Source organism: Lepisosteus oculatus, chromosome 12, assembly GCF_040954835.1.
Source record: "Lepisosteus oculatus isolate fLepOcu1 chromosome 12, fLepOcu1.hap2, whole genome shotgun sequence".
NCBI classification, from domain to species: Eukaryota; Metazoa; Chordata; class Actinopteri; order Semionotiformes; family Lepisosteidae; genus Lepisosteus; species Lepisosteus oculatus.
The window spans coordinates 31,455,901-31,699,693 of NC_090707.1; the positions used below are offsets into that span (position 1 = coordinate 31,455,901).

A 243,793-nucleotide genomic window follows, 5' to 3' on the forward strand; every position below is an offset into this window, starting at 1 on the left:
ATTAAAAAAACAACACATTCTTAAATAAATTTATAAAGAACCTCATTGTTTAATTGCTGATCTCAATCCAGGAATTGTACGGTTACATAAAAAATGTTAAACAGAAATGAATGAAGATAGAAATGTAAGGTAATCCTCATTAAATTGTAATGTTATACCACAGAATGTTCACCATTGGAAACCTAAATGCCTTTTTAATATCTTTTTAAATTGCACAGATTTAGCCAGAAACGGGAGATCCTGGGCAACCCAACAAAACAGTTGTATTGAATTTGAGAAGCATGATCACTACTTCATTATAGTCCACTAAACCCCATCAATACTTCCCTTTCATTGTATTCTCCATCTTTTAGTTAAATTAAAAAGAGCTAGATAAATCTGTTGAAAAGTAAAATTGAAACCATCATTTCAGCAATCAAGTTAAATTAATCAACATAGATTTATAGGACAGCAATAATTCAATAACAATAGAATAAAAAGCTATTAGATCATTACAAATTAAATGTATTAACACTACAGTATATAACCTATTGTACAAATCCATTGTTACAGTAAAGATTTAGTTTTTTCTCCTTTTTGCATGCAAGTTTCTATTCCTGAAATGCTAACAAGGTAACAGGAGTATGGGATCACAGGGCTGAAAGTTTTTTAATTTTTTCAGATCAAACTGTTTTTGCATCAAAACATGAAGGAGCATTTAATACAAGGCTGAGAGTGGTAAATAATTCAAAAACATTTTTACGCAAAGTTGTAGTCTTAATATTGATCAAAATAACTTTTTTTTCTGTTTAATTTAAGTACTGGAAAAGGACCATAACCACTAATAATACTATATATAAGTATTAATTTACTTAATTTTCAGTAATTGCATATGACTTTGCAAAATAATGTTTGTTAATGTGTTAACTCTCAAACGGATAAGGAAAATGTCTCCAGTCTTTTGTTGCTTTGTCTAAAGAATTTCTGACACTTTTACAGTGTCAATATCTGCTTGGCCCTGTTGATAAAAACATCTTCTTGTTTGATCATAAGCTTTGCTGGTCTGTAGAGGGATTTAACCCCTTTCTTGACTACAGAATTCTGTGACAATTTACAACATTGTTCTTAAAGAAATGACTGGTTTGTATACTAACAAAAGTGGATGTTCTTATGACTGAATCATAATGTTTTGTATATGACACCTCAACTTTGTAGATACTGGGAGGTTGATTTAGAGTAGATTTAGATACCCCAGCGAGTAGAGGATTACAGTAGTCAATTCAAAAGAACACAGATGTGTTGACCAGCTTTTCAGCCACAGTTAGTGATAGCATAGGGTGGAGTCTAGCAATATTTCTGAGGTGAAAAAAAATATGTTTTGACAGTATGCTGCACATGTGGGTCGAATGTTAAGCCAGAGTGGAATATGACCCCAAGGTTTTTCAATTTAGATTGAAGCTCATTAATAACTTGCAAAGACTTTTGAAGTGCTATGAACATTTTGAACATTTGGATATTTATGAGCATTTAAACTTCCATCAAAATTGAATCATTTATAAAAATGTCACAATTATTAAAATCTGTTTTATATTGTTTCCAGTAGCTGTCTATAATGCTCTTCACTGAAAGTTCTGAAGTTGCACAGTTTAGCTGAAATTAAAACATCTGTGGTTTTCAGACTGTAGAGTTTTGCTTTAATTTAAGTGATAAGTAATACTGCATTCATATTCAGGGATTTAAAAAAAGAACTTAATAAATGATTGAATTAATTTAGAATTTAGGCATTGATAACTTAACACTAGTTGCCAGAGTATTATACTGTCCAATCAATCATTCTTATTGCTTCAATTTACAATGTTTGGCATTTGATTTGGAAAACTACCAAAATCTGAAAATATGAATATACTTTATAGTGTTCTCAGAATGTGTTATGTATAAAGAAATTCAGGTTGCCCAAGTTCCAGCAATTTTATTTCACATTGTCATACCCATAGAAATGCAGGCTTCCACAACAAAATCACCACAGCAACTGGCTGAATCTCCACTCTGTCTGCCAATTTGCCAGTAGCTGTGTCAACAACATCAGGATCATTATCAATACCACTGGTGTGTGACTAAGACAGTAGTTACCTTTTTCCTGCATCTATGTAAGTCCAGCATCCCTGCATAGTCATCAGGTTTGTTCTTGGGTCTTGGCGTTCACTGCTTAGAGCTCTCTCATTGAATTCCCTTATCTCTGAATTTCTTTTGTTTTGACTCAACTGAAAGATGTTGATTTGAACTGACCTCTATGCTTAGAGGAACTTTGCCATTTTTCAGCTCTCCTGTGGATTCCCCTGCTATGTCGGCACACATCGTCTGTTTGTGTTTACAACGCAGTTTCGCTTATGTTTTGGGGTAACTGCGTTTCGGCACCCATGTGCCTTGGTGGGTTTTTGTTCTAAGACATGCACAATAAAGAGCAGATACATTAGTTTCATTTTCTCCTCCATGTTTCCCATGAAATTTGGATTCCGTCTCTTGTCTCCTGCCTGCTGTGTCCGCGACACAATCACGAAAATAATAATAGTTGCTTACACTTATATAGCGCTTTTCTGGACACTCCACTCAAAGCGCTTTACGGGTAATGGGGACTCCCCTCCACTGCCACCAATGTGCAGCATCCACCTGAATGATGTGACAGCAGCCATAGTGCGCCAGATTGCTCACCAAACATCAGCTATTAGTGGGGAGGAGAGCAGAGTAATGAAGCCAATTCATAGATGGGGATTATTAGGAGGCCATCATTGGTAAGGGCCAATGGGAAATTTGGCCAGGAGAGCGGGGTTACACCGCTACTCTTTTCAAGAAAGAGAATTTTTAATGACCACAGAGCATCAGGACCTTGGTTTTATGTCTCATCCTAAGGACGGTGCCTGTTTGCAGTATAGTGTCCCCGTCACTATACTGGGGCATAAGGACCCACATGGACCACAGGGTGAGCACCCCCTGCTGGCCCCACTAACACCTCTTCCAGCAGCAGCCTTAGTTTTTCCCAGGAGGTCTCACATCCAGGTACTGACCAGGCTCATACCTGCTTAGCTTTAATGGGTTGCCAATGAGTTGCAGGGTGGTATGGCTACTAAACTGGTTCTATTCTTCACCCCTCTGCTTTACCTAGTACCACCATCCACTGTCTCCTCTGTGTATTGTAATTGTGTTTTATCTTGTGTATTCTTTTTACTTACTGTTGTCATTCTGTAAAGCGCTTTGAGAAGCTACCTATATAAAATACCTATATAAAATAATAATATAAAATATTATTTTTCTGGTTTTACATTTCTAACCCCTGGATATTTTAAAAGCTGATAGAACATTTGAAAAGTCATTAATAACCTATATGGGAAGTGTAATGCTTACATCTATGTATCAAGAACGCAAACTTTGTATGCCTCAGAATACCTTAGTGGTCCAAGAAATTTCCCTGACATTCACTAGCATTTATCTAGCATTTATCTCAAAATGCTAGACCTACTGTATAGGAACTGGAAGAAGGAAGTTGTCCATTATCAATGTGTCCATTATTACAGAAGGCTGGTGAATCAAATGTTAAGAAATGAAATTCAAATTTGATTAGTTAATTCATCACATTTTCAAAAGATCTATTCCACATTAAAGCTGATACATATTCTCTGAAAGGAACTGAGGTTACCATCTGTCCAGAGCAATTTACATGTATTTCTACGGTATGTGCTATATTTCAATTGTCCATCACAATATCATTTTAAGCCATCAAACTAATACTTAGAGAAGTGTGGGTTCCTCTGAAGATGAAATGGCAGCTGCATTAATGTTTATAGTTGCTATATAAGATGCAGCTTACAATATTACTGTAAATATAACAAGCTCTTGACTTTCAGTTTAACAAAAGAAGGCAATAAACTGTGTTATTAATAGAAGACTTTTTAAAGTAGTACAGCAAATTAAATCTTTAAAGACATGTCTAAGACCTGTTAATTAAGGCTGCTTGGTTCAATCACTCATAAATTGATGTTTGCTTTGAATTTCATTGATTGGATGCTAATAGCTGGATTTATTAGATATCTTGACATTTCTAAAACATTCTATTAGTATTCTAAGGTTGCATTTATGCTTGAGTGAGACTGTATCCAACGTGTAAATCTAGGTTGTTTTTCAATAATACCATATGTTATGGAATAAAAGAACTCCTTTCAGACTGTCTGAGGTAGATATCCGTCAACATACAATGTAATGTAGGGGTAATTTCACAGTATGCAATTATGTGTGATGCTTATTTTCAGAAATAATGGCGTATATATTTTATAAAATTAAGACGTTATGTACAGTATATTGTTATGTATTATGGGATTGAAGATTAAAAGAGATTGTAAATATGAAGACTGGAAATGAAACAGGACTTTTTTCTATAGTTCTTTTTCAATAAAATATTGAATTTTTCAATAATTATTTACTAAATAACACCAAATTGACTTAATACTACCCACCCAATTTGCAGTAACCCCTTGTGTCTTTGTCTCAGTTCAGGGCAACAACCAGTGATCCCACACAGGAAAAAGAGAAATGCAAGTGGGTGCCTCTAACCTGCCCACTATCAAGCCATTCACCTTCTGACACCTCTCAAATGCAAAAAATAAAAGGACATCCGGCACAGATTGCAACAGTGGTACATCCCTTGGTATTGACACTGTAAGCCAGCAGGCTTTGCTGTTTCACTAGCTGCCACAAGAACAAATTAAAATTGACAAATTAGTCCCAAACCTACACTTGATTGTGCTAAGACTGATCTGCATCGTCACTATGATCTAAACCTGAATTTGTAATATCTAGAGCACAACCTTTGGTGGGAGAAAGCACAAGGACCTTTACTGGTTATGTCATTTAGAACCTAGCATTTCTAAATATTTTTACACTGAGCTTCAGAGAGTCTAAAAGATGGGTGTGGTAACTTCCAATAAGCATGCTTTGATGAACTTCAACACTCTTTACCGTAATTCGAAGAACAGTTAGGAGCAACTTCTCAAATGGCAGTGCAGTCTACTTGCTTACACTCACTTCTCTAACAAGACACCCAACAGATCCGGTTCCGAGGTCAAACAAACTGTGACCTTTAGGTTATGATAACCTACAGCAACTATAACAGTGGGGAAGAGAGAAACTGAGATGAAAGTAATATTTACTTTATTCGGAGGGGGAAAGCCTTGAGCCTCCTAAAGATACATTCACAAGCAAAGCTGGTGCTGCAAATGGGTAACAGTAGTCTTACAAAGAGAATACTTACTACAGTGCCTTGAGTCAAATTCCCACCTGGGCTCTCTCAAGGGCATTCTGATCCGACACCAAAGTACTTTAATATCTAATGCATATCAAAGATGAAATGCTGCTCCAGTAAGAGTGGTACCATTGTATCTCCCAGGCTCATGCAGTGATTACTGTTAATAATGTAGCCATCTATCATGTCCTAAAGTGGGAAAGATTGTGAAGGATGAGGAAAGAAAAAAAAACTTGGCCTACTCAATCAAATCCTCCACTGCCAAGTGAGGGGATTGAGGACTAAAAGCTTGATTTCAAAACGCAATACTAATAAATTGCTTGTGCCATTAATTTGCACTACGCCTGTTGATATTTACATTTTCCTTAGGGGGATAGGAAGAAAATTTCAAAGGTTTTGAATTAAATGTTAAGAACACCAAACAAAAATGTTGGAAGCAGAGACAAAAGTCTATAATTTTCTATTAGGCCCCAATGTTGTGAATTAAATTACAGATGGCCTTTTAAATACGACATCTCTTTTAACTATAGTGTTAGAAGAATTGCCTTGAGGATAATGACGTTTTCTGTTAATAGATTAATTTATTTTTGAATTTCAGAATAGGTCATTTAAAGACAATAGAACCTCAATATTCTATCAGAAACTACCAGGAAGACTTTCATACTCTTTTTCTCAAGAGAAGAATTTGTCCCCTTTTAGCTGGAAATATTACTACAGTATAATATAGCCTCAAGATGTTTGTCTCAAGAGAGGAGATCCAAGGGGATTAGTTTAGTTCCACCTAGACACAAGCTGAAGATGTATAAAGGTGAAAGATCTGAAACACCTGATGAATCCAGGAAAATTACTGGTGATGTGTCTAGGAGCAACAGTAGATGTATTAATTCAGTATATACCAATTTCTAATCAAATTATTGTGACAGTAGTTAGAAAGCACACTGAGTCACAACAATCAGAAAAGAAATTGGTATACATATAATTTATAGGAGTAGACAATTTATAAAACTATAGAAATAATTATAGTATAGTACAGAGCTACTACTCAATACCACATGGTTATAAAATACCTACAGTACTCTACATTCATCACCATAGCTTGGAAAATGTAACATGTTTTGTATGGTAACAACCATGTATAACTGTTATACATTATGCCATGACACTACAAGGTACCAAAACTTTAGCATGTACCACAGTATTACAATGTTATATTAAGATTTACTATAGTATGCAATACAATATAACATGATACTTTTTCATATGGAAATTAAGGTACAGACAAGATAGATTTAGTAAACAAAAATCAGTTAAATAGCAGAACAAAATGTTGATTCATTTGGCCAATCAACTGGGCAAAGTACATAAAATTCAAAGTTACCAATATACTTGTATTGCAATAAAATACAGTAGCTTTGCTCAATGAAAACAAATGTCAAAATATGATGTACAGCAAAGGTCAATATATTTTGCCATAACAGTGTAAATAATGCAGAAGATGAAGATTGTAGATAATGCTTAACATTTAGTCATAACATTACAAGTGTATTTCTAAAACATTATTATTTATCATCACTATGACTAATCACTATTCTGATTAGCTTATGACATGCAAATAAATTATTGTTAGCACTCCTGAACAGAGCTTTAACTCCATTATAAAAAGAAAAGTATTTATAATTGTAATTGCAGAAGCTGACGAAGAAGCAACCATCTTATCCGATACTTTATGGATATTTAATTTAAATATAATGTGCACGTATACAACCGGAAAGCACAAAAGGAAGCAATAGTCAAGTTTTTATTTAACAGCATTGTGACTATTTCTTCTGATAGAGAAATAAAAAAAATTCCTTTTGATCATGTACCAGGATTTGTACGTATAACCATCTTCTTATCTTCAGAGGTAAATAACTGACAACAAAATAGGGCTTACTTAATTTCTCATTAGCTATTTCATTTATGATTTTTTTTCCTCTTTTAATGTCTAGCAAATGTCTATTTTTTTTATTTCAAATGACTTCAATGAATAAGTTATAGAGCGGACAAAAGCCTCTGTGAGGCTCAGGCTCTAGCTTCCTGATAAATAAGAGAGATGATTATGCTGACAGAAATCCTGTGTAAGCATTTGCATATTCAGTGAAGAGAGGCAATAAAGAGGAGTTGGAGCTTTCCACATTCATTTGCAATTTGGCTCTAAGTACAGTTTTGCACAATGCTTGTTCAGTTCTCAAAATTAATAGCAATCCCACTTGACATCTAATTTTCAAATGCTCCTTAATTTACAAAGCTTTTTTTTTCCATTTAGGGATTGGCTCTTGTTATTCAGCTTGGTTCACCTCTCCTACCTTGTAATAGCGCATGAGAAACAAAGACAGTATACATGCACCTTTTGAAATGGACACTCTCAGGGCATCGATTCCTCTTCATATTACTAGTCCACATTAAAAAATATTAATTACAAATACAGTGGGGGTGGGAAGTAAAACCTGGTTCATTGATAGTATTGCTAGTGTTTCCTAGCCAGAGTTGTTGCTCAACTGTAAAAATGGAAACCTCTACCAGCCTTGAAATCCATCCATCCCTGCAGAGCCCAGGGTGTTTTCACTTTATGCTTATGGTTACAGCTGGGTAATGACAGCCCAGATGTAAAACAGTTCCCCTGGGCTACTGGGTTCAAGAGGAGAATAATATAATAGAAAATATTAAATTCTAAAAATGTTATGCTGTATTATGCACAGAGCAAATTCATATTTGTCACAATTGATTTCCAGAAAACAGAAGTATTTATTAGCACCCATGCAGTTTGTATTTTGTAAAACCTCCTCTGGCATGCATTACACTAACAAGACAAGTGACACATACTGTATACATATATAGAGACCAACCACTAACATGTTTCTTTTTCTCTACAAAAGAATGAACAACCTATCAGTATGTGTATCTTTTTATTTTAAAGTGGCTGTTAAATTAAGTTTATAAAATACTTTACATTTAAGAATGAGAAAACAAATCCTAATTCTTAGGAGAGGACTTGATGTGATAACCAATAAATGTGTGTTGACAGTTTTCTGATATCTTTAAAAGGCCTACTGTTGACTTAAATAGCAGGAGAAAGTAGAATTCCAATTACTGATGTGATAGCAGTTACAGTACTTATCTTTTTTAATTATGCAGTACTGGTTCAAAGATTTTATTATCTTGTCAAATTTCAACACAGAGGGTAGAGAAGTAATACCTCATTGAAATGGACCGTGAGAATTGCCTACCTGGCAAACTGACTGTTCTAATAAATTGGCTAATAAAACACAAAGAAATGTATAGCAAATTCATCTTGGACTCCTGTGTTGAAGATTCACGATTGTGGCCATCCACCACAGTCATTGCTCCATTTAGCGGAAGGCTCGGGCATATTCCCTCTGCAGCCGTTTAGAAAAAGTAATTTTGTTTTACTGCCTGGTACTCCCATTGGCAATAGTTTCAGATTACATTTGCCATTTGGTAGTATCCTTTGTATTTTAGAATACCTACAGAGTTTATTTGGAATGTTTTGTAGAGGCTGAGAGTATAGAACTTCATTTGCTGAAAAACACAAGACAAGGAGAATTATGTTCTTTGTTTTTATAAACGGAAAATAGAACAAATGACACAAATCTCTTTAACACGCCAAGTGCTATGCAAACTAATTGCATTTTATATCCTCCCGTTTTTATCCATATGTAGTCCTTAAAATTAGCCTAGTGATCCCTTTAAAAATAAAATAAATATTAGAAATGATTAGCAATTTGTTAATTCCTTTCCCTCAACACCTTCATTTTCTTCCATTTTCACTTATCTTAGCCCTGTCTACCTGTTAGTCGTTCAGTGGTACAGTGTATAACTATTTTAAAAACCATTTGGTTCAGTGTTCAGGGCTGACCATCAAAATGGGAAGTGTCTGGGATTGCCCTAAAATAGTAATCCTCACTTCACAAACATGCACAAAATGAATTACACTGTCTGACGATTGAAAATGTCCATTGATTACCAATGTCTTTATGAATGTAATCCCTACTTTGAGGCCAGTAGTCACTAACCTCCTTTCCTCATTGATCCCTCCTAGTTCAGAAAGGTGATTCCACCATGTATTGATACTGTGATTGCTTCTGCTTGTTGATATCTGCTAAATTAGTTTTTTTGCTTTGGCCACTATCCTCTTTTAAACACTATACCAGAGTTTGTAGGCTGCAAATGTGAAGAACGAAACTATATAGATGCACAATGAAAACACAACAGTCTATGATCTAGATAAATACCTCATTGTTGAAATTTTGAGCAGATTGGCTTGTTCCAGTCCAACAGCAGCATTGCTGGCTTGTTACCCAATTTGGCGCTGGTGGACAGGTAGGCAGAACTCTTCCTTCTGGACCAGAATTCTGAACCACTATGGTGATCACACTGTGCCATCTTTTAGATAAGACAATAAACTGAAGTTCTGACTACTTTGTCATTAAAGATGCCATGGCAGAGTGGGTATTTTAACTCTAAAGTGTCTTGGCTACATTTTACTCATTTCACTCTTCTCCTGATCTGCTGTGTAGTCTGGATGCCAGCACATAAAGTCAGCTAAACATCAGCCAGGTGGGGGCTACCCTTCAGTGGTGGGTCATCCCTAAGAATGAAAACCTCTAATGGATTTCTTTATTTTCTCCAGGAATAACTAAACACTAAGTTCAAGTTATGTGCTGTCATATTATTATTATTATTATTATTATTATTATTATTATTATTATTATTATTATTATTATTATTATTATTGTTATTATTATTATAAATGCACCGTGCAGCATAATCCATAAAGATCAAACAACAAATGAAAATACTTCACATGAAGATAAAATCAATTGAAACATTCAAATTAAGATTAATATCACATCTCAACAAATTTTGAAAGACACCATCATTTAGGGGCAAAATATGCAAGTACACACTGCAAATCTTCAAATCCATGTTTTATTAATATTAACCTACAGTATTAGATTAAATATCTCACCAAATAAAAATAAATTAGTGAATTTCTTTCTGATTACAAGCTGGTGATCATTATTGGTGATGTGAACATCTAGTAATACATACTAGACTAATACAGTACATCTAGTGTTTCCATTGATATCTTACAGGAATGAGATTTGATAAAGAATTTGGCATTGGACATTGTGACTTTTTGCATTTATTTTAAGGGAATTTGCTCGGTGGAATCTTGACCCTTAGCATGCAAATAAAGGGTTAATGAGAAATTACACATTTCAGTTGGAAACAAGTTAAATTTTATCAAATTCTTTTTGGAAGATTTGTTTTGGATGTTTAATGTCTTTTTTGTTAGAGAATTTAATGTATTGTTATCTTTTGTAACTATTGTATTTTTACATCCCTTTGCCCATTTTTCCCAAAATATATCACACATCTGTTTTACATTATCATCTGACTTTATGAATTCCTCTAATCTTTTAAAGTTGGGTGAAAGGTAAATTTCATTTCACAGAAGGTTTATGAAAACCTGGTGCATTTAATATATTGTTTCTATTATTTTCTTTGTTATAAAGCAAAGTAACACTGTGCCAGGTTTCAAAACATTATGTCTAAAGAGGATATACTGTACTGTACATGTCTGTCTTCAATTTAGACTAAAGGTAATTGTTGGTAAGCTACAACTGATATACTGGTAAAAAGAATCTACTGATGCATCAGTATTTTATGGAAGCACATTGTTGCCATCAAGGAAAACAATATTTTGAGAAATATTACAAGAGAATACATTATCCTGTACTTTATGTGACAATTGAACGAAAGCACAATAGCTATTTTATCATTATCATGCATGGTACACTCTTTCTTGTATAAGTACACATGTGAGTGTCCTCAAGATTATAATTGTGTTCACATTAGGTACAAACTTTTACATTTCATTAAGAATTATCTCAAGTAGAATGTAAATACTGTATGTGCGTATTCTGCAGAATTAGACATCATCACAAATACTAAACACAAAGTTCCATCTGAGCTAATGCTATTGCTAGTATCAGTACTAAATGCTAATGCTAAAGTTCCAATGGTAGCTACTAAGTGCTGTCATTCAACGATGTAATAAGTTGTTCACGCTCTCATACTGTATGATCATAGTACTGTATCACATAATTACAAGATAATTTAGTATCTAGTCATTATGAGATACCACTTTTGTTTTTCCCTTGATGGCAACAATGCCCCTCAATACTAATCCCATGCCAAATCAAATGAAAAATAGCATTAATCTATTTTTGCTAATTTGTAATGTGGGACAATATAAATGGGCTACTTACTGTATTATTGTAAATTCAAATTTTACCATTAGGTTATTTGGTGCCATTTTTAAACCCATAGCAGTGACCTAAATTTGAAAAACACTGTTTTTATTTCAACAAAAAATATATGTTCAAGAACTACAGTTGCTACTTTTCCCAAGAGAAAGTTAGAAGTATTCCCACAACTCATGTTCTGAGTAGCTAAAAAATGACTCACTGGTAATTAGCATAAATCATGTGGAATATTTATATACAAACTAGATATATCCATTGTAAATTACACATTTATTCTAGCAATTTCCAAACCTTTCATGCTATGCAGAAAAAAGAGCTGTAATCTGTAATGTACAGATTTTTGCACGTTTAATAAAATCAACAAATGTTTCAGTGACTTATTGCCTATTACAGTATGTCAAATTTGTATTTTTACATATTTTCAGATAGTTTAGGTAATTTTGCAAACACCTTTAAACAATTATTTTACCTACCCCCAAAACCCGAACTCTTGTACCCAAATTTAGGTGTAAAATCAGGTTATAGTTGTGAATAAGATGACGGGTAACCTATTTGTTTCAAAATCTCACAGCTATAATATACAGCAGGGGCTGGCAACCTTTCAGAACAGGTGCACCAGGAGTAAGCTCATGCACTTGTCTTAAAGGATTTGCATGCTATTTATACTTTTGTAATGTCAATAATAGCCCTACTATCATTTTTAATAAAAAATCATTTTACCATGTAGTTTGATTCTTGCCCTTGCTTTTCTTGTTCAGTTCTCCAATCTCAGGATTGTAACATGATGCTTTAAGTAGCAGCAAAGCCTCTGCGACTTCAGTTGTTAACCATCAATGGCAGAGATGAAGAAGTAACTACGTGTGTGAAATTACCACAGAGGTATATTAATCTAAATACTGAAAGCAGTAAATGTTTCTTCAAACAGTCCAATTTTGCTGGTAGCAACTTCGAACAGGTCATGATGAAGATGCTGTGATCACTTTCAGTAGCCTCAAGTGTGTGCTGATCCTGTACTTTGATCTTCACAGGTCTGAGCACTGTAACTCAATTAGCTGCAGTTCCTAATCCTCAACACCCATCCACCGAAATACTTCATATTGCAAATTCATATTGCTGGTATCTAAACCTTTAGGTTTAAGCAGAAAGGAAAACATAGGGCCAAAATGTTGGAAATACTGAAATATGATAGAAAATTCTGGCGCCCTTACTCACATGTATCTTCCAAACTCATTAACATGGATTGTGCAATGTTTTTTAAGTTCTTTCAGATGTTGAAAAGAGCAGAAAGTTGAAATGTCAATATTCCAAAAACATGTCTTCCACATTTTGAAAAGACATAACAGTTTGATCTGCATACTCAGAGGTTGAGTTCGTTTATACAGTATGTAAGGCTTTGTCAGTTAGAAACATTAGTTTTGCAACCTAGTTTGCATTGCACACCTTTTTCTGACAAAAATCTTGATTGCATTAGACAGTCCACAAATGCCACAACATTTCCATGGCTTAGCCATTGAACATTGCTTTGAAGCATAATGTCCTTGTATGATCTGTCCATCTCCTGAAGCAGTCTGTTCATGCATCAAGAAATTTCACCATTTTTGCCACTGTAGCCAACACATCATTAAGCTCCTAATTTGAAATTTTGTCTCAAACATTTTCCTGATGAATAATACAATGAAAATGTATTGTGGCGTGGCCAATGTGATACGCAATGATCCCTTCAGTTTTTCTTCCATAGTAGGGGAACCATCAGTTATCACAGAAAATATTTTCTTGATGTCAATTCCTCTTTCCTCAGAATGATTAATACATGCCTTAGCTATATCTCACAAGAATTGTTAATCATGGTAAGTCGTTTACATCCAGACACCCATCAAGCGCATCACTAAATACTTTTACATATTTTAATGCCAACCTGTGTTGTTTGTTAACATTTTCGGTCATTTCACTTGTGCATCTCTCTAGTGATCTAGCAGACATGGGTAAGTCCTTAATTCTACTGATGACTGTCTTTGTCGGGCAACCCATTAAACAAAACATCCAAACAACTAACAAATTACTCTTTTACGTATTCCCCATCTGTAAATAGTTTCCTATGTTTCACAGCGTAGTGTGTGATTTTGTAATTTGCTTCTGTGACTTCATTTTAGCTTGCACAAAAATTATGATGCTGCTTTGTTTTCCATACTTTACTTGATAGACTCACAGCCTTATCCACCTCATTGTTGCATGACAGTATGGGGGTGAACTCGGTTATTTCCAAATCTGGCTGTTCACAATAGTTCACTGCACCAAACCCTAACAAGTGTCCAGAACCTTCGTTAATTTGTAATTGTTCCTATACACTCAAATAAGAATTGATTTCAGGATGAGAAGACAGCTGGAAATAAGTTTTCTATTTTACCAAATGTCAAGCAGCATCTACTAACCAACACTTGGTGGCATAAAGTTCATACTATTTTAAAAATATTTTCTTAATTTCAAGTTAAATATGTATCAGATTTCAGTGTAAAAATTATATAAATTAAACAAAAAGTCTTCTCTAGTAGGGAAGGGATCAGTTGTTTCAAACCTTTTCTTAATACAATCTTTTGATCATACTAAATATTTAAAATGGAAACATTAACCACAAGTGTTGAGCCCTCTTTTGCTGTTGCCTTTTTCCTTTTTGATCTTCTTGTCTGTTTTTTTTCCCAAGCTGTACCATATGCAATCTTGTCACAGGGAATGGATTACTTTTTCCTTGTTCTAAACCATCACCAGAATATCTGTCCCAGACCTGCTTGTAATAGAATTACTACTCTGAGTTACTATTGCTGAAACAAATTAATTAAGGATTTGTGTGAACATCTATTCAAAAAGATGTTATTTTAACTAAAACAAGAACCACATGAAAAAGAATTTGACAGAATCTGGACTGGATTACTCTATCCTTTTGATTTATGGGACCTTTAGTTTTCCTCAGTTTCAATGAATGACTGATCCTGTATTAAACCAAAGGCATGGGGAACAAAACAAGCTAACAGCTCAGAACTCAATGTGAGATTTGCTGATAACATTGCATAGACATCTGGTGTACAGACTGATTCCTTTATAAAAACATCCAAGCTCTTAGTCGTTTTTCTTTCTTCCCATAAAATCCTCTTTACCGCTGGCATTCCGCAATCATCCTATTTAATTTGGAGCTCTGGATTTAGTTACGTTTCCCGTAGAGTTCATTCAGTGATTCCAACAGGTTGCTTAAAAAGCCATGTGTGCATTCTGTGGGGAAAAAAAAGGCCTGCACAAAATAAGCATCTGACATGTTGAACAAACAAAATATTTTGGAACAAGAATAAAAGGGAATTCTTCCATTGCTGATATTCTTAATCCTCATATTATATTATTTAATGGCTAGTTTTGCATTATTAGCTGAGAACATAACTAGAATCTATTACAGGTTGAACACAGTGACAATTTTCAACAGTTCAGGTGACTTCTAGGAAACAAAAGCAAACAAATAAACAGCTGCATTGCATTATCATTAGGTCACTGGAGTCCAGACTAAAGGGCTCTGGGTTCAAATCCTGCGTGGAGACTGCTGTTGAACATTGCTCTATAAAATGCCCTCCTATAGAAATTGGTTTCAAGTAACATTGATGTAAATTATTTAATATAAACGTACGTTCAATTCACTTACTTGGTAAACTAAAAAATAAACATTGGGTCTCAGCTGACACTCTGCATCTATTTGTATGTCAACCAAGTGTACACAAGAATTGTATTCCCCATGGGGTTTACCTGAGGCATCATTCATCTTCTCCCTTTTACACTTCTTCTATGAGCAGCTTTATCACCTTGCTGTTATTGATAGCTGTTAACCGGCAAACTGTTAATAATATCCAGAATTCAAACCCGGGTGCAAGTGGAGATAAATTAGGAGCAAAGTGACAGTTTGGTCATTGCAGCAGCAGCTCCTTACATTGCTGGTCCTATCTCTAACTTCAAAAGGAATAATAATTTCTTTCATTTGTATGAAGCTTTTCATTTTAAGAGAATCCGCAAAAGATTTAGTTTATTTCATATAGAAATCAGTTCAAAAGCGTCTGACAGGCAGGAGCCATTGTGCACCAGCAGCCTCACTATACAAAAGCAGATGATGTTGTGTTAATATGGATGGTTCACCTTAGTCCCACAGTAAAACTTGTGTTGACATTTGAGCTATATTCTTTAAACAGCCTTCACATAAAAAAAAGAAAACCTCATCAGTTATTATTGGCAAAAGGATATGTCTAAGAATGGTCTGACATGGGCAATAATTTCTTATTCTTCGGTCCTAAATTAATTCCCTAATGGCAACACTGTGACAGTGTTGTTTCACTGCTGAGTGTAAAACATTCCCCTAGGCTGACCCTTACTATACCCCTTAAGATTTTAGATAGCTGGATGAAATATACTCTAAATGTCTTTTGTTCTAGATCTGAAGAGAATTTATTCTCTTAACCAGTCATATCTGGCAATCTCTGAGACTAAAAATAATTTTTGTTGCTGTTCTGTCACTTCTTTCAAAGAATGTATTATTTTCTTGTGTTTGTAGTATAGTAATACAATATTCTAAACAATGTCTAAGTAGCGTATTGTAAACTCCTTTACAATACAAACTCCTGGTGTTGTAGATTTCCTAGATAAATGGTAAAGCACTGCTGATGTGTTGGGCAGTTTTGACCACCAGCTGCAGTGCCTTACTGTCGGATGCAGTGCAGTTGCATTACCAGACTGTGATGCAGCTGGGGTGAGTTTCCCGAAAGCATCGTAGCGCTAAGAACATCGTAAACTTGATCTTAAGATCTATCGTTAATTTACGAGTGTTTCCCAAAACCCATCGTAACTAAAGTAGCACGTTAAATCCTTCGTAATCTACATGCTTCCCGACCCACTCATTAATCACTAAGTGCTTCTTAAACTGGCTACCTCTTGCGCCAACCTTAGTGACAGAGATCACCAGACAGAGCACATTCAATTCACATCATGGAAATTCTCTGGAAATATAGAATACTAAGATTTTATATTAAGGATTTTGATATTTTGTTGTACTATGTAAGAGGAAATTTGAAAAAAGAACATTTATTTATACAGTAATGAATTTATTAGTAATCTTGGGTAAATTTCATATTCGTAAGTCAAATGTTTTAATAATACCTCACCCTTTTAGTGCTTTTGAGGTGGGGTTTAAATTGTATTTAAATTCCATAAAGAACGTGAAAAATGCCAAAGCAAGGAAAACATTTGATATATGTAAAAATATAACTTGGTTACATAAATATTTACCTCATTACCACTGGCAGTTAATTGTTTTTTGTTCTTTTTATGTCCCCAGCACCTGGGGACTACTAGACTGTATATAGTGGGACGGAGGCTGAGATATATGTTATATATATACATATATATATGTGTATGTTAGTGTAGGTGCAGTGCTGTATTGTATGTATTATTTCAATCGACTTGTAATGCTTTTTGCTAAGCGACTTCAGGGGAGGGGTTAACAAAGAAGTACTTTATACTCGCTCGTTAAATGACCGATTAAGAGGGGTTTTGGGAAACGCACGAAAAAGTAGCACGTACCTTATGTATGTACATCGTAAAGTTGGTCGTTAGTCTCTAAAATTAATTGTTTTCGGGAAACTCCCCCCTGGTCAGTATGCTCTCCACCATACATCTGTAGAAGTTGCTGTGGATCTGTGGATTCAGGCATATTTTCAGCCTTCTCAGGAAGTACAGCCGCTGTTGTGCCTTCTTGATGAGACTGGAGGTATTGAGTGCCCATGTGAGGTCCTTAGAGATGTAGTCTTGGCATCCTTATTGTTTTCGGCATCCTTAATATTTTCAGTATCACCTGGCTTTTGAATCTCCAATGTGTTTTGACTATCATTTATTCCCCTGTATTTCATGTAATCTCTCTAATCTGGTGACTTCTGATACACAGTAGGTCGTATTTTCCTAAACTTGTCTTAGGGAATTTGTTTTAAGCCTTTAACATTATATTTTTGAAGCATAACAATTCTGCTGTTATTGAGTCTGTATCCACTTCAGAATTATAAAACCTAATTTTCTAATGACATTTCAGAGATTTAAAGTATTCAAAATATGACAATTTGATAAGATTTTCTCAGTTGTCATCACACATCCACAGTAGTTGATTCTATCTTGGTTGTGGGCAGGATTGTGGAACAGTAGCGAGCATTTTTGCCATGCAGCACTGGGGCCCTGCGTTAAATTCTTGTGGTGCTAGCTGCATGGAGTTTTTATGTTCTCCACATGTTTGAATGGGTTTTCTCCAGGTGGTCTGGTTTCCTACCACAGTACTAGCAGGTTAAATTCAAAAACATTCTTGTAGGTTAGTTGGCTTCTGGGAAGATTGAAACTGGTGTGATTGTGTGCATGTATGTTGTCTGTTTATACCCAGTGATGGACAGGCATCCTATCCAGGGTGTATCCTGCAGTCTTTGCTTGATAGGATAGGCTTCGGCTCCCCTGTGGCACAGTATTAGATGAAGATGGATGAGTATACTAGGCTATATATGGGTTGTTTAAAAGGACTAGATCAATGAAAGGATCTTTCCAGTTGGTGTTCAAAAACCATAGTTAAACACTTCAACAATATCAATTTCAGCTTGTACCGTATGTACCATAATACCACCACTTTATGTGTGGAAAGTTGAACTCTCCTCACAATATGACATCTCTTTTGCTACATGTCTTTCTTATCTCTTTAAAAGTAAGATATTTGCATTCATGTTTGTGTTATGCAAACACCTAATGGTAAGTCTTTAGAATGTGTATTTTCTGATTTATCCCTTGTTACAGATCAGGAGGTATCTAGAGAACCAATAAGGTTTAATAGTTATTTTAAAGAGACTGGGACAAACTTGTGCATACAGGTTAAGTGCACACATATGTACATGGAGCAGCACAGTGCATTTGCATGTGGGAGTAAAACAAAAGCCTGCTGCAGCTGTCACTCATTAGTGGTCTCTTTGAGACAGAGACCAAGACCATACACCATACCAAGAACACACATGAAGAGAACACCCACAAATAACATCTGTAGTGCGACCGTTTTAACATCAGTAGAGATTCCAGTAGAAGGTAAACAGCTGCTTGTTGTTTATGGACGGTTAGATGGGTTAAGGTTGAAATAGCACCCAGAGAGCATTTGTCACAGAGGGGAAAGAATGGGTGATGGGCACCTGGTCTCACGCACTGTATGGATATTGATTGCAGTGATGCACCAGTGACACCTTGGTGTTGATTCAGTTTTTTGCCGTATTCTTTGAATTTCTGCTCTGATAAAAGCCCCTCTCAACACAGATGCTGGAAAATTACCACACCATTCAGCTGGTAATGTATGGGGTTGCCAAATGGATTTGAGTGGGCCTGTAATCAGGAGGTAGGCCTGAGAACAGGATGAGATAGAACAGTGGTTCTCAAACTTTTTGGACCACCTGATCAAGCCAAAGCATCCAAGTACCACCTACAAGTAATCTTTTCATAGGACCCCAGAAATTCTCAATGACCAACATGAGCGCGGGTGCGAGCACACACTCACATACACATACAATAAATATTATAATAATAAACTTTATTTGATATAGCACCTTAAAATGTGGCTTCTCAAAGCACTTTACAGAATAAAAACAGGAACAACAACAATTAAAAATAAACAAAATAAACCACCATTTCAGCGAGAGGGGTAAGCCTGTTTAGTCGAGCAAAGCAGATGTGAATTCATTTTTCGAGCCTTGATACAATTCACAACAGAGTCTAACAGATTTTAAATCGTCAGGCATTTTCTTGACGGCAAAGGTCTTGCAAATGTTGCAATGCGTCCATTCATTTTTGGAGCGACCTCTCTAATCCGTGCAACTACACCGCTGTGTCGGCTTGTCATTGCTCTAGCACCGTCTGTACAATCTCTGACACATTTTATCCAGTCGATGCCATTCTCTTCAATAAATTCATTCAGAAGCTGAAATATGTGCTCTCTTGTAGTTCCTGTTGGTAGCGGCTTACAGAACAGAAAGTCCTCATGGGACGTACCCTCTAACTCGTATCTAACGGAAACGAGCAAATTGGCCAAATCGAATACAGACTCATCTAATTGCAGCGAAAAACATCTGCTCATCTTAACGCGCTCTATCAGTGTTCTTTTGATATAATTCTTCATTTCAATAATTCTATGAATGACTGTGTCTTTCAGGGGGAGGGGGGCAGCAGGTTGAGCTGTTTAGCAGCTTTTTCTCTACACATAATACGTGTCAGCTCTTTTGCCAACGGTAAATAAGGTTCTTCAAAAATAGTGTAGCTTACCTGCTTTAGCAATCCACAAGCTTGCATTTTTCCCTGTTTCCGTTTCAGGAATCTGTCTCGGAAGTTAAAAGAAGTTATTTCATGCGCATGGGAGCAAAACACAGAGACGCTCTGTGTATTTTTCGCAAATTAACCTAAAACAGTTCTTAAATATTTTTCCATTATCTATCACGCTTTCTTGTGTTCACAAGATTACCAGCGTTCTTAGCATGCATTTCTATGCATTCCTGTGTTTACAACATTGGCATTGTTCCAAAATCACGCACATTCTCCTACCTCCCTATTTGCTGGAGATAAGTTTTTTTTAAATACAAATGGTCACTTACATTCGTAGCATGCATTCCTATACTATGGTATAGAATTACATAGTAGCTCTTGTGTCCACTCAAGTATTAGCGCGTGCTGTATCGCAGTACGTAGGCTGCGTATTTGACACGTATTAAAATAGAAAATACGAAAACCCGTCCCGATTTTTCAGTACACACAACAAAGATCCAGGGTCATATGGTTTATCACCTGGCGGTGCTCCACATACCATGAATGGTACGCGTACCATAGTTTGAGAACCACTGAGATAGATCAATGCATTAGCACACTTGGCTATGTTTGAACAGCCACTTCCCGAAAAAGCACTAAAAGCACTAAAAGGGGGGAAAGAGTCAAGAGCCTTTTGTCAAGAAGGTATAAAAAGCCCCATTCAGGACAGAACCTTAGGTAAACTGAGGTTTTGTGGGACAGATCATGGCAATCAGTCCCAGGAAAGGACGCTGACACCAGGGACTCTGCAGGGATCAACTGAGGGAGTCTCTGGCTGTATCCTCATTCCCTTTGACATTGGACTCAGAGAAATCAAGGTGGGGGGGGGAGCATGTGAATGATACACTGTAATAAATGGGATATTACAACTGATAATTGTCTTGTCTGGTCTATGAATGCACTGGTGTTTCTGGAAGATCAAAATAACATGCAGCAAGGTAGTAAGGGGCCAGCACCCTTTTTAATTGCTTGCAGTCATACATGAGACAGGAAAACTTATTTTTTTCTGAGGGGTCATCCCTATCTTAGTCACAATATTTGATTAGCAGGTGTGCTCCTGTATGTAAAGGGAAGACCAGGAGTGGAGGAGTACAGGTTAGCTCTTCCCATTAGGTTTGTTCCAAGCAAAGCTTAGATAGGTCAGCTCCAAATAATGGTTAGTAAGAATTTGTAGTTATGGTTAGTAAGGAATAATAACTATTAGGCGGATGCTGTGCCAGCTGCCACTTGGTTGAGTGGAAAGGTTTTCTGTTAGTCACTGAGAGGACTAAGGTAGAGTTTGGGTTAGTGCTCCTGGCCAAACACATTCAGTTGAGTAGGTTTCTACTACTCAGTAACTGAGTCAGTAACTGAGAAGCAAATGTGGTTGTAGTTAAGGTTAAAATTAAATTGATTATTGTTATTCTTAGGTTACAGGTTGGGTTAAACTGGGGAAAAGAGAAAAGGTTAATTATATTTACCCTAAAGGGGTAAGCTTAAAATGTTATCAGATTGCAGATTCCAGAGTAGATTTGTGTGGTTGGGATCTTTTGACCCCATTGTGATCATGGAAGATATGATCCATGCTTGGTTCAGACAAGATAGCAACCTTGTCTAGATAACATTCTGCAGGAAGCCAAGGGGAATGGCTTGCTCGGTATACTCTCTGAAGGACAGAAGGAAGATCTTCTGCCAACAGAAGAAAGGAAGAGGGAGACTGAGGAAGAAAGGAACGTGATTTTTTTAGATTTTTTTTTTCTCGGGGAAATTTCAGGCAGAGACTGTTTCGAAAAACTGGTAAACAGCTTAGATAATAATGTTGCTTTATTAGCCCTATACAATTTCTTGCATTAGGAATTCATTTTTTCACATACCCCAGCTTGCTCTCCATGTGATACAGACACACAGACAGGGAGAGAAGCTTGGGGTTAGAGCACAGGGTCAGCCATTGTACAGTGCCCTTGGAGCAGTCGAGGTTAAGGGCCTTGCTCAGGGGCCCAACAGAGTAGGATTCCTCTGCCAGCTGTGGGATTTGAGCTGGCAACCTTCCAGGTCACAGGCACAGATCCTTAGCCACAGAGCCAGGAAGTCCAGACAAAGGATAGAAAAAATGCCACAATTTAAATTTATGTAACTGGAAAACTGACAGTCATGGGCTGTGAGTGGGCAGTGTAAAGGTTATCATGTTGTTCACTCCAGTGATGAGTGGGGATGTGGCTACACCCATTGAACTGCCTGTTCCCTCTGGCTATAGTTCTCTAGCTCGGAAGTTAATATTTATTTATTGTCCCATACTACCACCCCTTCTATCCTGCCTTTCTTGACAAAAATGTGTACAAATTCATTTTAGACCTGTCCCTGTTAATCCTCCCCTAACCATAGTTAATTTATTCCTAGGTATCTTTCTGAGGTTAATGCAGTTGGCCTTTCTTGCTTTCTCACTTTTTTGATGAAATAATAATGTCACATTTTGTTGAATTACAAATGTCTTACAAATGATTCAATGTTATATACATTTTTAATGTTTGTAACTTGGTGTACCTCAAATTACTTGGGAATAGTTGATGGACAGAATTGTTAAGGTTTTGCCAGAAATTCTCCACAGGCTTGAAGTCAGGACATTGCCTGGGCCACTCAAGGACGTTCCTTTTCTTATTCTTAAGGCACTCCAGTGCAGCTTTTGGCCTGTACTGTGGATCATTATCTTACTGAAAACTGAATTCCCATCTCAGTTTTACGTCTTCGGTAGACTGAAGCTGGTTTTCAAAACTTTTGTCCTCTAAATTTCCCCTCAATCATACATTTTTCAGTCCATGCTGACGAGAAGCTGCATCATAACATACTGTTGTTACCACTGTACTTGACAGAATGGGTGGTATTGAAGAGTGAAGCTTTGCTTTGCACTTTGAATTTAGACAATGTTCCAGTGTTGTCTTTCATGACCTTTAAACCATTTACCACATGTTTAGAACATCACTTACAAATGCATTACTGCAAAATTCATACTGGATCTGAGATGGATTTTCCCCCTCTTCCATACAGGCCAATGTTGTGGAGTAATCAGGATGTTGGTGACTCAATAATATTTTCTCCCATCTAAGCTCTGGAACTCTTTCAAAGTTGCTGGTTTATACCTTTTCTAAAACTTTCTCTGTGATATTTTTTGGTGTTCATGGCAATCATTTTGCAATTCTCTGCCTCACTGATGGAAACATAGAGAGAAGGATACATTTATTCCACAATCACTATTACTGCACAATGAAATGTAGCTAATTGTGTAACTTTAAATGTTGTACAGTACTTTGGTGAGTAATGTTGTGCACATATTGCATCAAAATGTTCCAGTTTTTGCTGGCATTTACTTTCTTTCTCCCATAAAAGCATTTTCAACATTCAAGTTTTTAAATTGAAGTTTTAAATCTGAAATTGTTTAAATCTGTCCACAAAATATAATGTCACTGTAAGTGGTTGCAGGATTTAAGAATGAGTATGTTGTCTTTTCTCATTCTTATCTTTGTTTTGTCCAGGGCTTTTCTAATAAAACCAAAATTGAACTGTGGTGAGTTCCCTGTTGAAATACACTTTAGCCCTACACATCTTTCCCCTGTGCATAGATACCCATCTGATTTTAGAGTGTCTTATTGAGTACATAAATAATTTAGAAGTCAGAATAAACTATGGTTTATTTACATTTTATGGTTATTATAATATTTTATACTGTAAAATGTACTGGTGCAGTAGACATGCAGTTTTCTTATTTTTGTAGTCACTATGCAAATCAAATTGCAGTAGTACTGAAATGAGTGCTTCAGATATTTTTGTATTTATTTGTTATTTATTTTTTTAGAGACAAATGTACTTACAGTACAAGCAAACAGACTGAATGTATGTGATAAATTTGGGTGTTTGTGTGAGAGAATTTGTGAATAAAATAAAGATTTGAGAGTGAAAGAAGGAGAGGAAGAAAAGAAAGAAAAAGAGTTATTGTACATTTGGTTAATTCTGCTTAAATTCAAAATCTGTTCTTTATCTGTCTGCTTTTTCCTTAGCGAGTTCTGATAATTCACCCATTCCAGGAAAGAGTATAGTGCTCTCGGGTTCACGTGGGTATGCGCTCTCGCTACTGCCGCCTTAGGTCAGCCCCCCCACCGATGGGGACTCAAACCTGGGCCTCCAGTGTAACTCAACAGGGACCCAGCCAGTTGAGCTGAAGAGAAATCTCCCGTCAGCCCGGCGACTGCTGTCCCTGCTATTCACAGGGAAGGGCGGTGAGGTCACCACATTGGTAAGCCGGCTCGAACAACCTGCAATGTCCGCTGTATGCTTTACAATATGTTGGCTGTATTTGGAGTCTGTTTGGATACATATAAATTTCTATAGAAAATGCAGAGTCAATATTATTTGTACCAAGCATAAGTGCTTGAAATAGACAAGCGGCTGTTGTTGATGAAGCATCCCTCAGGGTCAGCAATTGATGGTTTATGAATCAGAGGTACATTTTTGCTAATTAAAATGGAAATTTCTTGCTTAATTGAGTTATTGAGTTATATTCATTAAACTGATGTAACCAGTCTTTGAGGGTAATATGTTGCATGGTATAGGGAGCAGGTGTGAGCCTGGTCAGTACCTGGATGGGAGACCTGGGAAAAACTAAGGTTGCTGCTGGAAGAGGTGTTAGTGGGGCCAACAGAGGGCACTCACCCTGCAGTCTATGTGGGTCCTAATGCCCCAGTATAGCGACGGGGACACTATACTGTAAACAGGCACTGTCCTTCAGATGAGACGTAAAAACCGAGGTCCTGACTCCCTGTAGTCATTAAAAATCCCAGGGCGTTTCTCGAAAAGAGTAGGGGTGTAACCCCGGCGTCCTGGCCAAATTTTCCATTGGCCCTTACCAATCATGGCCTCCTAATAATCCCCTTCTATGAATTGGCTTCATTACTCTGCTCTCCTCCCCACTGATAGCTGATGTGTGGTGAGAGTTCTGGCGCACTATGGCTGCCTTCCCATCATCCAGGTGGATGCTGAACATTGGTGGTGGTGGAGGGGAGTCCCCATTACCTGTAAAGCGCTTTGAGTGGAGTGTCCAAAAAAGCACTATATAAGTGTAAGTAATTATTACATCTGCATTGAGAAAATCTACATTTTGTCTTAATGCAAATTTCAGCAACAAGTAATTAGGAAACAATTCAACTGTAAATTTTGATGATAAAAATACATTTCACTCATTGTACTGTAGTTGCTTTAAATCCTTACAGTATCATATTGTATATATGGTATATATACATGGTATGTGATCTCACTGCATGTCCATTAACATGTACGCTACTGTTTTCATATACAGTATCTGTGGATCTGACTTCATGGGATTTGTGTGTGGAACATCAGGAGACCAGACCTAGCGGGTGTTTTGTTTTTATTATACTATGAAATAGTCCCTGAGGCATATCGTCCAAGGTTTCGAAATCATAAAAAAATTAAGCCTTTGTTGAGTTAGCATGAGACAAAGGAGTACCTTTTGAGAAATTCTATACTGCTTGCAACGTAGCTGATTTGAACAAACCTAAAAAGCTAATTTTGCTCGTAGAATTTAAAATCCTTCTGCCTCTGTATTGTAACTGATTTCATTGAGCAGAAAGTTACCTTGACCTTACAAGCGGTTGTGTTAGCAGATGAGTTTCTATTAACACAAGAATGCATTTACTACTTCTGTTCAACCTTCTTGTCAAGAAGTTTATAAAAATTCAACAGTTCCAACACCTATTGTGATATCCAATCTAAACTTAAACATTCATTCTGCATTACGAATGTTTTTGACCCTTATTAAACTCCAAGACCCTGACTGATTTGTCTTTCTATTTGGCTCGCTTAGCTGAAACAGAAAAAGAAAACGTTCTGTACTTAATTTTTTTGGAATTAAATTTATTATAAAACCATTAATATCAACACAGGAGCTACTGCAGTTAATTCCCACTCATTAATTTATAAATGCACTGAACTCTGCAACACTGTACCCTTTTGATTGAATTTGTATGACCTTTATCAGTCTAGGGGGTGGGAGCTAAAGTTATTGCCTTCCTTACTCAATTTAGCATGTGATATGTCCCCAATACCTCCATGAGGTCATTAATGTAAAGTGAATATTTCAATAGTGTGATATCTAAAACTAATAGAATTATTTTATTTATGATTTTAATTGGAGAAATACATTACACATAGTGACTTTAAAGTTTTTTAGCTAAAACTGCAGTGACTATATAGTTGACTGCAGCCCGTGCAGTACAGTGTAAAATATTTTTTTTTATAATAAAAATCCAAGTTAAATTGTTTCTTGCTTACTCGTTGCTGAAATTTGCATTAAGAGAAAATATTGATTAATTCAATGCGGATGGAAACCTAAAAGAAGCATATCTCATTCAAAAGAATCTAGAGTTTAATAATAAACTATTATTATATATCCAACTGAGTAATTTTGTTTTTGTAAAATAGCCCATTTTAAAGTAATTTAAGATACTGTAATACACAGTTTAAAATTAATAAATGTCTAAACAGTATGCAACTTAAATTCTATAATTGAGAATAGATTGTCTCAAAGGGCTCAGAACTGACTGAGATTCGAAACCAGGGCATTTTCTGGAGTCTCAAATGCTTCTACATACCACTGCTCCACCTGGCGGTTTTATAAAGTAATGTAGTCCCACAACAGAATATTCTTTTAAAAGTCCAGCATGCTGCAGTGTCTTGAGGTGTGTGCGGCACAATGTGCTGAATTAGACAGCGCAGTATTATGTCATTAGAAAATAGTGTACAGCCTTTTGCTCAACAAAAAATATTGACCTAAAATGCAGAATTCATTCTTCAGATGTCTTTGCTTTAACTGGGGTAGATTTGCTTTCTAAAACATGACTGGAAGGATAAAAATGTGTATGCTTTGTGTATTTAAATAGTACACGAGTGATTTAGGCCAAGGGTGTGTTATTTCCTATGAACTTGCTAGTGCAAGCTATAAATCTAGTAAATTTTAATAAATATCAAACTAGTGCACACTTGCAAGATACGTTTTCTAAGCAACAGAATGCTACTTTGTCCTTTGATCATAGGCCATTGGCCCCTGCTTTGTGTTTTTGATCTCTGAACAGTCTTTTCTTCAAACTTGTTACAACACCTATCAAGCTACTGCTGTGCAATTAGTCACCATTATGACTGTAATGTTTGAAAAATAGTTTTAGCAAGAAAATCTTTGTAACATTTGAACTCCTTAAACTACACATTTTTCTTTTAACCCTTTTCAGATTTTACATTTAAAGGCACTCCAAACGATTTGTAGAATTGTCTACAAATAGTTTGTCATTAACCTTTCCTAATCTTTGATCTTTTACTGCAGGATGACTATCTGAAATAAAAGGTGCATATCAGCACTCTGTTTATAGTCCTTGAAAGACTACTGTTCTTGTTTTACTGTCCTCTCTCTTGTGCTGTAAATCACGACTTTGGGAGACATCAATCATTTTTCTCAAAATATTTTTTAGCACTGGAATTTTAGAAGAATTGTTTACATTGCTGTTGCTTGTCTGAGCAGTTAAGATTAGGCAAAATAAGAAATCAGTTTATTTTTAGTAGCTTTCTATATGAGGAACCATGACAGGTCTATCAAATACATTATCCTCTTTCTGAAAATGTAATTCTTGGAAAGAATGTTTGCGTGCCACTGTGCAGTCACCCCCACTCATTCCTACCTCCTCCTGCCCCACTGATGACTTACAGCTAAAACAAATTTTAACTTCCCAGCTTTAGTAAATAAAAAACATTGTCTCATTTTTTTTGGTGTATTTGCCATGTATTATTGTCTGTTCTGTTTTTTTAATTGAGAGGTATTTTTAATTCCTTAATTTATATTCCCTGAAATAAAACCAGCTTTGATGAAGGGTTGGCTTGTCTACTCTCAATGTTTTGTAATTCCCTTCTTTCTGTGGTTAAATGTTAAGTCCAGCAAATCATGGGCATACAAATCTAGCACATTAGAATGCCATCCAATCAGTTTTATGACATAGTCAATTACAGAAGCTCTCACTGCAGAGGTGACTATGAAGGAATGCCTGGAGAGTCTTGTGCTATGGACACTGCTCTGCATTTCAATGAGTTCAAAGCCTGCTGTTCTGACTGGCTGAAGAAAAGAGAGATATCCAAATGAAAATCCTTGTTATCGTTTGTGTATCCAAAATATTTCAATGTAAAAATATGCACAAATATTCCAGTGTGGAAAAAAAACATTTTTTAACTCAACCCTGTAACTGGATGTTTACGTTTGTTTCTGGTATTTTAAAAGTACTTGCTGAGAATAACATACAATGCATTCTCATAGAATTGCATTCAGTATAAGGGTCTCATAGATTCTGAGCTGAAAAAATAAAAAGCTATTCATCTTCCTGATTAAAAAGACATAAAATTGTCTTTAACTTCCATATGTGATATTTTCTATATCAAGCTCAACTGCTACTGTTTTTCTTTTCATTGACAGATGAATCTTGATAACAGTTCATTTACTTTGTTTTTTATTCAACTGTAATTGCACTTGTACAGTAATTGCATCGGTGCTTCAAATATCACAGCAAAGTCCTTATTCCCCTTTTATTCAGCATATGCAGATGCAGAAAGCTTTGAGAGCACACGAGAATAACTGAGCTCTGGAAAGGAATTGTGATGGCGTTTAAAGATTTTTAAACCCTTTCCTAGGTGTGAGCAATGTAAAGAAAAAATACAGATGCATTACTTTAACAAGCAGAATAAGACAATGTGATGTTCAGTTATTTTTTCTCTACCCTGATACTAGTTCTTTGAAGTTAAATCAAGTGAAAGCAGAAAGTAGTTGTGGCGAGAAAGATTTTTCTCAAATTTCTTAGGACTAACTGGGTTTAAGGTTTTACCAAAACAGGAACACAATCAAATTAGATTATGAGGCCCTTTGCGAATGTAAGTGTGCTTGTGTTCTTATTTCATCTGTGCTCACTTTTCAAAAAGGAATCGTGAACTACACTAAACTTCCACACAACTTGCAAACAGTGCTTCTCTAACTTGGTTAATTGATTAGTTTGCAGCAACACAGAGAAATGGAAGTCCTTGTACATTAAATCTCCCTTTACAGTACCAATTATCAATTAGTTATTCAGATTTTTTACATTTGCATTTTGTATTTTACAATTTTTACAACTGAAAATAAAAAAGAATATATAAAGAGCTGAAGTGGAATTTTTGTAATTTGCTGTCTGTGCACTATGCACTGTTTTATTAACTGTTTCTTTTTATTAAGAATTTAAACAGTTATTGATGGTTTCTGCTAAAAAAGCTTTAAAACATACATGTATATTATACTGTATTTAGTTTGCATGTACTCACATGTACTTGCATAAGTAGTTTATTGAATTGTGTTCAAATATTAAATGATCTAAGTAGTAAAAGGTATTTTATTGATTAATTGGTTTAAAATTGAACTGCATGAGAACTCAAAAACACTTTTAGCTTTTATGTTTTCATTTATTTCAATATAAAGACCTAACAATCGTTAAAGCATTCTAATGTTCTCCTGTATATGCTTAGGCTGCACACCTGCTTTCCCTCTTGATGGTTCATTAGTCTATTACAGGGCCAGGAAAAAAAGCTGTACTATGAGATAGACAATCAAACCTTGTCTGCATGTTTCTGAGAGGTGGAGCACATGTCGATAAGTCAATGCAAACAAAAGAACACGCATCACAGAGAGGAGCCCAAGGCCAGGATTAAACTCGTGTGTATACACAATCTAAAAATATGGGACAGCCCATTCTGCCCATCTTGTTTAAATAGGCAGAGGAATTCTGACTTACCATTTCAGTTTCTTGTGCGTTTAATCATGCATTTTTGCATGTCTCTTTAAGTTCCTTGTGTTTTATTTTTGCAGCTAATTTGCTTTCATTTTCATCAGTATTCCCTAAAGACAAAGGCCCTCCCAAAAACAGTTGTTTCTTATTGATGAGTTTTGGGTTTCTTATTTCTGCATTTTTTTTTGCCGCAGTGAACCAGAAATGGAAAAGCAGCTTAAGGAAGACAATCAGTTTGGTGGTGTCTCCATGTTCATTGTAATAATAATAATAATTGCTTACACTTATATAGCGTTTTTACAAAGCTGGACACTCCACTCAAAGCGCTTTACAGGTAATGGGGACTCCCCTCCACCACCACCAATGTGCAGCCCCCACCTGGATGATGCGATGGCAGCCATAGTGCGCCAGAATGCTCACCACACATCAGCGATCAGTTGGGAGGAGAGCAGAGTAATGAAGCCAATTCACAGAGGGGGATTGTTAGGAGGCCATGATTGATAAAGGCAGATGGGAAATTTGGCCAGGACACCGGGGTTACACTCCTACTCTTTTCGAGAAACGCCCTGGGATTTTTAATGACCACAGAGAGTCAGGACCTCGGTTTTACGTCTCATCTGAAGGACGGCACCTTTTTACAGTATAGTGTCCCCATCATTAGGACCCACATGAGCCACAGGGTGAGCGCCCCCTGCTGGCCCCACTAACACCTCTTCCAGCAGCTACCTTAGCTTTTCCCAGGAGGTCTCCCATCCAGGTACTGACCAGGCTCACACCTGCTTAGCTTCACTGGGTTGCCAGTTGTGAGTTGCAGGGTGATATGGCTGCTAATGACAAAATTAAAACTGAGCCCCTTGCTTAGAAATTTAAAATTCACATAGATTCACAGCTATACATAAATAAATTTAATGGGCATATTGCTTTATCTCTTTTATTTGATAAAATGTATTATGAATCGGGTAATAGTAAATACCCTTCATATACAGTTCTGTTTGGTACATGGCAGTTATTTTCATGCATTGGAGTCAAGCAAAATCTAGGATAAATGGAGCTTAGGGAGGGTAACGTCAATGCTCAGATTACTGTTATTTCTCTTTTTCTTATGGTTTCTGAATTTGATGAATTACGACATAAAATCCATTTCTGTCTCGAAATGTATCCTCAGCTCATAAATTCAAGCTATCAGCAAGATCTTCAAAGTCGAGTGCTCTCTGAAAAGCATTTTGCTTTAAATCCATCAACCTTGGTGTTTGGGGGCTTTTCATCTACAAGGCATACATTTCTTTTAAAAAAAGTGCCTTAATTAAGAACCTAAACATTTCACAAGTCAAATACAGATACTTTTTACAAATAGCAAACTCTAGTAATACAATGTCAACTTAAGTTTAACATTTTGAATGGTGAACACTTTTTAAATATATACTGTATACTGACTAAAGGTATTATTCAGGACAGTAACATCGTATGGTGATTTTAGAAAATCTATTAAACTTAATTTGCCTTTAGGAAAAAAGCAATTTTGAGTTGAAATCCCAAACAAAACATGAATAAATCAGATCCTGATGCTCTTTCCCATATTATAGCTCTCTTATAAAAGTGTCTTTAGTGTGTATAAAAGGTCATTACGACTCTGCTACAGTAAAAAAGGCATTGCAGCAGGATTTGATCTGTAGCTTGTGGGATTCTCAAATCTTAGATAGACAGATGGTAATGTGTTAAGTAGTAATGTACTTAGCCTCATATTTAAAGTGTTACATCCCTGTCTGTGAGAAACAAATGTAAAAATTACAATAACTGGTTAAAGAATGCATGGAAATGTATGTTGCATAATGCATGGACCTGCCATTTGACAGATATTTTGACTTACAGAAATTGGAACACAAGCCCGGCACAATCTATAAAAAGTAATACTGTGTGATACTGCTTATCTTTAATTCTGTTTTTTGTCACTATAGCACATTTGTATTACTGACTTAGGAGGAAGATGAAATGCTGCAAGAAAAAGTGATCCTAAGGGCTTCACTGGAAGACTGTCTTTCTGTAAATTCAATCTCCTGTAAACTTAGTCACTGAATCAGTCACTGCTTAATTATAGGGTGCTTTTTATGATGTACATGTACTTGTCATCTATATTGTGAAAGGCACCTAATGGCAGATCTAGGGAAGTCATATTTAAACTAATGGTAACTGGTAATCAAAGGCTTACACATCAGCCAGGAATTTTGCCTCCCAAATATCATTGTGCTGCTGTCAGAAATAGCTAAAAACAAACTGCAAATGTGTGCAGCCAACATCTACTTGTTTTGTGTATTGTGTATTGCTGATCCAAATAATACTTGTTCTAAAGGAAGCTCCTGAAATTAAATATTAATTCTATATACTTGGAATTGCCAAATTTGCCCCATAAAATACAACTTCCTTTACAAACTCACATAGCAGTTTCAGTCTAGCTTTTCTTCCACTCACATCCTTACTGACTTAAGTGGCCTAATTTGATTAACCCAAATCAAACACCTTTTCAATAATATAATTTAAAATGCATCTCTCAAGACAGCTACACCAAGTACTGTTAGCGTTGATTTTAATCTATTTGGTTTCTACTAGACAAAGGAAAAGGCCATGTCTAGCAGCCCTGGTTCCAACTCATACAGCTGGAGCAACTAAGATGAAATACCTTGGTCAAGTCAGTGTCTGTAGTGCAGACTTGAACCCATAACCTGTCAGTTACAAGCCCAAGGCTTAAAGATTACTCTATATTATCCCCTTTTACCTACTCAAAGTAGGTACTGTACCAAAGATTTCTTTCTAGTGGTCGTATCCCTGTCTGAATTGTAAATCCATACTGTATATAGAGACCACATGATGTTAAGATTTTAAGTTTTGGTGATAATTTGATTTTATAATCCGCCCAAAACAGAATGTTTTCTGTAGCATACTTGATACTGTTATTAGTTAGGTACTATTTATAATTAAACATTTCTGTTTCCTGTGTATTTTATATTTATTTCATTTAATAATAATAATAATGTTATTTCATTTTGAGCTCTCCTTGTTCTCTGTGTTGTCCCTGGTCTTTTTGATTGGTATTTTAAATTTGCACAGTCTTTGGTCTTTGTATTTTCATTTTTCACAGCTTCACAATTATATGGCTCAGTGTGTTAATCTTCTTTCTGCACTCCCTTCCCCCCACTTTTTAAATGGTCTGATTCACTGCATCTCGGAAGCACTGACTCTAACATCTTAGCCTATCCCCATGCCTTCTGGAATTAAGTCTACTGGTATACAGCTGTGCCTGGAGTTAGTCAAGTAGAGCATCTGGAGAACTTTGACTGGAAATGATCAAAGCTCTGTTTGGCTTGCAAAAGGGGTGATGGATACAGTAGGGAGACTTTGTGGGCTTAGGGAATGTTTAAGTATACGGACAGGCAGTCAGTATGTTAAATGAAACCTCCCATGTGTGTGGGAGAATGCAGCTGGAATTGACTTGATTTCTTTTTTCATAGACTGGAACCTGTTTTAGCAAACAAACTCTCAGCTTTAAATTGCTGGGTAGACTGGATGTTAAATAATCTGGTGGGAAGGTTGTTTACATTTATATTGCAAGTTTGTAAATGACTTAAAAGTCTTAAAACAAACTGCTAAAAGAGTTAGTGTCCCTTCCTACACTTTCTGTTTTAAACATGTACAGTTCTCAATTCAAAGAAAGTGCACAGCCATCCCTTTTTAATGCAATCTTTTAAGGTCAGCATACTGAGTTATTGAAATTGCCCAAGGCATAAATTTAAATTATAAATATGTATTCGTGAAGAATAAAAAAATAAAGCCAGGCTTCCTGTAGTCTACACTGTAAATGTGAGGCATCAGATAATAAGCTCTGCTACTTGTGAAAACAATGACAGGGTGATGATAGAAAAATTGCTAATCAGAATTATGAAAAATACATGTTCAAATTTATTTTTTCAGGTTTCATTTTCAGATTGTGTTCACAATAAAATAATGTTAACCTAAAAAAAAAAACTTGAAAAGTTTAATTAAACCATCAGTAAACACATCCAATTTCCTGGAGTTTACAGCAGTTTTCCTCAGTATGTTTCTGATATGTTTCACATGTGGCAGTAAACCCAGGCTGAATCATCACATCAAGCATGTGCTCCTACAATATAGGAAGATCGTTTGATACATTTTCTGATATCCACAGAGTAATGTCTTGAAAGTGGAATGCAATAGCCCTTCTCATCTTTCAGACTGAAACTTACATAGAAATATTTTAACATTTCTCACATCTGGCACTTTGACTCCACTGTTGAATATTCCCTTCAACATTGGATCATAACTGTTCTACTGTACATGAAGAGAGCTCTTAATACTTTGGTCACTGTGCAAATTCCTGAATGCAAATGCTCAGGGGAATGTTTTTTTACTTTTAAACTCACAATTTTCTTCACAGGTTAAAAAAGCAATTTAGACTGCATATGTTCTCCTAAAGAACAGAACGGTGGTTAGCATTGATGCTTCGCATTACTTAGAGCACTGGTTTGAATTACGTGTGTTTGAATTACTATCTACTGTACATGGGTTTCTTCTGGGAGCTCTGGTTTCCTACCATAGTCCAGAGATACAGTATGCTGATTGGCTATGGCCCTGGAGTAAGCGTGTGTGTTTGTGTGTGTGTGTATCCTGCGATGCGTTAGTGTCCCATTCCAGGATGTATCCTGCCTTGCACCCAGTGCTTGCTGGGATAGGCTCCAGGCTACCGTGACCCTGAAATGGTTAAGTTGTTATTGAAAGTGATGTGATGATGATCAACTGGAATGGCAACAGAAATAACTGTTCTTTTGTCCTTTAACACTTGATAAATGTGGAGTCAGCTCCACAAAAAAAACAACTGGAATTCCTCACGCCGCTAAGTAATTAGTCTAATTCCCAGCCACTTCTTCTCACCATCTCCTAGTTGCTAGGGATCTTTGTTCCCTGTGGGGAAAAAAGTAACTGGAGCAGAAAATGTAATAGAGCAAAATTCAGGTCTTGCATAAATTGAACCTACATTGGTAGAAGGACATTGATAAAATGCTCAGGGTTTGTGTTGATGTTATTGTTTTTTTGTTACAATATTGGCCACCCTTTATAATGATCAAAAACAAGCTACTGTATGTTTTTTTATACGGTTACAAAAATGATAATAAAAATAGGTCTGTGATTTTGCTTCTGCGTGGTTTTGTTTTGTAGACATTATACCCAATGTGCACAGAATTGTGACGCAGAAGCTGTAAATGTAAAACAAAAATCTTACACTCCAGCAGCACTTCTGGTTTTTGTATATCAAAAGTAAGCTCCCACATCTGGGATTAGAATGATTGAATCCTCAGGGCAGCTCTGTTCTTGCTTTATTTAACAAGCTTATACACACTGGCTCCTGCTAACTTTTCTTTCCTGACCTAGATTTCATATCCAAAAAAGCTGTGGATGTGCTTTTTTTGCCATACACATCGGGGTCATTTTCTTCACAGTTTCCATTTATGTCATATAAGGGGTTGCCTACCTTTACTCTGTGTGAAAAGTCTCCTTTTCATGTCATGTTCATCTTGAACAGCTCACATCACCCTACTGCAAGGAAAGACAGCAGAAAAGCAAATAATATCCTTAAAGCATTCAGCCAAAGAAAACAAACAATACATGTGGTGTTTGCTCCACAAACCTAAATACGAATTATTTACTGTGAGGACTAGTTAGAATAATTGGTGTAAATGACTTTGTACAATTGGTTTTAGTCTTTCAAACAGCACATAATTGTAGGGATGGGCTTGTATCTAGAATAAATATTTATAGGGTTTTAAAAGACTGTTTAAAAAATATTATTTTATTATGCATTCACTGAGATAAAATAGCAGAAATCATGAAACCATAGAGCACTGGAAATCGAAGCAATATTAAAAACATGACAGTAACCAAATAAAAGCAATTAATTTATGTACATTGTAGTATTCTAACAGCACATGTATACAGTATTTCAGATATTATTTAAGTGTCTTGACTCTTAATAGGATAAACACTCAGAAATTGGATGGATACCGTACATGGTTGGTTGATATTAAAATAGTAAAATTAGTAAAATGGCTTCATTCTTGCACAAAACAAGGTTACTGGCACTCTTTCATGCCAATAACATTTATTAACATTTTGGTATACAAAAGCCTGATCAGGACATTTGTATGCTGAAACTTTGGGAGCATTGAATAAAAAAACATTAGTAGAGAAAATGTGTGTATAGCTCATCTCATCGTTCATATTGATTTTTGCAGTACAACAACTTCTTTCTTTTTTGGGGGGGGGGGTAACTGAATTTAAAATAATATTGTTAATCATTCAAGATCTGAAGTATTATTCAGATAACTAAAAAAGTAAACTTGTTTGTTAACTTTTTACATGATAAAAATAATTCCAGTAATTGGGTTAAAAATGCTACAGATTTTGACCTCTGTCATCACAGGTTGACTATTTTATCCATTATAAGAGAATTCCATTATGCCTACAAATGATGAGGAAAAGTAAAGTATCAGACAATAAGAAGAACCTGTATTAAACAGTACTTTTCTTGCTGCCATTTTGTATGTAGATTATATAAATCACCTTTGGCAATACAAGGTGGTCACAAGGATTGTGACATCATAATGAGTCTTGTCATAGAATGAGTTGCTCTGGATAGCTGATTGAAATTATCATCACTGCATTTCAATGACCAATCATATATTTAAAAAGACCAGTACAGATCCATGATGAATGGCAAGGAAAAGAAAGAGCTAAGTTTTATTTAATGTTTTGTAATGTCTTGAAACACACCAGTATTTTGGATTCTCCCAAAAAGCAGGTCCTAGCATTTGGGTTATGTTGTAAGTATGAGATGGTCATACAAGTTCCTTTGAATGAAAACATGCAGGAGCAATCCACAGATGCTTCAGGAAATGTGGAAAACCAGTCAGTGGGGTCTCGGAGAACTTATTCTTCCCACCTGTTCCTGACCTCGATGAAAGGAATCATACATCAAAACACCCTTACCCTCATCTTTTTCTACTGCTGGAACTCGCTGAGAACTTGGATATTGTTTCCTGTGTTATCTGTATGGGGAGCTCTATTGGACTGTGCAGCCACAGTAATTACAACCCAAGGTGCTTTTGTCACTGAAGCTGCACATCTGTTGAAAAGTCTTTACAGTGAATGCTCTGTTTTTTTGGTTAGAAAATATTTCCACCCTGATCTTATTACAGCCTTCTCAGCTCTACCTTCAATCGTCTCCACTGCCTGGACCTATGGAATCATTAAAATAAAAAATCTCATGATGCATTGTGTGATCAGTCTCAGTTGTGTCCCGAAAAAGGTGAGTATGCTCCTGGTGACCACATTTATCCAGCTGATCATTGAGATTACCAGCGTAGTCCCAGAGAAGAATGGAGAACAGGTGGAGCGGCTCTTCCAGAGAGCAGTGTCCTTGAGTCTGGAATCTTATATCAGGAGAATGCTGAGAAGCTTCTTCATGACGGTTTCTGATCTGCTCCAGACTCTCCCCCGTCTCTGTCTCCACCAGTAAGTGTTTTCCATTGTATTTGTTTTAATTTTATTTTACAAACAGCTCCATGAGTCACATTATTACAAGTCCTTGGAAGCAAATTTCCTACACTATCTTTTAAAGTCATCTCAAACCTGAAAAAAAAGAAATTTGCCTAGTTAAAACACAGATTTTGTAATGTCGTCATCAATATTTTATGCTTTGCCCCTCAGGAGCCTGACCTCAAGGTACTCAACATACTGATGTTTTTACTAGGTACTGTATAGTTAAGTGACCATGTCAATGCTTTAAGCCTCAATAAATGAGAGTGCTAGTTCTAGCATGCCTCATCTTACTTTATCATGCATCCCCAGACATGTCTAATGCTGTAGTAGGTCATATTATGACCATGCAGTCAAAGCATATTTTGTTCTATAACAGTGACATTCCCCTGATCACACATTTTACCTTCAAGGCTGTGGAAAATCCACAAAGGAATGAAGAGGAGCTTCTGCCAGATTGTATTAGCCCAGTCAAGACCAGGATCCAAACAAGATCCAGGCCATTCTTCTGTGCTGCTTGAGTTTCTCTCTGGCCTACAACCATCAGGTCTGTGGGCTTCCTTAGACATTTGCATTCCTCAGGAGTGCCCTTTCTGGAAACCTTTACAACCCACGGAAGATATTCTTTTTGAGGAAGAAGCAGAGGAGGGAGTTGGGAGCCACCAGATATGGCTCACACTCGGCTCTACAGGTGTTCCCCTGCACAAACGCTTTAAACAGCACCACATCTCCAGAGATGTCCAGTGCTGGCAGGAGAATGGCCAGAGACAGGAGGTTAGTGTATGGGTGCTGATTGTTAGAGCCATGTGCTTGACTTTCATCATCATGTACCTCTCCGGACTTCTCTTTGTTGCATTCTTCATGATGTGAACAGTGCAGTGGATCAGACTGGAGACCATTCTTTACACCATTGTGGATTTTCCAGGATGAACAGGCTAAATATTATCCTGCAAGCCACACAAACTAACAATACACATTGAATCTTTCTCAATTTTATAACGGAAAATGCTGGTAAGAATGTCAGTAAGCACAATAAAATAAACATTAAAGTTTTGTCTTTTTGTATTAAATTAGTTAATTATTAAATGGGTTAATTACATCGTTTCAGTCATTTAGAAATTATTAATGGCGTAGAACATCTTCCTGAGATATCTCACCCATGTGCTGTGTGATTTTAATCAATCACTGGCAAATTCTAATTATAGATATTGTTGCAAAAATACAACGTGGGAAATAACCAAGTGCTATTTTGCTCATTACTTCTGATGAGGGAATAATAGTCAGGCCCAAACTTAAGAACTTATTTATTATACTAAAAATATATACTAAAAATAACTACAGTGTATACAATCAACTCAGCAGAAAGATATGTACTGTATAATCAGTGATTTTCAGCGTCCTACTTATTTCAGAAAAATCTAAGAATTCTCTCCCTATAATCCGAAGACACAACAAAACAAAACCTAGGTCCTGCCTTCCAAAAAATAAAACAAAGCATAAAAAATCCCTTATGATTACTATTGCATTGACTACTGGCAGTGCTAGAGGCAATTAACTGTGTTAAGGCTGTAAAAAAGTGTGTTTTGACACTTTTTGCACACCTCTTGTGTGTACTTATTGCAGAACTGACAGGCCAAAGAAAGGAAACCTGATTCTAATAAAAATGGATCCTACCCAGGCCCAAATCTCCCTCTCTTGAGGAAATTGAACATGGAAACTAATTTCCATATTTTATCGTGTCATCTGTCACTAAAACAGGTATTTAGCCTGAGAATTCCACAACATAGGAAATTAGAATCTGAAAGTAAATAAGACAGCAAGCTCCTTTATGATAATGCTCAAAGCCAGGTACTCTCTACTGTGTGCAAATTATCTGAACATAACCTATTACTATGTCTGGATGGAAAATTAAGTTCTCAAAGAGTTTAGTTTTCTGTTCTCTTCACATATTCTCAATAGGGTTCAAGTCACTACTTAGGCTGGACCACTTAAGATCACCTATTCTTACTCCAGTATAGCTTTGGCTTTGGGCCTTATGTCATTGCCTTTCTGAAAGAGGAATTTGTGTTGCAGTTTCAGATCTGAAGCAGGTTTATCAATAGAATTTCCCAGTACTGTTCTCTATCTCTGTCCCCATCAGTCTTGCATGCTTCTCAGTCCCTGCTGATGAGAAACACAACTAGTGTAACTACTGTAACATTATGCTGTCAAAATCACCTTGACAGCAGGGATGGTGTTGATTGTGTTATGTACAGTACTACTGTATGTTGGATTTGAGTCCAATGTAACTCTTTTCATTAAGATCAGCAAGCTTCAACTTTGCCTTGTCTTGTCTGAACACAAACCTTTTGTCATATGTTTGTAGTATTACTTAAATACTTTGTTGCAAACTCCATACAGGATAGGTGGTGAGTTTTCATACAGAATATCTTTGTGGAAAGACTGGGATATTGTTTACTAAGGCACAATTTCTCTCATCTCAACCATTGAACTTCTTTCAAAGTCACTGTTACCCTCTCAGATGTATTCCCTAAATAGAAATGTAGGATTTAAAAAAATGGAAATTCTGAACTGTAAAAAAATGGTCTGTAGCTGAACAAAATAAAGGTAAGAGTGCAAAATTACAAGTAACAGAACACATACGATATACACTACATACTAATTTTAAACTATACATTATGTGCTTTCTCAATTGTGCTTTCAGAGTGAGTACTTCCTAACAAAAAAATATTGTGCTTTTGGTTTTGGAAGATTTCTACTGCTGATCAAAAGCTGCAGTATAGAAAAGCTTAGTAGAATTTATATCAAATTTGAAGTCCATGTCTTCTGTTTAACCATAGTGAGAGAGGTTTTAAATGGATGCCCCCTGCCATCTTTTCAAGGAATGAGAGACATCTTCAAAGAATGAGAGACATCACTGAGCTTTTCAATCCAGAAATGAACTAAAAAATCTGAGGTGATTCTTAAGTATGATTAATTTGAAATTTACTTTTCAATTTGAACAATGAAGATGTTTTTCTCTTTTTGAGTTAAACACTATCGACAGGCTAGCAGAGGACTAAATTATATATGACGTTAAGAATTTACCTTTAAATCGTATTTTAAAAAGTAGTAGGGGTCAAATCACACAAAAAATGATGACAAAAACCGAACAAGATTGTAAGGAATAGGCTTGCTGGAGATAAATATTCTAGTATTAAATGATAAAAGGTAGATATTGGTTTCACTATTCACAAGAGCAAGAAGAACGATATGCTAAAATGTACTTTAGATAGACAGCAAATCTTGGAATCGAAGTTCTAAATCACAGATCAACCAACTATGTTATAGAAGCAAGCAATTTTCTGACAAAGATGTTAGAAGGCCTAAAAACATTAATGAAGTTCAAATAGGTAGCTGCATTGGCATGTGTAGGCCACAAAGGAACGGATAAAGGATTATTCCATGTTGAAATGAAAAGAAAAGAGACAGTTTTGCCTATGGAGCCTTTTTCAGGTGTCAAGAAGGCTCCACAGCCCACAGGCACAAACCATACCTGTGCTCATGGAATTTCAGCATGGAATAAACCGTCACTCGTTTCTTTATATATATATAAGTTAAAGTAGAGTCTGGCTCAAAATGGGAATCACTGTGTAAAAAAAACCATCACGGGAGACATCAATGTCAGAATTGGAGCACATCAAGGCAGTGGAAATCAAAATATGAGAACTGACCAAGAAGGTGGCCTCATGGAAGATCTTTTTCTAAAAATCTTTTTGGGAGAAAGAAAACAATCTCAAATTAAACTTAAAAAGGAGCCATTAAATTTTGCCATGGACTGACAAAGGTAGCTGCCGATGATGTTTCTACTGATGATGATTAACAAGAGACCTGGTTTGAAGGGCTTCTAAGAGAAATTGCAATAGTGAAGGAAAAACAATATTCAGTTTTGGGAGTGCTTTAGTCAACTCAGGATATTTTAAATGAGGGAAACAGATATTGGTTTCTATTTCTTTCTTTCCATTATTATTTAAAAAAATAAAGAGCAGAGGGCTTCAGACTCTAGACATGATTCATGAAAGCATGATGTAATATGAATATAAGGGCTTTGTGGGAAAAGGACCAAGATCTATTTGCAGCCTAATTATGAAATATGTTTAAATCACTACATGGCCTTTAGCATTTAGTATTTACATATTTACTTTTGGTCACCATTTGAAGATAAAGTCAGATACTACAGCTGCGGTTTCTGCACATTATAAGTCTCTGTCTGATAGTGAAATCTGGAAACTTTCTTTACTTAATCTAAAGTAAGACAAGAGTGAGATTGTGCTCTAAGGCTTCCAAGGTCAGATTAACAATGTTGATGACTTCAGTTCTAAAATCAAAAGTTTGATGAAAGCTGGAAATCTTAGCGTTTCTTCTGACTCTTTGTGTTGAATGGAAATATATGTTAGGAATGTCACAAAGGATCTTTTATTCACCTGCATAACATTGCTTGGAAGAGACCAGAGTAATATTTCAGCTTGTGTGAAGCTGAAATATTCATACATACAGTGCCTTGCGAAAGTATTCGGCCCCCTTGAACTTTTCAACCTTTTGCCACATTTCAGGCTTCAAACATAAAGATATAAATTTTTTATTTTATGTGAAGAATCACCAACAAGCGGGACACAATTGTGAAGTGGAACGAAATCTATTGGATTTTTGAAACTTTTTTAACTAATAAAAAAATGAAAAGTGGGGCGTGCAAAATTATTCGGCCCCCTTGCGTTAATACTTTGTAGAGCCACCTTTTGCGGCGATTACAGCTGCAAGTCGCTTGGGGTATGTCTCTATCAGTTTTGCACATCGAGAGACTGAAATTCTTGCCCATTCTTCCTTGCAAAACAGCTCGAGCTCAGTGAGGTTGGATGGAGAGCGTTTGTGAACAGCAGTTTTCAGCTCTTTCCACAGATTCTCGATTGGATTCAGGTCTGGACTTTGACTTGGCCATTCAAACACCTGGATACGTTTATTTGTGAACCATTCCTTTGTAGATTTTGCTGTATGTTTGGGATCATTGTCTTGTTGGAAGATAAATCTCCGTCCCAGTTTCAGGTCTTTTGCAGACTCCAACAGGTTTTCATCCAGAATGGTCCTGTATTTGGCTGCATCCATCTTCCCCTCAATTTTAACCACCTTCCCTGTCCCTGCTGAAGAAAAGCAGGCCCAAACCATGATGCTGCCACCACCATGTTTGACAGTGGGGATGGTGTGTTGAGGGAGATGAGCTGTGTTGCTTTTACGCCAAACATATCGTTTTGCATTGTGGCCAAAAAGTTCGATTTTGGTTTCATCTGACCAGAGCACCTTCTTCCACATGTTTGGGGTGTCTCCCAGGTGGCTTGTGGCAAACTTTAGACGAGACTTTTTATGGATATCTTTGAGAAATGGCTTTCTTCTTGCCACTCTTCCATAAAGGCCAGATTTGTGCAGTGTAAGACTGATTGTTGTCCTATGGACAGACTCTCCCACCTCAGCTGTAGTTCTCTGCAGTTCATCCAAAGTGATCATGGGCCTCTTGGCTGCATCTCTGATCAGTCTTCTCCTTGTCTGAGCTGAAAGTTTAGAGGGACGGCCAGGTCTTGGTAGATTTGCAGTGGTCTGATACTCCTTCCATTTCAAGATGATCGCTTGCACAGTGCTCCTTGGGATGTTTGAAGCTTGGGAAATCTTTTTGTATCCAAATCCGGCTTTAAACTTCTCCACAACAGTATTACGGACCTGCCTGGTGTGTTCCTTGGTCTTCATGATGCTCTCTGCGCTTTCAACAGAACCTTGAGACTATCACAGAGCAGGTGCATTTATACAGAGACTTGATTACACACAGGTGGATTCTATTTATCACCATCAGTCATTTAGGACAACATTGGATCATTCAGAGATCCTCGCTGAACTTCTGGAGTGAGTTTGCTGCACTGAAAGTAAAGGGGCCGAATAATTTTGCACGCCCCACTTTTCATTTTTTTATTAGTTAAAAAAGTTTCAAAAATCCAATAGATTTCGTTCCACTTCACAATTGTGTCCCACTTGTTGGTGATTCTTCACATAAAATAAAAAATTTATATCTTTATGTTTGAAGCCTGAAATGTGGCAAAAGGTTGAAAAGTTCAAGGGGGCCGAATACTTTCGCAAGGCACTGTATATTTAATTTACTGTATACTGGATTGCTTAAACCCTTACATACAGAATTAAGATACTGAATAGGTTTGTTTAATCTATTCAGAATTTGAAGTCTCATGTGATGACTGTACTCTGCATCAGCAAATACTATAGCTCCAGTCTTCAGTAAATTTAATCGGATCCCACTGAAATTTAAAGTGGATTTTAAAATTCTCCTGGTAACATATAGAGTAATGTACAGTTCAAATCCAGATTATCCTGAGGATTTATTAATCTTAGGTCTGCTAATTTGGACCTCCATCCTAGACCAGAATCCACACAATGAGCAATTGAGACTTCCTTGGTGTAGCACTATGTCAGTTAAATTCATTTCCCAACATGTCAAAATCCATTAGATACTCTGTGACTGATGACATTTTCAAAACTCACTTAAAGACCTTTTCACTGAAACTTTTAATGCATAATTTAGTTTTACTCTTGGGTTCAGAAAGTCAGTGCGCTGTGTTTTTCCCACCACTTTCTTTTGCTTTTTTTGTGTATCATGTATGCAGCCAGAATTATGTGTGTAGTGCTTTGAGTTTGTTTAGTATCAGTTTCAAATGCATTAACATTATTTTAATAAATTGAATGTTTCACATATATCCTCCAGAAATGTTTGCCATCTACCACAACCTTTTATTTGCAGTAGAGCCAAAAGTAAAATATTATTAAAGAGAGTTTGTTCTCTAGTTTATTTTCTTTCTTGGTAACAGTTTTTCTCTGACAGATGGAAAACATACAAGTTAAATAATAAGTACTGCAGATGTGATGTGTTTCTCTGTCACTTGTTTTTTTCCCCAGATGATCAATAAGTTTGTCATTTCCAACTGGTTCCATCTAAGAAAATCAGTAGAATTTTTTACTATGACATTTTGAAAACAGGGATCTGTAGCTGCCATTTTTCTCCTTTATTTTTGCAGCTTAGAAAGTAGGAAAAGTTTCCTTTTCTCTCTCACCTAAGGCGTCTACACTTACTGTACCTGTGTACTGTATGTGTGCTGTTGGTTTATGCATTCTGCTGAAATGCCACATGATTGCTTCCAATACCAGCAGACTATCATCACATGGAATCCTGGGATCTGTAGTTTTCTGCATGTTCAACCATTTTCTCCCAAGGTGGTAAGAAATGTAGGGTGCAGGGGGAGAAATACTGACCTTCCATGACTTCTTCTCAGACTAACAGTACATAATCAGACCTCAGGGAATGATATGCAGCAGAGAACTTTAAAATTGGGGAGAAGATCAACCAGGTACTGTACCTAAACACCCTAAAATGCTAATGGAAAATGCTAATGGAACATTTACCAAGGCAGTGTTGAACATGTTAAATTTGGGAATCTTATTACAGTCCCATCCTGGTTCAACCTGGAAACAGAATGGCTGTAAACTTAGAAATTATGTCACTTTAACAATTTTATCATTTATTATGCACTATATCCAATTAAAAGTAGCATGGTGTGTAACTAGTGTGAAAGTGCTACTGTACCTACTGTAGAATGTAGAATTTAAAGAGTGCTAATGCCTACTTAATGGCTAATCACTGCATTTCAGACTGCTTTTTAAAAGGTTCACATGGTGCACTTGTTCAAATTAGCATCTACCAGGCTTCTGAAGTTTGTAATTGACAGATCCCTCAATATGCTCATTAGGGTCTCTTTATGTGGCTAAAAATTTCTTGTCACCATAAGTACTAATTCAAAACCCAGTTTTCAATCTGAAATTGACTGAGCTCTGTACTGCAATAATACATTTGAGCTTTCTTTTTCTATTTGCCCCTTATGCTCTTTCATAATAGCATAATCTTTTGCATTTTGTTTTTCGTTCCCTCAAAATGTTTAATCAGTTTGATGTGGCATAGATTGATTTTCCTATATTTCCCCTGCTATATCCAATAGCCCATGTGGATGCTTTTTTTTTACCAGAGTGCTCTACCAACATGCTAGTCTGAGGGTGGTACTCTGAGGTTCATAGGTGCCATATCCATAGGAGCTGTCATAAAGACTTAATTATTTATGCATGATACGTCTCATTCTTGGAAGGATTACTTGATTGAATACATAGATGCAATGGATTCTGCTAGATCCAGCTACTTCTCCCATATTTTTGGTGAATATCCACAACAATCCTAGACACAGTACCTGTTCTCCACCCTCAATTGATTACTAAAGCCTAACAGCCCCGGTACATTACCTGCCTCATCTAAACATCCAATTCAGTTCAGTTTATTTTTATATTAAGCCTTTCACAACAAGGTTGCCCCAAGGCGCTTAACAATGCAATTGACGATACATTTTGTCAATACAGAACAGAAGACCAGAAGACAACGGAGAAGAGGAACCAAAAACTCCTTAGTAAGGAGAATAAAAACCTCTATTAGTCCAAGGTCAACGGTCAAATGCTAACATTATATAATTAAAAAAAAGTAAATATATGAATGAGGGTATTAATCCATCCATCCATCATGTCTTCTATGTGTTAGTACTCCATGCAAATTTCTGTAGACCAGTAAATTCCTCCTAAACAATAGCTATATCCACGATGTCACTCTTGGATCTGTGGCAGTGATGCAGCATCCAACTCAGACGGTGCCCAGCCCGGGCGCCATCTGGACTTGGGAAGGAGAATAGTATAGTTTGGTCAGAACAGATGTATCTACCTGGTGGGCCAACATAGAGACACACAATGGCATGTACAGCAGCACCAGCAGCCATGGTTGCAGCAGGCTATAATGTAAGGTGTGAGTAGGCTAGGCTGAAGTAATACTGTAGGTCTTCAGTCTGGATTTGAATCCTGAGACTGACTCGGCATCCCAAATATGGTGTTGGGAGACTGTTCCATAAGCTTGGGGCGCTGTAACTAAAGGCTTTACCTTCAACTGTTATTTTATTAATGCGTGGAATGCTGCATGAAGAAGACCTGCATTCTGTGATCTAAGCAGGCAACTTGGATCGTAAACATTAATAAGTACCATTAGATAGACAGGTGCTCTGAGACCTCTGAGAGCTGTGTAAGTAAGTAGAAGCATGGCATGGCAACAGTTTTTGTCACAATCGTCATACCTCCAAAGGGGGCTCCAACCTTTTCGTATTTTAGCTTATTATGTGCACCTGCCCCCTGTTTTGCCTGTTATTATTTAAGCCAAGCGCTCCCGCTATTCCTGGCTCACTCAGCATTGGAAGATGGACGTCACAAGGTTTGCCTATTCCCCGGGCTCGCGGTTAGCCTAAGGACTGGTCTCGTACCCTGGCGTCCTGACCGTCTGAGTCCGGGGCTTGGAACATCTGGCTTCGTTATCCTGTTTTTAACTCCCTGTTCTGGATCCAGTTCCGGATTTTGACCTTGTCTGTCTTGTATGGTTCTCCTGCCACCTGGACCCTGGACTGTGCCCCGGTTTCCCTTTTTGGACTGTTTGTACTTGTTCGCCTGCGTCACCCCCACTGTCTGTCATCCTGTCCTGATCCTCATCGTGTTTTCCGAGTTGTCCTTTTCCAGTTCCTTCTCCATAGGGTTCTAAATTATACACTTCACGGGAGCCTGAACCGGCACCTGCGACAGTTTTTTACAACCTGGCATAGCATTCTTGCTTGCTCATCACTACTACACCTTCCTGGATGCCTGTTATTCCTGATTCTTCACTTTCTTGTTTCTCTCAATTTGACAGTGAACGTCATGGTAAATTGGTATTGTGTATGAAACCCACTCTTCTCTACTAGATGCTATTCCTTCTGTTCTTGCCAGCAGCCATATCACCCTGCAACTCACTAATGGCAGCCACCTGAAGCTAAGCAGGTGTGAGCCTGGTGAATACATGGATGAGAGACCTCCTGGAAAAAAATTAAGTTGCTGCTGGAAGAAGTGGGGCCAGTAGTGAGCACTCACCCAGCAGTCTGTGTGGGTCCTAATGCCCCAATATAGTGATGGGGACACAATGCCATAAAAAAGGTGCCATCCTTCAGATGAGATGTAAAATCGAGGTCCTAACTCTCTGTGGTCATTAAAAATCCCAGGGCATTTCTCAAAAAGAGTAGAGGTGTTACTTCAGTTTTCTTTCCAAATTTCCCATTGGCCCTTACCACTCATGGCCTCCTAATAATTTCCATCTATGAATTGGCTTCATCACTTTGTTCTCCTCCCCACTGATGGCTGGTGTGTGGGGAGCATACTGGCGCACTGCGGATGCCGTTGCATCACCGAGGTGGGGCTGCACATTGATGGTGGTGGAGGGGATTCCCCATTGCCTGTAAAGCGTGTTCACAAAAGCGCTATATAAGTGTAAGAAATCATTATTTCATTTCAATCCAATTTTCCATCATTCTGCCCTGCCATCCTCAACATAATGAATGAGTCCATGAGAACTGGAGTGGTACCACTGGCACCAACCACCTTTACATGGCTTCAGTTACACCTGTGCCTAAAAAACTGAACTTGGCTCTGGATAACCTATAAACTTTTATTCCTTTAACTTGCTTTTTTTGTGTGAAGATTTTGGAACATGCTGTTACAACACAATTCAACAATCAACTCATTGCAAATAACCTCTTTGATGCCCTACAATCTGGTTTCAGACAATTATACAACACAGAAACTGCCCTTGTAAAAACATTTTCTCATGGTAGCTGATTCCATATCAGGTAATTCTCCTAGACTTAAGTGTTACTTTTGACACTGTTAATCATAACAGAAGTCTGGGTTTAAGTCTGGTGTTCCCCAAGGCTCAGTACTGGATCCCCTGTTATTCAGCATTTACATGTTCAGATATTAAAATCACATGGTCTGATTTATCATCTCTCTGCTGATAACACTCAAATCTGTCCATACTAAACAAGACAGTGAAGTAGCTATTTCTGCACTCTTTAATTACATTTCTGATTTAAAAACCTGGATGACTCAAAACTTCATTCATATAAATTGCGACAAGATTGAGGTCATGCTACTCGGCACCTCCCATCACCTATAAAATGCCAATGCAGTAACCCTATCTGTGGATGGCACTTTGCTTGAATTTCAATCAAAAATTAAAGAAGTTAGGGGTGACATTTGACCCTCTCATTAACACCTTACCAATTTGATCTCAATACATTACTGTGAACAAGCTCAATACAAACTATTGCAATCTGCAGTATTTAATACAGTTATTTATATTTGAACTAATTTTATTTTGCATGTGAGGTAGGGTAATTTGTGTATACAATTTCTATAAGCCAACAATAATCATAATTATTTGAAATAGTTCATTTGTGGTGGTAAATCATAGATTTTCTAATATAATTTGTGTAAAATATACAATGTTGGTGTTTCTGCATTTTGTAAATAATAATGCATTGATAATGAACATTACTATTTTGTGTTGTGTGGCATTCCAATCAACTAAATAAACATTTATAATATTTAATATAATATAAAAACTTACCACTTTGATTAAAAATGTACAAAACATTACCCTCCAGTCTGGACCCATTGCTAAGTTAGTAGGTAAGTCTTGGGGAGCTTTCTAGAGCCTTTGAAATATTAAAACCTAAGGGTTATGTATCAAATGGTTCAGAGATTATACTAACTGACAGGCTGCTAATGTTTTAAATAAATATGACCATTATAATACCCTGACCTGAAATATTTTCTTGGGAGCCTCTTTTCAAAGTTTCAGAGCTTTCAAGTGAAAAAAAAAACTTTGGAGACTTCGAGCATTAGAAACAGAGCAAAAAAGATATCTGAATTCATAATATAATATTGTACCAAAAATATATTTATTGGTATTGTACATTTCATTTCAACCTACTCTAAAACCAATTTTTCTGTTCTATGAGTTATTAAAGCAATTTAAAAATAATAAGCAAATATTTTCAGCTTCACTTCAGCCTTACAGTGCTTTTCAAATGTAATAGCTAATCGAATGAAGTGTCAGTGTGGAGAACTAAAAGTAAACTGCAGTAATATTTTTCATGGCTAAGAAATCCTGTTCCTGTTTGTTAATCATTAGTTACCATGAGAGCTTTTTCCTATTTTTCATATTTTTATGACACATAGTAAGAAACGTTGCTTGTGTATTACAGGGGAGCTAGTGAGAAATCAAGAAGCAATTCAGCACATCCAGGAGGTTTGTTTAAGCCTTCCACTAAGCTTAAGAATGTCATACTTGAGGGCCTCCACAGAGACATGCTGACTGGGACCTACTTATTCTTCGTTGCTTGTTCTTGCACAATTTCTAAAGAGCTCTGTCAGACAGAGAATAAAGTCTGTGTGCTACGAAAATTCTTTTGATCATTTCAGGTTGCTAGTCAGAGCACCAGTAGGGAATTGCCATTTTTGGGCTTGTGAGAAAAAGAAAACCAAAGAGGGAGATGTCTGAGTCCTTAGCAGTTTCAGAAAGCCTTCCTTAATCCTCTTTTTTTTAATTACAGACTTTGTTGTGCTAGCCTTTCAATTTTTTCTTAATTCCCAAATTCAGCCATTGACTGGCTTGAAATATGCTCCCCATTGTACAGTAGGAGTTCTTTTTTATAAAATGCTTTTAATAAAGACTCTGTCATCAGCATACCTCCACTATTTTTCAGTTCTTCTTTCTGTATGTTGTTTCTGTTTACAGAAATACTATCCCCTTCAGCTCCATGTGTCTTCTTTAATATTTTAAGAATTTCGGTATGGTGAAAAGTTGCACTTTGAGGATATTGGAGTATTGCTAGAATAAGAGTTGTCTACATTCATATCTCTTTCAAGTAAATCTGTGCAAAGGATGATTTCTACTGTATATGATTTAGGCCATAAATGCAGTTATTATGCTGCACATAGACATATACTGTATTGTGCAGCATCACCGCTATCTGTTTCTGGCAACATTTAAAACAGGAGTGTCAATCATATACTGGAGCATGTAGGCTGAATAACTTTGGCCCATGTTGCAGCTGTGGTCACAGCCATAAATTGAAATTTAATTTGTGCCTTTGTTTGAATCTGAATACTCCACTCATGAAGCAGACACCTATGGTGATATTACTGTATCAGTCTCAAGTGCACAGCACTCCCTAACACTATCTTACCTTTCCTTACTTTTAAAATAGGGAGAAGGTCACAAAAAATGTTGAATCCTCTGAATATCCCTGTCAGCATAGTCTAAGAATTATCAAGAAATGAAAGGTACATCATACTACCAAGACACTGCGTTGATCAGGTCAACCTTCAAAGGTAAGCAGCAGGGCAAGAAGGAAACTGCTAAATCATTTCACATGTGAACAAAGACAACTTTGAAAGAGCTACAGAGCTAGAGACTTCAGTAATTGTAAAGTGTTACATCTCAGGCAAAATCAACAAAGAGCATTGCCCAAACTACACCATACCAACAGTCAAGCATGGTGGTGGCAGCATCATACAATGAGAATGCTTCTCCTAAGCAGAGACTGGAAAGCTTCTTTGGAGTGAAGGTTATGTGGACATACTGTATACAGGTAGTACAGGAAAATTTGTTTCAGCATGCAAAGGTCATGCTCCCATCAACTATAAAATGCCAATGCAGTAACCCTATCTGTGGATGGCACTTTGCTTGAATTTCAATAAACAATTAAAGAAGTTAGGGGTGACATTTGATCCCCTCATTAACACCTTATCAATTTGATCTCAATACATTACTGTGAACAAGCTCAAATACAGTTACTGATTTAAATTCAGAACACTAGATGTACAATTTGTCTCAATACAAACTATTGCAATCTGTAGTATTTACAGTAAAACAGTAATTTATATTTAAACTAATTTTATTTTGCATCTGAGGTAGGGTAATTTGTGTATAAAATTTCTATAAACCAACAATAATCAAAATTATTGGAAGTAGTTTATTTGTGGTGGAAAATCATAGATTTTCTAATATAATTTGTGTAAAACATACAATGTTGGTCTTTCTGCATTTTGTAAATAATAATGCATTGATAATGAACATTACTATTTTGTGTTGTGTGGCATTCCACACAACTATGAATTGGCTTCATTACGCTGCTTTCCTCCCCACTGATAGCTGATGTGTGGTGAGCGTTCTGGCGGACTATGGCTGCCATCGCATCATCCAGGTGGATGCTGCACATTGGTGGTGGTGGAGGGGAGTCCCCATTACCTGTAAAGCACTTTGAGTGGAGTGTCCAGAAAAGCGCTATATAAGTATAAGCAATTATTATAATGATTATTCCAATAAACTAAATAAACATTTATAATATGACTCCATAAACGTACCACTTTGTCGTATAATATGGGTGGAAATTTACTTTTTGGAGTGTCTGAAGACTAAGAAAGTGGATGGCATTGAGTAGCTCATTCTTTAATCCTATTGTTAAGTTGTGACAAGACTTGGAAACTGCTATACATTAGCAAGCAATGTGAGAGAGCTTGAGCAAATCTGTCATGAAGAATGGGCTAAAATCGCACCTAGTCAGTATGCAAGTTGGTAAAGACTTATAATAATAATCTTTATTTTAAATGGTGTCTTTAAAGGCGGCTTCTCAAAGCACTTTACAAAATGGCAGCAAAAAAAGGGAAAAAATACACAGTATATACATAATGAAAATACACGATGACAGGACATACCAGATAAGGATATTGAATACGGTAGAAGCAAAGGGATATATACTGTAACAGCACCAGTTAAGTAAAAGCCCTTCTAAAAAAGAGGGTTAAGAGTCTAGATTTGAAAGAGCTTAGGGAAGGTGACTCTGATATCCCAAGTGAGAGAGTTCCAGAGCTTTGGGGCATAAGTGGAAAAGGTCTTGTCACCCATAGAGTGTAGACGGACTTGAGGGACAGTGGGGAGACCAGAATTAGGAGAGCGAAGTTTGCAAGGTGGGAAGTAGGATGATAATAGCTCAGATAGGTACTTAGCAGAGCCTTATAGGTGAGCATGAGGATTTTGAAGTCAACACAAAACCTGACAATGACTTTTACCGTAATGTATCTTAGAAATCTTCAGTTTTAGTATTAATCTTTTGAGTAAAATATTAAGTTTAAAAATGTGTAGGAACATTTTGTAATTTCACAAAATGTGACACCATAGGAAGGGTCTGAATTCTTGGGAAGATATTGTATATCAAAATCTAAAAGAAATGGAGCAGTGGTCTTAATACATATCCCTGTGCTATACCACTAATCGCCTAACTCTAATTTGAACACTCATCTTTTACCTGTACTCATTATCTTTGAGAATTAACATTGTATGGAGAACACTATTTACCCACATGTGAAACATATTGTCAAAACATCAATTTTTCACCTCAGAAATAACCTTAGACTACACCATATGTTATCACTAACTGTGGCTGAAAAGCTGATCAACACATTTGTGTTCTCCCAAATTGACTACTGTAATGCCTGAAGAAGGCTCCACCTGAAGAAGGCTCCACAGCTGAAACGTTTACTAGTTCCCTTACTGTAATGCCCTACTCGCTGGGGTATCTAAATCTACATTGAACAAACTGCAGCATGTTGAAAATTTAGCAGCCAGAATCCTGACCAGGTCTAGTGCAGGTGATCACATTACTCCCATCCTGGAGTCCTTGCACTGCCTTCCTGTCACATTCCGTGTGGACTTTAAAATCCTTATGCTCACCTATAAGGCTCTGCATGGCTTGGCACCTCAGTACCTGTTTAAACTATTGTCCTACTCCCCACCTCGCAACCTTCACTTTTCTATTTCTGGTCTCCTAACTGTCCCCCAAGACCATCTACACTCTATGGGGGACAGGGCCTTTTCCTGTTATGCCCCTGTAATGTTGCCATAGCCAAAATGTAAATGTAGTGGCTCTCTGAAGGCACCAGTTCTGTAGGGTTTGGGCATTTACTGGGACAATTATTAATTGTAACAGTAAATCGCAAAATTGATTCTTTTGATGGCTTTAGAATCCAACCATGCGACATAACTCAAACAACGCACACACACAGGTACTAATACACGAGGATACATTTATTAATACATAAAATATGCATATAAACCTAACAGATCTTATCGAGAGGGTTATCAGAATACAAAAGATATATATACAATCAGTTACAAAGTGTTACACATATCAAGAGGACATACGTTCAGTATATCATTCATTAAGACCGTTTCATAAATGAACTTGGTTATAACTTCAACATTAGATACTCGAAACAAGTACATAACTCTTAGGAATTAAATTGATATCAACTGGTTGGGATAACAATTGAATTCTCGAGCTGTAATGCATTGAAGTTGAATACTCATCCAATCTCTTTGGATTCAGATCTCCTGCGGACTCAAAGAAACAGTTGCAGGCTGTTGCTGTCCAATCCGCGCTCTCTGGCTGTGTGCCAGGCTGTGCTTTGCGGCTTGCGACGGTGCCCTGCTGATGTTCACTGACCGGCTAGTTAGTGTTGGCTTTAACTAGCACAGTTTGTGCACAGGAGAAAAGATGACTGTGGGTCCCAGCAAGTCAGGAAGAGGACCGGTTCGTTCCTGATGAAGAGCTAGTTCTGAATAGTGATTCAGCTGTCCACAGTTCTGACCTGTTCACGAGGCCTGCTGCTGGTGCTCACCTCGGGTGGATCCTCTGGTTACTCTCTGGCAACCTCCACTCTAGACTCTTAGAACAAAGGAAAGTTCTGGCACTCAGACACACTGGCCGTTCCGTGGTTGTCCGGGCTGAGTCTCAGGATGGTCAGGAGGCGTGCTGCGAGAATGTCCTGCCCTTGGGAGCCTTCTGCTCCTCGGCCGCCCTACCCTGGAATTCTCCTTTGAATTCCCTTTAGAAAAGTCCACAGAATTCTCCTGAATCTTACTGAATCTCCCAGGCTCTCTGTGTTGCCTGTTTTTACCTGGAGGAACTTCAGCTCGTTGATTGGCTGAAAGTTCCATGGGCATCAGATACATCCTCTGTGTATTGTAATTGTGTTTTATCTTGTGTATTCTTTTTATTTGTTGTTGTTGTAATTCTGTAAAGCGCCTTAAGAAGCCACCTTTAAATAAAATATATTGTATGGTTATTATACTGAAAACCGAATACACCATATAGTCTGTTCTGTATACTGTACAATATGTCCAATACTGCTGTTGACTGTTCAGAGATCTGCTAGTTAGGTATGCAACACTTACCTTTTATAAATTCATTTTGACTATCCCCGAGAATCTTTTACCGTACAGATGATCCTCCAGTTCACTTCTAATTACTTCTATAATTTTACATTTGAAAAAAATAAGTCTAAAACTATTTGGATCTGTGTTATCATCCATTTTGTGGATGGACATGAGTGACTTTTGAAAGAGGTTTGTTAACACTCTGTGAATACTTTAATTGTAATCTCTTGATTCCTAAAGTAAATTTCTTAGTAATTATGTGAATTGTTATCACAGTGGCATTATTGTATCTGGTCAGTCAGTCTCCCTGAAGCTAGAATTGTGCTGGTGCTGCTGTATTGGGAGCTTCCACATTCTCTTCACTGGAGTCCTTGGACTTTGTTCAATATTATTTATACTTACACAGTGCTTGTGTTGTAGGTGTCTGCCCTCATCTTGTGAAACTCAGAGCTGAGGGGATTTTGGAGCATGGGAGTAAAATTATTTTGTTTTTGTATTTTTGCGTGTGTAAAAAATACAGACAACAGTTTTCAAAAATTGAGGTCCTGTTTTGTTTTGTTTCAAAAGTTCCATCCATCCATCCATTTTCTAACTGCTTTATCCAATAGAGGGCTGTGGGGGAGCCAGAGCCTACCCTGGTAGGCAGCTGGCAGTAAACGGGATTCACACTGGTTCGGATGCCAGTCCATTGCAGGGCACACATGGAAACAGATATGCACAGACTCACACCAGGACCAATTTTCCCAGAAGCCAATTAACTTACCAGTACTGCACGTCTTTGAGCTGTGGATTAAAGCAGGAGTACTTGGAGAAAACCCACACAAACATGGGGAAAACATACAAACTCCATGCAGACAGCACCCCAGAAATTAAGCCCAGAGTACAAGCGGTGTGAGGCAACAATGCTTACCACTGTGCTGCCAATCCTATAACCTTTCTTTTTCATTAGAATTACCAGTTGCTAATTAGCTCAATTTACTTCTACAAATTTCATACTACCAGGGGAGTGCTTGAGATAAGAAACATTACCAAGCCATCAGCATCTTCTACTTCAGTCCCATGCAGTACAAAGCAGAACTGAAGTGTCAGATGAAGAACTTGATGTGGCTCTCATTGACAATACTTCAAGATCTCAGATGGTCTGTCAATCACAGGGGTTGTTGTAGCATAGTGAGCAGAGAAGGTCCTTTGAGACTTTGGACCCATTTAATGCTGACAACATATGGCCTGTTGTATGCAGTCCCATGGGCACCACTGCTCTTAATCATGTAATGATGGACCCCAAATTTAAACCGACCGATCTCTAGACTGTAAGTGCAAAAGCCACTATTGTAGAAATGAAGCTTCATAGTAGTTTGTTCTAGATATTTCTTTGGTTTTAGTCTTCCACTTTCCCAGGCCAAGCAGGCAATATTAAGAAAACCCAATGATAAAAATTGATCCCCCAGTATTTCAGTATTGTGATGGAAGCTGGAATGTGACACGATTTTGCCTTCTTAGTGTATCTTGACACACAATAGCCAGTTTAGCACATAAGGAGCACTTCACAAATAGTGAGCTTTGTTAATCTGTGTATAGACATTTTAAAAATAAAAAAGTATATACTTGTGGCATTGCTCTCTAATTATCCATATAAGGAGATGTAATTAGTGTTTGATGGCTTAGCTGTTTTGGTGCTTATGATGAGGCAGCTGTTTCACCCTGTAATTCCTTTATAATGGGACAGACCTAAGAAAGAAATAATACATTATTCTAACAGAAGTGGCTGCCCCTCATCCCTACTCAGCAAAGCTGCTTCCAAGTGTCGTCAGAAAGTTATTTTGTGTGTGTTAGTCTGGTGAGGAAATGTGTAAGCTTCAAAAGAGGACCAAAAAGGAAATAATCCAGTTTCATACCTATCGACATACAGTAGGTAGACCCAAAGTAACTCACTAATAAGCCAACTTATCCCACAAGAAATATAGAAACAGTCTTAGATTTATATTTTATTTTTACCCCAAGAGAAAGAGAATGCCCACACGCAGGGTATAACTTCAAATAAATTACTCACAATATTACTTTTCTTTTGAAAACTGATTTTATTTGGGTTCTACGTCCCAATCTATGTCACTCAAAGTCCGGGACACGCTCTCCAGCAAAGTAAGGTAGGCACTGCCTACATTTTGAAACTCCAGCAAAACTATAATTATTACATTTTGTATGATTGAACATTTACCTTTTTTGTTGCATTACATTTTCTGTAAATGTTTTTCTGGTAATATTAAAAAATAAAACATTAAGATATTATTAAAAAATGCAGAGAAGAGCATCATAATTGGACTGTATTCTTTTCTGAAAACAAATCTGAAGAAAATGTAGAGCAAAATTAATTTTACTATGCAGTGGATAAAAAATGTTTATCATGGTATTCTAGCCAGTCTAAACCACAAACATGCAGAATTATGTGTGACAGCAATTAGGTATTTTCCTTCCATTTCCTGTCCTCTTTATTCAATACTCACAGGGTCATGGGAGAGCCGGAGTCTATCCCAGCAAGCAACGGGTCCAAGGTAGGATATACAAATGGGATACCAGTGATGGGATGCAAACACTTTTTTTGTGGGAGGAAATACACATAAACACAGGGAGAAAATGCAAACTCCATGCAGATAGCAGTAAATCTTTTTTAAACACACAGAACCTATCATTTATTTCATTTTTCTGAAAAACAAAATTGGAACAATGTTCTTCAGGGTGTGTATTGCACAGAATAAATTCTAGGATGTTGGATACATTCACCTCATGGCTTTGTGCCCAACCACCCTAGGCGTGACGCTGTCCCAAACAGCACATGCCCTGTCTTGTATTATTCCTTTTATAATACAGTGGAGATTTATCCTGTTAAAGTACTTTGGGATTTTGGGATCATTTTTAGTTACTTTTCCTTGTTCATGGCATGATCAGGTACTGGTGTGAGGTGCTGTATTTTTAGTCGCACCATACGCAAAACACAAATCATTAGCCTTTTATACTTTTTGTACCTTTTGAATGTTGACATGTACGATAGGTGATACTTTTCTCTCTAAAGCCGGCTTCACGATTTCACACTAGGAATTGCAGGGGGTGACTAATTACACAAATTCCCTCATGACTTTTCATCACGGTTCCAAATCTCATATTGCACCGCGATAGCACCAAACCTTGCCTCATTTTGGCAGCCAATCAACATGAAGCACACCGGAACAAGAAGAGGAGCACCACACAACAATAAACATACTACATGAAGAACAAGCATGTAAACATCTTGAAAAATGTAACACAGACATTGTTTTCCACAAATAAACATCTTCAAAAATATAATTCATTTTTATAAATATAAAACAAATTTTACAAAAATAAAACACAGTTAAAAATATAAAACACCTTTAAAACACATATCGTAAACAAATTAGTATTGTGCTATAACTTGTAATATCATGGGTAATTTTATCTCACAAGTACACATCTGGCTCCCTGCTCACCCCTCCACCTTGCAACTCCAGTTTGATTTTCTTGTAGCGAGTCGCAGAGAGTCGTAGGGGCTGTTAAGAGCCGTGTAGTTCGGAAGTCGTGCAGCGTGATGCCAGCATAAACAAGAAATCCAGAATGGGTTAGGAGGGTAAAATGTACTGGACCTGAGGAAATTCTGTTTGAAAAGTAGATTTTGATCAGCCTTTCTCATGATCTAGCTGTCATATACTGTAGCATTCCAGCAGAAGATAAAAATTGCATATATTTTAGTGTATTCCTGGTACACTAAGTACAATTGTAATAGCAGTTGGTGTATCCACATATGCAAATAAAAAGCTATCCTTATCAAACTGGTGTACAGTGTAGATTATGTCTGCAACCAATATACTCTGAGGTATGTACAGTATAGCAGTTTTGTAATTTGAGATATGTAATAATTATAAGTGTTTAGTTAAGTTAATATTTTAGTTTATACAGTATGTAATTGCTGAGCTGTTCAATCCATCATAGTCACCATTGTACATATACAGTTGATGCAGATTCAAACAGATCAAGGCAACTACAGCTTTGAATTCAAGAAGCACAGCGGCAAGGTTAGAATTAAACATCTGTTTATGCATTTGACCACCATGTGATAAAAATAAACTCTGATTAATATTTCTTGAGGCTGTTTTTGTTCTAAAGTTGGGAATAATAATTGAAAATAACTGATAGTGGAGCACACCTGCTGTCTTTCCTGTCAGGATCACTTATCAAATTGGTCTCACTGTAATTATCCTTTCAGCCATAAATCTGCTTTGTAGCCTTTGGCTATTGAGTTCTTTTTTTGCCCCACTCTCCTCTTTGCCCCCACTCCTTCACCACCACCCCCATTTCTGTTAAGGAATACATGTGAATCACAAGGGCCAAATTAAAAAAATGTCAATGAGGTACCGGTAATTATAGTATACAATCTAAAATTGTATCTGATCTTTTAAACTACATTGCATCACTCAGTATCATCTGCCAAATCATTGCAGGGATCCTGGAAGAAGTTTGTATAAACTGTATGAGGCATTTTGACAATATACTGTTAATAATTGTAAAGCAAATCTTTAAAATACAAAATCCTTTTTGTGTTGTTAACCTTCTAAACCCATTTAATGCTCAGAGCAGAAGTGTCAAGACAGTAGCTGTGGTTGTTTGTTTGATTGCATACAATATATAGTTCATTTTTATCACACCGTTCATTTTGGAAGAAGACTGTTTTTAGCATGCAGTTTTCTGTATTATGTTGACTCCTGCTTATTGTAGTAATTGTTATTAGTTTTAGAGGCTATTCAGGCACCACTGACTTTCTGATCGAATTGCACTCAATCTAGAATGCATTCTAGAAAGATATTGATATATCATTCATTAGTTCATTGTTATTTCTGTCATAACTTACACATCGACATAGTCTGGGCTGGTTCTGAAATATTTCTCCCAGATTACCATGACAAGAGAGCTTAACTAACATCTGTCTTTATCACCATTGTGATAGTGTGTTTAGAATTGCTGTGAGACATGTTGTGTGTACAGTACATCACATAATCAGATTTGGCACAATGCCTTTGTGAAAACTGCAAAACACAATGTGCAAAATAATAGCTTACAAAGCCAAATCGAGATTTGGTTCACTCAACAAGAGGTTGCCGTGATAACCCAGAATGTTGTTTAACATTGCCTGCTCTGTTCAGCTTTTTGGGAATTTACTTTGTCAGAAGACATTAGTAAATAAATGTGGTGTATGAAGCAAGCCCTGGAGGTAATGTAAGTTAAAAGAATCAGCCTGATGGATGTTCCCTGGTAATTGAATGTTGAATCATTTTAAAATGTGATAACCACAGGTTCCACAGAAATATGAAGGATTTTATCCTCTTTAGTCAAGTGTGAAACTATTCTTTACCTGTAATCAATCTGGTAAATATATTTTTTTTAACCTGATGTTTGCAGTGATGTTACAAGCAGATGTGTAATATATCGAAAGCAGTTCACAGTAAAGCTATCCATTTAGAGAGCAAAATCACAACTTAATACATTAGGAAACAACTATATCCCTGGTCTCTGCTTCACACTATTTACTGTACATTTAAATTATACTGTGGCTGAAAAGGATAATTATATATTGTGACCTACTGTATATGCTGTAGATGCCAAATTCAAGAGTCCAATGAGGATCCTTTTAGTCATGATAGATATCAACAATCAACTGATAATGGGAGAAATGAATATTAATTAGCTCTGATCTCATAAAGAAAGCAGAACCATTAAAATTTTGATTACGGTATATATACTGTCTATACTGAAAATGTTTTCATAAAACAAGAAAAAGACAAAAGGTTTTTATAGACATTAAAGAATAAAAAACTGGAAAAGAGATTCCTCTTTTTTTGTTTAATTTACAAATAATTTAGATTCTTTAAAAAACAAAACAAAGCTAATTAATTCATTGAATTAATCTAATAAATGTGCTATGTGCAGAAAGCATTGATTAATTAAACGTGTTTAATCCTGAAGATATTTTAGAAAATAAGACTACATACAGATTTGTCTGCATTAATTTGACTTTACAGCACTGAATTTAGTTTTAGATTAAGTTTTAGTAAATTAGATTCCTACCTAAATGAATACTGTGGGTTTAGTTTATATGTTTCTTTCCTAAGAAAGAAAGAAACATAATTAAAATGTATTTTACTTTGAGTTTTATTTCCATCATCTGTGAAGCCAGAAAATCTTTTAGAAACCTACGGTTTCCAGTCCAAGGAAGCAGATTCTGTCTGTTTTCCACAGAGATATGAAATCCTAAGATATTAAAGGTCCCTTGATATCTTTTATAAAGACAAATTTACGTAGGTAGGTAGTCAAATCTCCTCTTCCGATGTCCATTTCAGACATTGAGCATCAGGCTTCAAAATATGAACAGATTCATATAGAACTAGAATTCGAAAACAGCTCCTAGTTCCTACTCCTTGTTTTACCATTTCTAAATGACACTGGTCCTTCTCAAATAATTTTTGTAACAATCAATTACAGTGTGCCAATGTGCCACTTGTCCCATGTGTGTCTCCATTTTAAACCTGTTGGCAGTTTAACCACCCATGAAAGATGGGCCCCTAGTAAAACAAATATGTAAAAAAGTAGACTTTTCAGACTTCTTTTTCAGAGAATAGTTCGTCTTCTTTACCACTATTATGAACTTTCACTATAAATTAGGCAATTTATAAGTCTTTTTGTACATGAGTTGTCAATTACAATCATTTGTATTTATTTTTTAATTTACACAAATTAAATATTTGTCTTAAATATTCATGCATAAAATGGCACAAATGTGTCCAGAGTACAATGTTACTTTTTAGCACGAAAGTGTCTGGATTAGGATCCTGTTTTCTTTATCTCAAATGCATACTGTACTTGAGGTACATCAATAAGTTCAATTTCACAAAAAATTCCTTGAAGACGAAACTTTAAGTCTCAAAAAGTGACAATGCAGTAAAAAAAGTTACAGTTCATGATATACTGAATACCTTTAAATAGCTTGAATGAGGGTGATGTACAGTAGCCATTAGTGGTTTGTGTATCTCAGTGCCATATGGAGTCAGTCTTGTAATGTGAAGACTGTCAGTGGCTGACCTAATTTATTATCCCTTCCTTCAGTCATTCACTTAGAAACCTTGCTTTGAACTCTTTTGAAGGAAGTGATTAAAACATTTTAGTTCCACTTACATAACCTGTCATGGATTATCAAATCCCTGTTAGGTAAATCTAAATTCTTGTCTTAGATAACTGTATTACACTTACAAAATGCAAAGGGTATATATGTCCTGATCAGAAATTGTTGATTTGGGACAGGGACAGCACAAACCTTTTGCTTAGCCCAATATTTTAGAGCTTATGAGCTGACTACATTGTTTGTGAGTTCATTCTTGTGTTCAGACAAAGTATATCACATGGATCTAGTTGTGTTCTCGTAATGGATATTTGTAATGGGAACATCTGATGTTTCTCTTTAAAACTTTTTTTTCAATCTAATGATTTTAATCTTACTAATGAAACATTAACTAATGATTTACTCATTTACTTACAGATTTACTAATGAAACTCCTGACAACAGATTTTCCAAAAAGTCTTGTCTTTTACTAAAAAAAAGGGGCATACAAACTATATGAAAATCTTTTAAATATAACTATGGCAAACCTTTAATCTTATTCTTACCATGCTCAACCAATGTCATCATTTAACCCGAAAACCCTATAGTAGGAACCAGAACTCTAAAACTTCTCTCTGGATTTTTTTTTTGCAGACACAGAACTGTGAAGATAGCTTGCCATTTGCAAACTACTTCTATTGCTATTCCATCTATTCAAGAAACATTTTATATAAATCTCAGTTCTGTCTTTTATCTTGTCAGTCAGAATGTACTCATCTCCCTCCCCACCCCCCCTCCGATGGCAGGCGGATCGACGCGCCGGTTGGAGTATTCTCGGTCGCATTTAATGGCAACGTGAGCTCAAAGATTTGATTCAAACCACCAAATGGAGACGGGCGTGCCAACAAGCGGACCCTGCTGATGCGGGATTAACGCTAGGATGAGAGAGTCAGAATGTATTTATCTAATTTAAATGAGTGTCCAGAATTGACACACAAAATCTTTTTCAACAGCAACAGATGTTGTGCCTGTTAAATTGTGCCTATATATTTACTTGCTGAAATGCTGATCAGGATCTTTCACAGCTCCTTTGGGACGTTTGTAATCAACCCCTTTTTTACATCCAATATAGAGTTCATAAGTATAAGATGGACCAGTTTATTTGTCTTCTCTAGTCCTCATGAATAGAAGAATGAACATAAGTTCTTCCAAGGTCACTGTGTGAATTAATAGATTTTTAGTAGATTTTTCTTGTTGGTACTGTATATTCACATTATATTCACATGTTAATGAAGGACTATTCCATTAGTACAGTAGAAAGTCTTTTGATAACTATGTCATCCACTCCCACAAGAATGAATGAACACTGCACTTGTTTTTTTAAATAGAGCTGTATTCCTTTGAGAACCACCAGACAGCCTGTTATTTCAATCATGAATTGATTTTTTTTTGATAATTCTGAATTTGCATTTTCTTATTGTGTACTTAATGTTTCCATTAGGGCTATATCCATTCTGGCTAATAAAGAAAAAAATGTAGAATCATCTGCAGACTCCCTTATTAAAAAAAATAACTTATAGATGATCTACAAAGGAACAAGTAATAGGTTTTTTCCATGCTGAAAAGAGAAGAGAGAAAACACAACTCATTTGGGCTGTGAAGCCTTCTTCATGTGTGAGAAAGACAGGGCAGACAGCAAAGATTAAATAACACAGAAGAACAAAAACTGGGAGAGGGGAGGAGGCAGGAGGGGCAGAGAGGCAGGGAGACCATTAAGGAAATGCGAAGAGTAGAAATGCGAAGAGTAGAAGGGTGAAGAGAGGTGTGAAGTCAAAACCTGCATGAGAATAGAGAAGATTACATGAAAAGCCTGTCATAGAGAGAAGGGGGATGTTGTGAACCTAGTTTCAGAAACAGTTTAGTTTCGGTTATTATTCTGCTATGGGAGTTGAGAAACCCTTCTTTGAGAACAGAGACAGAGAGATCAATGTGACCATGGCCATCTGAGGTGAAATCTTTAATCTTCACAGCCTTAACATGTTCTCTGAAGTGGTCTCCTAGTCTCCCCCCGGTTTCCCCAACATAGATAGCAGGGCATTTTTTGCAGGAGATACAGTAAATGAGGTTCCTGGAGGTACAGGATGTCGTCTGGGAGATCTGGAATTGATCTGAGGGGCCCTGAATGAGCGTGTTGTTAGATATGTATTTGCACGTGATGCGGCGAGTTCTGTTGCAGGGGAAAGTGCCTGGTTGAGATGATTGCCAAGTTCGGTCAACAGAGCTGTGAACCAGAAGTTTACTTAGATTGGGTTGGTCGGCGGTAAGAGATGATTGGGCGGCCAGAAAAAAGGGTACCGATGGAGGGATCGCTCTGTAAAATGGAGTAGTTGTTAATAATGTTCCTGGGAATATAGAATGGTAGGGAAGCACCAAAGGAATGCAGTTGTGAGACCAGGAGTTCCTGGTCGAGTTGATGATCCGAGGGCTGTTTTTGGCCCAGGTGAGGGCCCTATTGATATCCTCTTTTTGGGGTATACATTTTGAGTGCTTGGTTTTGGAAATCCACATTGTCACTGTACAGTCAACGTAGCCTGAGGAACTGTGAGAAGGCGAAAGAGTTTTTGGTGTGAGTAGGATAAAAAGAGCTGTTCAGGAGATAGTTGTGCGAATCTGTGGGTTTGTAATAGACCAAGGATGAGAGTCGTGGATGGTTAACAGATAATTTTTTGTCTAGAAACGGAAGAGTGGTGGAAGATATGTTAACTGCATATTTGAGGGATGGGTGAGAGTTAGTAAATTGATGCACCCTCACCTGAACTAAAGATGATCTATACATTTCCATGAAAATGTCCCTATTTTCTATAAAAACCAAGCTCTTGAAATGTTAAGTGCCTGTGAGTTATTTATGACAATTTATGACAATAGTACATCTTACAGACCCATTTAAAAATTTTGACATCTTGAGCAATTTACTGTGAGATGGCAGTCACAATGGGATATTGCTTTATAAAAATGGTTATTTTACTTTTTTTGCAGATAATAAAAATATACACAATACAAACAAGTCCAACATAGTGCTCAGTGAAAAAAAAAAACTAAAAATGGAGAAGCAAAATCCTATTGAACACACTCAGAAATATTTAATGTTTACCCTTCAATAAATGGGTGTAATTTGTGTAAACACCTCACGTCTTCAAAACCAGCTTTTTTATTAGATGTGCCATATAATTTGACCACAGCTTCATAGTCCATTCAGCCAATAACTTCTGCTGTGATTTAAGAAATCATTACTTTTAATTTTGAGAGATGACAAACAATATTTTCTAAAGTTATTCCCCAGCAGTTCAGCTGTAACACTTTGAAAAGTCTTTACATTGATCCTTAGAGTCATAGAAAAAGGTTTATGAATTCTCAAGTTTCTTACTTACACATTATAAGTAATATCTTAATTTCAAAAGCTCAACACAGAAGAAGATGAATAGTGTACCTACAGAATTATGCCACATTGAAATAAGCAATTCCAAACCAAGATAAATTGTCAGATCTGCCTGCAACATATCCTTGCTACAAATACCAGCCTCATACATGGGTGTGTTAATTAACACAAAGCTATTAGATATTAGATACTTAATATGACACTTAATATGGCTGTGATCTCTTGTGCCACATTCTACACAGCACTACTGTATTTTAGTAGAATCATTCAGGAAGCAATGCCCCTAGATTTGTTGTTTGTTTTATATCCTGATTAATATAAGATGAGGATGCCCGATCTTTGCCTTAAAATATCTACTTAGAAGTTATTAATGCTAGCAAAAAGTAGATTTCTATTATGGTTATCATTCTCCCAACAGAATTGTGCAGTACGTACAGCACATTGCATTAGTGGAACTGAAATCATTTCCTGAGGCCCTCTGAGATTGTAATGCGCTCTACAGGGGTGCTAAGTGTGTAGCTCCATGCAGTCATCAATAAATATGAATTTTCTAAGAGAGTCGCATGCACAAAAGATACAGCCCTCTGACACACACTGACACACAGCAGTTATGCACACATACTGAAGTGCTTTATCTTTTGACCTTGTTGCAGTAAGTCACAATGAGTTTCATGGTGGGAAGAAAGGGAAATATTTTTTTGTTGTTGAAATTCAGCTCCACAGTCACCAGAAAAAGCTGGGTAAAGTCTTTTAAGCACTCTCTGCTGATTTAAAGCATACCCAATATAAAAGCTAAAGTTATTGGCATAAGAGAACTGTATTTCTAGACTGTGCAATTTAAATAAGATCTGTAATCTCCAAACATCGTTTGCATAACTGTCAAGAATATGCACAGTATGTCCAGACACAAGCCCAGTATGTTGGCAGTAGTGTGGAGGACTGATAAGGTTCTGGACTCAGTACTCAGTAAGATGCTGCTGTAGTACTCTTAAGCAAGGTATGTCACTCCTTTTGCTCCAGTAAAATGTTCAGCTAAAAAAAATGTTCACTTCAGATAAAACCATCAGTCAAATGAATTAATAAAAAAAATAATAGTGCTTAGCTAATAAAAGAAAATTGAGGAGGTACTTCAAAATAAAAAAACGGTATAATCAAGTACATATATTTCTGAAAAACTCACTTTAAGAGTTAGTATTGCTTTGTCAATGTACTATAAGTCACAAGAATTCCTTAATTTTAGCAAATAATTCTCTTTCAACAAATATATGTATTATTTTTAGTAGTATTATTTAACTAATAGTGCACTGTTTAATTGTGGCATTTTTGGGGGCAACAATATGGTGCATGGTTTTTTTACCTGAAAAAAATCCTAAATTGGTCTCCTCGTTGTTTTATGCACATTCTAACAGATGTTGATGTACAGCACAGTCCAGTTAATTATCTCTGCAGGAAGTAATAACCTGAAGGTGCCCTTCATTTTAGTTGTGGTTGATGTCATCAATCCACAATCATTACTTTGAACCTCCAAGTAATAGTTACACAATACCCCACCAGTTACCTATCCTAATGAGTTGCATGAAATGGAGTGTAATTTAGACTGTGATATATTGGTGAGAGCAGAATAGTTTCCTATCATAACTCTCCAATCTGAGCAGCATACTTTAGCATTGCTGCCTCACAGCTCGTGGATCCTGGGTTCAGTTCTTCTCACGTTTGCTTGTTTTTTCTCCTGGTGTTCTAGTTTGTTCCATCTCCCCATAGACATGGCTAGGTGTCACCGGCCGAGTGACCAGGTTTAGCTCAAAAGAAAAGAAACTGCCCCACAGCAGTCTTCAATTGCAAACAAAACTGGATTTATTGCCATCAAAATAGGGATAACAAAAAAAACCCCCCACTCACAGGAGTACTCTCCACACCTTTCCTCCAAGGCATCCTCCCTATACTGAGCTCTCCCAGTCCCTTTTATAGCCCCTCCTCTTCTAAGGACCATCCTCTTAAAGGGACTCGCTCACATTTTCTTAACAGAGATGGGCAGTTTGATCAAAATAAAGTATTTAACCATCCAAAAAAAAAAACTAATACATTTTAACAGAGTCATGCAACCATGATATATTCACTTAAACAAAACAACTAACCTTACATCGGTTATTTATAGATGGCTCACCAGTAACCTTTCCCTTTAAGATCATTTGTGTGATACTACAAACAGGAAAGGTGACTGGTGGCCATCTTGATCAACACAATACAATACTCCAACGGGGAAAATACTGCAGTGATTTTAGGGAAAAAACAAAAAGGTAAGTATCATTCACACTTCATTCGTATCACATACACACTCTTAAACATACCAGAAGGGTAGAGGGAAATATTGGAGTATTTCACATTCAGTAAAAGAAAGAAAAAATAACAATCACTCTGTCACACTAGGATAACCTGCAACTCTAAATTGTCCCCACCTGTGTGTGCGAGTGCCGTATAATGGACTGTGATCTTGCCTGGGGCATCATTCCAGCAGTCATATCACTCTGCAACTCACAACTGGTACCGTCCTTTGGATGAGATGTAAAACCGAGGTCCTGACTCTTTGTGGTCATTAAAAACCCCAGCGTGTTTCTCGAAGCAAGTAGGGGTGTAATCCTGGTGTTCTGGCCAAATTTCCCATTGGTCTTTACCAATCATGGCCTCCTAATAATCTCCATCTATGAATTGGCTTCATTACTCTGCTCTCCTCCCCACTGATAACTGGTGTGTGGTGAGCATTCTGGCGCACTATGGCTGCTGTTGCATCATCCAGGTGGGGCTGCACATTGGTGATGGTGAAGGGGAGTCCCCATTATCTGTAAAGCGCTTTGAGTGGAGTCTTCAGAAAAGCACTTTATAAGTGTAATAATAATCAAAATAACATCACTTTATTAACCCTTTACAATTTCTTGCATTAGGAAATTATCTTTTCGCATACCCCCGCTTGCTCTCCATGTGACACACAGACAGGGAGAGAGCCTGGGGTCAGAGGGCAGGGACAGCCATTGTACAGCACCCCTAGAGCAGCTGGGGTTAAGGGCCTTGCTCAGGAGCCCACCGGAGTAGGATTCCTCTGCCGGCTATGGGATTTGATGCGGCAACCTTCCAGCCACAGGCGCAGATCCTTTGCCACAGAGCCACTGCTCGGCCAAAGCAATATTTAGTGAGCTATTATTATTATTATTCTTATTATTATTATTATTATTATTATTATTATTATTATTATTACACCTTGTGGGCCTGTGCTTCCATGATAGGCTCTTTGCTCCCATGACTCTCTCCAGGAATAAGCAACTTTCTGTAAATGGCTGGATGAACTATCCAGTGTATTCTATCATAAGTGTTAGAAAGTAATTAAGGGACAGCTCAAGTAAATAAAAAAAAATAACTGAACTAATTAGCTGTTAAAGTAAAAAGGCAGTACTCCACTCTGAAGTCTCTTGATGGTGACCATTACAGAAGGCATATCTTATCTTAGGAATAAAAGTTTTAATACTGTTTTTACTGCTATTACAGCAAGGCATTCAAAACACAGCAAATGCTATGGGTTCCCATATGATTGTTTTATGACTCTCGGTATGTGTTGAAATATAACATTTCACAATGTGAGAGTTCATCTTTTATTCAGGTAATACTGAAAATACAACAGTATTTTATTAACTAAGAAAAATAATAATTTAAGGTGCAGGTCCATGAAATAAAATGTGTCTGTTTTTGCTTTGGAAACCAACAGAAAAACTAAGTCTTTCTGAAAATAAAATCACCAAAGGATAAAGGGGTCTGCCTGTCGTTTTACTAAGTCATCCATGACCTGAAAAACAGCAGCTCTAAGAAGTGCAAAAAACATCTCTGGGCACTGAATTATATTGAATTGGAAAGTTATAGACTTTGAGCTTTGTTCTGATAGCTTTTCTGTTTAAATATTGAACTTAGACTTACATGGCACGCTTAGTTTCAGAAGGTCTCAAAGTCTAAAAAACCTAAAGATTTATTAACCATAATCTTTATATAATTCTCAGTGTTTTGTTTAAGTAATTCATGACAAACCCTAATAAACCCTATTATTTCAATTATTAGGCTTTTCAGTTAATACACATTTGATCTGCCTTCTCCATTTACTTCAATTGTAGATGTATACTGTATGTTCAGAATGCAGGTATGATAATTTCCTTAGTCATTTTTTTGTGATCAGTTGAAAGAAAAATATGTTTGTAAATTTAAATTAGCAGCCATATCATATCACTTTGCAACTCACAACTGACATCCCATTGAAGCTAAGCAGGTGTGAGCCTGGTCAGTTCTTGGATGGAGGAAAAGCTAAGGTTGCTGCTGATTAGAGTGGACAGTAGGGGGCGCTCACCCTGTGGCATGAGTGGGTCCTAATGCCCCAATATAGTGATGGGGGCACTCTACTGTAAAAAGGTGCTGTCTTTTGCATGAGATGTAAAACAGAAGTCCTGACTCTCTGTGGTCATTTAAAATACCAAGGTGTTTCTCAAAAAGAGTAGAGGTGTTACCCCGGCATCCTGGCCAAATTTATATGTATGCACTGGTACAGGGTTACATCAGTTCTTGGGAAAGAGGAACTAGGTCTGTGAAAACTGAGGATACTACAAAAACTACCATTCCATCAAAAATACATCTTATTAGGAAACAGATAATGGGACTGTATATTTCAATACCACCTTAGGCACTACCATCAAAGATCACCCAGAGTGAAGCATACATGTCCTCCAAAAGGTTTTCCTTGCCTGCTTCATGATGCTAAGCATGAACTAATTCTCTCTAATGGATCCATTACAGAGTTCTTTGAAGTCTGGACTGGAATCAATACTAGTGAGAAATGTATTGAAACACCAGCCTCAATATATCTGAGTGCCATTTGATCACAAACAAGCTCCCTGCTTCAGTGGCCCTAAACAAATGAACAACAATGTCCAAACCTAAAACTACATTAACTTCAGTCATCTAACTTCAGTATAGTGATGATGCTACACTGTGATTTAACAGATGTAGACATGATATTTACTGAGGATTAAAAGAGAATTAAGAGAATAGGATTTACACTTAACTGTCAGTAACAAGATTACCAGCTATGGGATTATGACTCTATGCTAAATCAGTATCCCAGCTAAAATACGGAAACATGGCCAACATTCAAGTGACACTTAAAAGGACTGGGGTCATACGACCAATGCTATTTACAGAAGATTTTACAAATAAAGCAGAAGGACAAAATAACCAATATCTGGGTTCTCGCCCATCAAGCATTAATGCTATGACCAACCACCATTAGTGTCTGTGTTTATATTTTCTGGATTTCACACTCTGAACTCCCACAGATGGTTCTTTTTTCCCATTTTAGCCAAGGATATTGCACCAGAGAAGTTCAAAGATATGGTAAAAGTAAACTTGAAAATGCAACATCAGTATACAGGCCTGGGAGATAAAGGTTTTCAACCAAACCAGATGGAGAAAGCATCCTTAGCCCAGCATTTTGAAGCCAAACATTCCAAGACACAAAGCAAGAGCATTGAAGAGAGTTTGTCATGACCAGATTCCATAGTTCTATATGCCACTTAATACTGTATCTCCTGTGACAACACCTTTGCAACCTTTCAGAGAGTGTGTAGATCCTACACTGGCCTAATCAGTCACTTTCTGGCTCATGGAAGAAAGTCACTTGTTTGTGAGGGATAGCCAATGAATGAATGACATCAGTGAGAGTTTACAGTAAGTAAATCACATATCTTATGTTTGCTTTATTCCGTTCCAATAACAAAAAATGCTTGTGCCTTATGAACATTATCTCTGCAAAAATGTGTGGTTTCATAAACATCATCCTACATTGTCACATCTGCAAAATGCTATGGCCTGAACTGCTATGCACGCTGCCTAACTACTTGGTTTGTATTTGGATAACTGATTATCATTACCACAAATGTATACTTCAGTAGGTCTAGAAATGTTCATTGATTGTTTTTTCAGCTGTACTAGACCTACATTGCAAGACCTATTTGCTACGCACCTTTTTGAAACTGACTCCTGAACACAAGGAAGAAAAGAGCAAGGATTATAAATTATTTTTCCACAAATCATGATTTTTAAGATCCTTTTAGTTTCTCCACACCCCTGGAAAGGTAAGTTCTAACGAGTTGGAGAAACAGTGGCAGTACAACACTTTTTATTGAGAATTAATGTGTGTACTGTATGGATAAGGAATGTACTTCTGTAGGTTAGTTAGAGGTGTTACCCAAATGTCCTGGCACAATTTCACTCCAGGGTTTCCTTAATTAAATTCATGTATAACAGACAAATATAAGGTTATGACTTTATGAAGATTACAATTTAATGTCATGAAGTACTGTCATTTCTTCCTTGTTTGTTTTTTTGTCTCTTTGATTCAGAACTGTAATCCCCCTTGACTGCACCTCCATATACCTTATGCATAACACCTGTGATAATTGACAAGTGTCTCAGCAACAATGTATGATTCCAAAGCAAAGACTGTAAAAAGATGATTGTGAGAAGAGAGGCAGAAGCAGAGATGGGAGAATACATTTCCTTATGCAAGACCTGAGAGCACACACATTTCTGTATTTGTTATTTGTGTTTTTTCTCTGAGACAAGCTCTTTTTCTTCAAGAATTTCAGTTCACCAGCTTTGGGAGACCAAGAGGAAAAGATCTGGCTGGTTTGAGCCTGAGAACTGTGTTAATGATTATTTCTCTTCACAAAGTATAATTGAGTTTTGGGCTGTTTTAGTTTTGTTTGTATCCTATCTCAACTGTGTTTACATGATGGAAGTAGTATAGATTGTAAAAGTAATGAACTGTTACCAATCTCAGTGATATTCATCTCATGTCATTGTCTAACCTCTTACTCTTGGTGAGGTAACTCTCAGTGGTAACAGGCTGGTAACAGGCTGAGTGGAATGGACTAAACTTCACTTTCCACAGCAACAGAGCTCCTCCACTCCTAGGCTACCCAGAGATATAATATTTTCCAGCGTGTCCTGGATCTGGGTCTCTCCCCAGTGGGCCGTGTCTGGTACTCCTCCAGGGGGAGGCACCTGGAGGACATCTTCACCAGGTGCCTGAGTTGCTTCAACTGGCTCTTCTCAGTCCAAAGGAGCAGATACCAGAGACTCTAGATAGTGAGCCGTTACACGGCCCACTGGGGTGAGCCCATGGAACAGATCCAGGACACGCTGGAAATATTATATCTCTGGGTAGCCTAGGAGTGGAGGAGCTCTGTTGCTGTGGAAAGTAAAGTTTAGTCCATTCCACTCAGCCTGTTACCACTGCCGCCCTCACCTAGAGTAAGATTAGACATTGACATGAGATGAATATCACTGAGATTGGTAACAGTTCATTACTTTTAAAATCTATACCATCAATTTCCCTATGGGATTAATAAAGTATTATCTGTCCAGGGTCCTCCTAGACTGCTGTGCTCCTCACACTGTCACAGAGAGTAAGCCAAGCTAGCCTACAAAAAAATCTAATTTTCACTGCTTGTACCTGTAGTGGCGAGGCTTATTAAAGGACAGGAATTCAGTTTTCTGCTCCCTTGCCAGTCCCTCTCTCCTTCATCTCAGTGGTGCTTGACACAGAGAGGCCATTCCATTTGGTTCACAATTAAGGTGTTTTTCTAGCTGATAGAGTGTCCTGATAAGGAACAACTCCCCAATGCCAGCAACCCTAACAAATGGTTATCTGGCACCTTAAAGTCTGAGATTCCAAGGGAGAGTCTGATTCAAAGTTTGTTTACAACTTTGAGGTCAGAGGGCATGGTTACTCATCATCAGCCAATCAAGAACTGGTAGGGCAAGTTAACCCCATGTGGGTCTCTGATGCCCATGAAACTTTCAACCAATGAACGACCTGCATTTCCTCCAGGAACACAGAGAGCAACACAGAGAGCCTGTAGCACAGTTACCAAGCGCAGAGCCGTTCTGAAGTGTAGAACTTCAGTGTAGAACACAGTTCCCAAGCGCGGGACATTCTTGCAGCGCACCTGCTGGACATTCAGCCTCAGGGCTCCTCCTGGACATTCGGACTCAGCCAGGACCACCACGTAACGGCCAGTGTGTCCGAGTACAGGACTTTCCTTTGTTCTAAGAGTCGAGGACGGAGGTTGCCAGCGCGTAACCAAAGGATCCACCTGAGGTCAGCATCAGCAACAAGCCTCGTGAACAGGTCGGAACTGTGGACAGCAAATCACTATTCAGAACTAGCGCTTCGTCAGGAACGAACCGGTCTTCTTACTGACCTGCTGGGACCCGCAGTCACTTTTCTCCTGTGCACAAACTCTGCTAGTAAGCCAGAACTAACTAGCTGGTCTTCAGAGAGCGCACTGCTAGAGCTTCGCAGTAGAAATCTCTCTCACCACGGCGCAAGCAGCACCTCTGCCTGGCACCGAGCCAGAGAGAGTGGATAGGACAGCAACAAGCTTGCCACTGCTTCCTTGTGTCTGCAGGAGATCTGAATCCCCAGAGATTGGATGAGTATTCAACATTCTGCATTACTGCTCGAGAATTCAATTGTTACCTCAACTCCAATTGATATCAATTTAATTCCTATGAGTGATGTACTTGTTTGAGTATCTAGTGTAGAAGTTGTAACCAAGTTCATTTACGAAACGGTCTAAATGAATGATATACTGAACATATGTCCCTCTTGGTATTTGTAACTCTTCATGATTGAATATATACCTGTTGTATTCTGATAACCCTCAAGATAAGATGTTTATATGCACATTTTATGTATTAATAAATGTATTATTCTGTATTAGTACCTGTGTGTGTGTGTTGTTTGAATTATCCCGCAAGGTTGGATTCTAATACCATCAAAAGAATCGTTTTGTGACTTACATTTTGTGATCAACCAGAAAAACTGAATGACTCCTCTGAAAACTCCTACTTCACTACCACAGTTCGTACACCAAGAATGCAGACACAACTCTCACTCTGCAAATACAGGGTCCAGATGGCACGCATCAGCGGCCCCGGTACCCCATACTACTGCAGCACAGGGTACACAGTCATAAGCTTTCTCCATGTGCACTAACCATGTATAGACAGGGTTGGGAAACTCCCATGAATCCTCAAATATCCGTTCAAGGACAAAGAATTGGTCACATGTTCCGCAGAATCTGAGTTCTTCTTCTCATATCTGTGGCTGAGCTACATGTGGCCAAAGTTTCCTTTCCAGCATAGGTTTTCCCAGGAATGCTGAGGATTCTGATCCCTTTGTAGTTATAACACACCCTCTAGTCTGCTAGTTCAGAGGCACTGCCCACATCTTCCACATTGAAGAGGCGTGTTAACCACAATACCTTAAAATGTCCAACACCTTCAGCATTTCCAGGATCTCATCCACCCCAGCAGCCCAACTTAGTGATATTGCAATGTGTATTTTCATTTGTGAGAAGATACTATTTTATGCACATGTAACACTTATAAAATAGAATATTGTACTTTTGGAAAACCTCAGACTACAGGATGAAAATGGCCTAGACCTCTACAGTCTACAATCTACAGTACTACAGTCAGAAAAAAATTACACTTTTTTATTATTTAAAGACATAGTATAATTGTTATGGATGGAGCAACTTCTCACTTCTCTACTTGTGTTTGCTGTGTAGTATGGCTTCTGGCCCATAATCCCTGTCACACACCACCCAGTCAGATAGGAAGATAAAGTTGGTATCATCCAATATGTAAAGCATGTTGAGATCCTATGGGAGAAAAAGCACTATATAAAAGCAAGATCTTAGTACCAGTAGTAGTACTGACCCATTTTGAACTGAATAAATAAAAAAATAAAAACTGAACTAAATAAAACATTATGGTCTTGTCTAGAATTAATACACATACTGTCCAATCATCACAGCTGGAAAAGAAATCAAAGAGAGAAAGACAGGCTCTTTAAAACAGTTCAGATAAACACAAATATAGTTTTGGTATAATTTATTCACTCTGATTTTGTGAGCCCTCTGCACTTCCTCAGCATCCATAGCAAGACCACTGCAGATCTTGAATGCTTATTTTCTGAATCCAGAATTTCTCCCTCTTTTGGTTTATTATCAAGCCAATCAATAAATCCAGACAAAGTTATTTTACAGAGCACTACTTAAATTTATCATTACATATATAACGTTAGTTATTTTCAAACCTTAGTTATTTTCAAATGCTTAGAATCCTTTTAAACTGGGATACATGTACTGTACCCCCACTTTGTAAGCAATAAAAGACAGACCATGCTTTTTATTTAGTTCAGTTTGAATCTAATCTAAACCTGGATTTTTTTCATGTGGTTTTTGTTCATGTGAGTTCGTGCGTGGCACTTTGGTATCCCCCTACCTCACAAAGATATACAGATTAGGGTTACATCAATTTTTTTCATTGGAATTTAATATGGGGGGTGGGGGGTTGTTCCCAGCACAACTAGTACTGTCTATGGGACCAAAGAGAAGTAGAATCAGATTAGTCTTTTGGACCCTCAGGCCAGAACATACTTCACAGATGAAGGTGCGTTCTTGGAAGCATCTGCAGTTTGGTTTTCACCCTTTAAATTGTCCTTGGCTTTAGTAAAGGATTACCTTGGTATTATCTGTCTATAAACGTCTGTTTCAAAACCCTTCTGGCTCATCCTTGTACTTCAGAGCAAATCTGGAAGCTTGGTGGGGGAAATCTCACAGCCTGTGCATGCGTGACTACCTCTTGAACCTGTCATCAACCTTTATCGATGATATATGAAGTGTGGTGGCTGCAGCAGAACAGATTCTGAGCATTACAAAAAATGTCTCAGCTTAAGTAGAAGAAAACACTTCTGTACATCATGGAAGGCACTCGACCAGGCACCATGCCTGAGCCAAAACATGGTCAATGCAATCAAGTTCATCAGGAGAAAAAAATGGAAAACTGATAAAGTCTGTTTCCAGTTTTAAAATACACTGAAGAAAGCTCCCAGGTATGGGGACAAGCTCAAAGTGGCTGCAGCAAACCATCTCAAATTTTACACAAAGTCTTTGATGAGCCCCATAGGTTACAGACTGAATGCAGTTATGAAGTATGCAACCACAAACTGAGTTTTATAATTGTGTTAATTAAAGTTAATAAGTCCTAATACTAATGACACAAAGTATTGTTGCAAATAAGAGGTTATGAATAATTATAAAATAAGGGGTTTACAATCAGTTATATCAATTCCTGACACCAACTTGCAATAAAAGCACATGATAAACATGAATATTAATTACAGCTCAGGAAATATAGAATGCATCATGGAAAATGTTTTCAGGCAAAGTTCGGTAATGCAGTAATAACCTGGCAACAGTCTTAGACAGAATGAACAAACAATTATTTACAATACAACACACAAATTTAACAATCAGAGAAAACAAAGAACGCTTTCTGAAATTAAACAAGGCTCCTGTCCAGGACTATTTCTCTCCCTAGAATAAATCTTAAACAGAAAAATAGAAACCTATTTCCCTTTTCCAGTCATGGCATTACTAAATATTGGATATATTTATTTGCCCATGGATTCCACAAATAGAATATCAGTATTTCCTTTCTTAAGTACTAGAGCTGGGGTTCTCAACTTGTATGTCCCCATTAGGGGGAACATATAAGGCGCCGAAGGGGGGCTAATTCATAATACATACCTAATTTTTCATATGATAAGGCAACATTTTGTACAGCAATTAATAGGTAGAAATGTAAGACTTTCTTTTCTAATCAAGCTTCTCCTGATATTCAGTGTTTTAGTCACTGACTTGCATTTGCTAATAACATGCAAATTCACTATCATTTCACTTGGCACACTATTCAGTATTTTTTCCCCATAATTCAATATGGTGATGAAAGAAAACCCAACATGAACAAAGTTCGACACAAACACATCATCCAAATGCCAAAAACATCATCCATCAGTTAAAACTGAGTAGCTCTGGTTGAAATACTTTCCTGTCTCCCCAAGGACAGGCAAGCAGTCTGCGCAATCTCGTCCCATTTTCGTCCATCTGTCTGTGTGAGGCTGGATTTTCTGCAATTTTGTTATCAAAAATAAGCACCACAGCAGACTTGACATTGAAAGTAACTTGCTTCCACAGAGCCGAGGATTTCAAAAGCTGCAGCAAGTATGCATCACCAGAGCTCACGTGATGTCTGAGGCAAACTCTTAAATTAAATAAAGTGAAGATCAAATATGAAATTGAATAATACTACCTTCAGTCATTTCACTGTTTTTTAAAGTAAAAAATATTTTTAATTGACGTAAGATTAAGTTCACAAGTAGCAACTGAAATTAAATATTTAAGAAAATGTTTAAATAAAAGTATTAACCCATTCCCCAAGGGGTAGGGGGGCTGTGGTTCTGTGTTAACTGAAAGGGGGGCATTATGTTTCAAAGACTGAGAACCACTGGCTGAGAGTCAGGTAGTCTTCCAGTGCTCAGACCTGGTCAGATTGTGGTCTTAGAGAATGTTGAATGAGTCCAGATGCTTCTCTAGTCTTCTCTTTCTTTCCTCCGCAGTTCACTGTTCCAGGATACTTGACACAGCTATAATGTAACTAGTGACACATACAGTATCAGTGTCATAAAGTTACACAACCACTGACCTCTAAAACCCTTTCAAAGTCACCGTTGGCCTCCCAGTATCATCCCTAAACATCCCTTGCGTGCCTGCTTAGTTTGGAGGGATAGACTGATCTTGGCAGTGTTTGCATAGGATGATACATCATCCACTTCTTAATGATCAACTTCAATGTACTCAAAGAGACATTCGGTGTCTTTGAACAATTTTGTACCCTATTTTTGTCTGTGCCCTGGGTCTTTGTGAATATTTCTTAGTTTCGCAGTAGAGTCTTTGCTTGATATTCATTAACTGATGATGGACCTTACAGAGACAGATGTATTTATTTCAAATTACATGAATCATTATTACTGCCTACGGACAGTAGCTGCACAGCTACTGTGCAATGCATTAAGGTCTAATTATGCATCTCATTAAAGTAATTTTGTTTACATAAAATTAATTCAGTTTTGCCACAGTCAAAAGTTTAAATACTCATATAATCCTAACTTTTGCATGTAGCAAAAATTAATTGCTTCTTCAAAGCGTCATGACTGCAAGCTTAAGCGCCAGAAAGTAAAAACATAATAATTATAACTCATTATACAAAAGTTGACAGCACACTACATTCTAACCTGGGCATGTGTCTTGTTAGAATAAGTACAGTGTCTGGTTTTGTCAATGTCAGTATGCTTTTAAGATTCACTCTAATTTAACGTTGGACTTTACTAGCTCCATTTCAGTCAATACTGTATCAGGATTTGCTTATAGCATCAGCACTCTTTATGGGAGTATATATTATAGATGTCTGCATATTTCAATGTGCCCATCTATTTCACATACAGAACTATAAATTATACATGGCAGGCAATGAAACATTTATTGAACTTTTAAGAGATGTCTGGGTACTAATTTTCTCCAGGAACATGCAACCACAGCAACAAAAATGTTAAACTGGACTATTGGCTTACAACTGCAGACTTCTAAATTGTACATATCATATATATATAGATTTATATATTACTGGGTGACTGGTGGAAAGCACAGCCACAGGATGATTTGCATGATGATTGTTTGATTCACATTTTGAATCTGAAAAACTGTTGAGTTTTTTTAAAAGCAGTATTTGAACCGTACTGTATATCCAGGGCAAAGTAATCATTGCACAAAAATGTTCAAGGGAACATTGTACTGTAAATCTCTGTTTTAATGCTATTAGTTTTACATGTAGGTGTTTTCCTTATACATGTTTACAGTAGAACTATGCAAATATTTGTTCAAATATTAAGGTTTTTCAGATATTAAGGTATTAAGATGTGTCCTGAGAGACTGTTAGAATTATACCACATAAAGTGCTTAACACTTACAATTAATGCCAGTTACAAGACTTTATTACATTAGAAGTGCTTCTGCAGGTAATGAAAGAAACCCATTCACAACAGAAGTTAGGATCTCTTTATGTCATGGTAAGGTGACCCCTGAAAACAATAATTATTCTTCGTTTGTGTATGACTATGACACCTAGCAATTATAAACAGTGCTACACCTCTTACTTCAGTGCCACAGGTTCTATTTGTCTTCCAGAATCAGTGCATCATCAGACAAGACAAGACAGTTATCATACGTAATATCCCATTTATTTACTGCAATCTGTTTTCCCTTCAAATAGCACTTTATGTGGTATCTTTCCAACAGTATCTTAGAACACATCTTAATATCCGAACAAATATTTGCACAGTTCTATTGTAAAGTGATAAGATCACTTTATTGGCCATATACAATTTCCTGTATTAGGAATTTGTCTTTTCACATACCCCAACTCACTCTTCATGAGACACACAGACAGGGAGGGAAGCTTGGGGTCAGAACACAGGGTCAGCTATTTATACAGCACTCCCGGTGCAGTTAGGGTTAAGGGCCTTGCTCGGGGGCAGAGTAGGATTCCTCTGCTGGCCACGGGATACGAACCAGCAACCTTCCAGCCACAGGCATGGATCCTTAGCCACAGAGCCACCGCACGGCCCCCTGATCTTATCTTATTTAAGCATTCCCCATTACACTGCGAACTGGTCTGGCAAGTGTGGGAATTCTGGGATTGAATTTGTTATTTTGGGGAAGAATGTTTGTCTTATCCCAGAATATTTATCACAGTACAGTATAAAGTGCATCCCTGTCTCTGTTTCTCTATGCTAGCAGTGGGAGGACAGCTTCTCCTCTTTGGACAGTCAGGTCTGCCTGTGTCACCAAGTTTCTATGGCCAGACTGTGGTCTGTTCAGGATTCTGTAGCATTCCAGTTTCTGTTGTGCTTGTGTATGTCATAGAGGGTAAGGTAGTGTTATTTGTTTGTGCTGTGATTTGGTTAATTTAGATTCATGTTATTTTAGCTCTGCTGTCCTGGGTGTCGGTGAGCTTCAGAACCAGCTGGCTGAGGGGGTTCTTCTCCAGGCACAGCTCTTGGCTCAGCAGGGCCTTGTGGTGGTTGGAATTCTGGTCACTGTTTCTCAGGTATATCCAAGATTTGACTGCTCTTTTCTGTATGCTAGTTAGTAATGGGTATTAGCCTAATTCGGTCCTGCACTCTTATTGTTGCCCTGCATTGTAAGGAGATTTTGTCTGCAGATTTTCCAAAACTCTGTGTACAAGGTTTCATTTCAGTGTTTGTCCCATTTAGGGTAATGGACCCCACACTTCACTGCCATATAGGGCAATGGCCAAATTTTAATTGTGGGATTGGTCTTACTTTTAATGTCATAGCAGGCACTGTGTGCCTTCTCCTTCAGTGCCACCAATGGACAAGATGTTAAATTTGGGTTTGTCTGAGTCAGCTTGGATTTCCTCAACTTGCTTTGCAATAGAAACCCCTATATAGGAAGATAACTTTGTAACCTTGTATTCATGTTATACTTGGGAAATGTTGTTTCAATATGGCCTAATATAAAATATTTTATTACTGCCATTATATCTTGGAAAGACAAAATGTATTTCAAGGATGCATTTTCTTTTTCTTTTCTCAACCACACATAGATATCACAGAGACGTCCGGGCATTACTACAATCAGCAAGCAAATCTGTCTGATTTCCAAATTAAAATGTTAAGAATTCAGTTCCTAAAATAGAGAGGATTCAATCCATCCACTTTTGTTTATGTAAGTATTCAGATAATCCCCGGTGTTCGTCCACTTCGATCTAATGAGTCAGCAGCGAGGAAGTAAATAATTGATCCTGAACTGTATTTCAGCACTTTGAAATATGCCTTCAGGTTCTGTTTCTGTGGGCTTAATTTAATGATGTAAGTTACACTGTCTGCATTTACCTCTTGTGGATTTTCCAAACTTTATATAACAATAAGGCAAATGATTGCTTTAGCCCTCTATGACCCCCAGCAGCCATATCACCCTGCAACTCACAACTAGCAACCCACTGAAGCTAAGCAGATGTGAGCCTGGTCAGTACCTGAATGGGAGACCTCCTGGGAAAAACTAAGGTTGCTGCTGGAAGAGGTGTTAGTGGGGCCAGCAGGGGGTGCTCACCCTGCGGCTCATGTGGGTCCTAATGCCCCAGTGTAGTGACGGGGACACTATACTGTAAACAGGCGCGTTTACAGAATAAGCCATAAAACCGACGTCCTGACTCTCTGTGGTCATTAAAAATCCCAGGGCATTTCTCAAAAGGAGTAGGAGTGTAACCCCAGCATCCTGGCCACATTTCCCAATGGTTTCCCTTACCGATCATGGCCTCCTAATAAACCCCCTCTATGAATTGGCTACATTACTCTGCTCTCCTCCCCACTGAGAGCTGGTGTGTGGTGAGCGTTCTGGCACACTACGGCTGCCGTACCATCATCTAGGTGGATGCTGCACATTGGTGGTGGTGGAAGGGAGTCCACATTACCTGTAAAGCGCTTTGGAGTGTCCAGAAAAGCTCTATATAAGTGTAAGCAATTATATTATTATAATTATCAATTATATTATTATAATAATAATTATTATTATGACTGATTCACTGAAGACTGTTCAGCATTAGTTGCTACATTAAAAACATGGCTGCTACCAGCCAATCAAATTCCAGAAATGCTTAATATGCATATCATTGAGCTTAATATCTGTAGTAAAAAGTTGCAGGTTCTTGAATAGTAATAAAGGAATAGTAGTCTATGGGAGATATAGTCCACACCTTTACAGGACACAAGATTTAACAGCTGTATAAGACCTTTGACCTCCACTGGTGAAATGGAAAATCCATTATGTGCTATAGCAAAAGGTGACCTTACCTATGAACTCTGTCCTTTTCTAAAGGTCATATGCAAAATCTTAGAACTCCTTTTATATCAAAGAAAATGCATGGTTATAAAGTAACGCATCCATTACACAAACCATATGTATTCAACTAATAAACTAATAATAACTAATAACTGTATTCAACTAATTTATTCTTGACCTTTGACTGTTGTTGAAGGTGAAATAACACCACTTGCAGATATGTTTATTATTATAGTGATATATTTTAAAACAATTTTCATCCTAAAAACATAAAAGGTGCTGCTGCATGCATAGAAAACCCATAGTGGAAATACTGGCTTCAAACATTGCTCTACCTAAAGCTGAATATCTAAATCAGTATATAATACTGTTGTAGGTCTCCCTACACAGGTACTTGGCAGTTGAGGACCTTTTTTCTTGGTCTAATTGCTAATCTTAAAACTAGCCCATCTGCATGACTAGTCACATAGACTTGTGTTTATTCCCTGTTTATAGAGAGACATCTGAACACAGCTGGCTCAGATCGTACTCTTGCAGACTCACTAGTGTGAATGCCTGCAGTTTCTTTCTCTTCAACTCCGACTGAGACACAAACCCACAGCTCAAACCAACACAGATTACTCAGAGAAACAGCTGCTCCTGTATAAATACTTACCAATAATATCATACTTAATCTATAGTACCAGCACATTCCACACATGTGAAGGTTCAAGCCCTCTTTTTTTCTTGTCTTCCTTAATCTTCCCTGTTCCATACTGTACGTTGTGTACATGATGTTTGTCACTGCTGACTGTAGACTGCTGGACACAAAGGAGACAGCCTAGCAATGGAGCTCCCTTGGCCTGCTCATCTGTTCACTTTCCATCATTCATACCACTCACTTCCAGTGTGAATCCAACTTAAAGTATGTGTTTTCAACAAAATATGCAAACCACAAACTCTGAGGATTAAATTTTGTGTTTAATAAATCAGTAAATTCCCTTTTCTTTTCTTTAATTGAAATCCTGAAAAACTATTCTTTCTTTAAAGACCCTTCTGATTTCTACGAAAAAGATGGAAATGGGGTCTGTCTCATTTCCCAACATCACTAGGCAAGTTTCATGCCTGCTTACAATCTACATAATAAACTAGGAGACAAAAATAGATAAAAATAATATTCTGATTCCTTGTCAGGTTGTCTACTAACAAATATGTTTCATTCTTAATTAAGATTGATAAAGTCATGTATGCACAGTTAATACTTTTAAATATAAATAGTGGATTTTAAAATGTATCATTTTAAATATAAGTAGAGGGTTTTATACAGATAGGTGTGACAGATGAGGTGATGATAAAAATAATCTGTATGAAGATGGCAGTTGGAAAAAGGGAAGAGAACTTGATGAGAAGAACTGAAATGAGGATGATGAGATGGATTCTGCAGATTTCAATGAAGGATAAGATCAGAAATGAAGAAATCCGTAGACGATGTAGGGTGGTGGATGTGGTTGAGAAGATGCGAGAGGCGAGGTTACGGTGGTATGGACATATCATGAGGAGGGACGTTGAGGAAGTAACAAAGAGGGTAATGGAATTTGAGGTGGAAGGTAACAGAAGAAGAGGCAGGCCTAGAAAGAGATGGATAGATTGTGTGAGAAAAGATATGGAGGTATGTGAAGTGAGTGAGGAAGATGTGCTCGACAGAGACAAGTGGAGAAGAGCAACCAAAGCAGCTGACCCCAGGATAGTCTGGGACTAAGGCTGTGAAAAAGAAGAAGAAGAAGAAGTATGAATGTGACATGTTCCACATATGCCAAATAAGTCTTCTACTGAGAATAAGCCTAGTTCTGGTTACTAATAGAGCCCATATACTGTAGCCTGAAACCTTACCAAACACCTTCACACAATTATTGATGCAGATTTTTCCTGCTTCAAATTTTTTAACAGTAGTGTTAACCTTCTGTGCTTGCTGGATCTCCCACTACAGGGCTACGGTATTGTCTGTCATACTAAACCCATCGTTAAAACATTTGAACATTTAAACATTTAACATTTGCAGAGAATACTAAATACATTTTCAAGAAGGCTGGTCAGTAACTGGTCAACCACAGATATGGCTTAAAAACCATATAATATTGCAGTTCAAAGTAAAGCTCGTCTTATTGTTGATGACCCCTCCTATGTAACTTCTCCATTACCATTTTCAAATGCTACCTTTAGAGAGGCACTTAGAATGCCAAGAAAAATGTGTACAACAAAATGTCCCTTTTAAAATCAGTATATTAAACACAGGTAATTGATTGTTTCCTGAATGAAGCTATCAGATTTTGTATAATGGTGGTGTAATATCGGCAGATTGAGATGCGTGTATACAGTATGTACTGTATTGTTGCATGTCTAGGACTACTGTATGTTTTTAATGTGTATGTATTTTGAGTGTTATCTGTTTTACTTAATTTTGTGATGGTGATGCCAAAGACAAATTTCCACCCTTTTGGATGGCCAATAAAGTTATATCTTAACTATATATCATATATCATATATCATATCATAACTATATAAAGTTATATCTTATCTTATCATTCTTGCCCTGACTGACTGACTGATGACTGTCTGCCTGTATGCAGCCAATAGCTACACCAGTTCCTGGTGGGTAAACTGGACGTCTGGACCTACTGTACAGCATATGTTAATTAAATGTGAATTTTTTTCTTGCCTGAACAAATTTGTTTGTTTCCTGACAGTTACTGTTAGAATTCTAAGCCATATTTACGAGACACTACGCAATGGTGTTCAGCTTGGATCACAGTGATGTAAGCAACAACATTATCAACAGCAACTTTTTCATAGGCTCCTACTGCTATTATGGCAGCCACCAGTGAATCTGAATTCCAGCATCTTTTGTGATATCCTACATACCACCCTGATATCATTTTCTTCTTTCGGCATCAGCAATTGTTTGTACCAGTTTGAAGTTACTTCTGCAGTATTCATCTAGCCACTCCTTAATTGTTATCCTAATTAAATTACTGAATTCGAAACCACGTTGGCTGTTCTTGAACATACTCAATATCTTGTTTTGTTTTCTTATCCTGTTGTATTTCATTGGAAATAAACATTTTTAACCAAATGTTCTTGTTTCTTGTCATGGTATCTAAATTCTCATGCAAAGCTCTAGATGAAATTATTATTTTAATTGCAGTCAATTCAACCATTTCCTAGATTTGAGACTATTTCTCCAGCCACTTCATTCACTTTTGTCTTTCTTCTACAGATAAAACTGTGCTGGGTGTGCCTTTATCCTAAGCTGAAATTCTTAGGTATATGATTCATCTACTTTGCCTGTCAAGGTACAGTAACTGCATAGTAAAATTTCTAAAATCAAATGGAAAGGGAAATGACTGTATATGAAATTCTCCACTTTGGAGAAATATCTGATGAGCATACAGTAGCTCTTACAATTTTCATTTTATTCTAATCTTTTTTTTTGTGAAAAGTGTCTCTTAGATTTAATCCTGACACTCCTGAATCTTCGTGTCCACTTGAAGAAAGTTTGGTTGCTCCCTATGCACTTAAGACTTAAATTATAAGTGGTCTTTACCTTAGACATTTTAAAATTTTATGTAATTTTTAGTGGAAAGATTCAGGAAAATTCCAGAAGGCATGGCTTTCCCCCTCTCCAATTTTCCCTCATCACAAATTCCTTATAGTTGTATGTCCTTTCTTTTTTCAACAATGGAGAGACTGCTTCATATTCTAGCAGATCTTGTTTCAGTATTAAAACGGCAAACAGACAGTAAAGAGTGAAGTGTCTCAGAGTTGAAAGTGGGAAACTTTGAGATGGTGAAAGTGTTGTGGCTTATATAATAAATTGAATAACTTTTATTTAAAATGTAACGTGTTTAACAGAAAATAAACACAAAGTAAGGACTTCGGACACACCCGAAGAAGGCTCCACAGCTGAAACGTTGTGTTTATTTTCTTCTCTTTTCAGCGTGGAATAAACCTTTACTTGTTCCTTTGCAGGCTACGCATGCTGTCGCAGCTACCTACTTGAACTATAAAGTAAGGATGATTCTTTCACTAAAAACAATTAAGCGAGGTCTGAAAACAAAGGCGTACTGTATATTGTTAAGGTGAGTGTTCTTCTGGGGTCAATTAGCTCCTAGCAACCCAATGAACATGACAGTTGAAACAGACCACTCTTGTTTGCAACTCTTATTATATTCCATTGATACTTATCAGAAGTATGTGTTCAAAGGTAGGAGATGGGAGTGTGGGTGAAATTTTTTATTTATTTATTTTTTCATGTTATGTGTTTTTATGGCTGTTTACTGATTGAGGTTTTTTTAATCTGACTTCTGTCAGCTGTTTGTGTCAAAGGGGGTGTCAAGAGACCAACATAATTTTATTTTCAATTGTTGTTCAAGAGTTGAGGAAAGTTTCACTAAATTGGAATAAATTGTAGGAGCAGAAATTATAACATTACTGTCCTGGATTAACAAACACATGAAAGGGTTTTTGGAAGAATTAGTGATTGAAGTTAATCTTGAGGGATTAGTAATCAATGGTACTCCCAGAGCATCAGGAGCACCATGCCCACATGGGATCTGGGAGCATCTGGGCATCAATTTAGACTGCTCAGAGTCAAATGCAATAGAAGTTTCTGTTTGTGGTTTGTGTTAAATATGTTGTGTTTTATGCCTTTAACCTACCTGCAAAGCACAGTAAGTGAATGTTGTCAGTTTGTCAGCGGCCATATCACTCTGCAACTCACAACTGGCAACCCACTGAAGCTAAGGAGGTGTGAGCCTGGTCAGTACCTGGATGTGAGGCCTCCTGGAAAAAACTAAGGTTGCTGCTGGAAGTGGTGTTAGTGGGGCCAGTATAGTGATGGGGACACTGTACTGTACAAAAGGCACAATCATTCGGATGAGACATAAAACCGAGGTACTGACTCTCTGTGGTCATAAAAAATCCCAAGGGTTTCTCGAAAAGAGTAGGGCTGTTACTACTACTAAGAATAGGCTGGCATCCTGGCCAAATTTTCCATTGACCTTTATTGATCTGAGTGCACTATGGCTGCTATCACTACACATCAATGGTGCTAGAATCCCCATTACCTGTAAAGTGCTTTGAGTGGAGTGTCCAGAAAAGCGCTGTATAACTGTAAGGAAATATTATTAACTAATTGTAAAGAGCTCGAATAAAGCAACCAGCAAATCTGCTGCAGGTAACGTGGAAGACCCAGAAGCTAGTCATATGAGAGAAAATGTAAAGGAAATGTCTGAGATAGAAGGACTATGGAGAGTGTTGTAGAGCCATAGGCAGTGAATGAAGTAAGAAGAGATAGGGAACAGGTGGAGACTAGTTAGGAAGAGAACTTTATACAGGTCAGTGAAAAAGGTAGGCATCTGAGCGTAAAGAAGCTATGGAATGAGTAGTGGTAAGGAAATAATTATTTTTAAGTTATCTGAGGGGAAGAGAAAGAGTAAAGCTCACCTCATTGATAGTTCTGTGAAATGAATTTTGATTGCAGATAGTGCTTGATCCTCTAAGACTCAGTAATGAGAGTCTGGTGGAGGAGAGCAGTGTACTGTACATGATAGTGATAGTGAGGAGTGCCAAAGATACAGATTCATTATGATCCCTCAGGCACCAAGCAGGCTCAGAGTTTCCAACAGCTCTTTTGAGTTGGTGAAGGGCAGAAGGGAGATTAGTATGAGTAATCACTTTCATGATGTGGTTTTGGTTTGAGATTCTCCTAGGCAGGTCATGTAGAATTCAGAAGCTTTAGGACGTTGAAAAGAGGAAATGATTCATTTCAAGTGCTGGCTTAGTAAGGCTTGTGGTTATGCAGACACAATGAATAAGTCCATTAAAAAATCTCCTCTTTTTAGGTTTACTTGTTTATTCATACATTTATTTGTCTGATTTTATCTGTCACAACATTTTGCCATGCACTCTATCATAGTGGATAGTGTAAGTGGTAGAGGGGATAGAACAAAGCCAGTTGCTGTTTGTTAAAAAAAAAAATCTTCAGGAGATGCACAGAGATGGTGCCAATCAGGCAGGATTGCTTAATGAAACCAGTCTGCACCAGTCTCCACTTGCTCTAACGTTATTTAAAGCATTTTAGGTTCAAGTAATAAAATCCAGTTTAAACCTTACTGTAAATAAAATTGTGTTCATGCATTGAAGTTACATCCACTTGCATTGAACACCCACTGCACAGTGTATGTCTTTAAAAAATAGTTCTATAGTATTAGGAACTTAATTTAATTGTACATCTGTTTAACAGAAATGGGCTGGATGCAGTAAGGGAACTGGCTGAGGTTTTAGACACGTTTTTATTACATTCATTTTATAACTGTATACTTGGGCTAATGGCAGAGCTATGGGAATCCCCATTTTCATGCAAGCTACAGTAAATACATAAAAAAGCTTTAATCACTCTTCTTTAAACCTTTTTACTCAGTCTGATATTTTACCCACTGGTTTCTAAGACCAGCCAGTCTCCATTGCCAGGGTCTAGTCCATCTAGGTCCTTTACACTTATGCTTGCCACTAGGCTGGCATCGCACCCGACCCCTCACCCTTTGTTTTGCAGGTGGTGAGCCCACAAGACAGCCCCACACAGTCTTTTTGGGCTGAGCCCAGCTGGGTTATGTGGGCTGCCCTGCCACCCGGAACTCGCCAACGAACACCTCCCCCAGGCCTGGTTCCAGCGGCAGGTCCTGGCAGGGTACATTCGATCTTAGTTTATCCTGTCATGAGGGTCCTTTTTGGACCGTTCTGTGTCTGACCTCTCAACTCAGACCTGTTCGCCAAGGGAGACACTACTAGGAGCATAAGGCTCCAGATGACATACAGTAGCTCTGTGCATCCCTGAGATATACAAGTCGCACCACCACGACAAGGTGACGATCCATGTGGGGGAATTCTTGGCATTAATTGGAATTCATTCACTGTGGGAGTCGGACTCCGTCAGGGCTGCATCTTGTCACCACTCCTGTTTGTGGTGTTTGTGGACAGGATATCAAAGCACAGCAGAGGGTGTCCGGTTCGGGGGAATAAGGGTTGCATCTCTGCTATTTGCAGATGATGTTGTCCTTTTGGCATCATTTGACTGTGACCTTCGGGGTGCACAATTTGCTGCCGATTGTGAAGCACCTGGGATGAGAATCAGCACCTCCAAGAATGAGGTCATGGTTCTTTCCTGGAAAAGAATGGATTGTTCTCTTCAGGTGAGGGGGGAACAGCTGCCCTTAGTGGAGGAATTTAAAGATCTTGGGACCTTGTTCACAAGTGATGGAAGAGAGGAGCGTGAGATAGGGGCAGTGTCAGCTGCTTTGCGGGCACTGTACCAGTCTGTGGTGGTGAAGCGGGAGCTGAGTTAGAAGACAAAGCTCAAGGTTTACCAGTCGATCTACGTCCTTGTCCTCACCTATGGTCATGAGCTGTGGGTAATGAGATTGTGGATACAAGTGGCAGAAATTAGGTTTCTCTGCAGGGCCGCTGGACTGACTCTCCGTGACAGGGTGGGGAGCTCGGCAATCCGAGAGAGCCTCAGGGTAGAGCCACTGCTTCTACAGATTGAGAGGAGCCAGTTGAGGTGGTTTGGGCATCTGATTAGGATGCCCCCCGGTCGACTTCCGCTAGAGCCTGAAGACCCCGTGGCAGACCCAGGACACGCTGTAGGGATTATATCTCTCGGCTGGCTTGGGAGCACTTGGGGATCCTCCAGGAGGAGCTGGAATCTGTTGCTGGGGACAGGGAAGTCTAGGCTGATCTACTCAACCTGCTGCAACTGTGACCCTCACCAAGAAAAGCGGAGTGAAGATGGATGGATGGATGGTTTCTAAGACCAAAGACTGGTTGTTTTGAATTTGGAGATTTGACTTTTCTTAATGGCACTTTAATAAAAGTCAGTACCAAAACTGAATAATTGTAACATAATTGTAGGCATAAGCTGTCTGAAGGCTTGATAATGAAAAAATAGGAGACTTGTTGATCTTTTGGCTGCACAAGCACAAGGAGCACTTGTATAGTCTAGATTTCATAATATTGCTCAGATTAATACATCTACAATACAAAGTATTCTTTGCCCTTGACAAGAATACAAGAGAAAATTGAAGCATTGTGTGCAACAGCAATAACCCCATTAAAAGAGACTTATGTAATATAAAGAACAGGCACCCTGACAGTCTTTTGTGTTCGGATTACAAAATTTCATTAAAAGCTTAAGTATGGTGATGAATACTATTGTGCTGGAACATGTCCAACAGGTCAGTTTGTTTTTGTTAACTACTTTGATCCAAGATCTTTTAGAAGCTTATAGACTATTTTTTATTTCTCAGCAGGTATTATTTTTTGATAAAGTGGTTGATAGAATTAAGAAAAATATTTTAATGTGCTTAAAGCTTTTTTGTTCAGCTTCTTTATAGTAATACTGTTTTTTAATGTACTGAAACACAATGGCAGTTTTAGCACTCTTTTTCCAGTTTTGTGTGGTATTCAACAGGGATGCCTATGACCATGCTTATAATTAAGTGTTAATAATAATAATAATAATAATAATAATAATAATAATAATAATAATAATAATAATAATAATAATAATAATAATAATTAATTGCTTAATCTTCTATAGAGCTTTTCTGGACACTCCACTCAAAGTGCTTTGCAGGTAATGGGGACTCCCCTCCACCACCATCAATGTGTAGCCACACCTGGATGATGCAATGGCAGCCATAGTAATCCAGTACATTCCCCATACACTAGCTATGAGTGGGGAGGAGAACAGAGTGATGAAGCAAATTCATAGATGGGGATTTTAAGGAGGCCATGACTGGTAAAGGCCAACGGGAAATTTGGCCAGGATGCTGAAGTAACACCCCTACTCTTTTCAAGAAACACCCTGGGATTTTTAATGACCACAGTGAGTTAGGACATCGGTTTTACATCTCTTTCAAGGATGGCCCCTTTTTACAGTATAGTGTCCCTGTCACTATACTGGGGCATTAGGACCCACGTAGACAAGTTTGTTCAGAAAGAATTGTGGTGTCACTGGGGGAAAATAGGTGTAAAAGAGATTTAACTCACACCACACTGATCTTCTGTGTTCTGCATCCGTATGTCTCTCCAAATCCGTTCCGCAATCTGTTGCCAGTATCCTTAAACGTTCCAAGTTCCCAAATCCGTATGTCCCCACTACTCTGCGCCGTATCCAAACCGTAATCCATAATCTTAATCAAAACCGTATCCAATAGTCCATTATTCTTAAATTCCTTTCAGTACACTTCTAAATCTCTCCTTCCTCCAAAACGCTTTCACCTTATCGGCTTCCGCTCTGGCTCACTGCTTCTGGGGCATTTATATTCCGTTTCCTGACACAGCTCACCTGTGTCTCATTGTTTCGCCGCATAGATCTTTTCCAACAGCGAGTCAGCTGGTTATCCTTGGCGGCCATCTTGCCTAGGTCTATATCTAGTATATCCAGCGTTTCAGTTCAACTGGATTATGCCACAATTGAGGCCGATAAACAACTCAGGCCCTAAAGCAGAAATGATACCTTGGCACTATGAGCATGCTGGGAAATGGTTGAAAAAACAACCAGAAGGGAAAAACGAGGCAGTATGTGTTCAGCAAAAAGCCCTTTACAACCTGGTTAATGTAAGATCTGATAGTGCTGTAATTGGAAAGAAGAAAGAGCATTGGCTCAGGGTTCAGCCAAAAGAACTGGACGGCTGTTATAAAGACCTGAACTGGTTAGTAGTGTCGAATCTCCTACCTGTCAGGGAGGTGATGCATAAGCATAAACTCACCAGAACCAAACACTGTCTATACAAGGGTTGTAATACCACTGAAACATTACGACGTGTTCTGGGACTGTAAAACAGCAAAACGTGTTTGGGGTTGCTGTCAACAACTCTTATTGAGTGTACAACCAAAGTTTGTGTTAACCTCTGAGAAAGTTTTGTTAGCTTGGAAGGGTACAGAACAAAGAGCAATGGTAGATTGGGTGATATGGTTGCTGATCAGTATTGTTAAACACTTTCTATGGTCTGCCCGCTGCGCCCAAACTAAGGACGACGTAAAAAGAAGAGATCAGGAAGTATATTGGAGAGTTTGTAATGAATTGAAACTGAGGATTAAAAGAGATATTTTACGATGGACATTCCACGCAGCAAGGGATAAGTGGAAGGGTTTAATTTTTTTACTTCCTGTTTCGAATGTACATTGATTGTTTCTGCTTGTTTTCTGTATAATGATTTTGGTCCATGATTGGTTTTGTATTTTCATAATAAAAAAACAAAAAATATATCCAGCGTTTCGTTACGGAAATACTGGTTATAAATGACCCTTCCCCTGGTCCTCTTATAGAATATATAATAATAATCTTTCTCTTTTGCTTGAAGTGAAAATACCATGGAACTATTTACTATTCTGAGTCAGCTTTTTAGGACTGTTGTTGGCATGGGGCTCTGATAAGCAGGATGTAGGCTCTTCAATAGCCTCCAATCCCAGGCCACCATACATCAGATCCATCATGACACCTCCAGTTAAGTATCTGCTTCACAGTCCACAGCTCCAAGAGGCTGGCACATCTGGACTCAGACCTCAGCTGGAGGTCACCTGCCATAAATCTACTGACATGGACAGAGTGACCCAGCAATGACAAACATGTCATGTGGGTATGCCCCACTACACCTGATGATGTTACAAGAAATCACCACTTGTGATAATGAAACTTAATGGTTATTGCACAGTGGACTGAGAGGCTTTCTGAAACCCTAGCAAGCTAATTACGTTCCTGCAACCACCGCTATCCAAATTCAATTTGATCACTAAAATAATGTAGAGTAACTTGTGTCAGCAAAATGGAATATCCCTTTTGTAACTGCTTTATCCAGTACAGTGGTTGTGAGGGAACCAGAATTTATCTCAGCAAATAATGGACGCAAGGTATGGTCCACCTTGGACAGGGAGCTAGTCTATCAGAGGGCACACACACAGACACAAATACACACACACTCACACCAGGGCCAATTTTCCCAGAAGCACTTTAATCTTCTGGGAAAAAAACATACATACATACAGTCCAGTATGTCTTTGGACGGTAAAAGGAAACCGGATCACCCAGAGGTTAATGTTAGTGAAAATTGTGTTCATTTCTTTGCACTGTACAATAGATAAAAACTAAGAAAATTCATAAAGAATTTAAATGCATGTTATTGATTTTTCTTACTATAAAATAAAAACAATTTTAATTCAAACAATACTCCAATACTAGACAATTGTGGTCAACTGGTCGCACACAAAAAAGGATTGGTTTACAACAGCAGTAAAAATATCTACAAGAAGACAACAACATTCCATAAGCAGGTAACAGTATACTGCTAAGTAATCTAAATTGTTAGTTATGTTAACCATATACTTAATTCAAAATAAAATAAACTATATAAATGAGAAATTGGAAAATAATATATTAACAATTTACTACCCTAAACTAGTTAATAAAAATGAGTTTGTGTTGCTTGGACAGTAATACCAATTTAAAAGAACAGGAACATACGTAAAAATCATCCTCTTACAGTATATCCATTCTTTTTTTCACATGATCTGGCACAGGCAGCAGTGTCAACCAGCCTTTTGCCAGACACACATCCAGAGGTACCCCAGGTGCATTGTCCCCCTCCTCCTAATTGCACCTCAATCATGTCCTTACCAATACACCACAATGGGGTCTCCATCAAAGGAAATGGTATGATTAGGGCTCATGGCACAGCCCTTCTGCTGGTGCTTCTCACATTGGTGAGGTGGAGCACCATCTTTCCACTTCTACCTTAATCCCAAACCAGTCAAACTTGTCCCACTTCTGTCTAGAGTACCATCTCTGCCTAAATGTCCTGCCATCATTAATAAGTGGACTGTGGAAAAGATCAGTAACCAGCAACTCCTAGGAATCAGCAAATATTCAACCAAGATTGAGTTATTGGTGCAACAGGTTGTATTTCAGATAGAATTGGGGGTAGCTTTGAGCTCCCAGAGTGTAAGCTGTCTGTCCATCTTCCATTGCTGTCTTCTCATACAGTCTGCTCATTGTTTAATCTCTGGATTGTTCCAGGGCAAGGTCTTTTTCAGGTTCTATGGAGAACCCTGTCACTTTGTTACACTGTTTTCACCTTCTTATCCTCTCAGTCTTCTTTGAGCAGAACTACTGCCTTTCCCTGGCTCCTTAACTGAATCTTCAGCAGGAGGTACCTTCATCTGAGGTTCATCATTGTCTTTCCCTGCAGCCACCAGCTGACTTCCTAGTTCCTCCAGGGTTTTTCCAGTGGGCAGTTGCCATCCATCCTGCACAAACATTTTCTTCCATCTGGGTCAGAAACCTCACCCACTCTCTCCGTAGTATTACTGGAAAGGCCAAGGTAGGAACTACCCCCACTCTCTGATTAAACCTCCTGGAAATTTTCAGCATTTCCATTTGTATGGAGTACCACCTCAATGCATGACATTGGTGTCTTAGTGCCATTGTCTTGGCAACTGTGAGAAGCCAGGTGCTGCTACCTTTACTAGTCCATCTAGGTCCTTCTACCTGCTACCTTTACCAGTCTCATGAGGGCCTCAGCTAGTACAAAGGTCCTGCTGACATGTCCCTCAGTCTCCTAACTCCTCTACATCCATATGAGGACAGTCTGTTGGCTTATACCACAGGCGCCAGCAGTACCAGCACATCACTCCTGCTTTTCTAGGGCCCTAACAATTTTGTCATAACTGACAAGAATCTGGAGGTGACTATATTTATAAATTTATGAGCATATCAGACCTGAATTGGCTAACTTTAATGTAAAAGTGATCAATACATGTAATTAAATTTGCTTTAATACAAAAAGCTTTATTTTGAACTTGCACAGACTTTTTCCACCAAAGTTGTAAATCCATTTGTGAAAATGAAAACAATTTTACTCCATACGAATTTCCCCTGCAACTCAACGCAATGGACAATGCTGTTTATCAAGGCCCAGTGGGTATTTTCTCAATTATACAAGAATCAGTCTGCCTCAGTTCATCCTGATGTACACCAAAATGTTTTGCCAGTATGATAAACAACATAATCTGTACAGCCTGCAAACAAGAGATTTGGTGTGCATCAGTCTTACAGATAAAGATTTTTTGGTAATGCATTCAAAGATTTGAAAAGTCTGAAATCCCACCTGGTTGTTTTTTGGACAGTTTTGGTAGGTGTAGTGGATAATAAATAGGAAACACAGTTGCTTATACAGCTCATAGACATACAGTAAAAAACATAAAACTTTACACTACACAGACATGACAATTATTCCACAACAGACATATAACTCAGTATATTTCCACAATTTAGATCACACCATGCAGTGCTCAAGAACAGTAAAAACAGTAGTTAAAGATCAAGATAAGAAGACTTTAAATGCTTTACTTATAAGGGAGCTATTCAGTGCATGGATGACCGCAAGTAAAAGGGATCTCCTAAACCTCTCTGTGGTGCATTCAGGAGCAAAAAAAAAAATGACAGGGAAGATGCTTTTTTGATCCAAAATCACACCATGGAGAGAGTGCCACACATTTCTTACTATAAAGCCATCCTCAGGATCCGCTATTGTACTATGTCCTTCACAGACTCCATTCTGGAGCCCACCTTCTTAATAACTCTTTTAAGTCAGACAGAGTCTTTCTTAGATGCATAAAAGACCACACTTGCCACCATACTCTGATAAAAAAATAGACAGCATTTTACTACAGACATTAAAAGATCAGAGCTTCCTTAGGAATTAAAAGAATGAAGCTTCCAAAGGATCGTTATTATCATTCAAATAGTATGAAAGTCTGCTATAGTCAACAGTCTATGGTATAGTTTTATAATATTATAAGATAGTGCTAGCAGTAGCGAGTCGCAAATCATAGGGGTGGGCATTGAGTGGGCATATTTGTTTTAAATACTTATATTTTTTATTGTTTTATTTTTGTTAATTTGTTCTATATTTATAAAGAAGAATTATATTTTTGAAGATGTTTATTTGTGGAAAACATAGCCTGTGTTACATTTTTCAAGATGTTTATGTGCTTGTTCTCCATGTTGTTTGTTTACTTTCATGCAGTGCTCCTCTCCTTATTCCGGTGTGCTCCACGTCGATTGGCTGCCAAAATGAGTAGGCTTCCCGGTATGTCGCGGCGCAATACGAGGTTTGGATCCGTGATGAAAAGTCGTTTGGGAATCGTGTAATTAGTCACCCCCTGTGATTCCTAATCATATAATTTGACACCCTCTAGGTAGGTAAACACTGGTTAACTCTGTAAATACAGAAAGAAAGGAAGTAAAAGACAAGACAGAAAAAAACAGAGAAGTAGGAACATTATTCCCATCTCCTCTTCCTCAAAACTTGTGCACCTTTTGGTTAAGCAATCTCAAAAATTATCGTAAAGGAGCTTCTGACATGTTCATTTTAGGGAGTTCTGATTTCCTGTAGTGTAGAATGAACTGGGGATACTCACATTGTTATACCCTCTTTTATACAATTTCTTGCATTAGGAATTGGTCTTTTCGCATACCCCAGCTATCTCTCCATAAGAAACACAGGCGGGGAGACAAAAGCTTGGGATCATAGTGCAGAATCAACCATTTATACAGCACCCCTGGAGCAGTTGAGCTTAAAAGCCTTGCTCAGGGGCTCAATGGAGTAGGATTCCGTCGCCAGCAGCCATATCACCCTGCAACTCACAACTGGCAACCCACTGACGCTAAGCAGGTATGAGCCTGGTCAGTACCTGGGTGGGAGACCTCCTGGGAAAAACTAAGGTTGCTGCTGGAAGAGGTGTTAGTGGGGCCCACAGGGGGCGCTTACCCTGTGGTCCATGTGGGTCCTAATGCCCCAGTATAGTGATGGGGACACTATACTGTAAACAGGCGCCGTCCTTCTGATGAGATGTAAAACCGAGGTCCTGACTCTCTGTGGTTGTTAAAAATCCCAAGGCGTTTCTCGAAAAAAGTAGGGGTGTAACCCAGGCGTCCTGGCCAAATTTCCCATTGGTCCTTACCAATCATGGCCTCCTAATAATCCTCCTCATTGAATTGGCTACAGTACTCTGCTCTCCTCCCAACTGATAGCTGATGTGTGGGAAGCGTTCTGGCACACTATGGCTGCTGTCGCATCATCCAAGTGGATGCTGCACATTGGTGGTGGTGGAGGGGAGTCCCCATTACCTGTAAAGTGCTTTGAGTGGAGTGTCCAGAAAAGTGCTATATAAGTGTAAGCAATTATTATTATTATTTGAACCACTGTATACTTGTATACGGTGTATACAAGTGTATACTTGGATACTTGTATACCAGTAACCTTCCAGCAATGGGCACAGAGCCTTAGCCACAGTGCGACCACTCAGCCTAGTGGAAAAAAAGGATTTTTACCATCCTTTTTTCATCTTAGCAGCTCTGATTCCTGTAATTCAGAAGAGAACTGACATTAGATAATTAGACAAATGCATGGCAAAATTAATCAATATTTAATTTAGTATTCAATGATACTGAGATTTTCAATCAATTTTTGAAGATCAATCTGGCACAGGGGGATTTTCCAGTGTTATATTTTGGAATGAGGATTTGAACTGTAAAGTACTGTATATATACGGGAAACATTTGATAGAATTTGAAAACAGGAATTACTTTTTTTTAAAAAACAATTCATGAAGCTGTTAACATTGTCAAGGCCAAGATGAAGCCCCCTTCGATCACTGCAGATTCAAGTTTTTCCAGTAATGGACTCGAGTTGACTGGAGATTTACTTTTGTTTATTTCCCCTTGGGCGTTCCAGGGAGTAATCTCATGTTTATTTAAAAGCTGGAGACCTGACCTGAAATCCCATTGTTCTGGCTTAAAGGAGCTTGCTGACTTATTCATTTGAGGAAATTCTGATTTCCTGTAGTGTGGAATCCTCAAACTAAAAACGTGCAAACTAAGAACTGGGCATGAGAATAAGAAGAGTTCATATTGCACTACTCATTTGCATTTCATTAATTTAACTTCTCCCTCTAGTTTATAACTATTTGCACAAGCTCTTCCATTCAACTGTTTAATTTTTGCAAGTTAGTCTGTCCCATTCTTTCAGTTTTTTTATTTTAGTCACAAAAATACTGTTAATGTTTTTGCAGACACATTTCTCATCCTTGTGTGTGGAAAGAGCATGACTGACATCTATTTCAATTAAAAGCATCAGCATTACAGAACATGTTAAGGTTTTTTGTAGGGCAGGCCTGAGTCATTCAACAGGATACTGACCTGAAAGCTTTGTGTATTTATTCTCTAGTGTCATTCTTATAAGATAATTGGTCTGTAGAACGTAGTTGTCAGGAACAGTTCATTCTGGACCCTATGCAGAGGACACGATCCAGGGTTGAGTGAGGAAACACTGTGGAAAAAGGCATGCAGGATACGGGAATAAAAACAGGGGGGCGTGTCAAAGGAGTGCTGGTGGTCGGGGGAGGTGTAAGTGAGGCCAACAATCCAGGGACAAGTCCAAAGAGAAATCCAAAAACAGAGCATAAGTCCAAGGCCAGGCGTTCCATCCGAGACTGAAGATTAAAAACCAGAGCCAGGTCAGGACCGGCAAGGGGAACAGGAACAGAAACAGGAACTTAAAACCATAACGGAGCCAGACGCATTCAGGTCCCGGGCTCGCATGATGCGGGAACCAATGCAGAGCCCTGATTAGCATCAGCATCTGGCTTTTAAGGGGGAACTCAAAAGGGTCTGGAACAAGGAACAGGTGCGGGGAATAAAGCAAACAAGGAAGGGCTGGAGTGCCCTTAAGAGGAGGGGTTTGCGATCATGACAGTAGTCACCTACTACTTTACATGTATTCTTTCTTTAAAATTAAACTGTTTAGCAGCATACTACCAGACATGTCCTAGAATGTCTTCTAGGGCATACTACTGTCCTAGAAGAAAAGCTTACCAAGAAATCACTCTAGTTAATAAAAACTTACTAAGGAATTGTCACGACCACCAGCCAGCAGAGATCAACACGTAAGCGAGCTAATCAGCACCTGCAGCGGATTACTATTAACAAGCGCCGCCGCACGAGTTAACACACCTGCAATTGCTCTACTGTGCGCCACGCCGGGTTATTTATACCATTCTTACCTGATTCCTGTTGCTCGGTATTGAGTTCACTACTTGTTGCTCTGCCTAGCGTTCTTACCCCCCTTTTGCCTTCCTGGAATTCTGCCTACACCTTTTGCCTTTGGACTTCGGATCTCGTCTCGCCCCTTGGATTGTTTGCTATCTTTGCCTGTTTTGGATTTGACCCTGTAGCCCTCTTTTCGACCACGATTCTGTCTCACGTTTTGGATTGTTCGCCACCAGTGCCTTTACCGGATCTCGACCCACCTTCGCCTTCGGACTACGACTCAGCTCCTGGATTTGCTCAGTATGCTCAGTATGCTTACTTACCTCCCTGCGACTCGGATCCTTTCCACCTCTACAGAGCAGCATTACAGAATACCGAGCCTGATTATGGATCCTGCAGATGCACAGACCCTTCGTTCCCTTCTCCCCCAGCATTCCCAAACCATCGCCCAGCTTCAATCTTCTCTCCAACTGCTCACTAACCAGGTCGCCTGGCTTTTTTCTTCCCCTGTTTCGCCGGCTCCCGCACCGTTCCTGTAACGCCTTTTTTACAAACACCTGCTCCAACCCCCGCGGCCCCGCCCACCACTCCCTCAACCTTACCATTTGCCCTCCCGGAGAAGTATGATGGCAATCCTGCAGGCTGCAGGGGCTTTATTGCCCAATCCTGCAGCCTGAGCGTTTTTCTACTTCTCGAGAGCAGATCGGATTCGCACTTTCCTTGCTCACAGGCAAAGCATTGGATTGGGCAGCAGTATTGCTTGCTAGAGGAGATCAGCTGTTCTCTGACTTTCAGCTTTTTGCTGATCGTCTCCAGGCGTGTTTTTCTCAAAGCAACCCGGATTTGACTTGCCTTCAGCTTTCCTCTCTTCGCCAGGCTGACAGAGCACTGCAAGATTATGTGGCTGAATTCCAAGCCCTCGCCACGGAGTCTGCCTGGAACCCTGAAGCTTTGGTTTGCCTCTTCTCTAAGGGTCTCTCAGAGGATCTAAAGGACCACCTGGTGCTCATGCCTTTACCCACCTGGTCTCTAGAGGCGGCTATCGCTGCGGTAGTTGAATTGGACACTCGCATTTGGCTGCGGAGAGCGGAGAGTCACACAGGAAGCAGACCCGTGCGCCCCATGGGTCCTCCCCTCTTGGCGCCCACCCTGCCACATGCATCCCTGTCCTTGGAGGAAAAGGAAAGGCGCCGTCAGGAGGGGCTGTGTCTGTACTGCTCTGCATCGGGTCACCTTCTCGCTACTTGTCCTTCGAGACCCCCACATCCACCTCGAGCTCCCCCACTGCCTACTGTTAGTGTCAGTAGTGCTGTTTTTTCACAATCATCTTCAGGGCCTTTATTCCCAGCTGAGATTTCTTGGATGGACACGCACCTTCCCCTTTCGGTTTTGGTGGATTCAGGGGCAGCTGGGAATTTTATGGATGCCTCTTTTGCTAAGAAGTGGGATATTCCTCTTGCTCCGCTTTCACCCCCTATCTGCATTCAAATGTTGGATGGGTCACCGATCGCTCCTGGACGCATTTCCTGGCAGACCATTCACCTATCCCTTACTGTTGGTGCCACTCACGTGGAGGACATTTCACTCCCTCTCCTGGACTCCCCTGCTTACCCTGTGATCCTGGGCCTTCCCTGGCTCAAGAAGTATGATCCCCACTTCTCCTGGGCCAAGAATGAGATCATTGCCTGGAGCCATGCCTGTCGTGACAACTGTTGTGGTCCTCCACTCAATGTTGCTGCTGCAGTAAACCCCTTGGAAGAGCACTCTATTATCCCCCCCAATACGCACATTTGAAGCAAGCCTTTGACAAACAGAAAGCTCTATCCCTCCCCCCTCACCGCACCTACGACTGTGCAATAGATTTGCTTCCAGGAAAACTCCCACCCAAAAGACGAATCTACCCTCTCACTCAGACAGAGAATGAAGCCCTGCAGGATTATATCAAGGAGGCCCTGAATTCTGGTTTTATTCGTCCCTCCTCGTCCCCAGCCTGTGCTGGGTTTTTCTTCAAAGGGAAGAAGGACGGCTCCTTGAGGCCGTGTATTGACTACAGAGGCCTAAACTCCATTACAGTCAAACATCCCTACCCCTTGCCTTTAATCCCAGCCGCTCTGGAGTCCCTACGTGGAGCGTCCATCTTCTCAAAACTAGATCTACGGGGGGCTTATAATTTAATCAGGATCCGTGAAGGGGATGAGTGGAAGACAGCCTTTATGACCACGCACGGCCACTATGAATATCAGGTGATGCCTTTTGGACTCGCAAATGCCCCGGCAGTCTTCCAATTCTTCATAAATGACATCTTTAGGGACATTATTGGAAAATTTGTTTTGGTATATTTGGACGACATCCTCATTTTTTCCGCCGACCCTCAGGAACATGTCCATCACGTCCAGGAGGTCTTGTCCAGACTCATCGACAACCAGCTCTACGCCAAGCTTGAGAAATGCATTTTTCCTGCTTCTAAGATTCACTTTCTGGGCTACATTATTTCTCCTCTTGGAGTCGAGATGGACTCAGCCAAGGTCGCGGCTATTAATGATTGGCTTGTGCCTCACAATTTGAAGCAAATCCAATGCTTTCTAGGTTTTGCCAACTTCTACAGGCGATTCATCCAGAACTTTAGCTCCGTTGTGGCACCCATCTCGGTTCTGACCCACAACCGACCTAGTCGGGGTAAATGGAATCCGGAGGCTAACCAGGCATTCCTGCGCTTGAAATGTCTCTTCAGCTCCGCTCCTCTCCTATGGCATCCGGATCCCTCCCGGCCTTTCATTGTTGAAGTTGACGCCTCTGCCCATGGGGTTGGTGCAGTCCTCTCCCAGCGCCTCGAAGAGGATCGCCTTCCTCATCCATGTGCCTTCTTTTCCAAGAAGCTCTCTCCTGCCAAGGTTAACTATGATGTGGGCAATCGTGAACTCCTAGCTATCAAGCTGGCTCTCGAGGAATGGAGACACTGGCTGGAGGGGGCTCATCACCCCTTTGTCATTATCACGGACCATAAGAACCTGTCCTATATTCCATCTGCCAAGCGCCTCAACTCGCGTCAGGCCCGTTGGTCACTTTTCTTCTCTCGTTTCAATTTTGTTATCACTTACACTCCTGGCTCCAAGAATGGGAGGGCTGATGCACTCCCTCGGCTCCGTGATCCCCGAGACCTGGACTACACACCTGAACCAATCATCTCTCCCAACAGAATTGTGGCAGCGATTCATTGCTCCATTGAAGATCAGGTCAGGTGTGCCTTTAACGGAACTACAGTTCCTCTGTGCTGCCCCCCGGATAAGCTTTTCGTCCCGAACAACTTGCGTTCTGCTGTTTTGCAGTGGGGACATGATTCCCGGTTTGCCGGCCACCCTGGATGCAGACGCACTCTGGACCTCCTCACCAGGGACTTTTGGTGGCCTTCCTTGCGATCTGATGCAGCAGAGTACGTCCGGGCTTGCCTGGTCTGTACCAGGAGCAGGACTCCGCGCTCTAGGAAGGCTGGCCTCCTTCACCCCCTTCCAATTCCACACCACACTTGGTCCCACATAGCTGTTGACTTCATTACGGACCTTCCTAACAGTCAGGGTCATACGGTAATCATGGTGGTCTCCGATCGTTTTTCCAAAGCAGCCCATTTTGTCCCCCTCCCAGCATTGCCCACAGCCCAGGAAATGGCATTTTTGTTTGTACAACAGGTCTTTAGGATACATGGTTTGCCTGATGATTTTGTCTCGGACAGGGGACCTCAATTTATCTCGGCCTTTTGGAAGGCTTTCTGTCAAACTCTAGGGACCCATGTATCTTTGACTTCTGGTTATCATCCTGAGGCCAATGGTCAGGTGGAAAGGACCAATCAAAGCCTCCTGACCTTTTTGAGAGCCTTCACCTCCAGCTCACAGGATGATTGGTCATCACTACTTCCCTGGGCAGAATATGCCCACAATTCTCTTACCTCCTCCTCCACAGGTCTCTCTCCCTTCCTTTGTTCATTAGGTTATCAGCCCACTCTCATTCCTGTCACGCCTCCAGTCACGGCAGTGCCGTCCGTGCAGCAATATATTGCCAAACTGCGAAGGACCTGGAGAATGGCAAGGACAGCTCTTATTAAGTCAACCCAGCGCCACATCAAATTTGCCAACTGACACCGCAGACCAGCCCTCGTTTTCGGAAAGGACAGTTTGTTTGGTTATCTACACGGAACCTACCTCTACATCAGCCTTCCAAAAAGCTTGGGCCTAGATACATCGGTCCCTTCCGGATTCTCTCCCTGATCACCCCGGTTACCTTCCGCCTTGCTCTCCCCCCTACCCTCAGAATCCACCCCTCATTCCAAGTCTCCCTCCTGAAACCCGTTTACCGCTCGCCTCTGGCAGCTCCCCAACGTTGCCCGCCACCTCCTTGTCGCATTCAGGGCGTCCGGCTTATACAGTCCACAAGATCATCAACTCCAGATGGAACCGCGGTACCCTTCAGTATTTTGTCGACTGGGAGGGTTTTGGCGCCGAGGAGAGATCTTGGGTTCCAGAGAAGGATATTTTGGACCCTACACTAATCGGCAATTTTCACAGGGACTATCCTGATCGGCCGTCTCGGGCGTCGGGAGCCGCCCGTGAAGGGGGGGGGGTACTGTCACGACCACCAGCCAGCAGAGATCAACACGTAAGCGAGCTAATCAGCACCTGCAGCGGATTACTATTAACAAGCGCCGCCGCACGAGTTAACACACCTGCAATTGCTCTACCGTGCGGCACGCCGGGTTATTTATACCTTTTTACCTGATTCCCGTTGCTCAGTATTGAGTTCACTACTTGTTGCTCTGCCTAGCGTTCTTACCCCCCTTTTGCCTTCCTGGAATTCTGCCTACACCTTTTGCCTTCGGACTTCGGATCTCATCTCGCCCCTTGGATTGTTTGCTATCTTTGCCTGTTTTGGATTTGACCCTGTAGCCCTCTTTTCGACCACGATTCTGTCTCACGTTTTGGATTGTTCGCCACCAGTGCCTTTACCGGATCTCGACCTACCTTCGCCTTCGGACTACGACTCAGCTCCTGGATTTGCTCAGTGTGCTTACTTACCTCCCTGCGACACCTGCATCTGCATCGGATCCTTTCCACCTCTACAGAGCAGCGTTACAGGAATAAGTTTACATTGGTAGCTCACAATAATTGAGCAGAACAAATTCATGCCCATTTTTATTATGGCAGACAATTACAAATGACTGTGGTGTGATAAGGAATGGGGCAAGGGACCACTGTAATAAAACTAATATACTAACTTTTTATTTTTCCATACACTTCCAGATTATTTAGTTTACAACTGTTTTTTGTGCAACATATGCTAGATACTTCTGCTATATATTTTAAGATTTATAATGCGCAACACAACGTTTTGTGTACTGTTCTGTTTTTTTGTATATTCTGTACTGTGGGCAACTTTTGTTTTTAGTGCACTTCTCACTGACTGTACTGACGGTAGTGTTATTTACACTGTGCTGTGTTGACTGTGCTAAGCTGCTGTTGCACTGCAATTTCCCTCATGGGATCCATTAAGTATCTATCTAACTATCATTTAGAGGTAAACCTCTTTTTCTGAAAAAGAACTATTTTAATATCTTCAGGTTTATTTTAGGAAGCTCTGTAAATCTATTTTACTTGCTAAGGACTTTATTTTGTCTAGCCTGCCAAATAGGCCTGAGGGGGAAGGATATTCCAATTATCAAAACCAACAGGATGCCCCTTATTTGCCAAACAATCCAGGCAGTGCACAAGCTACGACTTGCTATTCTGAACTCAAAAAAGTGACAAGTACCACAGCCATCTGTTTTAAGCAAGTGAAAGACGAAATCCACACCCTGGAGCTTCGATGCAGTCTAGGTGCTGTTAATTGATGGCTACATGCACGCTCTTGCTTGCCAGCCTCTGGTCACATTTGGAAGGCCAGGAAACAAAATCACAGCTTGTGTCATGTGGCAGCACTTTTAGTCTTAATTCATGCTTTGCATTTCACTGATTCTAAGGCGTTTTAGCAAGCTTAGGGTGTAGAAGTGAAAATATTTGTGTACCAGACTGAAGAATATCTTTAGCAGAATTGTTTTCAACAGAGTACATAAAATGTTGTTTAATTAATCGTTTATGTTTCTGCTGAGTTACTGAATAATTATTTATGTGATAAGAAATGTATGATTCTGTTATCTTATGTATATTTCATTTTGTATTTTTGCATTCCTCCTTTTTTGTAGCAAGACCTTGAGAGTAATACAAATATTAAAATGATGTTTTGGGGGAAAAAAATGTTATGAAACTGATCATTGTTAAAGCTTTGCATGCAAGCATCAGGAACAGCTCATAACATGCCACGTTTGACACTACTGTAGGTATGAAACAGAAAAACATAAAATACCCACAATGATTCTTTGAAAATAGTTATTAATTTACTTTGTGTTTAAATACGGTACTACCACTTTACAACAAAATATGCTTCTGTAACCACTCATTCCTTTAAATTGTTATCTCAATAAATGAATGTGTTCTAAATAAACGAACTAGATTCACAAACTAAGATAAGCCCATAAACCCTGTGAACTGAGTTTGACTATCAAAATAACTTGTAAAGTACTAAGAAAAAGACATAATTACTACAACCCCTAAAATGACAATTTAAAAGATTATGTAATTTCAGATATTTTGCCTAGCTTTTGAAGAAGAGATGTTTTATCAGGATAAACTGTTCTCTTAGTCTATACTGAGACTCTAAAGGGGGTGCTGTATTAAAGATGGACTGTAATTTTGTAACAAAAGGATAATGGAATTAATATGGCAATTTGAATTACTTTTATCAGGGAACATCAAGAGCTGGCTGCATAAAATGGACTTCTGAAAGTGCTGCTTGTGTGATAATACTACATATACTGTATACTATGAATATGCTGCAAATCCAAATATAATTGCTAAATGCGTATTGCCTGATGATGATGCTTGAGTAGAAGAAACAAATTATCAGTGGCACCCACAACATGAAGTGGGGATACTAACATTGTTATATCCTCTTTTTTTCCATCCTTGTTTTGTCTTAGCAGCCCTCATTCCTGTAATTCATAAGAGAACCAATATTAGATGATTAGACAAATGCATGGCAAAACAAATCAATATTTAATTTAGCATTCAATGATATTGAGATTTTCAATCACTTTTTGGGAGATCAATCTGGCACAAGGAGATTTTCCAATGCTACATTTTGCAATGTGGATTTCCACTTTAAAGAATATACATGGTAAATATCTGAGATATCGGATTTTAAAAGAGGAAATAAGTTAAAAAAACAATTAATGAAGTTGTTGCCATTGTCAAGGCCTAGATGGGGCCCCTTCAGTCACTGCAGATTCAAGTTTGTCCAGGCACAGAGAAATCCTCCCTTCTCCAGTTAACTGAGAGATTTACTTTTGTTTTGTTCCCTCAGGCATTCCATGGAGTAATCACACTTTCGTTTAAAAGCTGGGAACCTGACCTGAAGTCCCATAGTTATGGCCTGAAGGTAAATTACATGCTTTCCTCAAAAATTAAATGTATTTTTGTGTTCATGGATAAATAAAACCAGCATCAAACACACATGAGCTACAGTATGTTTTCCCTTGATCTTTTCTCTATGAGAATGAGAGTAATGCCATTTGTAAGCTATCTAAAGTGCTATACCACTTCAAAATCAGCTTGTCAAACGTGCAAACTGTAGAAGACTAATGTCAAATGTAATGGCACAGAATATCTGGTTACTCCTTTCTTTAGTCAACATGCAACCTGGTTATTTCTCCAAATGTTATGGGTCTTCATATACTGTAGGTTATTCTGGTATTTGTTATGCAAACATAAAAGGAAGAAATATAATATCTTACAAAAACACATCTTACACACTGACAGGGAAAATCAGTGACTTGAGTTTTTGTTTTGCAAAAGATAATTATGTTTTTCCTAGGTGGCATTACCTGTTTCTTGGAATGTGGATTGTCTATATGCAGGAAAGATATTTGCAAATTTCAGTCAAAAGCGACAAAGAAAACATGATTCAATCTCAATTAGTAGGATACCATGATATATGACACCAATTGAAACTAAACCTTTTTTAGAAAACAGGTTTCTGGTGAAAACAATGCCTTCTAGTGATATGCTCTGATAAAGCACCTTGATAACAGCTACTTGTGCCCACCCTGAAAATGCATCAAATTTCAAATCCTTCCCCCCTTCAGTAGGGAGATGTCTGTAAACTGAGAACTTGTCCTAACTTGAAACGTTTTTACATGTTATAGGGGAGCAGTTAAAGAAGCATGAATGTTTAATACACAAGTCGAAAGGATTCAGATGGAAGAGGGTAATCTGAAAATAAGAAGCTAGCAGCTTATCTTTCCAGCTCTTTCCCTCTCATTTAGAAAGGCTGCCGAACTTTTAGTGAACTTGCCTGGCTCCCAGAACTGTGTGATTTTCTCTCTCCTGCTCTTTTGTAGCTGAGCCAGTTAAGAGCAGTGTCCCACATACTGTGTGATGACAGCCGTACTCCCCCCCCCCCCCACTGCAGCTATCACAAGACAAGATGATGTGCTCCTCTCGGAGGTCCCCTTTACACACACCAGCACAGTTCACATGTACTAATTCCCCCTTTTCCTTCCTTTCCCCCACATGGAACTAGCTCTTCAATAAAGACACAGTCTTAAGGTCTCGTGTAGAGAGAATTATCATTATTTACCAGCTGTCAGTCTGTGCCTCACAGAGATAAAACAGTGTTATGAAGGACTCAAATTCAGGCTTTGATATTTAGTTTGACTCTTTTTCATGGATTGGCCTTCTTTTGTAAGATTTCCGCTTGAACCCTATTTAGAATTCTCCTCCTCCTCATTCTTAATGCTTTTTCCCCCTCTTTTTACTTCTTCTCAAGACCTTTGAGCATCAGCAGTTCTAAAACTTCAGCAAACCCAAACCTCATGATTGAATAAGCAGCCTAAAACTTGTATACCTGTTTGTTAGTGGAAACTGGAGCAAATCTATTTTAGGCTTGTATCACTAAAACACTGTGATGTACTAAAAGAGGCCAGTGGGGCTGTGGTTAGCATTGTTGCCTTCCTATGCTGGGGCTCTGGGTTCAATTCCTGGGGTGCTGTCTGCATGGAGTTTGTATGTTCATTTGGGTGCTCAGGTCTCCTCTGAAGTTCAAAAAGATAGTAGTTTTGAATGGCAGACTAATGGATTCTGGGAAATTTGACCCTGGTGTGGACATGTACATGGCGCCCCATCCAGGGTGTACCCCACCTTGTACCCGTTGCTTGGCTGGATTGGCTCTGGCTCCTCCCAGCCCTGTTTTGAAAGAAGTAGTTAGAAACTGGATGGCTGAATCTTGATATTTTCTGATAAGACACTGTGCTATTTGGTTGTGTCATAATACATGCTAATACAGTACAAGCCTAAACGCTTTAGAAGAAATCTCTGAATTAGCCTTTGGAGACCATAACAGCACCTAGGGCTTTTAAACCAAGACTGTGTACCTCCATGTCATGAAATCCTGTCCACGCCTTTATTCCATTATACTTTTATTTATCTTGTATTTAAACTTAGGTATTGTGGGAAACACTTCTGTATAAACAATAGAAACATGTGTTACTTTATATTATAATATGCAGTAATGTCTTCTTATTTGTATGTGTATCAGATAAAATCTGCAACAAAATAAACTAAACAATTCTCAAAATGCAAATGGATTAACTTTTGAATGCATAACAAAATGAAAGGTTGTTTTTATGAGGAATATTTTGTTCAATTTGAACAATGGCAGCTATTTCTGTTATTATTGTCACTGACCTCTTTAACTAAAGCCTTAAAAACACTTATATTTTTATAAATGAAATATTATCATGATTATTTGTGCATTATTTATACTTACTTAATTGGAGTTTTATCTGAGTGGAACCTAAACACTCTCCCCTATCCCTAGTTAAGGATAAGTTAAATGAACCAGTTGTGCCACCTGCTGTTGAACACTTTAAATACACAGGATAATCCAGATTTAATTTAATAAAATCCTGTCAATCAATAAACATTCATTTTAGGGAGTTATGGAGACAGGTAATGAAGAACCAAAGAAAGATCAATATCAGCTTTTGAGTTTAAATTGTGTCATTGGTGCACTTTTTTACCTAAGATACTGCATGAATATTTGATACATCTGAGGCTTTGTAGCAGCTTCTTGATTGATCTTAGTGATTTTTTTTCTTGATCATCCTCCTTATCTTTAACATCCTGTCGACAAAAGGTGTTAAATAATGAAGGCATTCTACAGCCCACAGGCCACATGTTTGACTCAGTAAAAAGAGTGACTGTTTTTAACTATAAGAGGCTTTTATCATGCTTTCTCTATTAGGAGCTATATAGGTAGAACAGTGTTACAACTTTTAATCAACCTATCTACTATCACGTATCAACTGTCATGATTCACTTTGACCTTTTCAAAGAGACAGCAGTACCTGCATTGCCTAACTGAACAGTGCAGACTTCACAAACTTCAGAAGCACTATACTGGAACTGCTGATCACTGCATACCAACAAGCTGTTGTACATATACAATAGGTTTACACAGCAGATCCTGCTGCCTACAAGGTGCTCAAATTTCAAGTAGAGATCACGGCTTTACTAATTTCATTAAAAGTGGTATCTGATATGATCATCCCAAGCCATGTCCAGCTGACAGTAAAACACAATGGGTAGCTGTACAGTGCAGAGAAAATGTTTGTGAACCCCCTAGGTTTGTCTGTGGTTTCGTTAAATTAGACCAAAAATGTAATTTGATTTTCATTAAAGTCTTAATAAAAGATTTACATAACGAGATTACATTTATCACACAAAGACATATTTGGATTATTTAATATACAAAATGATCCAACACTAACTCTTGTGTGAATTAAATTTGCACAGAGGTACCTTCTTGAGATGCAGTGACTTCAGCTGCCTAGAATCAACTGTAACTGGTAAACATACTGTATGGAAACTATATTCGCTCTACCAAGAACAAAATATGTTTTGCTTTTGTATGAGATAACATTGCATTAAAATGTGATAATCAAGTTGTGAACAAAATTGCCTATCACATTAATAACGCAATATATACAATATGGAATACTGTAATATTGTTCTGTACAAGATAGCCTTGACTTTAACAACAGAAGAATATCGTCACACTCCTGTTTGTACAAAATAATTAATCTAACGGAGCATGTGTACTGTCTTTTTTATACAAGTACACCATTTCAATGGTTAAAATTCAGGCATCACCACAACATTAATTGATACCTGATATTTAAACATGGTGTGTTTTCTCAGTTATCTCTGCAGCATTTTCTTTTCAGCACACTAAGACGGTATACAACATGCAGCAGACATTGTTTTAATCTTCCATAGATATAAAATGAAATGCAGGTGTATTTGTTGTGTAGCTACCACACCTTCTGCAAAACTGGTGGCACCCAGACTCAACTGGATGATACTATGACTATATGAGTCTAGATGTAGTGCCTAACAGGTCAACAGAAGATGCTATTGCCACTGCCCTCGATACTGCCCTCTCACACCTGGATAAGAAAGGAACATATGTGAGAATTCTGTTTGTTGATTACAGCTCTGCATTCAATACCATAGTATTATGTATAGTGCCCTCAAAGCTCGTCATCAAGCTCCAGGACCTGGGACTGAACACCTCCCTCTGTAATTGGATCCTGGACTTCTTGACAGAACGTCCGCAGGTGGTGAAGGTGGGCACCAACATATCCTCTACCCTGACTAAACACTGGAGCCCCCCAAGGCTGCATGCTTAGTCCTGTCCTCTACTCCTTATTTACCCATGACTGTGTCACCATGCATAACTCAAACTCCATCATCAAGTTTGCGGATGATACAACAGTCATTGGCCTGATCACAGATGGTGAGGAGTCTGCATACAGGGAGGAGGTTGAAACCCTGGCAGTATGGTGCCAGGAGAACAACCTCTCTCTGAACATCAGTAAGACCAAGGAGATGATTGTGGACTATAGGAAACATCAGGGTGGAGACCACACACCTATTCACATCAATGGGACTGCAGTGGAGAGGGTCAGCAGCTTTAAGTTCCTGGGAGTTAACATCTCAGAGGATTTAACCTGGACCCACCACACCAACACTGTGGTCAAGACAGCACGTCAGCACCTGTTCTTTCTCCGCAGGCTAAAGAAGTTCGGCATGCCATCACATATCCAGGCCAACTTCTACAGGTGCACTATTGAGAGCATCCTGACTGGTTGCATCACTGCCTGGTATGGGAGCTGCTCCGCACGGGATCACAAAGTATTGCAGAGGGTGGTGAAGTCAATGCCGCTTATCATCAGCTGTGAGCTACAAAGCATCCAGGAGATCTACTCAGCTAGATGTCTGAAGAAGGCCAGGTCCATTCTCAAGGACCCCAGTCATCCCAGTCACAAACTGTTTTCCCTCCTACCGTCTGGTAAATGGTACCAAAGCATTCAGTCCAAGTCCAACAGACTACGGAACAGCTTCTACCTCCAGGCAATAAGACTGCTAAATAGCCAACCTGTAGCTCCTTAGCAAATCACCTGTAATGGCTACATGGACACACAATTCTCAATATATTCAGCATAACTGCACTACATGTATATATTGCATACACCATGGACACATAACAGCTCTACTCACATTGAGTTTTATTCAATTTAAAAAATGTTACCTCAATTTTGTGATTTTTATGTTTTTGTGAGCTCGCAGAAAAATAAATTTCAATGCCAGCAACTACTGCTGCACGCTGTATTGTTGTGCATTTGATAAATAAACTTTGATTTGATTTGATTTGATTTGTCTCTGGCAGTTTTGCCATTCAGTATGCAGTGCAGGTTATTTTGTTGCTATACATCTATCTAATTGCAAAGACTGTTCAGTCTTATGCAGGGCCACAATGAAGCAGAGTCTAACCAGGCAGACAATGTGGATGCACCCTGGATACACCAGTCCAGTAAGGAACACACAATATGTCTTTTGTACTATAGGGAAAAAAAAGACTACCTGGGAAAAAAACATGCAGCCTCAGGGAGCACAAACACCCCGGTCACAGAAGAAAGAGAAGAATGAAATATAGAAAAAAAGGGAAGAAAAGCTACGGAGGCTTTTTCACATGTGTGGGAAAATTCCACAGCTGAAATTCTCGTCTTTGTTTTACTGTTCAGTGTGCCTCTGCCTCTGCCTGTTGTTCTTTCAGCTCACACACTGTCACAGGTCCCCTCTATAACCTCTTGTAAAGAATGTTTGAATGAGCCAGAAAGTACTGCATTCTAACAATGCAACCTAGGAAATAATTGCATGTATTGGTGTCTCCACATCGGACTTGAATGAACAGATATGAGCATTGTTACAACACTGGAAAAAAGACATCTTCTTGAAATTGCAAAATCAAGTTTTAAATGCAATAATCAGATCAAAGATTACACCAAGTATTAAGTACTTACAACAATGAGTAGTCATGAAGATACAGAGTCCTACAAATTTGTAAATATCTTTAAACCGTTTAGGACATTTTATTATGACATCTTATACCTTAAGGGTGAACAGCTAAGGTAAATTAAGAAGATAAGCACTCCTTATTTATGTATTTAACCCTTTATTATTTAAAGCTAATGCCTGATGAAAAACCTGGATTGCGATTATCAAATGTCGGAGATCATGGCTCTCTGTAGTTGATGTATACTTGTTCTGTGCTTTTAACCACGAGTGCTGGTCGGTATTATGCAGGTGCACTTGCAGAAGAAAAACTCAAATAATATTTAACACTATTATATATCCTAAATACACTTTACCAAGCATGGCATTGATAGTGCCGTTTCAGAGGAGATTGTGAGGATATAAAAGTTTTCTGAGCCACATCAGATCTGTGAGAATTTTGCCTCAGGTTTATGTTATTTCACAGCAGCACAAACTGTTACACTGTACTGTATTTCACGTTGGCTCGAGTAGGGACCACAAGAGGGCAACAACATCCCCCTGAGTCTACTTAGGTAAGGCTGTGGCATTTCATGCAAGAATGAGGCCTTAAGTGAGCAATAATTATCACAATAATTAGCCACAGGTGCAGAGGCAGTCAGGAGGTAAATAAAGTGTACAGTTACTCAGAAACAGAACAAGAAAAGTCTGCTCCAGACCTTAATATGGGAAGGGCCTTGAGGGTACTGTTAGAGAAGACTGAACAAAGCTATTCCAATCAAAGCTGATGGAGCGAGGCCCTAACAGAGATGACGGAGCAACAGGGACCTTAATGAAGTACTACCTGAAAGAAAAGCAGTGAACAGTCACTGAACCAGTCACTGACCTCCTCATAGACTAGGTGGGGAGTGTCAGATTTATGCATTAGAACCTTTGAAGGGAAACTGGAGCCATGAGGAGAGGAAAGGAGTCACAGGTGCAGAAGGAGAGAGTGCAGGCACCACTGGAGAACACAGCCTTACCACCCCCATCCCCATTTTTATAAAAGGGTTCATCATATATACGGCACATATCTCTAAGGAGAACAACAAGAGCCAGGAGCCTGGTAATCGACAATATTAACAAAATCAACTCCAAACACAGCTGTTGGATTCCCCCAATAGGCTATTTTGCTCCAGTGGACTACTTCGCTATCCAATGCAATAACCACGCTCCCACACTCTTTTCCACTCCCAGGAAACCTCACCTGAGGAGACCTCCAATTACTTTGCTATTTTTATCCAAGCAGCAGACAAGAGAGGGTACTGGTCTAATGTACCAAAAGGATCTAAATATTGCTGTGGTGTCTAGTCACTTTCTAGGCTAACACTTCTGCATACTGTCTTCTTCCTCAGGGTCCAACAACTGAAAGAAGGTTTATCTGCACTCTCATTCCCCTTCATCAATGAAGAGTTATAAACTGTATTTTTTCTTAAATGGATAGATGCATTAATATTGTGATTTGGAATGTTAAAGGCCAATGAAAAAAAACACCATAAGATTTTGAAGAGATTAAAAGCACAAGCGGCATTCTTACAGGCAACTCAACTGAAATCTGAGGATGTGCATCATATTTGTAGAGACTGGGCTGGACAGGCCTGGTAGATCTGGATATTCATCTAAAAGGGGCAGCGTTGCTATACCTTCATAAATCTGTGCCTTTTATGCTAGAAAGCAAAACTGTTGATCAAGAGGGTAAATTCATCAACTTTGGAATGGAATTCTAAGTCAGTGACCTTTGTTAATATGTATGGTTATAATTCAGATGACCCAACATTTTTTACAAAGTTAAAGACAAATTGATAAGGTTTGCGAATACTTGCATTATCCTAGGCGGAGATTTCTAATGTAGTAATGAACCTCTGTACTGATGTAACTGGATAACAATTGACCCAGCCCTCTAAAGCAGCTCTAACATGCATACTCTAATTTATCAAATGCATGGAGAATCCTTCACCCAACAGAAAAAGATTATACGGTACCTTTTATTTTAACAGACACAAGTAATTTTCAAGAACAGATTTCTACTTCTACATTTGCTCAAGTTATTCTACAACACACTAAATGTACAATTATTCATCCTAGAATTATTTCTGATCACAGCCCTCTGCTGTTACTGTTTTTGCTACTAGACATATCAACACCATTAGGAAGATGGAAAAATCAATAATTAATTACTTCAAGAACATGATATTAAAAACTGGATGTTTATCCAATTGTATATGGGAATTAAATGAAATTCTGTTCTGACCTAATAATAATAATATTATCTGTAAAATCAATTCAGTGTTGCTTAAAGGGGGAGCTGATCAGAATAGCCAGCTTTCAGAAAAAGCAAAGGGAGTCAGAAAAATGAAAGATATGGAGTTAAAATTATCAGAAAAATTAAATGAGCAGGACAGGAATAACCTCACACTTTACAGTTACAATACAATGAGTTTTTAAGTTTGTATTGTTTTTAAGAGTTTAAGAGTTTTTAAGAATAAATACAGAATTTGCATTAAACACAGCAGAACCCAACTGCTGACAAGAGAGGATTAAATGTTAGAAAGACACGTTTAAAAATGTGCCATACTATTAGTAGTTTCAAGAAAACAAATGGGTCAGTTACTCAAGATCAGAGAGGAAAAAATTCAACTTTTGTCAATTTTTTTTTGTCTCTTGCACATTGAATTATATTCAGCCCTCTCCAGCTGACAGTTCTACAGATGGAAGGAACAGTCTTGAGCCAGCTCTCACCTTATTGGAGGTTTAAGAAGCTATTGCCTCCTTTTCTCATAATAAATCAACTGGACCCAATGTGTACACTGTGGAGTTCTATCAGATTTTTCAGCCTGTACTTATTCTATTCTAATTTTACTTCACACATTTAGTGACATGTGGTCATGTGGTCTACTTCAATATCATTTGGGGTGTCTACAAGTATAATAATAGCTTACACTTATATAGTGCTTTTCTGGACACTCCACTCAAAGCGCTTTACAGGTAATGGGGACTCCCCTCCACCATAACCAATGTGCAGCATCCACCTGGATGATGCAACGGCAGCCATAGTGCACCAGAACACTCACCACATATCAGATATCAGTGGGGAGGAGGGAAGAGTTATGTAGCCAATTCATAGGGGGGGATTATTAGGAGGCCATGATTGGTAAGGACCAATGGGAAACTTGGCCAGGACGCAGGGGTTACACCCCTACTCTTATCGACCCTGGGATTTTTAACAACCACAGAGAGTCAGGACCTTGGTCGTACATCTCATCCGAAGGACGGCACCTGTTTACAGTATAGTGTCCCCGTCGCCATACTGGGGCATTAGGACCCACATGGACTGCAGGGTGAGCACCCCCTGCTGGCCCCACTAACACCTCTTCTTGCAGCAACCTTAGTTTTTCCCAGGAGGTCTCCCATCCAGGTACTGACCAGGCTCACACCTGCTTAGCTTCAGTGGGTTGCCAATTGTGAGTTGTAGGGTGATATGGCTGTATAAATTTCTACCAAAAATTATACATCAGGATCAAATAAGGTTTATGGAAAATAGATATTCTTCAGAGAACACAAGAAAGCTATTTAACTTGATACATCATGACAGTCTTTGTGAAATATCTTCAGCTACTATACTGTATACTGTATGCACAGTGAATGCTGAGAAGGCTTTTGACAGAATTGAATGGAACTATCTTTTTAATGTGTTAATATTGTTTGGTTATGACCCTAATTTCATTAAATGGACTGAAATATTATATTGCCAGCCACAAGCAACTATATTGACTAATAGCTGTACTTCTCAGCCTGTACAGAGGCACCATGCAAGGGTGTTACCACTCACTCCTACTATTTTCACAGCACTGGAACCTCTAGCCTGCAAAATAAGAGCATCAGCACAAATAAAAGGTTATACAGGCAGAATGATTGTGTCAAACTACTTTTAACCAACCTATCTACCATCACAAATCATTTTCTGTTGAAATACTGTAGATGTTATTGAAAGTTTTGGTGAGTTTAGAAGGTTAATTGTTGCAAGTCTGAGATTTTATTTCTTTTACTAATGAACTAAAAGCTAGCATATCCAATACAAGATACCACAGAGATAGAGTACTTAGGTTGTGAATAAAATCTTGCCTATAAGCTTCTGGAGATGCACACATAGGAGACTTATTTTAAAAATCTTCAATAGATGAAGACACTCACCTATCTCTTTGTGTGGCAGAATTAAAGGGGAACTGCAGTTGCAGTTTCATAGACTGGTTATTAAATCTCGGTAACAAAACAAATAAATCAATGGCATTGCAAAACTTTACAAATACTGCATCAAACATAACTGTGACTGTAAGTCACAATGTTGTCAGAAACCTCCTGGTCTCGCCATGGGCGAGAGTGAGAGTTCAAGCAAATTGTAACATGAAGCAGCCCTTCCTGCTCACTAGTCACTGTTATGACTAATGTAATGAGATGTATAAGCGAATAAGTACAGGTTGTGCTGCAGACATTTCAATCCAGAATTGTCACAAAGTGATCTGCATGCAAAGATTTTGTCTGCAAAATTGTCACACATTCGATAGCAATATTTCAAATGGATTAAAGGAGACATATTCACAAGCCTGCTTGTTTAGAATGTCATAGGTCTGTTTCACCTCACTGGAAGTTTGGTTGCCTCATTCTGAATTGTAGAATACGGTACTGTGCATTCATGGAAATTTCATCTATTTTGTTAAATGGAGGTTTTACATGTTACTGTGTTCATTTCCTTTCATTATGGTTTGAAATACACATCATCAATGCTGATTCTTTCTAACCCTGAAATACAAAAATGGCATTGCAGTTCCTCTTTAATCTAGTTGAGATGATGATTCTTCCAAAAATAAACTCTATATAAAGAATATTGATAAAGATCCATAAGAAATGGTTTGTGAACTTGCATAAAATAATTACACTTTGGAAATTTGGAAAGAAAAATAAGCATGTAGGCGGGTTGTATCTACCCATTTTTTATACTGTAGTTATTACTTAGCCTTTGGCTCAGCCCATACTTTTATCCTTCGATGCCTCATTGTCTTTAAAATCAACCATTATTTAGATTGCCAAGATTAACTATACATTCAAAACAAATCAACTGGCCAGTATGAGGTGTTAGTAAACTGTGACATACAGTATGAACAGTTAAAAGTGTATTCCATGCTGAAAGGCAAAGAAAAGAAACCCAACGTTTCGGCTGTAGAGGCTACTTCAGACATAAGGGAGAGGGGGAAACCAACTGTTAATGAAGCATGAGAGAACAAAAGAGAGGGTAGTTAAAAGTGGCGGGGAGCAGGGGAGAAAGTGTATCAACAGTTCTGGGGTAACTGAAAGAGAGGTGTGAAGTCAAAACCTGCAAATGAATAGAGAAAATACTGTAAATGAATAACTTTCTCTTCTCCGAATTCTCCCAAGCATTCTATAACTATGCACAACTTAATAGCTTACTGTCTGAAACTTCTTCTCTCAGTGACTTTTAATAACTTCCTTAATGCAATGTCAGACAGGTATTTTGACAGTTGTGTGTCTTTTGGGACAGCTGATCTCTGCATGGGGTCAGATAATACAATGCTAGTTATCCATTTAGAGCCATACACAATAAACTGTTACAATATACATTTTTAAATAGACTTCATTATACTCCCAAGAAACTAGAAAAGATGAAGTCAGGAATGTGTGCAAAATGTAATTTTCACATAGGATCACTACTGTATTTACAGGGGGACTATCTGGACCACTATCAAAGGTCAAGAAACAATCATACACTTACTGTAAAATATTTCTGTTTTACGTACTCTTATTACTTGCATCCAAGGTGATCTTTCAAAGGTTAGAGTACCAATTCAAGATTAAAAAATGCTTTTCTGACCCTACAGTATGTATCATTTCTTTTAAAAATAATCTTGCAAAAATGGATTGTATAGGACCCTCTCACAAAGCATGAATTAAACACATGCTTCGATGTGCTTTATCACAGATTACATTTGAAAAGATATCACATAGTCTACAGGGAAAAAATAATTAATATAAGCATGAATGGGGCCCATTAGAACGTTTTTTGAATGGCACCAGATCTCAATGTTAATTTACAGTAGGAGATTGTTTTTTTTCCTCTCATAATTTATGGTTCTCACCTCTTATCCTTCTTTTGGCGGTGATCATTCTTTCACTGTATTTCCTTTCTGTTTTGAGTGTTACGAACAATATCGGCATGTGATTCACACTAATTATCATACCAAAGAGAGAAGATAAATGAAGAAGAGACAGGGAAAATAAGTAGACTATGTGGGAGGGAATGGAAGAATCATGAAAAAAGGCACATGAGAGTAACAGCAAAAAAGTGATAAAGATGTCCTTGAAGCTGATCGTCTTCTTGCTGAATATCCTCCGTGCAAACTCTGGGAATATCTTTGGTGGCTGAGTACAAGAATGCCTCTTCTTTGTTTCAAACTTGCTTTAGCTCCGTCCCCTACAATCATTACATCAATGGCTCTTGGTGTCAGCACCTGCTCAAACAGTTGGCACAGACAGTTTCTGCCTCATGTTTTCAAATTTGCTGTTCTCTACCTCATTTCCATTTTTAGATACACCTACTGTACAGTATGTATTACAAAATACAGAGCCAAAAACAGCCCTTGACACAACAATTGGAATGAGGAATTATAGAATCCAGAACTGCTTTTCACTGGGTTATTTCCACCACAATTACCTTTCTTTTCCCATGTTCATAACAGAAGACCTCTCTAATTTAAAAAGTGAACCTTCAACTTGAACCTCTTTCCAAGACCATCTTTCCCAAACCTATCATTTCCTACCTGCCATGAACCATATCATTTTTACAACATTCTCATTCACCGTTCCCTCCTACCATGCACTGGCCAGGATCTATCTGCAGAGTTCGCTATATCACCTGCAGATACAGTACACAGGTCTATCTTTTATCCTGTTGTCGAGGCAGGAGATAAAAGTGTAACCAGCACCCATATCACCCTGAAGCTCACTGCAGCTCAGCAAGTGTGAGCCTGGTTAGTACCTGGATAGGAGAGCTCCTGGGAAAAACTAAAGCTGCTGCTGGAAGAGGTGTTATTGGGGCAGTAAGAGGCGCTCATCCTGCAGCTTTTGTGGGTCCTAATGCCGCAGTATAGTGACTGGGACACTATACTGTAAAAAAGGCACTGCTCTTTCAGATGAGAGGTAAGACTGAGGTCCTGACTCTCTATGGTCATTAAAAATCCCAGCGCAATTTTCAAAAAGGGTAGGACTGTTATCCTGGCATCCTGGCCAAATTTCCCATTGCCCTTTACCAATCACGGCCTCCTAATAGTCCCCATCTATGAACTGCGTTCATCACTCTGTTCTCCTCCCCACTGATAGCTGGTGTGTGGTAAGAGTACTGGCGCACTATGGCTACCGTTGCATCATCCAGGTAGGGCTGCACATTGGTGGGGGTGGGGGGTAGTCCCCATTATCTGTGTAAAGCACTTTAAGTGTAGTGTCCAGAAAAAGCACTATATTATAATATAGTATTATAATATATAATATAATATATATTATAATATATATAACTATTATTATTAGACTGGGTTTATTGTGGACTTATTTGCTTACACAGGCATGATGGGATCACAGGTTGTCAGTAGTCTGACGTTTTTTATCCTGTGTTCAAGTCAATTACTTCTTCTTGCCGTTACATTCTGTTATACTGTACTTAAAGCGTGGTGTCTGGGAGTGAGTACTCACCTCTGCACCAGCTTCAGGAACCGTAGAATGGAAAGGGACATGAACGCGAGTATGGGGTGGAGGAGTTGGCCCTGCTGCTAATGTACACCGCCACGAGGTGGCGCTGTAAGGCAACTCCGGCTTTAATAAAGGTTGATAAATGCTGAGCAATTCTGAGACAAGATTCTGCCTCTTTGTTCTTCTGAACCCATGCTAGGATAGAGCTAGCTCTGTTTTATTTAATGAATTTAAATTGTGCAATTTAATAAACGCACAAATTGCAATAATGAATACAACATTGTGCAAAAACTTTAAAAACATCCATATTGTATTTGTTGCAAACCTTGTTAAAGGATTTTTGGAGTACAGTGTTTAAAAATAATTCAATCATATTTTTAAAACTTAATAGACTCCAGTGCCGTGTGGAATTAAACAGTATATGGAATTTGCATGTTTTTTTCCCTGTGTTCGCTTTGAGAATATGCTGTTTTCAGAAAGGGAATCGGGTGAGTGCTGAAGGAGCAAACTGAGCCTCATAAATTAATGTTAATGAAACAATCGTTGCAGCTACTACTGGGTGGAACATGACTCCCATGTTCTCATCCTTTAACTTTGATTATAAAAATGCGGTTAAAATAAACTGTTAATTTGTGAGTTCAGCTTTACAAGTTTACTTGAGATGAAAATTGGTGATTAACTTTCCTGCACAGTAAGAAGTGTAATGCTGAACTTACAAAGCAAGTCTGTCAGTTTACGTAGTTTTAATATCCTGCTCTATCTAGTGAACGGCGGATTCGTATCCATATACATTGATTAATTACATCACTCACAAGTGAAGGTTTATATTGTCTATTTAAATGTGCTAAAGTACATCAAGTCTGATGTGCTGCTATGTTTTGCTAATGTTTAAAACAATCCTTTTCCTCTTTCTATCCTAACATTCCTGTGCAGCTGATGTTGGGGAAAAAAAAGCAACCATATTCACGTAACCAAAAGTACATTTCATCAAAGGAGGTAATGTTGAAAACAGCGGCGTTTTGTCTGTACAAAAGCGTTCACTTACACAGTAGCTAAACAGAAAAGTGAAATCACGCAGACGTAATGCAATGTTCGATTTAAAATGCACTGCAAGGAAATTAAAGCTTCAATTTTCAAAAAGGCCAGTATAGATAATATCAGTCCAAGTCCACTTATCTAGTTAAGTACGAACGACATTAAGTGTCAGATTACTTTGGCTGAGTTTACGTTGTGACAACACTCCCTCTCGCAGTAGAATAGCATTTCAGTACTGCTGCATAAAAACATTTCGAGCAAAACATTTTTTTTCGCGTCAAGTGTGACGGTCTGTAATGATGGCGGCGAAAGACAGTTCCGAAAACCTGGTATTCTTTGTGAATGGAAAAAAGGTAACGTTTTGCTTTGCATTTTATTCTGTTACTAACTGAAAATCATGGATAAAACTCTAGTATAAAAATATTTTAAAACAAAGTTAGAAAAATAATTGCAAGATGCAGGAGCGCAGATTATGTACTGTACTTATTCTGTGGTGTAGTGTAGAATAGTGAACGTCGAATACAGAATAAACTTTAAAAACATTTTGCAACTACAGGGCAATGTGCAACTGGTTCACTTTTCTGTTTTTATCGTGAGCTATCATTTTAAATGATAACATGTAAGGATAGCCTACATTAGCGCTGTTAACTATAGCCTTCTACTTAATGACAATCTAAGTGATATACTGGATATAATTGTTGTATTGCTGTTTGTTTAAGCTTAATGGGTTTTTAGCGCAGTGTAGAATGGAATTAAAATACGTTATTTTATACAGTCTACTGTTTGTTTGTTTTTTACCCTTAGGGGTGTATACTATAAAATATACAATCATATAATCAAGAAATCAAAATAATCCCAAAACATACTGTATCAATATTTAAAATTTGTATGCTAAACACAGACATGGATAAATAGAATAATATGTTTATTTTGATGCTCAGTATACTGTATATTGCATTTTCTTTACGTTGTAGGTGTATAAGCAATGCAGAAAGCTATCATCTACACCTGTGAGTAATAAATTAATTTCTTAAATTGACAGGTAGTGGAAAAGAATGCAGATCCAGAAACAACTCTACTGTCCTACATCCGGGAAAAATGTATCCTTCTTTATGTAACAGGTTAAGGAATATCTCTAGATGTTTGTTTCCTTTGATATTTGTTGTGGGAAATTCTTCATCAGAGGAGCAGGACAGTCTTGTGCAGATTCAGTTTTATTGAGCTCAATAAGGCCAACAACGTGCGCCGGGTCTGCCCCACAGAACTGACAAACCACAAGGGTTTCCCAGCTCTTATATACAGTCAGAAGAAAGTTTGTTTGTCCTGTTCTTTGATATGTAATTATTTCTTGTCTTACTCTGTCTTGCTCTAGGTTCTACCCTTTGATATGCAGCAGACATTGGTCTGGTTTATCCTGTCTGTGGGTGTTGTTCCTGTCTTTTATTGTGTAGCGTTAAGCTGCTAAAGCAAGTCAGCTTTATGACATCTTAGTGTTACTTTTGTTTGAGGCTAAATTAACAGACCCCATCAACACCTCTCACAATGTGCTTAAGTGGTGATACTGTGATGCTGGATAAGTGAGACATATACATGTCCCACTTCAATATTAGAATTTTTATTTTTTTCTATTTAGGAATATCTCTAGATGTTTGGTGCCTTTGATGTTAGAATTAGTTTTTTTTTCTACTTTCCATTGAACAAGTCACAACATACTCTATATAAACATACGGTATTGTCAAAAGGGAATTTCTACTCATGAACAGACTAACAAATATATTTTCTCTTATACTGTTCTACGTAAAAACTATAGTGGTACTACCAAGTGGCTAGCAAGTCTCAAAACTGGAATACACTAAGTCCATCGGGTGAACACTGCTTGTATAATTTGTCTCTCATCTTAACCAGGGGTACCCTCCACTCACACACACAGGCAAAGGTCAGACACGTGGGAACAGTGTGGGAAGGAACAACAAGGATAAAGTCATACTTGTATGCAGATCTTCAAATTAAAGCACTCACATTCCTCAGATTTACATTCAGCCTAAACCTAATCTTCAACCACTCTGTCTACAGAGTCTAATGAAATAGCACTAGCAGCTGGTGATACAGTAGTATAAAGAATATAAAACGCTGTGCCTCTTTGTAGATCGTTAGTACTGTATTTGCAAACAATTGTACTGTATGTGTACCGACTTGCTTTTTGTCCAGAAGTAATGAGTAATGCTTCTGCTTTTTTTGTTGTTTCTTGGTATTAGGATAACTCCAGTGAGTTGTGCAAGTGAGGAGTGATTCACTGTAGATATTGAAGCTTTCAGGACGACACCACTTGATAGTAATTTGTAAATCCCAAGACTTAAATTGGGAACAAATGAGAAACCATATGATTTGGGCACATGGTTATGACCAAATTGAAGGGAGGTACTACTGTAGTTTCAACTGGATGCTGGCTTCAATCCTGACTGAAGATTAAATGCATACTGTATATGTACTGTAACTATTTGATTACAAAACTAAATGAATCAATGAAATTTGTTTTTGATATCATTGTTTTTATGTTATTTTCATAGTTCAGGTAATGTATGGCCAAGATGCCATTTACAACGCTTTCAGTCTTTCAGTGTCTTATAGTAGATGATTTACAGTATCTCGAAGACCAATAGTTTTCCACCAAAATTCATTAACTGTGTATGTTTGTGGTACACAGTAATTCAAAGTTAACTATAGGAATGTTCATTTGTTCAATTCAAATTCTCTTTTATAGATTCATTGTAAAGAAGATACTGTAGATTTACACAAAGTTATTTCTTTAACTTTAAAGAAGTAGAACTAGAGTATTTTGATAAACTGCAATTATGTGGTATAAGAGCTAGGCAAAGAATGATATAGTTATGAAAGTTACTGTATGTAATGTAATACTCAGAAAAGTTAACAAATAATCTACTAAACTCATGTTTCCAAGACATTTCTCTGGAGTAAGAAAACCCTTTACACACTGAAGAAGTCAGCCTTGTTTGGAGTTTTAACAAGGTTTAGTTCAGGTCACAAGTAGTTTAAATTAGATTAGAAATACCATGTACAGTATATTTTTTCATGGGAGCAGACTAAATATAATGCTTCTGATGAGGACGAAATTAAGATTTTTTCAGAATTAATTTTTAATTCTTTTGTCAGGATTGACCAATATGTCATTTTGAACGACACTAAAAATAATGCACACATTGAAAATTAATGTAAAGGCAGGGAATCTCATCTTGCATGTTGTTTGCTGTTATAATTGCTACTGTACTGAAAGTTAGAGGAAGAATACTTGAAAAAACTTTGTGCCTTATTTCATTTTTGCTTGTAATGGCATTTCATTATGTACAAGACATGGCTGAGACCTAAAGAATTTCAAGCCAATTAAATTACAGTGAGGAATTTGAAGTATATTGGAAAGAAAGAACTTGAATTGGAATTTGACTCTTTAGTTACTCTGTAGGACTGTTCTGTTTTCTTGCAACATTGCTGTCTCTTATGAAACTTATGAAACGCCTAGGAAAGTGTTTCCTTGACTCCTCTGTCTCTCCAGTGAGGCTGACTGGGACAAAGTACGCCTGTGGTGGAGGGGGCTGTGGTGCCTGCACTGTCATGGTCTCAAAATACCAGCCTCAGACCAAAAGCATTCTGTATCCTTTCTGTGAAAAACGCTTAAGGCTTACACCAAAAAGTTGATATTGTCTTGAATATTATGAAATTTTCTGTACTGAAATGCTGGACAAATATGAGGAGATTCTGCTAGTTTTTTGATTCCTTAAAAAGCAGTTTTGTAAGATCCAAAAAGGCAACTTTGTAAAATAAAGATCAGTAGCCAAATTAGCATAACAGGCTGCACAACCTCTGCAGCACTACATAGATTTAGCTTCAGTGGGGAAGCAGCTATATAAGTCACTCCTGAGAAAAGGCCACATGATGTTACTCCAGATGGCATGTAGGAGATGAAACAAAATTTGAAAATTAAAGTTTTGCCTTTTTGTCACATCAAAATTAATGTAGAAAACAAATCGTAGTAAAATATATATGAGATATATATATATTTGAGATGCTTGCTTGCAGCCATATCACCCTGCAACTCACAACTGACACCCCACTGAAGCTAAGCAAGTGTGAGCCTGGTTAGTACCTGGATGAGAGACCTCCTGGGAAAAACTAAGGTTGCTGCTGGAAGAGGTGTTAGTGGGGCCAGCAGGGGGTGATCACCCTGCATTCCATGTGGGTCCTAATGCCTCAATATAGTGACAGGGACACTATACTGCAAACAGGCGCCGTCCTTCGGATGAGACGTAAAACCAAGGTCCTGACTCTCTGTGGTTGTTAAAAATCCCAGGGTGTTTCTCGATAAGAGTAGGGGTGTAGCCCCGGCATCCTGGCCAAATTTTCCATTGGCCTTTACCAATCATGGCCTCCTAATCATCCCCATCTATGAATTGGCTTCATTACTCTGCTCTCCTCCCCACTGATAGCTGATGTGTGGTGAGCGTTCTGGCACACTATGGCTGCCGTCGCATCATCCAGGTGGATGCTGCACATTGGTGGTGGTGGAGGGGAGTCCCCATTACCTGTAAAGCGCTTTGAGTGGAGTGTCCAGAAAAGCGCTATATAAGTGTAAGCAATTATTATTATTATAAAACGGTTCATGTACTGTAGGTAGCTGCATCTGCATGTGTAGGCTGCAAAGGAACAAGTAAAGGTTTATTCCATGCTGAAAAGAGAAAAAGAGAAACACAATGTTTAGGCCACCCGAAGAAGGCTCCACAGCTGAAACATAGTGAAAGGGTGTTTATTAATGCTTAACAAGAATGGCAGTGACCTACAGAAAGGTCTTTGTAAAGATGGATCTTCATATATATATGAGACGCTTGCTTGCAGTAAAAATTAGTATTTCATATATTAGTATTTCAGTCGGCTGATATTTTATGGAATTCACATGAGGTAAATAAGAAACCCATTTCTATGTAGGCAGAAAGTTCTACCTAGCTAAGGTGCTAAGGGCAGTACTGGTCCCTGCCAGTCAGAGGTGTCTGTATTTCCTCTTTCTTGCTTAATTCCCTTGTATCAAGAGTTAATAGATCACTGTGCAGTTTTGTACCAACATTGGTATATCAAAATACATGTGCACAGTGGTTTCACATCCACAGCACAACTGATAAGTGTATATCTGTTCTTAATTTGGTGTTTTGGTGTGTTGTGTACCTATTATGTTAGCTCATTTTATCATGGCAGGGCTGTTTAAGAAAGTGTCTCCAGAAAAAGAAAAACATTCAGTCTTCAGTATTAAGTTATTTTAAGGTTGTATTTGAAGCGTTGTTTCAGTTCTAACAGTAAATGTAAGATGAGAGCCTGTTGATTATTTTGGTTTGTTTATTAATATACGTTACTGTCGTCTCTCTGAAGAACATTTTGCAGTAGTAGCATGTTAAATTAAATTTGACCGAGTCCCCTTAACTTAGGAAGTCATTTTTCTGCCAACGCCTGTTTACTTCCCATCTGTTTGCTTACCGAGGCTACTGTTACTACAGTGGAAGGGATTGGAAGTACAAAGACCAGAATCCATCCAGTGCAGGTAAAAGGAGCTGATAGTGAAGATAACTATTCTCTAAACATACACATAGTTACAAATGCAAAGAGGCATTCAGCCCATCTAGCCTGATTTGGTATTTGATTGATCTGAACAAGACCTGGTTATTCCTTGAAAAAAACTAACACATGTAGTGATGTGCTTCCAGCCATTTTAGATGCACACAAGTGTAGAGTGTTACATATAGTGCCCTCCAGAATGATTGACATCTTTGATAAAGATGAGCAAAATAAGGCTGTGAAAAGATATCTTTGTTGTTTATTTTTTTATAAGGATTTTGTTTTCTTTGAATAATTTTACCTCACTGAAAGGTTGGATTTCTCTCATATTTTCAGTGTAAGATCAAGCTGATAAACAACAAAGACATTTTTTTTTTAGTCTTTTTTGCTCATCTTTATCAAGAGTGCCAATAATTCTGGAGGACACTGTAGGTAACAAAAGGTCCGGACTTCTACAGTGTCGAGAAACTGTCAGGACTCTGGACCTCTGAAGTGAGGGTCATGTGATCTTCCGAGTACTTCATCAAGATTGCTGTAGTACTTTATTAGCCCTTCTGTATAAATGAGTACTTTCTAGGCTGATTTTATGAATGGGAGAATGCTCTGAAATTAATGATCTGGTGAATAAAAGATTAAATTAAACACAAGAAAAACAATTTAAATTGGAAACAAAGTAAAGATAAATGGTGAATGCTCAAATAGAAGAGTACCAAACTAATTTATATCAGTGATATAGATTCTGTTGTAGTTGGTACACTTGTCTTGTTTGCAGTTATTACAAGAATAGGAGGAATAGAAAAAGCTATATAAACAGCAAAGAGAGTATTTCAAGCACAGGCAAACACCTAGCAGATGACATTTCTAGACATGTGTATCACAGATTGGTATTACAGTTAATCAGTCAGGAGACAACTGTGTACAATTTCTACATCTAACCAAGCACATTTGTTACCAGTGTAGTGTGTAGTGGCCAACGCCAAAACCCGCAGTGAGGGATTTTAATGCATTTCTGTCTGTGCATTAAATAACTACTGTAGTCTTGCTGTTAACCAGATTATATTTCTGCAAGTCCTTATATATGACACATCTCATAATGTAAAATGGAAATGATACAGTGGTTTTATTTAAGGACTCCATAGCATAGCAGCTCATCTGCATCTCATCTGTGTTACTTGGGTACTAGGGAATCTCTTGGAGAGAGCCTGGAAACCAGCCTGGGATAAGTCACATTTGGTCATCATAGCAGATACTGCTCATAGCCCTACCAAACATTAAACCATAAGGCTTCATGTTATGGTTAAGAGACAGTACAGTATAATGTGTATCAGAGGGTGGGATGTTTATTTATTTATTTTTTCTTTGATTAGGAGCGGATTGCGAAGGCCCATGGCTCTCAGTGTGGGTTCTGTACCCCCGGGATGGTAATGTCAATGTACACCCTGCTGAGGAACATTCCAGAACCCACCATGGAGGACATTCAGGAGGCCCTCGGAGGTATATCTGATCTTAGGGTGGGAGGCTGGGCTTTCAACTTTAAGGTCTTAAACTCTGCTGACATATATTAAAAGGATTACTGAATGTGCAGTATCATAAACATAAATTTAAAACAAATAATGGCGTCTGTCTATTTATTTGCAGTCTTCTGGTCCAGGTAGTGGTCACAGCTGCAGATCGGGACATTGTCAGTTCGTCTTCACGACACATTCCAGCTCCTCCAGCGAGATTCCCAAATGTTCCCAGGCCTTGAGATGTAGTCCCTCTAGTATGTCCTGAGTTGAACTTGTAGAGGGAAGAGACTGTAAACCGTTGAAAATACCACCTCCCCTCCTACCAGTTCTTATGCTTCATAGAACATTATCACAGTGCCAATAAAGAGTTTCATGCAAGAACTTAGTGTGTGATCGCCACCACAGATAAATGGGATAAAAGAAAGTTTAACCCAGATGTGCAATCATAAAAGCTGTTTGGAGGTTAAATAAACTCCCAAAGGAAATAATTGAGAATCTGAAAAAAGCTGTTGGTATTGTTAATCTGATGTGTGTGGTTTGTCAGTTACATGGCAACATAAAAGGAAACAATATAAATTTGTCAAGTAGCAACAAAAATGCCAAATGCTAAATGCAAAATGTATTTAATTAAATTTTGAATAGTTTCAAAATACATTATTTTAATATTCCTCCTCATTGCCGTGTGATTAGGCCTTAATTAACAGGATTCCTGTGTCTTCTCAGGTAATCTGTGCCGTTGTACTGGATACCGACCTATCTTAGATGGATATAAGACATTTTGTGGGGTAAGATAAGAAGCAGAGCTATTCTATATTCCTATGTCATATTGTGTTAAAGTTTTGTTCCTTAAGCATTTTTTTCCATTGGCAGAGTAAAAATTATACGAAATGGTTTTAAGATGAGATATTGTATATATATCAATTTTTCTATGGTAGCATTTTATAAAAAATAATTGAGATAAGTATTGACAGTTTGGTTTCATGTCAGGAAAACCACACATCCCTTAATGCCAACTATAATTTGGTCTGATTTAAGGAAAAACTGAGAAAACGATATGACACTGCTATAGCTACAGTGTAGATTATTTCTCTTCATGTTCTAGAATATTGGGTATATGCTGTTTATTTTTTGTATTTTAAATTTGAGCATATTTTTGGTCTGATCTTATAAGATAAGAAAGTCTAGGCCTTGTCAGTAGAGGGATGGGATATCTCTAAAGCATGTTTCCTTGGAAACAGATGTTTAAGGTCATAATCAAACCAAGTACATTGTCACTGTAAGATAGTACTACATCACTACATGGCTTAAGTAAACTGTAATTTTTTTTTAGTGATTTTTGTTGTCAAATACAAGGGATAATTTTGTGAAAAAAAAAGTTTTAGATTATAGTTCAGATTTAGAAATTTTGTACAATTTGTTTTAGGAATCTGAAGGTCAATGTCCATAAAACCTTTCGGTATGGATGCTTTGAGAGAATTATCTGTATTGGTAATTCTATAAGCCCTAAACTGATGATCATGGATTTGTTTAAGCTCCTTTTTCAGGTTTTACACACTTTTTATGACAAGTTTTTTTTTTATTTCTTATGAAGATCACCTTCATTCAATTGACTTTCCTCTTTTTATTTTTTAATGTTTGTGCCTACTTGTATAATGGTGGTATTGCTCAAATAAAAAATGTATTTCTTTTTCTTGAGGCATCCAACTGTTGCCAAACAAACAGCAATGGGGATTGTTGCTTAAATGAAGAATTGTTGGGTCAAGACAAAGAAAATGTGAGTACAAATTTACCTCTGTGCACCTTCCTACTTCATCCCCTGTGTTTTTTTTTATTTCACTCAGTCTCTCCATTAACTGAGCTGTGATCACAGCTGCCTGCCTTTTCAGTTTTAAATGTTTAAATATTACCAGTATTGTAGGTGGAGGCGGTAATCTAACCACACAGTATTTACATTTAGTGTTTTTACCATGTTCCAGCTTCATTTAATCTGGTTATCTACTGTTTTTCACCTTTAAATACATTTAATATGGAATATTAAGTGTTAAGGAATATTAAGAGCCACTGCTCTGGGTGGAGCAGAGGCTGTGTGGCTAAGGATCTGCACCTGTGGCTTGAAAGTTGCTGGTTAAAATCCCATGGCTGGCAGAGGAATCCTACTTCGGTGGGCTCCTGAGCAAGGCCCTTAACCCCAGCTGCTCCAGGGGTGCTGTATAATGGCTGACTCTGCACTCTGACCCCAAGCTTCCTTCCCTGTCTGTGTGTCTCATGGAGAGCAAACTGGGGTATATGAAAAGACAAATTCCTAATGCAAGAAATTGTGTATGGCTAATAAAGTGATCTTATCTTAATATAGAATTTTGTTACTAAAGTGAACTTTTGGTAGAAGCATAACCTCTCTCAACATCATAAACGATACTAATGTATGATGTATGTATGAATAAAAGTATATTAAACATACTGTATATGGCTGGGAGTGGCAGCTAAAAATAAAATAAAGTACACAAAGTATTACACCTTCTTCATAAGCATTTTCTGCATCAAAGTACAGTATTTAATGTGGTCACTTACAGTGGTTATGCTATAAATCAAATAGCAACCCTGTGCTCACTGAATCTTCACACCCTCAGTATAATGAAAACAGAAACTGTGATCTCATATGCAGGTGTGAATTATAATAGTGTTAATATATATTTTTAAAATTTTAATGTTTTATATTTTGTTTTAAAACAAATTATGTAAAGTAAGATCCACAGTTATGCTGAAACAATAGGGTAGGGTTTTAAAGCCACTAGGTACAGTATGTGTGAAATCTTTCATAATCAAAATTAAATCAAAATCTGTATATCTCTATACAAAAGCAGCAAACACATTAATCTTCTTCAGCATATTATTTGTGTGATTAAAGGTGGTCCAAATGTATTATCCTTATGAGATGGTATGGTCTTTAATGAAACATATTTGCTTCACAGTGTGTGAACTGTAGTTTTAAAATGTTGGCCACATGAATCAAATAGATGAACAAAGACTACAATTCCTGATGTGTCACACACAAATCACATGAAGTCATATCCACAGATATGCTGAAACAATAGTGTAGGTTTTTAAAGCCACTACAGTACAGTGTGTGTGAAATGTATTTTTCCTAATCAAAATCATAACTAAAATATTTTAGATAGGATAGATAAGACTTTATTGATCCCAATGGGAAATTGAGGAAATTTATTTTCCTGATTATTTGTTGCAGAAATCAGCATAACACCACATATTGATTATTTTAGTGTGGATGTAAACCTGAAAAAATCAAATCACATTCACAACAAGCTATAATAAAATACTATTTTTTATATATCCTGCTGAGTTATTTTGTTTTGTTAAACAGCCCAACTTTCTCTTTTAATATTAATTTAATATTTAACATACTGTAATTTACATTGTGAAATCAATGAAAGTTTAAACAGTTTCCAATTAAATTATATAATTGGAAAAAGATTGTCCCTATGTGGGGGCTATGCATTGACCAGGATTCATAACCAGGTGTTTTGGGGTGACAAGCCAAATACTTCCACATACCACGTTAATTATTTTGGGTATTTTTGTAATTGTTTATTTCTGAGGCCAACAGGACAAGATATGCTGTGAAGGCTGGAATTCATAAGAGACCAGGAAAGGTGTACTTTCAAACTAGATATATAGTATATCATACAGAGATAAAAACTGTACAATTAAATCAAGAATTAAAGAAAATGTGAAGCTGGAGACACAAAGGGTTTGTCTCGGATGGTCATGATAGTAAAGAATCCATCCTTACTATAACAGAACCATTGTTTCAACTCATTTATGTCTATGTTTTTCAGAAGAGTATATTATTTAAAATGAAACCCCGAAACAAAACCTAATTCCTTCTTGGAGCCCTGTCTACACTTTGAGATGGCTTTTATCTTGTCTTCTCCAAGGCAGGACTGTAAAAACCACAGTCAAACACAAACAGAAAATACAGAGTTGCTGTTTGTTTTGTCTGTATTTGCTTCAGAATACCTATGTCTTTACAGGCTGATTCCCCCCAGAAGGTTTTTGTTTATCATTTGGAGTTTGAATACCCCTACTGACACCTGCAGTCAACAATTGGGCTGTCGGTAACTATTTTGGCTCAGTGACCTCTCTTGGTAAACACATAATCCAAAATGTATGCCTTGTATAGAAGCTTCCTAGTAACACCTCAGCTGTATAGTTCCCTCAGAGTGTCAACTCCCACACAGTACAGATAATTTATAATCATCAACAATCATATACAATCACCCAAGTAGTTCTTTAATTATATATTTGCAAGTTTCATATTTTAAACCTACCCTGTGTCTTTCAAAGGTCTTCTCAGAGCTATTCAACAAAGATGATCTTATACCTTTGGATCCAACACAGGAACTTATATTTCCTCCAGAACTCATTGTAAGTCAGACTTGATCTAATGTAGTGTTTTTAAGACTTCTCTGTCGAGACATGAGGTTGATCATTATATAAATCAGTGATTTTATTAATATGTTTGTTGTTTTGTGTTGTAGATCTGACTTGGCATTATTATATTTACTACATTCATTTTACATTTATTTTAGTTTCTTTTATGTCCTTTTCTACTATGATTGAAGTGTAGTGTGAATTAGCTTTAATGGACTTAATGAAGTAACTAACTGTTGAAACAAGCGAAAAAACCCATAGCTGTTTCTATTGTTTACTCTGTAATTTGTACTTGGGGGTATAGCACTTAGACAGCCACAGATGTAAATAATGATGTGTTTCTTAACCTGGTCAGGGTTAATAATACTTAGAAATCTTGATTAAATTAATTTTGAATGTTGTTGGAAGGTTGGAAAGTTTTTGTTGTAGCTGTTTCTTTTCTTTGTTTAATCTGTGTCAGCACAGGTACACTTCACTGGGAACATGTATTTAGAATTGAATTAATACAAATCTCAAGCTTTTCATAGGAAAGCATGCTTTGATGGTATTTACTGCCATACTGTATATGCATGTGTATGTGCAGACTTTCGTCATTTTTAAAGACTTTGTAATGTGACTTAGAAGACAAGATTCATAGGAAGTTTTTATTATTTAATTTACAAAGTCAGTTTAATTCCAGATTCTTTGCAGATATTCAGTTTCCCTCAGTCATTCTCTTATTGGCTTTGTAAAACTAAATATTGTTTAGGATTCCATCTTTCTTCTTTCTTCTGAAATTCTAAATGAAAGAGGTCTGTAGTACTGTCTTTATGGCTCTATCCATAATATTGTCTTCCTAGATAATGGCTGAAAAGCAAGAACGAAAAAGCCTCACTTTCCGTGGAGAGAGGATAACTTGGATCTCCCCTGTGTCCTTGGAAGAGCTTATCCAGCTCAAGTCCAGTTACCCTAATGCTCCTCTCGTAATAGGAAACACTAACATTGGTAAGCCCTAATGCTAATTTGTTTTTGGAATGTATTCACATTCACATCTTAAAATTGTTTTGTCATATGTTCGTTCCATTGGTACTTCATATGTTATTGGGCTACAGGATTTTATTCTGTGTGAATTGTTCTTTGTAAATGTATATGCCAGTATTTTAGAAAGAGAAGCTTGTTAGAAGGTTTCTTGAATACGAAGACAGGGAAAATGGAGACTACACATAGTGAAGAATATATTACTTCAACACTTACATTTACATTTTTTTTCCAAACAGGAACTGTAGTAAAGTTAGTGTGATGAAAATTCTATACAGTTTTTATGATTCATGTATTTTTAAGTCAAAATGCTCTTTCCTTCCCTTTTAGAAAATTTAAAAAACATGAAAAATGTTTAGTAATTTCACAGTTTAACTAGAGACAAAATGATAATTACTTGTAAAATAATCTTGTATTAAAGGTTCAGTTATTCTTTTAAAACCCTCAAGGCCTCCTGGTTATCTGATTTCATTGATGCAGTTTATCTGAGAGCATATGGATATCCAGAGGAGCAGAGTTCAAAGTGAAGATAGAACAGCAGTTTTTCTTATCTGGCTTTTCATGCATATGTGTATCTGTTTCGTACAGTATGTGTGTATAAGCTGAAAGTTAAATCTGTGTTTAAAATGTGATATAAAAGCATGTAGTGAGCCTACTTGATATGAATACTAAGTAGTGCTTACAGAGCTATTTAACCTGCTTATTTTCTCTGTATGGCTATAACTGTAACTAATTCAATAATTTCCATCTGCAAAGAAATGCATATATTTTATTTCCCCATGTTATTTCTTTTATTTTTTATTTTGAATACAGTTATGTCTGTTTCATTGTACTGTACATGTGTGATTGCTTATTTATTAAGGGGGCCTGTTTTGAGTAAATCCACTCATTCTTTTCAAATTTCTGAAAGTATTGATTTTGTTGAGTATTAATTTGGAAAACTTGGACATTTCAGTGAATAGTGGGTCAATTGTACAAACTTTGCCTTCCATTTCCCTGTCACTTCAATTATAATCTGTACTATAGTTATTCATTAACAAGTCCTGCACCATGGTAATGGTAGGGCTCCAGTAAATGTTACATAATTGCAGGATTAACCTTGGTAATGTTTTATGTTGTCTTTAAAGGACCTGAAATAAAATTTAAAGGTATACTACACCCTGTGATCATCTCTCCCACCAGAATTTCAGAGCTATATAATGTCATGAAAACAACAGAGGGTAAGTGTTCAATTTCAAGATCTACAAGTTCTCTAACTCACTTTGCAAAACTACCTCTGGGCAGTGGCTATAAAAAATATTCATCCCCCTTGGGCCTTTTCACATTTTACTGTGTTATAATATTGAATCATAATGTATTTAAATGGAATTTCCTTGCCATTGATCAACACAAAACGCTCTATAATATCAAAATGAAAACAGAATTCTACAGATCTTCCTAAATTAATTACAAATATAAAACAGAAAATAAGAGCATAAGGATTCACTCCCTTTTACTATGACACACCTAAATAGGCCCTGGTGCAACCAAATGTTTTTGAAATCACATAAATATGTTGAATGAGTCCACCTGTATGCATTTAGGGTGTTTCACATGGGTTCAGGATAAATATACCTGTCTCTTGGTTCCATAGTTGATTAGTGCGGCTCCCAGCAAAACATCATGAAAACAAAGAAACTTACAAAGTACATCTAGGATAGTGTTATTGAAAAGCACCAACCAGGGGAATGGTATAAGAAAATTTCCAAGACCTTACATATCCCCAAAGCACAGTAAAGTCAATTATTAAGAAATCTAGAAAATATAGCACAACAGATGGCCTGGGTGCCTCACAAATTTGGGCTTCATGGGAGAGTGGCAAACAACTCACATCAACTACACTATTCAAAAAGGCAAGTGGGAGACTATGAGACCACATGGAAGAAAATTGTATGGTCTAACGAGACCAAAATTGGCCTAAATGGATAGCACCATATTTGGCACTAGAGTGAACATCATTTAGAGAACAATATCCCTACTGTGAAGAATGGTGGTGGCAATATCATGCTATGGGAATGCTTCACTGCATCAGGGCCTGGAGGAAAAATGGATGCAGCAAAGTACCGAGAACTTCTGGAGGAAAACCTGCTGCAATCTGCAAGAGATGTGTGACTTGGGAGAAGATTCGTGACCCAAAACATACAGCCAAAGTCATGCTGGAGTGGTTTAAAAAGAAAAATAGCCGGTGTTCTGGAGCGGCCCAGTCAAACCCAGACCTCAATCAAGAATCTGTGGCAGGAGTTGAAAATTGCTGTTCCAACCTGAGAAAGTTTGAGCAATTTTTGAATGGGCTAACATTGCAGTGTCCAAATGTACAAAGCTTTTGTAAACTTATTAAAGAAGACTTATGGCTGTAGCTTCTGCCAAACGTGCCTCTACCAAAAACTTTCTCAAAGAGGGGTGAATACTTATAAAATCATTTTTTTTCCATTTTATGTGTATAATAAATTTAGGAGGATCTGAATTTTCTTACACTTTTACATTAAAAAGTGTTTTCTGTCAATCAATAACAATAATAACAAGAACAAAAACCAGTTAAATACATTATGATTCCATATTGTAATACAATAAAATGTAGAGAAGTCCAAGTCAGTGAATGCTTTTGATAGTCACTGTACCTACACAGATCTAACTGAACTTTGGGACCACTGACAAAGTTATGGTATCTGACTGCAAGAATTGTTTTGTGCAAAAACAAAATTACACCTGTACCCTTTTTTACAAGTGTTTTTTTTAATGAAAATCCAGTACTATGAAGCATGTGAATTGTTACCTACATTTGGAATAACAAAAGCCTTCAATACTAAAAACAAACGACACAAAGAAATGTAGAGAGTGAGGAGGAAGGCATTGTACAACTCTTTTCATATTTAGTGTTTGCATCACATTCCATTACAGTAACTAGTATGAGTGAGAGCCTGCACACTTGTGCACGGAGTGTGATACAGTTCACTGCCTCTTCCTTCATGCGTTGTTTGCTATTGTGCCTCTCTTACTTTTCTTATTAATATTTGTGGTATAGACTTTGGTAAATGGTAAATGTCTTCATCATTTATTCTTCAATGATTTCATCTTGTAAAGAAAATGAAAATTGTGAGTGTGTAATTACACAAGAAGCAAATGAAATGCTTATTGCACAGTACAGTACTGTACTTTGGTATGATTAATGTTGTCTAACTAGGTAAGAAGTGTATTTTTTTACTAAAACCACAAACCGCAGCATGAATGTTAGTTATTATTGTTTCTTTTGTCATTTTCGGGTGAAAATGGTAAAAGTAGGTGACATTTTTGGGGTCCAGGAGGGATCGTAATTTTTACCCATAAGAAATAATGGAAACAATGTTGTTCTTTTTGCAAATTATGATAAAGGGTTTCTGGGAATGATTGCAAAGAATTCTCTCCACCTATGAACATGAAATACAACACATATACTTTATGTTTTTCATTATAATTTTGTACAATGCCCTAAGAGTGTATACAGTATTTTCATGTTTGAGAGTTTCATCAGAAGTTCCAAAAAGTCCAATATTTTTTTTCAGGAGTGTCCATTGGAGCTGGTTGTAGCCTTTCCACTGTGATAAAACTGCTGGAAGAGCTGGTTTCCAGTCTGCCAAAGGAAGAGACAGAGATATTCAGAGCTCTTTTAAAACAAATGAAGAACGTTGGTGGGCAGCAGATCCGCAATGTTGCGGTAAGTTGCTCTTGGTCTGATGTCGGACTTTATTTTTTACAACTATGGGGCACGTTAATTAAAGGACAGGAAATTTCCACAATTAGAATCTGGTAAAAGGACACCAAATTGCCTAGACTTTTTTTTCTCCTGTTACCACTAAGCTAGTGTCATGCGTAATTAATGTGGTGAAATGTGTAATACCATCATCTTTCACTGAGGGCAGGTGATATTGCAGCCATGACTAATACAGGATTACTAAATGCCCTGTGATGACTGCTTGGAAAGTATAGTAGTAAAAAGAGCTTCTGAATTCCAGTTTGAATGTGAACCATTAAACAATAAGAAAACACTCCTAATTCAAAATAAAAAAGCAAACACCCCGGAAGGAATTATGCAGCTCTCCTTGATTTCAATCCATTTAAGAGGAAGTCAAGATACGTCCAAGTTTATTGTCATTATACTCATACACACGTACTGTATATGGTATAACGAAATGCTATTTAGCAGCTCTCGGGTGGTAAGTAGTGCAAACACATTTTTAGCACAGTTTAAAGTGTAACTATTTGCCCACTTCCTAACTTGTATATCAATGCATTAATTATACTTCTCTCACCTGAAATCATTACAGATTCTGAGAACAAAACATCATTTTAAAATGTTAATCGTGGCAGAGAAAATGCTTTGTCACTCACAACTGTAAAACTGGAGACTGTGCCCCTGATCACATTTTATAGTGTATAACATCAAAGTTATCTGTAAAAAAATAATTCAGGTAATAATAATTACCATGTATGTTGTTCCTCGAAAATCATCTGCTAGGGTACTAATCTGTATTGAAAACTGTCTCAACTGCCCCATATCAAGAAGAATAATATTAAACCAGAAATAAAGCTTTTGCAAATTTATTAATTTAATTTATTCTTACACACATTGTGGTTGTTAGAGAAAATTGGTTGTGCAGCCTGCAGAAAAAAAATAGGAACTGATTGGAACAGTATTGTTATTTTAAAAGCAAGCAAGGGAAATCATGATCCAAAATATATATAAATACTGAACATTATTTTAAAATAAGTGTAAAAAAATGATATAAATATAACTAGGCTAGAGTGGAGACCTATATCAGGGAATGAGCTGCCCAGGAACAATATAGGCTTTACAGATAATGAGGTAAACTTTGACCAAAATGTTAATGTCAAAAGTTAATGAATGTGAAGGTTAAAGTGTGGAGATAAGAAACGTACTGCAGATTTTCCAAAGAACATCACCTCATCTGTGAAGCATGTTGTAGGTAATGTTGTAGCTTGGGCATGTTGGGCCACCTCTTCAGCTGGCTCCCTGTTCTTTATTGATGATATATCAAATATCGGCAGCAGGAAAATGATTGCTGATGATGCAGCAGGAAATAACCAAAAGCACACAGAGAATAAAACCAGGGAATTCATCAGGAGAAACAAGTGGAAAATTGTAGGCTGGCCAAGTCAATCTCCTGTCTTAAATCCAACAGAATATACTGTATGTTACATATTGAAGAACAAACTGAAGCCAGAACACCCCAAGAACTCAGAAGTGGCTTGGAAAATGTTCTCAAATACTTAATTTGTGGCCTTCATTCTTTCTGTGTGTATGCAGATAGCCCTTGTTCAGGGTCTGTTACAGTATGTTTGTGGTGTAATGGGATTCAATGTATGCTTGGAATTACCCCCAAAATAAAATGTATATTTTGTCATAATTTTCAGTCATATTAATTTCATAATGATAAATTATAGATATTATATATGTGACCATGACGGCTTAGCAGGACACTAGGCACATCTAAGGCTCACTTTGCTACGGGAGTAATTCACAAGAAATAATTCAGAGCTAGCTAATAAATAGTTATTATACAGACTAATACTGTATACTGTACATGAAATGTATATGTAAATGCAGTAGTTATTGGGTAAGTCCAAACCCCTCCACCCAGCTTTCCTTCCCTAATATTTGTTTTGCATTAGTCTCTAGGGGCCAATATTGTCAGTGCCCATCCAAACTCGGACCTCAATCCTGTTCTTGCGGCTGCAAATTGTACACTCAGTGTTGTGTCACAGGGTGAGTAAGAATGAGACTGCTTTTATTTTCTAAGAAGGATGGCATAATAAAAGGTTGTAGATGAAATGAAGCAACTTGGCTCCTATTGCTCATCGGCAGTGTTCAGATCTTCAAAGGTCTGCTTTAGAATACCCATCAGGGTTCTTCTTGAATAGTGTCAGTGACTCAGCATCCGCAACATAACATGAGCGTATGTGCCGCTATCCCGTAAACTCTTTCATAGCCAGCAGCCATGTCACTCTGCAACTCACAACTGGCAACCTGCTGAAGCTCAGCAGGTGTGAGCCTGAGTGGGAAAAACTAAGGTTGCTGCTGGAAGAGGTGTTAGTGGGGCCAGCAGGGGGCGCTCACCCTGCGGTCCATGTGGGTCCTAATGCCCCAGTATAGTGACGGGGACACTATACTGTAAACAGGCGCTGTCCTTTTGATGAGACATAAAACCGAGGGCCTGACTCTCTGTGGTCATTAAAAAACTCCCAGGGTGTTTCTCAAAAAGAGTAGGGGTGTAACCCTGGTGTCCTGGCCAAATTTCCCATTGGCCCCTTATCAGTCATGGCCTCCTAATAATCCCCATCTATGAATTGGCTTCATTACTCTGCTCTCCTCCCCACTGATAGCTGATGTGTGGTGAGCATTCTGGTGCACTATGGCTGCCGTCACATCATCCAGGTGGGGCTGCACATTGGTGGTGGTGGAGGGGAGTCCCCATTACCTGTTAAGCGTTTTAAGTGTAGTGTCCAGAAAAGTGCTATATAAGTGTAAGCAATTATTGTAATTATTATAAAGATACATTTACTGTTTCCTGTCATTTTGCTCAGATAGAATACAACTTACTGTATACTTGTGGAGCTACTTTATCGGATTTAAGAGCTTACATGTAGAATTAATGTTCTTATATATTATAGCACACAGCTTTATTAATTTAAATACATTGATTTCTCATAAATAAAATGGTTCCAATTGTTTTACTATCATCGTGTCAAAGATGAATGTATATAGACCGAGAAAGAATAGAACACAATAAATTCTAATCTTAAGATTTGTCTTGAAATATTTTCTTTATTTTACAACACATTTAAAGCCATGCATGTTTTGCAAAATGTTGAACCTCTTTTCAAAGTTTCAGAATTAATCTCAGTGCTAGTTTTTGTTTTGTTTGGCAGTGGGTGTTTTAATGGTCCTGCTGTATGATTTGAGTCTTATATTTTGTGAAGGGTGATCATTCCAGTGAAGTACTATACAATGTTTTATTTTCAATTTTTATCATGTTTTTCTAATAGGAGGCAAAGAGAACATTATATTAAATGAAGATTTCTTTGTTGGATTTGGAAAAACGGCTCTAACCCCAGATGAAATATTAGTTTCTGTTTTCATACCCTTTTCTAAAAGGGTAAGTATGATTTCAGTTCTTAACTACCAATATTTGCAAGTTTTGAATTCTAAAGATGCTTTTCCCTTTTTATAGTGCTAAAAAATATTTTGCTTAATCATTAAAATATTTTGCTCAATATTGTACTATCTTTACAATCATTTTGCTCAATCATGTGAGTAGAGTGCTATAATGTTTTCTCTGTTTCACATTTCTGTGGCTAATGTTATAAGGGGTCATACTGCAGTTATACTGTACTAATTCAATTTAAAAAGCTGCATGTGATGGAAATATTCAGGTGGATACAATGGAATGAAGAGTTCATTTTGAGAAGGCCAGAAAGAGTCCAGAAAAGCTTTCATTCAAAATTTGACATTATTTAATTTATCTCACATAAGTAATGATATTGATTCTCATTGATAAATAAATGATATTTCTGTCAGTTTTCATAAAGATGTAAGCTTATGTTCACAGATCTTTGTGAACCATGTTACTCCATGACAAGGTTATTGTTCACAAGGTTTGTCCACCATATTGGACATTGCAAAAATGCTTGAACGATTCCTATAAAGTTGTCAGGTGAAACACAGCAAAACCTGGTATAAATGATTAAATATTGTAAATAACCAGTTTTGCTAGAAATTATTGCTGAGCAGAAACCCTCCCTAAGAGCAAGGCAGAACTTGGAGGGGAAGCTATTTATTTTGTAAGGAATAACGAATCCAGTTTCATTTAATTTATCCGAATCGATTAACATGTCTTGGGGACATGTTTTTTTCAAAGTCATGATTTCTGTCTTGCTGAGATCAATTTCTTAGGCCTTTCATTTCTTCAAACATTAAAAAAGTACTTGCTTTAATTTAGGTCTGTTAGTACAATTATTTATAATTTAATTGCCAATTGCCAGAAGCATTTACTGTTCTCTTTGAAATGAAATGTGAAAGATGGTACTGTGAGATACCCGTTATGCTCCACTGTGTTTTTCAGGGCGAGTTTGTAAGAGTTTTCCGCCAGGCCCCACGGCAGGAAAATGCCTTCTGTTCCGTCAACTCTGGGATGAGAGTCCAGTTTAAAGAGGGAACAGCTGTTGTAGAAGACCTGAGCATTTTTTATGGAGGCGTTGGCCCCTGTACTGTCAAAGCCAAGAAAACCTGTCAGGAAATCATTGGAAGGTAGGGAGAAGTTCCATTTCAGATATGTTCCCTATTAACCTACAGAACTTTTCCCACTGTTGTGTGAAGCTTTAAAAGTTGCACAGGGCCATTAAAAGAGATTTATAGCGTTTATCCATTTTCTAAATGCTTCATTCAGTTCAGGGTCGTGGGGGAGCCGGAGCCTATCCCAGCAATCACCAAGCTCAAAAAAGGATCCACCCTGGACAGGACACATGCCGTCGCAGGGCATACACAGACACAAGCACAGACACACACACTCACACCAAGGCCCATTTCCCCAGAAGCCAGTTAGCCAACAAGTATGTCTTTGGACTGGGAACACCCAGTGGAAACCCACATGAACTTGGGGAGAACATGCTAACCCCACCAAGATATTGCAATGAACCCAGGGCCTCAGCACTGCAGGACAGCAATGCTAACCATTGTGCCACCGTGCCACCCTTTTTAATAGTTATTTATAGTCTAAGCGTAAACATGCTCATAGGCCAGCTATGGTTTTTGTGATATTGATCTTCCTGTAACCAGCCGAAGTACTGTAAACCCCAATCCAAGTTGCTGTGAGCTACAGTATATGAGCCGCATTGGAATCAGTGATTTCTCATAACGTTAGCTAAATGTTTTCAGAATTGATATGTATCCTCTTACAGTACGTGTATAAAACAAGCAATAGCATAACAACTCTTGGCAATGAGAGAAGGGCGTTTCACTGATCTTTTTCATTTAGTGGCTAGTAGCTCAAAGCTCTTATCCATCTGTTTCTCGAAGGACACCACGAAATCAGCAACGTGGCTGGGCAGTTTGTTCTAGATCCCCACAATCCCTTTGTGTAAAGGTGTTTTTCCTGTTATCAATTCTAAAAGGACATGTGCCTTTGTTTCCACTTCCTCAGCTCTCTGTTTCACCATTAGCCTTGATCCTGAAGTAATCTTATAAGTCAGTGCCTTTGAGGATTTCAAAGATTCTGCTTTTTCATTTTGGTACATTAACAATAACACAAGTTTGACACTTTTGAGCTCTAAGAAAATAAGACGGGTTCGCCCAGTTCTATAGTACAAAAATCAACCATACAAGAACTTGCATTACGGCTCACAACACATAAAGTAGTTTTCATTTTCTCTTTTTCATTACCCATCTAGGCCCTGGAATGAAAAAACCATTAGCGAAGCCTACAGGCTTCTTCTGGATGAAATAGAGCTTCCACCTTCTGCACCAGGAGGTATGGTGGAGTTCAGAAGAGCTCTGACACTCAGCTTCCTTTTCAAATTTTACCTGGAAATGTTGCAGAAACTCGGAGAGATGGTAAGCAGTCTTTTAAACTGCATAATTCTCCAAGCCTCCAAGTGCACATTAGGTTGTAATTCAGAAGTTCCAGAATCCATTTTTTTCTGTTATTTGGACAACGATGTGAGGTAAAATATATTAAGCTTTTCAGGGGACCTGAGAATAGTTAAAGAATTGTAAGATACTGTTAGGTAAGAGATAAGATCACTTTATTGGCCATATACAATTTCTTGTTTTTGGAATTTGTCTTTTCACATACCCAAACTTGCTCTCCATGAGACACACAGACAGGGAGAGAAGCTTGGGGTCAGAGCGCAGGGTCAGCCATTTATACGGTACCCCTGGAGCAGTTGAGGTTAAGGGCCTTGCTCAGGGGCTCAATGGAGTATGATTCCTCTGCTGGCCACAAGATACGAACCAGCAACCTTCCAGTCACAGTGCCACCGCACCCTGTATCAATTGTCAATTGTCATGACATTCAAAGAACTGTTCAGAGAACTAAAAATAAATTAATAGTATGACTAACAGCAGAGATACAGGTTGTTGATTTTGTTGTGAATAAAGTGCCCAACCTTACAGTGAATTAGTTAGTAGCCTTAGCTTTTTTTTAAATCATACCAGAGAAAAAAAGTAATTTTAAGCTAAAGTAGATATATTGTACATAACGTGAGGGATCCTACTAATAATTGTGTTCATTCTTAGCTGTTTTTTGTTTTCAGTACAGTTATTCCATTTTGCTCTTTTTGCAATCTGATAAGTCCCTGTTTCCTGTAGAATGTAACCCTTGAGGATGTTCCTGGAGAATTTGCCAGTGCAATACGGTTCTTCCCTCAAAAAAGGGAACACAGTGTTCAGGAGTTTCAGGTTTGTATCCCACCTGAAATACTGTTACACCTGTAAAACAATAAAGATGTTTTATTCCTAGTTTCATGTGTAAATAGGGAAATAATTGTGGGAGGATGTTAGCAACAAGAATGTTAAGGGGAAAGGTAAATTCTGAATACCTTATTCTTGTAATACTGTTTTTTTTTCTGTTTTTTTAGAATTGACATTTTTCACAGTTTCTCAAGTGAAAGTGCTATGGTTCAATATTTGACATGATGAAAGTACTAACATTTGCTCAGGTATTATTGAAAAAGCCCATAAGGAATTTTCAATAAAAGGGAAAGGGAATCAACCCCTTCATATAATGGTGATTTTGTTTCATACATAAATTTGTATGCTTAGCTGCAGTGCCTCTTATGTACTGAATTTTTCTGCTCTGAGACATATTTGGTACTGCCTATCGTGTGTTGCAAGATGAGTGTGATTAATTAATTGTTTAATGCTCTTTTCCTTGTAATAGCATATTCCTTTCAATTTCAAGGTGGTGGCTCATGATCAACCATGCTGGGATCCTGTGGGGCATCCCATAATGCACCGGTCAGCAATCAGCCAGGCGACAGGAGAAGCTGTTTACTGCGATGACATACCGAAGACAGAAGGCGAGCTGTTTCTAGTCTTGGTGACTAGCACAAGGCCTCATGCAAAGCTGATGTACGCAGCTTTTTTTTCAAATAAACTTCTTCAACTGTTTTTTAACATGTAGGAAGTTTATGTACAAGATTTAGGGTCGTTGGTATTTACTACCATGCATAAACATCCCGTTAATCAGGTACACTTAATGTAAATCAAATACTAACCTGAAGAGACTTGATAAATTAGTCCAAATAATGAAATCTTTAGGTTGGTTAAGCCAATAAAAGCTTGCTTGGATAGATTTAATCCAAACATACTATGGTCCTACAGAGTCTGTAGACTTCTTCTCTTCAATAACCCAGTGTTGGTGCTGGGTAGAGTGTTGAATAGATCTATATTTATAACATGTCTGGTGTCACATGGGACAACATTCAGTCTTGTCTATTTCTTTCTGTATTTCAAACAGTTAACAAAGATGTACTGTAGCAAAGCGCTAGTGATAAATATAAAAAAGGCGTATTAAAGAAGCAAATTAAGAACAAGGTTTCAAAGGGATTTCTGAAACTTAATTTGCATTGATCACATGCTTTTTAAAATTATTTTCAGGTATTTATATATAGTAACTAATGTAGAAAAATGTTGTGGAGACATGTGGCTTCCATTTCATAATGTTTAGGAAAGAGAGTATAGAGTAATTAATGGAAAGAAACTACAACCAGTTAAGTAAGATATGTGAAAAAGTCAGATTTAGTATTAGATGGTTACTTTGTGTTAAAGAGGAATGTTGCTGGAATGGCAGAGGAAAGCACAAGCAGTTAGCACTAAGAAAATGTTCAACATCAGGCCATTACAGATCCACCATGGTTAATCTTGTTATTACGTATGCTAATGACTGATGATCACTCAGTAATAAGTCAGTCCATTCAACAGTTTACATGGGTGTACTGTCTTATGTAGTGATAATCGCTATGCAAAATCCTTTCAGCAATTAAATGTCATCTTGCTTTTTATTTTATTTTCAAAGAATAGTGCAGATTTGGCTGACACTTGGGGCATTGAATCACATTGTAACCAGGCAGATGTTGTTGGCTGTAGGAACATGAAGAAGTATTTTAATTTGTTTTACTAGTTAATTGAACTGAGTTCATCCAGACCACTCTTGAGAAAAACCAGGACATTTTATTCAAATGTAAGGCTGGATTCCATGTTCCAGTCTTCTACAACTCTTTGTGTAAAAAAGCTTACCAACACCTTGCAATTTAATGAGTTGAGTGGGCTACAGCCATGTAAATATCATTGTATATATTTCAATACTAATAAAGATAGATTGTATAAGTATAAAATATTACCTTTTAAGTTATTTCGCTATCATAAACGTTTGGTGAAAATACATACAGTATGCTACAGTATAATATTAGTGGGAATATACAACATAGAGTTCTATATTGCTGTAATATCAAGAAAAACATACAGTTCTGGAGAGCTGCTGGCTAGCCCTGCACTTCAGCCCTTTGTTTCCTCAGTCCTGTAGGAGATGATATAGGAGAAGAAATGCTAGTTATCATCTGGTGTTTCTCCCTGCAGCGGCATTGATACAAGTGAAGCTCTTAAAGTACCAGGAGTTGTGGATGTGATAACTGCAAAAGATATCCCTGGAAAAAAATTCAGGACCTTCACCAATATTGATGAGGAGTTACTGGCTGAGAATGAGGTACGGGGAGGAAGACTTATAATTCTGCCAAACTATTTGCTTTATCGTAGGTGTCTGATGCTAGACCACTCTTTTGCAAGGTAAAGAGACACAGCAGAAGGCACTATTCTTGCTGTCTGGAACGTGTAGGACCCTTACAGTGTTACAACTGCCTCGTTTTCATTTACAGATCTGGGTGCTGCAGTATCTGCCATGCTTGTCTGTGTTTTGATAACACAGTCTCTGTCTCATTTGTCTCTGTGGAGCGCAGGTGTCCTGTGTGGGTCAACTGGTATGCGCAGTGGTGGCAGATACGAAGCCACATGCTAAAAGGGGGGCAGCGGCCATCAAGATCACCTACGAAGACCTGCAGCCATTGATCTTCACCATCCAGGTGCCTGCAGCTGGTGCCTGGGAATTCGGTGACACAATCAAAAAAAGCTGTTCATGAACAGAAAACATACAGTATTTTAGATGATCTTGTAGGGAGGTACAGCACAGCTCAGTGAAGTTTTTAGATTAGTTTATTCAATCAACAAGCCCTTCCTTAAAGTAATACATACTGTCTTTCTCAAGGGCCTTTTTGTACTACAGTCGACCTCTTGTGTTTCCATAAATGTCTATACAAAGACGATACATATATTTATAATATAATGTAAATGTCACGTTCGTAAACCCCTCCTCTTAAGGATGCTCGAGCCCTTCCTTGTTTTTTACTCATCTCCCACATCTGCTCCCTGTTCCAGCCCCCTTTTCAGTTCTCCTTAAAAGCCAGATGCTTACTCTGTTCCGGGCTCTGCATTGGTTCCCGTACCAGGCGAGTCTGGGACCTGGAAGTGCCTGGTCCTATCAAGTTTTTAGTTCCTGTTCCCGTTCCTGTGCCGGTCCCGACCCAGTTCCTGTTTTTAACCCCGTTTGTCTTGGATGGACCGCCCGGCTTTGGACTTTTGCCTCCTCCCGGATTCCCCCTTGGACTTATTTCTGGATTGTTTGCCTCGGCCACACTTTCCCCGATCACCAGCGGACCATGGACAAGCCCCCTGTTTTCATTCCCGACTCCCAAATTCTTTTTTCCCTGTGTTTTCCTCACTCATCCCCGGATTGTGTAGTCTACATAGGGTCCGGTACAGTAACAGCTGGGCAGCACGGTGGTGCAGTAGTTAGCGCTGCTGCCTGACAGTGCTGCTGCCCTGGTTTCGGTTCCTGGGGTGCTATCCTTGTGGAGTTTGTATTCACCCTCCATGTTTATTTAAATTCCTGCTGGGTGGACCGGTTTCCTCCCACAGTCCAATGACATACTGGGAGGTTAATTGATTGGCCTCTGGGAAAAGTGGCCCTGGTGTGAGTGTCTCAGTGTTTGTGTCTGTGTGTGCCCTGCGATTGACTGGCATCTCAGTACAGGGTGTATTTCCCTTTGTGCCAAATGCTTGCTAGTTTTTTTTCCAGCTCCCCTGCACAAACATGTGCTGGATAAATGTATGAGAAAGTAAACAGATGGATGTAACAGTTCATACCAAATAATTTTATGCACCAGCATGAATGCATGTTCCAACATGAAGCTGTCAGAGAATATCACAAATTCATTCCGTCAGCTAATGTAGTCACAGCCAGAGTCAAACAGTTTGTTGTTGCCTGAATTCTACAATCTCTGTATGAAGTCTGGGTTATCTCTCCCCTCTTTACGTTTTGATCGTCACTGTTCAACATTTGGCTAATAAAAAATGTGCAAGTGCAGCAAATTCTGAAATACTGCACTTAGCATTTGCATATTTACTGCTATCATTGATTTAGAATATACTGTATCTATATGATACATAAGATACATAAGAAAATTACCTGAATGGAAAATGCAGAGATTGTTTCTCTGCAATATAAATTGGCCTAGAAAACATGTATGTGCATGTCAGAATTTTATATACTGTATAGTGCATAATAAGGCATTTAATATCAATCATATGATTAATATTTAATCAAATATTAAATATACAATATATTTAAAATGTTAATATCAACATTATGTTTCATAATTGAATAATAATTTGATTAGTTTAATAGTTTTAATCCCAAAGTATCCCAAAGCAATCAGTAGGAGGGATCTGCATCACCCAATTCTAGGTTACTGGAAATTATATTTTGCAGCTCGTTTGTAGATTAAATTCTGTATCTCCGTTGCAGCACACAAAATAAAGAGAAACAACCGTTCTAAGCACAAAAATGATTTACTTATCAAATTCATAAATGTATGTAAATAAGCATGAATAAATTAGTTAACTTTCAGATATATGGTGAATATATAGGCTCTCCACATATAATTACTGTCACTTTTGTTTTTTTTAACTTCCAAAGTAGACCACTTACAACATCTATCAAATACAGAGTAGCCGGTATTTTGGAAGGTTAGAGTATGTTGAAGTTTATTGTGAGGACCATCGCTTGACAAGACTTTAGAGGAAGTTGATTGCTCCTCTTCCAGATGTTGGACATTTTTGGAGATCATTAAAAACTGAGCTCCACAGTGCAATAAAGAAATCATAGGGCACACAGCTGTAATACCAGCGAGCAAATTGCTTGGGCTTAATATTTAAGGTTTTATGACACAGTGTTGAGTATCCTGCTTGTTGTTTTGATTTTGGCTTTTTATTAAACATTTTCATTCTTATTTTCGGAACGTCAGGAAGCCATTGAGAAGCAATCTTTCTTTAAGCCTCAGAGAAGAATAGAAAAGGGAAATGTGGAAGAGGCATTTGAGAAGGCTGACCAAGTCCTTGAAGGTAAGTGTGTATCTGCCACAGAAAATGTATTTTGAATTGAATCATTTTCAATGCATTTCTGCATTTACCTGGACATTTAAAGTTTCAAGTTATGAATTCCAATCAGGTTGCTATTTTGTAATCTGTAGCAAGCTGTGCCATACAGTATATTTGCTACATTTGTTTACCACTATGGTGCTATATAATCTTCTATTTATTCTAGTGTCTTATCCTTTCATTTTGTTTGCCAGGGGAAATACAGATTGGTGGACAGGAGCATTTCTACATGGAAACACAGAGCATGCTTGTCATTCCTGTTCAAGAAGACAAAGAATTTAAAGTCTTCATAGCCACACAACACCCATCTTACACTCAGGTAACAGAGTCTGGTGTTTGGGGAGGAAAACATACTTCTGTCTTTCCCAGATTCAAATGATGGTGCAGAAAACTCCAACTTGTGTTACTTCAGATTTTTAAAGTATATATGTTAATTAATATATATTTATTATAAATACAATTTATATATAATATATATACATTAAAGTATACATTTACCATTTAGTGAGTAGCATGACTCAGTATGTAGTCATCACTTGGGAAGTTTGTGATCTGCTTCATATTTATCCCATTTATGTAGATTGGGTAGTTTCATAATGATGTTAGAAACATACATTCTGTCACACCCAGTATGTTTCTGACCTGAACTAACACAACTGAGAGTGAACATTATTACCTATTAAAGACATTTATGTTATGTGGGGTTATTAATATGTATTTTTTATTTCTTATTAGTGCAATTCAAGTCCAAAAATAGGACTGAAATTCAAGTCAGACTATACAGAAACTTCTGTGTATAAACTACACTGTTGATACAATTTGATACTACTCAATGCTCTTAAAATAAAATCACTCTACCTTTCATTCATAAAGCCAGGAAGGATAACAGGCTCCATAACTCTCCAGAGTTATGGAGTCTATACCAGAGAGAAGCTTCTGGTGTTCCTTATAGAAAAATTACACTATGAAGCCTATACCGTGAGTCCTTCCTGCTAAAAAGTAGTGAACATATAAACATATACTGTATAAACTATATAAACACATAGCAAACGTATAGTTTGACAAACAACTGCTGGCTAGAGGCCTAACATGCACTTGATAATTCAGTGCATATTATAGCACTGATATTATAGCAGGAAAAGGTCAAGAAAACAGAAGGTTATTTCAGAATACTGTTACAAATGGAGGATTAGAAAAAGGAGAAAATGAACAAGTAGATTAGGGAATAAGTCAAATAAATTATCATAACCCCCAACTTGTAAAGAATTCTGCCAAGAATATACCAAAGCGGGTGGTATATGTTAGAGGTACAGTATAAGTTAGAGGCATGTGAATTCATTGTTCTCTGGCACAGCTTTGGTGAAAAGAGTAATTTCCGGCACACTTGGTTAAAACACCCACTACACTTCATACATCCACAAGTTACTATATTTACACTTTTACAGATAAGATTTTTAGAGAACTATGTCTAGACCACCCAGAAAACCCCAGGCGGCTACCAAGTGTTTGACTCTTAAATAATGTCTACACAGGCCAAAGAAGAGAGAAGCTGCCTTTTAAACTAAGTAGAATACAACCTACAATTTAATCTCTCTCTAATGCCACAAAATAAATGGGAGCCTATATCATTTTTCTAAAACGCATCCATGAAGCAAGAGAGGCAGTTTTAAACCAAGAGATTTTTCACTTGGAAACTCCCAAGTTCCCTTAAAGCTATAGAATAGCAAACTCTCCTTGCAAGATTCAGATACCTAAGTCGAGTTGGGTTTTATCAGATGATCATGAAGAAGGACTCTAGCCTGACACCAGATTCAGGTTCCACCTGTTTCTCTCGTCTTTATCTCGCACTGGTCTGACCTTTGTTTTCAATTTTCTTTTTCCCCCTATCTTGATCTGTTCTTATATGGTCTCTTTCTGGACTATTACCCAAGAATGTAATTATGTAAACCAGAAGATTCTTTTGATCAGTGTGTCTCACACCCTGCACGTAAGTAAGCATCCCTTGGTTTGAAGCTCTATGAAGTGGAAATATTGACACTATTTAGGTGTTACCCATTATGTCTAGATTCCTAGAGAGACCTCCATTGTCATCTAGCTTAGGCTGTAACAATATTTAGGCATAATAAGAGGAAATATAAAGTATAAAAAAACAGAAAACATAAGAGGCAAGAAAATGAAAATCCTATAAATGTTACAGTATGTATGTAAATATACTTATATTTGGAAAGTTGTTGTTAGAGTCCAGTGGGTCATGGTCCCACCAAATAAAAGTGTAAAAGAAATATAAAATAAACTCATCAAACACAACAAAACCTAAAAACCTTTGCACTTTTTTAAAGTTAATGAACAATATAGTTCTATAATCAGACTTCATAATGTACAATGTGGTAAGGGCGACTGTTGGTTTCCATTCATACAGTACGTCATCCAGACATGAGTACAAGATACACCATTGCCATCAGGGCCTGGTGTACACAAACTCTTATTACAGGCACAGCAGCTACTGTATGAACACTCATGCATGGGCTTTAATGGTTTTGTTTGGGTACAAAGGGACCAGCTGTATCCATGCTGTGCTTTGTTTTGCATAGGCTACTCTGCACTAGTGAGTTAGTTTAGAAAGCGTTTATTTTGAAAATGTCTGGACAGGGGTAGTGGTACTTCACAGTTCTTGGCTTATGGGCTCGATTCTTGCTTGGTGCATGTTCTGTTGCGATTGCATTATGATCATTATGATTGCAACAGCTTTCCCTTGGCTTATCAAGTTTTCTGTTCTCTTTTCACTCTATGAATAAACATACCCTAAAGTAAGAAAGCTCGCAACTGCTCAGAATTCTCAGTTAAACCTCTAAACACGGCTTTTGTGATCAAAGTATTCTTAAATTTAAACATTTCACTTTTTAATTAATTTACTTTTTTTTTTATTCAGTGTGACAAATATGTCTCCACATTGTGTTTCTTGTATGAAACATATCATCATATACAGTACCATTCTCAGTTGCCTGTATTTTGTACTATTAATTTATTTGGCCAGGACCATACATAGGATTATGGTATTCATGCTGTGCTCAGAAGTGAAAACTGTACTGGGTCCATATCAGTTTGCATATAAACACCAGCGGGGCACCGATGATGCAATTAACAGCATTATGCATCTTGTTGTAAAACACCTAGAGGACCCTAATGCCTATGCTCTGATGCTGTTTGTGGAAATGCTCTGCATTTAATATGCTGCAGCCCCATCTATTGATTAGCAAGTTGAAGCAAATGTCCGTTAGCCATAACATTATAAGATGGTACCATTCCTTTTTAACAAATTGCACACAGTATGTCAGGGTCAACAAAACTCTTTCTGAGTCACGATCTGTTAGCACAGGTGCCCCTTAGGACTGTGTGAGCTCTCGAGTTTCACACTTTATACAAATGATTGTACAAGCATTAGTCAAAGCAACTTCATTTTCAAATTTTCAGATGATACAGCTGGTCTTGGCTTAATGCATAGAGGTATACAAGTCTGTATACATGTCAGAAATCCAAAGGTATTTGCAATGGTGTGACCACAATAGCCTAATTCTGAATGTTAAAAAAGAAGCAGAGCAGTTGGTGATCACTCACATGTAGTAATCCACAATGAATTTATCACTCAGATTGATTCATATAAGTACTTAGGTGTACACATAGACAGTAACCTCTGCTGGTCTACTCATGTTGAGAGTGTTTGATCCAAGGTTCAGCAGCGCTTATATTTCCTGCAAAGACTAAGAGTGTTTGGGGTTCTACAGGAAGTAATGCTACTCTTTTACCATGCTGTAATCGAAAGCATTATCAGAAATACAGTGTGGTTTGGTAATCTATCAATTCATTTAAAATCACAAATACGTGCCTCATTCAGACAGCTTTGAAGGTCATGGGAGTGAAACAGCACCCCTCCCTGCAGACAATCTTTGAAAAATCCATAATCAAACAGGCAGGAAAAATGATATCAGATCCTTCCCACAACCTCAACTCTGAATATCAACTTCTTCCTGCTGGCAAACGTTTTAGGGTTCCCAAATGTAAGTCAAACGGATACAAACATTCCTTTGTTCCGCTTTCCATTAAAGCTGTCAACACAAATGTCAAGGATAAACACAATTTTGACTCTTACAACCCACTTGAGTGCAATATGTTTTTGTGAGGTGTTATAAATGCTACATGCCATTATGTGTTGTACTGTACATGTGCAATAAAGTGATGTGCAATGTTTTTCTTATTTTTTAATGGAATATTGTGTAATGTTTTTTTCTTCCTTTTTTTTTGGTTTGCATTCTATTTAAATGCACAGGAGTGCTGTGTGTCCAAATAAAATTTCCCCCCAGGGGACAATAAATCATCTTATCTTATCTTAGATCTTACATTCCTTTTTAGGAAGCAGTAGCTGAAACACTAGGAATCCCATCAAACCGGGTCTCCTGTCATGTGAAAAGGCTCGGTGGTGCTTTTGGCGGGAAGGTAACGCGAACGTCGGTTATGGCATCCATCACTGCTGTAGCTGCTTGGAAGTAAGTGAAAACTGGAGCCAAAAGAATTAGAGAGGGTTGAGGCTTGTGGTTTTCATATTTTTTTTATTACCATCACAGAACGTTTGACGGTTCAGGAACGCCTTTTCCATTAGTAACCTCAGGTAGCTCTAGTGTTCAGATCATACAATCAGAGGATCTGCAGTGTATTTGAATTATTTATATGTGACATCACTTTAACTTATTATACTTGTTTAATTCAACCTTATAACATCTCACCTCCTGGTATCCTATCTTATTTTGTGGGTCTGAATATTTTTCTTGATTATGTGTTCCCTCCATTCCTGTTTCCCAAAAGAGAGACAGAAATCAGTTCATCCTTCAAGGTGACTGTGTGGTTGAATGGGCATTTCAATATTTTTGTTAATTGTGTTACAATAACATACAGTATGTGTTCTCCTAATCCAGTTTGTTTATCATGTGGGGTAACCTCGATGGACGTATTTGTCCCCTCATTTTTATACATAGACTTTCCGAAGGTGCAATTCTGTATATCTCGATACCTTCTGGGGTATAAACCCTTATAATGTCAAGTCTGTCCATATAACATCCCAGAAACCTCCAATTTTTCTCCTCCAGGTGGCATGCTAGCATTCGAATCACCCTGATGGTGTCGAATCACCCTGATGGGGAAAATAATATAGGACTTCAGCAGTTTACTTAGCCACTGATCTGGGCTTCTTCACTATTCAACTTCTCTGTGCTGAGGGAGAAGCACTTATTATCTATTATGCCCATACCTCTAGTTACAAATATTCTTTTTATGAAAATACAATACTACGAAGCATGTGAATTGTTACCCATATTTCGAATAACAGAAGTCAACTTTGAAACTGCGAAGAAGTGTAGAGAGTGACGAGGAAGGTGTCATATGACCAATTTCATATTGAGTGTACGCATTACATCCCACTATCTAGTCTGAGTGAGAGCTAGCACAGAGCCTACAGAATGGCAGGAGAGATGTGTGATAGGTTCACTGCATCTTACTTCGTGAGATGTTCACTTTTAATAATAATAATAATTTCTTACACTTATATAGCATTTTTCTATGGTGTAGACTTTATCATGTAGCCTAAAGGTGTTAAGAAAATGAAAATTGTGAGTGTGTGTAATTACACAAACATCAAATGAAGTGGTTACTGTGCTATACAGTACTTAGGAATGATTAATTACGTCTGATTGGGTATTATATTATTACTAAAAACACAAACCACAGTATTAATGATAGTTATTCTTGTTTCTTTTCTCATTTCCAAGTTTTACAGATTTTCGCTATTTATATGGGTTTCTGGTAACAAATTAAATTCGGAAAAAGAGATACAGGTGTACTTACACAGGGAGGGGTTCCAGTGTTGTTCAGATGCACCAAGGGGGTTTCCATGATGCTATGAAGCTCCTTCATCCTGTCTCCCTCAGGGTGACACAGATCAGGAACATTGTCTTCACCCTACATGTGTATTTTTGCAAGAACATTTGGTTTCTTTTCCTACCCTCTTCTGAAAGCAGATTTGGAAAGCAGCACTCCTTCATATTCAATCATAAGTTCCTGAAACACAAAGAGGAACAGGCAGCAAGTTAGTCCCTGTCTGCTGACATCAACACTTCTTTCCTGGGCCCTACTCTTCCTCCAAGTCCTCCTGAGCTTTACCAGTGTTGTTCTGCAGGACTGGGCGCACCTGAGACCAATGTCTCCACCTAGGCCCCCATTTTCTTCTATTTTGAATCTGAAAAACACGCAAAAAGATTAGTGATCAGTAGCACCTGGTAGGGGTTCCCCCCAACTAGATTCTAATATCCCTTTCACTGGTTTCTTTACAGATACACAACCTGCTACCTAGGTACTCCAAATGACTTGGTTAGAATCTGCACTTGTTTTGTCTGTCTGATTCTGACTCTCTTTAGCCTGCTGGTTCGCAGAACGCTTTTCATTAGCACCTGGAGATTATTAACTCTAACTCATGTCTTGTCAGTCCAGTTGTCCTGCTAGAAGTCACCCTAATACTCCAAAGGATGGCAGGTAGCATTATACTGTATGCCACTCTTTGCCAGTCTGATGCACTGCTTTGCTCAGCTGAGTAGTAAGTGTCCAGTTCATTCTGCAACAACATAACTCTGTGGGTAATACTTTTGTTTCACCCCTGGAAGCCCCATTGCTTCCTTTATAACTTTCCCTGTAAAGCGTGTCCCTTGATCTGAATCAGTACCATATGGTACACCCCATCCAAGGGAAATACCTCAGCGGCGTAGAGCTTGGCTTTTAAGATTCTACCCGTGCTGCTCTTGCAGCTTTAAGATCCCATATACAGGTATCTGCATAATCTTAATTTCAGATGTGTGTAGTTGTGTACTGTTTTGATTCTTTTAATTATTTACAAGATGAAAATATGGATCATCAAAGTTAAAATTTGTATACATCTTACCACATTTCATGTGGTCAGATGATGTGCACGATAAATTGAAAGGCTTTTTGTGATCTTTATTACTGTTCTTGTAATAACTACGGGTTCATTTAGGAAAGGACACTAGGAGACAGCATAGGCACACAAGCACCTTCCTTTTGTTTTTTACAAGTACCACTAAGACATTTACACACATATTAGGGGATAAACGAAACAATACACAGGTTTAGGGTGGTAACTCTTTAACAGACTCTACACACTTAAATTGTGAGACTAAGGTACAGAGAACATGTTAGCTAAGAGGTTTATTTACATAAGCAGGGTCAGTTGCTGGACCCCGGATTTCCCCCTGGGTACAACTCCCAGCCTGCTTTGCGGTACCCTCAGCAACTCGGTGCGCTTCATCCTCAACACCGGGAGAGGGTGCTACATTATTGCATAAATTACAAGTGGTTGTAAAAAACACCAAAAGAGGACAACACTGCAATCCCTGTGAAAGATAAATTATCTCCTGCCTCACATTGTGCTGGAGGACAATAATTCTCTGAGAGATAATTTAGGTTTGGGTGGCAAAGAGGTTAGCATTGCTGTCTTGTAGCACTGGGGTCCTGGGTTCAATTCCTGGTGTGCTATCAGCATGGAGTTTGTATGTTCTCCCTGTGTTCGCACAGGGTTCCTCCATGTTCTCCGGTTTCCTTCCACAGTTCATACATATATTGGTTGGTAAACTGGCTTCGGGGAAAATTTGCTCTGTTGTGCATATTAGCGCATTTATAATAATAAGTGCTTACACTTATATAGCGCTTTTCTAGACACTCCACTCAAAGTGCTTTACAGGTCATAGGGACTCTCCACCACCACCAATGTGCAGCCCCACCTGGATGATGCGACGGCAGCCATAGTGCACCAGAATACTCACTAATAGTGCACCAGAATACTCACTACACATCAGCTATCAGTGGGGAGGAGAGCAGAGTAATGAAGCCAGTTCATAGATGGAGATTATTAGGAGGCCAAACACTATATTCAGTAAGTGTACGCAATTATTATTATTATTAGAACAAGTAATAGGTTTATTCCATGCTGAAAAAAAGAAGAGAGAAAACAAGACGTTTCGGCCGTGGAGCCTTCTTCAGGTGTGTTATTATTCACATATCATTGTCCAGATATCAGCACAACTGGATTGTCACCCCATTGACCTAGGATTTAACTGCTCTTTAATTTAGCCACAATTACACCAGCGAGACCTATATAAACCTAATGTGGTTAACTAGATGCACAAGTCCTTAGCTCTATCTGATGTTGCTGTAGCTATCCAAATACATGGAAGCTGCTGTTACCTTTTATAACGTGTTAATCAATGGCATTTTTCACAGGCTTTGTATTATGTTTGACTGTGCTGTTTGAAGTTATTCACTGCCTCTCAGGACAGATCGAGCTGTGCGTTGTGTGCTGGAGCGAGGAGAAGACATGCTGATAACAGGGGGTCGCCATCCAGTCCTGGCAAAATACAAGGTTAGAGGGAGGCTTTTCATGTGAGAATGATAAATGGTTTGTAAAATCCACATGTATCACACTATCAGTGTTGGGTGATAATCCAGTCCTGGCCAATGCCATTGAATAGACAAGATAAGTGCCTTGTGATTACTGTATGTTATGGTAAGTTAGCAGGAATAAAGAGTGCCCTCCAGATTTATTAATAACCCGATAAAGTAAGAACAAAAAACAGAATATATCAGAATGAGTTACATATTGGATAATGTCTCAATTACAACTTCTAATTCTGTCACCTGTAATCATCATAGCACAGAGCAAAATCATATTTGACATAAATAATTAATTGAATTCCAGAAAACAAGAGGGTGGCACTTATTTGCACCTCTAAGGACTCCTTTGAAAATAATTCAACAAAAACAAAGCAACAATTACGTTCAGCTTTTTGGAAGTGCAGTGGAAGCCTCTGGAACTATGTAAAGGCCTCTGAAGGGTTTCTGTTTCCCCAAGGTGAAAGAGGAGGTAATACACAAAAAACATTCAGTAGGTCAGAGAGCTCTTTGAAGACTGCAGGCAAGTGGTCATTGACCTCCAGAAGTTCTAGAACTTGGGTGAATGGCTGTAAAAAAATCCACAAATGCGAAATCAATTGTAGTGAAATTATTAAGAAATTTCAAGCCGCTAGTGGCAGCCCTGCAGGAATAGGAAGCAACTGTATCTTGCCACCATGAGCTAGAAACAAGTGGTTAGGGAGGCAACCCAAGGCAACAGTTGGAGATCACTAATGCACACTGGCATCTCCACGATACAAAGCATTGAATAATACCATTCATGATAATGGGATTCATAGCTGGATTGCAAGGAAGCAGCTTCTGCTGAGGGGGAAGCACAAAAAGAGGTGCATCAAAGTTGCCAAACCCATCATTTGAATGACATTTGAAACAATGTTGTGTGATCGGATTAAATGGAAATTGTGCTTTTGGGGCATGTTTATCAGTGTTATGTTTAGTGTAAAAAAAGATGAAGCTCATGTTAAGAAAATGTTAAATATCACAGGGGATCTGTTACAGTTTGTTTTGCGGTTGTTTCACATCTATGTGTCCTGGAGCCCATGTGAAGGTAGAGAATTTAAGAACATGTACTGTGATATTTTGACCAGAACCCTAGTTCTTTCTGCCAAGCGGCTCAGGCTTGGCTGAAAATGGACATTCAAATATGACAATGATCCAAAGCATACATCCATATCGATGCAGGAATGACACAAAGTAAAGGTCCCCAACTGGCCATCTCAATCTCCAGACCAATTGTACATTTTCAAGATGGCAGTTGAAAAAAGGAGAACTGAGGGACTGAAGGGCTTAGAGCAATATTACGTATACAGTAGGAATGTTCATAATTGTTGCCTCTTAATATTCAGAACCAGTCAGTGTACATCCCTGCCAGAGGATGATTTACTGAATACTAATTAAAAGGGAGTAAGTAAAGCAAAATAGCAAAAGGAAACTTTATGAGAGAGCAAAACAGAGAAGCACAGATAACAGATACAAACGTTGTTCTAATCACAGACACCACATGGGAACACAAATACATTATTGCAGTGAAACATACAGTAATGCCAAAGTCCTTCATTTCTATTTGTGAGATGTAGCAATAATCGGATCACTGTTTAACAGAGAACCATTAGAAATGCCAGTTGAGCTTTTTTCTTCTTAAGGAAAGAAGAACCGTGATGATTTCCAGCCATCCTTTCTCATCCTTTAGTTACCTTAGTTCACCAGTGTTTTGACATTGCAGAGAAACTGATCATAAAACTTGGCTGTGGCCCCAGCCTGCCTTTCCTTATCCAGCTGAGATTTATATTTCTCTCACAGTATAGATCAGTATCAGAATATCCTTTTGCAGTTCTGGCTCTAATCTGTAGGCTGATTTTATTCTGTGTTCAAGGATTGATTGATTGTGTTTGCCTGTAGGTCGGCTTCATGAACAATGGGCAGATAATTGCAGCAGACGTTCATTATTACACCAATGCTGGTAATACAGGGGATGAGTCCATTTTGGTATGTTAGTATTTTTGTACTATTCCTTTTTTTAAGGTTCCATAGAGCTGTGTTTTTGATTCATACAATCATCTGGTTGTTTGTAAATACTTGCCAGAGTTGGCACTTCTGGCTTAAATGCTTAGACAGAGATCGGCAAAGTTGTTAGATTTATTTGATTTTTCTGGTGCAATAAACTGCTCAATACTCTGATTAATTCTGCCAATTCATTTATTTTTTTCTGGATTCTCGTATACAGTATTGTCTAAAATGTACTATTGTAAATAGCTCGTTTAACAGTGATATATGCTGTATGTATCTAATTGTGTAGTGATGTAAAAACGTGCTACAAGGGTGTGAAATTAGAAAAACAACGGATAAAGTCTTCAAATAAGCTGCACATTTCAATAAATTCAAAATCTAACTTTCAGTTGTCATTCAGAGCTTTTTCTAAAACTTTTTGTTATTAATAAAAAGTGCTATTGTTCTTATGCAGTAAAACCTTGTTTCAATATTTAAAGTGAACGTTTCAGTCAGGTCCTCCACAGCCAGTACAGTTTTCCTCATGGCACTGTTGAAGTTGTGTATTAAAATGAGGCCTCTAATTTTTGTGATTCAAGGTTATTGAAAAAATACTTCTACACATGGACAATTCCTACAACATCCCTAACCTGAGAGGGATGTCCACAGCCTGCCGCACCAACCTTCCTTCCAATACTGCCTTCAGGGGCTTTGGGGTGCCACAAAGCATGCTGGTCACCGAGAGCTGGATCAATGATGTGGCTGTCAGAGTAGGCTGCTCAGCTGAGAAGGTAGGTAAATGTCTCAGGCTCACTTTCAGATAGGTGTTCTACTTGTGACTGAGAACTGGTACTGTATACAGTATATCGGTAGGTGTTTGAAAAAAACTGTGCTGTGCAAGTCGTGGGGCAACTTGATGCTAGGCAGGCTTCCAGGCGTCCGTCTTCCAATGCAGAGCCCTGAGCTTCAGAGCCACGAGGTTTAAATAATAAATGGGGAACAAGGGGCAGGTGAACGTAATAAGGAAAATAAAATACAAAAGGGTCGGAGCGCCCTCTAGAGGAGGGATGATGATCGTGACAGCACAATGAAATATTAATGAGGAAGATAATATTCATTGTTTATAATGCCTCTGACACATCTTCAGGCTTTCACAATAAAAAAAATGCAAGAATACGCACCTTAATACATTAAGCAGAACTAATAGCTTGTGTATAACAGTAGGATTTCAGACAATATTTAAAATTGCTGACTGACTTGCATGATTATTACAGCCTGGGATCATTCCAGAGCCTCAGACAACAGAACAGAATGAAATGTCCAAAGAGCGCAAAAGACACATATTGTACATACGTTCAGACACATCCAGTAGAATCTCTTATTACAAAAATAAAGCCTGGAAAAGACAAACACATTCATCAGCTTTTCTTTAACAGATTAGGGGAGAACAGGCATATCCACATTCAATAAGGTACACATCTAAAGATACCAACACCAACACAGTGAAGAATTAATTCCAGATTGTGGAAGGGAGCAAAAACACTGGAGTGTATCATTACTTTGACACTTAACCTCATATCACCAAATGTGTTTGCTTCACCAGAAGACCTGGAAACAGACATTAAGACCTAGGATACCCAAGCAGCAGCTTCACACAAATAATGAAATTCAGCCATAAATTACGACATTATCATTTAATAATAATAATTATTATATATAGCGCTTTTCTGGACAGTCCACTCAAAGGGCTTTACAGGTAATGGGGACTCCCCTCCACCACCACCACAGTGCAGCCTCCACCTGGATGATGCGATGGCAGCCATAGTGCACCAGTACACTCACCACACACCAGCTATCAGTTTGGAGGAGAACAGAGTGATGAAGCCAATTCATAGATGGAGATTATTAGGAGGCCATGATTGGCAAAGACCAATGGGAAATTTGGCCTGGGTAACACCCCTACTCTCTTCCAGAAATGCCCTGGGATTTTTAATGACCTCAGAGAGTCAGAACCTGACTCATCAGGTTGCCGTCTCATCCAAAGGACGGCACCTTTTTACATTATAGCATCTCCGTCACTATACTAGGGCGTTAGGACTGAAGTATAGACTGCAGCGTGAGCGCCCCCTGCTTGCCCCATTAACACCTCTTCCAGCAGCAACCTTAAGTTTTCCCCAGGAGGTCTCTCAGCCAGGTACTGACCAGGCTCACAACTGCTTAGCTTCAGTGAGTTGCCAGATATGGGATGTGAGTTGCAGGGTGACATAGCTGCTGGCCCATTTAGTGTCATTCACATGAAAAGAGAGCAGTGTGATTGTTGGAAACTCTTTTTAGGAACTCTGCAAGTAAGCTATGCATCTGAGACCTTGAGTCATCAACTTTATGTCGAGCTGAGATGGCTAACATTGCCCAAAGTGTAGAGCTTCATAGAGCTCGGAATATGAGTTAGACTTGAGAAAACACTCAAATATCAATAATATTGCTGTTTTATATAATGAAGCAGTTGAGCTTGAGATACCCTCAGAGGCATCAGCAGCTGAAAATGGAAATGTTAGACGTGGGCGATGACAGCTATGCTACTGTTTTTCAAGGCAAGACAGAACCGTTAGATTATAGTTCTCATGATGTAGTATCATTGGAAGTATATTTCAAAACTGTGCAGGTAGAGATCCAAACAAATCTGTGTTAAAAACTAATGAATCTGTGTTAGGACTGTTGTTTGACATTTAATCATTTGGCCAGAACTTAATTGACAAACGTAAACCAAGGTAAACTTTACAATTGCTTTGATCACTCAATCTGGACTGAATCTCGGCAAACATCAGTCACACACTTTATCTAGATTCTTAGAGACACATCTGTAGGCACCTATAGCTATAATAATTTGTAAAAGATATTTTAGTAAACTAACGTTGCCCAGCCTTGATTGTGTATCCTGACACAATCTTGTGAGCAGCTAAGTTCCGAAGTTACCGAAAATGTTTTTGCCTCCCTAGATTCGTGAGATAAATATGTACAGGGGCACATCCTGCACTCACTACAAGCTAGCGTTTGATCCTCACAATCTGTGGAGGTGCTGGGATGAATGCCTGGAAAAATCTGCTTTCAGCAACAGGCGAATTGCCATCAACAAGTTCAACAAACAAAACCGCTGGAAAAAAAGAGGAATCGCCGTTGTTCCCATTAAGTATGGTATCGCATTTGCTGAAAGCTTCCTGAACCAGGTAGAGATTTTAGAATTTTCTGTCTTTTCTGTGGTTTTTCACGTTTTCTTGCGCCTGTCCTCAGTTTGATGTATTGGAGCACATCATTGTCAAGTAAAGTACTGTACAGTATATACTGTACATGCAAAAGGAAAAACATGCGGCAGTTCATATTCTGTTAGAATATGCCTTTCATTTTCTCCACACATATCTATGGACCTTAAGACATTACCCCCATTAAAATTAGTGAAGGCAATCATTTTGCTTGTATCTGTAAGACCTTATGATCTAAAGCAATCTTGCAGAATTTTCAGAAATTACTCAAAAGCATCATTGAACCTGCTTAAATGTTATAGAAAATTGATATAGTAAAAATGCACCCTAGACCATGTAAAATAGTAGGACTTTGAGAACCAATGTAAAACCAGTATATAATGGCAATATCCTTAAATTCATGTGGAGGGCTGCCTATAGAGACAATATTAAAGTATTTTGCGTCCTGAGCAAATCTAGGCAGAAAATGTTGGTTATTGCTGAAAAAAACATGGCAGTATAATTTATTGGTTTATTAGTGACACAGGTGGAATGTCCAGTAGAGTTCTTCATTTGATTTGGGAGACATTTATTTTCGTCATGCTACATCATTTTACTGTAGTATCTGCTGTATTTGTTAACTTGCAACTCGGATATTGGATGTCCTGATGTATGTATACTCACTGGTTGTTTCTCACACTAAGGCGGCTGCCCTGGTCCATATTTATAAAGATGGGTCTGTGCTGGTGAGTCATGGAGGAACTGAGATGGGTCAGGGCATTCACACCAAGATGCAACAGGTAACTTGTGTGTCATATAATGGGGTGAAACTGTGCCACCCACAAATTAAAGCAAATATGTGGTTCTTGGTGAGCAAAACAAAAATTCAACCGTTCTTGCCTTTACATTTCTAGGGGCTGTCTTGATGTATGAGGTAAAGATTGTAAGAGTAAAGTTTTTAATTCTTCACTTCATGGGGTGTTCTCCTGATTTGATTTGCTTCTGAATTGCTGTATTGTGTGATGGCAGTATCATTTTTAAAATGTAGCATACTGTTATCTGAATCACAGACTTCGGAAATGCAATATTTGTTTTTTGTCTTCTGAAACATTCAAAGATTACTGTAATTCTTGACTACAGGTAACACAATTCCCCATACTGTTTTCTAAAGATTATGGTTTGTGCATTCTGAAGCTCTCTAATAAGTAGACTTTCTTTGAAAAATAAAGATGTACCATCCATGCATCCCTTTTTCTAACTGCTTTATAAAGTACAATACCAAGCAAGCAATGGGCTCAAGGCAGGATAACTCTGGATGGGAAGCCAGTGCATTACAGGGCATTTACACACACACACACCCACACACCCACCAGAACTGATTGTCCCAGTTAACCTACCAGTATGTCTTTGGACTGTAGTAGGAAACCAGTGTATAAGCTACGTGTCCGTGGTGTGCTGGTGTTCGGGGGAGGTGTGGCCTATTCCAGGCTTCCATCTTCCAAAGCTGAGCCCTGATAGGCATGGACGTCTGGCTCATATAGCACGAGGGGCTGGAACCGGAGGCAGGTGCGGGAGATTATAAAACAAGGAAGGGCAAGAGCGTACTTAAGAGGAGGGGTTTATGATCGTGACACACATGACAGGGAACACCTGGATCACAGGGCAGACAGGCAGACACACAGAGACAAACACAAATACGCACACAATCACAAAATTTTCCCAGGAGCCGATTAACCTACCAGTATGTTTTTGGACTGTGAGAGGAAACCGTGGCACCTGGAGGAAAGCCACACAAACCCAGGGAGAACATACTAACTCCACACAGATGGTAGCCCAGATCTGAACTTGAACCCAGAACCCCAGCACTGTATATGCTGTCTATATTGAAAAACAGAAAACTAGAAAAGAGGAGCCAGAGAAGAGAAATGTCTTTCTTCCTTCCCCATTTTTTATCTGGATTACCCTATAATGTGTAAATGTTGTTTTGATAACATACAAATATTTTATTTTACAGTATTTTCGCAGAGAACTTAGTTCTTCCCTAGTAAATGGTGGGAAGAATATTGTGAAACAGACACAGACCTTTTCATTTAGTGGGTTACATAAATGGCTTGTTACCTTGAGGATAAGCTCTAGCTTTGCCCCTGGTACACTGTTATTTAACCTCATCAACCTATTTAACCTCTCTGAGAGGTTTTAGACCAGAGAACCTGCTTATTGTGAATGTTCATTTTCTAGTTTCTTGAAATCTTTAATAATTTGGTAAAACATAAGACTGTCTTGTTCCAAAGGTGGCAAGCCGAGAGCTGAGAATCCCAGCTTCATTCATTCACATCAGTGAGACCAGCACCAACACCGTGCCCAACACCTGCCCTTCTGCTGCATCGTTTGGCACAGATGCCAATGGAATGGCTGTGAAGGTGAGATCTGGGATGTCTCTGGGAATGTCAGGTCTGATAAGGTTATTTCATTGAACCTTACAAAGAGCAAGGGGGGAGTTACAACAAAAGACTGCATTGGTTATGTAGTAGAGAGAACTGCAGGATTAAAATGCTCATATGCTCTGATATACAAACGCAACACAGCAGCAATCGCATAATGGTGCAGACACAGGAACCTGCATTTGTGATTGACTGGTCTGTTGCATCACATAGGTGGTTGTGCAGAAGCTCTATTAACACTCCACAGAATAGTTTCAGCATGAATGGAATATAAATCTCTGTGCATTCTTTGATTGCCTTTTTTTCAAGTTGATATTATATTCAGGTCTGACTATATTCCTTTTGATCTTGGCATGTATTTTTGTGTGCACAGATGCATTGCAGAACCTTTTGTAGAGCAAATGTCATTTGTTTAATGATGGCCTGACAAATATGTATAGAAATAGAATGCATTCAATTCATCCAGCAATAGCATATTTGGATATTTGTACAGTTCGAATGACATCAGTTTTGCTAACCAGAGGGTCATGAGGTATCTTTCCAGCTGTTGCAAGTGGTGGTGTATGGTGGTACATATTTATTTTGGAAAAATATTATTTTGTACATTGTTAGCTTATTTATTATTTTAAGCGTATTTGTTTGGTATGTAAAACTAAATGTAAAAACCCTAATCACAGATTTTGTTGTAGCTGTAAATTTGGCCAGCAGCTATATCACTGTGCAACTCACACTTGGCAACCCACTAAAGCTCAGCAGGTGTGAGCCTGATCAGTTCTTGGGTGGGAGAGCTATTGGGAAAAACTAAGGTTGCTGCTGGAAGAGGTGTTAGTGGGCCCGGTAGGGGGCGCTCGCCCTGTGGTCTGTGTGGGTCCTAATGCCCCAGTATAGTGATGGGGTTACTATACTGTAAAAAAGCTCTGTCCTTTGGATGAGACGTAAAACCGAGGTCTTGACTTTCTGTGGTCATTAAAAATCTCAGGGTGTTTCTCAAAAAGAGTAGGGGTGTAACACAGGCATCCTGGTCCAATTTCCCATTGGCCTTTACCTATCATGGCCTCCAAATAATGCCCATCTCTGAATTGGCTTCATCATTCTGTTCTCCTCCCCACTGATAGCTGATGTGTGGTGAGTGTACAGGTGAACTATGGCTGAACCAGGTATTGACTACACATTGGTGGTGGTGGAGGGGAGTCCCATCACACATCAGCTATCAGTAAGGGAGGAGAAGAGGGTACTGACACCAATTGAGGATTATTAGGAGGTCACGATTGGTAAAGGCCAGGGGGAGAATGTGGCCAGGACATCGGGGTTACACCCCTACTCTTTCAAGAAATGCTGTGGGTTTTTTAATGACCACAGAGAATCAGGACTTCATTATTACAGTGCATCTCATCCAAAGGATAACACATTTTTGTAGTATACTGTCCCCATTACTATACTGGGATATTAGGACCCACAAAGACCACAGGATGAACACTCCCTACTGGACCCACTAACACCTCTTCCAGCAGCAACAGTTGTTATATACCTGGATGTTTTATTCTCTTTACATCATAAGGTTTCAGATTTTTGTGACCAGAGGTGTTTTGTCAACCTGTTTTAAAATAGAATTATATAAACTAATGGAATATATTTGCTGTATGTTTTTCTAGGATGCTTGCCAAACCCTGTTACAAAGGCTGGAGCCCATCATACACGACAACCCCAAAGGCACTTGGCAAGACTGGGTAGATTAAATATCACAGTTCAATACTCATGCATGCATGTGGTAATACTAATACTAAACCACATTCAAACCTAAACCACATTTGTTCATTATTGATATTATAAAGATAAAGTTATCTTGATTCATCCAAAGACCATAGATTTAGATGAAAAATCATTTATACTGCATGTAAAAATGTAAGCCACTTTGTTTATACAGTATGTGTTTGCATATTCCAGTTCTCTGACATTTTATTTTATACCAATCTTCAGTGGCATAAAACAGTTTAGTTCAGTAAAAAATATGTTTTCAAGCCTCTATTATGCATTAGTTAGCAGTCTATACAGTCTTTATAATCTATGATATTCCCTTTTTTCCCTTTTTTAGATTAAAACTGCATACTTTCAGAAAATCAGCCTTTCCTCTACAGGGTTTTACAGGTATCATTTATCATTTGTGTAAAACTGTGAAAGCTTCAATTCTGTAATTTTTTTCAAGACTTTTAATATTGTCTAGTTGTATTCAGCAAAAGAGACTTCAGTCTCCTGACGCAAATGAGCATACTTAATAACTTTGGTCAATTGAAAATGCAGGGTGGGTACCTTCAGTTTCAGTTTATGTGGCAGTTGTTGAAAAACAGTGCATAAAAAATATTAATTTCCCATAAGAATGAATGTAAAATTGGTGGAGAACATTCCGGATCTAATCTCAACCTTCGGGTTTAACTCCTAAATAAAAACAGTTACGATTATTCATGTAAAATGTTTATATAGTTGTATTAGAATTATTTTTTAAGCTAAACATTTGTTAATATGTATTAGTTTCATGTGAAATGTGAAGGGAAGACTGTTGTGGGGCATGATGAATGGTAAGACACTACAGTACATGATCAATGTCTCTTTAGGTGAATCTAGTCTGTAGAACTATCCTTGATGACTTTCAGCAAGCCATTTATTTTAAGGTCTTGTTTTAACACAGACTTTAAAATAAAAGTCTTATTTTCAAGGGTGTATTACAACTCTAACCAGGAATAAGAAGAGGCTTTAAATTCCATCTCACAGGGAGCCAAGAGCTCAATCATTTCACAGTACAGTGACTCTGTTATGACATTTTAAAAAATAATTTCAAGATGGTAGGGACACTTGGCAAATCAAGACAATTTGAAAATCTCAAGTTTGTATGATTTGGACACATATCACCTAAAAACACAAAAGAATCAACCAGATTGAAGTTTTATCAGTATCTACAGGCTTTACATAGGTGAAACCTTCCTTCAGTTGGTGTATAATATTAAATGTGTGTTGTGCTTAGGGGCCATGACCTGTACATGGACTGGGAGAAGCAGGAAGGAAGACCATATGCCTATTTCACATATGGAGTCAGCTGCTCAGAGGTTGAGATTGACTGTCTGACTGGAGACCACAAGGTAATTCTCAAACCAGTCTTTTCCTAGCTGGTGGCCTGCAAATGTTTATAATAGATCAAATTTGCAGCTAAATTAAAAAGCTTAAAATGCTCCTGTCTACAATGACCTGCATTGTTTGATTCAAGACCCATGAAGAACCTTTACATGACTATTTCTATTTTTGAACAGAATATCAGGGCAGATATTGTGATGGACACTGGAAGAAGCATAAATCCCTCTGTTGATATTGGCCAGGTGAGGAGTATTGTATGGAGAATGGGAGAAGACAGAATGCATGTTTACATCTTCTATTGTTTTACATGTATTATTGTAGATTAAAAATAAATTATGCCTGCACAAAGTGAAGAATGGTGGACTTAATGTCATGGCTTGGAATAGTCTCACTCATATTTGATGATGATGTATCTAATGTATCTATTAAGTGGCTCTTTACCAGGCAGTGTGGCAAAGACATAAATGAGCCTGGTTAGTACCTGGATGGGAGACCTCCTGGGAAAAACTAAGGTTGCTGCTGGAAGAGGTGTTAGTGGGGCCAGCAGGGGGCGCTCACTCTGCAGTCTATGTGAGTCCTAATGCCCCTGTATAACAATGGGGACACTATACTGTAAACAGGCGCTGTCCTTCGGATGAGACGGAAAACCGAGGTCCTGACTCTCTGTGGTCATTAAAAATTCCAGGGCATTTCTCAAAAAGAGTAGAGGTGTAACCCCGGCGTCCTGGCCAAATTTCCCATTGGCCCTTACCAATCATGGCCTCCTTATAATTCCCATCTATGAATTGGCTTCATTACTCTGCTCTCCTCCACACTGATAGCTGGTGTGTGGTGAGCGTTCTGGCACACTATGGCTGCCATCGCATCATCCAGGTGGGGCTGCACATTGGTGGTGGAGGAGGGGAGTCCCAATTACCTGTAAAGCGCTTTGAGTGGAGTGTCCAGAAAAGCGCTATATAAGCTCTATATATTATTACTATTATTATTATTATTATTATTATTATTATTATTATTATTATTATTATTATTATAATAAAACATATGGCCAATGCAACCAAGGTGTACATCAGGAGGCAAAAGTGGAAAATCGTAAGACTTGACAAGTCAATCTCCAGATATAAGTAAAGCTGAGCATGTATTTTATACACTACAGAAAAAAAAATTGATGTCACAACACCCCAAGAATAGGCATCTCAAAGCTGCTGCATCAAAGGTTTGGCAACAAATCGCAAAACAAATAGTATGTCATCAAAGACTGCAGTGGGTCACAGGCTTCATGCAGTTATTGCCTCAGAGGAACATGCAATTAAATGCATATTGTGAAGGTATTTCATCCTGTTGGGGTTTTCATTTTTTCTTGGATTCATTATTGAAATGGCATTCATCCAAACAAACTGGCACACTTGGGATAAGGGATGGATTTCCTGGTTCTCCCTTTGCCAAAACCCATATAACCCACTTTGCAGTTTTCTCTTTTAACCCACTGTGTAGTTGCAGCACCCTGCAATTAGGAGTATAAGACTAAAAAGCCCATCATCCAGTTCATTATACTTTGCCCCCTTTCTTAAATATTAAGGCCTAAACACTGCAAAAATATTTTAGCTTAAAACACTGGAAAAATCCATTACTCCTTGGTCTGATGTAGCACATATTCACTCACTTAATTTTCTAGAATAATTTAAAGGTTTAATATTCCTTGGAAATAACTAAACCACAATATATCTAGCACACCACACCATATCCAGTATATGGATAAATTCAATTGGTGTGTCATTGGCTGCAAGTGATTGCATTCTGTCTTTCAGATTGAGGGGGCTTTCATTCAAGGTCTTGGGCTTTACACCATGGAGGAGCTGAAGTTCTCTCCCTCAGGGGTTCTGTACACACGTGGTCCTGCACAATATAAAATACCAGCTGTCTGTGATGTTCCCCTAACATTCAACGTGTATCTGCTGGCCGGTTCGCAAAACCCACATGCTATTTATTCATCCAAAGTAAGTATACGCCTGTCAGAAGGCCGATCAATAAACTGTTGGTTTGTTTCAGGTTTTTTTACAAAATTCTCAGTAATTCTTTTCACTAAACCCCCCAAAAAACCTGACTCCCATCAGAGACCTGTCTATACTTAGAAACCTTATCCATAACTATACGAGGTTGAACTAATTCCAAACTCTTAAAGAACAATAACAATTTAACTATAATTGTCTTACTCCCTTCTCTGTCTCCTCTACACAAAGATCCGTCCAGCACTGCTCCTGTTCCAACCGTCTTCCTCTCATCAGCATTGGTCAACAGGTGTACTCGACTAAGGCCTGTCAATCTCAGCTTTGCTGAGTGACTACACCTGATTCTTTTCAAGCACTGGAATGGCTCACCCCAATTGAACCCTCCAGCTGGAAATGTAGATTCCCTCACAAGGCCTCATACACGTCTACAGTGTGTCCAGCATTGACCTGGTGTACTGTAGGTACAAGAGAGGATTAAAAAGGCAATGGTGATTCATGAAAACTCAACGGCCATTTCCTCCATTTAGAAGGACAAACAAAATGGATGTTTGCTTTTTATGTTTGCCACACACAAAAGTTAAATGATCTGTACTGAGCATCAGAAGAAACATTCTATGCATGCAGTATATCTAGAGAAAAATATAGTGCTGGACTTTGGATATTGATTGCATGAACACTAAACACCTGTTACATTAGCAAGCACAGGTGCTAAGATTGATTGTGATGGTCTGGCCAGGAGTGTCTAGTCACCACAGAACTCTACTTACAGTAATTCATGGCAACGTTTGTGGAGTTGCATTGATCAAATCCTGGGATCTCACATTGTGGGTTCATCCTAACAATATTCGAGCAGAACAACACATCCGCATGTGCTCTTGTTTCAACCCCTTTCTTGTGAGACGAGAATTTCAAAGTTACGTCATGTAAAGCCGAGCTCCATTGACGTTTTGTGTGAAGAGTTGGATGACATGCTTTCCCCAAGTTTGAGAGGAATGGGAAAAAATCCCATAAAACTATATCTGCAACCTGGTACAAAATATGTGTTGCAGCTGTATAGTTTGTATTGTGTAATGTTGCTAATATCTGACTTTCACTTTAGTTCTCCTGTTGACAACAATTATTAATCAGCATAAAATGTATTTATGCCAGTAGCCATATCACCCTGCAACTCACAACTGGCAACCCACTGAAGCTAAGCAGGTGTGAGCCTGGTCAGTACCTGGATGGGAGACCTCCTGGGAAAAACTAAGGTTGCTGCTGGAAGAGGTGTTAGTTGGGCCAGCAGGGGGTGCTCACCCTGCGGTCCATGTGGGTTCTAATTCCCCAGTATAGTGACGGGGACACTATACTGTAAACAGGTGACGTCCTTCGGATGAGATGTAAAACTGAGGTCCTGACTTTCTGTGGTCGTTAAAAATCCCAGGGTGTTTCTCGAAAAGAGTAGGGGTGTAACACTGGTGTCCTGGCCAAATTTCCCATTGGCCCTTATCAATCATGGCCTCCTAATAATCCCCCTCTATGAATTGTATATATTACTCTGCTCTCCTCCCCGCTGATGTGTGGTAAGTGTTTTGGCGCACTATGGCTGCCGTTGTATCATCCAGGTGGATGCTGCACATTGGTGGTGGTGGAGGGGAGTCCCCATTACCTATAAAATGCTTTGAGTGGAGTGTCCAGAAAAGCGCTATATAAGTGTAAGCAATTATTATTATTATTATTATTATTATTAATTTACCTATGACATGTGACATTTACCTATGACATGTCTATTCAATTAAAATGTCAGCACCGGCTACTAAAATGTCCTATTGCCAGTTCTTCTTAAGTTACGTTGTTGCAGTTACAAGTGAATATACAGTGGATATCAAAAGTCTACACACCCTTATTGAAATTTCACCTTTTGTTGATGTGAAGGCTGAAATCAAGACAAATCATGTCAGTCCTTTTTTCCGCCTTTAATAAGATCCTGTAATCAACAATATTTAAGTGAAAAACAAATGGATCATGTTTAGGAAGCATAATTAAAAATAAAAAACTTTCAGGTGAACAAAGGTCTGACATGATTTGTCTTGATTTCAGCCTTTACATGGTGAAATTTCAATAAGGGTGTGTAGACTTTTGATATCCACTGTATATCCCTTTTGGTCATACTGTACTTCCCTGGAGAGATGATGAATACTTTATTTCGGTTATTGTTTTCATTGTATCTCATTGTGTGTGAAACTACTGGTTGATTGGCTAATAAATGGCCTTCTTTGGCTAAAAATCTTTCTTTGGTTTTTAAAAGTTTGTCATATTGTCTACTGAAGCATGTTATTAAGTAGATGTTAACCTATGGTCTGTTTCCTGCAGGGCATTGGTGAGCCAGTCTTGTTTCTAGGAAGTTCAGTGTTCTTTGCCATTAAGGATGCTGTGTCAGCTGCCAGAAAGGAGAGGGACCTCAAAGGACCCTTCAGACTTGATAGCCCCGCCACTGCGGAGAAGATCTGCCATGCCTGCTCCGACTGCTTCATTCAGATGGTGAGGGTTCATTCCCGAGCTGCTTCAGACTATACGTCAATCCCTGGTGGCAAATAGTAAAATATTATAAATTCTACTGTCTGTTGTGGGGTTTAGGTAGCCATTCCATCCAACCATTTTCTAACAGTTTCTTCCAATTCAGGATCGTAGGAAGCCGGAGTCTATTCTGGCAAGTATCAGTCATATAACCATTCCTACATGTTAAATTTATACTTTACCATATACTACACCTATACTTTTTCTTAGGATTTTGTAATGTTTCAGCATACCTGCATTGGTGATCACTCACATGTAGTAATCTACAGTGAATTTATCACTCAGGTCGATTCATATCAGTACTTAGGTGTACACATAGACAGTAATCTGTGCTGGACTACTCATGTTGAGAGTGTTTGCTCCAAAGTTCAGCAGTGCTTATATTTCCTGCAAAGACTGAAGAGTGTTTGGGGTTTTACATGAAGTTAGCAACTCTTTTACCGTGCTGTAATCGAGAGCATTATCAGATATGGTATTACAGTGTGGTTTGGTAAGCTACCAGTTCATTTAAAAATCACAAATTATCCGCCTCACCCAGACAGCTTTGAAGGTCATGGGAGTGAAACAGCACCCTTCCCTGCAGACAGTCTTTGAAAAATCCATAATCAAACAGGCAGGAAAAATTATACCAGATCATTCCCACATCCACTCTGAATATCAACTTCTTCCTGCTGGCAAACCTGTTAGGGTTCCCAAATTTACAGTAAGTCAAACAGATACAAACATTCCTTTGTTCCACTATCCATTAAAGCTGTGAACGCAAAGGTCAAGAATAAACACAATTTTGACTCTTACAACCCACTTGAGTGCAATATGTTTTTGTGAGGTGTTATAAATGTTACTTGTTGTTATTTGTTATACTGTACATGTGCAATAGAGTGATGTCCAATGTTTTTCTTATTTTTTGGAATAGAATGATGTGCAATGTTTTTTTCTTTTTTTTTTGTTTGCATTCCATTTAAATGTACAGGAGTGCTGGGTGTCCATAAAATATTTCCCTCAGGGGACAGAAAAATCGTATCTTATTATAGTCGATTTTAGCTTGAATGTGTGCAGCTGTCGCTCCCTAAGGTTTCCTTCTATGTAATATAATCAGCCCTGCTGGAAAAACAGCTTTCTTCAACTGATAAAGCAACAGAAGCACCGGTTGTTACTTTAATGGCACCTGGCACACTGCAGCTTTGAGAGCAAACTACTGCATAAATACAAGCAAGGATTGAGAGGTGACAGGCACATTGCTTAAAACAGTAAAGCAGCACAGGTTGATGTATGCCATGTTTTCAGAACCATGCTAGCTCTGGTGTTCGTACAGATTCTGAATCATTATAAAAATAATGTGGTTAAAGGTGGTGCATGTAATACAGTAAAAAATATTTAAATGCTCTGCGATTTTGTTTTGCAGATTCCAGCCACCAAGCCTGGCTCCCAGCCATGGGCTATCAACGTGTGAAATCAGAAATCAATCGTGATTTTTACTTGTTTATTTGTACCACCACTGATTTTTTTAGATATACCTTAAAATTATTTTATTTAGGACACTGTAATTTCACACACACTGTCATTAGTATTAATTATTCATTTTACGTGCTAAATTGTTCAATTTATTATGAAAAAACAAGCTGATGATTGCTTTGCTCAATAGTGCATTTAGGTCTTGTCTACTGGTGCTTATTTTACCTTCAAATCTGAAATGTCACTGCTGTACTTTTTCTTGCTTCTTCAATTCATTGAGTCTTTTCCACTGCAATGGGTCATATTGATGTCATGGTACAAATGCAGTACATTTACAGAAAAAACATTTTACCAGACCTGAAGTTCTGTCATCACTCAATGAGGTTGAGACAGCACTTATGGCTGCTATCTATACCTTCCAGGGGGATGTTTTTAGGTCATATGTGCTGCTTATTTTGTGAAATCTGATGAGGTGATAGTCTGTGTTTGGTTTCATGACCAAAATGCAGCAGTATAATCAAGCACGCCAATGCTTCGCATGTCGACATACATCTAACATGTCTCATGTCATCAGTTGACAATAATTTTGTACACATTTATATTGAGCCTACATTTTGTTTAGGCTGTATAGAATCTCACCATATTTGTCAGCTAGTTAGCTTAACATATGAAGGTGAATTCCACAATTTTTGTTATACCACTTTACAATGTGTACTGTACCTTTTGCATTACTTACAGTTCAGGAATATTCTGAATGTACAGGTATTGGACAAAAAATGGTAACATCTGGGTAAATGAGTGACACCAAGTATATTGAAAGCATATACAAAAATGCCTTATTATGTTAAGTATGACAGCAAGAAGAGACTTCAATGACTTTGAAAGAAGGGTGATTGCTGGGGCATGTTTGGTTGGATCTTCAGTGACCAAGACAGATCAGCTTGCTGATGTTTCACGAGCAGCAGTGCCTAAAGTGATTCAAGGGAGAGACTTATTCGGCCCTCTGAATCAGATCTGCTGATCAGATCTGGACCAAATGGAGCATTTAGGGCCTATTCTGGAATGACACACGGGACACAATTTTCCACCTCCATCAACCAGATGTGAGCTGACTGACTCTCTTGTGAAAGAATGGCCACACATATCCATTCCTGTTGAGACCAGACTACAGTATGTCACTGGGCGTACAGGTTGTATTGGGATGACACCCCAAAAATTATTGGGTTTACATGTGTGTTTCCATTTTTTGGCCAACAAATGTCACTTATCTGTAAGTCATTGTGGATAAATTAAGCGCGTCAAATAAAATTATAACATTAAAATCCATCCTCACGAGGCTACTTTATTTCTATAACATATGGCCTTATTCCTTTTCGATATAGTAATACAGCCGACATAGCAGGCTGAAAAAATATTACCTTAGCTGGTCACGATCCTTCAAAAAGAAAGTCTTTTGATTCTTGATGATCATAATGCATGAGTAGTAACTGGGGCTAGTTTCATAAAGAAAGGCGGGTGTTTTGTGAACCTGCCCAATATGGAACTGTAACTTAAGCTTCCATCACCACATTAGGACACAAGTTTGGGGTTTCTGATAGAGCGCGCCACCTACTGATTTAGCAACACCACTTGCAATAGCAACCCGATATTCCCTCAGGGTCAGCTCCCCAGGCCAGCCCCTCTATCTGGCTTGGCTTTTAAGATGCGGCAATTTGGCTTAAGAGCAGTACACTTCTTTAAGTCCAATGTGTAGGGCTTACAGTATAACGTACTACTTTGTGATCCTGGCTACCAGGATAATTTTCAAAATGCACTGACTAAATATTTCCTTGTATGGTGCAAATATGTTTTAAAGAAACCAGTGATTGACATGCAGTTAATGGGCTGAAGTAGTTCAAGTAGGGGGCTGTCAGCTTGCGTAGGCTGCAGAGGAACAAGTAAAGGTTTATTCCATGCTGAAAAGAGAAGGAAACATCACAGCTGAAACGTTGTTTCCTTTCTTCTTTTTTCAGCATGGAATAAACTTTTACTTGTTCTATGCAGTTAATGGTTCTTTTCAAACAGCTATATAATCAAGGCAGTTATCAGTCTCCCTGTAATAGCATCATTACCACCTCCTGGTCTGATCTCATTGGATATCAGAGCCATACAAGGCTGTATTTGGCTGGTTACTGAGAACAGAGAGGGGCTCGAGCTCAGTTTCTGGGTGATCAGGTGTCTTCAGGGTCTTGTTCCCCCTGAACTCTGCGTTATACAAGTGGACTGATTATGTGATTAATGACACTGTGCATAAGGGTTAAAAGTACCATAAGGATTATTTAAAGGGATGATAACCCTAACATTCTGACTGAATTCTACTCCAAACTGCGCTCTGGGCTACCTAAAGTTCCCTTTAATATAACTGGTGAAACAATTTCTTAGTTCTCTACTTGATTGGCAATGTATTAGGGCTGCTGGTGCATAAGGACTATTTATGCATAGGTAGGTGCTGCATTTCATTTAAGTAAAGCATTTTATTTATTTTTTTATTAAAGTATACTTAAATAATTATTCCCAGTTCACCATTGTACTTTGAGAGTTTTATTATATATATAATACATTTATATATTTTTAAAAAACGACACATTTCGCGAAATATATTTTCTATATTCACTATATATTTATTCATATAACCAGTTACACTGGTTTCTCAGTCTGACTGAGTTTATATAGCTGTTTCCCAAGCTGTTCCAGTCTCTTCCTATATTCCAGATTTCCATAATTGCATTTAGGGACCCCCTGGAAACCATACATGGCACCCCAGCAGGCTGCAGCAATGACGGCAGTGGAATCGCTGTCTCCGCCATGAAAGAAAGCATGGTCAGCGAGTGACGTCCAGGAGTCGCCAGCTCGGAGAAGACCATCATATGCTATCATTGGTGCATCATGACCACTGCTGCCTGCCCAGCCACTGTAGCTCAGGGATTTATAGAAATCATCTCTCTCTTTGACACCATATACCTCTGGAAACCTGGCCTTACTTGTTCCATCCAATATTCCTCTTTTGTTCAGATAGGCTTTCCATTGGTTTTCAAAATAATCCCTGCAACACAATAACATAGGCATAAAATGACTTAAAATATTTCTTCTCTTTGACACTGTGGGTTACACCTGAAAATGTATAAGTGGCATAATTTGTTCTTTGTGTTATGCAACTTTCTTCTTTCCTTTAAGGATTTATAAAAATGTAACACCACTGTTTATTCAAATAATAATGTAATTCATTTTTTCTAATGATAAACTTAACTGAAATTCTCCATGAAGCACATAGTTACCGACTGTGATAAAATCATGTACTGTACTTAGAAGTTAAACCATGTACAACAGAAACGTGAAATATATTGCCTCCTTTTGAATCCACATGCTAAACTTTAACCTTCACGCTGAACTCCCTGATGGGGAATGTTTAAAAACTTAAACGTTTTAAGTGCTTTCTGAGTCCTGGAGTTTCTTCAAGAAAGCTACTTCACAGACAGGAGGGTTAGGGTGTAGAGAAAAGTATATATAAGATGTGTAGAGCCATATCCTCTACGAGTAATACAACAATAAGCCTCAAATACGATGCTCCTTGTATGTATATAATCAAGTTTGGCTTGACGAACGGACACTTCAGGCTCAAATCTCTTGGTTTCTACATTTGTTTGCCTCTACTGTAGTATCTTGGTTTGACAGCTGTTTCAAGGCTGAAAATTGTCATACAGTATGAAATAACTTTGTAATTACTGGTTAAGCCCCACAAACAATCAATTTGAACTGGTGTAAGGCACTCACCAGGCCCGTAGGTTATCTTCAGTGTAGTGGCCTGACTGACGGACGTAGCTCTTGGCATTCTCCAATGTGTCGAAGAGTCCCCGGCCCCACTGCTCGAGGGGCTTGCCTTGGATAGCGTAAGAGGTGAAGAGGGCTGTAGCCAGGGAACCTAGGTAGCCCGTGGGGTGGTGATGGCTCATCCGCCCACTCTCCACGCTTACTGCCACCAGCTGCTCCTCCTGGGAAGGGTGGGGGAACCGCAGCCCAATGCACATAGCCCTCATGGCCGCACCACAGCCACCTCCTTTGGGGTTAAATGGGATTTTCCATCCATCCTTGACATGTGGCTTCAAAAACTGAATGGTCTCAATACATGTTACACCTACAATAAGGACACAGTAGACAGTCACTCTTCAATAAAAGGTGATTTATGTCATAGTCCTATACTGGCACTAACGTTCTGCATCCAGCTTCTCTATACTATCAGCTCAAACTATATCTTTTTTTAAAAACAACCTATTCAAACCACGATATTTCATGCTTTCCCTTCAGTTGCAAGTTTACCAAAGATTCCATAAAAAACTGATGTTGTGAAAGCCCTTAATCAATGCAGTGTTCATTCTTTTTTCAGTCTGATCTTTTGGCGTGACACCCGGGACTGAATCAAAGAAATGTATCACTTTTCAAGTCATGATATGAAGAGGTATATTGGAGAGGTGTTTTAATGCTGCCCTGGGTGCATGGTGCACCACTACCTGGGTCATTCTTCTGAACAGGCACTTTTCCTGTAATTGTTAGTTAGCACAGTAAATATTAATCAACAGAGTATTACACAAAAGAAATCTGTTAAATATTAGTAGAAAATCTTAGTTGAATTACCAGGGGCTCTTCCATCCATGTCATCCAAGCAATCTATGTATTTCTGGGCAAGGACATGATATAGATCTGGCAGCTGTGGCTTGTTCCCCACCTGAACCAAGGCCTCTGCTGTGGCAAGGTGCATGACTGTATCATCACTCACTCTAAAATCTTTCACATCAATGTTTTTAAGGCCTCCCATTTTAGTCAGCTCCGTATGAATCGCTTCTCCGCTCCGGGAGAATTCCCAGTTCCCATTATTGTAGCCCAGAGCATCTCCAGCTCCACTGAGCACCATGGCAGCCACATATCTCTCCTCTAATGTCACTGAGGGATTAGACACCTGGCAAGCAGAAAACGAGAGGTATTTCAAATAATGTCTTAAAGACCGAGCAATAGGCTGTAAGCACTACACTGGACATTATAGCTATTTCTCCAAGACATTTAATCTTACCTACACTTATCAACCATCTCGTTTGACTTTTTAGATTTTATTTCATGCACACTTTGCATACCTCATTTTGGTCTCTTCAGCTTCATCGTGTTTAATATTGAGCATGACAGTACAATTTGAAAAAATGAAGTATATTTAATAGGTCAACAGAAATACAGTACATTGTTCTTTCTTTTTTGAGATTAGATTTGCACCATGAAGGACATCAGGAAGTGTGACATAGATATCTACAATGATACATCAACTGTTGTGTACAACAGACCAATCTGTTGTCCACACATGGGGAGTTCCACATGGGGAATGTAACAATTGTGGTTTCCTCACTCGACAGACTATAGTCCCGTTCCACATTTGTGGGATGAGCTGAGATGACGTGTGGCATCAAGGGCTCAGTATAGTTAAACATTCACTGAACTGAAGATTTTACAATGACAGTGAAATACCATATAATTTCAAATAAAAGAGGTCAAAGTAGTGAAGGAAGACAAATATCTAAGCAAATGATGGAGATGACACTGCCCATGAGATACCAAGAGGTAAGTGTCTGAAGGAGAACCTTCACTGATTTGATTATATAATTGATTAAAATTGAAAAAAACTACAGAAAAATAAAGAAAAAGTCCACATAAGATGGCAGGTCCGGATTTCATGTAAAAGGAAAGGAAAAGATCTGTGAAGATATGCAATATTTCATCTGTAAAAGATCTGCATTCATATATATGTGCATGCATGTTTAAAGTAGTGTATTAATAGTGACACCCAGCCATGTTTTTAAGTCACTGCTACCAGACAATTTATTGGGGCACTTATTGTGACTATTTGTTTTGACTATTTGCCTTAGTTAATAACAGGTATTCTTTTCTGCATACTTATCTGTGCATGCAAGAGGTTTACTATAGGGTAATTTCTGCCACTTACTATATGCACAGCAATTAACAGTTAAGCCAACATCTACGATCATTTTAAAAACTGGTTGATGCAGCATAGAAAAGTTAACCAGCTCAAAAATCTCTCTTAAGATTCAAAGGGAGGAAGGGATTACAGAACGTCTGAACAAGCCTTACAGTGGACAATATAAGCTTATTTCACGTTGCTGAAATCTGGATGATGCAGCTTGTAGTCACCATTTAGTGGTGAATTCATCAGAGCTCTAAAATTGTCTTAAAATTCAATAAACAAAAATCTCTTTTGGCCACAAATTAAAGGCAAACAGCTTTTTATTATGTGGAAATAATAAAAAGGGGGCGGAGCTGTGGCACTGTGGCTTAGGATCTGCGCTTTTGGCTGGAAGGTAGGTTACCAGTTAAAATCCTATGGCCGGCAAAGGAATCCTACTCCATTGGGCCCCTGAGCAAGGCCCTTAACCCCAGCTGCTACAGGGGCACTGTGACCTGCACTCTGACCCCAAGCTTCTCTCCCTGTCTGTGTCTCATGGAGAGCAAGCTGGGGTATGCAAAAAGACAAATTCCTAATGCAAGAAATTGTATATGGCTCATAAAATGATCTTATCTTTCTTAAATGATGCTGCCTGTCATCAATGACCCTTCCTGCAATCGAATCTGAATTTAAGATAAACTGTATCCTGGCAGCTGTATTGGCAACTCCCAGTAATTAGATAAGAGATGACAATTAGGAAATGATTCTCAAAGGATTTTTTCTCCCAACACATTTAATGATTAAGGATGTTACTACTCACAGTATATACTTCTAATTGCTTTTGCATTTCATTATTAGTTTTTGTGCACCATTAATGTTGCACCTCCAACTTTATTTTGCAAAATTAAGAATTTGCTTCCTATGTACTTACACTTAATGTAAATTTTGGATAAGTTGTATGTGGCCCGGATAAGGGTGTCTGCTCAGAAAATCCATTCAAAAAACTACGAATATACCGTATGTACAACCAACTGTGACTTCTAGACTGTGCAATATATTCCATATATTTTAGCTGACTTCTATATGCGCTTGGAAACTCAAAACAGGTTTAGGACCTCTTCAGTGTCACTGGGAATGAGCTGCCTGACCCAGCTTCACCAAGAACGAATGAAGGAGAAAGTTTGTGTCTGGACTACCTGGAAGATACCTTTGATTCTTTCACATGACCTACCTTGTCAGGCTCCTTGAAGGGCATCTGGAGTCTGCAACTGTCCACTCCACTAACACTGGGATTAAAACTATCCGGTGTCTCCTTAGAACACATCCCATCCAGCTGTCGGTTTGACGACGTGTCTTGTAAATTCTTAAATAAAGAGACTGTGATGATCAAGGCAGTCAAAACCAAGATGCAGAAAACACACAGTACTATTTTCTGAAACATGCAGAACAGAGAGAGGTCTCTCAATATTCTCTTAATGTATCTCTTTTTTTTCTGATCCAATTAAATGGTGCTGGAAGAATGTAATTTTGTCAGGAAGAAAGTGAACTGCTGACTCAAACTCTTCTTTCACCTGGAAGGTATACAAAATTAGATTAAATTAGAACAGAATCTGTGCTTGCAGTTCTGGTTATATAAGTAGTATTGATCTCAAAGCACTTAATTCATTTTTGTCACCACAATATCTCCAGAAAATATGAGAAAGGACTACAGGCGTGTGTTTTAAAGGCATCAATTAAATAATAAATAATAATATCGGCATGCATAACTGGATTTTTAAAAAATCTGAATCATAAAAAATAAAAATTTCAAAATCTTAAAAATGCCACCTTAACTATGTTTTCTGAATCCCCTTATTAAAAAATTAGGGATGGACACACGATGACAAGCAGAACGACCAAGAACACTCGGCCATGACACAGCACTCGTTTTTTCAGTTCTATTTCTAAAATAACACCTCACTGCTCAGTTTCACTTTCATTAAATTTAAGAAAGAATACCAAATCGTATTGTCTTACATAAATCTTCCACAAAGGTGCGGTGACTCTGTGGCTTAGGATCTGCGCCTGTTTGGCTGGAAGGTTGCCGGTTCAAATCCAGCGGCCGGCAGAGAAATCCTACTGCCTAATAGCTGACCCTGCGCTCTGACCCCATCCAAGAAATTGCATATGGCCAATAAAGTGATCTTATATAATAACCGCCCGTATACAGGGCTGGAGACGCCCTCTTCCCTCGTGTGTCTGCGTAGATGTGATGGTGTATCTCCCCTGTCCCTATGTGTGTAACTTTAATAAATGTCCTGCCAAACCCGTGCCAGAAACTGTTTCTTTCCGTTGCAGTACCCTAACCTCAAAATAACTGGACTAATACAGCTAATAAAAAGCTTAAATATTCCCAAATTCACAAGATGATATTTCTGTTTGAGACCTTCAGAATAACGTAATGAAACGAACCGTTTCAGTTTTAATGAACACATTTGCTCTCCGTCTGAATATGGGACGGAGGACATGTTGTTCAAAAGTCAACCTTTTTCGTATTTATCGCTCGATACCCATATATTGAAATCTGTCAAAATTCTGAAATACCTCAAAACCATAGTCGTACTCACCACTAAAAAAAACAGTTTCTTTTTCTTCCCTTTCTTGAAGAGCTAAAAAAAACAGCACCCGCAGCACAGTAACTAAACACACAAAATCTAGCAAACTCCGAGTTTACGACACTTCCTGGAAAGTCTGCGCCTGATGTCACGGCCAGAGCAGAACCAAACAGATGCGACAGGTCTCGGTGGTCCTTGAACAAGTGGATGCAGTTGAAATGACTCTGTATTTCACGAACTTCAAAATATAAACTATATTTGTATACAAAAAATATAGTTAAAGTAGCCTATTTCATAAAGGTTTAAAAATATTGTAAATAAAACAAAATCGTAAGCCGAAAAGTGGTCTTATAATGTAACATTAAACATTGATTTTAATGTACAATATCATGCCATTTCCAGTACGTGAGAAATAAACACTAAGAATGTTATATTCCCTCTATATATCACGGTGGTGTGGAGCACCAGAGTCTGCGCACACGACCACATTTTTACGTCTGTGTGAACTCAAGATGTACTGTGCTGGAAATGACACGGAATTAAAACAGTGGCTGATAAAAACTAAGTGTTTTCTATAGTACTTAGATATACCGTGCTGCCGCCTCTTAAGTAAGGCAGGTGAAACGCCTGCGAGAAAATTAATATATGTGTGAATGCCATGCTGTGGCAATTTTTTTGTCAGAAATTGTATGGAATACAATAGTAAATTAGTAAATAGTAAGTAGTAATAACAAATGGCATTTAATGTAAACAGGTACAGTATATAAAATGTATTTAAAACATGTACTGTACATAATTTAAGAGTGTCAGCAGTAATCATCAGTGTTTAACGCTTAAATGTTGTGATACACAATCAGCACAAAGATATCGATAAACTGAAAAAAATGCCTACTGATACATTCATTTTCTAATGGCTTCATCCAATTTAGGGTCATGGGGGAGATGGAGCCTATCTTGTGCAAGGTTGGATACACCATGAAGGACACACAGACACAAGGTCCATAATCTCCGTGCTTTTGGGAGGAAACCACAGAACCCAGCAGAAATCCACATGAAAACAAGGAGAACATACTGTACAAACTCGATACAGATAGCACCCGAGGAATTGAACCTTAGGCCCCAAGCACTGCTTATCACTGTGCCACCACACCACCCTAATGCCTACTAATAAAATAGAATAATTACATTGTTGTGAAGCTAGCTGTTATATACAATATGTGAGGTGTTTCATCTAACATTTGTAATTTATTAAACAAGAGGATGCTGTGTTATTGTAAGTATGTTGCTTATTAATCTGTTTCAATTTCTTACAATATCTTCTTACCATGGCAACTGGTGAAAACATAAACTGAAAACCCTGTAGACAATAAGGCAAAGACAGAAAACACGGAAACACCAAGAACATAGCGCTAATTAATCACATGAGCTGGTGAAATATCCACTGAGGTGTGAAATGATCTATAAAATGTTTTTTGGTACTGTTCACCATTGCTATACAAGAAAAAGATCTGCAATGCAGCTGACACGTACAATGAACATAGACTTCATAATCACAGAGAAAATAAAGGACAGACTCCAACCGGGTGTGAAATATTAATGATATTGGAAAGCTGCAACATGCTGTGTTCTATGAACACATTTATGGGCATATATCATTATATTATAAATACTTATAATATAATTAATGCAACATTAATATGATCATGGATAGGCCATTCATCTGTTCTGATTTTCACATATAACAAAATCATTTGCAACTCAGTGCACAGTATCTTATTATCATCATAGAACTGTGAAAGAAACATCATGTTGATAGAGGTGCATCATAATACTGAAAGATCTGCTCCTTAATATTGCAGAGGGTAGGAGGACTTTCTTACACACTATAACATCACTCTTTAACTGTTATAATAAAAGGCTGCTTGTAGGCATGTCATTTTTATGACAAACATAGGATTCATTTTATTTATTTTATACCAAAAACTATTTCAACTGCACATATTATCACGCCGTATGGTATAAAGCTGTTTGGCAATTACATGACATGACATACTGTATTATCATGATAAATTATATTGTCTACTGTGTGGGAAACACAAAGGGGAATCAATTGTATCCTCTTCTACTATCGTCATCTCTGTGATCTCTACCTGTTTGTTTCTACAATGGATGGCAGTTCTCCCTTTAGACCGTCCATAATAAGTCTGTGTCACATGTTGTTGTGACACAGATGACTCCATTATTTAAAAACAAAAATGAAAATCTCACAGTTTCCACCTTTTGTCCCTACAGTACTTCACTGTCAATGTTAACTTTGAAAGTACATTCTGATAGGGTAATATGAAAGACATTTGTCTTTGGTGCAGACAAAATAGTGCCACTCAAAGTTGTAGTTCTATTTTCACCACTGTTAGCAACATATAACCATATGTGTTATGCCACAGAGAGAAATAAAATGAAAAACAAGACAAAAAAACATACTTGGAATTGAAAGGTCTTTGTTGAACTTTTTTTATTGTTAGTATTGGATAAGAGAAAACAGTCAAGCATTAGATAACAACAGAAGACAAGAAAGAAAATTGAACAATTTCACGAGTTTGATAGGAGAAGTATAAAATGCAAAGAAACGGTATTTTAAAACATACACTGATACATGTAAGACACTTGGGATCTGTGTACTCTCTTTACACATCAATAGCCCATGGAATGAAAGTTCCAGGCTCAGCAGCAGGTACCTGAAAAAGCAAGACAAAAATGGCAGCCCTTAATTCTCAGCTTGCAGGATATTCAGTCACTCAATGTGCACATAAAACTTCATATAAGTGCATCTTTGATACTGATAGCTTATAACATTGTATTTAAAACCTGATTTTTTCAAACTGAAGACTACTAAGACCAAGATACTGTAAGGTATGCCAGCAAAACTAAACTAAAATATGAAAAACAATGAACCCCCTACCCGAAATATCTTGATTGCATAAACATTGGGCCCTTGGAGTCCAAATGAATATTTGGTGGAAGCACCTATGGCAGCTATTACAGTTGTGATGTTTTTTGAGTAAAACAACACAACACAAGCTTGGTGCATTGTTTTACCCAGCACAAGCTTGTAGCAATTTTTCCCATTCTTCTTGGCAGATTAGCTCAAGATCTTGAGCCTGCTTAAGAACAGCAGTTGTCAAGTTTTTGTTTCACTCATTTACAACTGTATTTTACACAGGACTTTTATTTTCTTTTACTTCAGTGTAGCTTTTGGCATGTGCTTTTGATCATCTTTGTCCCAGTTTTAGGTCTTCAAGATTTTCCAGTAAATTGCTCTATCTATGTTCATCTTTGACAAGCTTCCTACTCCCTGCTAATGAGAAGCAGAATTATAACATCATTCCAACACTACCATGGTTGACTGTATGAATGGTTTTGACTGAGCTAGGTTTGTGTCAGATAAATTCCTTGGTACTTTGAATCACAAAGTGACAGTTTTATGGTCTCATCTGACAACAAAACCTTTTGTCACAACTTTGCTGTTTCACTTAGCTACTATTTCAAATCCATACAGTTCCCCTTTGTGGAGTGAGTGGGATATTGTTGATCCAAGGACATTTTCTCCTATCTCAGCTACTGAACTTTGTAATGCTTTCAAGGTCAACATTGGACTCATATGGGCCTCCTTCATCCGTCTCATCCTTGCCCAGCTGCTCATTTTGGAGTAACTGATCTTCGCATGTCTGTGTGCGTTTCACTTCTTCATGATCAACTTCACCATGATTAAAGAAACATTAAGGGTCTAAAATGTTTTTGTACTCTTTCCCGATCTGTGCCTTTATACAGCTTTGTTCCTGTGTTGTTTTAGATGTCCTTGATCTTCATGTTCGAATCTTAAGCATAAAAGTTGCATTTTGAATAAAGAGACAGGTGTATTTATTTTGAACCACAGTTAATGCACAAAAAAGAGGCTCCTCAATTAATACCGTATCTTGTTTTGTTAATTCTCCTTGCATAAATTAATTTAGACTGGCAACAGAAAAGAGTATGAATACTTATGCAGTCATGAAGTTTCAATTTTTCTTTCATATTATCTAAGATCTTTTTTCTGCTTTGAATGGGTGGAGTATGTTGTGTATATAACAATATTAAATGCAATTTCAAAGTGTCATGACTGCAGGCTGTCCAGAAACAAAATAAGAACTGTGCACTGAATACTTTTGCAAGGAACTGTAAAAAAAATTGACAAAATATTTTTTATTTATAAATATGAAAACAGTTCCAGATTTCCCATTAAGCACTGTAGGCACAGTGCCTAGGGCTTATGAAATTTTAAGGGCCTACGAAGGAGGGAAACACTAGTGACTAACGAAAAACAAGCTGCTTGCGATGCTTGCTTGCGATGCTTGCGATCGACTCTAGATGCTCCAAGTCAATAATCATATGCTATCTAGCGGGTGTTCTAGAAACTAGAAGTATCGAAGTGATGGTTGCTCGACTCGCTCCATCGATCACGTGGTTTAGCATTAGAACAGTTTAAAGTGCATCATGTCAATCATGTAATTTGATTGGCATTTACCCCTCTTTTTGCACATTTCGGAGTGAAAGTGCCTAGGGCCTACTAACACCAAAATCCGGCCCTGATTACAAACGCCTTTCATTAATTGAATTAGACCTATGGGGATAGTGCAAATTACAGAAAACGGCTTTATTAAGAATAAGAAAATCATGGATAAATCGTTCATTATCATAAGTCAATGAATCACTATTCATAAGATAAGATACCACAAAGAATCAGGAGCACTCTTACACCTTCTGTGCCAGTTCACCTTGAATGTGTTACTAACATCAAAAAAGCCTCTTTGATATTTTAGCATTGGTGAGCCTGTTTTACGTACCAGAGGACCTGTTTGTTCTGGTTGTATGCAAAATCATTTCATTTGATCACCCATGCACAAGGACACTGGTATACTTTTTAGCACAACAGATCTAACCCACTTGATCTGGTTTTTATTGCATCTAAACTCCTACTGACTTTACCGAATCAATCATTGGGTTAATTGGTCTAAATTACAACTCTTGTCAAATTTTGTAGGTTATGTAAAACAAATATTTGGAACACTGGATTTCCAGGATCAGGAGTATGTATCACTGCATTCGGGATTCTTTGAACAATGTTACTTACTGGTGATCTGTTTGGAACACTCTCGAGTCTTAAATAAGAAAAATACTGTACTTTTAATCAGAAAGCCATACCATTTGTGTGAACTGATCCACACAGGCCAAGCAGATCTTCTCTGGTGTGGCTGGAGAGTTCAGGGGAAAGTTACCACTCAGCCCACTGTCTTTCCTTGCTGCAGCAATCGCCTCTTTGATGGCAAAAAAGATGGTGCACCCAAAAAATACAGTTGGCTCGCCAATGCCCTGCAATAAAGCAGCACAAGTTCCATCTCATTTAAGAACTAAACAAGGCACTTGAAATAAAACCCCTGCTTTTAACATGTAGCATAGAACACAGGTATTTCATGTCTTGAAATATATGTCTTACCTCATAAAGAATGTGCTCCACCCTCCCTCTAAGGAACATCTTCATGAAAAAAGCCGATCAGATTGAATCCCACTCATCCTTCTAGTTGCAATATACTATAGGCTCCAAAGGCTGTCATATTTTAATGAATATCCTACATTTCATATCTAGGATCTTTGTTTGCAAAATCCTCATTTTTCCTTATTACCTGTACTATTTTGTACTTGCACTACATTCATTTCACAGAATCTAAAGCTCTCATCAGATCACATCACAGTAAAACACATTTACAATTGTATTAGTAAAATGAGTTTTATTATATGGTCTTATTTGGTTTCACTATTCAGTTTAAATATTAAATCAGATAGCTCTAATTCAGACTGCTCAGCTGAACTCAACTGTACAGTGCACGTCTATGTGGCTTTGCCACAGATTCTCTTAACTTATGGAAGTACTGTATGTGAGAAAAAGTCAAATGTAGAATCAACTTGCCTTTGAGAAGTAGATTGCATGTGGGTTAATTGAATTTGCCAGGAGAGAGACATTCAGCTGGGGTGGGATATCACAGAGCGCAGGAATTTTATAATCCGATGGGCCTCTTGTCAGAAGAACTCCCTCTGAAGAGAACTTCAGCTCCTCAATGGTGTACAGTCCAAGCCCCTGAACAAAACCCCCTTCAATCTGAAAAACAAAATAACGTTTTATATTTCTCTATGCTATTACGATCATGTATAACTAATTATATTAATAATCCTTACTGACCACCTTATTGACATTCTGACACTGATGCTACCCAGCCCTAAATTAGGTCCTGTCAGGAGGGAGTTTGATGTCCCAGGATAGACTGATTCACAAACATGACTCAGGACTCATGTCAGTTAATCAGTTTCCTTCCCAGGATCCTCACATTTCAAGGCAGTACCAGTCTTGTCATGGTTTAGTTCAAGTAGGGAGCTGCGTCAGCATGCGTAGGCTGCAAAGGAACAAGTACAGGTTTATTCCATACTGGAAAGAGGAGAAAAGAAACACAATCCACAAGGCTGTGGAGCCTTCTTCAGGTGTTCTTCATACTCTTCTTCACACCCGAAGAAGGCCCCACAGCTGAAACATTGTGTTTCTTTTCTTCTTTTTTCAGCATGAAATAAACCTTTACTTGTTCCTGTCATAGTTTATACACATACTGTACATATACTCATATACTGTATATATGTATTATGAGTACATATATATTAATAATATACTGATTAGAATTATGACAAGAATATATTCACCTAATCTGCATACTTTTAATCCCTGTCTCATACAACATCCAGCTACAAATTATGCTGCATTTCACAATGCTAGCAAAAACAACAATTCTGTACTTTATAATAATAATAATTGCTTAAACTTATATAAGGTTTTTCTGGACACTCCAGTCAAAGCACTTTACAGGTAATGGGGACTCCCCTCCACCACCACCAATGTGCAGCATCCACCTGGATGATGCAACAGCATAGTGCGCCAGAACGCTCACCACACATCAGCTATCAGTGGGGAGGAGAGTAATGAAGCCAATTCATAGAGGGGGATTGTTAGCAGGCCATGATTGATAAAGGCCAATGGGAAATTTGGCCAGGACACCGGAGTTACACCCCTACACTTTTTGAGAAGCGCCCTGGGATTTTTAATGACCACAGAGAGTCAGGACCTCGGTTTTACATCTCATCCGAAGGACGGCACCTGTTTACAGTATAGTGTACCCGTCAATATACTGGGGCATTAGGAACCACATGGACCACAGGGTGAGCACCCCCCGCTGGCCCCACTAACACTTCTTCCAGCAGCAACCTTAGTTGTTCCCAGGAGGTCTCCCATCCAGGTACTGACCAGGCTCACACCTACTTAGCAGCAGTGGGTTGCCAGTTGTGAGTTGCAGGGTGATATGGCTGCTGGCTGCAAGTACTTTGCACTTTTCGTCTGGCTGCTCCATTTTCCTCAGTCCAAACTACTAGTATTTTAATTTGCTTCTGTAAAATTGGCCCTGGTGTGAGTGTCTGTGTCTATGCGTGCCCTGTGTGTGTATCTCGGTATCCTGTCCAGGGTGTCTCCTGCTAGGTGCCCAATGCTTCCCAGGACAGGCTCCGGTCCATCATGACCCTGAATTGATAAGCAGTTATTGACATTGATGTACTGTATTATTACTTAGAATGTACAAAGATGATTGTGTTTGGCTGCATTATTGGCCAATCTTTTCATCTGCCACACAGAAGCAGTTGTGAAAGCATACAGTACATGTATACCTGCCCGATGTCAAGAGCTGGGTTGAGGCTTTGGCCAACATCCATCACGATATCCGTTCTTACATTCTGCAATTCAGAAAATAAGTGGTAACAGTTAAAAGACAGTGGAAATGACAAGAGACATGAGGAAAAAGTCAATTGCACTTTCTCTGATTTCAAGCCCTTTAAACAGAGAGGCACCTTATGATCTCCAGTTAGGCAGTCAATTTCTACTTCTGAGCAGCAGGCTCCAAAGGTGAAGTAATAGTAGGCCTGTCCCTCACTCTTTTCCCAGTCAACACTTGTGTGCGGGCCCCTGTGGTGAAAATAATTGTTTAGGGCTCAATCTTAATCACATTGATCACATAAAACTTTAAATGCTTTACTGAAAAGGAGAGCAATTAAGTTACTCCATCTTAATTTTCTCCTGTTGGTAACTGGTCTTACTACAGAAGACAAATGTACCCTCGGGTTAAACAAGGTGAAGATAACTTACATGAAGAAGCCTGTTGCAGATAAGCTCACTTTCTGACAGTAAGCCTCTTTTATCTGTTAAACGGATTAACACAAATATTAGATTTAATAGTCCATCTTAAAAAAATCAAATGTTATGTCTTGCACTATTGCTTGTTTTATAATCATGTGTTTATACTGCCACACTGCTCTGTGTTGAGTGATTTATAAGTATGCATATAAATTATATATATACAGTGCCTTGCGAAAGTATTCGGCCCCCTTGAACTTTTCAACCTTTTGCCACATTTCAGGCTTCAAACATAAAGATATAATTTTTTTATTTTATGTGAAGAATCACCAACAAGTGGGACACATTTGTGAAGTGGAACGAAATCTATTGGATTTTTGAAACTTTTTTAACTAATAAAAAAATGAAAAGTGGGGCGTGCAAAATTATTCGGCCCCCTTGCGATAATACTTTGTAGAGCCACCTTTTGCTGCGATTACAGCTGCAAGTCGCTTGGGGTATGTCTCTATCAGTTTTGCACATCGAGAGACTGAAATTCTTGCCCATTCTTCCTTGCAAAACAGCTCGAGCTCAGTGAGGTTGGGTGGGGAGCGTTTGTGAACAGCAGTTTTCAGCTCTTCCCACAGATTCTCGATTGGATTCAGGTCTGGACTTTGACTTGGCCATTCAAACACCTGGATACGTTTATTTGTGAACCATTCCTTTGTAGATTTTGCTGTATGTTTGGGATCATTGTCTTGTTGGAAGATAAATCTCTGTCCCAGTTTCAGGTCTTTTGCAGACTCCAACAGGTTTTCATCCAGAATGGTTCTGTATTTGGCTGCATCCATCTTCCCCTCAATTTTAACCATCTTCCCTGTCCCTGCTGAAGAAAAGCAGGCCCAAACCATGATGCTGCCACCACCATGTTTGACAGTGGGGATGGTGTGTTGAGGGTGATGAGCTGTGTTGCTTTTACGCCAAACATATCGTTTTGCATTGTGGCCAAAAAGTTCGATTTTGGTTTCATCTGAGCAGAGCACCTTCTTCCACATGTTTGGGGTGTCTCCCAGGTGGCTTGTGGCAAACTTTAGACGAGACCTTTTATGGATATCTTTAGAAATGGCTTTCTTCTTGCCACTCTTCCATAAAGGCCAGATTTGTGCAGTGTAAGACCGATTGTTGTCCTATGGACAGACTCTCCCACCTCAGCTGTAGTTCTCTGCAGTTCATCCAGAGTGATCATGGGCCTCTTGGCTGCATCTCTGATCAGTCTTCTCCTTGTCTGAGCTGAAAGTTTAGAGGGACGGCCAGGTCTTGGTAGATTTGCAGTGGTCTGATACTCCTTCCATTTCAAGATGATCGCTTGCACAGTGCTCCTTGGGATGTTTGAAGCTTGGGAAATCTTTTTGTATCCAAATCCGGCTTTAAACTTCTCCACAACAGTATTACGGACCTGCCTGGTGTGTTCCTTGCTCTTCATGATGCTCTCTGCACTTTCAACAGAACTTTGAGACTATCACAGAGCAGGTGCATTTATACAGAGACTTGATTACACACAGGTGGATTCTATTTATCACCATCAGTCATTTAGGACAACATTGGATCATTCAGAGATCCTCGCTGAACTTCTGGAGTGAGTTTGCTGCACTGAAAGTAAAGGGGCCGAATAATTTTGCACGCCCCACTTTTCATTTTTTTATTAGTTAAAAAAGTTTCAAAAATCCAATAGATTTCGTTCCACTTCACAATTGTGTCCCACTTGTTGGTGATTCTTCACATAAAATAAAAAATTTATATCTTTATGTTTGAAGCCTGAAATGTGGCAAAAGGTTGAAAAGTTCAAGGGGGCCGAATACTTTCGCAAGGCACTGTACACTGTATGTTTTTAAGTAGCACAGCTGCTATACAGTGCATCTACTACCGTTTTTAGTAAGACTGCAATTTATAACACCATCACTCTTGTTATGATGATACTTCCATAATTGATCAAATAAATATTAGTTATATGATTAATATTATTAACCTAGACCTTTTCAAATCCATCGTTATTGCTAACATGTTGCACTGGAAATCTAGGCTAATTTGATTTTTGAGGAAATAAAATTGCTTCAGATTTAAATACTTTCAGACTAAATGTTTTCAAACCAGATAAGAGAGAACTTTTGTTTGAAGAAATGTACAATTACGACAGTTTGTGAAAAGATAAACAGCTATTTCTCCGAAAAGGACTGTTAACAGTTACTCTGATTGTCGGGTGAGTATCGTAAATCCTTACCCACTCTGCCCAGGTGTATTTGGGGTGCTCTCTCATGATTGGCTCAAGACGGTTCATCAGTTTTTCACAGCCATCCTAATTGATAATTAATATTAATATTAATATTCTATTAGGACTAATATTTTAATTTAGCAGATAATCGGTTTGCCACACTACCAATACCTTTAAAGCCACTTTATTGTTTTTCCAATTTAGACATTATTTCCCGTGATTTTTCATGTACTGCTTGTATATTTTGTCTTTACTACGGAAGCGCATTGCTGCCACCAAGGGAAAAAAAATAATTACGAGATAGCAACGATTACTTCAGTATATGTACAACTTGTTATGTTGTGCATTGAACGCATCTAGAAGCTATTGTAAACTTGACTGGCACTTCCGGTTTAATGGTCGTGTCAACATCCAGTGGTGCAGAATTCGTAGGGATTTACTTTCGACTGGGTCGTAATGAAATCTTGCAATTTTTAGCAAATATGAACAGAATCATCATAAGCATGAGGACCACCTTTGTGGGATTTCGAGATTAAAGCAATAATGGATCCGTTATTAACAGTCACACGTGCAGTCAGTCCTACTGCTTAAAACTGTAAGTCCGCACGTAGCGATATAGGTATTATGCAGTATGGCAATTGTGCTATCACGTGATCACATAAATATTTGATCATTTCCTGACTGTTAAAAGCCATTCAGAAACACCCCTTTAGGCGAAACATCACAGTTCACAATAACAACTTGAACACGTTTTTAAATATGCGTACTTCAGATTTTAACTTATTATTTGAAGGTTTTGTTTTTGTGGACACTGCCGTCAAAAATAATATTTTTGATTGAATTATGCTAACTTCCCTGTTTGACATGATAATATGTGGTTATGTGCTCTCTGCCTTAATTTCTAATCATGCCTGACTGGATATTCTAACTGCTGTACATGTTGTTAAAGATGATAAAGTTTGCCTTCAATTATTTCATCCATTTGCATCTCCTCTTTATTTTTGTCTTATCGGTTGTGTGCTCTTAGAGCTCTGACTCCAGAATTTGCTCTGCTTTGTATTGAAGATCAGATTAAACCTTCTCTGTACAGTATGTTCACAGTAACTGTGAGAGATGGGTGAATGTGGAGGGTATATTTGCATATCCACAACCTTCACAGCCATGCCAACTGCGTCTGTGCCAAAGGATGCTGCAGATGGGGCAGCATTGGGCACATTTCCTGTGCATGTCTCACTGATGTGAATTAAAGACACGGGGATCTTCAGGACATGGCTGGCAACCTGCAAAAGACCAGTACAGAATTTATATTAAAATACCAAAGTCTTCCAGCAAATGCCCTTCACCGTGCCTTACTCCTGCTTAGGTGGAACTGGCCGATGTCTCACCCATAAACCTTCATACTTAAGCATGGAGAAAGCTTTTTTAAAAAGCTATTGAAATACCACAGGGCATTAAAACATAAGAAGAAACTAAGAACAATTTGAAATGAGAGGAGGCCATTCATCCCATCTAAATTATTTGGTAGTTCATGATGGTTCATCGCTTTTTCACAGGCATCCTAATACAATACTTAATATTCGCAGACTCAAGATATTTTAGATTAGTTTACCACACAACTAATGCCTTTGAATGCCACAATACCAATTTTCCTATTTTGTAATTATTGTCTAGAATTAGCTGCTTGTGTATTTTGACTTGTAGAATCCGGACCTGCCCTGGCTCGAGTAAAATTTAATACTGAGAACAACTAACTGAAAGTTGGGGGTAACATTATCAGAAATAGCCATTGTGCCATTTTGTGTATACTTCTAATGCATACTGAATGCAATGGTCACTCTGAATACCCATTCATGGGAATAACAGAGGTGACCAGAGATGTACTCAGACAATAAAACTTTTTGTAAAACGTCTTGGGTTTGGAGCACCATGGGGGATACACGTTGCGTACTGGTGCACTTTGGCCGATGTCATATCTTCCAGATGGGTGCTACACATTATTGGTGTTCAACGGGAGTGTCTGGAAATGCGCTATATGATGATGATGATTCTTATTATTATTGTAATTTTATAATATGTCATAATGTAATGCAAGTCCAGGGCAACAGACATACCTATGCAGCCATAAAATTCAAAATAGTGTTCTTTACAGTTTTTTAAAATTGAAAAAAACACCACAAAACAGTCAACAACTAGTTTCAACAACTAGTATTAGTGTTCTTACAGTTTCTGACCATTACGTTGGATGCCTAATCTGCTTACCATTCACAAGTCTTTCCCTCTAAGACACTTTCAAAACTCTACCGAAAGATGCTCAAAACTCACAGTTCCAAAGTTCATGGTAAGTTTAACTTTCTCTGGTAAGTGGAGCACATACTGTACTGAAGAAGATCCTATTGCTCTCTTGATCTGGCAAGACCTACATTTCTAAAACCATGTTAAATACAGTATTCACCAGGACAGTGGTTCACCACCCTGGCGTATCATTGTGTCTCATAGTTTTTGTTCCATCTGGGCTCTTTATTTTTCAGATTATTTTTTAAACCAGATGCAGAAACAGTAGTCAAATTTATCGGTATATAACTACTTGGGTCAGTTTTGTCAGCATTCTTGTGGATGGGCATTATCCCATGGGCCCCTCTCTTGAGAAACTGTTGGAAGAGTTGCATCAATGGCTTCTGAATAATATCTCTTGTTTCCTTGGGGACAATTAGTAAGATACCATCGGGCCCTGGGGATATATTAAACTTGAGTGCTTCTACAACTTGAAACACTTTTGCCTCTTCTGTGCTACTGCTATTTAATACAGAGCTTTGTCCCTCCACTGCCTGAGGCGTAATGTTGTCTTCTTCACAGTAAATACCTGAATGAAATTGTTCATTTATGTACATCAGCCACTTCCTTATCTAGAAATTTGATGTCCTAAATACATTTTACTGGATCCTTTGTTGTAGTACTGAAAGAATGTTTCATTATTTACTTTAGCCTCAATTGCAATATTCCTGCCCATCTCTCTCTCTTGTACTTTCTAATATCCTTTATAAACAGTGCTCGTGATTCATGCTGCTGCTTTTTTAACAGTTTTGAGTGATTTTGAACTATAAACTATTTTCAAAAATCAGAAAGATTCTGAATTTTCTAATGACTATTGAGACTTGTCGTCCACATAACATTTGAGAAGATGCAATGACACCTCATCCCACCTGGATCATCTTGGTGTTGATACCCTGGCCCATCTCTGTGCCACCATGAGTGACCAGTACTGAACCATCCTTATAGATATGAATAAGGGCAGCTCCCTAAGGAAAGAAAGAAGCTGTCTTCAATAAGTAAGCATTTCTGTAGTGACTAATGGATTACATACTTGTATGTTCATTTTCAGCAACTGTAGTACTGTAAATTAGTTGCTCCATATAATTTACACTAATCGCAATAATATAGTTGCATTGAGAATTGAAGGGATTTTGAAATATTCTTAGAATTTTTCAGAGTTGTTTTTTTTTAATTAGTAATGGGTGCATTGCATGGAAAACACCTTTTCAATGAAGAATAAAGTTCTGAACTATTAACAAGGATGCAATGCAGATTTTTTGTCAAACCACACTGTACTTTAAATCGCACAGAAATTTGAGCAGCTAGTCCAGTACAAAATGGGTTCGTTTGTTTTCACACTTTAGAAACCAACTGAGAAAGAGCTGCTGCACCTGGTTGTAGAAGCCTTTGGAAAAGCCAATGCCAAATTTCAGTGGCACTGCGGAGATGCCTCTCTTCTTCCAGCGGTTTTGGGCATTGAACTCCTCGATGGCCAGCCTCCTGTTCTGATAGGCCGACTTCTTCAGACACTCCTCCCAACAGCGCACCATGTTATGAGGGTCGACCAGCTGCTTGTGGTGAGTGTAAGATGGTTCCTTGTACATGTTTATATCCCTCACCTAGAGACACAGTATTGAAGTTCTGTGGTCATAGGAATAGTTACATCCTATTTCATGACTGGTACATTTTTTCTCAATTCTAATTCTCTTCACTTATCTTTAATATTGGCCTTAGTGTGTCCTTCAGGATGAGTGTGCTTCCCTTTTCTACCTCCCAAACCCAAATGAGTTGTATTGATGTTGCCTAGCATTATATAAAACACCAATGAGCAGTTTGCTAATTTAATCTGTTATGAATTGGTAGGGATGTCATCTCTGGAGTAAAACTTGAATGGCTAAGTGACACAGCTACAGTATGCACTGCTTAATATTAGTATTAGTATGCTGACTAATGCACTTATATATTATATGGTGTCATTTTCTACATTCCTTAACAGCCATAAACTGGTTTAACTTCATTTCTCAAAATAGCACAACCATTCCATTGAGAATGCTGAAATATAGATGCCGAAATATACAGTATATTTCTCTCACCTTCTCAGCAGGAAGGCCACATTTGGCTGCCACTTCATGTAGCACACTCTCAATGATCGTCAGACCCTGAGGCCCTCCAAACCCCCTGAAGGCAGTGTACGATGGGAGATACGTTTTACAGACCAGGCCCCTTCCTCTCAGGTTAGGGATTTTGTAACCATTGTCCATGTGTAGCAGGGCTTTTTCCATAATCTAACCCAAAAACAACAAGAATAATCAAAGGGATCCATTTTCATCAAAGCAATTCTATATATAAGAACCTAATTTTTAAATATCTTTCCTTTACTCACATACCAATCACAGAACCTCACAGTAATGCCATGTACTTGTACTATTGCATAGTAAATTGTAATGTGGACATACAAAGGAAGACTCATCCAAAGTGCTTCCTCCATTGCTGTAGTAGGTAATGTCTGCTGCAAGTATGGTTCCATCATTCATGAATCCCACCTATGGCAAGACATCATGTGAATGAATAACCGAGGACTGTAAGAATGGCATAAATATGTAGTAAAGTCTATGCTTTGGAAATTACCTTGTATTTACCCAGAAAGGGGTGTCTTCCACTAGTGATCAGCATATCGTCCCCTCTGTCCAGCACACAGCGCACCGAACGGCCTGTCCTTCAGGAAAGACAGAAACACCCCAGTCATAATCTTTTCATAAGAAAGTATCTGTATTATCTGCAACCTGGAGTTTTGTGGTGCCCCTAATCAATCGTTGAAGTAATGCGACTTACAGTACTGAAAATGGTATACACACAGTAGGCACAGCATACTTTAAAAATCATGTCATTGGATTTCAAAAACCGCATCTACTCATTTCCTTTTTTTTTCTTTTTTTCCTTCTTATGCAATACACAAAACATGCATTGAAACGGTACAAAGAAAATTAAGTCAACAGAATACAAATGAAAACATATTGTACAAATCACACAATTCCAACACAATAACCTAGGACAGATTAGGTTTACAGTACAAATACATAAAAAATATAGCAAAGGAAAGGAAATAGGACAAAAAGGAATAGGGGAGCCCAACTATTCAGGGTGGGATAAAAGAAAAGGATCCATCCATTTTCTAACCACTTTACCTAAAACATGGTTGCCGGGGAGTCAGAGCCTATCCCATCATGCAACGGGCACAAGGCAAGAAGCACCCTGGATAGGACACCAATCCATCACACTCTCACCAGGGCCAGTTTTCTCAGGAGGCAATTAACCTACCAGCATGTAGCTGAATTGTGGGAGGATGTACTGTACAAACCCCACACACAGAGCACCCCAGGTCCAGTACTGGTCCCAGGACCACAGTGCTACAAGGCAGCAATGCTAACCACTGCACCATCATACCACCTTTTTGAAGAGCCCAGAATAGTTTTTTTAAATCTATTTTCATCACCTACATTAGAATTATGCTCATTTTTAATGACAGATAATTTTATTGAATGTCATTCATACAATTAAAAAACACCCAAATATGCCTCAGGCTGGGAATGGTGCCTTCTGGTCGTTGAATACAAAAAAGGTCTGATATTTTTCACTCTGAGTGCTTCATTACCATACTGGAGCACTAATTAAATTAGACACATGTCCAAAACCACTTTTATCAAAACCTGAGGCTGCCTGAGTAGATATCAACACAGCTCTCCAGTTCCACCAGGGGGCAGGCTGGCCCAGTGAACGGAGAGGTCTGCTTTTATAACTCAGTTGGTGCCTTTAGCAGCAACATGATGAGAACATAAGAACCTGCTGACAGTGATGTGTTGTCACAGAGACCAAACAGTAAAGATCGTGTTTCCATCCACTCACTGAAAAATCACTTCCGTTGTTTTCTTCCACTACAGAAAGAAAATCACCTAATCTTATGACTCCTGAAAAAACTCAACGTTGACAGTGTCAAGATTTCATAATTGTACATCACATACTGTAACTATGTCAACATATACTGAAATTATGTTCCACTCCAGGCCTTACTGTGCAGGATGATTTCCACAAAGAGAGTAATTAACTGCAGTTCTGGATGAGCAACATTTAATTGAAATAAAATTAGAAATACGACTACAGTTTTATACACAGATACCTGCTATAGAAGAGCTGCTTTGACAAGTATTGTATGAATGTTATATCTTGGTCTTAAGAATTGTAATACAGACAATCACACAATTGATGTTTAAACCACACACAGAAGTATAGCAACACAAAGATCATTTCTGCTTTTCTGAGGATGACCTTTTTAAAACGTGAGGTCACCACGAAAGAAACAGCAAACGGCAGAATGAATTTCAAAATTCAGAGCACTGATAGTTGGTCTCTCTTACACTTACCAGGGCAAAGGGATATTCAATTTGTGTGGTATCAGGATGAATTAATTTGGTCATTTTCCGATGCCATCTTATAGAAACACAACGTGCATTTGCCATTTGTGTTTTTTGGAAATTCAGAAATGGTTGTTCATTAATACTTAGAGCCATTAAATGGGAACTGCAGTCCCAATGTTTAATGTTATTAAATCTCGGTAACAAAATACATTTATTGACATTATTTTACAAATTTTGAATTAATCACAAAATCGTGAACTTTGTGAAAGTACTGTAGGTCAGCATGCAGTTGTGAAATTGCATTAGACTTCCCATGAATTGCAACGTGATGCAGCACCTTCCTGCTCACTAGTCACTGTAATGACTATTGTAATGCAATCCACAGAATGAGCAAATAAGTACGGGTTGTGCAGCAGACATTTCACCACAGAAATGTTCCAACGTGATCTGCATGCAGAGTTAACAAGCAAGTAATATTTGTCTGCTAAACCATCTGAAGTCGAGAACACTAATTCTATTGGATTGAAAGAGATGTATTTACAAACCTGCTTGTTTACAATGTAATAACACATCACAGGAAGTTGTCATGCCAAATTCTGAATCACAGAACATGACACTGAGCATACCTGGAAATTTAGTCTATTTTGTGATATAAATTGGTGATTTGTGAAGTCACAGTTTACATTCTCTTTTATTGCAGCTTGAAATGCACTCATCAATGCTGAATCTTTGTAATGTACACATGTGAAATGTACAAATAGCATTACTGTTCCCGTTTAATTAGATAAAAGCATGCTCAGTTCATGCTTTAATTTCTTTTGTAGTTTACGTTACTGCTCTGAATGCTTCAAATCAAGAACATTTTGGTCCAGCAATCTTTATTGCTTTATTGGTGTACAATCCAATTCAGTACAGTACTTATAATATTTAAATTGTGGTGGTGAAAGCATTTTCTAAAGGTAAACAGTGAACAAAATGTACTTACTTGTGTGCTGCCGTCGCTGTTATTGCAGAAATAGCTGCAATCTTCATTACCTTTCCACCAAAACCTCCACCCACCCTCTTCACATGGCATGTGACCTTATTGGCATTAGTGCCCAAAGTGAGTGCTACCACCTCCTGGGCAAAAAGAAATTAAAAACAGCAGCACAGTATAGAATTTCATCTGTCCACATCTCAGGAGGCAAAGAAGAAAAAATGTTCTCTGATTTTATGTGATGTTCTGCTTTCTGTGATGCGCATGGGGGTGTCTTCTTAGCAACATGCAGTAAAAGGCTGTTCTGCCAAAAGGGATTTTGTGGGAAATACTTTTACACAAAACTGACAATCTTTCATGCTGACGGTGTAATGGAAGTGGCTGAGAGAGAAAGGATTGTGCTGCTTTTATTGAGATGTCTCTTATTGTGTACCTCCTTCACATCAAGGATGGCCATTTCCATGTTCAGAACTGTTTCCATGTTTCCTTGCTTTTTCCAATCTAATCAAGTCAAGTCTGTTGTCTTCTTTATATAACAGGCCTCTTTTTCCTTTCAGTTCAAACATATTACATCTCTGATGTAATATGCTCAATTGATTGAAAACAAAAAGGGCTTAATAAACCCACCCTGCAGCACTATCATGGTCCAAATGATACATATTTGCTCATCTGATAAAGAGTCTTCCTCTGGCTGTGAGTATTATCATGCAACTAAAGCTCTATTCACTTTTATAATCATTACCATTCATGACATAGATAAGAATGTAAAGATTATCTGGTTTACTGTAATCACCAATTGCAGCAGAGGCTGTAAAACAACTACTGTAACACTGAGGAGCAGAGAACAATTCAAGGCATTCCAGTCACAACTCTGGTAAAGTAATACAGTAATTGAAAAATAAATTGGGTGGACACTGGTTTCCTCTCATCTAATAGTAAGCATGTTGGCTAGATAAATCCATCAATATTCTAACAGCTTTATCCAATACAGGGTTGTGGGGGAGATGGAGCCTAATCCAGCAAGCAGCAGGCACAAGGCAGGATACACCCTGGATGGGATGCCAGTCCATCACGCTCACACCAGGGCAAATCTTCCCGGAAGTCAATTAAACTACCAGTATGTCTTTGGACTGTGAGGAGGGAACCGGAGCACCCAGTGGAAACTCACATAAAGATGAGGAGATCATGCAAACCCCACGCTGACACTTGGAATTAAAGCAAGGCCCCAATGCTGTATTGATAATCTCTGTGCGTGCCATTAATCTTGTCAACAAAATGTGCCTGTTTGCTTATGTGTGTGGCCCAAGCCTGTGCCCTATCCTTTTGGGATAGACTCTGGGTTGCAGAGAACCTCACCAGAAATAAGTACTTTTCCAATAATGGAATTATATTCCTTGGCCTAATACTTTAACTCCTGCACTCTGGCCATTCTCTGCAGTAAGAAACTCTTGCTCTCTTCCGCATTATATCAACAGATTACAAGACTGACAAATCTGGAAACCATGAGGGTTTCAAATGAGATGATAATTTAAGTTTCAAAGCTCCAAATAAATTAAAGATCTACTCAGATTTCGTATTTATATTCTAAGTTTTATTAATTTTATAATACTACATGTGTTAAAGTACAGCCAGGTTTAAAGCAAAAGTGTCTTACCTGGGTGTATGCGGCGTGTTGAGTTGCCACAAAAAGTTCCATTTCACCATCTTCCCCTTTTGGAACAGCGATGACACCTTGTGTCTCCATATAAAAGTGCTCCTGCCCACCCATGTAAATCTGTCCTGTTAACAGATAAAAAAACTTGTTTACAGCTTGTCCTGACAGAGTCAAAGCCACTCAGCTCTTGATGTTTTTGGCCTTTTGTGGTTGGCTAATGACAAAACCCATTCTGGACCACCAATGTGTAGACTTTGGAACAACCCTGTCACTGACAGACAATTGCAGAGAATTTGTACACATCTCATGTTTCAACTACCAATAACTGACCTTTCCAAGGCTTTGATTGGGTGAATTGTTTTTTATCCAAACATTTAATCCATTATTAGTATAAAATTAGAGAGCTGGAAAAGAAAAAGTAGCAGTTTATTCCACAGTGAAAGGTAAAAAATAAAAAGAATAGAAATGTTTTTGTGCTTAATGAATCATCCTGTTGAGTTATGTGTTTAGTGTTATAACAGCCATGTCAATAATAGTGTTAAATTCCCCCTGTGGAGGAATGGGCTAACGCTCTCAGTCACCTGACCAGTTGCTTGAAAACAATTGGTCATGTGACCTTATAAAAAGCATGAAGGAGCATCTCAGTTGGAATCATGTCTGCTGTCTGCTGTGTACCTCTATTCTCCACTTAACCAAGGGAGATGAATTAACCAAAGACCAAAGAGTCTCAGGGGAGATCTTTAAATTGTTTGTCTGAAGTCAGCAAGCAGTTCACCTGCTCAGCTTTGATAGTTAGGGACTCCGAGAAGACGAAGATAGTCAGAAGTTCAAAGAGGGGCTTAGACTTTTGTTTTGCATGCACTGTAAAATAAATAAAAAAACACTAGTGTCGTTTGAACTTTACACCTGTGTGTTTGGTGTGTCTGGTTGGCCTGAACCTGCCTACTTTAAAGGCTCTGTCACAACATGCCCAATGGGTTGTCACACTAGTGTTAATTCATAGCTTGCTTTACAATGTTTTACCTTCAAGAATACAATCCACTTTTTCAAAGGCTTCATCCACATTTCCTCTTTCCAGTTTCCTCTTAGGGTTAAAGAAGGACTGGTGTTGGATGGCTTCCTGAACAAGCAAGAATAAGAAGATTTTGTATTTGAAGGGCGGAGAAAAAAACAATCCAGACAGATTTGTCCCTCACCAGAATAAACAAGGGAGACCTCCCATATGTACACATTTATTTAACAGCACTAGCAATGGATTGGTCATTCTGATCCTACAAACCCACAGTAGTATTTGAAAATTGTAATCTAAACCTTGTAAGATGTGCTTTATTAAGTTACATTCAAGCAATTATTAGTCAGATTATTGGGTATTTTAGTTGCACAAGCACCTTATAACAAATATAAAACAGCTTCTTCAGCATTCAGCAGGATCAAAGAGACTCTGTGTTTCAATATATGGACTCTGTTTTTCTTATACGTCAGGTGGGTTTTGATTTTGCTGACTACCTATTTTTACAACAGCAAAAATATTTAGGTTTTCATGTATTGAGTTTTAATAACAGCAGATTAAACTGACAAAACATTCTAAGTTGTTTTTTTTTGTACCAGTCAAATAAGATATATAAAATGTTTTCTTGATTGAACTCAGCTCAGTTCCAGTTGAATTCCACTGAACCTATATACATTCTGGTTAGTTTAAAAATAATTGGAGCACATTTGCTCAGGTCCTGTGGGAGCTGAAGAAGTGACGGATGTGAACCTCAATAGTGAAGAAGACAGGGGTCAGATCCTCATAGGTAACTTTCACTCTCTCTGCTGCTCTCTTGGCCTGGTCTCTCGTGTCTGCTACAATGGCTCCAATAATCTGCCCAACACAGGTCACCTACAGGCATAGGATCAACATGCATCAACATATATACATCTATCTTTAAATATAGACTGTGGAAAAATCGATTTTATTGGAATCCTGGAATAATGTTAGTGATATTCTTTAATCCCATGGACACAACCTTGTATGGTTCCGTTGGAATGTATGGCGGATGTTTTAAGGAAATGTGTAACTCATAACGCTATCAGCATTGACCTCCTGGGAAAAACTAAGGTTGCTTCTGGAAGATTTGTTAGTGGGGCCAGTAGGGGGTGCTCAGCCTGCAGTCTGTGTGGGTCCTAATGCCTCAGTATAGTGATGAAAACACTATATTGTAAAAAGGTGCCATCCTTTGGATCAGACATAAAACCGAAGTCCTGGCTTTCTGTGGTCATTAAAAATCCCAGGGTCTTTCTCGAAAAAATGTAGGGGTGTTACCCTGGCATCCTGAAATTTCCCCCTGGCCTTTACCAATCAAGGTAATGGCCTCCTAATAATAATCCCCATCTTTGCATTGGCTTCATCACTCTGTTCTCATCCCCAGTGATAACGGTACGATGCTTAGTTCAGGGCCCTATGCAGACGGTATAATCCGGAAGTAAGTGGAGAAGGACAATGGGGAGGAGACGAGGATCAGGGCAGGTGACAAACAGGGGGGCGTTACCATGGATGCACATTGGTGTGATGAAGGGGATCCCCAGTGCTTTGAGTGGAGAGTCCAGAAAAGCGCTATATAAGTGTAAGGAATTATTATTATAATTAAGCAAAAGTCTGTGTATTGAAAATTGGCATAGAACATTAAAAAAATTATAGTATTTTAACGTCAGTCTAATGCTAATGTGGAAATTCAAAAACAAGCATTAGTCTTGTTCAGGTAAGAACAAAAGTAACAAATTATACAGAATCCGTTTATCCGAGAAGTGCAAATAAGCTGACTGATCCTCAGTGGTCTATGTGATGGTTCGGTGGTGCACAATACAGGACTGCAACTTTCATTCTAATTCATGTTGGTAATTGGATGCATGATGACATACAGTAACAAACCTAATTCAGCATTGTCACTTGATTGTATAACCATAAGACCACTGCTGCCACATTAAAGACTTTCAACTGTGAAATACTATAACACTGCCCAGCTGTTGATAGTTTACAGTATCCAACAGCCAACACATCCAGATGACTGAACAATTCAGATTTAACACACACTCCCATGTCCCAAGCCCTAGGCTAACTACTTGAGCCAATCATGGTTTACAAAATTAAACTTGGCAAAAAACTAAACACATCAGTCTGTGGCTCTCCTGGACAAGCAAAGAGAAACTTTGATCTCATTAAACCCACGGTGCATTGGTATGTAGAGCAGGCAGTACCTCCTCCTCAGCAAAGAGTTCCTCCACTTCATTAAACCACAGCCTCCTGTTGACTCCTGGAACATCTTTGGCTGACAGGAAAGTAACCACCCCTGGCACACTGACCGCTTCTGAAGCATCAATGGATCTGAGTCATGATACCGCCGGCCAATGAAATATAGGAACACACTTTAGAATCACACAAACACCCTGGGTGAATAAAGCAGCTCAATAGTTGCCTAGTTACTATCAATGCATAATTTAATGTTGTACAATAAATGTCGGGTACATATATATGGTTAGAAAAAATTCTGCCATTAACACCACCAAATATCAATAAGTAGAATATCCATTCATCCATCCATTTTCTAACTGCTTTATCCAATACAGGATGGAGGGGGAGCCGGAGCCTATCCTGGCAAGCAATTGAGTACAAGGCGGAATGCACCCTGGATGGGACACCAATCCATCACAGGGCACATTCATAGACACAGACACATGCACATTCTCAGCAGAGCCAATTTTCCCAGAAAATAACTCAACTACCAATATGTTTTGGACTGTGGGAGGAAACCAGAGCACCTGGAGAAAAGTCACACGTACACAAGGGAATACTCCTTGCAGATCACACCCCAGGAATTGAACACAGGACACCAGCCCTGCAAGGCATCAATTCTAACCACCCTGCTACTAAATAAGTAGAATATGGAACTGCAAATTATGTTTCGGTATGATTGCATTTTTCACCACCTGAATGTTTCAATCTTAAGTTGCTTTTACAAACGTTCTTAGCTGTGCTAGTAAAAATGGTTTCTAGCTGGAAGTCTGTAGTGGAGAGAAGTCAGAATCACAGCCTGATAGACAACTCTTGATTGCTATGAAACACATCTATTCAGATATCAGTTAATTTGGGAAGAGTTAGCTGGATTGACAATAACTGAAGTGGTCACACGCACAGGAAACACGCAATACGATGTGAAGCAACTCAAAAGGATAAATACAAAATGTAGATGAAACGTGTTGTATTGTGGTTTCCATCAAGAAGGAGTAATTACTCCTATCCTTTTTTATTAGCTTCCGTGAAATTAAAATGACCCCTTTTATTTAACATAAATAATAGTCCGTACATTAATCATTTCCTGCTCTTTCTCAAACTTGCTTTTATGTGTATGACAGCTTTTTTAGGTTGAGTGTCTTATATTTGCTGTGATCTGATAAACGAGTGGTGGGTTTATATATTCTAGGATCGCTAGTGTAATTTCCGTTAATGCTTAATTCACACCATCCTAATTATACCATAGAAATATACCGTAAAGCTTTCTACACCAAGGCACATAGCTGCAGTGCCCACTTCCACTCTTGATGTGATTACTTTCCCTAGTGAAAGTAACAGTTTCAATTGCCTCAACAGTTTTAGGAAATGAAGATTAAGCTGCATATAATATTTGCACGGAGTTTGTCTATTCTTCCCATGTTAATGTGGGCTTTTGCTGGGTACTACGTTCTCTAACAACAGTCCAAAAGCGTGCATTGCTGGTAGGTTAAATGGCTTCTGGTTGTGTGTGTGTTTTTTGCTGTGTGTGCCTTGCAATGGAATAGCTTCCCATCCAGGGTGTATCCCGCCCTGTGCCCGTTGCTCGCTAGTATAGGCCTCAGCTGTGCCGCTACCTTGTATTGGATAAAGCAGTTAGGAAATGGATGAATAGATTAGAATAGATAGAAAGTTTAGGATCTTGAGATTTACAAGGTAGCACTTACATTATCTTGGCATGAGGTCTGGTGCTCGTCACCATGAAGAGAAAGAGCTCCCCAGTGATGCTGGGAATGTCATCATAGTAAACTGCCTCCCCTGTTGCCTGTTTGAAGGAAGACTGGTGCATGCTGGGCCGTCCAATGGGGTCATCTAAAGGCTGTGTGGCTTTAACTACCTGGTGCAACATCAGAAAACATATGAAGAAGAGGGTCTGCTCTCATTCATGTGTACGGTGTATTACATCTTCATTTTCATACTCTTTGTATCGTATCCTTTTGTGACAATTATCATCTGAAAATATTTTGAGACATTCTTCTCTTAAACAAACCTGGTATGAGTGATGTCCTTGTGGCACTTCATTCTTAAAAGACTTGAGAGCGGTAAGATATTCAGGAGGCAGATCTTCGACACACAAATCCTGAAGAAAAACCCAAGTGGATTTAATAACTAGTACATTGCATTGGGTTCTTGTAGAACAAGAAGAAGGAATTTACATACTGTTATTTATAAATTAGACAGCAACATCTTCCAGAATATACACTTCCTGGAGAGGGAATACTACAGTTATATTCCCGAAACAGTAAGCAACTGGAATCCAGTGAACATATTTATTCCACATAAGCATACTTCTACAACTCTTTAAATAATGTATTTTTCAACTCATGGTGAACAATTAACATTTTTTACACAAAGAAAAGGTCCAATATCCATCCATTTGATTAATTATCACAGAATGTAAGTGTATCCTAAGCTGATGGCTGGATATCAGCTTTTCTACTGCATCAAGCACAGAGATAGTAAGAAAAAACATGAACTTTAAAACACAAGAAAGCCTGTAAGCAAGGAGAGGCCATTTGTGCTTCCTTTCTCATTTGGATGTTTAGATTTAGCCTAAAGATGTAATACCTTCTTGAGGTACAGTATGAGGAGGTATGATGACAAAAATTGAATTAATATTCTAATTAAGTTCTTAGCAAGGTCTCAAGTTTGATTTTATGTTCCCTTGATTTAAACTCCATACTTATGTGCACAAGCATTCTGTCTTTATGAGGACATAGAAAATTCCACATAAACACCTACAGTACATCCCTCTAATGTGTAGCTTCCTGTAGCTCAGGATCACCTGTGTGATTCATCTGATTGATCACCCTACATGTATCACTACTGTATGTACTTGGTTGTATTTGATTTGTTAAATGTCTGCACAAGCTGTAATGTTTTAAGAACATAAAAAAGGTCATTTTGGGGTCATCTAACCTCTTTGATAGTTAGTAACTACTGTAAAAGATTCATGGATGCCATCCAGCAGTTTCTTGAAAGAAGCCTGACTTGGCTTTAACAAGATGGCTCAGTAGCATGTTCCACTCTCCCATAATTCCTTGGAAAAAAATGCCACCAGTTTTCATTTTTAAAAACAGTAAATCTCTTACTGCTTTAAAAGTTTGCTTTGCATGTGTGTGTGTATATAATGGATATTAATTGCTGTTTCAAAGTGTCATGACCCCAAGCTTGAAAGCAACAAAATGTGAAACCTACGCAAGGTTCTGAACACTTTTGCAAGGCACTGTATACAGTATGTACTGTACATTTTGTGATGGTACAGAAGGTGCATGGATGGATTATTTAAATGCAATGCGATGCTGTGAAAGCTTGCATGCAACCACCTGATTTATGAGATATTGATACAATAATAAAGTAATAAAGTACATTTACCTCTACAGTACAGTATGTACATTATTAGGAAATAAAGCACATTGAGTTGTACAAGAAAGTAAGTAATAAATGGTGCACATCTAACCCTGTGGTGCTCACATCAAATCTTCTTTTTCCTTTAATACGGTAAAGATGCACAATGCAGGACCTCACCCTACCAGTGAAACGCAATTGAAACAAATTACCCTATTCTTCAGCTTCTGTAAGACTTGCATATAGAACTTGAAGAAGAAGCTGAGAGTAAGGGTCTTCTTGAACTCCACCCTGCCCCCAGGAGCAGAGGGAGAGAGAGAGATCTCCTCCCCGAGCAGACGACAGGCCTCCTGCAGAGTCTTCTCATCCCAGAGCCTACCAGCAGACAAGACCACAGGCTCAGCCAGGGAGCAGAGAGGGGACACCGTGCCAAATGTGTCACTGTGTGTCTCACCAGACCAGGTCACAAAAGGAACAAATCATTTTTGGCTAATGCCATAAAACGTTTCACAAATAGAACAACTTACTGCCCTTACTTTATTGTCCCACATGGGAAACTCGCTTTGCAGACAGAAGACATAAATCATGACAGAATACATTCAACAGATGTATAATGAGAAAGAAAATAAATCTATAGATATAGTGATGATACAGTCAAATGTCCAAATTGAGCAGGTTAAAAGCTGTGGGAATAAAAGATGACTAAGTTCTATTGCTCTTGAATCCAGGCAGTCTAAATTAACACCCCAATGGAAGGACCTCAGATTCACTTTGTAAGGGGTGATCATGACAGTCAATGATTATATTGGCTGTCCGCGCTGTTTGCTCATAGATGTCTCAAAGCTGTAATTGTTGTACACCAAGAATTTTGCTGGCAACCTGCACAATCCTTCTTATTGTGTGTGTATCCGGGATATCAAACCAGGCTATCGTAGTGAATGTTAGGACAGAATAATGACAGTTCTATAGAATTAAGTCATTGTTGTAGTGCACAACTTAAAGTTTTCTTACAAAGAACAATTGCTGTTGGCTCTTCTTGCATGACATCTGTGCTTTCCCCAAAGGTAAGGTCTGTGTTTTTAATTTGTCATCTCCATATTTACAGTTTTGTTTATTAAAGCATAAATGGGAAGGTAAGCATCAAGGGCAAGTAAAACAAAAAATATGGATAAACAGCAACCTCTTGGATCCTGAGGCTTTTATGCATTGAGAAGTTTCTCTCCTTCTTTCTTTTACAAACAATTGCAAATCTAATAGAAATAATAATAATAATAATTGCTTACGCTTATATAGCGCTTTTCTGGACACTCCACTCAAAGCACTTTACAGGTAATGGGGACTCCCCTCCACCACCACCAATGTGCAGCCCCCACCAAGATGATACAACAGCAGCCATAGTGCGCCAGAACGCTCACCACACACCAGCTATCAGTGGGGAGGAGAGCAGAGTAATGAAGCCAATTCATAGATGAGGATTATTAGGAGGCCATGATTGGTAAGGGCCTCCCAATGGGAAATTTGGCCAGGACAGTGGGGTTACAGAGAGTCAGGACTTCGGTTTAACGTCTCATTTGAAGGACGGCGCCTGTTTACAGTATAGCGTCCCCTCTACTGGGTCATTAGGACCCACATGGACCACAGGGGGAGTGCCCCCTGCTGGCCCCACTAGCACCTCTTCCAGCAGCAACCTTAGTTTTTCCCAGGAGGTCTCCCATCCAGGTACTGACCAGGCTCACACCTGCTGAGCTTCAGTGGGTTGCCAGTTGTGAGTCTAGCAATCACAATAAAAATTTATTTTTATACAACAGAGTGTATTAATAATGTTACTTTAGGTGCGTATAGTTTCTGGGCGCAAATCTTATTAATCCCATCATACAAAAGAAAGTATTACTATGATCAAAGTCTCAAACTTTTCACCATATAATAGACCCCCTACAGTAGCGTCATTGTGAAAGAAAAATAGAAAGTTAGGAATCACATAAAACCGCAAAACCCTAATTACTTGAAAGCATTCGCATGCAATACAGCACTACCACTCACAGAGACGAAAAGCCAAAGCACAAAAAGTTTTTAGATGAGATTTAAAAATAGTCAAAGAATTCCCAAGAAAATGGAAAGTCAGGAATCACACGAAAAAGGCAAAAATCTAAATACTAAAAAAACAAATTGCATGTAATACAGCTGTGACAGTGCAGAGTGGGAGCACTGGTAAAAAGTCAAAGCAGCCGGGTGAGGGGACGGAAGCACCAGTATGAGGTTAGCAGGGACCAAAAATAATACAAAAAAGGTGAAAAATAAAGCAAAAAGAAAGTGTACTGCTGTGCCTCGTGACCTCCAGACTGGGCTTACCCTATTTAACGGGCTCTAAAAAGAACCGCTAGCACAGCAGTGACCAGACTGGACTGACCCTTTTTAACGGGGTCCAGTCTGGCAGAGCAGGATGCGTAAGGCCAAAAATAAAATAAAACTTTTGGAAAAAAACAGCCAGTGGTACTTCACAGTGGGACAGGTTGTTAGGAAATGTAGTGAGGACCCTATGCAGAAAACCAGGGTGATCTCCAAAGGCGTAGCCAGTAGAACAATCAGAGGTCCGTAAGCCGAAGATAAACAAGCCAGCGCAAAAGTACTAAAACCAGAAGCGGAGCCGGAAGCCGTGAGGAAGCCGAGAGTCAAAACCAGAACGAGAACTGAAGTACCAAAACCAAAACCAGGAGACGTAGTTGTAGTGAGAACAAACCAGGGTCAGGAAGCCAAAAGTAATTCTTAAACGAGAGTCAGAGTACTGTGGCTCTAGCAAGGACAAAACCTAATACTGAGCACAGTGGACACTGTGAATCAGCATTCAATAGGCAGGGGTAAATGGGCTAATTGGGAACAGTGCTGGAATGCGAGGTGGAACGCCCAGTCCTCCAGGGGCGTGGCTTAACACAGGTGATGTGAAAGAGGAACAACCTGGCCACGGTGGTACTGCACAACGGGACAGGCGATGTGAAAGAGGAACAACCTGGCCACGGTGGTACTGCACAACAGGACAGGCGAAAAAAGAAAAAGAAAATGAACACCTTAGGCGGGTGTGATCACCTCTGGGACTGTCGGTGTAAACTTCCCCCTTTCAGAGGTGTCACTGCTTTTCCCTCCACACTAGGCACGTCCCCATGTAATGCCACACTTTGAAGCCCAAAGTACAATCCCCAGGGATTGTAGGAATAGCTCTTCTCCTTCTGCCACAGGTGGGCACACAGCGGTCAGTAGCAGTTGGCTGGCACGCTGCTTCACTACAGTAGATGAACACCTTCTCCTTCAGAGCATGAAGCGCATGAACTCTCAAATCACAAAAAGTCACAATAAAAGTAAACTCACATCCATGTTTCCCAATATAGCCACCGCACGGATCACTCTTAATAGTGTAATGCCCCATGAAGAGCCCCTTATGGCTCAGCAACTCATCACATTTGTTTTCAGTAGACTAGAAACCCAGATGCCATCCAAGAAGAGCCAACAGCATTTAATCTTCCTAGGAAAACTCTGCTATTTGTACGTGTGTACTACAACAATGGCTCTATTCTATAGAACAAAATGCATTGAAACAAAATACATATTGCAAAGAGAGTTCAGTTAAGGCAGACCTAAATGAGGAGCTCATCAGAAATGTGAAAGATAAGTTAAAAACAACCAGGAAAGGCTTTGAGATATTTCCTAAATTACCTTCCAGCCAGCTCCTGGCATGTGTAGCTGGCCCTAATCAAGGTAGGGCCCACTCCTCCGTAGAAGATATTCAGTGATTTCACAACATTGGTGCCCTCTTCGAAAACCACTCTCATTCCCGAGTTCACAATGGAAAAGGCAAACTCCCGGCGCTGGGCCTGGCGGAATGCCGATACAAACTCCCACTGCATCAAAACACAGACATGGGTTCATTCCTTTGTGTTGGATTCTTAGCTCTATTAAGGCACTTTTCAAATATACAAGTAATAGGTTTATTCCATGCTGAAAAAAAGAAGAAAGAAAACACAACGTTTCGGCCGTGGAGCCTTCTTCAGGTATTTTCTTTCTCCTTTTTTTCAGCATGGAATAAACCTATTACTTGTTCCTTTGCAGCCTACGCATGCTGACGCAGCTACCCACCTGAACTATTCAAATATATCCTATTTTACATTTTCTTCCATGATCCAAGTACTTGGTAATTGTTTGATGCCTCTACAATCTGCAGGAATGTGATTCTTGGTCACTGCATTGAGCTATCCATTCTCTTTCTCATCCCAGTAAGGAGTTTTGAATGATACCAATTTAGAAACTGGATAAGTGGCTTTGTTGTCATACTGTACCTTTCTGGAGTAAGGTATATGGACTGTAAGAAGAACTTCATCTGGCTTGAGGGTAGTTTTCCCAAATCCTGTGAAGAATTCTTCATTTAGCCGAATCTCTCGTGACCCACCTAGACGAAACAAAGTCAAGTCCATAGATTAGATGTCAGAGGGTGCATCATGTAGGACTGCTGCGAACAAATGAGCCCAGAACAAAGGAACTTTTGGGGAAGATCTGACTGAGATGTTCAGAACACTACATTTCTGTTTCAGGAAGATTTTGATCCTGGGCAAGAGACATTTCTTCTAAACAAAGAGTGTAGAGATTAAGACACTGTAAAATTTATCCATTGCTCAATAGATAACATAATGGAATAACCATTGGGTATTTTTTATATGACTGCCCTACATGGGCTAAGGTGGCTAAGAAAACAGCTAACCAACCGGCCACAAATTTCCCATCAATACCCAAGGAAACAGATTAAGGCTCGCTCACATTAGGACCAGATCGGAGAATGTAGGACATTGAACTGAACCAGGAAATTATAGACCAGTAGCTCTTACATATGTTACATGTAAGGTTTTGGGAAGGAATGATAGAGCTAAATTAGCAAAAACGTTTGGAAAACAATGACATTTTAAGAGACACACAGCAGGAATGAAGGAAGGGAAGGTCATTTCTAATTACCTTCCTACAATTCTTTGAACAAGCAGTGAGGCTTATAGATAAAACTAAAGCACACAATGTCATACATTTAAAATGTAATTCACTTGATGATAAGGTGCCTCAGAAGAGATTCCAAGATTAAGAGCCAGAGTAATCCAAGATAAGGTATCCACAAGAACTGGTTCAAACAAGCAGGAAATGAAGCTCCATGTTAAGGGGCACACCATCCAGTTGGACAGATGTAAACTGGTGTACAGGGGTCATTTCTCTTTCTGGTCAATGTCAATGATTCTGATTCTGTCATAGCTATCAAACTAGTTAAGTTTTCAGATGGTATTAAAAGAGTAGGAGTGATAAATGAAAATAGAGTCATGGGAATTAAAAAGAGAGAAACACAACCATGGATTCAGCAGGCATGTAAAAACAAAGTGATCCCCACTGGAAGTAGCAATATACATGTCATGTAGCATGTAGCATTATACATGTCACATGGGTGATTTGAAATGGCAGGAAACTGCACACAAAAGGGATGCATCTTGGGGAGAAGATTTTTTTTTATGTTATCATCAACACAAACTGGGGAAGAATGAAAAAAGCAAATGGAATGGGGAATGCAAAAAGTGTGGAATGTCAATCCAGGACAGTAATGCTTCAGTTTTACAATGGACTAATTAGATCTGAAAACATTGATCTTTAGATTGTTGAGAAGCTCTGGTCACTGACCACGAGAAAATACAGTAATCTTTAGAGTTCAGAGAAAAGCAACTAGAATGGTTACTGAGAATCTGTGAGTCTCGGGTGATTATCATACAGCGACAGGTTAAATTAAATAAATCTCTTAAGTCTAGAATACAGAGGTTTAACAGGATATTTGATTCAGAGAGAGCCAAAGGGGATATATATAGCATTAATCCAGAGTAACAGTTCACAATTATTAGTGAAACAAAGATCCAGGATCACAGTTGGGAGCTAAAGGGGAATTCATTCAGGTCTACAAATAGGAAACAACAGGCTTTGCAATCAGGTAGTTGAAACCTATACTCTGGGCACTTTTAAAAAACAGTTGGATGAAATTTTAATTTCACTTAGCTGACTGATAAGCAAGACTGGCCAAATGACTTCCTCCCATTGCTTCCTTATCTTCATATTACTTAATGAATATGGATTACTCAGAGGAAACCGTCTCCCTCAAAGCTACCATGCTCTCAAGATCTGGCTCTATTTAAGACTCATTAAAAAATCTTAAATGTGTTTAGGAAACAGGGCATGTGGTCTGCCCCTTGATTATTGCATTCCTGCAGAGCTACTGCTACTGTGAACTATGGTTCGCGATCTATTTCAGTATTATGACAATAACCATGTGTATCTAATAGCATAGATCCACCACATGCAAAACTGACTTTCAGTATTCCGCATTGATAACTTTACTGAATCGTATTTTGCATTTATAACTGAATCACTCCATGTTAAGTCCATCAGTTTGTCCAAGGCGCCTTTTGTTTTTCTCTTCTGTAAAAAATATGTGTTAAGCACAGAACACAGAAATACAAATGGCATTTAATCCAATTATTTGTAAATGGTTCGATCTAACGCTGCAAACATAAGTGCTGCCCTTGCTTATTGAATTGCATTTATCAATTTTCTAAACTGCTGATCCAATAGAGGGTTGCAGGGGAGTCGGAGCCCATCCCAGCAACCAGTGCCTGTCCATCACAGGGAACACACAGATGCAAACACGCGCACACTCAGACAAGGGCCAACTTTACAGAAGCCAATTAGCCTACCGGAGGACACTCACATAAACCTGGGGAGAACACATCAACTCCACGCAGACAGCACCCCAAGAATTGAACGCAGGGCCCAAGAGTGGTGAGGCAGCAATGTTAACTGCTGCGCCACCTTCCACCCTCTTCATAAACCAATCAATGTATTACGACATCCTAACCAACAACTTCTAACATGGGTAAAGAGTTCTCAGGAATTTTAGAACCAATATGTTATACATTTAACGAATTAGTGAATAATACTGTTTCATGTGTGCAGAGCAAATGTTATGATCACAGCTCCAAACCTCCTTGTCCCATTACACAATTTGCTTCAACAATGAACGAGCCTTCAGATTTTATTAGTTGCTCTATTGTACTTCAGACCCTTAAATGACTGTAAACAAGTGCAGAAAAAAATAAACAGAGAGAACTTCAGTAAATTACCTATAATTACCTTTATATATTATATATAGTTAGTTGGATTAAACTCAGACAGAAACTTACCTTTGGATACAACCAGGAGGGTACAGTCTGCAGCTGCCAGGATACTGTTGAGGTCGTACTTTGGGATGGCACTCAGAATATTTCCCCCAAGGGTCTGATAATGAGCAACAGAATACGGTTTAAAGCTATCAAGAACCTATGAGACTAACAGCATTATCATTATTTCATGAGGCCAAATTGTAACCAATGAATATTTCACAACAACATGTGGATAATGAGAGTTGGTTTTCAAGTGGAGACATCTGTTTTATTTTATGGTATTTTGAAGAAGCTTTAACAAGCATGACCTCACTTTCTTAACATACAGTATACCAGCACAGGGTTTTTAGTCCATGACTAGGAAGTGGATGAACATTTTAAGAGGTTTGTGTATTACTTTTACTGCAAAGTGTTTATGGTGGAGAATAAACACAGCAGTAATTCACTTCCTATCAAGAGTCCTACCATACTCTTGCTCTTTATTAAATAACATCACAAATAATAATAGTTTTGCACCTGGAAGTTGACACCTAGAGAACATAGACCAATATTTAGTACAAACAGAAGATTTGCACCTGGAATTTGAAACCTAGAAAACATAGACTGATATTTAGTCCAAACAGAACATGTCTGGGATGCCAGAATTGTAAATATTGAGATTTAATGATGATGCTTTGGATCTAAATATATCTTATTTCTCAGAGAATTGTGGGACTGATTGCTTCATGAATACTGTGTTTTTGTCAACAGTGCAACTCTATTGTAACAAACGATTTACCCCCCTCGGTTTAAAGGAGAAAGGAAAGAATTTGTATAATAAACCACAACAAAAAACATCTTAGGATCTTAGAAGTTTCCTTGCAATTTAATAAAACTAAAAATAGAACTTTTCTAACAAATAAAAAAGCAAAGGTGAACAGAACTCTTTACCTCTACAGTAGTTGTTTCAGGGATATTTTATACTCGTTGCCCTTATTTTGAGGACGTCTGCTTGTGGAACCATAGAACCAATACTGCACTGATATAAATTTACTTCACCTGTTCAGTTTGTTGTGGAATACTGAAATATTGAATACCAATTATTTGAATACTAAAATAAGGAAATCCTGAATGACCAACAGATATTTTCATGTAAACTTCAAACACCAAAACCAAATGATAAAAACAGTACGTTACTTAAGAAAAACCTTAGTATCTGGCACTAGTAAATCAGCACTGGCAGTTATTATGTAATCCAAGACCATCTGAAGAAACAAAACATGAATTGATGTCGATCAATATGTGTCACTGTTAACATTTTCTCTCTGACTCTGCTTGCCAAATGTTTCTAGTTGCTACTTAATTTACTTTGTCATTCCCACTGACTGGCTTAAAAAAATCTAGATACTTAAACTGGTGCATTATATGGGGAGACGATAAAGTAAACTGGAAGGACAACTGTACCAGTGGCCAACATGGATCCACAACAATTATAGGCAATGTTTAAAAAAAATGTGAAGAGGGACCATTGCAGGTAATAATAATGTACATGTAAGTGTTCAAACATCCAAAGAAAATATATGCAAATGATTAATTAAGCTAAGAGACGATGGGGCCTGAAGTTTTATTAAGGCCTTTTGTGAGCCTGTGTCCAGACTGAAATCAAGAGCCCAGTTTAAAAGTAACACTATTCAATTTTGGATTCAATCCACATTTCTCAATAATGACTGCTGCTAAAAACAGCTACTTTGAAGGCAATGGCTAATTTTAGAATATTAGAGTCAAGAACGGGAACACTGCAGAGAAACTTACTGCCATATTGCGTATCTGTTTCCCAGCCAGACAACTGAGTGTCTGTAATAGAGCCTGAAAGACCTTCGTCTTCTCTTCTGCCAATTCAGATACCGCTCTCTTTAGCTCATCTTTCATGGCAGAGAGACTGCACGCAGCTCCGAATGTTAGCCCTTTAAAAAACACACCATGAGTTACACTATTGAATATAGCTGACATATCCTGCACCCTTTTTTGTGTACATACTGTACTGCAGGGCAACACAAGGGGAGTAGTAAGATTATCATATTGTATTGTTCCCAATCCACAATAACCCAGATGTTAAGCTTGTGATATCCAGCATTTGGCTGCAGGTCATAAAATCTAAAATGGATTAAACTGCTAGGAAATAGGAATTTTATTTTCGTACGATAAAGCAATTTGGGAGATTTTCATGCAGAAAGAAACAGTAAAGACTCAAGCAAATGTCGAGGAACCAATTTAAAAAACATTACAGGTATACATTACTGTACTTCTTGAATTTCTTCCATTATTGCATAAAGTACAATAGAAAGGGCATATTACATTATAAATTGTGCTCCTTCTATAAGTATATTTGTTTAAAGGTCTCATAGCCACTCTTGGGAAAAGCAAAAATACTATTGCTTGCCTCTTAGTTTCTTGTGCCTCGTAGTATAAAAATGTATTTTTTTAAATTATCAGTTGGAACTTTCCTTTTGAGGTTCAAGCTCCTTTGTGTCTTAGAAAACAGTTTTGAACTTACCATATTTTCCCTCCTTTATCATATTGAGCTCTGCAATCCTGCCTGGAGCAATTATCAAAGGGTGAAAAACCCCTTTCAGTTTCACATTCAACCCTGTTGAAAATAAAACATACAGGCTTTTCACAAAATCCAGATGTCCCATGTGTGTCCTTTCAGTGCATTTTTATCAATCCTCTAGAAATAAATGGTCTTTTAGAAATAATAGCAGTCTTAGAAATAAACAGGGCAAAATATGGTGCTTTGCAAAAGTATTCAGCCTCTATAGTGTCCTGCTTCATGATATTACAAATTGATGCATGCACATTTTTAAGCTTAATATTTTATTAAAGTCCTGCTCAAACTGAGGATGTCTAAGGGTAAGTTACAGTTAATGTCAGCTGAAGAGAAAAAACTTAAATACATTGATCGCAAATTGATTCAGATACATGAAAATTGGATGGTAGCACCTTCTGCAGCAGTTAAAGCCTCTGCTCTTTTTGTCAACATTTTGTCAACTCTGCACACCATCTTGGTGCAATATTTGCCGGTTCTTTGCAAATTTCTTCAGGCTCTCTCAAATTGATGGAAAACTGCTTATAGTCAACAGTTTTCAGGTTTTTCCATGGGTTGCTGATGGAATTAAAAGATATTCACTTTTTTATTCGTAAGCCCCTCCAGTTCAGCTACCTTATGTCCTTGCACATTAAGTCATAGTCATGGTGAAAGGTTAACTTTCAATTGTGTTTTATGTCTTCAGGAGACTGAGGCAGGATTTCTTCTAAAACTTGCCTGCATTTTGCTCCATCTATATTCCCCTCAATCATGAGATCCGTGCTGATGAAAAGCAGCCATATCACTCTGCAACTCACTACTGGCAACCCACTGAAACTAAGTAGGTGTGAGCCTGGTCAGTACCTGGATTGGAGACATCCTTGGAAAAACTAAGGTTGCTGCTGGAAGAGGTGTTAGTGGAGCCAGCAGGGGGTGCTCACCCTGCGGTCCATGTGGGTCCTAATGCCCCAGTATAGTGGCGGGGACACTATACTGTAAACAGGCACTGTCCTTCAGATGAGACGTAAAACCCAGGTCCTGACTCTCTGTGGTCCCCAGGGCGTTTCTTGGAAAGAGTAGGGGTGTTACCCTGGTGTCCTGGCCAAATTTCCCATTGATCATTACCAATTATGGCCTCCTAATAATCCCCATCTATGAAGTGGCTTCATTACTCTGCTCTCCTCCCCACTGATAGCTGGTGTGTGGTGCATCTTCTGGTGCACTACAGCTGCCGTCATATCATCCAGGTGGATGCTGCACGTTGGTGATGGTGGAGGGGAGTCCCCATTACCTGTAATGTGCTTTGAGTGGAGTGTCCAGAAAAGCGCTATATAAGTGTAAGCAATTATTATTATCACTTTAACATTGTTACCACTTGACAGTAGGGCTGGCATTGGCCAGGTGTTTTGTACACTCCATGCAGTATTTGAAATGGGTTTGACCCTCTGCCATACAGCCCAGCTTTATGGAGTGCATGTGATATTGTTGACTAATGGACATTTTCTCCTGTCTCAGCCATTGAACTTTGTGTAGTTCTTTCAAAGTCGAAATTGGCCTCGTTATGGCATTGCTAACCAGTTTCCATCTTTTCCAGTTGCTCAGTTTATCAGGACAGCCTAATTTAGGCAGTCTGGGTGGTGTGATGCATTTTCCATTTCTTAATGATTGAGTAGACTGTGTTCTCAGAGATATTCAGAGACTTTGATACTTTCAACGTTTTTATCTTTACCTTGCTTTGAAACTTCCTTATCTCACATGGTTAAGTGCTTGCTGGAAATTCACTACCTGACTAAGACTCACAAAGAAAAATTCTGAAATCCTGAAAATTATTATTATGGCACACAGTCAGAGGCCTCTAAAATGATTGTGTGGGTTCTTAAGGTAATTTTGTGAGCAAAAACTAAATTCAGATTTGCAACAGCAAATGGTTTGAGTACTTGTGCAGTCAAGACTTTTTCATGTTTCTTTTAATATAAATTATTTTTTTACTTCTTTATTTTTAGTTTTTGTTTTGAATGTTTGGAGTAGCTTGTGTATATTATAAACATGAATTTTTACCATCAGTGTCATGACTGCAAGCTTAAAAGCAACAAAATGTGAAAATTAACTGTGCCAGAGTCTGGTTACTTTTGTAAGACAGTGTAGTACAAAGTTCACAAATAAAATGCACTATTAGTACTGTACAGTAATTTTAAAAAACGCACCCTATAATGTTTGAACATTCAACATCACCTTACTGACTCAGATAAAATATGTCTGTGGTTGTTTTTGTTTCAAACATGTAGCTTTTTATAGTCTACAAACATTTGTAATGTTTTAGTGATAGGGGGTTTATTGTTATAATGATAATGACAGCAATGTGCAAAGACTACTGAGTTTATAAACCAATGAAAACATTCTATATATATTCCATATGAAAGATTTAATGCATTTCTCTCACAAACACAAGGCATTCTTGTAATATAAAGAAGATATAAAAATTCCGCAAAACAAACCAAATAGCTTGACCACCATGAAACTTCAACTTAATAAAGATTTCAAAAGTTGGGAAAGGAGTGACTGTGATTTATACGAATTGAAGATTAAAATTATTTTTGTGCTAGAGCAGTAAGCAGCACAAGATAAGTAAGGACCTCGGATTCCAAAACAATAAACTTATAATGGTGACAGAGTATGCTGTCAAAAGTAAATATTCTTTGAGATTAAAAACTTAAAATGAATCTGGGAAAGTTTCTGGACATAGCAGCAGTGGCTAATTTATACAGAGACAAGAATATAGCCACACTCCACTTAACTTTACTTTACAGGTAATGGGGACTCCCCTCCACCACCAATGTGCAGCCCCACCTGGGTGATGCGACTGAAGACCATGATTGATTAATGACCACAGAAAGCCAGAACTTCGGACTTCAACACCAGTAGAGTTTTCCAGTAGGGTGTCCCCGTCACTATACTGGGGCATCAGGACTCACACAGACTGCAGAGTGAGCACCTTCTACTGGTCCCACTAACACCTCTTCCAGCAGAAATCTTAGTCTTTCCCAGGAGGTCTCCCATCCAGGGCAACCAGTCTTGAGTTGTAGGACATGGTTAGCTCCAGCTCTATATCTGTGCTACGGTCAATACTGCCACAGACCCCAGTGAAAATACAGTTCAGACTTTGCTGGTGCAATGGCTCCAACGCAAATACAACTATTGCACCAACGGCTGGGAGACAAACTAAAATGGCAACTACAGTATGTGACACACTAACCTTTCAGTTCAAGATCTTCACTGTGCATACCTCTGCCATCATTTTAGCTGATATGTTATAAAATAACTAGAATGATATTACTACCAGGCCATTGTACATGAATTATATTGGTGAATTATCCATTCAATTTGGATCTGCTTCATCTAATTCAGGGTCGTTGAAAGGTCACCTGAAAGAAACCCATTTGAACACAGGGAGAATGTACAACTGAACCCAATTTATACCCAGGGGCCCAGCCCTCCAAGGTAGCAATGTTAACCACTGTGCCACCATGCCACCCTTGTGAACTATCATTGCTGAAAATATAAAACGATGGGTTGGCACCAAACCTCCCTGTGTGAAGGGACAGCTACTGGAGCACAGGTACAATGGTTGATCCTAAATCAGCTTATAAAAAGGTCCCCCATCTTAATGATGGTTAACTAATCACTCAATCACTCAATATGCTGTTCAAACCCAGTTTTTGTCCACTCCAGAGATGGTTATATACTGTAACTGAATGACTGTGCATTCAGCTGGAGCTCTATTTTGAATAGACCGGAGATACATTAGCTGTCAGTAGTTTTTGTAAAGAGCATGGTTGGTTCGTTAGCTCTATCTATATGTAAAAGATAAACAGAAGACACAACAGAGTAAAAATCATTTTACACCCACCAACAGTTGTGTTTCCAATCACTAGAGGAGCATCAGGATACAAGGATTTAAGCTCTAGAAGGTCTGCAAGATCCACTGGGGAAATCCATCGAATTCTGTTACCTTGGAAACACAGTGGCTGGGCACCTTGTTTTTTGGCCATTAGCTGTTGGATAGAAAGAAGTATATGTGTGATTTCTGTCTCCATGAACCACTCATTCCATTGTTCCAGCACTAAACTCTGACCTAAATCTCTTCACAAGAAAGAAAACTACTGCAAAGGCATATCTGTTAACATACATGACAATACACTTCAGACAGCTACTAGGAACTGGAAGTAAGATGTAAGAAAGATAATCATTGTGATATAACTGCATGTAAAATGTCTTTTACATATCTGGCAGAGAGCAAGCATGTCATTTTTATCTGTTTTTTTTTTCACTCAGAAAAGCTGCTTCAGTTCTGTAATATTGAGACACCTTGAGAAAAAGGCAGGCCTCAACCCATTTGGTTAAGATTGCTCTATGTTCACTCCACAGTCTGCAAAGTTCTTTTATGTGATAATGATAACGTTTCTTTATTAGCCCTATACAATTTCTTGTATTAGGAATTCATCTTTTCACATACCCCAGCTTTTTCTCCATGGAGACACAGACAGGGAGAGAAGCTTGGGGTCAGGAGCAGGGTCTGCCATTGTATGGCACCCCTGGAGCAGTTAGGGTTAAGGGCCTTGCTCAGGGGCCCAACAGAGCAGGATTCCCCTGCTGGCCATAGGATTTGAACCGGCAACCCTCCAGTCACAGGCACAGATCCTTAGCCACAGAGCCACCACTGAGTAAGCATGTCTCCCTTTCAGATTTGGGTTGTTCTGTTATTCATCCATAGAAGCAATTGTTATTATTGAATTTGCTCCAATGCAACTATAGTGAAATGTATTGTAATGCTTCGGGGTTCACATGGGCACCCTCGCCACTGCTGCCTCAGGTCATTCCCCCACCCTTGGGGACTCAAACCCAGGCCTCTGGCATCACTCAACAGGGACCCAGCCAGTTGAGCTAAAGGGAAATCTCCCTTCAGCCCGGCGGCTGCAGTCCTTGCTATTCACAGGGAAGGGCGGTGGCGTCACCGTGCTGGTAAGCCGGCTCTCACAAGCAATGGAGACCGTATGCGTTACAGTATTCTATAGTGACATTGTAAAGCATATTTGTATTAAGATGGAAATAGTGGTTTGGTATAAGTATGCTTTCTTTCTCTTTTATACAATTCTTTTTAAGCACTTATTACTGTTGAAAATCTTGTAGATTTGAATTCTGTGTTCCTCTTCTGTCATTGACGCTATATTTCTCATCAAAAACAAAGTCTTATGCCTTTGGGGACCCCAAAACTATCAAATTAAGAGGTCTTGTGAAGAAAATGGCACATTTCCATGACTTTATATCATGGCAGATATAAAGTCAAGAATTTTACTATGTTAAAGTTACAAGATGACCTGATTTGAGCACTCAAAATCCTTAAAGATATTGGCAATCAAGTCCTCTAATCTCCAAGGCAACCCAAATGACCTCTTTCAGGATCAACAGTAAAACATGAAGTACTTCTGATGTGTTTTTAGAACTAATAAAAGGAGGCATTGTTCAACAAAAAGGGATGTAGAAGTCTGGAAAAAATCGGTCAGCTAGATAATTGGAGCTGATTCCCTGGCTTCTTACAATAAACATCTGGATAAGCTTCTAATATCAATTATCTGACAGCTGAAAACCTAACAGATTAGAAAATGGCCTCCTCTGATTTGTACGTTTTTGTTATTTAAATTGGTTTCTCTGGTGTATAAGATGTATTTCTTTTAATACTTCATTGTCATGCAAGATGTGACGTGTTCAGTCACTCAACATTAAACAAATGTTGTACTTTTGATGGTTCAACGAGGATAAAGACATAGCAACAGAACTGTTGCCGAACAACAACGAATAAATAAAGTCTTCTGGGTCTTCCCGAGAGAAAGTGGGTGGTTCTTGTTCTGTAAACATTCTAACTGTTACAATTCTAACCTAACAGGATGGGTATGTTTGTGACCTTGTGTGTACATTAGGTTTGAAATGTCTCTACCTTTATGCATGTTATGTTTGACAGACAGTTTGTCAAAAAATAATAATGCCACTCTTGGAACATGGGGACAGTGCGAGTTATTCAGTTTACCATCAGCTCAGGAGGAAAGATGAGGTCCTGGGTAGGGTCCAGAGGTAAGACATCATTCATTCTGAATAATTCATTGGACACCTGTCAAAAACATTCACTTTAAGTGTTAGGGTTTCTAAAATGTCATCTGTTTTATAACCACTTCTTCCAGTTCAAGTTGTGAGGTAGCCAGAGTCCATTCCTACCAAGTGATGGGCACAAGGCAGGTTACACCCCTGGACAGGATGCCTGTCCATTGCAGGACACACACACAGACACACATACGCAGTCACACCATTGCCAAGTTTCCCAGAAGCCAAAGGAACCGACCAGTATGTCTTTGGACCATGGGAGGACACTGGAGCACCCGGAGGAACTCCACGTGATCACTAGGAGAACATACAAACTCCACATAGATAGCATCCCAGGTTCACAGTCGAACCCAGGGCTCCAGTGCTGTGAGGCAGCAACATAAATTGGGTCCATTATGACTCCTCCATTCATGAACTCCCTGTATCTATGCCTCAATCTACAACCCCAAGAGTGAGAAACATCTGCGCTCAAACTCTGGCAGAAGTTCACCTCTCATAAAGTCACTGACAGGGCTAAAAATATCTGTGGGAGGCGCTACACCTGATGACATCACGACTAATCACCACCCATGCAGATGTAACAGGTGCTGGACAACCAGTTGTCACCAACCATGGCAACCTGACAAGTAACTAATCACATGACTGCAACAACTGCTGTCTGAGCTCCACCTGGAACAAAGTTAGCAGGAAGTAACTGGCAAGTAGGGCAACCGAAGTAAACAGCATTCTGCTCAAGACTTGCTCTGTAACAAGAGACATTTTTTGCCGAGCTCTCAATTGGAATTTCACCTCATCGAAGAAATAATACCGTTTGACTTTCATAGACACAACAGAAAATCACTGAATCTTCAAAGTGTCAGCTCCAATATCTGACCTACCTGTAAGTCAGAGTCTGTGCATAATGACTTCTCTGTTTGAGTCTAAATTGAACTTTCTCACTCTTTTTAATGCACTAACAGGACATACACTATTAAAATTGCAAAAAAAAACTAAAAATTCAAGAAGGGCCAAACATCTGACAAATTATATTTAATGTAAACAAGAATATGGAGTTGCATGTACTGTAGGTAGCAAAAACATAACTTACAAATATAATATGGCAATTACTTAGCAATGACGAAGCTACTTACAAGATTTTTTTACATGTGGACATAATTTTTATCTTCTAGTTTCTTTGGGCAAGCAATACAAAAGGCAAATAGAATGTTATTGAAGATGGTACCCTAGATTTTTGAGAAAACAGCTGGATGAGTTCCATGGATCAATTAGTGACTTAAACAACTTAAAAAGCTAGATGGCAGGCCCCTCTTTACTATCATTCTTGTGTTCTACTGAATGCTCTTATGTTCTTATCTGACTTACATCACTGTCCATCTGGTTTAGGTTTGGCCCCTGATCCAGACAGCAGCCTGTAGTGCTTTCTTCATCCTGGCAGCATCCTGATGCCTGAAGATAAAGAAAATTAAAATGAGATTTATACAGGCTCCATATCCAGCAATGTAGTTTTAAATTACATTAGATTATTATATTTGATTAGGTTTTTTTTTTTTAAATGTTCCTGCCTTCTGATTAAACTATAATCAGACTGCAGAAGATTTACAGACTCAGTGCTTTGCCACTATCTCAATGCTTACAACACAAAAAGTGGCCATCTTCATCAAATAATTGGTCAGTTTTGTGTTACCAATTATTTCAGGCAATACTCACACCACAGAAGGTTTTAAATCCATCTATTATGGGCCTGTATCCGGTACACCGACAGAGGTTCCCTAAAAGAAAGAGAAGAGGAAGATCCTAGTGCCAACATTTTGGTTGTTGAGCCTTCTTCAGGTGTTACAAGCTAGAAAACTCAATTATGCTGGTGCGATAAGGATGCCTGATGTGAAAGAGATGCACTAGTTGCTACTACACTAAAGTTCTGGTAGTCAGGATATATGAAAACATGAAACAACACATTTAGCTGGAGAAGATACCTCTCTTTGAAACCTCCTGACCACCATAAAGACACCACCAATATTCTATTCCGTGCACTCAATGAGCCATTTTGTCACACTTTTCTATTTGGAACCAGATGGTTTAAAGATGTAGTTATGAGTGAAAATGGGAAAAAATCATATTATTAATAATAGAAGTAGGAGTAAGGATTTTAGTTCATAAGAAACAATAATGACTAACAATGAATGAATTGACAACAAGTGGACACAAATACAATAGTATCACATGAAACAATTACCAAAGCAAGATTCAAAACCTATTAAAATTCCAGATCTAGGCTCACAAGACAAGGCTCACACATTACAATGATAAATCATACAATTTAAATGGATTGCAGTCCAGGATTATTTGAGAAGATTGCTTTTAAAACCACTATATAAAATTATTCTGGCATATGATTATAAAAGAGCTACATTTTGGGAATGGCTTTGAAGTCAAATGTAAACAGTAATTTCTCTTAAACGTTCCCTGAATTCAACAAAAGAAATATGCAGTATTTTTCAGTGATCCATGATAAGATACAACTCTCAAAAAGGAGAACATTAATTAATCAATCATTCAGTTCAAAATATGAACACATAAACCAGCACTATAGTATACCTGTAATGCACTGGATACTTATTATTGCCCACATATTTATTTAATCAGTCTATATTTTGTCTATATTATCTAAAATGTAGTGTCATTAAAAGTCATAAAAATGGTTTGGCTCCTTATCTCAGATTGTCTTCACATGTCAATGATTGTGATTAGAGTTTCTGAGGAAATTCAGGGATTTTGTTCCATATCCCTGCAATTGTGGTGAGACAATAACACCTACACCCCACCTACAGTGCCTACCACCAACAATAATTGCAGTGAGAAGAATCAAGAAATAGACCTGTACAAGACTTGAGTCATTTCCTGGAGTGGAACAGCGGTTGGGATGTGTTACATTATCACAAATCACAAGACCTTTCCTTGCTTTACGTGTACTATAAATCTTACTATAAATCTTTTTTTCTTTTAGTGCTATACTGCAGTCTACCTTACTGTTATTAAATTATGCTAACTACATGCTTTTTCCTTCTGCTGTGCCACAGAACATCCTTTGATGTTTTGAAGCATTTGTCAAGCTCTCAATTCAAAGGGACATTATACGTGCGTCTGGTTAAAAAGGTAGCTAAGCAACCGGGTGGGTGAGTCGTGAATGATTGCTATTATCAGCACATCTGTCCTTGTTCCTGCCATCCCTTCCTGTCGGCTGTGAGAAACAGCTTTACCAGTCAGAGCCTCCCGAATGTCCTCCATGGTGGGTTCTGGAATGTTTCTCAGCAGGGTGTACATTGACATCACCATGCCGGGGGTACAGAACCCACACTGAGAGCCGTGGGCCTTCGCAATCCGCTCCTGTAGAGACAGACCCCAATCCAGAACAATGGTAGAGATATAACTTTAAACTTAAAGCAGTAAGCAGAAAAAAAACACAGCTGAAGAGGGCTCCACAGCTGAAACCTTGTGTCTCTTTACATTTCAGCATGGAATGAACCTTTACCTGTTCCTACTTGAAAATAAGCCTACCCCAACCAAGAACATCACCATCTATGACCCTCTTTCATTTGGTTTCTTGGACACAGAACAAGAACCGAACAAAGGCCAAGCTGCTTCCTGGGTGTGAATATACAGTATATCAGAATAAACTTTATCAGACTGAAAGGCACTAGAAAGACGCTAAAGGGGAGCAAAGTTCTCAAGGCCCTATTGTGTTTTGTGATTGGTTTTAAGAGATCAGTATTTAGTCTGGCAATGAGAAAGTTTCAAAGTCACATTTCCTTTACTAGAGCACGCAGGTTACCGAACAAGAGGTTCAACCGATGGGGTGAGTGTCATACTGTACCTGCACTGGGTGCAGCTTGGTCTTGGTGCTCCCAATACCTTCTGCTGTGGTGACGGCAGCTCCGTGCAGAGAGCAGATAGGGACAAGACAGGCATTCACTGAGAAGTGGCTTGCACGCATAGTCAAGGATAGATACAATAAAGGGAACATTTGGTGGAAGCTGTCTAAATGCATTGAGAAGAATTAATACTGTGTATTTTGCTGATTAATATACCACTGAACTACTGTCCAGTATCCCATTTAATAAACTTGATCCTAGCATTTATGCTTAACTATCAAATGGTTGACAATAAAAAGTTCATTTTCAATGTGGTCAATAGAAAAAAAAACAAGCTTCAGGTGTAACAAAACTAATAACAAAGTTCTTCAGCTTTTAAAAGGTCATAACAGCATACTTTTAAATGATTAAAATAAATAAAAATGAACTAGATTATTTAAATTATTCAATATTTTGAATGCTGGTATCCTTCTTTAAAACTATGTAAAGTTTACAATACATAACTAACTCAACTCATGGTACATTATTACAACTGTTTAGCAAGTGCTGGATACTCCATTTGTGCTTATTAGACAGAAATTTTAAGGTAACTGAATGCCTAAATTTTAAATATTGTGATCCATGCTTCTTAAAACACATCAAGAGCTTTTCTCAATATAAAGTTGAAAAAATACTCTTTAATACAAAATAAAAAATATCCTACTGTCTCTGCCAAATAGACCTAAATTCTTTACAGAAATTTCAAGTTTACAAGAGCTAGTAACAATGGGGATCAAACTCACAGCCAAACCTCCTCCTATTACACAAAATGGGTTTATATCTATTTTCAAGGGAAATATTTAGGTATTTGACCTATTGCCACAGAATTTTTTAGGTCTTCCAAATTGTTATCTGCATTTGGCCCTGGAAAATGATTAAACCAGTTAAGTGAAAAATTATGTAATTATAAGTTTGTATTGAAAAATCTGGAAGGCCTTGTAACATTTTTGTGTCCTCTAGGAAAAGCTCTGTTTCTTATAACACAGGCCACTGTATTCATGCTCTTCTCCCTGAAGGCTCTTATAGAAATTACCCATTTCTCTAGCCAAAATACAGTAATCCCTCATTTAATAAGCTTAATTCATTTTTTGAAAGGTGCTCTTAAAGCGAAAACTCCATAGCCCATTTTTTAACCTCTTCATCATATTCATTTCAGTAACTGCTTACACAGTTCAGGGTCACAGTGGCCTAGAGCTTTTCCTGGGAAGCAACAGGCACAAGGTGGGACACTCCCCTGGATGGGACACCAGTCCATCACAGGGCACACAGAGACACAGACACTCACACAATCACACCAAGGCCAATTTTCCCAGAAGCCAATTAACCTACCGGTATGTCTTTGGACTGTGGGAGGAAGCCAGAGCCTCTGGAGGAAACCCACACCAACACAAGGAAAACAAACAAACTCCACACAAATAGCACCCCAGGAACTGAACCCAGGATTGCAACACCACGAGGCAGCTAGATATTGCACCACCATGCCTCCCTAAGTAAAAGCTCGTGACAGAAATTAAATTCCTGTTACTTCCCGTGGTATAATCTCCAATTGATTTCAGAACTCAAAAGTGTTCCCTCAAACACCCAATACAGCACAGAAAACAATAACATTCCCAAAAAATTAGTTGAGTAATGTGCTTAAAGTCATTAGCTGATGCATAAACAATACACAGGAAAACAATAACACTCCTGCTCATTTATGGTACAGTAGTTACACCATTATTGTCGTTAACAAATGCATAAACATAAGGAACATCCAGTACTTTAAGCAATTAACAAACACAAGGCTTTATTATAAGAAAAAGTTCAAATGTACTGTCAAAAAAAGGTAAATTCCTTATCCGAGAAGATGTGAGAAAAGAGTAATCTCTGCAATGCTTTAACAGAGTGTGAAAATAAAAAACAAGTAGGAATGTATATGAAAAATGAAAAAAAAGTAACTGAAGTAATGAACTTGTGTGTAGTGATTGCTCATACGGTGGAAAATTATTGTATAATTTATTCCTGACAATATACAATCTTTGCTGCACTCGCCTGTTTATGGTGTGCAAGGTCGGGTATCTGATGCTGCAGTTTGTGAGAGAGGATACAGCACTTGCTCCTGGAAGGGGTTATATCTGGAGATCATCACAGTGCAGGCTCCACAACCTCCAGTGCCACAGGCATACTTGGTCCCAGTGAGACGTACTGCACAGCAAAAGCAAAAGCAGAAAGAAACTATTAGAATTAACTTGTCCCTAATACTCCGTTGCCGTTAGGAAGACAGTAGGATGCCCACTATAAACATCTTCAAGGTTGTTGAAAATGTCAGGTAAGCACAAACCCAAAAAGCACTTGCAACATTCATCAAAAACTTGGAAGAACATAAGTTCTTGAAGTTTTGCAATATAAAGGATGCACATCTAGCCTGACCCTGTGAAACCAAAAGATCTAAAATGAAACTATCCTTAAGTCCAGTGGCACGGTAAAATTATCCATTAATCTATTTTCCTAGAGAGATAGAGCTACTGCTAAACAAATATTAACCTTTTATTTTTCATCACAAGAACCCTGAGTATTACTAATCTTAGCTGGGTTATTGCTGATAATGCCTGATCATCTGATTAATGGTGTTTTGGCTGTGATATGAAAATGCATGTGATATAAATATAGAAATAAAGTACATTATACAGAACAAAGGGCTGAGGCGACAAGTAGCTCACTAAACAAATGCATAAATTATCTTTAAGGTAAGCTAGTCTTATTTAAGGTTACATGGATAAAATAAAGGCTACATCCCCTGATGTATGTGTCTGTTGTAGCGGAAACGTGGTTCGTGTGTCTGCTTTTTTCGAGGATTGATTATTGAAACATGCTGCTTGCAGGAGCCAGTGAAACTACACTAAGAAAGTTACAGGAAGTTCAGAATTTGGCAGATAGGACAATGAGAGACAAATGTTAATATCACTCATGTTCTGAAGTCGGCGCCCTGTCAGGTTTCCGTCACAATGTAATCCCTGTATTAAAGGCTCTAAGGTGAACCACTTCAGTATCTAATTGATATGTTATCTGTTTACTCTCCTCTACATGACCTTCACTCATCTAATTCTAGTTTATTTTCTGTTCCAACTGTCTGTCTACACTCTATGTGAGACAGAGCCTGGTGTTAATCTCCAAAGCTTGGGAGTACCATCCCAAAAGAAATCAGGAACGCTGGACACTTTTAAAGCTAAGGTGACAACTTATTTTTTTAGAAAGGTTTTGTGTTTTGTTTTTATTCTCTGCATCTGTATTGTCATTTTTAACTCATTCATTCAAGTCAGATACAATTAATACTAAATAGATTGTCTGTCCATTCGTGGGTATACAGAACAAAAATGTTAAAAATATCAATGGGAGAAATAATGAGGCAAAAAAAGGCTTTTTTAAGTAAAAATTTTATCTATCCTACCCATTTTACCCCACAGCTACAGTATACCGTTAAGTGATAATCCAAGCCATCTAACCACTTCATCCAATTTAAATTTGTAGGATTTCTGAACCCTATCCAGGCAAGCAAAGGGTGCAAAACAGGATGCAGCCTGGATGGGACACTAGTCCATCTCACGGCTCAACACAGACACAGGGATTCACACCAGGGCCATTTTTCCCAAAAACCAATTAACCTGCCAGTATGTCTTTGGACTGTGGGAGGAAATCGGAGCACCTGGAGAAAACCCCTGCAGACACAAGGAGAACATACAAACTCCAAACAGATAGAACCCCAGAAATTGAACCCAGGATTACAGATTACCAGGTCACCCATTTTTCCAAAACAATGAGTCATATTTTCAAAACAATTTGACTTCTAACATAAAACATATTGTAACGCTTACGGCCGACAAGCACTGTGTGTAAGAGCCGGCGTACCAGAGCGGGTGACGTCACCGCCCTTCCCTGTGATAGCAGGACCACAGCTACTGGGCTGTGGAGAGATCTCTCTTTAGCTCACGGGGCTAGGTCGCTGCAGAGAGACGCGGAAGTCCCGGGTTCGAGCCTCCAGTCGGGATGGGGCCGACCAGATGCGGCAAGGGCGCCCGCCTGAGCCCCTGTAGCGTTACAATATTTTAGACTATAACTCAATTTAAAGACCTTTAGTCCCTATTCACTTCATTCACATTTACAGATTACTTACGTAGTAACAATTAACTGTAAATTAAAATCAGTTTATGATGGTTCCCTCTATTGATGTTCTTCCAGATGATACAAATGAAACAATTTATGCCTCGTCCTGTTCCCCCTTTTTAAAAATTATTGACAAATATAAATATAAACAAGATAGACCCAAAACATGAAAGCTTGTCAGCTTTCAAAATGTCACTACTACTGCATCAAAGAACCAGTTTTTCAATTTTTCTTTACTTTTCTTGACTTTACTTTCAAGTACTTAAAATGGTTTCTACTTAAAGTACTTAAAATGTTTTGAAGCTGCAATTACCTAACATCATAAATAGAGGTATGCGGATGCTTATTCTTTTGTAGTAAAGATTTGCCATGACAACATGTCCATAAACAGGTTTAAGATATCTAATATTGTACATGGTTGAGGTCATTTCTCAGTTTTTTAGCGATGCTGAGCTAACCAATAAATATATCATTGAAGTGTTGCTAAGGACACTGTACATTACATCACAGCAGCCTTTTGAATTGTACAGAAAGAAAGGGACAGATATATACAGAAGGCTTAGCTGAAAACAAATGACGCAAACATTGAAACATTTTTATAGTGAATAATGAAGTACATGCGTATTTGTTCAGTATAGTTCTTGTAAATTGTACATTACTGTGGACATGCCCTCTTCACTATTAAAATCCTGGAATGTTTGTCTCTATAGATTACAGAAAGAAACTAAATACTAATTGACCTATGCCATCATTCGTTATGTATTGCAAATCAATCTTAGAAAAAGAGAAAATGGTCCCTCTAGTACTGTGATATTATGTTTTAGGCACAAGTGAAAATGCATCCTTAATAATCTTCCCTCAGTTTTCTGCTCCATACAGTTTCCCTTATGTCAACAATGTACTTCGCACACAAAACCACTGATGCAATATATGAACTGCATATAATTCAGAATGCAAAAAAGCAACTTATAAAGTTTTTATTTCCAGTGGCACTTAGTAATTCAATGTGTGTTTTGGAACTGGCAAATACTTTAAAGGCTCTTAGCTCAACAACATAATTGTAGAAAATAAACAGAAAACAACCCAATTGGTGATTATTGGGATGTATGCAGTTATATAATTAATGACAAGTACTGTACACTATTTTTTTACAACTGACCTTATGCATTACAGCAAAGTTTCTGAACAGTACTTATACAAGCCTCACAGCACTACGTGACAGTTTTTTTCAGTTAGGTGTTTGTTTTGCATTTTTAAATGCTGTCACTTATACAGTAAAATACAGTGAAGTTTATTCCAGAGCCACAGCAGCTCCTTGAACAAGAGTTTATCCTTGTATCCTTGTGTTTGTCCATCACAACTGATGGTCCTCATTTATAAAGCTGGACCGTACTGCTGGGCTAAAGTTCCTCACTCAGTTTCTGCAGCAGGGACTTGAACCCAAGACTCACAACGATCAATTTTACGTCTGAAGACATATCTACTAAACTGCAACCCCATGCAGCAATACGTGACCTTTAGTCTTAAAGGCTGCCATTAAAAAAACAAATTATGACACAGAGCTTGGATAATAAGACACATTTATCATTTTTGTGGCATACTGTATATTTTTATTTTTTCCTTTCACACCCAAGACACCATACCTTTTTTCCTAAGGTACGTTAAAAGCATCTCTTCAGGGTCCACATTCTTCTCTGTAATCTGAAAAATCAAATTAATTAAATATTTAAAGGCCTGCTTAATAATTTCAATATGAATGTTCCATAATCTTAACTTTCCTGATGTAGATTAAGTTATTTTGAAACGTAAACGCACAGTAAGATATTTTATACAACTTCCTGCTGTGAAATCATCGTCATGGCGATGCTTCATCGTCATATTCCTTCGAGCAAATTTCATCCTTCTTTTGTTAAAAAATTCTTTCTCACACGAAAAAATCCTCAGAATATAAACAATAGACAAAGAATCCACTGTTCATGCTTTTATAGACACTGGCTGTTGGAACACATTTTACTCTGTCATCTTAGAAACTTTCCAGAGTGTAAAAGGTTTTGTTGAGAAAATAATTTTATTTCCCAGAGTCTGATTATAGTATCATGTCTTTCCATGTGAAATCAAACAAAACTACAAAGCAGTAAAAGAAAAAGAAAACTTAAAGGGGGAAAGCAGTATTGTGGGTAGCAGTTGGTAATTCATTTCAGAGGAGAGCATGTCTCCACTGCTGATGTGAAAAAATAAATTTGTTAAAAATGACTATTTGACTTGCTTTTCCAAAAACCTGTCTCTTTGAGAAACAGCTCTCTTTGCTGAGTCATTCATATTACTGATGTGATCTTAAAGGAGAGTTTCTTTTTTAATTAACTAAATACTATTTGTGGGCTTTGAAAATCCGTCAATGCACATTTTTATGAGTCTTACTAATTTTACCAGTACCATTTCAGGGCCTGGTTTTGGAATAATAAGAGGATACATTTTCTGCTTAATGTTCAATTAATTTGAAAATGGTTCTAAGTTGACAGCATACCTTTCACAACAATACAACCCTGCCCTATTGCAGATTCTACTACAAAAAGGAATACATTAAAATAGCTAAAAAATACAATATCAAAATAAAATTATATGGCTGCAAATGGCACTGAGAGATTCTCTGAGATTTTGTCTGTGAACTAGAAAAATAAAAGGTCAGAGCCATTTTAGTTTTATCCCAAGGGAGTTTGATCAATGATAAATTGATTATTGATAGACTTTAGAAAAAGAAAAATAAGTGATTGTGAAATGAATCCATTTTTTAAAAGATTTCAATTCCTGTTTAGAAGGACGCAGTGACCAGCTCAGTGTTATCATAGGCCTTGTGGTCTGTAATACAGCAACACATCAAAGTCACTTTTATAACCTAGAAATCCCTGGTGAGCTCAGATTGTGGAGTTTTGGATCCAGCTGACTGTCATCTGATACAATGGCATGAGAGATGTGGATTAAGATTAATTTGTGATGGAATTTGTGGTTGCTGGAGTAAAAGCGTGAGCTGAATGTACTGAATGTTTCCATTCACGCAAGAAAAATTGGATTATGATATGGTGTGAGTCTAATGACTCTGAAAAAAGATGCTAGCTGTGTAAAACAATCCAATCTCTAATCGAACCCAGAACCAGAACCCAGTGCAAGAAAATGTGCAATAATCTGCTTTTTCCATTTTTTTATGTGCTGTACTTTGTTCTACAGTGGAGTTGGCCAATTTCTGTTCTGTTTTGGAACTGCAATAAAAATCAGTTAAAAAACAAACAAACAAACATCAAAATAGATAGCTGGGTCCTGCGGAACACCCTTAAGTCCTGTATTTAAAGGGGCTTCTCGCACAACCTTGAACAATCCCAGTATTTGGTTCAAAACTAATTAAATACAACCATTTCTAACTGCATACTCAGTGGGAATAGGCTGAGCAGGGCAGACCGGACTTCCCTTTCCCCAGAAATCTTCTGTAACCCCTCCTGGCGGACTCACGGGCACCTCCAGGGCAACCGAGAGACATAATCCCCCCATTGTGTCCCAGGTCTGGTCCTAGCAACTCTCCCCAGTGGACTGTGCCTTGCCTGGTACACCTCCAGTGAGAGGCACCTTGGGGCATCGCCACCAGGTGGCTTGACCTGCCTCAGCTGGCTCTTCTCAATCCAGGGGAACAGCAACTTGATTCCAAGGTCATGATCCAGTAAAATATCAGGTGTCTGATGCTGGTGCTGGAGGACCAGTGTCTCTGCGGGTTTTCGTTCCAGCTTGGCTCTTAAACTAAACTGGCTGGGTGCCGTCTTAACTGAACTGATTTATCAGCTTCTCCCAGGTCTGCGGGTGCTGCTGCTGCTTCAGAGAGATCGGCAGATACACAAGATCCCCCAGAACAAGGACTGGACATCCATACAGTAAACTTTCCCCAGTTACAATACCGAACCCTTCGTTGTGTGATGCAAAACAGCTTGCCAAAAACAAACTTCACTAAGAGGCCATTCCACAGAATATAGATTTTTTTTTCAGGTTCTGTGATTTCTCTCTTTAAGACAAGTCCTTTCAAAGATATATTTTTATTGTGGTGAATCCAACATCCATCAGAAATCTAGATTTGATCTAATTAGTGTATTGCACATCTCATACTCTTTCTGGATGTGTATTCAACATTATGCCATCTGTCTATTTTTCCATTTCTGTTATTCAGTTATATAAAATTCAGTTTAATAAATCACAATCTACATTTTGTCTATGGTTCTTTAGATATTCACTACAGTCTAGTCAGACACTTATTAGTTATACAGTCTATCTCTAGTCAACTAATGAAATGTAAAAAAGACTCAAAATTGTCACTACATGGAGATACTGCTGCATCTATAAGCACCCAATCATATTATGGTAAATAGAGCAACTTTGAAACCTGCATATGACTATGGAGATTAATTCTGTCAATTTATAAGAATGTTCTTAAAAATGCTATTGTTGATTGAAAACATATTCAAACATAGATATTAAAAAAGTATACTAAAAATTCAAGTAAATACAACAACAGAAATACCTTACCTTTTTCCCATTGATATAAAACATTAATTCGGGACTTTGTGAATAAGACATTCTGAAACAGATCAATGTGTCCAAGTTCCATCCAGATTAGAGGTCTTCTGTTGGAAGTCTACTTAGGTTCAGCAACAGATCTTGAAATAAGACATTGTCACATGATAAGATACTACATCACATTGTGAAAATCAGTTTACCACCATAAAAAAGAACATAGCTGTCACAGTGACTTGATGTCACACATGGTTCATTTCTGACATTACACGGAACTCAAATACTTTGAAATGGCTTTTGAAGGAATTTTCCTTTCATCAGTGAAATATGAAATAAATGTTTTTGAGAATAATTTCTCAAAATGTTGAGTATATTTATCTTGTATTGTTAAAGGTATAGACTATGAATGTGTTCCCTGCTGGCAAAATGTGATTAGAAATTGGCAAGTGAAATTTAGGTTAGCCCAGTTGACATATAACTCATTCATGAAAATACATCATAAGAGTTCAAAATCAGGGGGCCTGGTGGCACGGTAGTTAGGACTGCTGTTTGCAGTGCTGGGGCCCCAGGTTCAATTCCAGATCTGGGGAGCTGTCTGTGTGGAGTTTGTATGTCCTTTCTGTGTTTGTGTGGGTTTCCTCTGGATGCTCTGTCTGCCTTCCACAGTCTGAGAACCTACTGGCAGGTTAATTGGCTGTGTCTGTGTGTGTGTGGTCTGCAATAGACTGGTATCCCAACCAGGATGTATCCTGCCATGTGAACCTGCATTGAAAGAAGCAGTTAGAAAATAGATTGATGGATCATAAAATTGCAGGAATGTTTTCTGTCGTTTGAAGGTACAGGATATTTTTCTTTGTGTAGCTGTCTATATTCCACAACACTGTTAAAAGTAATCTTGTTTTAAAAATGTCAGTCCATTTGTCAAGGTTCTCAACACACAAAATGAACAAAGTCGTTCATTTTCAATAACCATTTACTCACAATCAAGGGTGGGAGTCTTTGTGAGGGAGAGGTTACTGTATGTACTGGCAAGGGTTGACTTCTGCTCAAGGCTGCTCTCCTGTTTGCCATTGGGGCTAACCAGTGGCACCAGGCTGAAAACAAGAGGGTTGCAAGCAATTAGAAAGCCTCTAGCATGCTGCACCAGACTCGTTCCTACACCCTGTGACAATGTACCACAAACACACAGCCTATCACAGGGCCTGCACACACACATTCACTACTAAACTCAGACAATTGTCAAACAATTGACAATGTAGATGTAATGCCTCGGTTATCACCGTAACAGAGCTACAGTAACTGCTATGGTAATGTACCATCCTACACAAAATGGAAGGGTTCAGTGCATTTTTCCATGCAAAATTTTAAATAAGGTTTTCAAATACCAAAATCTCAAAAGAGTTCACACTCCTGCTTAATAATAATAATAATAATTGCTTATACTTATGTAGCACTTTTCTGGACACTCCACTCAAAGCACTTTACAGGTAATGGGGACTCCCCTCCACCACCACCAATGTGCAGCAACCACCTGGATGATGCGACTGCAGCCATAGTGCACCAGAACGCTCACCGTACATCAGCTATGAGTGGGGAGGAGAGCAGAGTAATGTAGCCAGTTCATAGGGGGGATTATTAGGAGGCCATGATTGGTAAGAGCCAATGGGAAATTTGGCCAGGACACCAGGGTTACACCCCTACTCTTTTCGAGAAACACCCTGGGATTTTTAATGACCACAGAGAGTCAGGACCTCAGTTTTATGTCTCATCCAAAGGACAGCGCCTGTTTACAGTATAGTGTCCCCGTCACTATACTGGGGCATTAGGACCCACATGGACTGCAAGGTGAGCACCCCCTGCTGGCCCCACTAACACCTCTTCCAGCAGCAACCTTAGTTTTTCACAGGAGGCCTCCCATCCAGGTACTGACCAGGCTCACACCTGCTGAGCTTCAGTGGATTGCCAGTTGTGAGTTGCAGGGTGATATGGCTGCTGGCTAATACTATTGCAAGAGAACTTGTAGGGAGCAAAATTAAAATTTAACTCTTTGGTAAACTCTTTGTTCCTTTTTAGTTTAATTTGTCTTGTTCGTATTTGGAAGAGAGGACAGAGGTCCAAGCCAGAATGAGCAAAACGTTCTTTAAATTGGCGCAGACCCTTAATTAGCACAGATTAATACTATACAACAAATGATAAAATAGTTTGTGCCTGCTTGTCTCCTCCAAGGTCCATAGTTAATACTCTCTGGCTATAGTTTTGTCTTCCACTGTTTCCCTTGGTTTCTCTTTCTCCACAGGGTGTGGGTCTGAGAAGAAACGAAAAGAGAAGAAACAAAAAACAATGTTTTGGCTGTGGAGCCATCTTCGGGTGTGTTCACACACGAAGAAGGCTCCACATCGAAACGTTGTGTTTCGTTTCTTCTCTTTTTAGCATGGAATAAACCTTTACTTGTAAAGCCCTATAGCTTTACACACCACACTAACCCACCTGGATAAAAGGAACACCTATACAAGAATGGTGTACATTGACTTCAGCATTTAACACCATCATACCCATAAAACTTGCTACCAAACTCTGGGCTCTGGGTCTAGATACCACCCTCTGCAACTGGATCCTAGACTTCCTCAACAGCAGATCTCAGACTGTCAGGATTAGCAACCTCACCTCCAACATGCTCACCCTTAACACTGGTGCCCCTCAAGGCTGTGTGCTCAGTCCACTGCTTTACTCCCTGTTTACCCACGATTGTACTGCCTAGTTCAGCACAAACACAGCCTACGCATGCTGTCGCAGCTACCTACAGTAGTTGAACTAAGTTATCATTATTATTTATTAATTAAACACACTAATTATTTTCAACATACATTTCTTGTTCTTATGTTTAACAATTAACACATAACTGTACATTTGTGCACATATACAGTATACTGTAGGCTATATATACTGTATAGCATTGTGTTATACAGTATACTAATACCTTGCTTTGGTTTACTAGTGTAAATCTTATGTTATGTGTTACATTTTTCTGTTCTATATAAGAAGTAATCTCATTGTTAGAACATTTACAAAATCTGAAGCTGTGTAACTGTCGTCTTTCTTTTAAAAAAAGACTCTTGCCAAGCAGGACGATTTGCATTCACTAAACCTAAACCTAAGATACTTAGTGAGTTTTGCAATGATAATTATGTGGTGAAGCTTCCCTCGCGGGAGTAGAAAGACGTTTTTTTATAAACCCTTCATTCACGATTTTCATACAAATTACAACTGGTAAAATCCTCCCATTTATAATTTAAAAGGCCTTTCTACTGTTGTGGTAGTCCTACTGTATAGTGAATAAACCATTTTACTCAATACAAATGCTGTGTATTACTAGTCAAATCACCACATCAAACCATAACATTATTGCAGCAACACTCAGTAGCTGGACAAAGGCAACAAAAATTGCTTTTTTTTACGACTAGCTGTTGGGGATATCATGAGACCTAAACACATTATACCGTATTACTGTGTGATGCTTTAAAGACATTTATTTGAGGATATACCAGGGATTTCTTTCTTAAACAGACTTATCTAAACATTTATTACTGGAGGCCAAACATACTCATACTCATGAACATGATACATCATCATTATCTGCATTGTTGCTTAGGATTTGTTCCAGCAGTGCACATTCTTTGAGTTTGGAAATAACCTAGTATTAAAAACGAATTCCATATCACATCGTTTCTTTGGTTATGATATTAGTTTTCCAGTGGCTGGATAAAATAAGTTACAGGTCACAATAATATTCACAGGTCACAGTCTTTAAGGATGAAAAAAGGTTAAAGATCCGTAAAACCTGCAATGAACAATTAAAAAATAAACAAAATATTGATTGCATAAGTAATTCACGCCCTTAATCAATAGTTGGTGGAAGCAACGCTAACAGTGGAGGATATTTTTGGTCTCTACCAAGTATGCAAACAATAAGATTCAAGTCAGGACTTTGATTCACTCAAGGAAAAAAACTTTCTTCTGGTTAAGCCACACCAATGTAGCTCTGGCTTCCTGCTTTGGGTCGTTGTCTTTCTGAAAAGTGAAGCTTGCTCCAGTTGTACTGAAGGTCCTCAGGAGACTGGAACACATTTTCCTGATTACTGGAAAGCACGATTAGCCCAAACTTCTGCTCCCTCCATTTTCCCCTCATTCTTCACAATGTTCTAGGTCTTTCTGAGGAGAAGCTTCCCCATAGCATGATGCTGCCACAGCTGTGCTTGACTGTACTAATGGCCTGCATTGGTTCTGCACCAAACGCAAGACTATGCCTTTAGACCAAAAGTTCAAGTTTTGTCTCATCTGACCCCATAATCTTTTGCCAGATATTTTGCACTATCACTTGAATGCTTTGTTGAAACCTCCATGTGACACGCGAAACGAGATTTGTTCGGCAATGGCTTCCTTCAGCTTTGAGGAACAACCAAGAATATTGTTGACCAGAGCACATCTTTGCCATCTCTGAACTCTGTCGCTGTTTCAGAGCTGCCAGTGGCCACAGGGAGGCAGTGGCATCCTGACCAGTTTATCCTAACTATTACTGCACACAGAGAGAGGCCATTCAACTAACTGTGTGACTCGCCAAGGTCATTTTTATTTGAGTTTAGGTTCGAATTTGAATTTAGATTTGTCATACTAAAGGGAGTACATACTCATGCATTCAACATATGTTTTTGCTGAACTTCTTTCATCCATAAATGTGTTCAGTTTTCAAGTTTTGACTAGAAATATTCACATTAAACTATGTTTACGTCATGTGGGACATCACTGGAAGGGGAGTATTTTTGCAAGACAATGTGGATACTGTAGCGATTTGCACCAATCAGCACTGGACTGTCCCCATGATTTCTACTCTTTTACCCCAGGTTCATATTTTTCCACCTTTTCCCTCTATAAAGCCAGGGTGTTCTCTTTTCCCGCCTCTGGGTCCAGAAGATTTCTGCTCTCTCTGACTTCCCAGCCTTACCTGCTCAATGACTAGTGTGCCCGTCTCCAAAGAACAGGGCAATAAAACTGTCCTGTCAGTGAGCCTATGACAATAATAATTGCTTACACTTATACAGTGCTTTTCTGGACACTCCACTTAAAGTGCTT

The 243,793-nt window shown here is 38.4% G+C and overlaps 3 protein-coding genes and 1 long non-coding RNA gene across 10 annotated transcripts; 2 read left to right on the forward strand and 2 right to left on the reverse strand.

Annotated features, from left to right (window-relative positions):
- Window positions 1–36,560: 36,560 nt before the first annotated feature.
- On the forward strand, window positions 36,561–38,467 carry LOC107078833 (uncharacterized). Its single transcript, XR_011191292.1, has 2 exons — window positions 36,561–37,394; window positions 37,832–38,467. It is a non-coding gene; the product is annotated as an uncharacterized lncRNA (long non-coding RNA).
- An 83,132-nt stretch (window positions 38,468–121,599) lies between these two features.
- On the forward strand, window positions 121,600–176,380 carry aox6 (aldehyde oxidase 6). Of its 3 annotated transcripts, none has more exons than XM_069196234.1 (35): window positions 121,600–121,917; window positions 122,607–122,664; window positions 125,133–125,229; window positions 127,055–127,163; window positions 128,545–128,671; window positions 129,409–129,470; window positions 130,382–130,463; window positions 133,058–133,128; window positions 133,974–134,118; window positions 135,279–135,371; window positions 137,730–137,881; window positions 139,858–139,951; window positions 141,232–141,341; window positions 142,308–142,492; window positions 143,632–143,794; window positions 144,551–144,640; window positions 145,143–145,312; window positions 146,819–146,945; window positions 147,196–147,318; window positions 149,599–149,695; window positions 149,926–150,050; window positions 154,139–154,272; window positions 158,117–158,204; window positions 160,154–160,240; window positions 160,840–161,031; window positions 163,237–163,464; window positions 164,181–164,276; window positions 165,768–165,896; window positions 167,570–167,644; window positions 168,010–168,062; window positions 168,934–169,048; window positions 169,217–169,282; window positions 170,846–171,034; window positions 173,399–173,566; window positions 175,005–176,380. In XM_069196234.1, exons 1-35 carry the CDS (start codon window positions 121,861–121,863, stop codon window positions 175,050–175,052), a joined length of 4,005 nt encoding a protein of 1,334 aa, XP_069052335.1. In that variant the 5' UTR covers window positions 121,600–121,860; the 3' UTR covers window positions 175,053–176,380.
- A 1,311-nt stretch (window positions 176,381–177,691) lies between these two features.
- Window positions 177,692–183,884, reverse strand: LOC102692964 (ADP-ribosylhydrolase ARH1). Of its 4 annotated transcripts, none has more exons than XM_015359414.2 (5): window positions 183,638–183,884; window positions 182,263–182,394; window positions 179,723–180,044; window positions 178,865–179,225; window positions 177,692–178,136 (listed from the first exon to the last, which is right to left on the reverse strand). In XM_015359414.2, exons 2-5 carry the CDS (start codon window positions 182,353–182,355, stop codon window positions 177,731–177,733), a joined length of 1,182 nt encoding a protein of 393 aa, XP_015214900.2. In that variant the 5' UTR covers window positions 182,356–182,394; window positions 183,638–183,884; the 3' UTR covers window positions 177,692–177,730. The 4 variants fall into 4 exon arrangements, with proteins under 4 accessions (XP_015214900.2, XP_006636843.3, XP_015214901.2 ...); XM_006636780.3 differs by having other exon boundaries at window positions 182,263–182,602; XM_015359415.2 differs by lacking the exon at window positions 183,638–183,884 and adding an exon at window positions 183,048–183,439.
- Window positions 183,885–186,122: 2,238 nt separating this feature from the next.
- Window positions 186,123–238,765, reverse strand: aox5 (aldehyde oxidase 5). 2 transcript variants are annotated; one of them, XM_006636777.3, is made up of 35 exons: window positions 238,679–238,765; window positions 235,762–235,819; window positions 232,066–232,162; window positions 229,942–230,050; window positions 229,328–229,454; window positions 227,778–227,839; window positions 227,433–227,516; window positions 226,000–226,080; window positions 223,825–223,969; window positions 219,888–219,980; window positions 219,146–219,297; window positions 217,376–217,469; window positions 214,460–214,569; window positions 213,840–214,024; window positions 210,347–210,509; window positions 208,777–208,866; window positions 208,454–208,623; window positions 206,717–206,843; window positions 205,239–205,361; window positions 204,503–204,599; window positions 203,480–203,604; window positions 201,835–201,968; window positions 199,066–199,153; window positions 198,894–198,980; window positions 198,531–198,722; window positions 197,829–198,056; window positions 197,328–197,423; window positions 195,279–195,407; window positions 194,137–194,211; window positions 191,892–191,944; window positions 191,597–191,711; window positions 191,417–191,482; window positions 189,627–189,815; window positions 188,864–189,031; window positions 186,123–186,360 (listed from the first exon to the last, which is right to left on the reverse strand). In XM_006636777.3, the coding sequence occupies exons 1-35, from the start codon at window positions 238,727–238,729 to the stop codon at window positions 186,310–186,312; spliced, it is 4,014 nt and encodes a 1,337-aa protein (XP_006636840.2). In that variant the 5' UTR covers window positions 238,730–238,765; the 3' UTR covers window positions 186,123–186,309.
- Between the last annotated feature and the right edge of the window lie 5,028 nt (window positions 238,766–243,793).

Coding starts and splice junctions, on each gene's coding strand:
- aox6 (XM_069196233.1), top strand. CDS start 121,861: ATGATGGCGGCGAAAGACAGTTCCGAAAACCTGGTATTCTTTGTGAAT. Junction 134,119..135,278: donor AATAGGAAACACTAACATTG/GTAAGCCCTAAT, acceptor TTGTCTTTAAAG/GACCTGAAATAAAATTTAAA. Junction 158,205..160,153: donor CAGTCCTGGCAAAATACAAG/GTTAGAGGGAGG, acceptor GTTTGCCTGTAG/GTCGGCTTCATGAACAATGG.
- LOC102692964 (XM_006636780.3), bottom strand. CDS start 182,472: ATGTTTCAGAAAATAGTACTGTGTGTTTTCTGCATCTTGGTTTTGACT. Junction 180,045..182,262: donor CCTTCAAGGAGCCTGACAAG/GTAGGTCATGTG, acceptor TCTGCTTGCCAG/GTGTCTAATCCCTCAGTGAC. Junction 179,226..179,722: donor CATGGATGGAAGAGCCCCTG/GTAATTCAACTA, acceptor TCCTTATTGTAG/GTGTAACATGTATTGAGACC.
- aox5 (XM_006636777.3), bottom strand. CDS start 238,729: ATGTCTTATTCACAAAGTCCCGAATTAATGTTTTATATCAATGGGAAA. Junction 214,025..214,459: donor ATATACCTTACTCCAGAAAG/GTACAGTATGAC, acceptor GTTTTGATGCAG/TGGGAGTTTGTATCGGCATT. Junction 186,361..188,863: donor TGGATCAGTTCACACAAATG/GTATGGCTTTCT, acceptor TTGCTTTTTCAG/GTACCTGCTGCTGAGCCTGG.